General features: G+C 43.4%; 1 protein-coding gene and 2 long non-coding RNA genes across 7 annotated transcripts; 2 read left to right on the top strand and 1 right to left on the bottom strand.

Moving 5' to 3' along the window:
* Nucleotides 1-52,371: 52,371 nt before the first annotated feature.
* Nucleotides 52,372-97,993, bottom strand: LOC131275035 (uncharacterized). 3 transcript variants are annotated; one of them, XR_009182437.2, is made up of 3 exons: nucleotides 97,847-97,993; nucleotides 97,417-97,503; nucleotides 52,372-52,403 (listed from the first exon to the last, which is right to left on the bottom strand). It is a non-coding gene; the product is annotated as an uncharacterized lncRNA (long non-coding RNA). The 3 variants fall into 3 exon arrangements; XR_011647287.1 differs by lacking the exon at nucleotides 52,372-52,403 and adding an exon at nucleotides 53,289-53,444; XR_009182436.2 differs by lacking the exon at nucleotides 52,372-52,403 and adding an exon at nucleotides 57,763-57,853.
* A 22,500-nt stretch (nucleotides 97,994-120,493) lies between these two features.
* On the top strand, nucleotides 120,494-227,509 carry LOC131275034 (leucine-rich repeat and calponin homology domain-containing protein 1-like). Of its 3 annotated transcripts, none has more exons than XM_071207351.1 (8): nucleotides 120,494-120,595; nucleotides 205,845-205,915; nucleotides 214,403-214,492; nucleotides 214,596-214,632; nucleotides 221,951-222,004; nucleotides 222,880-222,952; nucleotides 226,877-226,934; nucleotides 227,437-227,509. In XM_071207351.1, exons 3-7 carry the CDS (start codon nucleotides 214,449-214,451, stop codon nucleotides 226,897-226,899), a joined length of 231 nt encoding a protein of 76 aa, XP_071063452.1. In that variant the 5' UTR covers nucleotides 120,494-120,595; nucleotides 205,845-205,915; nucleotides 214,403-214,448; the 3' UTR covers nucleotides 226,900-226,934; nucleotides 227,437-227,509. The 3 variants fall into 3 exon arrangements, 2 of the variants coding, with proteins under 2 accessions (XP_071063452.1, XP_071063454.1); XM_071207353.1 differs by lacking the exon at nucleotides 120,494-120,595 and adding an exon at nucleotides 176,841-176,960; XR_009182435.2 differs by lacking the exon at nucleotides 226,877-226,934.
* A 38,537-nt stretch (nucleotides 227,510-266,046) lies between these two features.
* LOC131280276 (uncharacterized) lies at nucleotides 266,047-269,478 on the top strand. Its single transcript, XR_009187789.2, has 4 exons — nucleotides 266,047-266,139; nucleotides 266,956-267,154; nucleotides 268,255-268,386; nucleotides 269,198-269,478. It is a non-coding gene; the product is annotated as an uncharacterized lncRNA (long non-coding RNA).
* The last annotated feature ends 18,880 nt before the right edge of the window (nucleotides 269,479-288,358 follow it).

Raw genomic sequence — 288,358 nt, 5'->3', positions numbered from 1 at the left:
ATATAAAAAGACTGAAATTATACAAAGCACCTTCTCAGATCATAAGGGAATGAAACTAGAAATCAATAAGGACAAGAAAAAGGTAAATTTGCAAATGTGTGGAGACTAAACACACTCCTAAATAAGCAGTGGGTCAAAGAAATTGCAAGTGAAATCAGTAAATGTATTGAGACAAATGTAAGTGAGAAAACAACTTATCAAAACTTATGGATGATGGGCGGGGCAAGACAGCATCTGAGTGAATGCACCTCATAATCTCTCCTACAAAGAAGCGGCTGAGTAAGGTCAGAGTCCTGCTGGACCGGGCTGTTTTGGGGGCTAGCAGGGCAGGAAGTGTCTGGATGTTGATTTGGTGAGACAGTGACAGAAGAGATTCTTGTGAGATGTGGAACTTTGGGTTTCTGACACAGAGGTCAGGAGTTGTAGGCATAACCCTCCCCCTAGGGCTGGCAGCCTGGCTGCGGCAATCCCTGAAAACTCTGTTGTGCTGCAGGGTTCCCAAACCCTGAGTGGGCTGTTTCAGGAGCTAGCAGGGCAGGAAGTGTCTGGATTTAGATTTGGTGAGACAGTGACGGAAGAGATTCTTGTGAGAGGTGGAATTTTGGGTTTCTGACACAGAGGTCAGAAGTTGTGGGTGGGACCCCTGCCCCTAGGGCTGGTGGCCCAGCCGCAGCAATCCCTGAAAACTTTGTTGTGCTGCAGTGTTCCCAGGCCCTGTGTTTACCAGATGCACGGTTCCCAGGTCTGTATCCCCTAAATCCTGGTAGCCCACGCTCCAGAGACTCACACACCTTGAGTCTGCAATATCACAGAATTCCCATTCCTGAATCCACTGCAGCCTGAGGTCCATCTGAAGTCCTAGATCACCATAGACCTCCAGGTTTTTTGTTTTTTGTTTTTTTTTTCTCCTTGAGTGTGGAGGAGTGTACCAGTGGACTTGTGGAGAGTCTGCAAAGAAGGCAGAAGTGAATCTGCTGAGAAAGACCAATTTACCAAAATGCCATGGGATAGGAAACTTGGTCTGGGAGAAGGTGGAGTCAGAAAATCAATTAGACCTCCACTGGCACACCTAAGGGGGAGAGACTGTAGGACACGCTATCCAAGCTTCCCATAGAATATTTGCAATTTCTGGTGAGGTGTAGGTGCTCTCATGCTGGAAATAAAGAGTCATTGTCTTCTGTGCTGAGTTGGTTCAACAAGGACCCACTTAAATCTCCTACTAGACCTCTCAGGAAGCTTTCCTGCTGTCCTGGGAGGGAGAGAAGAGAGGAAGGGAGAAAGGGGGAATTTCAAATCCCTAGGCATTTTATTTAACTGCAAAGAAGATTCCTAGCTTGAAACTTTGTTTTTTTTTTTTTTTGTCATGGTTGTTACTACTGCATTGTCTCCTGGTTTTATATCCCATTTTATACCACAAGGTCTTTTTTCATTTATTTAGTTTTTTCTCTTTTTCTTTTTCTTGCTTGTTTCCCCTCCTTTTCTTTGGCCCCCTTCTTTCCTCTCTTTTTATTTTATTTTCTTTATATAATAGGTGCTGCAGGGAGCACTTCACATTTGCTGTGTTTCCTCATCCTTCATTTCTTCTTTTCTATATGCATTGATTTTGGCCACCTACACTATCCTCTTCCCTCTACATTGTTCTATCCTCCATCATCTACTGTCTCTCTTATATTCCACTTCCCATTCTTTGGCCCCCAAATCGTCTGAATTTCTATTTCTAATACTTTGTTCTGTTTTCTGTCTTTTATTCACTTTTAAAAAAATTTATTTCGCACCCTTCCACTCCTTGGTTGTCTGTTCTTGGTGTCTATTTTGCTGCATCTTCTTTGTCCAATTCTGTTGTCAGTGGCACAGGAATCTGTGTTTCTTTTCTGGTTGCATCATCTTGTTGTGTCAGCTCTCCGTGTGTGCAGCACCATTCCTGGGCAGGATGCACTTACTTTCATGCTGGGTGGCTCTCCTTATGGGGTGCACTCCTTGTGCATGGGGCTCCCCTATGCGGGGGTGCACCCCTGTGTGGCACAGCACTCCTTGTGTGCATCAGCACTGCACATGGGCCAGCACCACACACGTCAAGGAGGCCCAGGGTTTGAACTGTGGACCTCGCATGTGGTAGATGAATGCCCTAACCACTGGGCCAAGTCCGCCGCCTATCCACTCTTGATATTGTCTTTCTTTTCTCTTCCCTTCTCTCATGAAAACACTGACCTATTAACTCATACTATATTTCTCCACATATTCAGTTGACTGTCTCATTATAGGTACTCTACTTACTGCTATAACTCTACACAACTTACATGAGTCTAATATCCATTCTCCTAGATCTCACATTGCTCTCTTAACATTTATTACCAATACTACTTTATACATTTTCTTTTCTTACTCTTTTTGCTTTCCTTAGCCCTAATATATTCCTTCAAATTGAACTTACCCAGCAACAAGAAAATAGAGGAAGAAAAACAAAGTGACAAAGAGAAGACATAATACATATGAACAACAACTAATTAATCCCCAAGACTAGACAAAGAAGCTAAGGAACTGATTAACCCATCAAGATAAAATGATAACCAGACAGCAACAAGAAACTACAAACCAAACAAATAATAAGAAAAACATGGCCAAATCCAATGAACAAACTAAAAACCAGGAAGAGGAGCAGAACATCGGACAAGTAATTAAAGATCTCAAAACACATATTAGAGACCAACTTAATGCAATAAAGGAAGAGATTAACAAATGAAGAAAACACTTGGAGAGAATACAGAAGAAATTGCAGTCATATGCAAAAAGATAACAGATATGATGGTGATGCACATCACAGTTCAAGAAATCAAAAATACACTCTCAGCAAATAGCAGCACATTAGAAGAGGCAGAGGAGAGAATTAGTGACATGGAAGACACTGCATCTGAAATCAAATAGATAGTAGAACTGAATGATAAAAAGTTAGAAAAAATAGAGCTGGGACTTAGGGACCTGAATGACAATGCAAAATACACAAACATATGTATTACAGGCATCAAAGAAGGAGAAGAGAAGGGAAAGGGGAAAGAACAGGTGTTGGAGGAAATAAGGGCTGAAAACTTCCCAAATCTACTTAAGGAGTTGGATGTACATGTCAAGGAAGCTCAATGCATCCCAAACACCATAAATCCCAAAGGCCTACCCCATGACATACACCTGTCAAATTATCCAATGCTCAAGACAAAGAAAAACTTCTAAAAGCAGCGAGAAAAGAGAACCATCACATACAAGAGAGGCTCCATAAGATCAAGTGCTGCTTTCTCATCTGAAACCATGGAGGCAAGGAGGCAGTGGTATGATATTGTCAAGGTACTAAAAGAAAAAATTTCCAACCAAGAATACTCTACCCAGCTAAGCTAGCATTCAAAAATGATGGGAGTTCAAAATATTCACAGATAAACAGAAATTAAGAGTATGCCAACAAGAACTCTTCCCTTCAAGAAATACTAAAGGCAGTTCTGCAGGAACAAAGAAAAAAAGAGGAGAGGCAGACTTGGAGGAGACTGTACAAGCAACAAAAAAGACATAAAGAGAAGGAAGAAAACAAAATATGACAAACACAAGTCCAAACAAAATATGGCTAACATAAATAATTCCTTGAAAGTAATAACACTGAATGTCAATGGATTAAACTCACCTGTCAAAAGACTCAGACTGGAAGACTGAATGGGAAATATGACCCATCTATATGCTGTCTACAAGAAATACACCTTAGACCCCAGGATTCAAGGAGGTTGAAAGTGAATGGCTGGAAAACAATCTTACAAGCAAACAATAACCAAAAAAAAAAGCAGGTGTAGCTATATTAATACCAGACAAAATAGACTTTGAATGTGAAATGATTGTGAGAGACAAAAATGGATACTACATATTAGTGAAAGGGATAATCGTTCAAGAAGAATGAACAACCATAAACATTTATGCTGCTAACATGGCACCTCCAATTATGTGAGGCAAACACTGGAAAAACTAAGTGAAAGAATAGATGCCTCTACAATTATACTGGGGGACTTTAATACACCACTATCAACTTTGGACAGAACATCTCAAAAGAGAATCAATAAAGAAACAAAAACTTTGAACAGTATATTAGAGGAGCTGGACCTGATGGACATATACAGATCATTACACCAGAATACAGCAGGATATACATTTGTCTCAAGTGCACAGGGATCATTCTCCAAGATAGACCATATGCTAGGCCACAAAGAAAGTCTCAATGAATTCAGAAAGATCAAAATCATAAAAAATAATTTCTCTGATCACAGTGGAGTGAAGCTGGAAATCTACAAGGACCAGACCCAGATTTCACACCAAGATATGGAAATTAAACAGCACACTCTTAGAAAAACAGTTGGTGAAGGAGGAAATCTCAAAAGAAATTAATAACTGCCTTGAAACTAATGAAAATGATAACACAACATACCAAAACTTATGGAATGCAGCAAAAGCAGTACTGAGAGGGAAATTTATAGCCATAAATTCATACATCAAAAAAGAAGAGCAAAAATTGAAGAAATAACTGCACATTTGGGGGAATTAGTAAAAATACCAACAAAGTAACCCCACAGGAAGAAGAAAGAAAGAACAAAGATAAGAGCAGAACTAAATGGAATAGAAAATAAGTAAGCAATTGAAAAGATAAACAAAACCAGGAGCTGGTTCTTTGAGAAGATCAATAAAATTGACAAATCCTTAGCTCAATTAACAAAGAAAAAAAGAAGGAAGATGCAAAGACACAAAATAAGAAATGAGAAGGGAGATTATCACCACTGACCCCACAGAAATAAAGACGATCATGAGAGGATACTTTGAAAAACTATATTCCAACAAAAATGACAATTCAGAGGAAATGGACAAATTCCTAGAAACACATAAGCAGCCTATATTGATGAAAGAAGAAACTGACGATCTCAACAAACCAATCACAAGAGACAGAATCAGTCACTAAAAACCTCCCAACTAAGAAGAGCCCTGGGCCAGATGGCTTCACTGGTTAATTCTACAAAACATTCCAGAAAGAACAAATGCCAATCTTGCTGAAACGCTTCCAAAAAATTGAAACAGAAGGAATATTACCTAACTCATTCTGTGATGCCAACATTATCCTAGTACCAAAGCCAAAGAAAGACACCACAAGAAAGGAAAATTACAGACCAATTTCTCTAATGAACCTACATGCAAAAATCCTCAACAAAATACTTCCTAACCATATTCAACAACACATTTAATGAATTATACACTGTGACCAAGTGAGATTCATTCCAGGTATTCAAGGATGGTTCAACATAAGAAAATCAGTCAATGTAATACACCATATAAACAGATTGAAAGGAAAAAAATCACATGATTATATCTATAGATGCAGAGAAAGCATTTGACAAAATACAGCACACTTTCTTGAGGAAAACACTGCAAAAGGTCAGAATATAAGGAAATACTGTGAATATGATAAAGAGTATATATGAAAAACCCACAGGCAGGGAATGGTGAGGTGGGGGCGGTGGGGGTGAATGGGGACCTCATATTTTTTCAATGTAATATTTTTTAAAAATGAAAAAAAAATATATATATATAAAGAAAAACCCACATCCAACATCGTTTATGGTGAAATCCTAAAATCTTTCCCTCTAAGATCAGGAACAAGACAAGGATGTCCACTATCACCTCTTCTATTTAACATTGTCTTATAAGTACTTACTCAAGCACTGAGGCAAGAACGAGATATAAAAGGTATTCAAATTGGAAAGGAAGAAGTCAAAATTTCATTTGCAGATACCATGATTCTATACATAGAAAACCCTGCGAAGTCTACAACAAAGCTTCTAGAACTCATAAATGAGTTTAGTAAAGTTGTAGGCTATAAGATCAATGCGCAAAAATCAGTAGCATTTCTGTACACCAATAATGAGCAAGCTAAGGAGGAAATCAAGAAACAAATACCATTTACAATAGTCAATACAAAAAAATGAATACCTAGGTTAAATTTAACTAAAGATGTAAAAAACTTATACACAGAGAACTACACAACATTGTTCAAGGAAATTAAAGAAGACCTAAATAAATGGAAGAATATTCACTGTTCATGGATAGGAAGACTAAATATTATTAACATGTCTATCCTTCTAAAACTGATCTACACATTCAATGCAATCCCAATAAAAATCAACACAGCTTTTTCTAATGAACTAGGAAAACTAGCTATGAAATTTATTTGGAAAGGAAAGAGTCCCCAAATAGCCAAAGACATATTGAAAAAGAAAAATGAAAATGGAAGAATCACACTACCCAACTTCAAAACATACTACAAAGCTACAATAGTGAAAACAGCATGGTATTGGCACAAGGAGAGACACACAGACCAATGGAACCAAATTGAGAGTTCTGATATAGATCCTCATATATATAGTCACATAATATTGGATAAAGCCACCAAACCCTCTCAACTGGGAGAGAATGGCCTATTGAACAAATGGTGCCTGGAGAACTGGATATCCATGTGTAAAAGAATGAAATATGATTACCAACTCACACCTTATACAAAAATCAACTCAAGATGGATCAAAGATCTAAATATATGAGCCAAGACCATAAAGACTTTGGAAAGCAGTGTAGGGAAGCATCTACAGGACCTTATAACAGGAAACGGCTTTGTGGGCTTCACACCAAAAGCACAAGTAGCAAAAGAACAAATAGATAAATGGGACTTCCTCAAAATTAAAGCCTTCTGTACCTCAAAGGACTTTGTCAGGAAAGTGAAAAGAGGGCCTACGTAATGTGAGAAAATATTTGGTAACCACATATCTGATAGGAGACTGATATCTTGCATATAAAAAGAACTCCTATATCTTGAAAATAATAAGACAAACAGCCCATTTAAAAAATGGGGAAAAGATATAAACAGACTGTTCTCCAAAGAAGACATACAAATGTCTAAAATACACATGAAAAAATGCTACAAATCTCTAGATATTAGGGAAATGCAAATCAAAACTATGAGATACCATCTTACTCCCATAAGATTGGTAGCTATGAAAAAAACAGAAGACTACAAATGCTGGAGAGGATGTGGAGGAATGGGAACAGTCATCCACTGCTGGTGGGAATGCAGAAGGATCCAGCCATTCTGGAGGATGGTTTGGTGGTTTCTCAAAAAACTAGGTATGGATTTGCCATATGACCAAGCAATTCCACAGCTGGGTATATACCCAGAACTGTAAACAAGGACACAAACCAATATATGCACACCACGATCACAGCAGCATTGTTCACTATTGCCAATAGCCAAATGCCCATCAACAGATGAATGGATAAATAAAATCTGGTATATACATACAATGTAATAATATTCAGCTTTAAGAATGAATACACTACAAACACATGTGATAACATGGATGAATCTTGAGAACCTTATGTTTAGTGAAGAAACCCAGGCATTGAAGGACAAATACTACATGACTTCAATGACATGAAATAAGTAAACCAAGCTGCCTCAGAGAGCTAGAGACTGGATGATAGGCTTACAGGAAATTGGGGGGTAGAGGAAGGATGTAAGCTGACACCTACATGGGTGAAATTTATAATAAACTGGAAGTATTTGTATAAGGAAGGGATAAAATGGGAGCATAGGGTTACCTTTGGGTGGGGTTTTGTGGGCTAGAGGGGGTCTAGGTATGGGAGAATGGGTAATATTGCCCAAGAAATTGAGGGGAGGCTGGGGGAACATATGAACATAGGAGATTGTCAGATATTTGGTTGAGAGTATAATGCTGAGAAAACTCTTTCAAAAATATAATAGGGAAGGTTACTTGTTTGAGATGCTCAAAGGAGATAATCTGATACAGGACAGGACCCTAGGGAGTGTGTGAGTGCTCATTTTGCCATAGTGACTTATATCATTGGATAGAGACCCATATAACGAGAGTGAAGGTATACCCACATCCTGGGGAGGACTGATGTTCTTGAATAGAGGACATTGTATCTCTCGAGATGAATGGTGGCAGTCGAGCATGTCAAGCCCTCAACATTGTTGCAAGTATCTCTGAACATGGCCCTTTAAGCAATGAAGGTTGACAGTAACTGTGCACCCTGAGGGGAGGGGGAAAGAGGTATTGAATAGAAGGAATCTATGTAACTGTGTGTGCAATAGAAGTGTTCCACAAGATTATGGAAAGATGGATATAAGACATGTGAAATTACACCAAAAATGTAGAGGGGCCAATAGGCTAAAATGTAATTCATAATGTAAAACATAAGATAATTAAAAATTTTAAAAATTGTATAGTCTAAAATATAAACCACAATGTAAACCCAAATGTTACCATGTTTGAAATCTATTGTCTCAGTATCTGTACACCAGTTTCAGTAAATATAGTATGAATATGTAAAAAGATTATTGCTGTGGAAGGGAAAAGGTTTTATGTTGGATATGTGGGAGTACTGTATATGGTATATATGAATTACTGTGATCTAAAACTCTTGTGAAGATAAGCTTAATAATTAGGGGAAAAAAAGAAAAAGAAAGGACGTAGACACTGAGGAAAAGACAGAAGTAGTTGCCTTGCCAAGTTGCATACAGGACAACACTTACTGCAGTGATGGAAGGCAAAACATCAAAAATAAAGCTTTTGCATTTTTAAATTTTTTGATACCCCAATTTGTTTTTACCTTAATTTTTCCAAGTTAATATGTATCCTATATCTAACCTTTAAACTCATTGCTATATTCCATTTTACTATTAAGGCAACCTGGCAATATATTGGGCTTCACTTTTCAGGAAGTTTTGGATCACAGAGAGGTTCAACAATGGCAGCGGAGGAATACTGGTATGGGATGTTATTGACAAGGGACACATGGTTGGCAGGGAGTTCTAGAGGGCATATATCCAGGGTACACAAAAATGTCTGGATATTTTCATAGTGGATACAATTAAAAACAACTGAGGGAGTGCTGAGTTCCTAGCCAGGGGAGCTCTATCACAGTCCCTAAAGGAACAGCAAGAATCCCCTAAGTGAACAGCAAAACCAAAAAAGAAGGAAGGTACGACAAATAGCCCTTGATACTAATGAATATGCTTGTGAGTATGTGTACCTGAAATAAGAACAAGGCCTAGAGCTGCAGGGTGCCTAAGGGTTACCTCCTGAGAGCCTCCATGTTGTTCAAAGGTGGCCAGTCTCAAAGCCAAATTCAGCATATAAATACGTTGCCTTCCCCTCAGCGTGAGACATGACTCCCAGGGATAAGCCTCCCTGGCACCGAGGGATTACTACCAAGTACCAGCTAATGATGTAACTAGAAAATGACCCTGAATACAAGGGTCAACTTGTTCCAGCAGAATATCTCAGTCTACATATAATACCAGGAGTTAAAAATGCTTTTTGACCTGAATCAAGGGGGAAATGGAAAGGACAAATGAGTTTACATAGCTATGAGTCTCCAAAAAAGAGCTGGGAGGTTATCAGAGGGGTCACCCTTACGCACACCTGAGCAGAGTCCCAGAGACAGATAAAGTAGATACAATCCCAGGTATTGGTTCTTCTGAGGACTACAGAGACCCACACGTTCTATGGTCATGGCAGATGGAGTTCAGTGCCTTGTCAGTTGGCCCTACTTTGGAGTTGGTGTTTCTATGTGATGGAGCTGGACTAAGGTGTGATCTTTTTTCACAAGTCTTTCCTGTTATGTTTACCAAAACTGTAGTTGGTGCTGGGGTTTAATATATACCCAGAGGATCTGAATCTCTGGACTGACCATATGATAGCCAGGCCCTGAGCCTCAACAGACTTCAGCTCCTACACTCTGGTTTATTGGACTTACCCCACTCAGCCAAAATGGAGTTGAAGAAGGTCGACCACCACACCATGGAGCCAAGAGTGCCTGCAACTGAAAGCAGGATTGCATCCAGCATCCATGTGGAATCTAAGCCCCCTCTTGATATAGATGTGGAATGGACACAACCAATCCAAGGTCCACAGGATGGAGGAATAGAATATGGATTAAAGTGGACTTACTGATAATCTATTCATGAACTATTGTGATTAGGAATCAAAGAAAATGTGGCATTGGTGTGGAGAAAGTGGCCATGGTGGCTGCTGGGTGTGGGGGAATGGAGGAAGAGATGAGATGTGGAGGCATTTTCGGGACTTGAAGTTGTTCTGGGTGGTGTTGCAGGGAAAATTACCAGACATTGTATGTCCTCCCATGGCCCACAGGATGAACCGTGGGAGAGTGTGGGCTATGATGCGGGCCATTGGCCATGAGGTGCAGTGATGCCCAGAGATATACTCACCAAATGCAATGGATGTATCATGATGATGGGGGAGAGTGTTGCTGTGGGGGGAGTGGTGGGGTGGGGGTGGTAGGGGTGAATGGAGACCTCATATTTTTTGAATGTAATATTTTTTTTAAAATGAATAAAAATATATATATAAAGACAAATGACCCAATTAAAAATGGGCCAAAGACATGAATAGACATTTGTCCAAAGAAGAAATACAAATGGCAAAAAACATATGAAAAAGTATTCAATGTCAGAGAACTGAATGTTGGAAAGAATGTGGATAGGAACACTTATTCACTGTTGTTGGCAATGCAGAATGTAGAGCCACTGTGGAGTTCAGCAGTTCCTAAAGAAGTTGAATATAGATTTCACACATGACCTTGCAATACCACTATGGGGTATATACACATTAGAACTGAGAGCTGTGAGAGCAGTGACATGAAGAGACATCTGCACATCTATGTTCATAGTGGCATTATTCACAATTGCCAGAAGCTGGAAACAACCAAGGTGTCCATCAGCTGATAAATGGATAATTGAACTGTGGCATATTCACATAATGGAACATTATGCATCTGTAAGATGAAATGAAGTCATAATATTGACAACATTGATGAACCTGGAGGACAGTATGTTGAGTGAAGCAAGCCACACAGAAAAGGACAAATACAGGAAAACTGCATTACAATGAATGAAAGTATTATGTAATATAGTGTATGATTTCATTTATATAAAATGTAAATAGAAATCAATTTGTAGATGAAAGAAAAAAGTATTTGTGCAAAATAAGCCAGAAAGGGGAGCTGTGGACAACAAAGAAAGCACAGAAAGATTGAGGGGTGGTGGCTTTATTTGTTTATTTTTTATTATTATCACTGAGATAATGAAACTGCTCTAATGATGACTATAGTGTCTGGATATCTCCAGAACCCTCAGGAGCCCTGAAATTTGGGATAGTACCTACTTTGGCAGTCAATAAGATCCTGCTGAGATGTGCAGAAACTCACTTTGAAGTTTCTTAGCTTTATAAACTCATTTGTCTTGAGCTTTCCCCCCTTTTGGTCAAGGGCTTTTTCCAGTTGCATTGCTAGTTGGTGCTTGGTAATAATCCCTTGGTGCCAGACAGGCTCATCCCCAGGATTCAGGTCCTACACTGGGGGAAAATAATGTATTTATATGCTGTTTGGCTTAGAGAGAGGCCACATTTGAGCAAAAAGAAAGCTCCCAGAAGGCAACTCTTAGCACCCTATCGTACAAGGCTAGGTTTCAACTTAAGAGTAAAGGTTCTTATAGTCATCAATATCAAAGACCCATAAGTAGGCCATTCTCTTTCACTAGTCATTGCCCCTGTATTTAGGGGATTCTTGCTGACCTATTAGAGAATGTGGCAGAGCTCCCCAGGATGGGAATTGGATATTCCTTCAATTATGAGTCTCCACCCACCATGGCAATGCCCCATGAACATCTGAACACATTTATATGCCTTTTACGTATGCCCAGGTGAGCCTCCTCCTATTTATTCCCCATCACTGACACCCCATACAAATGATCACCCCCTGCCACAGATAGAAAACCACAATTGCTGGACAGGATGTAGAGAGAAATGAACAGTTATAGTTATTCACTGTTGGTGGGAATGCAGAATGGTACAGCCCCTATGGAGGACCATTTGGCAGTTCCTAAAGAAGTTGAATATAAACTTGCTACATGACCCTGCAATATCACTACTAGGTATATATACAGAAAAATGAAGAGCACTAACACCAACAGACATCTGCACACCAAAGTTCACTACAGCAGTATTCATGATTCCAAAAGTTGGAAAAAACCCAAGCGTCCATCAACTGATGAATGGGTAAGTAAATTGTGGTGTATTCACATAATGGAATATTACATAGCTGTAAGAAGTGAAATCGTAAAGCATATGACAAGCAAGAATCTAGAGGACATTATGTTGAGTGAAGCAAGCCAGACACAAAAGGACAAATACTGTATGATTGTGTGACTATGAACCAAATATATTGTGTAACATATTGTTTGATTCAAAAAAATTTATATGTATCCAGTACATTTATTTGAGAAATGGTATCTTTATCCAACAGTGTTTTCCTTTTCTTTTTAAATTATTGTTTACATATTCAATTATTAAAATATACAAAATAAAGTTTAAAAAAGTGGTTACACTGAAGAGTTGAAAAATCAGAGACTTTAAAATGTGATCCTTTACTCAAGAAAAATAAATACCAAAAAGAGATATAGAAACCAAGCTCTTTTTAGCATAATAAAATCATGTGTGAAATATATGAATATGGATAAAGTTGCATATATGCCTGTCTTCTTTGAAATTGAACAAATGTATGTTAACAAAAGATGGTAACAATATCAGTTATGCTAAGTGAAGAAGCCTGACACAAAGTACTACAAATTGTGTGATCCCATTTATATAAAAGGTAAATGTAAATCAATTTATAAAGTTGAAGTTCAAGTAGTAGTTATATAGGGCTGGGGAGGACTGCTAAGGGGTGTGTGTTTTTTCTAGAGTACTGAAAATGTTCTAAAATTTTTGATGGCGAGGAATGCATAATATTGTGATAATACTAAAAGCCACTGATTATACACTTCAGATAGATTGTATGGTATATGAATATATCTCAGTAAAACTTAAGTAAATAATTGTGTAAGAACAGCAAAAAAAAAAAATAGCGGTTCAGCAGGGGAAACAAAGAGATCAAGAGGAGAGGAATTTCCTTATTAATTTTTATTTATTATTCAAATAATGAAAATGTTCTAATGATGGTTGAGGTAATGAATACACAACTATGTGATTATACCAAATACCACTGGTTGTGCACTTTTTTTGGTTGTACACTTTAAATGAATTGTTGTTTTATTAATGTATACCAATAAAGTTGATTTGTTAAAAACATATAAGCATGTATCAATAAAATTAGTTTTTAAAAAAAGAAAAACTCTTATAATCCTCATCCAATGATTTCATTGTTAAGGTTTTAGTATAAAACCTCCCCAGATTTTTCCACTGAGCAACATTGTATTCTTCCTCGTCACACTTAGGATCGGCTGAGTGACAGTGCGTTAGGAGAATGGCACAGTCATCTGTGCCCAGCAGCTCTGCCTGGCTTTCCCCCTTCCAGGGTGGCAATCCTGTGAAAACCACCTTCAGAAGCTCCGGGGGAAGCGCAGGGGTCAAAAGAAGGGGGTGGGGGTGAGGAGGTCCAGCACATCTGTCTTAACTAGAGCAGCTGCTCCCCAGCTCTGAACTGCTTCCCTGGAATTGAACCAACTCTTCTAAGAGGCTGAGAACAGTAAGCGCAGAGGCTTCCTCTGCAGCCGGCTCCTTTAAGGTCAGCTGGGTGACGGCCCTTGGCAGACACAGCAGGGCTAGAATGGTGTCCCCAAGGCACCTGGGTCACCCCCTCTGCCAAGCAGAAGAGGTGCCCTGGAGCTCCTGAAATGCTAGCACAGCCCTGGGCTCCCTCAGCAGCACCTAGTAGGTGCCCTTTCCCACTCTGTGCAGTGCACCCTAGCAGGCACCCAAATCCGGTGGCCCCTGTTGGCCAGCCAACCTCCTCCGGCCCTCGCAAGCTAGCATCTTAGCAAGACACAAACCATTTCCACCCAGCATTACTCCAACAAATCAAAGTTTTAAGAAAAGCTTTAACCACTACCAAAAGGAAAAGCCTCTGTGGGGCCACGGGCAGCTCTGAGGAAGGCTCAGGCTGTCCCAGGGCGTCCAGTGCAGCACAGCCAGGAGGGGTGCGATGGGAGTGGGCTCCTAGACCACAGACCTCGCCTGCCGCGTGTACTCCCGGAAAGCAGAAAGGAGTAAAACGGGAGGAAGAGAGAAAATGAAAGTCTCACCAGGGCTTGGATCCAAAGAATGCAAAAGCTTATGAGGAGGAGGAGCGCCTCCCGCAGACCTCTGGGTTGGATACACACTTTTAGTTGTAAACTGTTGAGGTCCCTGCAAACTACCGGGCTGGGCAGAAACCTGCCCCCAGACCCCTCACAGGAGAGGGCCCCATTCCTTGTGCTCCCTGAGGGCACACACCGGGTGTCAGTTCTGCTCCCCGCCCCCCGGGCCTTCCCAGGGCCCCTCCCCAGGGAGCAGATCAGTTCCCCTGTAAAAGTCACGCTGTGGACAGGCACCAGCTGGCCCTATCCAGGGGAGAAGAAGAAAGAGTAGCCGCCTGGGCCTGGAGGCAAATGTGAAGTGGAGGGCCTGGGAAGGGAGAGCTGAAAGGGGAGGCCCCCAGGAACCTGGGAGGGTAGGCAGGGAGGGCAGGGGGCAGGGCTGCAGGTTGGACAACGGGGAAACAGGGGGCATGTGGGGAGGGAGGGGGGCTGTGGGCAGAGGAGGGACCATGGGGGGAAGAGGGATGGGGAGGAAAGGGACTGAGGAGGGGGAGGAAAGAGACGGAGGAGGGGGAGGGGCCATGGGGGAGGGACCAAGGAGGAACTGTGGGGTGAGGGACCCTGGGGCAAAGGATGGGGGAGGAGGGACAGTGGGGGCGTAAATTGTAAAGAGGAGGAGGAAACGTGTTGGGGGATAGTGGGGGGTGGGAAGGGACCAAGACTGGGGACAGGTCAGTTTGGGGGGAGGAGGAACCGTGGAGGTAGGGGTACTGGGGGAGGAGGGGCCATGCGGGGAGGAGGGACCATGAGGAGGAGGAGGGACGGTGGCAGGAAGGGACTATGGAGGGCAGAGGGCCCCTGAGGGGAGGAACAGTGGGGGGGAGGGACCATGGGGGCAGAGGGCCCCTGGGGAGGAATAGTGGGGTGGAGGGACCAAGGGGATAGGGAAAGTGGGGGGGGGGGTAGGGAAAGTGGGGAAGGAGGGTCCATGGGGGGAGTGTGGGCCCCCCCCCAGGCCCACCGCGCTGGGCCTGGACCACCGAAAGGCCACCGCCCGGCCCGCGCCGCCCGCGGAAACAGCCCCCACACGGCCCGCCCTGCCTGGTCCCCGCCGGCCCCGAAGGACCCCGCCCCCCGCAGGCGAGGCAGCAGGACCTCCGTGGGCGCGGGACGGGCGCCCCTCACGCGGCAAGGGGGGCTCGCTCGCCCTCGTCTGCGCCTACGGGCCCCGCCTGCGCCCGCCCGACGCCACTTGGGGCCCAGACTTATCGCTGCGCGGGCGGACACGGGGTTCCCAAGGGCGGGCGAGCGCTCTCCGCAGCGCCCCGTGCGCCCCGACACCGCGTCCCTCCTGCCCTCGGGCTCGCAGGGGTGCCGCGGGAGCGCGCAGCAGGTCCGCGGGGCGCGCTCCCAACCGCCGCCAGCTGTTAAAGGGGCCGCCGCATGGGGGCCCTGCGGGACTTGAGGGCCTGAGAGCCCGAGGGCCAATCAGGTCTGGACCGGTTCCCCGACTCCGCCCCCGAAGGGCCGTGACCACCTCCCTGACGGACAGCGCCCAGCAGCCAATCGACCCGCGGTCCGGCTGGCGCTAAGGAGGGCGATCTCCCCCTACGCCGTGAGGGCGGCTCCTGACTGGTGGGCAGGGGATCCCCGCAAGTGGGGGTGTCCCCACCTACAGTGCACCAGAGGCGGCCTGGGCCCGGGCGTGGGTCACCGAGGCCGGCTGCTTGGAGCTGCTGGAAGCGCGGTGTGAGGGGCCTCTGGCCCGGTGCAGCCGAGCCCGGCCCCGAGCGAGGCTGTCGTCCCTGCTCCTTTCTCCCGGAGCTGGGGGCTGGCTCCTCTGAGGAGCCTGAGGAGTGCTGGCTCCTGGCCTGCGTTTTGGGGAGAATTTATTTCCCAAATTTATTTTATTCGTACATGTTAATAAATCATACAATACATCCAAAGAATACAAGCAACGGTATTTGGTATATCGGAGTTGTGCGGGCATCACTTCATCATTAGGAGTGCGTTATCATTATTTCAATAATAAGAATAAGCAAAAAACAGACTTCTTCATCCCTCACTCTCTCTGTTCCCCTGCCTTACAGAGCTGCTATTTCTGACCATTCTAGCACAATTATTTATTTATTTAGTCGTTTTATTCAGACATACTCACATACCATAACATCTATCTTAAGTGTAGAGTCAGTGGCTTTTAGTATAAGCCCAATGTTGTGCATTCATCATCACAAAAACTTTTAGAATAATTTCATTACTCCACACCCCTTAGCATGCCTTCCCTAGCTCTCCATAACCACTAATCAAAGGTCATCTTTATAAATTGATTTATATTTACATTTTATATCAATGGAATCATAAAATATCTTTTTACCTTTATTTTGTACATTTAATAATTGAAAATATAAACAATAGTTAATTAAAAGAAAACACAGTTGAATAAAAGCATACATTTCTCAAATGTACTGAATACATATAAATTTTTTTTGAATCATATAATATGTTACAAATGTATTTGGTTCATAGTAATGCAATCATTCAGTATTTGTCCTTTTGTGTCTGGTATGCTACACTCAACATGTCCTCCAGGTTCCTCCATGTTGTCAAATATTTTATAACTACATTTCTCCTTGCAGCTGCATAATATTCCATCGTGTGTATATACCACAGTTTCTTTATCCATTCATAGCTAGATAGATACTGGGTTTGTTTCCAACTTTTGGCAAGTTTGGATAATGCCTCTATGAATATAGGTGTGCAGATGTCTGTTCACACCACTGCCCGCAGTCCTTCTTGGTACTTTCCTTAAGCATGCACATACCCGCTGTATTAGTCAGCCAAAGAGGTGAATATCTGGGGCTTCTCCTGGCTTCCAGAGGAAATCTCGTTCTGAATGGGAGTTTCTAGCAAGGGTCTTCCAGCAGGCATTTAAGGGGGCACCGAAGGACACATGTTTAATGGTGGCAGCTTTCTGCCAGGTTCCAGATCCACTATCAATTCCCTGTTTCACTAGACTGCCTCAGATTGCCACATGTGCAGCCTTAAAGTCAAGGAGCCATAAGCCATACTGAAGCCCTGACTCAGATGGAACCAACTGTGTTTCAGAAGCAGTGCTGGTTAGCATAGATTTTGGATAAAGAGTGTTACATGGTAAAATGACTATGTGAACAGAGAAGAAAGGAGAAGAAGTTTTGACCTACTTCCCCATATTCATTGTCACATGACAGAACACAGTCGTGTTCAGTATATCGTAGCAGTGTTTTCAGACTCAGTTCAGGTCATCTTCAACATTATTCAATTATTCTATGTTAGTGAGATTTCCCTAATTCCACAGAAATCTGAAACATTTTTTATGCACAGGGACTATTTTTTTAATATATATATTTTTATTTTTAAAGAAGCTTTAGATTACATAAATGTTACATAAAAATATAAGGAATTCCAGTATGCCCCACTCTGTTCACCTCCCATATTTTCCCACATTAACAGCATCCTTCACTAGTGTGGTACATTTGTTAAAGTTGATAAACCCATACTGAAGAATTGCTGCTAACCATGTGCTAAAGTTTACGATATAGGTTACACCTTGTCCTGCATAATTTTGTAGATTATGACAAAATATACAATGGCCTGTATTCATCACTGCAATGCCATGTAGGACAATACCAATGTCCCCAAAATGCCCCCAAATTCCACCTATTCTTCCCTCTCACCTCTTCAGAACCTTTGGTGGCCACTGCCTTTACATCAATGAACAGAGCTCTTCAATTGCTGGAATAATAAGTCTTAGTAGAATAATAATGAGTGCATTTTAGTCCATTGTTCATTCAATACCAATCAAAATTCCAACAGCCTACTTTACAGAACTAGAAAAGGCAATTACCTAATTCAATTGGAAGGGAAAGTATATGTGAGAAACCAAAAGCATTCTAAAAAAGAAGAGAGACAGGGAGGAATTACTCTGCCTGACCTTGAAACATTACAAAGCTACAGTTGTCAAACAGCATGATACTGGCATACAGGTAGACACATCAATCAGTGGAATAGAACTGAAAGTCCAGAAATAAACCACCATCTCTATGGCCAAATGGTTTTTGACAAACTACCAAATCCATGTTAATGAAACAAAACAGTTTCAACAACAAATGGTGCTGGGAGAACTGGAAATCTATAAGCAAAAGAATGAAAGAGGACCCCTATCTCCTCCCTATACAAGAATCAACTCAAAATGGATTAAAGACCTAAATATAAAAGACAGGACAATAAAACTACTAGAAGAAAATGTAAGGAAACATCTTCAAGACCTAGTGATCAGTGGTGATTTCTTGGACCTTACATCCAAAGCACACAGAACAAAAGAAATCATAGATAAATAGGACCTCCTCAACATTAAACACTTTTGCACCTCAAAGAACTTTGTCAAAAGGCTGAAAAGGCAGTTGACTTAATGGCAGAAAATATTTGGAAATCATTTGTCTGATAAGGGTTTAATCTCCAGGATATATAAAGAGATGTTACAACTCAACAATAAAAAGACAAATGACCTAAATAAAAAGTGGGCAAAAGATTTGAATTGACATGTGTCCAAAGAAGAAATACAAATGGCAAAAAAAAAAAAAAAAAACACACATGAAAAAATGCTCAACATCACTAATAATTAGGAAAATACAAATCAAAACTACAATAAGGTATTGTTTCACACTTATCAGAATGACCAGTATTAAAAAGACAGAGAACTAAAGTCACAGAGAGGATGTGGAGAGAGGAAAACTTATTCATCAGTGGGAATACAGAGTGGTACAGTCACTGTGGAGGACTGCTTGGCAGTTCCTAAAGAAGTTGAATATAGGGAAGCAGACTTGGCCCAATGGATTGGGCATCCACCTACAACATGGAAGGTCAGCAGTTCAAACCCTGGGCCTCCTTGATCTATGTGGAGCTGGCCACGTGCAGTGCTGATACACACAAGGACTGTCCTGACACACAGGGGTGCCCCCCCCACATAGGGGAGCCCCATGCACAAGGAGTGCACCCTACATGCAAGGAGTGCACCCCATAAGGAGAGTCACCCAGCACGAAAGAACGTGCAGCCTGCTCAGAAATGGCACCACACACACATGGAGAACTAATGCAGCAAGATGACACAACAAAAAGAGACACAGATTCCCATGCCACTGACAACAACAGAAGCTGACAAAGAAGAACATGCAACAAATAGACACAGAGGACAAGTGGGGGGGGGGGGAAGGGGAGAGAAACAAATTTTAAAAAAAGAAAACATCAAATGGACTATTATTCCATCATAAAAAGAAAAAGAAGTCCTGATTCATGTCACAGCAGAGAGAACCTTGAAGACAGCATGTTGAGAGAATTAAGCCAGAAACAGGTGGACAAATCTTATATGATCTCATGAATATGAAATAATTAGAATAAGGGAACAGAGAATGGGGAATCCTTTATTTTATTCATGATGGTTCTATAAACCCACAACTTGTGAAAAATTCAGGATCTATCAATTACTGAATTCCTAAATAACTTCCACAGTTTTAGGTATCTGTAACAAAGGCACAGCACTTTCTGGTATCAAATATGCCAAGGCTGATACTATAAATACTTCAAAGCTGGTTGTTTTAAGGATTGGAAACTTATTGCCTCAGGCTTGGAAGCTAGAATTCCAAAATAAAGATCTCAACAGAACACACCTTCTCCCTGACATTCTGCTGCCGCTTGCTGCAGTACGTGGGGTTCCTTATCTGGAATATCTGCTTCTATCACATGGTTCCACCTTTTCTCTTTTGTGACTTCTGGCTTCCCTGATTTGGGGCTTCTACTGATTTTCTGTGTCTGAGTTTCCTTTGCTTGTAAGGACTCCAGTCTTGTGGCTTAAGGGCCAGCCTGATTCCCTTTTGCCACACCTAAAGAGGAATCTTCAAATGAATTGTGATGAATACCTACTTTAACCTTTAAGAAAAAAGTGCCCCTATGTTCCAACTCACAGGTAGGCCATCAACAGCTGATGTGAGTGCACAAATGAACAATCCTTGGGAATAATGTAATGCGCCAACACCTTTTAAATAAAGGTCTCAGAATTTGTAGGAATTTGTAGCTTGCAGAATCATAGACTGTTTTATCTCTTTCCTGGGTGAAAGGCTTGTTCTGCTGGTGACTGGAGAGTAGTTCTGAAGGATTCTAAGGAAAGACAAAGGGCAGGTGTAAATTTTTAACTGACCCTTTACAATAAGTTGGAATGCTCTCAACTATGTATTGGTTTGGTAGTTAGGTGTTGCTGTTAGCAAAAAGAATGGGGATGAGGGGCCCAGGTGGACCACACGCCCTTCAGTAAACTTGCTTTGTTTAGCCAGTGGCCTTTTAAAAGGAAATTGTACCTGGCATTGGCAAAGTTGAGCCAAACTATCATGCAAAATATTGTACAAACAAATGTTATCTTATTGCTGGAAGTGTGTCACCTAAGCTCAGGGATGGAAGCCAGTGGTTTTATTCTTGCCTTTTGGGAAGGTACTGTTTTGTTGTAGAGCTTGCCTTTCATCTGGGAGAACTTCTAGGCCTAGCTCCTTAGATACAGCCTGACTCTGCCAGTTGTCTAATCTCTAGAACTTTAAAAGTGAGCTGTTATGCATGGGTGAGAGAAGAGAAGGGACCTCTATGAGGGTATGGCAGCACGCAACAGTTTTCCATGTACTTGTCCTTTCAGCCTTGAAAAAAACCAGGGGCTTTAGGGGATACCCCACCCCCATCCCCACCCCCAGGAAAACAACAAGAAATTGGATTCTAAATTTAAACTGGAAAAGAAAACAAGAAGTTGCTATAAAATAGTTCTATGGTGTTATATATTTCAGAATCCCAACAAGAAATATGAATATTTCTCATTCTAATCCTGTGATTTTTGAGAAAACTATTTTAAAATTTGAATTTTTAAAAAGATTTTTTGCACATATGACTTGTGGCCTATTACAACCAGTTGATCCTTGTTCAAAATGTGTTCCATAGACCAGAAGCCTCACCAAGTTCTGAGAGATTGTAGAAACACCTCACCCCAGACTTTTGAATCATAATAGGAAGTTTCCCCAGGTGATTTGCTGCAACCTGCGTGGGTGAACTGAGAATCTGAGGGGAGGCGGCAGGAGCTGAAGAAAGATACATAGAGACAAGGACAAGATTAGAGGGGACCAGGTGCACCAGGGCTAGCTGATGGCAAAGCCAAGGCCCCGAGCTGGCACCACAAGCTTTATTTAAAGCAGTTAAGGGAAGCAGACTTGGCCCAGTGGTTAGGGCATCTGTCTACCACATGGGAGGTCCGCAGTTCAAACCCTGGGCCTCCTTGACCCATGTGGAGCTGGCCCACGTGCAGTGGTGATGCCCACAAGGAATGCCATGCCATGCAGGGGTGTCCCCATGTAGGGGAGCCCCACATACAAGGAGTACACCCTGTAAGGAGAGCTGCCCAGTGTGAAAGAAAGTTCAGCTGCCCAGGAAGTGCACTGCACACACAGAGAGCTGACACAAGATGACACAATAAAAAGAAACACGGATTCCTGTGCTGCTGACAACAGAAGCAGACAAAGAAGAACATGAGGCAAATAGACACAGAGAACAGACAACTGGGGTGGGGGAGGAAGGGGAGAAAAAAAAATAAATAAATCTTTAAAAAAAATAATAAAGCAGTTAACTAGGTAATTGTTCTCAGAGCAGGGGCTATCAGGCATGAAGTTCTTTGAGGAGGATGTTCTTAGAGTTCCTTCTTATCAGAACATCAGTTCCTTTCTGCTTACTTGCAGGTACAGACATGTTTGACCACATCCCCACCTCTCTGCACACATTGATCCTTCTTCACAACATGGCTTGAGCCCTGCACATTACTTCAGGGACCCCTACATGATTCACATGCATATTAAAATTTGAGAAGTACAGTCCCCTATGTTTTTGTGCTAAAAATCTCACATGGGTGCTATCCATCAGCCCTCAGAAGCATTTAATAATCCACCTCAAGCCTGAGATTTTTGTATAAAAGGGGCCTGAACCTCTGTTAGAGGTTTCTCCCTTACAAGGTGTTTAATAATGAACTGATCACACGGGTTTTTTTTAAATTAATTTATTTAATTCCCCCCCTCCCCCAGTTGTCTGTTCTCTGTGTCTATTTGCTGCGTCTTGTTTCTTTGTCCAATTCTGTTGTCGTCAGTGGCACGGGAAGTGTGGGCGGCGCCATTCCTGGGCAGGCTGCACTTTCATGCTGGGTGGCTCTCCTTACGGGGTGCACTCCTTGCATGTGGGGCTCCCCTATGCGGGGGACACCATTGCGTGGCAGGGCACTCCTTGTGTGCATCAGCACTGCGCATGGGCCAGCTCCACACGGGTCAAGGAGGTCCAGGGTTTGAACCGCGGACCTCCCATGTGGTAGGCGGACACCCTAACCACTGAGCCAAGTCTGTTTTCCCCTTGATCACACTGTTTACAATGGTTAACAGTGACTTGAATTCCTGTGACCTACAACAGCCCCCATCCAGAGCCTACGTGTTCAGATACAGTTCATTTACCCACCAGAATAGACAAAGGAGCCACGTGACACTACCAACCCCTCCCACACTCCTAGAATTCACTACTACTAGCAGACCACCCCCCTGGCCATCCCTATTGGCCCTCAGTCTTACCCAAGCCCCACCCCTGCCACTGGCTAAGCATGTTCCTGCCTATAGATGGACTGCAGAGATTCATGACACCCTCTGCCAAATGTGGACTGAAGTCTCTCTCCAGTTCCCTCCATTGGGAGAACTTCCCAATCAACTTCCTGCCTGCAGTCCTTTCAGTCTCCATGTCTCCGTGAGCACTATTTTTTCTCTAACAACCTCCATCAAAGGATGAAAAGGATGAGCTAGCATATAAAAACAGCAGCTAGCTTCTTAAATACTTAATTGGTGTGTAGTAAATATTAGCTCTCCCTATTGCTAATATTCTCTGTCTCTAAAGAAATTTGGTGAAAATCCCCAATCATGAATGTATATTTAAATCAGTACTTTGCTCCCTAATGATTTAAAAGTTGAATTGATATTTTAAATGGGATGTTTTTTGACAGTAAAACTAATCTGAAATATTATCAAACTAATCAGTGGAAATGCATAAATTATATCTTTAAAAAGTGAAACCCATGCCTATCTCATAGTTGGGAGAATGTTTACCATGCTTATGTCAAACAATAAGAATACTTTTTTTGTGTGGAAATGAGTTCATTTAAACTTCTTATTTAAATTAGCTTCCTCCTATTCATGAGTGAATTCTGCAAGAGCTTATTGGTTTTTGCTCCTATCATCATGTTAGGAAATAGTTAATGTAAGTCCTTTGGTTTGAGAAGTCTAGTTTCTTATTTTTATTTTTATGAGCTTGGCTGAAAGCATAGTTTTATAATTGGAGTGAAGGAGGAGAATACTCTCATATACACTGTGATGTAAGGACATTGTGAGAAGAAGAAGTGCCCTGGATTGGACAAAACTTTCTGAACAACAGCAACAACAAGGGAAACGGACTTTGGCCCAGTGGTTAGGGCGTCCGTCTACCACATGGGAGGTCCGCGGTTCAAACCCCGGGCCTCCTTGACCCGTGTGGAGCTGGCCCGTGCGCAGTGCTGATGCGCGCAAGGAGTGCCGTGCTACAGAGGGGTGTCCCCCACGTAGGGGAGCTCCACGTATGGAGAGCCGCCCAGCACGAAGGAGGGAGCAGCCTGCCGAGGAATGGCGCCACCCACACTTCCCGTGCCGCTGACGACAACAGAAGCGGACAAAGAAACAAGACGCAGCAAAAAGACACAGAAAACAGACAACCGGGGGAGGGGAGGGGAATTAAATAAATAAAAATAAATCTAAAAAAAAAAAACAGCAACAACAATAGTAGCTATCCATCATTTAGTGTGTGCTTACTCTACTCTTGTCACTTTGTGGTTGAGGAAATGGAGGCACATGAGTTGTCATTCAAGGTCACATGGCTAGTGGGTGTAGGAACTGGGACTTGAATCCAGGCAGTCAGGGTTCAGTTTGCTCCTCAGTGCCTCCTGAATGCATCACTTTGAGTTGCTCCTCATAGTGGTATAGGAGACCCTGAGCCCAAGGATGTTTCTGTGCTCTCTGGGCAGGCAGCCAGGTGCACATATGGATGAGTTTTCACATGCTGCAGTGACAGGATTACAAAGGCTTCCATTTCTTCATGGGTGTGTGGTGCTCCTCAGTGTGCAGCTACTCAGCCCCATGGAGAAGGAGAGGGCAGGCTTCCTCAAAAGTCCAGGAGGCTCTCTTCCTAGAGGAGCCCACACCAAAGCTTGATTTGTTTCCGTCCTTCTCTCCCATTTCTCAACAAGTTCTGTTCTTTCCCCCAATTTCCCAATAAATTATTTTTACTGGCCTAAAAATTAATGCCAGGAGAAGAATCAGCATTCCAGATGGAAAGGGCCCTTCAGGGAGCCCTGGTGCTTAAGATACCATCCTTGTATGCCTTCCTTAACCTTCTGACATTGCATTTGTTCAGGAATTTTTACAACATTAAACCAATTAACAGGAGATAATTTTAGGATTCAGATGTTAGTTCCACTGATTCTGAAACCTCTTCATCCTGTTGTGTCAGTTTCCTCAATGGGAGAATATAAGTGGTACTGACTGAGCATTTTAGGAATTGTCAGCATAAGTTACTTTCCTTACCAAAGTCTATTCTGATGTGTTTGGGCAAGAAGGCTACTGATGTCTGCCAGGGTTCAGGCTTCCTGGGTTCCTCACTTCCTGGGACTCATTTCTCTCTGGTCTCAGCTGCTCTACTCTGTGCTTACTTCCCAGGCTCCAGCTCAAAACTCCAACTTTCTCTTCTGCCATGTCATTTTCTCTGTGAGTCCCTACCCACCAAGAGGGTGGGACTCAATGTCGTACTGACATGGCCCAATCAAAGCCTTAATTATTACTTAATCAAGTAACAGTAAAACCTCTGAATCCAATCAAACCTAATATGCCCAGAGAAACAGAGCAGTTCACAAACATAATCCAATATCTATTTTTTTAATTCATAAACAATATCAAACTATTATACTACCTAAGATTATAGTGAATAAATGGACACTGTAATTGTTACCTAGACATGCCATTTACAAATGGCCTACAATATGTATCTTTTAAAACAGAGTTCACCAACCAATAGAATACTTACTGAGATTGCTCACAAAAAGAAACCACTTTCACTGAGCCCAGTGGATGGTGTCAGGGGGGAAAAACAAATGAATCTCTTAGTGTCTGTTCCTTATCAGCTTTTAAGTACAGAATTACAATATGACCCAGCAATCCCTCCAATAAGCATATATGTAACAGTATTGAAAGCAGGGACTCAAACCAATATCTTCACACTAGTGTGTTCACAATTGCCAGAAGATGCTGTCAACCAACTGTCCATCAACTAATGTATGGATAAACAAAATGTGGCATATACATATACACCCAAATGCAAGGTGTTAATAAGAGGGTGATATACTAGGAAAAAATACACCCTAATATAAAATATGGACTATTGTTAATACTATAATTATAATACTCTTCTATCAATTGTTAGAAAGTACCACACTAATGCAATGTGCTAATAATAGAGGGGGTATAAGGGAAGACTGTATTTGTTACATGATTTTTCTGACAACCTACTTATCTAATTAAAAATTTAAATAAGCAAAAAGCCAAAAAATATTTCCAATCATGTTTCACCTAGTTATTTCATATATTTTCTTGCATTTTATGTTTTTGTTTCATGTTTAGCTCAATGATCCTTTGAGTTAAATGTGCAGAATTTAAGTATATATTGCATTAATCTGTTATGATTAAATTGGGTAATCTGTGGTTCTTTCTCCATTATTTTGGTCACTCAAGAGTTCATTACAGGGAAACGGACTTTGGCCCAGTGGTTAGGGCGTCCGTCTACCATATGGGAGGTCCGCGGTTCAAACCCCATACCTCCTTGACCCGTGTGGAGCTGGCCCATGCGCAGTGCTGATGCGCGCAAGGAGTGCCGTGCCATGCAAGGGTGTCCCCCGCGTGGGGGAGCCCCACGCGCAAGGAGTGCGCCCGTGAGGAAAGCCGCCCAGCTTGAAAGAAAGTGCAACCTGCCCAGGAATGGCACCGCCCACACTTCCCGTGCCGCTGACAACAGAAGCGGACAAAGAAACAAGACGCAGCACAAGACGCAGCAAATAGACACCAAGAACAGACAACCAGGGGAGGGGGGGGGAATTAAATAAATAAATAAATAATCTTTTAAAAAAAAAAAAAGAGTTCATTACACATATACATTTTATTATTACTATCAGTTTTCACTCTAAAACTGCTATACTTTCCATCTACCTCTATTTCAAATTGTGCTCTTTCTCACTTCTCTGTTTGGTGCAAATGACCTTTCAGTGTACTTGCCCTGATTACATTAAACTTGTCTCCCTTAGTCAATATCTCATTAACAGGAATAGTATAGGCAGTTCTCTGAAATCAGAGAATATTGACTGAATTGTCTGCTTTCAAATGCTGTAAATAAAAACAGACATTTTCAGGTCAGAGTTAACTCCTTCTGCTTGCAATGACATGTAATGTTCTGACCAGTTTTTTTATTTGGAAACCTGCTTGTACTTGGCCTGTAACTGTAGTCTGACCTCTGCCAGGCTCTTGGCCCAGACTTTTTTTTTTTTTTAAAGATTTATTTATTTATTTAATTCCCCCCCCTTCCCTGGTTGTCTGTTCTTGGTGTCTATTTGCTGCGTCTTGTTTCTTTGTCCCTTTCTGTTGTCGTCAGCGGCACGAGAAGTGTGGGCGGCACCATTCCTGGGCAGGCTGCTCTTTCTTTTCACGCTGGGCGGCTTTCCTCACGGGCGCACTCCTTGCGCGTGGGGCCCCCCACGCGGGGGACACCCTTGCGTGGCAGGGCACTCCTTGCGCGCATCAGCACTGCGCATGGCCAGCTCCACACGGGTCAAGGAGGCCCGGGGTTTGAACCGCGGACCTCCCATATGGTAGACGGACGCCCTAACCACTGGGCCAAAGTCCGTTTCCCGGCCCAGACTTTTTGATAACGAGGGAGTGGCAGCAATCTGCAGGTCAGAACCACATAAGCTTAGTATCCTGATATTCCTTTATTCTCAATTCCTTTGTTCCTCACTTCCTGGGTTTTGCTCTGTCTTTCTCATTCTCCCAGTAGCTTCAGTCTTAATCTAGTGTTTCCCAACACTGTTCATATCATGGCACAGATTGGAGTCCTCTGGATTTGTGGTGTATCAACAGCAAAATATACTTTATCTTGAACTGCTCCTTTTGAAAGTTCCATCACCATAGTGTTCTAATGTAGTGGTTCTCAACAATTTTTGCTCCCCCCCCAGGGCCATTTGTGGAGGCACTTTTAGTTGACATAATGCTGGGCTGGTGGGAGGAGATACTACTGGCATCTAGTGGGTAGCCAGAGGTCAGGGATGCCAGTAAACACCCTAAAGCACTCTGCACATGCCCCACAATCAGGAATTTTCTAGTCCAGGGTGCCAACAGTGCTGAGAGTGAAAAAACCTGCTGTATGGGAAACCCAACTCTCCCTATGGTCCAAGCATCCACCACAAGGATGGCTGCTGTTTCTGCATACACCCCTTACCTCTGGCCTAGAGTGGGGGGCTATCCACCTTGCTCTTTTCAGATAATTATTCTTTCCTATTTCCTAAACAGAGGCACAGACCAATGTTTGAATCTCATGTCACCAGATGATATCACCCACTGCCCTCACTTGCTGTTGACTGTAGGCCCCTCATTTTTTATTTCTTTCCCCTTTTTCACCCTGCTCCCCCCATTGTCTTCTCTCTGTGTCCATTCACTGTATGTTCTTCTTTGTCTGCTTACATTCTTGTCAGTGGCACCAGGAATCTATGTCGCTTTTTTTTTTGCATCATCTTGCTGCATCACTCCTTGGTGTGTGTGGCACCACTCCTGGGCAGGTTGCACCTTTTTTGAATGGGGCAGCTCTCCTTGAGGGGCACACTCTTTGTTATGGGGCTCCCCTATGTGGGGGACACCCCTGCTTGGCACAGCACTCTTTGCATGCATCAGCACTGCACGTGGGCCAGCTCATCACACAGGCCAGGAGCCCCTGGGTTTGAACCCTGGACCTCCCAAGTGGTAGGCAGATGCTCTATCAGTTGAGCTAAATCTGATTTCCCCCTCATTTCTGAGTTTCCAGTACTGACACTCTGTTACTCTCTCCAATACTCCTCACATCTCAACTGGCCAATACACTATCCTTTCAATTCTTTACTCTTCTCCTCATGTGATCTTGTCTCCACACTCTGCAGCCATGCATTGCATGATCCTCTCTTGAATCTTCTCATTATTGGTAGCTGCAGTCTCTCCCCAATACTGATTTCATGCATCCTACTGCAGACTACCACCTCACATGACATATCACCTTAAAGTTTGGAACATGAACTTAAAATGGCTTCATGGATGTTTACTTTCCTAGAAGTTCTCCTGCATCTCATAGTAACCAAAAGACAGCTTGAGTTGTCAAACTAATTGCCTGTAAAATAAACTTAAAATGAACAACTGTTAAGAGGGACAAAGACAGTCATTATATACTGATAAAGGGGGCAATTAACAAGGAGGCATAAACAAAGAGACAAAATCATACATATATGCATTTAATGGCAGAGCCCCATAACATATAAAGCAAATACTGACAGATTTGAAGGGATAAATAGACATTTGTACCTTAACAGAATTGGATTCAAGGAATAAACTGCAAATTTAAGAGGGGGCTACTGCTTTTTAAACCATTCATTTCCACTGGTCTTAACACATTATAGATCATTCTCTTTGAGACTTTCTCATGAAAGAATTCTCTTCAGCCTATAGAATTGAATTATTTCCAAGATACAACATCGTATAGAATCAAAGCAAAGCAATTCTAAATTCATAGTCAACAGTGAAAAATAATTGATTTGGAATATGTTCGTAAAAAAGACAAAGGGACAGTGACCTGCCAGAAACGCAATCCATCTTTGGAATTAAAAACTGCCAAAAGCAAATGATCTGCCATGAAAAGGAGTTCCTTTCCCCAAAACACTTACAAATGAACCTTCAAGCATAATATACTTTGCAACCTAAACATTATAACATACAATTGTAGTAGAAAAGAACATTGTTTTAGGTTCCTAAGCTACTTAAAGCTTATACCATGAAATGGTTAGATTTCATCAATGGAAATTTATTAGCTTATGTTTTGAGCTGAGACAATATCCAAATCCAAGTATCTCAAAGTGATGCCTTCCTCCGCAGACCTGCTGGCAGCAATCTTTGTCTCCTCTGCCACTTGGCAAGGCCCATGGTGCATCTGCTGGTCTCTCCCTTCTTTTCTAGGTTTCATTGATTACAGCTTCTTGTTTCCATGGCTTTCTCTCTTTGTCTGAATTTGATTCTCTTATAAAGGGCTCCAATAATAGGATTAAGCCTGTACCTGAATGAATGTCTTAATTAAAGCAGTCTCCTCAAAAGATCCTACTTACAATGGGTTTACCTCCATATCAATGGCACAGATTAAAGAACATGTTTTTCTGGGGTACGTACAGCTTCAAAACACCACACCCCACCCTTAGGCCCCCCAAAGATGTTACTTGCCATATGCAAAATACATCCATTCCATCAAAATATCCCCAAAGCCTTAAGTCATTTCAGTGTCAGCATTAAGTACAAAGTCTCATCAAAACTGGTAATAGCTGCTTAATAAATAATTAATTGTGCAAGAATAGCCAGAAATAGCAGCGATGTACACAACAGGGGAAGCATAGAGAGATAAAGGGATGAAGAATTTGTTAGTTTGTCTTTTGTTAATTATCATTATCAAAAGAATGAAAATGCTCTAATGATGATTGAGGTGATGAATGCACACCTGTGATTATACCAAATACCATTGATTGTACACTGGATGAATTGTTGCTTTATTAATACATATCCATAAAATTGCCTTGTTTAAAAAAATCAGTTATAGGTGTATTCTGTCCTGGGGCATAATTCTCTGTCTGTGGACCTGTGAAAATGAGAACAAGTTATCTGCTTCCAGTACACAATGGAAGGACAGGCATAGGATATGCATTCCTATTCCCACAGGGAGAAACTGTAAGGGTTCATGGGTCCCAAACAATTCTGAGACACAGCAGGGACTCCTTCACCAGATGTTGAGGTCTGAGGGTCTTCTATGGAATGATGTTTGGCCTCTGGGCCTAATGGAGCAGCAGTCCCACCCTTTCCCATGCCCTCCCCAAACACTGGGGAGGAGGCTACACACTTGAAGCATCATGGTCATGGCCAAACACTGCAATCCCAGAGCACAGGATCAGTGCTGTCAGAATACCGGCTGATGGTCACACTCTCCCCAAAAGCCATACCTATGGAAACATCTTCCTAAAACATTGAACATATTCTCTTTAAAATGTGGGACAAGGATGAGAATAGAATATTTACTAACACTTCTAGTTATCATTATACTGGCAGTCCTTAGATAGAGCAAAAAAGGTTAGAAAAAGAATTCAAGGGCATAAGATTTAGAAAGGAAAAAATAAAATTGCTTGTATATTATTTGTCAATTTACATAGAACCATGAAAAAATCTACAGGAAAAGTATGAGAATACAAGGTAGTTGAATGAAAGAATAATATAGAAAATTATGTTTTTCTGTATCCTAATGACACAAACAGATTAATCTAACCAAAGGCATGCAAGATTGAAGGTAAAAAAATGTAATACTTTATTAAGGGAAATTAAAAGAGGTCCACAATAAAGAGATACATGTCCCAGTGCCAGAAGGGAATCTTGCTCAAGATCTGCAGCTTCAGCCTGGCCAAGAGATCACTTCAGAGGGAGCACCTAGACCTGGGTCTCCCGTGGGACCTTAGACCTGAGGTAACTGCTGTCCTCTCCCCAGGTCTCTGCTGTCATCTGCTTCTCCTACCCTAACCATCACCCTGCCTGGGGTTCCACCTGGGACCCTTCTCATTTGTCCCTCTGTGGGGCACCTGGTCACACCCCATGCCTTAAAATTCAGCTGCTCACATTCACATACACTGTCTTTACTACCCATCTGTTTTCTGCACACAGGTATTCCCCCATCATTTCATTATGGAACATTTCAAACACAGAAAAATTGAAAAGATGATGGAGAAAACAGCCCTAGATCCACCTCTTAGACTCCTGTGTCCTTGTCATGTAACCCATCTACCCCTTGATGTGTGGTGCCTTCCAAAGCCAGGGCAGTGGCCAGCACACTGTGCTGAAGGGAATCTGTGACCTGTGACTCCATTACACCCACTTCTGTCACTGTTTCTCTCTCATACACATACATGGCCACAGTGACAAATCATGTACCTTCCACTTTATTTTTCCTCTCTTCTCCATAACACATGGTTGAGTTTAAGTATCACCCTTGTGTCCCCTAAACATGCTTAATGTCAGTAGTCCAGCCATTCAGAGCATTGCTTGAAGCTTGTCCTTGAGGCCATGAGACTGCATCTGCCCACCCCTGTATTTATGTAGTGGCAGTCCTCTGCTCACCTGCAGTGAGGAGTAGCTCTGGGGGTGCACAGTGTTGGTGGATCTCAACATTGAGGTCCAAAGAGAGGGTGAAAATTCCTTGGACTTCTCCCTGATAGGAGGAGAAAGAGTGCACATATATCTGTAAAGAACTCTTGCTTTGGGGAAAGCTGAAAGATAGTCTCTGAAGCCAGCAAATCATGTTACAAAGCATCACTATGGTGTTTTGCCTTTTATCTGCAGAACTTCAGAAACCATCAGTCCTGGGAGTTTGTTTGGGCCCTAGTGAGTTTACTGCACCACATAAAAGACCTACACAAAAGCTTCATGGGGCTGCTCATGTCATGGGATGCAGCAAAAAGATGTCCCCCACACCCTTACCACCCCTACCTCCACTCCCCTGCCCCATTGTCCCTTAGGCTGGCTTATTTACAAGTGGGTGCAGTGACCTGTTCTGGGCCCCATGACATCATCAAGGGAGGAAGACAGAGAAGAGCATGCAAGGTAGTTCCAGCTTGAGTCTGCAAACATTTTGGAGACAGGGGCCGAGGCAGGAAGTGGGAGAGGGACTATCTTGAAGGAGGAAGCCAGGAACCCATGGGCCATAACCCACTGAAGGTACCAGGGAGGGTAGAAACTACAATGTAAACCACTATTCATGTGGTGCAGCAGTGCTCCAAAATGTATTCACCAAATTCAATGAAAGTGCCGTGATGATGGAAGAGGTTGTTGGTGTGGGAGGAGTGTGTATGTGGGGGGTTATGGGAAGCTCTTACATTTTTTAATGTAACATTTTCTGTGATCTATGTATCTTTTAAAAATAGACAATTTAATCTAAAAATTATATAAAAAAAGACATGATCATCCTATTGGGGCTACTTTTAAAATTAATATTTTTTCATTACAAATTTTTATTTTATAAGATGTGAATACCATTTTTTTTCTTTCTGAGAGAAGTTGTGGGTTTACAGAGAAATCATACATGATATACAAGATTCCCATATACCATCCAAATATTAACCCTGAGCATTGGTGTGGAAAATATATTACAATTGATAAGAGCACATTTTTATAATTGTACTATGAACTCCAGTCTATGGTTTAAGGTCGGGTTTGTTGTTTATGTAGTGCAGTTCCCTGGAGTTTTGTAAAAGTTTTATTTTTTTACCATGTACAAAACTTTACATTTCTCCTTCTAATCACATTCAGATGGCTATTTCAGGGTTCTTAATTACCTTCACAATGTTGTGCAACCATCACCACCATCCACCACCAAAACAGTTATATCATTTCCAAATAAGAGCCGTGTACATTTTAAGCCATAATTTCCTATTCCCTCTCCACACCTCATCCTCTGGTATCCTATATTCTAGATTCTGACTCTGTAAGTTTACTTATTCTAGTTTCATATCCATGAAATCATACAATATTTGTCCTTTTCTGTCTGGTTTATTTCATTTAACATGTCTTCAAGCTTCATCCACACTGTCTTATGTTTTAGTTCCCTAGACTGCTCAAAACAAATACCATGAAATGAGTTTGCTTAAACAATATTCACTCATGGTTAGAGTTCAGAAAAATGTCTGAATCAAGGCATCATCAAGGTGATGCTTTCTTCCTGAAGAGCAGCTTCTGGCAATCATTGACTCCTCTACCACATGGCACATGGTGGCATCTGCTGGTCTCTCCCTTCTTCAAGTTTTAGTTGATTTCAGCTTTTTGCTTTCATGGCTTTCTCTCTCTCTCTCTGTATTCATTCTGTTTATTAATACCCATCCTGATTGATGTTGGTGACACCCTAAATGAAGTAACCTTAACAAAAATCCCTAATTATAGTGGGCTCACACCCACAGGAGTGAATTAGATTTAAGAATGTGTTTTTCAGGGGCACATACAGCATAGCACTACCACAGCCCATCCTCTGGATCTGCTAAAGACATGTTCTCCCCATATGCAAAATACATTTATTCCATCCCAGTATCCCAAAGACTTTAAATCATTTAAAAAACAATGCTTATTACAAAGTCTCATCAGAATTGGTTATGGGTGTGGTCTGTCCTGTAGCACAGTTTCCCTCCTTCAGTTGACCTGGGAATCCAGGTTAAAAAGTTATCTGCTTCCAATGTACAATTGAGAGATAGGCATAGGATAAACATTCCCATTCCCACAGGGAGAAATTGGAAGGAAAATAGGGATAAGAGTTTCCAAGCAATTATGAAACCCTGAAGGGCATACTCTGAGAGTCCTCTATTGAAAGATGTCTTGTTCTATGGGCCTGATGGAGTGGAGAACAACCCTTCCAAGTGTGTGTGCAGTGAAAATGCTCTACCCAAATACTAGTGGTGAAAGCACCACCCTCTCCACCACTGAGATGACATCTAGGCTGTCAGCAATCTTGGGACATAGGTTCCAACTTCCTAGAACACTGGGGTGATAGCACTTTCCCTGAACAATTGGCTGGATGGCCTGCCCTCTCCAATGCTATGGCAGAGCACATTTTCTGCACACATGGTGTGTCCACACTCTTGGCCTGAATTGTGTTTGGTCCAGAACTCAGCTTCCATGGTTCTGCCCTTGAAGTGATTTTAGTCTTCAATGTCTCCCTTTTAATCCAGGCTGGCAGTGGCTCCACTTATACAGATCTTGCAAAAAATCTTGTTGGTCTGCATGTAGTAAACAGGGTTGAATCCATCAAACAAGACTTTTCAGTTTTTTCCTGAGTAACTACACTGCAAGTCCTGACTTGCCCTGGAATGTCTGTCTAATTGGATTCATGTTCAGTTAAATGCTCACATGGACACTGTTCTCTAGGGACTTGCTTTATGGAAGCCCAGACATTTCCAAGTCAGCAATTTCTGGTTTCTTTATGCTCAGGAATTCAGTTATCAGCTTTTCCCTTTCCTCATATTTTACTATAAGCTGCAATGAAGGGTAAACTGTCCTTTCTATAGTTACCTTGGAAAACTCTTCAGCTAAATAACCCAGATCAGTACTTTCAAGTTCTGCCTTCCACCAACATCAGAACTTAATTTTGCCAAGTTCTTTGCCATTTTGAACAAGGATCACTTTAACTTCAGTTTCTAATAACATTTTCAAATTTCCATCTAAGGCCTCAATGGAAGTATATTTAGTGTCCATATTTCTAGGAACAGACACTAGAAAGTAATCTTTAAACTTTTTCTAGCAAGTGCTGCACAGTTGTATGAGCCTCTAACCATTACTCAATTCCAATGCCATTTCCACATTTTTAGAGCTTCCAATAGCAGCACTCCACTATCCTGGTACAAAAATCTGTTTTATTTTCCTAGACTGCTTAGAGCAAATATCATGAAATAGGTTTGGCTTAAACAATGGGAATTTATTTGTTCATGGTTATAGTACAGGAATATGTTCAACTCATGTAATCCATCAAGGCTATGATTTCTTCTTTAAGACTACTACAGTGATTCTTGGCTCCTCTGCCCATGGCAAGGCATATGGTGGCCTCTCCTGGTCTCTTCTTTTTCTTCTAGGTTTCGTGACTCCAGCTTCTTCCTACCATGGCTTTTTTTCTCTCCATAATGTGTTCTGTTTAGAATGGACTGCAGAAATAGGAGTAAGTTCCATCCTGACTGAGATGGGTCACACCGTAACTAAATGAACCTCATCAAAAGGCCCTACTTACTGTGGATATGCATCCATAGGAACGGATTGCTTTTCTGAGGTATGTACAGCTTCAAATCTTCACAATGCATGTATCAAATCTGCATTTCTTTTTATGACTGAGTAATATTCCATTGTATGAATATATCACATTTTTTTCCATTCACCAGTTGATGGACACTTGGGTTACTTCCAACTTTTTGCAATTTTGCATAATGCTGCTATGAATATCATTGTGCAATTCCATTCTTTTGGATTTATATCTAATAGTTGGACTATGGGGCATGGTAGTTTGAGAATTTTTAGACACTAGAAAATCATGTCCTTAGAGCTAATTAATTCCCTGTGTGGAAACCAATTGTTGGTGGGATTTTTTTTTTTAAGATTTATTTTTTTATTTATTTAATTCCCCTCCCCTCCCCTGGTTGTCTGTTTTCTGTGTCTTTTTGCTACGTCTTGTTTCTTTGTCCGCTTCTGTTGTCGTCAGCGGCACGGGAAGTGTGGGTGGTGCCATTCCTGGGCAGGCTGCACTTTCTCTTGCGCTGGGCAGCTCTCCTTTAGAGGTGCACTCCTTGCGCATGGGGCTCCCCTACACGGGGGACATCCCTGTGTGGCACGGCACTCCTTGTGTGCATCAGCACTGTGCATGGGCCAGCTCCACATGGGTCAAGGAGGCCTGGGGTTTGAACCGTGGACCTCCCATGTGGTAGACGGATGCCCTAACCACTGGGTCAAAGTCTGTTTCCCGTTGGTGGGATCTTTTGATTAAATTACTCCATTAAGGGCCTTTGATTAGATTGTGGGACCCAGGGTGTGTCTTAATCCTCCTACTGGAGTCCTTTATATATGGAGGAATAAAAGGTCACTGATGGAGGAAAAAACTGCAGAGACAGGGAAATGACTCCAGAAGCTAAAACCAATGCCCAGCAGAGAGAACAGCCAAAGACCGAGTAGTCAGAAGCTGAAAGAAAGGTGTGCCTGCTTTATTAACCTTTTCAAAGACCCAAGTTTTAGTTTCCCTGATTCTATTGTTTTATCATATTCTATTTCATTAATCTCTGCTCTAAACCTTGTTATTTACTTCCTTCGACTTGCTTTGGTTTAGCTTGATCTTCTTTTTCTCTGGTTCTTCCAGGTTTAGGGTTAAGTCTCTAATATAAAATCTTTCCTAATTTTTAATACAAGCATTTACAGCTTCATGCCAATTTTAAATGTAAGCATTTAGATTTTTTTGGTTAGTTTTAGTCAATTTTATTTCACTATTTTTGTTCTTACACCTTTCAGAGCATTACACAATTACATTTTTTTCATTTTCTGACCTGCAAAAGATACCTTATGTGGAAATATTTTTTTTAATATAACAAATTAGGTATTTCCAAAATGCAACAACTACACATAAGACAATTCACAAAGTGTAATTTACTAGGACATGTACTAAGAATTTAGAGCAGCCAATCAGTAGAAATCTGACTAAATTTGGCAATCAGGAAAATTCTGACCAAATTTAGCAATCAGCTATTTATATATTAAAAAACAAACCTAATTAATCTTCCAAACAAGAAGCTTGAAACTTTTTGTTAAATCCACATTGGAAGATATGAAGTGATCATTTAAACCTATATCCAGCCTTAACAGTATTAATCCCCAATACTAGGCTATTTCCAGTCTGCCACTGAATAATAAGCATCTCAGTTTGTCTGACCCCATATATCAAACTCTTATGCTATTGTGTGCATAGAAAGGTTAAGTGATCATTAATTAAAAAGCAAAACAAAAACTCATTAAATATCTGTACTATTCTTCCAGCTCATCTGCAATTCCAAGTCTGCAACTTGTGTCACTTAGTGACAAGCTACATTTTCTATTACATATATTTATGTTACCTGTGAGTATGTATGTGTACACACACACACAAAAATACTATGTACAAACTGGCTATTAAAACTCTCTGCAATTGGAAAGCATCTACAGGACCTTGTAATAGGAAAGGGCTTTATGAACTTCACACCAAAAGCACTAGCAGCAAAAGAACAAATAGATAAATGGGACTTCCTCAAAATTAAAGCTGTCTGCATCTCAAAGGAGTTTTTCAGGAAAGTGAAAAGAGAGCCTACACAATGGGAGAAAATATTTGGTAACCATATATCTGATAGGAGACTTATATCTTGCATATATAAAGAACTCCTATATCTTGAAAGTGAAAAGACAAACAACCCATTTAAAAAAATGGGAAAAAGATTTGAACAGACACTTTTCCAAAGATTATATACAAATGGCTAAAAAAACCATGAAAAAATGCTCAAAATCCCTAGCTATTAGGGAAATGCAAATCAAAACAACAATGAGATACCATCTTACCCCCATAAGACTGGCAGTTATCAAAAAATCAGAAGACTACAATTGTTGGAGAGGATGTGGAGGAATGGGAACACTCATCCACTGCTGGTGGGAATGCAGAAGGATCCAGCCATTCTGAAGGACAGTTTGGTGGTTTCTCAAAAAACTAGCTATGGATTTGCCATATGACCCAGAAATTCCACTACTGGGTATATACCCAGAAGATCTGAAAACAAGGACACAAACCAATATATGCACATCAATGTTCACAGCAGCATTGTTCACTACTGCCAAAAGTTGGAATCAACCCAAATGCCCATCAACAGATGAATGGATAAATAAAATGTGGTATATACATACAGTGGAATACTACTCAGCTATAAGAACAAATCGAGTACAAACACGTGATAACATGAATGAATCTTGAGAACCTTATGTTGAGTGAAGCAATCCAGGCATTGAAGGACAAATACTACATGACTCTCTGATATGAAATAAGTAAACCAAGCTGTCTCAGAGAGCTAGAGACTGGATGATAAACTTTAAGGTAGTTGGAGGGTAGAGGAAGGTTTTGAGCTGACAGCTACTTGGGTGAAATTGATGATAAGCTGGAGGTAAGTATTTGTACAGGGAAGGGATAAAATGGGGGCATAGGGGTAACTTAGGGTGGTGCTGCATGGGCATTAGGGGCACTAGGGATGGGAGGATGGGTCATATTGCCCAAGAAATTGGGCAGAGGGTGAGGGGAACATTTGATCATGGGAGATTGTCAGGTATGTGGTTTAAATTGTGGTGCAGAGAAAACTCTTTAGAGAATGTAATATGGAAGGTTGCCTGTTTTGGATGCTTAAGGGCAGGGGGCATCTGACACAGGGAAAGCTTCTGGGGAGTGTGTGAGTGCTCATTTTGTCATAGTGGATTATATCATTGGGTGGAGACCCATACAATGAGAGTGAAGGTATACCCACATCCTGGGGAGGACTGATGTTCTCAAACAAAGGGAATTGTAACTCTTGAGAGAATCAGTGGCTCCCAAAAGGTTAGGGCAGTCAAGTAGATCAAGCCCTCAACATTTTTGCAAGTATCTCTGAATATGGTCCCTCAAGTAATGAAGATTGATTGTCATGGTGGGCCCTGAGGGGAGGGGGAAAGAGGTGTTGAATACATGGAATCAGGGTAACTGTGGGGCAATGGAAGTGTTCCACAAGATCATGCCATGATGGATATAGGTCATGTTAAATTATACCAAAAATGTATAAAAGTCTATAGGCTAAAATGTAAACCATAATGTAAAACATAAGATAACTAAAAATTTAGAAAAGTGTATAGTCTAAAATATAAACCATGATGTAAACCCAAATGAAACCATGTTTGAAAGCTCTCATTTCAATATCTGTACATTAGCTGCAGCAAATATAATATGAACATGTAAAAAGATCACTGTTGAGGAAGGACAAAGGGTTTGATGTTGGATATGTGGGTGTACCATATACTGTATATGTGAATTACTGTGACCTAAAACTTACATCAAGAGAAAATTAATAATCAGGAAAAAAAAAGTAGGTAGATACTGAGGAAGAAATGGAGGAAATTGCCTTGCCACTGTACATACAAGGCAACAGCTATAGCAGTGATGAAAGGCAAAATGTCAAAAAAAAAGCTTTTTCATTTTTTTGATGCCCCAATTTATTTTTCCTTTATTTAATTTTTCTAAATTTCTATATATTCTATACCTAACCTTTAAACCAATCACTATATTCTATTTTCTTATTAATGGAGTCTGGCAATATATTGGGCTTCCTTTTTGAATAAGTTTTGGACTACAGAGAGGTTCAACTATGGTGGGAGAGGAGCATTCATGTGGGGTGTCATTGGAGAGCTACACACAGTTGGGAGGGAGTTCTCCAGGGCATGTATACAGGGTACATGGAAAGGTTTGGATATTTTCATAGTGGTTTCAATTGGAAACTACAGATGAGAGTGTACTGAATTCCTGACCAGGGGAGCTCTACCACACTCCCCAGTGGGACAAAAACAATCCCCCAAGTGCAATGGTAAAGACCAATAAAGATGGAAGGTCCAATGATGAGCACTTGATACTGATGGCTCCAATTATGAGCCTGTGTGCCTGAAATATGAACTAGGACTATAGCTGTGGGGTACCTAAGAGTTACCTCCTGAGAGCCTCCATGTTGCTCAGATGTGGCCTCTCTCTAAGCCAAACTCGGCATGTAGATGCATTGCCTTCCCCCCAGCATGGGACATGACTCCTGAGGATGAGGCTCTATGGCACTGAGGGACTACTACCAAGTACCAGTTGATGATGTAACTACCAAAAGACCTTGAACAAAGAGGTCAACTCAGACCGGCAGAATATCTCAGCCGACATATAATATCAGGTGTTAAAAACTGCTTTTTTACTTTGGATAAAAAGGGGGGAATGGAAAGGACAAAAAGGAGTTTATATGGCTAAGAGTCTCCAAAAAAGAGTCAGGAGGTCATCAGGGGGTGATGCTTATGCATGCCTCAGCAGGGTACCAGAGAGAGCCAAGGTAGATGGAAACCCAGGTGCTGGTTCTCCTGAGGGCTGCAGGAACTCACAGTTCTATGGTCAAGGCAGATGGCTCTGGAGTTCAGGACCATGTTAGTTGGCCTGACTTTGGAGTTTGTGTTCCTGAGTGTGATGGAGTTGGACTCAGATACAACCTTTCTACACATGCCTCTTCTGTTACTTTTACTGGACCTGTGGTTGGCATTTGGATTGGTGTATACTCAGGAGACCTGAAACTCTGAACTGTCCAAGTGATGGCCAGGCCCTGGGCCTCAGCAGACTTGCAGCTCCTACCCTCTGGTTTCTTGGACTTACCCTAGCCAGCTGACAGGGAGGTGAAGAGGGTCAACCACCACACCAGGGAGCCAAGAGTGCCTACAGCTGCAAGCAGGAGAATTGCTTCCATCATCCATGTGGAATCTAAGCCCCCTCTTGAGGTAGAGGAGACTGGACATAGCCATCCCAGGTCCACAAGACACAGGAACAGAGTATGGATTAGAGTGGACTTAGTGGTGTTCTGCTGGGGAACTATTGTGATAAGTAAGGGAAAAAACTGTAGTAGTGATGTGGAGAGGGTGGCCATGGTGGCTGCTGATGACTGGGAGAGGGAAGAAGAGATACGGTGTGGGGGCATTTTCAGGATTTGGAGTTGTCCTAGGTGTTGCTGCAGAGATGGATGCTGGACATTGTGTGTCCTGTCATGGCCCACTGGGTGGACTGGGGAAGAGTGTGGACTACAATGTAGACCACTGTCTATGTGCTGCAGTGGTTCTCCAGAATGTATTTGCCAAGTGCAGTGGATGTGCCACAATGAGTTTGCTGATATGGGAGGGGTGGGGTGGGTGGGATGGGGGGTATATGGGGACCTCATATTTTTTTAATGTAACAATTTAAAAGAAAATAAAGAAGAAAAAAAAATTTTTAAGTGCAAAATTTCACTTTCAATTGAGGCTATGGTTCTTATGCCTTGGGGTTTTTTGACTTCACAACTGAAAAATACTACTAACATTTCACTTCCTTAAGACAAAATTTCATTGCTTGTTCAATAAGTTGCTCAGTCAAAAAATGGCTATATGGAAGTAAAAAACCAAGGCCAACCAAAACATACAAACAAACCAGCCAATTCAGTACAATTTCTCTCTACAATTTGAACAGGCAATTTGTAGAAGTCATTGCTAACTAGATTAGAAAATCTGCGGTGCTTTCCAATTTTTCTTGCCTAACTTACTGTCCATGTTCATATTTCAAACTGCACCAACAGAGCCCACATTTCAGGGGTTGGCTGCTTGGCAGTCTTAGCTGCCTTTGTGACAGGCTTGTGGCACAGGCCCTTTCTCTTACTAAAGTGTTACTGGAAGTTTTCTATAAAGGGGGAGGGTTGCAAGAGAGCAAGGAAAGATGTTGGAGACTCAAACCATGCAATATGGGTCTCCTGTTGGATTGAAAGGCCATTATAAATTTCTGTCCTACAGTTATGATATGAATAATGGCCAATGGAAGCTGTAAATGTGGATGCAAACAATGTTCCCTACACATATGATCCTGCTATCTGGTGTGAAAGATTCAGAGATGTTTTTGGAACAGGCTTTCATTATCAGGAATTCCTGAGCTTTTTCTCTCCCTTTGAAGAGGAGGAAGTAGTGGAGGCAGAAGATGCATGCATGCTTCCTGGAGGAAAATCAAAGCTTTCAGAAGAACTAGGGTCTGCATGGGTTGATTTCAAATCAATGCTACAACTGATGCACTGGAAGAGTCAGGTCTCAATTTATTTCTTTTGTGCCTTTTCTTTGGCAATTTTCAGTACATCCTGAGCTTTGTATGATCCAGTTCTTAACTCTGAAGCACATTTTTTGTACTTAACTGAGTGTTTGATGTACTTGCTTGAGCAACTTGGCACTACTCTGTCTCTGTCATGAGCAAAATCTGAAACCTTAACCACAGAATAATCCATGACTGCCCTTGGAGAGATGACAGTGGACTTGGACTGACTGGGGGGCTGGTTTTCCTGGGCAGGAGCATGTGGCATTGGAGATGAGCTGGGCAGCCAAACATCTACAACTGTTGTGCCAGCTTCCAGGGGTGCTGAAGGTCTCTCCTCCTGAGTTCCATGCAAGGCCTGCCAGGACCATCAGGCAGCACCCAAGCTCATGCCCAGTTTGGGGACAGGCCTGTGCTGTCAGGTGAGTGGTGTGAGGGCCCAGACTCCTCATGGTTTGGGGTGGCTGCTGGCCTCCAGCAAGCTTCACATTCACCTGTGCCCTTCTGGTTAGACAGGGGCAGTGTGCCATTTGCAGGTTCAGAGCTTCTCCTGGTGGCTAGAGCTCACCCTCAGGTGTTGTGGGGTCAGTTTGTTATCAGGGAATGAGAATGATGCAGCTGAGGCTGGCAAGAGGTTGGGCTCTGAGGCTCCTATGTGGCCAAGTATTGGCCAGGTGGGGCTGTGGCAGCCACTCTGTGTTTAGAGGTTAATGTGCAGCCAGGGCCGGGAGTCAGGTGGAAAAAGGGCCATCATGTGGTCAGAGGTAGGGAGCTGGTGAACCATGTGTCCTAGTTTCAGGGTGTCCAAGATTCATAATTCTGGTTGTTGGTTAAGACTGAAGAGAGACCATGCAGTAAAGGACAGCAGATTGAAGCAGTGGCAATGCCCTCTTCCAACCAGTGGATGCTCTTCCCTGCTCAGATGACCTAACTCTGCCAGGGGAAAGAGGCAGGGTCATGGAGCTTCTAGTCTCCTCTCCTTCTGACTCTGCCCTGCTTTCAGCAGGAAGTCAAGGAACTGACCCTCTGTGGTCCCCAGAGGCCACTCAAGGACTGTGGGAACCACTGGCCCTGGTCCTGGAATTTCCTGGAGATGAGAACCTTTCAAAGCCACTGGAGCCCAGGTCCTGTCATCTCGATGGCTAATGTGACCAATCAGCAGTTTAGCCCCAGCTCTGCTCTCAGGGCAAAAGAGTGGGGCTTGGAGAGGGTGGTTCTTGGAGGCTGAGATCAGAGACAGCTGTCCCAGGATGGAAGGAGCCCCCATGGCCACAGGTGGGGGCAGCTTCCATCTGGCAGCTGGAGAGGCAGACTTAGAAGTATAATGTGCTGCTGTCACCTTCATCTCTTTGTAGTATTTTGAGTTTTCAAATGTCATGGTGTTGCTTAAACCAACCCCTTCTGAGTCCCTCCTCTGCCCCAGGTGCTGTTCTAAGCACTGCCCCTGCCACTCTGCTTCTCCTCTCAAGAGTTCACAGCCCCTGGAGCTGTAAGGATGCTGCTGGTACCCATGTGGCTGGCTGGGGCAGGGCTGGGGCCCAAGCCAGGGCCAAGGCCCATCCTGGCCTGCCCTTGACCCTGAGTGCATCTGTTCCTCCTTGTCCTTTAAATGATCTGACATTGAATCTCTCATGGCTCCCAGCTGGTTCACTTCCAAGCCTGGCCCCACCTTGCTGTGTGACCCTGAGCAGGTTCTCCTGACCTCTCTGTGCCTCAGTTTTCCCATCTGTGAAGTGGGCTTAGTGATAGGACTTTCATGTTGAGTTGCTGCAGAGATTATCTGGGGTTAACCAAAGGCTTGGAGCTCAGTCTGAGAGACACTGAAAGTATGATGAATATTAATCTGTAAATTACTAGTTACTGCTGCCTGGTGTTCCTTTAATGAGCCATTATTTGATGTGGGAAGCCATGCTCCACTCTGAGGCCCTTGCTCAGCCTTTTCAATTTTCAGTCTTGTACCCATGCTCCATTGCAGCCACTGTAAACACAACTGCTAATGAGTTGCAATTAGGTGTCCCTGGGGCTAGCCCCTCAGGTCCAGCCTCTAGCCCCCTCATCTCACATGTGCAGGAGGACAGGGTATCCCAGTGTGACTCCTGTGTGGGTCCCACAGGTGGTCAGGGATGAGCCCAGATGGAAACCCAGATTCCCAAAGTCACTGGAGTCCCTTCCCAGGCCCCTGCCTGCAGGAACCTCTGCCCACTGAGGGGTGGTGTTTGCTTGTCCTTCAAGTCTCTTCAGGGCACCAATATGTTGGTGGAGGGTTCTGGCCTCCATGCTGCCTCCTGGACCCCTGCCTGGCCTGGGCCTGGCCTCTGCCCACTGGCAGCTGGCAGCAACCTGGTGGACCCACACTGGCCACATCAGGATTGTGGCTTATGTCCTGGTGTCATCCATGGAAGTGGGCAGCTGGTCCCCACTCAGGAGCTGGAATTCATGATGCCCCATCTGGATCCATCTGAATGCCAAAGCAGCTGTGCCCATCATTGCCTTGGACAATCCCAGCCCTATAGGTGGGTCTCCTCTTGACAGGATAATTAGTTCTGCACCAGATGCCATGGCCTCCTCACCTCTTTGTTGAGGGGGCAGAAGGATGGAAGGACCAGGATGTTTACCTTCCCCCATTGTCATCTGATTAGACCCAGAACCTGTGCCACTGAAACAGACACTCTTCCCACAGTTACTACCAATAGATTTTATTTATTTTGGACAGAAAATATGCACATTGCTAAAGAGTAAGGCAGTGTAGAAAGAACTAAAATGAAAGGAAAGAGCTGCTGCCTCTCTACTTCCCCCTCCAGGGCCATCTGGCCTCACCTGTTACCACCTGCCAGGGACCAGCAAATGTGAGGAGGGATTTCACTGGTAAACCACTAGCTTTCTTGTTCTTCCAATATTATTTTTGCCAGGTTTGTAGAATTCCCTGCCCGGGTATTCCTGCTGAATGCCCAAGCACTGGGATAAATAAGAACCCTTGGACAATGGCTGTTTCCTGGCTGCCAAACAGTGGATTGGCTTGAACAGTGGGAATTTATTTACTCATAGTTTTTTCAAGGAGAATACCAAAATCAAGAGTGTCATGAGAGTGACGCTTCCTCCCAGAAACTGAAGCACCCTGGAGCTGGCAGCCAAGGACCCTTGGTCCTAGCTCTTCTGTCATATCCCAGTGCACATGGTGGCCTCTGCTGGCTTCTTTCTATTATTCCAGGTTTTGTTAACTTTCACCTTTGGCGCTCCTGGCTTTCTCTTTCCACGTGATCTTCTCTATAAGACCTTCAGTAACAGGACTGAGACCCATTCTACTTTAGCTGGGCTAGGCCTCAGCTGGTGTCACCTCGTCAGTAGACCCACATGATGGATTAGGTTTAAGAACATGCTTTTCTGGTGAATGTATCTCCAAACCACAAAAGTGAGTTACCCTGCTCTTGCCCCACCCTGTCCCCTGCCCTGTCCTGAAGATCTCAGATGACGACTGGCCATGGCCCTTACACTTGCTTCCTGAGTCTACAGAACTGTGGACATCTCCCACCTGCTGCTCACCTCACACTTCACCTCTCAGTTGTGGGTTCATGGCTGTGTGCTTGCCTTTCTCTTGGAAGGAATAGATACAATACATTCTCCTATGTTTGAACTAGACCTGGGAACTAAGCTCAAGGGTCTTCTCTTCCCTGCAATCACCATGAACCCCCAAAGCCTCTATCTGGTATTTTCTTTATACCAGATAAATTGCTCCCAGGGTTCCTAAGCACCATGACCTCCTTATTTTACATTCCCATTTGTAGTCTGAAAGGCTCTAGAGGGTCTTGCACATTCCAAGTGACAGTTTGTTGTTGATGGTGTAGGAAATGGAGAGGAGAAAACCAAAAATCCCAGGGCTGGGGGCCATGGCAGGAGGCAGGAGAGACAGAGGAGAGGGCACCAAGAGCTGAGAGTGCCAAGGGGCTCTGCTGGGGACCTTGCCCCATCTCCCAAACCACAGTGGACACCACATCCTGTGGTCACATCAGGTGCCAGCAGGACCACATCCCCCAGGAGCAGGGTCTCTCTAATGTGGAGCCAAAGACCCCACTGCTGGGCACTGCCCTGGGAGGGCAGGATGATGGGACATGAGAGGGAGAGGGTGGGCCCCAAATCACAAGCTCTTGATAAGAGCAACCATTTGTGGGACCAGCAGGACCCTGTGGCCTGCACTCCCCTCACCTGTCCCCATCAGCCTCTCTGGGCCCCATGTCCTGTGGACAATTCCTGCATGTGCTCTGCACCCACCCTTACCTTCTTTTGCGCCTCAGAGCCCCTAGCTTCCTCCCCCCCACTCTGACCTGATGACCTTGTTTCTTTCTGTTAAAAACTCCTCCTTTGAATACTGGTATGGGATGTAATTGACAGGGGACACATGGTTGGCAGGGAGTTCTACAGGGCATATACCCAGGGTACATAAAAATGTTTGGTTATTTTCATAGTGGCTACAATTAAAAACAACAACTGAGGGAGTGCTGAGTTCCTAGCCAGGGGAGCTCTATCACAGTCCCTAAAGGAACAGCAACAATCCCCCAAGTGAAGAGTAAAGACCAAAAAAGAAGGAAGGTCCAACAATGAGCCCTTGATACTAATGACTATGCTTGTGAGCCTGTGCACCTGAAATAAGAACAAGGCCTAGAGCTGCAGGGTGCCTAAGAGTTTCCTCCTAAGAGCCTCTGTGTTGCTCAAATGTGGCCAGTCTCAAAGCCAAACTCAGCGTGTAAATGTGTTGCCTTCCCCCCAGCATGGGACATGACTCCCAGGGATGAGTCTTCCTGGTGCCAAGGGATTACTACCAAGTACCAGCCAATGATGTAACTAGAAAATGACCTGGAATAAAAGGGTCAACTCAGACCAGCAGAATATCTCAGTCTACATATAATACCAGGAGTTAAAAATATGTTTTGACCTGAATAAAAGGGGGAAATGGAAAGGACAAATGAGTTTATATGGGCTATGAGTATCCAAAAAGAGACAGGAGGTTATCAGAGGGGTTGCCCTTATGCACACCTCAGCAGAGTCCCAGAGACAGATAAAGTAGATACAACCCCAAGTACTGGTTCTTCTGAGGACTACAGGGACCCACAGGTTCTATGGTCATGGCAGATGGAGTTCAGTCCCATCTCAGTTGGCCCTACATTGGAGTTTGTGTTTCTGTGTGATGGACCTGGATTCAGATCTGATCTTTGTCCACAAGCCTCTCCTGTTACTTTTACCAGAACTGTAGTTGGTGCTGGGGTTTAATGTATACCCAGGGGACCTGAATCTCTGGACTGACCATGTGATAGCCAGGCCCTGAGCCTCAACAGACTTGCAACTTCTACTCTGGTTTATTGGACTTACCCCACTCAGCTAACATGGAAGTGAAGAAGATCAACCACCACAACAGGGAACCAAGTGTGCCTACAACTGAAAGCAGGAGATTTGCATCCAGCATCCATGTGGAATCTAAGCCCCCTCTTGATATAGATGTGGAGTGGACACAACCATTCCAAGGTCCACAGAATGGAGGAATAGAGTATGGATTAGAGTGGATTTACTGATATTCTATTCATGAACTATTGTGATTAGTAATCGAAGAAAATGTGGCATTGGTGTGGAGAAAGTGGCCATGGTGGCTGCTGGGGGTAGGGAGTGGGAGGAAAAGATGTGAGGTGGGGGCGTTTTGTGGACTTGGAATTGTCCTGGGTGGTGCTGCAGGGACAGTTACTGGATATTGTATGTCCTCCCATGGCCCACTGGGTGGACTGTGGGAGAGTGTGGGCTATGATGTGGACCGTTGACCATGAGGTGCAGCAGTGCTCAGAGATGTATTCAGCAAATGCAATGAATGTCTCATGATGATGGAGGAGGTTGTTGTTATGGGGGGAGGAGTGGGGTAATGGGGGTGGGGGAATATGGGACCTCATTTTCTTAATGTAACATTAAAAAAATAAAGACAAAAAAAACCCCTCCTCCTTTGGGGGCATATTGACCTACTTAAACTGCAAGTCTAGAGGCTACAGTTGTTATGGTTTGTGTTGACATGTGTCCACCTATGTAGCCAAGACTAACATAAGGAACATGTCCACCCCTGGAGTCCCCACTTGCCCATTCTCCACCCTCATTCCCTACCCCCTATCCAGGGATCACTGCTGTGCTTCCTTTCACAACAGAGTCCCCTGCACCTTCTAGAATCACATGGGGGGGATTTGCACAGCACTGCTCTCTCTCTCTTCTCTCGCTGCCCCCTTGGTCTGCCTTCATTAACCCAGCATAATTATTTGGAGATCCATCATGGGGTGTGTATCCTTATTGCTAAGTAGGATTCCACAGTACAGATAGGCCACATGTGGCTCATGCTATATACCCTTGTCAGACCTCTGAGTTGGCTCCAACTTTGGGCCTTTGCAGATAAAGCTGCTATGACCCAGGGACACATTAGTGGTGGCAGCACATTTGATCTCATTTCTCTCAGGTAAAAACCTTGGGGTGGAGTGCAGGGGTTATGTGGCAGTCGGGCCTGGACACGTGGCTGCACCTGGTTCCTCACTTCCCTCCCTACAAGTCCCCCAAGTTGGTCCTCAGGGCCTCTTCTCTCCTGTTGCACCCCAAACAGGCTGCTACCCAGAACCCCCACCTCCTTCCCACTTCTGTACACAGGTCCCCTTCCCCATTAGACCTCTCTGACATCCTACTTAAAACTGCTCTGTGCACCCCAATGTGTCAGATCCCCCCAGTCTGTGGTGTGACACTCAGCAGGTCTGACATCCTGGTTGTCATCATCACTCTCCCTCCAGCACCTCTCAGGGTGCAGAGCTCTGCTCCTGACCCACACCAGCCATCCTGAGGCTGACAGTAGGAAGCACTCCCTGGGGCTGTTGATTTCTAGGGCTCCCTTTGCAGCTCTCCAGACCTGGTACACACCTCCGCCTCCTTCCCAGCCCCCTGTCTGCTGTGGGCTGAGGCAGCACCTGCCTCTGGTCAGGGAGGCCTTCCTACAGGGCTCCATTTGTGTCCCTTCTCCTGCCTGTGTGTACCCTGGGGAAGATGGAGGAAGGGAGTCTTAACTTTCCTGAGCTGGCAGCAGTAGCTTTTGGGTGTGTTAATTCAGAGAGAGGAGAGTGGAGGCGCTTCCTGTCCTGGGTGGGGTTGGCAGCTCCCTCTGCTGCTCCTGCTGCTCACTGGGTGCCTGAAAGGCCACTGCTGTTCCCTCCAGGCTTGGGGCCTCCCTCCCACTTTGCCCCACCTGGTGAGACCAGGTCAGCTCCTCCTCTGGCTCATCAGGCTTTGTGCCAGTGCTGGCAGCTCCCCTCAGGCAGGAGCATCCCTGGAGGCCCCCCCAGAGGCCCTCGGGGTGCAGAGGGCAGAGGCACCTCCTGGGGGGCAGATTGTGGCTCTCCTCCTGCTCCACAGAGTTTCTTTCTCCTCTAGGGAAGCATCTTCAAGAGCAGATGCTCTTTCCATCCTTATTAAAAATCACTCCCTGCTGAGATTGACAATCCAAGACATGTTTCACTAGCAGATTTTTTTAAAGAGACAACCTTGTGACTTTGAGTCCATTATGGGTTTTCAACCAGGTTTTATCAAGGAGAAAATGTGGGCCCCTTCCCATGCTCTTTTGTTTTTACTGTATATGGAGGGGAGGGGACCTGTGAAATGTCAGATGAATGCCCCTCTGGTGCATCCTGCCAGCTGTGGACCAGAATGTGTCACTTTATTAAAGAGTGTGTGTAGAGTTGCTGGTTTACTCACAGTACTGTCTCTGGGGGGTGTTAGTTTACTTCATTGCTTTTTTGTGATTTCCTTCATTTCAGACTTTTTCTCTTCCTTCCCATCCTGCCTCCCATCTTTGCCCCCTCTGCTGAATGCCACTGTGCATGCATTTGCCTGCATGTGCATGTATGCAAAGTGCCACTGTGCACACAGGGCCCTAGATTTGTGCAAACTAAGTTTCTCCCTATGTTTCTGAGAAGCCCTAGGTGTCTCCTCTGTAGCACAGGCAAATACTAATGCTGCCTTTAACTTCCAAAAGATAGCCCACTTGCACCTGTTCAGCAGGCAGGTTCACATCTGTCATCAGGTCTGTCCACAGGTCACCATCAGTCATAAGCTGGAGGTAGCAGTAGGGGAGGCTGCAGACCTTTCCTTAGTTCAGGACAGCCCATGTGCCCACCCACAGAGCACCAGGGCACCTGGCCTGCTGGGCCCCCCATCCCAGGAGCTTGTGGTGGTCTGAGCAGAAGTGCCCAGTGCCAGCAGAGCAGTCCCCAGATGGGGCAGGAGGCCAGCTCTTGTGGTGACTCGCTGCAGGAGGATGGTGAGGGAGAAGCAGTGTCTGTTCTTTAACTGATGGCTGAGGAGATTACCCACCTGTGGCTCTTTAAAAGACACCTCTTGGCTCTAGGAGTTGCCACATTCCATGGCTCAGTGCTGCAGCCCTAGCTGTGGTTTGATTCTTGGGTGCCTGGGATGGGGAGATCATGAAAATCACCCTCTACAGACAGGCACTATCAAGATGATTTGGTTCCCTTTACACAGTCAGCCCTTACCTGGCAGGTGTGGGTGAAGCCAGGGAAGGGGCAGGCATGGGCCATGTCTGAACTGAACCCCAGGTTTGGGAAGCATCTTCCTCTCCAGCTGCACATCCTCCCTGATCTTATTTTGTAATACATATTCACCAACTAATCCATCCAATAGTGGGATCCACCTGCAGACATTTCAAACATGCAACTTTTACATGAAAGAAAAATTTCATTGCTTTTAATTGCCTCAACCAAGATCCCAGGTCTTTGGTGTTCACTAGTGTAAGCCCTAGCCACATTTGGCTATTAAATTTCAATTAATTACATTTTTTTTTTCTTTCAGAGAAGAAGCTGTAAATGTTTTGTAGCTGCCAGCAACTGTTTCCTGTGGAAACCTGGGGTGCCAGCTTGCACAGATCCTGTTCTTTGGGGCTGCATAGCTCCCTTGCTTTGTGTTACTGAGGACTTCCTCTTTGTGCCCTGCATGAAACCCCCTCCAGTTTGGGGCTCTCTAGGTGCAGTGGCCATTATCTCCCCCTGGGGGACCCTGTGCCCCCAGGTCCTGGGGACTCCGTGATAGGGAATGCTGTTATATCTTTCAAATTTTTGCAGTTTCTCTCCATCTTATTTTATGAACCATTTGTATGCAGGCCTATGAGCCCCTTATAGATAAATTTTCATTTTTTAGGATGTTGTGCTTTCATTTATACATTTGTTGAAAATTTGTGAAATTCATTCTACTTTTTTTGAGAAAGTATAAGAACTGCCCTTGTCAAAATAAATAGGAGATACAAGCACAACAGATAAGTTTACTAGACCTGATATGGAGACTTTCATGCTAAGTCCATATCAGAAACCAAAGCCTAATTAAGTTCCTGTCTCTTGTAAAGGGTCCTTCTCCCTGAACCTGAAATTGGGGAGCTGGTTGCTCCCCTTTTTTGTTCTGTAGCCTACTTCCTCTAAGTCAATATTAAGCCAAGTAAGGCACTCTGTAAGACGGTATTTCCTTTTTTTTTTTAAGATTTATTTATTTCTCTCCCTTCCCCCCACCCCAGTTGTCTGTTCTCTGTGTCTATTTGCTGCATCTTTGTTCACTTCTGTCATTGTCAGCGGCAAGGGAATCTGTGTTTCTTTTTGTTGCATCATCTTGTGTCAGTTCTCTGTGTGTGCAGCACCATTCCTGGGCAGGCTGCACTTTCTTTCGTGCTGGGCAGCTCTCCTCATGTGGTGCACTCCTTGCGTGTGGGGCTCCCCTACGCAGGGGACACCCCTGTGTGGCATGGCACTCCTTGCGTGGATCAGCACAGTGCATGAGCCAGCTCCACACGGGTCAAGGAGGCCTGGGGTTTGAACTGTGGACCTCCCATGTGGTAGATGGATGCCCTAACCCCTGGGCCAAGTCCACTTCCTGATTGTATTTTCTTTAAGACTACCTTGTTCTGCCTATATGAGCCTTACTCTTGGGTTGAATGCTGCCTAATTCATGAATCACTTAATAAAGGTGTGAAATCCAAAATGTTAATTACCTGGGTATTTTTTTGCACAGGTTCAGTGATGAGAACAGAATCTGAATGCCACTGTGAAGGGCTCTGGAGATAAGAAGACAGAAGGTTCATGCTGAAACCTTTCAGCATGCTCTCCTCTCCACCATCTCTAAGGTTCATGAGTGAGCCCCTCTTGGATCTGAGTTCCACTCATTTGTGTCTGTGCTCTCCAGTCTCACTAGCTTTCAGTCCAAAGGTCAGTGGGTCAATCTTTTTAATGAGAAAATTCAAGTTTTGATCCTAAATCTCTAGCCTTATGGTTCAGTTCACAGTTTCATGTTTGCTATGGCTGGTTTCTTTGACCTGTGCACAAGTTAAGAAGCAAAATGATATGACTTATTGGACTTACTCCACTCAGCTAACATGGAGTTGAAGAGGGTCAACCACCACAACATGGAGCCTAGAGTGTCTACAACTAGAAGCGGGAAGAGTGCATCCAGTACCCATGTGGAATCTAAGCCCTCACTTGACATAGGTGTGCAATGGACACAACCAATCCAATGTCCACAGAGGAAATGTGAAATGGGTGTGGGAACGGTAGCCATGGGGGCTGCTGGGTGTGGGGAACGGGAGGAAGAGATGAGATGTGGAGGCGTTTTTGGGACGTGGAGTTGTCCTGGATAGTGCTTCACGGACAATTACGGGACACTGTAGATCCCCCCAGGGCCCACTGGATGGAACGTGAGAGAGTCTGGGCTATGATGTGGACCATTGACTATGGGGTGCAGTGATGCTCAGAGATGAACTTACCAGGTGCAATGGATGTATCACGATGATGGGAGAGAGTGTTGCTGTGGGGGGAGTGGGGGGCGGGGGCGGTGGGGTTGAATGGGACCTCATATATTTTTTTTAATGTAATTAAAAAATAATAATAATAAATAAATATTTTTAAAAAAATAGAACTGATGAAAGTAGTAGCAAAAAAAATAAAAAATAAAAAAAAAATAAATATGATGTCATCTGTTGATTTTTCATAAAGTTCCTTTATTACATTGAGAATGATTTTTCAATTCCTAGTTTACTGAGTGTTTTTATCATAAAAAGGTGTGAAAATTTGTCGAATGTCTTTTCTGTGATCATATGCTTCTTTTCCATGATTCCATTAACAGAGTGTACTATATTAATTTATTTGTTATGATTAACCAACTTTTCACAGCTGTAATAAATACTATATGGTCTTGGTGAATATTCTTTTTAATATGCTATTTTATTAATACTTGGTATTTTAGAAGTTAGTTGAGGATTTTTACATCTGCCTTCCTAAGGATAATGAAGTCTGTAATTTTCTTTACTTCTGGTCTCTATATGACATCAATAAAATTGAAATTATGGCCTCATGGCCTCCTGGAATGAAAAAAAAAAAAAAAAAGAAGCAAAATGATAAAGATGGATCCCCATTCTCTTAAAATTTTAATTCTCTATCCTATGGCACACTGGCATATTATATATATTCAAATATTATGGAGTTGGAAGCTGTACATATCGAACAAATTGGCAATATCTAACAAAGACAACCTAGAATTTTAATGTTAATTATGAGAAACATTCCAAGTAGACAAAATTATTCATCTCAGAGATGTGCTCCCAAATGTGATATCCCAGCCAAACAGTCAAATGAGATGCCTATTTCAACGGATGCTCAGAGTATGTTAGCAATATTTTTAAAGTTTCATTAAATGATTCTTTGAAAAAGGCAAATGAGAAATTAAAAGCTCATGAGATATCTGTTTTCTGTATATCTGTTTTTTATGTTTGATTAGTAGCTTAAATTGAAAGTATAAACTCTGTAAGTGTGTCTGTCTTTATGTTTGATGCATATTTTCCTACATCTGAATATTATTTCCAAATTAACTTATAAAACTCCTGCAAAGAGCTCTATTCAAATTGACTTAGAGATAAGTAAGCATTTACATATAAATTAACACTCCTAATGTTACACGGAGCCCCATGCATAAGAGTGTACCCCCTAAGGAGAGCCACTCAGAGCAAAAGAAAGTGCAGCCTGCCCAGGAATGGCACCACACACATGGAGAGCTGACACAGCAAGATGACTCAACAAAGAGACACAGATTCCCGGTGCCGCTGATAAGGATAGAAGCAGTCACAGAAGAACACACAGCGAATGGACAGAGAAAGCAGACAACGGGGAAGGAGGGGAGAGAAATAAATAAATCTTAAAAAAAAAAGTACAATATAAGCATATAATTTCACTCTATATGGGTGTGTTCTTCCCAACTCTATGTAATTACTGATCAAATAAACTAAAACTATATCTATTAGAGCTTAAGTTGATTTTATTATTTTTATTATTTTTTGGCTTTTAAAAAAATACTACATTAAAAAAATATGAGGTCCCCATATTCCCCCCATCCCCCTCATCTCACTCCTTCCCCCATAACAACAATCTCCTCCATTATCATGAGATATTCATTGCATTTGGCAAATACATCTCTGGGCACCGCTGCACCTCATGGTCAATGGTCCACATCATAGTCCACACTCTCCCACAGTCCACCCAGTGGGCCATGGGAGGACATACAATATCCAGTAATTGTCCCTGCAGCACCACCCAGGACAACTCCAAGTCCCCAAAACACCCCCACATCTCATCTCTTCCTCCCACTCCCTACTCCCAGCAGCCACCATGGCCACTTTCTCCACACCAATGCCACATTTTCTTCTATTACTAATCACAATAGTTCATGAACAGAATATCAGTAAATCCACTCTAATCCATACTCTATTCCTCCATTCTGTGGACCTTGGAATGGTTGTGTCCACTCCACATCCATATCAAGAGGGGGCTTAGATTCCACATGGATGCTGGATGCAAATCTCCTGCTTTCAGTTGTAGGCACTCTTGGCTCCCTGTTGTGGTGGTTGACCTTCTTCACCTCCATGATTATAATGAAAGAAAAATTATGTTTTCAAGATTGTTACATTGAAGAGAGTTTCCAAGATCTTTTTGATCATTTAAATACGTTTGCAAGATATGTTTTGTTAAAGGAAAATAAAGTTTTATCTTAAAATTTAAAGTAAAAAAACTGGTTGTTGTAGAAAGAAACGGGAATATGTAGGGCAATCATGAGTTGATATAGAAAGTTGAAGGTTTGCAGAAAATGGATTTTATTTGTCATGGGACAGGGTGGCTAAAATTTGATAGGTTTATAGATTTTTAAGAGTTCTCCCATCAGACAATATCTTCATACAGTGCTTCATACAAAATCACTTCATACCATGGTTTTCTCTCTGTTCGGTTAAAGTTTTCTTGTATTATTTGTCTGTTCTTAATAAGAAGTTATAGAAGGTTTTCCTTAACTGAGTGTCTTGTTTAGAAGGCAAACTTTCTGTATCACCTGTGCTCTGTATTTACCTTATCACCCTTTCTTGTTGTAGAAAATAAGCCTGTTTTGAAATAATTATGTTTCTTTTACAATCATGCTACCTCCTATCTTTAGTTTTACAACGTTTTATTTTGTTAAGTTTTTATTGAAGATTATCATTCATATGTGAATATCCATAAATAATAAGTGTATAGTATAAGTTGTGAACTTACAAAACAAACATGAATATCATCATACAGGGCTCCTATATATTACCCCAACAGCAGTACCTTGCACTGTTATGGAACAATAGTTACAAACTATGAAAAAGCAGTGTAAAAATATTACTACTAAATATAGCCAATATCTTACATTTGGTGTACTTTTCCCCCAACTCACCCAGTTAATGACACCCTGAATTAGAATTATGTACTTATTATAGTTCATGAGAGAACATTTTCATATTCTGTTAGCCACAGTCCATCTTCTACCACAGGATTCATTGTTTTATACAGTCTCCTGTTTTGTACAATCCACTCAAAGTGTATAGTCAGTGGCTCTCACGTCCATCGCAAAGTTGTGCTATCATCACCTCAGTCAATTTTAGAACATTTTCACTACTTGAGAAGGAAAAATCCCATATCCCTTTATACCCCCTATTATTGTCCCTTAGAATTGATATATTATCTTTGCCATTGCTGCAAATATTACAATATTATTGTTAACTCTACTCTGTTATATGCAGATGGTCTCTTCTTGTGCATGGCACTTTTTATAATACTTTTTGCACAGGGAGCCCATTTGCCATCTTTGGCAGCCCTAGGTGGGCTGCTCTTGTGGTTACTGGCAACCTACCCTTAGTTCCTGAAAATAAGCATAGCTCAAACAAAAGGACAGGTGAAATTTTCCGTGTGTAATCATCCAGGGGGCACTCCATCCTTGTAGCAGTTCCCCCTCTGTTTATACACTCTCCTTACTCTTGAGGAGGTTTAGCTTCTGGAGCTGCTTCCTGCTGAGTGTGGATGTTGTAACAGGTCCCAGTGGAGGAGCAGAATCTTGCCCTAGCTATGGTAAGGTATACTTGACTGTCAGCACACTGACAACAGAATCGTTCATAGCTCTGTGCTATGATCATTTGCAGTTTAATAGCTTCTAAACTTTTACTCATGAAGTACACCAAGCAGTTAAGAAGGCAGGGACCACATTTTAAGAGCATGATACCAATTATTAGGGGACTTATTATGGGTAAGAACGATGATAATTTAGGCATAGAGTTTTTGATGGATTCTCATATCGATTATGCAGGAGGATTGGCAATGTTATGAAGCTAAATGGCTTGGGTGTTTAGCCCTAGCTGCACTGATGTATTTACCCATGTGCAGCAGGAGATATTGGCTACTGCACATACCCCTCTTTGTTCTGCCAGAAGATGATCTAGGGCCATATCACTATCCATGACATTTGCTGTGTCTATAGAAACTCAAATTGTTTTGAGAATTTCATCGGTGATATTGACACATTCTTCTACTGTGGCTGTTAGGTTGCCTCATGATGGGCAAACCTTCCATAGGGAGTTGATAGTCTTATGGTTAACCCTAGCCCAGCTACTTCATATCTAGGGCATGTTTATTTCTTATATGGCTAGTGGGTTGGTAAATAGAGCTACCATGACTCAGATATCCTATTGCATATTGGCTCCTTATCCAAACATTGTTTACACATTCAGACTTGGGGATCAAGCAGTCCTCCTTCTAAGCCTTCAAAAGGCAGTTGAAAATGTATCTTTTTGGTGCACACAGTACTTTCTAATTGGCTCTTTATAAAATTTGGATTTTTTTTAAAGACTCTGCAGCTGCCTGTTGTTTTAATTAGATCACAGCAGACATTAGATAGGGGACCCAGTTTGTAAGGCAACATGATTCACAAAGCAAGTAGGAGCAGGAATTTTTCTAAGCAGCCCACATCCTTGAGTTTTTATATATTAGCTCCAACCTTGGATTTAAATAAGTATAGGACAGGTAAATAAAGGCTCCAAATTTTTTGTTCCCCTTTTAGATATTGACTGTAGCAGTTTGATATTATTGATGAATTCCAATTCTAGGCATATTAGATAATACTGGATTCACAGGTTTACTTAATTAAGGAATTACATAAACTTCTTGTGCCAGTAGGGCATTGAGTCCTCACCCACCAAAGAATGATATTTAATCAATTACCTAACTTCATATCTTGAGGAAAGAGAAAACTAAACCTAACATTAGTAAGAGGAAGGAAAAAATAAAGATTAGAAAGGAGACAAGTGGACAGGGAGGAGGCAAGATGGTCGCTGAGTGAACTTGCCTTTGCGGTCTGTCCTGGAAAGAGACGGCTGGGCGCGGCTGCAGGTTCTCCAAGGCGGGGCTTTTTCAGGATTTTGCAGGGCAGAAGTGCCTGGACATCGATTGGGTGGAAAGGTAACAGAGAGGATTGGTCTAGTAGATATAATTTGGGTTCTATTGCCCGCAGGTGAGACCCACACACAGGCTCCTCCCTATTGGGGGTGGGGGGAACCGCGGTCCTGCCCGGCGGCTCCGCTTTTAGATGACTCTGAAGTGCTAAGGAGTTCACGAGTTCTGGGCGAGCTGTTGGCGGGTTGATGCGACGGGTCGCCTTTGGGGATTGATTTGGGAAGACAGACGGTGTTTTGTTGTGAAGCGGGAGAAACTTTTGATTGTGAATACAAACAATAGCGCTTCTGCCTGAAGCCCCGCCCCCAAAAGCCCGGCAGCTGATCTCCAACCCAAATAGGCTGTAGGCAATAAAGAGACGTAATTGAGAAATTGTTTTAGGCTGCGGCAAGGGAGGGGGACACGTCTGGAAGCTGATTAGGGAATATTCTGCGAAGCTTGGGAATTCCGGTTTTTGAATCTGTTTTCAGCATCACAGGCCGGGCTTCGGATCTGTACTAGTAAAGTGGCTGCGGTGTAGAGGCGCCCTCTAGTGGCAGTGGTTTGGAATCACAGGATGGGAGCTGTCCAAAAGCTGAAGTGAGATATACCCATACTAATGAGCCCAGCTAAGTAAGTGAATTGCAGGGTGCAGAAATAATATAGAGTTTGCGGATCTGACTTCCCCCATAGGGCTGGCACCGAACTGTGGGGATCCCTGAGTGCTGTGTTACACTGTGGGGCTCCCAGGCTTCCTGTTGACCAGATTGGAGGTTGCCAGGTCTGAATTCCCTAAACTCTGGTGGCCCACACCACAGAGACTCACACTTCTTGAGTCCTCAATATCTCAGACTTTCCATCCCTGAATCCATCACGCACTGAGGTCCATCTGAGGTCCTTACATGCCCTAGCCTTCAACGTTGGTGTTTTTTCTTTATCGTTTCATTTTCTTTTGTTTTTATTTTCATTTTGACTTATTCTTTACTTTTTTCAATTTCCTGATTGCTAACACCGCATTATCCCCTAGTCTTCTCTCACAGCGTATCCCCCAAAGTCTTTTTTTACTCAGTTATTTAAGGTTTTTTTTTGTGTGGTAGGTGCTGTGTAGTGGGTGTTTTAATTCTGGTTTGTGTATATCTGGTTTTTTTTTTTTCTTTCCCCTACCTGTTCCCCACCCTTTGCCCACCCTCTTTTCCTTTCTTCCTCTCATCCCTTCCCCCCCCTTTTTTTTCTTTTTTTCTGTTGTCTCTCTCCCTCTTGTCCCTCATATTCTACTTAGTTTATTTTACCTCAATTATACAATAGGTGCGGCAGGAAACACCTCACATTTGCTGGGGTTTTCTCATCCTCCACTGCCTCATTTCTGTGTGAACTGATTTAGGCTACCTACACTATCCTCTTTCCCCTCCATCTTGATATCCGCCACCATCTACTGTCTCTCCTATATTCCACCTCCCACCTCCCTTTCTTCGATCCACAAAGGGTCTAAGTCTTAATTCCTAATACCTTTGTTTTGTTTTCTGTCTGTTATCCACTCTTGAAACTATTACCTTTCTTTTCTCTTTCCCTCTCTCACAAAAACAATAGCTTTTTAGCTCATACCATATTCCTCCCATATTCAATCATCTACCTCATAATAAGTACTCTACGTACTTCTATAACTCTACACAATTTACATGAATCTAACCTCCATCCTGCCAGATCTCATATTCTTGCTTTGTTAACATATATCACCAATACTGCTTTACACTATTCCCTTGCTTACACAATTGCCTTTCCCCAACACTAATACTTTCCTTTAAAGTGAACTTAACCAACAAGAAATTAGAATAAGAAGAAAAAAGTGACAAAGAGAAGATATAACACCCATGCAAAAATAACAGCTAATTAACCTCCAAGAGTAGACAAAGAAGCTAAGGAACTGATTAAATCCGTCAAGATAAAGAGATGACCAGAAAGCAACAAAAATCTACAAACCAAACCAGTAATCAGGAAAACATGGCTGAATCCATTCAATGAACCAAAAATCACGAAGGGGAGCAAAACTTGGCACAAGCAATGAAAGATCTCAGAACATTTATCACCGACAAATTTGACAAAGTAATGAAAGAGGTTAACAACATGAAGACATCACTTGGAGGGGAAATTGCAGACATACGCAAAAACTTTACAGATATAATGGGAATGAACACCACAGTTCAAGAAATCAAAAATACACTTGCAGCAAATATCAGCAGACTAGAAGAGACAGAGCAGAGAATTAGTGATGTGGAAGACAGTACATCAGAAATCAAACAGATAGTAGAAGGGGTCAATAAGAAGATAGAAAAAATCCAGTTAGGGACCTGAATGACAATGCAAAACGCTCAAACATACGTATTATAGGCATTCCAGAAGGAGAAGAGAAGGGAAAGGGGTCAGAAGGAGTGTTGCAGGAAATAATGGCTGAAAACTTCCTAAATCTACTGAAAGAGACAGATGTGCATATCCAAGAAGCACAGTGCACTCCACTAGTCATAAACCCCAACAGGCCCACCCCAAGACATATACTTGTCAAATTATCCAATGCTCAAGACAAAGAGAAAATCCTAAAAGCAGCAAGAGAAAAGAAAACCATCACATACAAGGGAAGTTCAATTAGATTAAGTGCTGATTTCTCATCTGAAACCATGGAGGCAAGAAGGCAGTGGTATGATATAGTCAAGGTACTAAAGGAAAAAAATTTCCAACCAAGAATACTCTATCCAGCTAAACTAGCATTCAAACATGATGGAGAGTTCAAAATATTCGCAGACAAACAGAAACCGAAAGAGTATACCAACAAGAAACCTCCCCTTCAAGAAATTCTAAAGGGAGTTCTGCAAGAAGAAAGGAAAAAACAGGAAAGGCAGAGTTGGAGGAGAGTATAAGAGGAACAACAACAAAAAAAAAGACCAAAAAAAATACAAACAAAATATGACAAACACATATCCAATAAAAATATGGCTAACACAAATAATTCCTTGAAAGTAATAACACTGAATGTCAACGGATTAAACTCACCTATCAAAAGATTCAGACTGGGACACTGCATAAGGAAATATGACCCATCCGTATGCTGTCTACAAGAGACACATCGTAGACCCAGAGACGCATGGAGATTGAAAGTGAATAGCTGGAAAACAATCATACAAGCTAACAATAACCAAAAAAAGACAGGAGTAGCTATATTAATATCAGACAAAATAGACTTTAAATGTGAAACAATGGTGAGAGACAAAGAAGGATACTACATTTTAGTAAAAGGGAAAATCTGTCAAGAAGATAGAACAATCATAAATATTTATGCCCCTAACAAGGGTGCCTCTAAATACGTGAGGCAAACACTGGAAAAACTAAGTGAAACAATAGATACATCTACAATTATAGTGGGGGATTTTAATACACCACTATCAACTCTGGACAGAACATCTCAAAAGAGAATAACCAAAGAAACAAAACATCTGAACAGTATATTAGAGGAGCTGGATCTAATAGACATATATAGATTGCTGCACCCAAACACAGCAGGATATACATTTTTCTCAAGCGCACATGGATCATTCTCCAAGACAGATCATATGCTAGGCCACAAAGAAAGGCTGAATGAATTCAGAAAGATTGAAATCATACAAAACAATATCTCTGACCACAGTGGAGTTAAGCTGGAAATTTGCAAGGGACAGAAGCCCAGATTTCAAACCACGATTTGGAAATTAAACAGCACACTCTTAGAAAAACAGTGGGTCAAAGAGGAAATCTCAAAAGAAATCAATGACTACCTTGAATCAAATGATAATGATGACACAACATACCAAAATTTATGGGATGCAGCAAAAGCAGTACTGAGAGGGAAATTTATAGCCATAAATTCATATATCAAAAAAGAAAGAGCAAAATTTGAAGAACTACACATTTGAAGGAATTAGAAAAACAACAACAAAGTAACCCAACAGGAAGAAGAAGGAAGGAAATAACAAAGATAAGAGCAGAACTAAATGAAATAGAAAATAAGAAAGCACTTGAAAAGATAAACAAGACCAAGAGCTGGTTTTTTGAGAAGATCAACAAAATTGACAAACCTTTAGTGAGACTAACAAAGAAAAAAAGAGAGAAGATGCAAATACACAAAATAAGAAATGAGAAAGGCGATATCACCACTGACCCCACAGAAATAAAGACTATCATAAGAAGATACTTTGAAAAACTATATTCCAACAAAAATGACAATCTAGAGGAAATGGACAAATTCCTAGAAACACATAAGCAGCCCATATTGACAAAAGAAGAAATTGATGATCTTAACAAACCAATCACAAGCAGAGAGATAGAATCAGTTATTAAAAATCTCACAACTAAGAAGAGCCCAGGGCCAGATGGCTTCACAGGTGAATTCTACAAAACATTCCAGAAAGAACTGACACCAATCCTGCTGAAACTATTCCAAAACATCGAAACAGAAAGAACATTACCCAACTCCTTCTATGATGCCAACATTACCCTAGTACCAAAGCGAAACAAAGACATCACAAGAAAGGAAAATTAGTGGAGCTGGCCATGCGCAGTGCTGATGCGCGCAAGGAGTGCCGTGCCACGCAAGGGTGTCCCCCGCGTGGGGGAGCCCCACGCGCAAGGAGTGCGCCCGTGAGGAAAGCCGCCCAGCGTGAAAAGAAAGAGCAGCCTGCCCAGGAATGGCGCCGCCCACACTTCCCGTGCCGCTGACGACAACAGAAGCGGACAAAGAAACAAGACGCAGCAAACAGACACCAAGAACAGACAACCAGGGGAGGGTGGGGGAATTAAATAAATAAATAAATCTTTTTAAAAAAAAAAAAAAAAAAAAAGAAAGGAAAATTACAGACCGATTTCTCTAATGAACCTAGACGCAAAAATACTTAACAAAATACTTGCTAATCGTATTCAACAACACATTAAACGAATTATACACCACAACCAAGTGGGATTCATCCCAGGTATGCAAGGATGGTTCAACATAAGAAAATCAATCAACGTAATACACCATATAAACAGATTGAAGGAAAAAAATCACATGATTATATCTATTGATGCAGAAAAAGCATTTGACAAAATACAGCACCCTTTCTTGATAAAAACACTCCAAAAGATTGGAATACAAGGAAATATTTTGAACATGATAAAGAGTATAGATGAAAAACCTAAAGCCAATATTGTTTACACTGGAGAAATCCTAGACTCCTTCCCTCTAAACTCAGGAATAAGACAAGGATGCCCACTGTCTCTGCTCCTATTTAACATTGTCTTAGAAGTGCTTGCTCGAGCACTGAGGCAAGAACCAGAAATGAAAGGCATTCAAATTGGAAAGGAAGAAGTCAAAATTTCATTATTTGCAGATGACATGATCCTATACATAGAAAACCCTGAGAGATCTACAACAAAGATTCTAGAACTCATAAATGAGTTTAGTAAAGTTGCAGGTTATAAGATCAATGCACAAAAATCAGTAGCATTTCTGTACACCAATAATGAGCAAGATCAGGAGGAAATCAAGAAACAAATACCATTCACAATAGTAAATAAAAAAATCAAATACTTAGGAATAAATTTAACTAAAGAGGTAAAGAACTTATACACCGAGAACTATACAAGATTGTTCAAGGAAATCAAAGAAGACCTAAATAAATGGAAGACTATTCCTTGTTCATAGATAGGAAGACTGAACATTATTAAGATGTCTATCCTACCAAAACTGATCTACACATTCAATGCAATCCCAATAAAAATCAACACAGCCTTCTTTAAGGAACTAGAAAAACTAACTATGAAATTTATTTAGAAATGAAAGAGACCCCGAATAGCCAAAGACATACTGAAAAAGAAAAACGAATATGGAGGAATCACACTACCTGACTTCAAAACATACTACAAAGCTACGGTGGTGAAAACAGCATGGTATTGGCATAAGGAGAGACACATAGACCAATGGAATCGAATTGAAAGCTCTGATATAGAACCTCACATATACAGCCACATAATATTCGATAAAGCCACCAAATCCTCTCAACTGGGAGAGAGTAGCCTATTCAACAAATGGTGTCTGGAGAACTGGATAGCCATATGTAGAAGAATGAAAGAGGATTACCATCTCACACCTTATACAAAGATCAACTCAAGATGGATCAAAGACCTAAATATAAGAGTCAATACCATAAAAACCTTAGAAAGTAGTGTAGGGAAACATCTACAGGACCTTGTAATAGGAAATGGATTTATGAATATCTCACCAAAAGCATGAGCAGCAAAAGAACTAATAGATAAATGGGACTTCCTCAAAATTAAAGCCTTCTGCACCTCAAAGGAGTTTGTCAAGAAAGTAAAAGGGGAGCCCACACAGTGGGAGAAAATATTTGGCAACTATATATCTGATAAGAAACTTATAACTTGCATATATAAAGAACTCCTATATCTTGAAAATAAAAAGATAAACAACCCATTTAACAAATGGGAAAAAGACTTAAACAGACACTTCTCCAAAGAAGAAATACAAATGGCAAAAAAGCACATGAAAAAATGTTCCAAATCTCTAGCTATCAGGGAAATGCAAATCAAAACCACAATGAGATACCATCTTACATCCATAAGATTGGCAGCTATGGAAAAAACAGAAGAATACAAGTGTTGGAGAGGATGTGAAGAAAGGGGAACACTCATCCACTGCTGGTGGGAATGCAGAAGGATCCAACCATTCTGGAGGACAGTATGGCGGTTTCTCAAAAAACTAGCCATAGATTTGCCATATGACCCAGCAATACCACTGCTGGGTATATACCCAGCAGAACTGAAAACAAGGACACAAACCGATATATGTACACCAATGTTCATAGCAGCATTGTTCACTATCGCCAAAAGTTGGAATCAACCCAAATGCCCATCAACAGATGAGTGGATCAATAAAATGTGGTATATACACACAATGGAATACTACTCGGCTGTAAGAACAAACACACTACAAACACATGTGATAACATGGATGAATCTTGAGAACCTTATGTTGAGTGAAGCAACCCAGACATTGAAGGACAAATACTACATGACCTCAATGATATGAAATAACCAAGCTGCCCTAGATAGCAAGAGACTGAACGATAGGCTTACAGGAAATCGGAGGGTGGAGGAAGGGTGTTAGCCGATGTCTGCAGGGGTGGAATTTAAGACGAGATGGTGGTAAGTATGAACACAAAGAAGAGATAAAAGGGGGCAAGGGGTTGCCTTTGGTTGGGGCTTTGCGGGTTTGAGGGTGGCTGGGGAGGGGCGGATGGGTAACATTGCCCAAAACTGGCGGGAGGGAGGGGTAGCATACAAACACAGGAGAGGGTCAGGTGTTGCTGGAGAGTAAAATGCTGAGAAAATCATATCAAAATATAATAAAGAGGGTTACCTGTTTAGAATGCTCGGAGGGGAGGGTCTGATGCAGGACGGGCTCCTGGGGTATGTAAATGCTCATTCTGCCAGAGTGGGTGACACCATGGGGTAGAAACCCAAGTAGTGAGAGTGGGGGTGGACCCACATCCTGGGGAGGACTAATGCCATCAAATAGAGGGAACTGTATCCCTCGAGAGAAAGGGTGGCTCCCAGGGCATTGGGGCAGTTGAGCAAGTTAGGCCCTGAACACTATTCCATCTATCTCTGGAAGTGGCTCCTCGGGAAACGGAGGTTGGCTGTCACTGTGGGCACCAAGGTGGAAGGGAAAATGGACGTTAAATATGTGGAACCAAGGTAAATGGGGGGTAAGAGAGGAGTTTCGTGAGAGTACACAAGGATGGATATAAAACATGTAATATTATACCATAACATATAGGAGATGACAGATTGATAATGTAAACCATAATGTAAAACATAGGATAACTAAGAATGTAAAAAACTGTGTATCCTAAAGTATGCACCACAATGTAAGCACAGATGTCACCTTGTTAGAAAGCTATTGTCTCAGACTCTGTACATCATGTTAAGTAAATATGATGTGAATAGGGTGTAAGAGTATCGCTGTAAAAGGGAAAAGGTTTTGTGGTGGATGTATGGGAGTGCTGTATATTATATATCTGCATTGCTGTGGTCTAGGGCTCCTGTGAAGAGAAGCTCATTAATTAGGGGAAAAAAAAAAAAAAGAAAAAGATAGGATGTAGAATTTTTTCCAAGTCAACACGTATTCTTTATCTAACCTTTAAACCCATCGCTATATGCCATTTCCTAGTAAGGGACCCTGACATTATATTGGGCTTCAAATTTCAGGGAGTTCTGGATCACAGAGTGGTTCAACAATGGCAATGGAGGGATACTGGTATAGGATACCATTGACAGGTGATATATGGCTGACAGGGAGCTGTACAGAACATATGTCCAGGGTGCATGGTAATGTTTGGATATACTCATAGTGGCAACAATTAAAAACCACAGCAGGGGGGGTACTGGATCCTGGCCAGTGGTGCTCTGTTTTGGTCCCTAGGGGAGCAGCGACAGTCTCCTAGGTGCAGCGGTGGGGACCGGGAGGGAGTGGGGGTTCAACAGTGAGCCCCTGACGCTAATGACTATGCTTGTGAGCTGATAAGCCTAAAATAAGAACAAGGCCTAGAGCAGCATTGTGCCTGGGAATTTCCTCCTGTCAGCCTTCATGTTACTCAAATGTGGCCAGTCTCGAAGCCAAACTCAGCATGTAAATGCAATGCCTCTCCCCCAGCGTGGGACATGACACCCAGGGATGAGCCTCCCTGGCACCGAGGGACCACTATCAACTACCAACTGATGATGCAACTGGAAAATGACCTTATACGGAAGGTTCAATGCAGATCAGCAGAATATCCCTGTCTACATAAAATAACATGACTTTAAAATGCTGTTTGACCTAATGTAAGGGGGAAATGGAAAGGAGAAATGAGTTTATATGGCTACAGGTCTCTAAAAAAGAGTCTGGAGGCTGTCAGAAGGATTCCCCTTATGCACAAGTGAGCAGAGTCTGAGAGAAAGATAAAGCAGATACAACCCCCAGGTATTGGTTCCTTTGAGGGCTAAAGAGACCCATGGGAGTTATGGTCATTGCCGATGGGGTTAACTACCAGGTCATATGGCCCCTCTTTGGAATGGTGTTTATGTGTGATGAATCTGGACTCAGATGGGATCTCTCTTCATAAGACTTTCATGCTAATGTGCTGGAGGTGCAGTTAGTGTTGGGGTTTAAGATATATTTAGGGGATTTGAATCTCTGGACTGACAATGTGATAGCCAGGTCCTGAGCCTCAACAGACTCCAGCACCTACAATCTGATTCATTGGACTCACCACACTCAGCTAAGATGGAGTTGAAGAAGGACAACCACCACACCATGGAGCCTAGAGTGATTACAACTGAAAGTGGGAGGATTGCATCCAGCATCCATGTGGAATCTGAGCCTCCTCTTGACATAGAGGTGCAATGGACACAACCAATCCAATGTCCACATAGAAAAGGTGGCATTAGATTGGGAAAAGTGGACATGGTGGCTGATGGGTATGGGGAAAGGCAGGAAGAGATGAGAGGTGGAGGCGTCTTTGGGACATAGAGCTGCCCTGGATGGTGCTTCAGGGGCAATCACCAGACATTGTAAATCCTCACAGGGCCCACTGGATGGAATGGGGGAGAGTATGGGCCATGATGTGGACCATTGACCATGAGGTGCAGAGGTGCCCAGGGATGTGCTTACCAAGTGCAATGGATGTGTCATGATGATGGGAATGAGTGTTGCTGGTGGGGAGAGAGGTGGGGTGGGGGTGGTGGGGTTGAATGGGACCTCATGTATATATATATTTTTTAATGTAGTATTATTACAAAGTCAATTAAAAAAAAGAAAAAAAAGAAAAAAAAAAGGAGACAAGTGAGATAAAGCACAGAAAAACAACTGAGAGGATCAATGAAACCAAAATTTGGTTCCTTAAAAAGATTAATAAAATTGACAAACTTTTATCCTGACAAACAAAGAGAAATGAGAGAAGATGCAAATAACTATTTAAGGAATGAAAGTGGGAACACTAACACTCATTTGGCAGAAATTAAAAGGATTATAAGAGAATACTATGAACGTTCATATGTCAATAAACTAGATAATTGAGAAGACATGAACAAATTCCTAAAACATAAAAATAACCTGCTCTGACTCAAGAAGATATAAAAGATCTTAACAGACCTATAAAAGCAAAGAGATTGAATAATAATCAAAAATGCCCCATCAAGGAAACGTCAAAGTCCAGAAGGCTTCAGGGAGAAGTGTACCAAATATTCAAATAAGAATTAACACCAATCCTTCCCAAACTCTTCCAAAAAACTAAAGTGGTAGGAATTCTTCCTAACTCATTATTCCATAAGGCTACTATTTTTCTGATACCCAAACTAGATAGACACATCAAAAGAAAACAAAGGATAACTTTCATATGAATATAGAAGCAAAAACTCCCAACAAAACACTGGCAAATCAAATCAAACTACATATATTATAAGGATTATACCCCATGATCAAGGGTGACTTATCCCCAGAATGCAGTGGTGGGCCAACCTAAGAAAATCACTCACTGTAGTAACACCACATTAAAACAATGGTGGGAAAAATCTATGATCACTTCAATAGCACTGAGAAGGCTTCTGATGAAATCTACCATGATTTCATAATAAAATTGCTCAGAAAAATAGGAATGAAAGGTAACAACCACAAGTAAATACAAAAAACTCACAGCTAACATCATAGTCAATGTGAGAAACAATGAAAGCCTGCAATGAAAGAATGAAACCTGAAGTCAGGAACAAGACAAGGATGACCACTGTTACCACTTCTATTCAAAATTAACTGGAAGTTCTAGCCAGGGTTATTAGGCAAAAAAAAGAGAGAGGCATTCAAATCAGAAATCAAAAACTACCACTATTCACAGATGGTATGATCATTCATATTGAAAATCCCAAAAAATTCACAAGAAATCTACTAGAGGAAATAAATTCAGAAAAGTTACAGGGTATAAGATAAACACTAAAAAAAAAATCAGTTTTGTTCTTCCATACCAGGAAAAAACACTGTGATATGGGCATTAAACATCAATTCCAGTAGCTGCAACATCTACTCTGCAGTTCATTGGCATCACCGAGGATAACTAACAAGGAGGTGGGGAAGGACAACCACCATACCAAGGAACCGAGAGAGTCTACAACTGCAAGCAAGAGAGTCCCATCCATCAGCCATAAGGGATTGAAGCCTTCTCTCAATTAGAGGTGGAGTAGGTATCCCCATTCCAGAATCATCAGGATTGGGGAATAAAATATGGACGAGAGTGGACTTACTAATATTCTACTATGAACTTACTGGTATTCCAGCAATGGAAGAAATTATATCACTGATGTGGAGACAGTGGCTGCTGGAGGTGCTGAAGGCACAGAAAGGGAAAAAGAGGTGTAATATGGGGGCATTTTTGAAACATGGAATTGTCTTCACTGACACTGCAAAAACAGATACAGGCCACTATATATCCTAAAGAATTGAGTGAGAGTGAGTAGGAAGAATGTAAACTATAATCCATGCTTCGTGGCAATGCTCCAAATGTGTTCATCAATTGCAATGAATGTACCACATTAATGAAAGAAGTTGTTAATATGGGGAAGGGTGGGAGGTGTGGAATGGGGCATTTGGAAATCCCTTATAGTTTCTGTGTGACATTTTCTGTAACCTAAGTACATTTGAAAAATAAAAAAATCTTTAAAACATTCCATTCACTATAGCCTCTAAAAGAATAAAATACCTGATAATGAATTTAAATAAAGAGATGAATAACTACCAGGTCAGATGGCCCCTCTTTGGAAATGGTGTTTATGTGTGATGAATCTGGACTCAGATGGGATCTCTCTTCATGGGACTTTCATGCTAATGTGCTGGAGGTGCAGTTGGTGTTGGGGTTTGGGATATATTTGGGGGATTTGAATCTCTGGACTGACAGTGTGATGGCCAGGTCCTGAGCCTCAGCAGACTCCAGCACCTACAGTCTGATTCATTGGACTCACCACACTCAGCTAAGATGGAGTTGAAGAGGGACAACCACCACATCATGGAGCCTAGAGTGATTACAACTGAAAGTGGGAGGATTGCATCCAGCATCCATGTGGAATCTGAGCCTCCTCTTGACATAGAGGTGCAACGGACACAACCAATCCAGTGTCCACAAAGAAAAGGTGGCATTGGACTGGGAAAAGTGGACATGGTGGCTGATGGGTATGGGGAAAGGCAGGAAGAGATGAGAAGTGGAGGCGTCTTTGGGACATGGAGCTGCCCTGGATGGTGCTTCAGCGGCAGTCACCGGACAGTGTAAATCCTCACAGGGCCCACTGGATGGAATGGGGGAGAGTATGGGCCATGATGTGGACCATTGACCATGAGGTGCAGAGGTGCCCAGGGATGTGCTTACCAAGTGCAATGGATGTGTCATGATGATGGGAATGAGTGTTGCTGGCGGGGGGAGAGGTGGGGTGGGGGTGGTGGGGTTGAATGGGACCTCATATTTTTTTAATGTAATATTTTTACAAAAAAAAAAAAAAAGAATGGACCACAGTGGCAAGTAGGTCAAAGGTAGACCAGTTAGGGAGCTACCACAGTAGTCCAGGCAAGTGATATGGTGGATTAGACAGAGCAGCAGCAGTTAGGGGAACCAGGTGGTCGGGTTCCACACTTATTTGAAGTAGCTGTTGCTGGATTACTGTGGGGTAAGAAAGTGACACAATCCCAACTCTAAAAGACAGAAGAATGAACAAACAGGAGGAATGCACCTATGGATTAAGTAGACTATTATTATTCTAATAATGGAAGAACATAACATTGATATAAAGACAGTGGACACAAGAGGTTCTGAGGTGAGGGAGAGGGAAGAATAGGCATTACATGGGGCATTTTTCAAACACTGGAATAATTTTGCATGATACTGCAATAACAGATACATGTCATTATACATTTTCTCAAAACTTATAAAAATGTGCTGTGCAAAGTGTGAAACAATGCAAACTATAGACCATGCTTAACAGCAATGCTTCAATATGTGCTCATCCCATGAAACAAATGGACCACACTAATGAAGGATAATGTATATGGGGAAAAGTGTGTTAGGGGGAGGGAGTAGGGTATATGGGAACCCCCTATATTTTTGATGGAACATCTATGGCAACTAAAGCTCCTTTAAAAATAATGAAAATAAAAATTTTTTAAATTGTGACATTGAAGCAGAAAATCAATGGAGTTGTGATGTTAGGCAAGAGAAAGACTGGGGTATCATCAAAACTAGCTGATATTTGAAAACATGGAAACAGATTCTGAAGAGAGAGTGCACTGAATGAGATCCATAAAAAATAAAAATGATACACAGCTCTTCACCAAATTTTAAAACTATAGATCTGAAAATAAGAAACTATAAAGGCAAACTATAGACAGAGAATAGTATTTACAAACTTAACTATGACAAAGAAAGAACACATACCTAGACTATCTGAAACTGATATCTGGAACAGCTATCTACAATATTGGGAGTGGATATGGCTCAAGCAGTTGAGCACCTGCTTCCCACAAGAGGTTCTGGGTTCAGATCCAAGTACTTGCTAAAATAAACAAAAATAAAAAACAAGCAAACAAAAGAATTTCAGGGGAGCCCATGTGGCTTGGTGGTAGAGGGCTGGCTTCCCACTAATGAGGTCCTGGGTTCAACCCCTGTGCCAAATACCAAAAAAAAAAAAAGCCCATAAAAACACAGATATCTAGAATAAATCAAAAGAATTTCCAAAATTCTCAAAATTCAACCATGAAGAAACAATCCTGGGAAGCGGCTGTGGCTCAATCACTTGGGCTCCTGTCTACCATATGGGAGGCCCTGGGTTCTCATCCCAGGGCCTCCTTGTGAAGGCAGGCTCACCCACAGGCTGCAGATCACTGCCCAGCCCACAGGCACTGCAGAGAGCCAACTCAGCCAGGTCATGCAACAAAGGGGGAAGACAAGCAAAAAAACCCACAGAAGAGTGTGCAGAGAATGGACACAGCAAGCAAGCTGCAAGGGTGGAGGGGAAATTTAAAAATTAAAAAAAAAAATCCAATTAGAAAATGGGCACTATATATGTGCAAACATTTCACCGTAGTAGATGAATGGATGGGAAATAAGTACAGGAAGAGATGCTGGATATAATTAGTCATTAGGGAAATGCAAACTATACCATTATGATATATAACTACACACTATTAAAACAACTAAAACATAAGGTGACAATACCAAATGCTGGTGAGAATGCAGAAAAACTGAATCACTCATACATTGCATAAGGGAATGTAAAATGGTACAGTCACTCTGAAAACTCATTAGCAGTTTCTTATAAAACTAAACATAAACTTATCATACAGCCCAGCAAGTGCACTCCTGCACATTAATCACATAGAAATCAAAACATATGCCCAAACTAAAGCCTTAGTTTGTTGTTTGAAATGATCTAATCAAATGGATAAATCTCTAGCTAGGCTAAGCAAACATAAAATAGAGAAGATAAAAATTACCATTACCAGGAATGGAAGAGGGGTCATCACTACTGCTTCCACAGACAGTAAAAGGATAATCAAACAAGACTATGAACATCCTTAGGTCCAATAATTTTATAACTTAGATGTAATGACTCAAAAGTTCTTGGGAGGTGCAAATTATCAAAATGAACACAAGAATAGATCATCAGAATAGCCCTATAGCCATTAAAATTTTGAATCAATAATTAATAACATTCCAAAAAACAAAGGACCTGGCTCAGACAGTTCAAAAGCAAATTCTACCAAACATTTAAGGAAAAATGAAACCAATTCCCCACAATCTCTTTCAGAAACAATGCAAAGGGAACATTTCCTAACTCATGAGATGAGGCCAACATTACCCCAATGGCAAAACCAGAAAAAGATATTAAAAGAATGGAAAAACACATACCAATATTTCTCATGAATATAAAAACAAAATTTTGTCCCATTTCCTGGGATTTTCCAGCTGACTAGGCATCTCCCAGAAGGAAAATTCACATAACAGGACATATGTCAAATGCCTATAATGATCCCTTCCCAGAATCTTATTATTGTGTATTTTGTAGGAAAAACACTCATTTTAATAAAAATCAAATGTTGAAAAAGCTACACAATGAAAGGTAAGCCTCCCTCTCATTCAGCCCATTCCCTCTGTTCTACCTCTGCTCAGACACCTAATTACCAATTTCACACACCTCCTTCCTGGATAGGCCATCCAGACACAAGTATATATGCCTGTGTCTCATTGCACACCCTATGTTTTACAAGTTTTTTTAACTTAAATCATTCAGTCATTAAGTCAACCTTTCTTAAAGAAATGCCCAAAATAGACCTAATATTTTGACCATGTAACATAAAGTCACATCAGGATACTCTTAGTGAGAGGGGGTGACATGAAAAGGAAGGACAACGGATATAAACCAGAACTGCCCTCAACAAGGGGGAGCACACAGTCATCCTGGAGCTCATCCATCTGTTAAACGGCTCTGTGGAAACCCAGTTCATGGACTTTTTTTAATTGACAAATCAGTGATCTGGAGTCCCCCAGGTCCAACCAGATGAATGCACTACTTCCTGCTCCGGCAGCAGGAGGTCCAGTATTAAAGGATGAGACTAAGCACAGGTCTACACCCTCCCCAGTGCACAGGACTAACACTTCCTGCAAACATCCCCAGGGTACAGAGCTCAAGGCCGCCTAGCACCTGAGCAGCCACAGTCATCACCAAAGGCCGGGCTGAAGGAGCCTGGACACCCTGCCAAGGCCTGCAGCCTGGAGCTGAACATCATGGGAGGGAGGGCCGGGCAGCCTTCAGCACTGCCCATGTACAGGCCCCACCCAGACCTCAGGGCCCACCAAAGGCCTCCAGACTGGGGATGGCCCCACCCACTTCCTGCTTCAGGAACCCAGGGTTCAGCTAGTGGATCATCGGAACCATTCCTCAACTTCTGAGTGTTTTTCTTCAATCTTTAACATTCTTCATTTAATATTTCAGCCCTTTCAGCTTTTCACTTTATCTACTTAAGCATTATCTTGTCACCCTATTTCTTAGAGATTATACTTCAATTTTGAGCTGTATTTCCATTTTTCTTATTTCTTCTCATTCACTTTTTGAGTTTTTTTAAATTTATGGTATCTTATCATGTATTATTTCATTTTCTTAATGCCTGTTCTCTACTTTTCAGAAAGTATACTTCAGTACATAATATAGATCATGACAAAGAGCTTTCATTCATTTGATGTGGATTACTCTGCACCTACTCCTTTTCTCCCTATATTACTTTGATACTTGAAAATAATAATGTTTTTTCTCTTAGTTTTCATATGATTAAAAAAATTATATAGACAGAAGTGAAACTGAAAATAGCTTTCTAACAATACAGCTCTGTTTCTCTTTCTACATGTTTTATGAAATATTTTAAAATATGGAAGCTTTCTTCCTCATATTTTCAGATTCTATACTTCCACCACTCTTCCAAGGGTCTTCACTCAGTACATTACCTCTACTGCACCTTTTCTTGTCTATTTTCTTTCTCCACCTGACTACTGAATGTTCCTTTTACATGTACTCCTCTCTTAAGAAACATTACCACGTTGCCAAATCTAGTCATTCTCTATACATGTCTACAGATTTTCAAAATCAATGATCTATGAAAGTCTACATATATTCAAAAGCAATATGTATATGTTATTTCAATATGTTATACTGTATTTCATTTCTGAATTATCTTGTTTTTGTATATTTAATGCATCGTATTCCTACAATCATTAGATTTTAGTTTCTTATACTTTATGACTACAGTTACTAATTTTCTATTTAGTTTTAAATCAATCTATTTTCATACATATTGGGTGTTAGCAATCATGGTTCATATTCAGCAAATTCTGAAACATTTTTATTGCTTTAGATTCATAATCCAATAGGTTCAGCACCATTTATATCTGGACTACAATATTACCACCATATGGCTTGATACCTATCATCAGACACATACATGGTCCTCAAGGATTCTGGCTAATACTTGTTCTTACTCTAGTTAAAGTACTGTTTTATAAATAACCTGAGGAAAGAAAAATTCATTTAATAGGGTTTATTGAATTTTTAAAATTTAAGAACACATCAAAATATTTCAGCCATAGCCTATCATGATCTTCTTATTAAACGTTGAACATAAGGACATTAGCGAGAATTAAGTTCTTCAAAACCACAAAAATGTAGGTATCCAACAATTAACTCACATTCCAGGATTTCAAAAATGCACTCACAGGATGCCTAGAATCTGGAGACTTTCTGCTGCTCACTACGTGGATGGTCATTTGTGGATGTCATTCTACTCTGTTCACAGCTGCATTTTAAAAATCCACAGCTAACATCACACTCAAGAGTGAAATACTGAAACTCTTTCCCAAGAGTTCATGAACAAGATAAGTTAACTCACTTTCATCACTGCTTTTCAGCATTGTACTATAAGTTCTAGCCAGAGCAATTGGGTAAGAAAAAGAAATAAAGTCATCCATACTGGAATGGAAGAAGGAAAGCTATCCCTATAGATGACATACTCCTTTAACTACATAATTCCAAAGAAGCCACAACAATACTAATGCAACAATAAAGGCATTAAGCAAACTTGCAGAGTAGGAGATAAAGGCACAAAAGTCAGTTTCATTTAAACAGCACAACAAAAAATAAGTCTATTCAATCAGCCGCTAACAAATAAAATAGCTAAGAATGAATTTAATGAAAGGATAAAACACATGAACACTAGCAAACAAACTGAATGAAACTAAAGAAGACCTAAACATATGGCAAAATATCCATTGTTCAACGATGATAAGACTGTATTGTTCTCATATCAATACTATCCACAGGGAACTACAGATTCAATATAATAGTTATAAAAATCCCAGCTGCCATTTTTGTTTACAGAAATGGAAAAACTGATTCTCTAATTTAAATGGCTTCAATAAATATCTTTAATGAGAAAACAATCACCTTTCTCCCTTGTGAGACTGGGATAGATTAATTTATATGGTATGAGGCAGGCTTTCATTGAGATCTGGTTGACTTGGGTAGGAATATGTAGGATTCTCTGAGGGATATTGGGGTTCACAGAAATTTGAGTCCTAATTCTCCCTGTTAATGGAGGGCAATATTTTCCTGTAAATTTCATAGGGACACAGAGGCCAGGATGTGGAATATCTCTGAGTACAGAGCTGTGTCTCCATTGCCATATTTTCATTCAGGCTGGGTGAAGTTTTTGGTTCTCAGAAGGAAGTAGAGGACTCTGAAAACACAATAATTGACCAAGTCCCCTCCTCTTTATACCCTAAATCTCAGGATCTGCAGTGAGTTAAGCATGAGCAAGGGTATGAAAATTCACTCAACATCAGTAGTGACCAGTAAAATTAATAAGAAAACTAGACGGTCTCACTGCTACATCTTTTTTTTTTTTTAAAGATTTATTTATTTATTTAATTCCCCCCTTCCCCCGGTTGTCTGTTCTCTGTGTCTGTTTGCTGCGTCTTGTTTCTTTGTCTGCTTCTGTTGTCGTCAGTGGCACGGGAAGTGTGGGGGGCGCCATTCCTGGGCAGGCTGCACTTTCTTTCACACTGGGCGAGTCTCCTTAGGGGCACACTCCTTGCGCGTGGGGCTCCCCTACACGGGGGACACCCCTGCATGGCAGGGCACTCCTGCGTGGCAGGGCACTCCTGGCGCGCATCAGCACTGTGCATGGGCCAGCTCCACACGGGTCAAGGAGGCCCGGGGTTTGAACCGCGGACCTCCCATGTGGTAGACGGACACCTTAACCACTGGGCCAATTCCATTTCCCATCACTGCTACATCTTCTGGAGTCCACATGATGTGGGAGAGGAAGGACTGAAATAGGAAGGTGCACACTCCAGGCTGCTGAGGGAGTTGTTAGATCTTTAGTCAGGGAAACACCTGTTGTTGACCACCTCTAGAGTTCTCATATCATTCTACTTTTCAACTCCAGAATTTCTATTTCCACTAAATTTATACTTTCTAGCCCTTTATTGATATTCTCTACTTGGGGAGACATAATTCTCATGTTTTCCTTTCACTGAGCAGATTAAAAATTTGTAGATGCACTAATCTGGAAAATGGTGTCGATGGAAGTGGGTACTGCTCATCTCTTTTGAAAAAAAAATGGCAGAGAGGGGGCAGGGGCCTAACTTAAGTGAGCTGTTTTGGGAATCCAAGGAGCAAGAGGCAGCAGGAATCATTCAGGAGGGAGGTGGACAAAGAGATAAAGAGCCCAAGGCAAAACAATGAGGTGCTCACCCCTGTGGTTGGAAAAGGTGGTGGGCAAGCCCCACCCTCAAGGCAAATAGCCTCCATGGACCCCCTGGCCCTCAAAGGCCAGCTGAGGGGGAGGGAGCATTCCCTGGAAAGAAGCCTGTCTGCTGCAGGATGGGGAGTGGTTTCCCTTCTGTGGATTTGCAAACCTCAGCCCCCTTTGAATCTCAGGGAGGACATCGGCTAGCACTGAGGTGGCCTTGGGGAGAGCAGAGGGGGAATCTGCTCAGGCAGGCTGTCACACCCAGCCACCCTGGGAGAGAGGAACTTGATCAAGGAGGGGGAGGGATGGGCACCCAACTAGCCCAGCCCCTGAAAGCTGTTAGAAAGTCCAACTCTTAAGGGAAACAGGGCCAGGAAGAGCCAGACAGGCTTCCAAAAGCCTGTTTAGCTAGTAGAGCTGCTGCAGCACAAGAGGGAAGCCTCTGCCTTGCATGTAGGTGCCTGGTTGGAGCCCTGGTACCTCCTGAGTGAAGGGATCCAGAGAGAGTAGGCACACAGTGAGCACCTCATGATAGGGGCATAAGGCTGAGATTCTATTGTTTTTTTAATGGTTTCTTGGATTTTTTTCTTTTTCCTTTATTTCACTTGGTAAAACTGGATGCATCACCTGTGGAAGGCAGGCTGTAGGTGACTGACTGATGAACACCAGCAGCCTATGAGGTCTCTGGGGGCCTAAGAAGGAAGGCTGCTCTTCCAGGGTGGCTTCTTTGTTACTCCTTTGTTTTCTTTGCTCTTTGTTCCTTTTTCTAAACGTATTTTTCAACCTATTTTACTTCTCTTCCTTTTGTTTTTCTGCCTTCTGACTTCTGTTGCTTTTCTTTCATTCTACCAGTTCTTCTTTGATCTTCATTTTTTCATTTTCACTCTTTCCTTCTATGGTCTTCTGATGTGCTTGGCATTTTAATTCATTCTATTTTTTTTTTCTATTTTCATTCTTGTTTAATTTTTTCTATTCCAACTCTTTTTATTCTTATTCCTTTGTATTTTTTATGGTTTTTTACTTATATTCCTTAGTTTCCTAGCTCTTATGCAGTTCCTCTTTACATTTTTTTGCATTATTATTACTATTATTCTTATCTCTTTCCTTTCCTATGGGTCTAGCATTTTTCCCCCCAAGGGAATAGAGACAACTGGGAGGATATTCTAGAGGACCAAACATCAAAAAACAACTTTTTTAAAAAAGATTTATTTTTTTCTCTCTCCTCCCCACCCCCCATTTGTTTGCTGTGTCCATTCACTGTGGTTCTTCTGTGACCTCTTCTATTCTTAGCAGCAACACCAGAAATGTTTCTTTTTTATTACATCATCTTGTTGTGTCAGCTCTCCGTGTGTGTAGCACCATTCCTGGGCAGGCTGCACTTTCTTTCGTGCTGGGTGGCTCTCCTTATGGGGTGCACTCCCTCCACGTGGGGCTCCCCTACTTAGGGAACACGCCTACATTGCACAGCACTCCCTATGTGCATCAGCACTGTGCATGGGCCAGATCCACATGGGGCAAGGAGGCCTGGGGTTTGAACAGTGGACCTCCCATGTCATAGGTGGATGCCCTATTCATTGGGCCAAACCCACTTCCCCCCAGAAAACAACCTTGAGGACTGCCAGGAAAAGGGATGAAGAAGGTAGGTAGAGACTTACATGCCTACAAAAAAAAAAAGCACCCAGAAGGCAGGTACCTATCTAAAGGAGGTGCTCTGGCTATTTATAGAACAGGAAGGTGCTCTGAGTCATCTGGAAGGTACTGGAAAGATAAAGAAGAAAACCAGGAGTTGCTCACCCCTGTGGCTGGAAATTGCACATGTACCCCACAATCCCAGCAAGTAGCCACATGGCTCCTGGCTTGCTGCTGCCAAGGGACTGGGAAGGTGTGTTCCCTGGGAGGAAGAGGGGTCTGGCAGATGCTGCACAGTGGTTTCTTTGTGGTGAGTTTGGCCAGCTCAGGTCCCTTTGAATCTTGGAAGTGACCCAGACCTGCCTGGGAGAGGGGAGGTGGGATCCCCTCAGGCAGGTTGTCACACCCAGATGCCCTCCTGAGGAGAGAAAGCCATTAGACTAGAGAGGGGCTGGGCACAACCACCTCATCAGCAGGACTCTAGCAAGTACAGAAGTCTACAAACACCTGGGAAAGGTGGCACCTAGCTCTCTAAAGACCCATTAACTTAAGGAGACAATTTAGCTCAGTGGAGGGAGTCCTGCCTTGCATGTATGAGGCCCCTGGTCTAAGGTGTGACCCAACTGGTTATCAGGCATCAGTTAGTAGTTTATAACAAGGAATATATTGGCACTCTTTCTGATTTAAGTGCTCTTGGACCTGTTATTTCTTTGCTTTAAAAAAGTCCCCCTGCTTTATTTTAACTTTTTAAATTTTAATCACTAAAACTGGGTCCATCACCTGCCTGCAGAAGGTAGGCTGCAGGGTGAATGATGAACACCAGCAGCCTGAGAAGCTCCTTAGGGGCCTAAAGAGAAGGCTGTCTTTCCTCAGTTGTTTTGTTGTTGTTGCTGCTGCTGTTTCATTTCTTTTGTGGTGTTCCCCTCTCTTTGTCCCCCCAATTTTACTTTTACTAATTTTTTTTCTGCCTACATAATTTCTTTTCTTTCCTTCATTTATCTATCTTCTGTTTTCTGTTCTTTTTCATGTACCTTGCCTATTTTCCTTGGTCTTCAATTTTTTAAAAAATTTTATTTCTCTTTCACACTGTTTTTCCGTTTTCTTTCCTTATTATTTTTTTTAAATTTTGCTTTCCTTTTCACCTATCTACTCATCATTCCAGGCTTTTAATTCATTACTTTTATCTATTTTTTCTCATTTCATTTTTTTTATTCCACTTTTTAAAACTTATTCCACTGTCCTTAAGATTTTTTACTCATGTGGAGTATTTATTTTCCTAGGTCTTATTATTATTACTGCTATTATTATACAATAAGAGGAATGAAGTGTCAAAGTGAAAACTTACAACATGCAAAAACAATAACAAAATAAAACACTAGAGCAGAAAGAGAAGCTAATCAACTGAATAAACCCATCAAGATAAACAGATGCCTAGACACCAACAAAAAATTATGACCCATACTAAGAAACAGGAAGACATGGCCCAGGCTAATGAATAAATTGAAAAAAAGGAGGAAATACAGAACATGAAACTAATCAAAGATGTCCAAATATCATGAGTCAACTTAATGAAGTGAAGGAAGAGATTGAGGATATTAAAAAGAAACAGGGGGAAGCAGATTTGGCTCAACAGATACAGCATCTGCCTACCACATGGGGGGGTCCACATTTCAAACCCAGGGCCTCCTGACCCATGGGATGAGCTGGCCCATGCGCAGTGCTGATGTATGCAATAAGTGCCATGCCACACAGGGGTGTCCCCTGCATAGGGAAGCCCCATGCACAAGGAGTGCGCCCCACAAGGAGAGTTACCCAGGGCAAAAAAGTGCAGCATGCCCAGGATGGCACCACACACACAGAGAGGTGATGCAACAAAAAGACACAGATTGCCGGTGCCACTGACAAGAATACAAGTGGACACAGAAGAACACACAGCAAATAGACACAGAGAGGAGACAACTGGGGGGAGGGAAGGGGAGAAAAATAAATAAAAAATAAATCTTAAAAAAAGACACTGGGAGAACATACTGAAGAAATTGAAAACATACATACATAAAAAGACAATGGATATGATGGTGATTAATGGCACAATGCAGGAAATCAAAAATACACTGAAAGCACAAAACAGCAGATGTGAACAAACAGAGGAAAGAATCAATGATGAGGAAGGCAGTACATCTGAAATCAGACAGCAAAACAGAAGGATGAAAAGACAGAAAAAATCCAGCTGGAACTTAAGGATTTGAATTGCAGAAACATATGCACTGTAGGCATCCCATAGGGAAAAGAGAAGGAAAAGGGGACAGGAGGAATGCTGGAGGAAATGATGGCCGAAAAATTCCCAACCCTCCTGAGGGAAAGGGATGTACATGTCCAGGAAGTACAGCACAACCCAAAAAGTATAAATCCCAATGCATCTACCCAAGACATATATTTGTCAAATTGTCCAATGCTCATGACAAAGAGAGAATACTGAAAGTAGCAAGAGAAAAGAGATCCATCACATACAAGGGAAGCTCAAAAAGATTAAGTGCTGATTTCCCATCTGAAAGCATACAGGCAAGAACGCAGTGGTATGACAGAGTTAAGGTGCTAAAAGAAAAAGACTTCCTGCCAAAAATTCTCTATCCAGAAAATCTGGCATTCAAAAAATGAAGACTTCAATATATTAACAGATAATGAGAAATTAACAGCATTTGTCAATAAGAAACCTGCCATTCAAGAAATACTAAATGGAGGGAAGTGGACTTGGCCTAGGGGATAAGGTGTCCGTCTACCACATGGGAGGTCCATGGTTCAAACCCCGGGTCTCCTTGACCTGTGTGGAGCTGACCCACATGCAGTGCTGATGTGCACAAGGAGTGCTGTGCCACACAGGGGTGCCCCCCACATAGGGGAGCCCCAGGCACAAGGAGTGCACCCATAAGGAGAGCCACCAAGTGCAAAAGAAAGTGCAGCCTGCCCAAGAATGGTGCCACACACATGGAGAGTCGACACAAGATGATGCAATGAAAAGAAACACAGATTCCCATGCCACTGACAACAATAGAAGCAGACAAAGAAGAACACACAGCAAATGGACACAGAGAGTAGACAATGGGGGGATTGGGGGGAAAGGGGAGAGAAAGAAAATAAAAAATTAATCTTTAAAAAGAAAGAAATACTAAAGGGAGTTCTTTAGGATGAAAGGGAAAAAAAGGAGAGAGGTAGAGAAGAATGTAAGAATAAAAAGATAAGAAGTGAAATAAAAACAACATATGGCATATATAAGTCTAAAAAAAAATGGCTAATATAAGTAATTCCCTGACAGTAATAACATTGAATGTTACAGGCTTAAACTCTTCAGTCAAGACACACAGATTGGCAGAATGGATAAGGAAATATGAACCATCCATACGCTGCCTACAATAAACACATCAAGGACCCAGGGATGCAAGAAGACAGAAAGTGAAAGGATGGAAAACAATTTTACATGCAAACAATAATCAGAAGAGGGTGAGAGTAGCTATACTAAAAACACACAAAATAAACTTTAAATGCAAAACTATCATGAGACAAAAAAATGACACTATATATTGAAAAAAGGAGAAATCTATCGAGAAGAAAGAACAATCATAAATATTTATGCACCAAACCAGGGAATCTCAAAATACATGAGACAGACAAGGGAAATAACTAAGTGGGGATATACATGCCTCTATAATTACTCTGGGGAATTTTAATACACCATTATCACCATTAGGCAGAATATCTCAATGAGAATCAATAAAGAAGCAAAGACCCTAAATAATACATTAGAGGACCTGGACCTAATTGACATACACATAATAATACACTCAAATACTGTGCAATACACAATCTTTCTGAGAGCACATGGATCATTCTCCAGGATAGACCATATGCTAGGCCACAGAACAGCTCTCAATGAATTTGGAAAGACTGAAATTACACAAAGTAACTTATCTGATCACAAAGGCCTGAAGCTGAAAATCAGCAAGGGGCAGAGAAGCATATTAGGCACAAAGACATAGAAGTTAAACAATATACTCTTAGACAATCAGTGGGTCAAAGAGAAATTTGCAAAGAAATCAGTAACTACCTTGAAATGAATGAAAAAATAACACAACATAGCATAACCTATGAGATGCAGCAGAGCTGTACTGAGAGGAAAATTCACAGCCATAAATGCTGATCTTAAAAAGAAGAAAGTGCTAAAATCAAAGACCTAACTGCACACCTGGAGGAACTAGAAAAAGAACAACAAGCTAACCCCAAAGGAAGTACAATGGAGGAAATAGCAAAGATTAGTGCAGAACTAAATGAAATTGAAAATTAGAAAGGACAGAAAAAATAAAACCAAAAGCTGGTTCTTAGAGATCAATAAAATTGACAAACCCTTAGCTACACTAATAAAGAAAAAAAAAAAAGGAAGATGCAAATACATAAAATAAGAAATGAGGAAAGGGAAATCACCACTGACCCCACAGAAATAAAGTGTATCATAAGAGAATACTTTGAAAAATTATATGCCAAAAAGAATAATTTAGAGGAAATGAGCAAATTCCTAGAAACACACAAGTAGCCTACACTGGTGAAAGAAGAAAAATGAATGCAATAGACCAATCACAGGTAAAGAAATAGAATCAGTCATCAAAAACCTCCCAACTAAGAAGAGCCCAGGAGCAGTTTCACATGTGAATTCTACCAAATATTCCAGAAAGAACACCAATCCTGCTTAAACTCTTCCAAAAAACAGAAGTAGAAGGAACATCACCTACCTCAGTCTAGGATGCCAACATTACCCTAATACCAAACCCAAAGATGATACAAGAAAGGAAAATTACAGACCAATCTTTAATGAACCAGATGCTAAAATCCTTAACAAAATACTTGCTAATCATATTGAACAACACATCAAGCAAATTACACACCATGACTAAATGGGTTTCATCCTGGGTATGCAATGAGCATTAAACATACGAAAATCAATCAATAAAATATACCACCTAAAGAGATCAAAGGAAAAAAAACACATGATCAAATAATCATCTCTACAGATGCAGGAAAAGCATTTGACAAAACACACCCTTTCCTGATTAAAACACTCCAAAAGATAGGAATAGAAGGAAACTTCCTCAACATAATATAAGGTATTTATGAAAAACCCACAGTTACATCATAGACAATCATGAACTCCTAAAAGGTTTCCATCTAAGATTGGATACAGGAGAAGGATGTCCACTGTCACTGCTCTTATTTAACATTGTGTTACAAGTACTTGCATGAGCCCTGAGGCCAGAACAAGATTTAAAAGGCATCAAAATTGGAAAGGAAGAAGTAAAAAGGGGTGGCAGACTTGGCCCAGTGGTTAGGGCATCCATCTACCACATAGGAGGTCCGAGGTTCAAACCCCGGGCCTCCTTGACCCATGTGGAGCTGGCCCATGCACAGTGCTGATGTGCGCAAGAAGTGCCGTGCCACGGAGGGGTGTCCCGGTGTAGGGAAGCCCCACGTGCAAGGAGTATGCCCCACAAGGAGAGCCACCTAGCGTGAAAGAAAGTGTAGCCTGCCCAGGAATGGTGCCACACACATGGAGAGCTGACACAAGATGACACAACAAAAAGAAACACAGATTCCCATGCCATTGACAACAACAGAAGCGGACAAAGAAGACGATGCAGAAAATAGACACAGAGAACAGACAACAGGGTCGGGGGGGAAGGGGAGAGAAATAAATAAATAAATATATATATATATATATATTTAAAGTAAAAGTTTCACTATGAAAAAAAAATGTTTCACTATGTACAGACAACATGATCCTATACATAGAAAGGCCTCAGAAACAAAGCTTCTAGAACTGATAAATGAGTTCAGTAAAGTCAAAGGTTATAAGAATAATGCAAAAAAATAAGTAGCAGTCCTCTACACCAATAATGAGCAATCTGATGAGGAAATCAAGAAAAAAAAATACCATTTACAATAAAAACTTTAAAAAATCAAATATCTAGAAATAATTTAACTAAAGAAGTAAATGACTTATACGTAGACAACTACAAAGAACTGTTAAAGAAAATCAAAGAAGACTTAAATAAAAGGAAGAATATTCCCTGCTCATGGATAAGACTAAATATCATTGAGATGTCTGTCCTACCCAAACTAATCTACAGATTTAATGCAATCCCAATAAAAATCAACACAGTGTTTTTTAATGAATTGGAAAGACTTACTATGAAATTTATTTGGAAGGGCAAGAGTCCCTGAATATTAAAAGACATATTGACAAAGTAAAATGAAATTGGAGAAATCACACTACCTGACTTTAAAGCATACTACAAAGCTACAGTGGTCAAAACTGCATGGTACTGGCACAAGAACAGACAATAACTAATGGAACTGAACTGAGAGTTCTGATATAGATCATGGCATATACAGTCACTGGATCCTCAGCAAAGCCACCAAGCCCACTCAACTGGGAGAGAATGGCCTCTTCAACAAATGGTGCTTGGACACTGGATATGAATATCCAAAAGAATATCCATCTCACACCTTATACAAAAACTAACTAAAGATGGATCAAAGATCTAATTATAAAAGCCACCAAGACCATTCAACTGGAAGAGAATGGCTTCTTCAACAAATGGTGCTTGGACACTGGATATGAATATCCAAAAGAATATCCATCTCACACCTTATACAAAAACTAACTAAAGATGAATCAAAGATCTAATTATAAGAGCCAAGGCCATAAAGACCTTGGAAGGTAAGTAGGGAAGTGTCTATAAGACCTTGTAATAGGAAATGTCTTCATGAACTTCAAACCCAAAGCATGAGAAGGAAAAGAAAAAAAAAAGATAAATGGGACCTCCTCAAAATTAAAACCATTTGTACCAGAAAGGAGTTTGTGATGAAAGTGAAAAGACAATCTCAACAATGGTAGAAAGTATTTGGTAACCAAATATCTGATAGGAGCCTAATATCCAGCATATGTAAAGAAATCCTATTTCTCAAAAGTAAAAAGACCAACAACCCATTTTAAAAATGTACAAGTGGGAAACGGACTTTGGCCCAGTGGTTAGGGTGTCCGTCTACCACATGGGAGGTCTGCGGTTCAAGCCCTGGGCCTCCTTGACCCGTGTGGAGCTGGCCCAAGCACAGTGCTGATGCGCGCAAGGAGCGCCGTGCTACACAGGGGTGTCCCCCGCATAGGGGAGCCCCACGCGCAAGGAGTGCACCCATAAGGAGAGCCGCCCAGCGCGAAGAAGGGAGCAGCCTGCCGAGGAATGGCACCACCCACACTTCCCGTGCCGCTGATGACAACAGAAGCAGGCAAAGAAACAAAACGCAGCAAAAAGACACAGAAAACAGACAACCGGGGTAGGGGAGGGGAATTAAATAAATAAATAAATAAATAAATCTTTAAAAAAAAAATGTACAAGTGATTTGAGCAGACACTTCTCCAAAGAAGCAATACAAAAGGCTAAAAAGCATATGAAAAGATGCTCAACATCACTAGCTATTAGGGAAATGCAAATCAAAACTACAACGAGACACCATCTTACTTCCATCAGACTGGTGGACATTAGAGAATCAGAGGACTAAGGTGTTGAAGAGGATGCAGAGTAATGGATGCCCTCATCTACTGCTGGTGGGAATATAGAATGGCCCAGCCATTTTGGATGACAGTTTGGGATTTCCTCAAAAAACTAACTGTAGTTCTGTTATAAGACCCATCAATTCCACTGCTGGGTATATATCCAGAAGAACTGAAAACAAAAGACAAGAACGGAATATGCACAACAATGTTCATAGCAGCATTATTCACTATTGCCAAAACTGGAATTAACCCAAATGCCCATTAAGAGATGAATGGATAATCAAAATGTAGTCTATACATACAATGGAATATTATTCAACTGTAAGAAGGAATACAGTACAACACATGGGATAACACGAATGAATCTGAAGGGCCTTATGTTAAATGAAGCAAGCCAGGCATTGAAGGACAAATATTACATGACCTCTTTGATAAGAATTAAGTTAAGTGAGCCAACTCAGAGAGCTAGAGTCTGGAAGATAGGTTTACAGGAAATAGAAAGGGAGAAGAAGATTGTGACCCAATGCCCACAGAGGTGAAATCTATAATAAGGTGTGAGTAGTTGTGCAGTAAAGGGATATGACAAGGGTGTAGGGATACTATTGGGTTGGGTGGTACAAGCTTAACAGGGAGCTAGGGTAGGGAGGATGGGTTGGATGGTCCATGAAAATGGGGGAAGGGTTGGGGAAGGTAGCAGGTGAACACTGGGGATTGGCAGGTATGCGGTTGAAACTACAATGCTGAGAAAATTGTTTTGGCAATATGACAAGGAAGGGCTACTGGTTTAGGGTGCTGGATGGAGGTACATTTGGGACAGGGCACACCTGAGTAGTCTTCTAGAGAAGGTGCAAGTGATGCTTTTGTCATAGTGTGTTGGATCAGTGGAGGGAGACCCACATAATGAGTGGAAAGGAGCTAAACTCCCATACCGGGGAGTCTTGATATGTTCTCAAACATAGGGGAGGGTGTCTCTGGAGAGTATGGGTGGTTCCCAATAGGGGAGGACAGACGACTGTGTCAAGCCATCAGCATTGTTGCAAGAATTACAAACCTTGTCCTTCAAGGAGTGAAGCCTTGTGGGCACAGTGGGTCCTAAGGGGAGGGAGAGGGAGGAAAGGGATCAATGGAAGAGTAGGTATTTAGGGGGCAAAGGAAGTGTTCTGTATGATCTTGCAATGATGGATATAGGTCAAGTTAAATTTCATCAAAAATGCATAAAGGTATATGGTCTAAAATGTAAACCATAATAGAAACCACTGACCATAGTTTGCAGCTATGTTTTAATATTTGTACATCAGTTGCAACAAAATGTACCATCCATATGTAAAAAAGTTTCTTAAAAAGGAAAGGTGAAAAAGGGGGGAATGTTGGGTATATGGGAGTCCCCTATATTCTGTATGACTTTACTGTGACCTAAAACTTCTTTGAAGACAAAATGAAAAAGGTAAAATACTGGGGAAATAATGGAAGAAAATGTAACTGTACATATAGGACAACATATATTACAGTGATGAAAGGCAAAACTTAATTTTTTAACTATTTTTCATTTTTTAAATACCCCTTTTTAATCCTATTTTAGTTTTGGCTTTTCTTAAATTATTATGTATCTTATTTCTGATGTTTAAACCTTTTGTTATTATTTCATTTTCCTATAGCGAATTTGAAAATATTCTTGGCTTCATTTTTTAAGACGTTTTAGATCACAAAAGGGTTACAAAAGGGTTAGAGGAGGACCATTGGTGTGGGGTGTCTGTGATGGGGGAGACATGGGAGGAAGTTCATGTGGGGATATAAACAAGGTATATAAATATGTTCAAATGTTCATGGGGCATTGCCACAGTGGGTAGAGATTCACACAATAACTGAAAGAATATTGAAGTCCTATATTCGGGAGCTCTGCCACATTCTCTAATGCTACAACAACAATCCCCCAAGGAGCAAGGACTAGTGAAAAAGGATGGCCCATTGATATACCCTTGAGATTGATGACTATGCTTATGTACTTTTTGCTCTTAAATTTGTAACTTAGCCTAGTGATGTAGGATACCTAAGAGTTATTTCTTGAGAGCCTCCATGTTACTCAAATGTGGCCTCTCCCTAAGCCAAACTCAGCATATAAATGCATTACTTTCTCCCCCAATGTGGGACATGACTCCCAGGAATGAGACTGGACACTAAACTAAAGAAGGGGAAAGGTAAAGATACATGACTTTATATGGCTAAGAGACTTCAAAGTAAGCCAAGAGGCCATCAGAGATTTACACTTAAAATGTCTCTGCAGGATGTCATAGACTGCCAAAGCAGATGCTACCACAAATAGTGGGACACTTGAGGGATCCAGAGATACCCAGCTCATATGTTCAGGGCAGATAGCTCCAGAGATTGAAGCCTGGCCACTGGGTCCTCCTTTGGAGTTTGTGCTCCCGAGTGTGACAGAGTTGGACTCAAATGTGACTTCTCTACACATGCCTCTTCTATCTCTTTTATTTGAACCTATAGTTGATGCTGGAATTGGTAGGTATACATCCAAAAGACTTGAATTTCTGGATGGTTCATGTGTCAGTTGGGCCCTGAGTCTCAGTGGAGGTGTAACACCTACTCTCCAGTTCATTGGCCTCACCCAGGACAACTAACAAGGAGGTGAGGATGGACAACCACCATACCAAGGGACTGAGAAAGTCAACAACTGCAAGCAAGAAAGTCTCATCTATTAGCCAAATTAGTTCAAAGTCACCTCTCAGGTAGAGTAGGCATCACCATTCCAGAATCCTCAGGATTGGGAAATAAAATATAGATTAGTGTGGACTTACTGGTGTTCTACTATAGACTTACTGTGGTTCTATCAATGGAAAAACTATTCATCGATGTGGAGACAATGGCCACTGGTGGTGCTGAAGTCAGGGAGAGGGAAAAAGAGGTATAATATAGGGGCATTTTCAGGCTTGGAATAGACCTGAATGACATTGCAATGACAGATACAGGCTGTAGCGTTTTGATATTATGGATGAATTCCAAAAAGAAATATTGGATTATGTATGTAAACTGATCTTTTTTGGGGCGGGCATATTAAATTATGTTGGATTCATAGGTTTACTTGATTAGGTAATTATGTTAATCACTTGTGACAGAAGGGCATTGAGTCCCCACCCTTTGATGAGCAGGGACACACAGATAAAAGGCAAGGCAAAGGACAGAGTTAAGGGTTCTTAATGTTGGAGTTTTGATGTTGGAGTTTGATGCTGAAGCTGGAGTCCTGGGAAGCAAGGAACCCTGAACCCAGAGAGAAGCAATATCCTGGAAGGGAAGAAACACAGGAAGCCTGAACCCTTGCAGATGTCAGCAGCCATCATGCTCCAATATGTGAAAATAGACTTTGGTGAGGGAAGTAACTTATGCTTTATGGTCTGCTATCTATAAGCTCCTACCCCAAATGAATACCCTTTGTTAAAAAAAAAATTTCTGGTATTATACATCAGTACCCCTTTGCCTGATTAATACACAGGCCATTATATATTATGCCATAACCTACAGAACTGAGTGTGAGAGAGTGTAAACTACAATGTAAACTATAACCCATGCTTAGCTGCAATGCTTCAAAATCTGTTCAATTGTAATGAATGTAGCACACTAGTGCAAGAAGTTGGTAATGTTGGGAACAGTGGGAGGTGTATGGAGTAGGGCATATGGGAATCTCTCATATTTTTTAATGTAACATTTTATGTAATCTAAGGATCTTTTAAAAATAAATTTTAAAAGGACACAAAGGCCTCTGAGCTGACTACAAAGGGGTATCCAGGGATCTACAATCCCCAGAAAGGGTAGAGAGAGGGACACTGCTTAAGGCTGATAGCTTCTGACCCACAGTTCTGGTCTACTGTGTCCTACCAGCCCTTCTAGGCTGAGTGGGACCACACTGTTGTCTACCTTAGGACACTAAACAGGACTGGAGAAATCCAACATTCTCAATCTCCCTCTCTTATAGCTGGCACTGACTGTTGAGGATGCACCTTCCCAGAAAACAGGGAAGAGAGGGACAAGATCTAAGGCTGACTCAGGTTTTGACCCACAAATTTGGTCTGTTGTGTCCCATGGGCCCTTCCAGGCCAGGGAGGCCTTGTCATTGTTTGCCTTAGGAGGCTGCAAGGGAGTAAAGAAACCTGACCCTCTCAATTTCCTCTATGAAGGGGGACTGATTGTTGAAGATGCAGAAGGGAGTGGAATTATTTCTTACCCAGAAAATGGAAGGGGGCTGCCAGAGAAGGCTAGAGACTTTTTTATAAGAAAGTTCAAATTACAAGGCTCTTAGGCTCCAGGTAGGACCCTTTCAGATTGATCCAGGCTGTGTTACAGCAAAAAAAAATTTTGACATGCATTGAACTGAGAGGAATGTCAAAGAGTGCCATCTGTTGGCAGAACTAGGAAGTACATATGAGAAAATAAAAAATAAATGAGGCATTTTCTGACTTTTATAGCTTTCCTCCCAAGGCCCTAGGAAGTAGGTCTGCAACCCATTACTGGGTGCAGAACACACCTTTGAGCGACTAACAGGGACAACCCTAATGATTCAGGTTGAATCAAGAATCAAAGAGCAACAGTAACACACAGCCTCCTGCCACTAAATCCCAATAAAAGACAAAGAAATTGAGCATCTGAGTAAACTACACACTAATCAGGTGCCTAGACATCAGCAAAAATTTATGAGCCAGAATAAGAAAATGGAAGGCATAGCCCAGGAAAAGGAATATATCAAAGTCCCAGAAGAGATGCAGGATTGGAGAGAACTAATTAATGAGATGTGTACCAATTTCCAAAATTAAATTCATGAGTTGAAAGACAATACAGCTAAAGGGATGAATGACATCAAGAAGATGTTGAGCAAGCAAAAAACAGAATTTGAAATGTGGAACAGAAAAGCAACAGAGCTCATGGGAATGAAAGACACAATAGGCGACATCAAAAGCACATTAAAGGTCTACAACAATTTCAGGCAGACTTGAAAGGACAGAAGAAAGTAGAAGTGACACCAAAGACAGAACAGCTGAAATTGAAGAGAGAAAAGAACAGAGGGAGGAAAAAAATGGGGAAAAAAAATGAGCAGAGCCTCAGGGAGATGAATGACAACAGAAAACACAACAACATACATGTCATGGGAGTTCCAGAAAGAGAAGAGAAGGGAAAAGGGTTAGAAAGAGTATTTAAGGAAATAGTTAAAATTTCCCAATGCTCACAAAAGGAATGACTCTGCATGTCTAAGAAGCCCACCTTATCCTAATTGGAATAAATCCAAATAGACATACTCCAAAAGATATATTATTCAGAATGTCAAATGTCAAATGTCAAAGATAAAGAGAAAATTCTGAGAGCAGTAAGGGAAGCAAATCATCACATACAAGGGATGCCCAGTAATAGTATGGATTTCTCATCAGAAACCATGGAGGTGAGAAGACAGTGGTATGATGCAATTAGGAGACTGAAAGAGAAAAACTGCCAGCCAAGAATTCTGCACCCAGCAAAACTGTCCTCCAAATATGAAGGTGAGTATAAAATATCCACAAACAGAAACTGAGAGTTTGTAAAAAAGAATCCAAATTGCAGGAAATAATAAGGAAGCCATAGAGCCTGAAAGAAAAAGAAGAGAAAGGCCTGGAGGAGAGTAGAGGAAAAAGAAGAGCAGAAAGGATAATCAAGAGAAAAAAGACAGACCAAAATATGACATGACACATGAAAACAAAAGAATAAAATGTAGGAAGTAAACAATGCATTTACAGTCCTATCATTGATTGTTAATGGATTAAATGCACCAAACAAAAGATATAGATTGACAGGATGGATAATAAACACATAAGCCATCCATATGCTGCTCACAAGAGACCCACCTTTGACTCACGGATACAAACCAGCTATAAGTAAAAAGTTGGAAAAAGATACTTCATGCAAATAGTAACCAAAAAAGAGCAGGGACAGCTATACTATTATTGGACAAAACAGACTTGAAGTGAAAAAAAGTTATGAGTCAGAGAAGGCCATTATATATTAATTAAAAGGACGACCCACCAGAAAGATATATTTATGCACCTAACCAGGGTTTCCCAAAATACATAAGACAAACTCTGTCAAAACTGAAGGGAGAAACAGGTATCTGTACAATAATCACTGGAGACTCTAATACACTACTCACATTATGAGACAGAACAACTGGACAGAAGATCAACAAGGAAAACAGAGAACTTAAAGAACAATAAATGAATTAGACCTAACAGACACACAGAATGCTGAATCCAAACACAGCAGGTTATACCTTCTTCCCACGTGCCCATGGACCCTTCACCAGGATACACCACATGTAGGGCACACTGCAGGTCTCAATACATATGAAAAGACTGAAATTATACAAAGCACCTTCTTAGATCATAATGGAACAAAATTGGAAATCAAGAATAGACAGGAAAAAGATAACTTTGCAACTGTGTGGAGTCTGAACAACACACTGTTAAATGATCAGTAGATCAAAGAAGAAATCGCAAGTGAAATTAGTAAATATATAGACAAATGAAAATGAGAACACAAATTACCAAAACTTAAGGGATACAGCAAAGTCTGGAGAGGGAAATTTATAGCCCTAAACACCTATATTAAAAAAGAAGAAAGCACTAAACTCAAAGACTTAACTGAACACCTAGAGAAATTGGAAAAAGAACAGCAAACCAATCCTCAAAGCAAACAGAAGGAAAGAAATAATAAAGATTAGAGCAGAAATAAATGAAATTGAGAACAACAACAACAAGAAAAAAAAATAGATAAAATCAAAACCAAAAGCTGGTCCTTTGAGAAGACCAGTAAAATTGACAAATCGCTAGCAAGATTAACAAAGGAGAAAAATAGGCAAATAAATACAATCAGAAATGAAAGGAGGGAAGTAATGACTGACCCCACAGAAATAAAAAGTATCAAAAGACGATATTGTGAGAAACTGTATGCCAACAATGACAACCTAGAAATGGGAAAATTCCTAGAAAGGCACAACCAACCTACACTGACACTACAAGAAATACAAGAATTAACAAACCAACCACATTTAAAGAGACTGAATCCATCATCAAACACCTCCCAACAAGGAAAAGCTCAGGACCAGATGACTTCAGAGATAAATTCAACCAAACATTTCAAAAAGAATTAACAACAATCCTGTTTAAACTCTTCCAACATGATGATGAGGAGGGAAAATTACCCCACTCTTTTTATGAAGCCAACATCTCCCTAACACCAAAGCCAGATAAAGACACTACACGGAAAGAAAAGTACAGACCAATCTCTTCAATGAACACAGAGATGCAAAAATTCTCAACAAAATATTGACAAATTGAATCCAGCAGCATTATTGAAGACTTACACATCATGACCAAGGTGGATTTGTTCCTGGTTACAAGGTTAGCTCAACATAAAAAAAACCCATCAACATAATACACCACATTAAAATAAATTGAAGGGAAAAAACACATGGTGATCACAATAGACACAGAAAAGGCATTTGACAGAATCCAGCATTCTTTCTTGGTAAAAAAACACTTCAAAAGGTATGAATAGAAGGAAAATGCCACAATATGATAAAAGGCATATATGAAAAACCCACAGCCAACATTGTACTCAGTGGGGAAAGGTGGAAAGCTTTCCATCTAAGATCAGGAACAAGACAAGGATGCCTACTATTGCCATTGCTATTCAACATTGTACTACAAGTTCTAGTTAGAGTAATTAGAGAAGAAAAAAAATTAAAGGCATCCAAATAGGAAAAGGGGACATAAAACTTGCACTATCAGCAGATGACATGATCCTATATTTAGAAAATTCTGAAATGTCTACAACAAAGCTACCTGACATAAGAAATGAGTTCAGCAAAGTGGCAGAATACAAGATCCACATGCAGAAATCAGTGTTCTTGTACAGTAGTACTGCATAATCTGAGGAGAAATCAGGGGAAAATTCCATTTACAATAGCAACAAAAAGACTCAATATGTAGGCATCAACTTAGTCAAAGAAGTACAGGACCTAGATGCAGAAAACTACAAAAGAGTGGTAAGAGAAATTTAAAATGCCTAAACAAATGGAATGACACTCCGTGTTCATGTACTCTAAGACTAAATATCATGAAGATGTCAATCCAACCTAAACTGACTTATAGATTCAATGTAATACCAATAAAAATTCCAACAGCCTACTTGACAGAAATAGAAAAGGCAATTACCAAATTCATTTGGAAGGGAAATGCACCCAAGTAACCAAAAACATTCTAAAAAAGAAGAGCAACATGGGAGGAACTTCAATGCCAGACCTTGAAACATATTACAATGCTACAGTGGCCAAAACAGCATGGCACTGGCATAAAGAGAGACTCATTGATCAGTATAATAGAATTTAGAGTCCAGAAATAAACTCCCACCTCCATGGTCAACTAGTTTTTCAGACACCTACCAAGTCCATGTTAATGGGGGGAAAATCCCTTTAATAAATGGTGCTGGGAGACCTGGATATCTATAACCAAAAGAATGGAATGGAACCCCTATCTTACATCCCATACAAGAATCAACTCAAAATGGATCAGAGATCTAGATATAAAAGGACCATAAAACTGCTTGAAGAAAATGTAGGGAAACATCTTAAAGACCTTGTGCTACATGGTGGTTTCTTGGACCTTACATCCAAAGCACACAAAACAAAAGAAAAAATGGATAAATGGGACCTCCTCAAAATTAAACACATGTACACCTCACAGGACTTTGTCAAAAGGGTGAGAAGGCAGCTGCCTCAGCAGAAGGAAATACTTGGAAATCACATGTCCAATAAGGGATTAATATCCATGATATGTAAAGAGATGTTACAACTCAAAAATAAAAAAAGACTCAATTAAAAAATGGGCAAAAGACATGAATACACATTTGTCCAAAGAAGAAATACAAATGGTGAGAAAACACGTGAAAAAATGTTCAATATGAGTAATGATTAGGGAAATACAAATCATAACTAAGAGATATCTTTTCACGCCTATCAGAATGGCCACAATTAAAAAGTCAGAGAACTACAAATGTTGGAGAGGATGTGGAGAGATAGGAACTCTTACTCACAATTGGTGGGAATGCAGAATGGTACAGCCACTGTGGAGGACTGTTGGGCAGTTCCTAAAGAAGTTGAATATAGGGCAGCGGACTTGGCCCAGTGGTTAGGGCATCTGTCTACCACATGGGAGGTCTGTGGTTCAAACCCCAGGCCTCTTCGACCCGTATGGAGCTGGCCCATGCGCAGTGCTGATGTGCACAAGGAGTGCCCTGCCACGCAGGGGTGTCCCCCACATAGGGGAGCCCCATATGCAAGGAGTGTGCCCCGGAAGAAGAGCTGCCCAGTGCAAAAGAAAGTACAGCCTGCCTAAGAATGGTGCTTCACACATGGAGAGCTGACACAAGAAGATGCAACAAAAAGAAACACAGATTCCCGTGCCGCTGACAACAACAGAAGCGGACAAAGAAGAAGATGCAGCAAACAGACACAGAGAGCAGACAACTGGGGCAGGGCGGGGATGAGGGGAGAGAAATAAATAAATAAATAAGTCTTTAAAAAAAAAAGAAGTTGAATATAGATTTGCCAGTGACCCAGCACTATCACTATTGGGTCTACACCCAGAATTGAAAGCAGTGATACAAATACACATCTGCACACTCATGTTCATAGCAGTGCTAGTCACAATGTCAAAAGCTGGAAAGAACCCAGGTGCCCATCAACTGACAAATGGATAAACAAACAGTGGTATATTCCCACAATGGAATATTACGCAGTACTTAAGAAGAAATGGGCAAGCAGATTTGGCCAGACAGGGCATCTGCCTACCACATAGGAGGTCCAAGGTTCAAACCCAGGGTCTCCTGATCCATGTGATGAGCTGGCCCATACATAGTGCTGATTTTCCCAAGGAGTGCTGTGGCACGCAGGGGTGTCCCCCGCATAGGGGAGCCCCACATGCAAGGAGTGCACCCCGTATGGAGAGCCACCCAGCACAAAATAAAGTGCAGCCTGCCCAGGAGTGGTGCCACACACACGGAGAGCTGACAGAACGAGATGACACAACAAAATGAGGCACAGATTCTGGGTGTCGCTGACAAGAGTACCAGTGGACACAAGAAGAACACACAGCAAATGGACACAGAGAGCAGACAACTGGGGGTGGGGTAGGGAAGGGAAGAATAATAAATAAAAAATAAATCTTAAAAAAAAAGAAAAGAAGTCCTAAAACATTTGACAACATCAATGAACCTGGAGGACATTATGTTGAGTGAAGCAAACCAGCCACAAAAGGACAAATACAATAAACAGAGGATCGCTATGAACTAAATATATTGTATAACATATTGTATGATTCCATTTACATAAAACATAAATATAAATCAATTTATAGAGGGGAAATAAAAGTATCTGTGCAAGAATAGCCAAAAAGGGGAGCTGTGAACAGTAGGGGAAGCACAGATGAAGAAGCGATGGATTTACTTTTTAAATTATTATTCAAATTAGGAAAATGCTCTAGTAATGATGGAGGTGATGAATGCACAACTATGTGATGCTGCCAAACACCACTGATTGTGCAGTGAACTGTATGCTTTGTTGATAAGTATTGATAAAAATGATTTGTTAAAAAAAACAACAAACAGCACTTAAAAATGGGAAACTATGTAAATAACACTTTCACCAGAGAAGAAGCATTCAATTCTTTTCATCACTAGGGAAATACAAACTAAAACCTGCTATGACTTATCATATAGACATAGTAAAAGGGCTAAAATCAAGACAGATAATACCAATGTTAAAGAAGATGTGGAAAACCTGGAGCCCTCATACATTTCTAGTGAGAATGCCAAAAGGTGCTGCCACTTTGGAAAACATTTTGTCAGTTTCTTAAAAATATAAACTTACATCATTGTTGCTAGTTCCACTCCGAGATATCTATCCAAGACAAATTGCTGTACCATGATTCCCACAGCAAGTTCATGGCCGCCAAAACTGGGGAAAAAAATACAAATGCCTATCAACTGGGGCTTGGATAAGAGAAGGTGGTACATCGTAAATAGCTCTGCAGTTCTAACGAGGTAATTTCATTCAACTAACTTTCACAGAATAAACAAGTTATCTGTGTCTGGAAAAATGCCAAAGACTGAAGCAAGCCCGGGTCCCCCGCCGCCCACGGGCCCCCGCGAAGGCAGCCCCCAACCGCACAGCGGGAGCTTTGGCGGCCGTGCAGCCGGGCGCGTCCTCAGCGCAGCGCGGGGACGGCCGCTCGCCCGCTTTTCCGCGCTGCCGGCGGCCCCCGCAGCCCCGCGCCCCCTGGTGGGGTCCGCACACGTACCGGGCTCCGGGCCAGGAGCAGGCCGGCATCTGAGAAGGGACCGTGCGCTCCGCCTGAGGGTTCCGGGCCGGTGCTCGCTGCCCGGCGCGGAGCCTCCGCCAGGCCCAAGAACCAGGACACGGCCGGGACTGGAACCCCCGAGGGTCTGAAAGCTGCAGCCGCTGCGCCGCGTGCTGGGCGGGGCCTCAGGGGCGGGGCTGAGCGGTGGGGAAAGCGGCTGCGCGGCCAGCGGCGGGACTGAGCGCCCTCCACGCCCTTGACAGAAGTCCCACCCCTGCCGCGGCCCTAGGCGGGCCTGCGCACTTAGGGCTCCTGCGCGCTCCGGTCCCACTAGACTTCGGGGCCCCTACCTGCGTCCTCCGGAAGGAGGGTCTCCCCACCCCTGACATCCGGCCAGCGCCTGGCAGCCACGCAGATCCTCCTGGCCAGGTATGGGGACGCCTCCCGGGAGGAGCTGTCAGCCCCAACTCCCCTTGTGAGATAAATATTCTTCTTTGTCACAGAAGACTGAAGCTCAGGGTGCAGCGCAATAAAGGGCAGCAGGAGGTGCGCTAGGTCGGGGGGGAGCGGGGAGTCTCATTGTAAACAGATGGTTACTGGCCCCTTTTCAACTAACAGGTCATGATTCTAGAACCCAAGATTATAAAAATAGTTAAAATGAACAGAATTATTGTAGTTTCCCAAGATACACAGGATTTTAAAGTGGAAAATCTTCAAGGGAAATTAAGACCTATGAAATGCTATGGTTATAAGTGAATCAACACTTGGAATATTTTGGAGCAATACTTGGGACAAACTACCAGTAATTCATCTTTTGGGACTTGTGTGATCTCTCCAAATAGATTATTCCTGTAATGTCAAAAAACTATCATATAAATGGAAACTTAAAAAAAATTTTTTATTTAATTGCCTTTTTTTAAGCTACCTTGAGCACAAATGTTACATTAAAAATATGAGGTTCCCACCCCCCTACCCCCCACTATACTATGCAAATAAAGAGAGACAGAACGAGGATTAATGGCTGGCAGGGGTTGAGGGGAGTGGGGAAGGTGGAGTAACTCCTTCTGGGTCTATGAGATTTCCTTCAGAATGGATAAAAATGTTCTGAAATTAGATAAATTTGATGCACAACATAGTGAATATACTAAATGCCACAGAATGTACTGTTAAAATTGTTAATTTTATGTTATGTCGCTTTCACCTAACAAAAAATATACAGATAATGTGAAGTGGAGGAAAAAGAAACTCTCATAATTATAATGCTCTTATCGTGCTTGAAAGAAACACTTTCTTTCTACTATATCTCTCACCTGCACAGTTCTGAGTTGTCACCTGCTGATGGTAGAGTTCCATGCCATCCAAAAGGACAAGGTGTGCCTACATTGCAAAGGAGCCACAAAAATCCTGATTGGTTCCTGTACAAGGAATAGGTTTCTCTAGTTCTAAAAATGGCTAAAAGCTAGGGTATTAAGTTAAACAAGTATTATCAACACAGACATACTCAAGATGAATTAGGAGGAAAAAGGAATTTTGCAATTGAGCAAGTCTCTTGCTAGACTTCATTACTAGAACCAATGAAAGCATTTTTCTTTTCTGCTCTAGTACAGAACCTGGTCAGAGGGTTTTTCTCCTAGCTCACTTAAGCTTCCCCTCTTCTATTAGTGCCTTTGCAGGGTACTCTCTCACCACATGAACCTTCCCTGGCATTCTTTATGTCCCATTTCTCCCCTCCTCCCTCCAGTTCCTCCTCCCCCTCCTCCCCTTCCTCCTCCTGCCTCTTCTCTCTTTTCTCTCAGGCTTTTCTAAACCACAAGAGGCAGTGGCCTCATTTCCATTGTCATAGAACCCTCAAATCCCAAAGAACTGCAGAATCACTCATCAAAGTTTGCAAGTTTTTTCTTTTACTTGTGTAGAGGACATGATTTTTTTGGTTACTGTTAGCATGGAGTATCTTTTTCAAAGATTTCATTTTCAGGCAGTTTTTATCCTGGATCTAAGGTGAGTCTCTTGTAGGCAGCACATGGATGGCTCATGTTTTCCCATCCATTCTGTCAGCCTGTATCTTTTTTTTTTAAGATTTATTTTATTTATTCCTATCCCCTTCCCCCTCCATTGTCTGCTCTCTGTGTCCATTTGCTGTGTGTTCTTCTGTGTCTGCTTGCATTATCTGGCAGCACTGGGAAACTGTCTCTTTTTTTTTTTTGTTCCATCATCTTGCTGTTCAGCTCTCCATGTGAAGTACCACTCCTGGGCGAGCTGCACTTTTTTTCAGATGGGGCAGCTCTCCTTGTGGGGCACACTCCTTACACATAAGGCACTGCTATGCAGGGGCACCCCTGCATGGCAGGGCACTCCTTGAGTGCAGCAACACTGCACATAGGCCAGCTTACCGCACAGGACAGGAGGCCCTGGGGATTGAACCCTGGACCCTCCATGTGGTCTGCTTCCCAGCCTATATCTTTTGATTGGGGAGTTTAATCCATTCACATTCAATGTTATTACGGTAAATGCGTTATTTACTTCTATCATTTTATTCTTTGGTTTTCATATGTCATGTCTTATTTCTGTCTGTATTTTCACTCTCTTGATTATCCTTTCTGCTATTCTTTCTCCTATAATCTCTTCCAAACCTCTGTATCCTGTCTTTTCCTGTCAGATGGTAAGGCCTCCTTTAATATTTCCTACAAAATGGAATCATTTTCATGAATTCTCTTAATTTCTGTTTTCTTTGTATTTTAAATGCACCTTCATATTTGAAGGCCAATTTGGGTGGATAAAGATTTCTCAGCTGGCAGTTTTTCTCTTTTAGTATCCTAATTACATCATGCCATTGTCTTCTCTTCTCCAAGTTCTGATGAGAAATCCACAAAAAATCTTTCTGGGCATCCATTGTATGTGATAGTTTGCTTCTCCATTGCTGCTGTCAGAATTTTCTCTTTATCTTTGACATTTGGCAATTGGAGTAGTCCTGTTAGACCTACTATGAATCTGAATAGACCTATTGGAGTAGGTCTATTCACATTTATTCTGATTGGGGTACACTGTGCTTCCTGGACATGCAAGGTCATTACTTTCATAAGGGTTGGGAAATTTTCAGCTCTTATTACCCCAGATACTCTTTCTGCCCCTTTCCTTTCTCTTCCCCTTCTGGAACTGACATGACATGCATGTGGTTGTGTTTTCTATTATCACTCAACTCCCTGAGCCCTTGCTCAATTTTTTACATTCTTTTCTCTTTCTGTTCTTTTCTCTCTTCCATTTCTGCTGTTCTGTCTTCTGCATCACTTATTGTTTCTTCTGTCATTTCAAACTTGCTGTTGTATGCCTCTAATGTTTTTTGTTGTTGTTTTGTTTGTTTCCTCTTTAGGAGGTACTGACAATTGAACCCAGGACCTTGTGCATTGTAAGCAGATGCCCAACCACTGAGCTACATCTGCTCTGCAGTGAGAGTTCATTTTTTCATTTGTTGTTTTTAGAAGGTGCCAGGGATCAAACCTGGGACCTTGTACATGAAAAGTAGATCCTCAACCACATGAGCTACAACTGCTCCCCTCTAATTTGTTTTTTATCCCACTATGGTGTCTTTCATTACCATGAGTTCTGTTACTTTTCTATTCAGGCTTCCAAATTCTTCTTTGTGCTCACTTGTCTTCTTGATATCTTTTATCTTTTTATCCATATCATCTTTCAATTCATTAATTTGATTTTGGAAGTTTGTGTGCATCTCCTTGGTTAGTTGTCTGAAATCCTGTGTCTCTTCTGGGAACTTTGATAGATTCCTTTTTTTGGGTCATTTCTTTTCTTTTCTCAGAATGACTTGTAACTTTTTCCTGATGTCTAGGCATCTGATTTGAATGGTGAGTTTACTCAGATGCTCACTTTCCTTTCATAGGGATTTAGTGGCAGGAGACTGTGCGTTACTGGTGCCCTTGATTCTTGGTTCAACTTGTTCTGGGTCTTAGGATTGTCCCTGTTAGTTGCTCAGATCTGGGCCCTGAGCAGAGTAATGTGTTGCAGACCTGCTTCCTAGGCCCTTGGGGAGGGAGATTGTAAAGACCAGAAAATGCCTCTCTTGTTTATTTGTGTTCCTTATATGCTTTTCCTTGGTCCAGCAGATGGCACTCTTTGTCAGCCTTCTCAATTCAAAGCCTGGTCAGAGTGTGTTTGCATCCACCAGACCAGATCACTGTGATAGAGGATCCTGCCTGGAGGCTAAGAGCCCCCTAATTCAAACATTCAGTCCTGGTCAATAGAGAGGGCAATTAGTCCCCTGCTGGCTTCCAAACAATAGCAGGGCCCCACCCAGCCTGCTGGAGCTCAAGGGCACAGTCGGCCAAAAGCAGCCAGCCTTAGGCTGTGTTGCTCTCTCCTCACTTCTGAGTGGTGGGTCCCCCTTTGTAGCCAGTGGCCCTGAGGCCTGAGAATTCAAAGTGTCTGTATGGTGGGGGTGGATACTGGCAGCTGCAGCATGTACTCACAGTTTTGCCACCATGGCTCTTTTCCATCCCCCTCTCTCTGCTTGGTGGTGTCCAGCCTTCTCCTGGGGTCCTGACCCCTAGAAGTTTCTTTCCAGGCCATTTCTGCCTGTCCTCTAGCTATTTTTCTGGAAGAGAAGAGAATCCTCTGTCTTGCTAATCTGCCATATTCCCAGAAGAATCATTGTAAAGTAATGGAAGCCATTTGAGTTAACAAGATTTCAATAAAGATAATAATAATGAATATGTATTCAGACTATTTGTACCCCATCTTTCCATAATGGTTTTTTAGTATATGCACAAATACATATTTATAGAAATAATTATGAAATTCTCTTGAAACTAAAGCCCCAAAGAAGTTAAAGCTATAAAGAAGGCAAAAGTAAACATTCTCACAAAGAGAGTTAATACAAATTGCATCAAATTTGACTGAATTAGTGTTCAGAGCAAAGCAAGAATTGTGGACATTTGAAATACTGATTTCCAAAGTGATTTTTCACTTAATGATTTTTTTGGTTGCTTTCTGGGTCCCACTGGAAAGGTGAGTTGTCAGAGGGAATCATTGGTGTTGGGGATTGTATAATGTCCCCCACAAAAGGTATGTTCAGGTTCCAACCCCTGGTCTGTGGGTGGGAACACTTTTGTAAATAGGACCTTTGAATATATGGGCCTTAAATCCAGTGTCACTGAAGTCCTTATAAGCAAACCAAATGGATGTGGAAAGGAAGCTCTGGGAGCAGCCTGAAGCTGGAAGTCAACAGAACCCAGAAGAGAAAGGAGAAGATGCAGCCATATGCATCAGCACATGACAGAAAAGCCAAGGAGCACCAACATGGCTGGTGAGTTCTAAGTACTGACTCTGGGAGGAAGCAAGCCTTCTAGCCTCTGAAACCTTGAGTCTGTAAATCCCTGTTGGTAAGCCAACCCATTATACGGAATCCGTTACAGCAGTGAGGAAATTAATGCAAGAGTCATGGAGGAAACTGAGAGTACACAGTTCTGACCCTCAGCCCCTTCCATCAGGGCAGCCATGCTTTTATCATTTTTGTTAAATAGTTTCTCAGGCTAAAAAGCAATTACATATTTGTTTTTCACAGAGAAGGAAACATACCATTCTTAAGAAAAAGTTTTCCTGATGCAAGAATGCTGAAAGTGATAGCTTTTACAAGGATAATTAAATAACATATAACTGTTACTAGAGACAATGAATAAAAAAGAATAATAATAAAAAAGATAATTTTTTTTAGCAAATAAGAACCCTTTCTTGGTAAATAAAAAACAAAACTATAATTTAAAGACATTGTGGCAGGAGGTTAAACTGTGGTCCAGGAATATAATATTTTAGTGGTCAGTGGAAAATGAAGAAGCCAATATATATGACTTATGTCAGGGATTCTGAACCTTTCAATTATTAAATTCATTACAGTCTCCCAACAGAAAGGTTCAATCTTTATTGTACATGAAAATCTTGTAGGAAACATATTTAAAATACTATTTTCTATACCTTATACTCAGATATTTTTATCTGTGATTTGGTGTGGAGAACCAGAAATCTGCATTTTATTTAAAATATATTAGTTTTCTTGATTAGATACATGAACATAATGAAAAATATCTATCTAGAATAATCTCATGATCACTTCTGTCCCATCAGCCTAGTTTGCTCTGCCACTCTTTCAAATTATTATTATGAATTTCTTAACTCTATCCAGAAAGTTTTTCCTAAAGTAACAATTCATTTTAAACACAACCCTTTTTTCCTACTATTATATGTATTGGATGTTTCGAATTGTACCATATTGATTGCCTTTCTTTTCCTATATGGATATATTGTCATTTCCTTTTCCTGTGTTTTCCATGGGGTTAAAATGCTGGACAGCTCTCCTTATGGGGTGCACTCCTTGTGCATGGGGCTCCCCTATGTGGGGGACACCCCTGTGTGGCACAGCACTCCTTGCACACATCAGCACTGTATGTGGGCCAGCTCCACATGGGTCACAGAGGCCTGGTGTTTGAACCGTGGACCTCCCATGTGGTAGGTGGAAGCCCTATCCATTGGGCCAAGTCCACTACCCTGATTGAGTTATGATTAGGGCATTGAGTCCCCACACTTTGGTGGTTGAGGACTCACAGATAAAAGGTGTGGCAAAGAACAGAGTTGAGAATTTCTAATGTTGGAGTTTAATGCTGAAGACTTAAGCTGAAGTCCCAGGAAGTCAGCATGCAGAGGAAAGAGAAGCCAGCACCAGGAAGAAAGGAACCTTGAGCCCAGAGAAAAGCCCCAGGAATGTAGGAACCCAGGAAGCCTGAACCCTCACAGACATCAGCAGCCATCTTGCTCCAATTAGACTTTGGTGAAGGAAGTAACTTATGCTTTATGTCCTGGTATCTGTAAGCTTCTACCCAAAATAAATACCCTATAAAAACCAACCAATTTCTGGTATTTTGCATCAGCACCCCTTTGGCTGGCTAATACATTTTCCAAGGGCAGAAAAAACTTAGAATGAGCCTGCCAGGCTGTGGGTACAGGAGTCCTCTATTTGTGTGACTCCCACCATTGTGCCCTGACATGCTCAGTGCAGGGCAGGGATGAGGTCAGGGCACTGCTTGATCCTCTGGGCTTGCTGTAGGCCCAGGTGGGGGGGGGGGCACAGAGAGGCCAGAGCACAGGGGCTGGTCTCCTTTGCCTGACATCAGCCAAAGGACTGATTAATGCACAGGACAATTAGCACTTTCTGTTTATACAGAGAGCAAAGCTCGAGAGCCTTGTTGTATAGAGCCTTGCTGGTCTCCCCCATGATGCCCAATAACAGTCTTCCCTGGTGACATCTGGACAGTGTCAGGACAGCTTCCTTAAAGACCCCAACACAGCCTCCTCTGGCTGTCCTTTCAGAGATAAGCCCCTTAGAAACAGTCCCATGCAGTCCCTCTCCAGACCTATTCATTTCTATTTCAGCCCTCTGTGTTTTTCAACTTGCTGAACCCAGCCAACCACTCCAGTGGAACAACTCTCCTATGGGTATTCCAATTACATTCAAATTCTCACATGAAAGGCCACTTTCTTTATCATTCTTGAACTTTCCTTCCTGATTTTCTGTAGTGTTAACAGATTTGATTATGTTCTTGCCCTTCTGCTATCTTGGCTTCACCATATTTCCCTCTTGGGGCTCCCTGCTAATTTTCTTTCATACATCTCAGTGTCCTCTTCCTCTGTTAACCATTTACATGTTGATGTTCCACAAGGTTCAGTCTTCTCACTTTCCTTCTCATTCACCATAGTCTATTTCAGTGACCACATCCAAACCTATTGTTTCAAGCACGATGCCAAGGGCTCTTAACTTTTCATATCTAGCCCAGATCTCTCTCCTGAGTCCCAGATGTGAACTTCTCACTTGTTTTTCATAGAACCCTCAAACTAAGGCTGTTACCCCACAGTTCTACACCCTTTTCTTTTTCAGTATGAATGTCACCACCCCTGCCCAATTCTCTATTGCCAGAAACTGGAAAATTTCCTATATATCTCCCACTCTATCATTCTGAAATACAATTACTCTGAAGATGTGTCAATACTACTTCCTAAATATATCTTCTCAATTCCACCCTGCCTCCCCATTTCTCATTGTAGACTTAGTCCAGTATTTCATCACTGATAGCCTGGATTATTGTCACAAGCTTCCAAATAATTTCTCCACTTCTGGTCCAGCCTCCCTCAACTTTATCTTCTACATTGTGGCTAGCACATGTGTAAAAATGCAAAATATTTCTTATCTAAGACCATCCAATTATTTATATAGTTTGCATAATAAAATTCAAGTTCATCCAGCATTTTAGAATGGAAACCTCCAAACTGGCCACCACCCACCTCTACGACTCATCTGCAAACCACCCAACAGAATTATCTTACACTAAAGGTCAGCATATTCTAAACAGTGTTCCAAGGAGCACTTCTTTCAGATATTAATAAAATTCTGGTCTAATAAGTTTGTGAACATGGGGAAATGGACTTAAACACAGTGATGGGCAGGGAGTTAAACTACAATGTAAACTATAATACACTCTTAGTGGCAATGCTCCAAAATATGTTCATCAATTGTAACAAACATCTACGAATTGTAACAAATATACCAATTGTAACAAATATATGGAGGATGTTGCTAATGTGGGAAAATATGGGAAGAGTTGAGATTGGGGCATATGGGAATCCCCTCTATATTTTTTGTAACATTTATGTAGTCTAAGTATCTTTTTTAAAAAATTTAAAAGTATATTTAAAAAATAGACACTAAAATGGGCATTGGGCATATTCAAATAAGGAACAGAGAAGATAAAGTTTGAGTACTGAACTCCTGTTTTTCACTGAATAGCTATTAACATCTCAAGGCATTCAGTTTGGGGTATGTTACTGAAGGCATCTGGGAAAACCTAAAGTTTCAACAATATGCTCTACTCTCTTACATCTTCACCTCTGCCTGGTGAGCCATCCATTCATTCAGGCATTCATTTGCTCATACATTCCAAGACAATCATTGGAAATCAACTAGTATATGTTGTACTTTCAGGGGGAGAACATGTTCTTGGTGAGCCAAACTCTGTAAATATATGATTAAAACAATCAGGATGAGTGCTCTGAATTTTGGAGCATAGTGCAAGGACCTGAATTTGGGAGATCAATAGACATCAAGCTTTCCCCCTCCTCCTTGACAGGGGTATCCCTCAGATAGGTGTCAATTTTTTTTACTCTAGGTATTAAATGGAATCTTAGGTGTTAAATGAGCATATATTTACTGGTGTCATATCTTTCCCTTAGGTTGATCCTTTCATTGTTACAAAATCTCCCTGTCTTTAGAGGTATAGGTAAAGTATATGTACATGTCATGAAAGTTAAGTTGGTATCAAATGAAATAGAATTTTATATATTTAGGATGTTAAATTTTGACCCCATGGAAAACAGAGGAAAAAGAAATGACAATATATCCATATAGGAAAACGAAGGCAATCAATGTGGTACAATTCAAAACATCCATTACATATAATAGTAGGATAAAGGGCTTGTTTAAAATGAATTGTTGTTTCCTTAGGAAAAACTTTCTGGATAGAGTTAAGAAATTCATAATAATAATAATTTGAAAGAGTGGCAGAGTAAACTAGGCTGAAGGGACAGAAGTCATCATGAGATTATTCTAGACAGATACTTTTTATTATGTTCATGTGCCTAATCAAGAAAACTAATGTATTTTAATTAAATGCAGATTTTGGTCCTCCACCCCAAACCACGGATAAAGATATCCAGGTATAAGTTACAGAAAATAGTATTTTAAATATGTTCCCTACAAGATTTTCATGCACAATAAAGATTAACCCTTTCTCTCGGGAGACTGTAATGAAATCAATAATTGAAAGGTTCAGAATCCCTGATATAAGTCATATATTTTGGCTTCTTCAAGTTTCCACTGACCACTAAAATATTACATACCTGGACCAAAGCTTAACCTCCTGGGGCCCCGCTCTTGTTTGCCAGGGAGCCAGCAGGGGACTAAAGAGATCCAGGACTGAGGAGATCTGACAATCTCACTCTCTTCCTCTACTGACCAGGACTCGTTGTTGAGGACAGAGAAGGGAATGGAATTACTGCCTACCTGGGATGAGGGAGAGGACTACCAGCACAGCCTGAGGAACTGCATTTGAGAAAGTTTAGGATCCTCTATCACAGTGATATATATGGTCTGATGGATGCAAACACACTCTGAGGAGACATCAAACTGAAGGCCTGACAATGAGTGCCATCTGCTGGTGGACCAAAGAAAAGCATTTGGGAACACAGACATAAATAAGCAAGTTACTTTACTGGAAGTGTAGTTGGTGCTGGGGTTTAAGATATATCTAGGGGATTTGAATCTCTGGACTGACAATATGATAGCCAGGCCCTAAGCCTCAACAGACTTCAACTCCTACACTCTGATTTATTGGACTTACCCCACTCAGCTAACATGGAGTTGAAGAATGTCAACCACCACACCATGGACCCTAGAGTGCCTACAACTGAAAGCAGGAGGATTGCATCCAGTATCCATGTGGAATCTGAGCCTCCTCTTGACATAGAGGTGCAATGGACACAACCAATCCAAGGTCCACAGAGAAAAGGTGGCATTGGTGTGGGAAAAGTGGCCATGGTGGCTGATGGGTATGGGGAATGAGAGGAAGAGATGAGATGTGGAGGCATTTTTGGGACTTGGAGTTGTCCTGGGTGGTGCTTCAGGGACAATTACCAGACATTGTAAATCCTCCCAGGGCCCACTGGATGGAACGTGGGAGAGTATGGGCTATGTTGTGGACCATTGACCATGAGGTGCAGAGATGCCCAGAGATGTACTTACCAAATGCAATGGATGTGTCATGATGGGAATGAGTGTTGCTGGGGGGCGGGGAGTGGTGGGGTGGGGGTGGTGGGGTTGAATGGGACCTCATATGTTTTGAATGTAATATTTTTACAAAATGAATAACATTAAAAAATAAATAAAATAAAATAAAAAATAAGGAAAAAAAAAAGAGAGAGGCATTTTCTGGTCTTTACAGTCTCCCTCCCCAAGGCCCTGGGAAGCAGGTCTGCAACACATTACTCTGCTCAGGGCCCAGATCTGAACAACTAACAGGGACAATCCTAAAGACCCAGAACAAGTTGAATCAAGAATCAAGAACACCAGTAAGAGCCTTCTGCCACTAAATCCCTATGAAAGGAAAGTGAGCATCTGAGTAAACTCACCATCCAAATCAGATGCCTAGACATCAGCAAAAGTTACAAGTCATTCTAAGAAAATAGAAGAAATGACCCAAGAAAAGGAATATACCAAAGTCTCCAGAAGAGACACAGGATTTCAGACAACTAACCAAGGAGATGCACACAAATTCCCAAAATCAAATTAATGAATTGAAAGACGATATGGATAAAAAGATAAAAGATATTAAGAAGACACCAAGTGAGCACAAAAAAAGAATTTGGAAGCCTGAATAGAAAAGTAAAGAACGCATTGGAATGAAAGACACAATAGTGAGATAAAAAAACTAATTAGAGGGGAGCAGTTGTAGCTCAAGTGGTTGAGGACGTACTTCCCATGTACAAGGTCTCAGGTTTGATCCCTGGCACCTTCTAAAAGCAAACAAATGAAAAAATGAACTCTCACTGTGGAGCAGATGTAGCTCACTGTTGGGCATCTGCTTACAATGCACAAGGTCCTGGGTTCAATTGCCAGTACCTCCTAAAGAGGAAACAAACAAACAAAAAAAAAACAACAACAAAAAGCATTAGAGGCATACAACAGCAAGTTTGAAATGATAGAAGAAACAATAAGTGATCCAGAAGATAGAACGGCAGAAATGGAAGTGAGAAAAGAACAGAAAAAGAAAGAATGTAAAAAATGGAGCAAGGGTTCATTGAGTTGAGTGCTAACAGAAAACACAACAACATGCATCTCATGGGAGTTCCAGAAGGAGAAGAGAAGGGAAAAGGGGCAGAAAGAGTATCTGAGGAAATAAAAGCTGAAAATTTCCCAACCCTCATGAAAGAAATGACCTTGCATGTCCAGGAAGCACATTGTACCCCAATCAGAATAAATGTGAATAGACCTACTCCCATAAGTCTATTCACATTCATAGTAGGTCTAATAGGACTACTCCAAATGTCAAACATCAAAGACAAAGAAAATTCTGAGAGCAGCAATGGAGAAGCAAACTATCACATAAAATGGATGCCCAGAAAGATTTAGTATGGATTTCTCCTCAGAACTTGGAGGAGAGAAGACAGTGGTATGATATAATTAGGATATTAAAAGAGAAAAACTGCTAGCTGAGAATTCTTTATCAAGCAAAATTGGTCTTCAAATATGAAGGTGAGTTTAAAATACAAACAAAACAGAAATTAAGAGAATTCATAAAAGTGATTCCATTTTATAGGAAATATTAAAGGAAGTCTTACAACTGACAGAAAAAGACACGAGACAGGGGCTTGAAAGAGATTATAGAAGAAAGAATAGCAGAACAGATAACCAAAAGAGAGAAAATACAGACAGAAATAAGACATGACATATGAAAACCAAAGAGTAAAGTGATAGAAGTAAATAGTGCATTTACCGTAATATCATTGAATGCAAATGGATACAGGCTGACAGAATGGATGAAAAAACATGAGCCATCCATGTGCTGCCTACAAGAGACTCACCTTAGATCCAGGATAAAAACTGCCCGAAAGTGAAATCTTTGAAAAAGATACTCCATGCTAACAGTAACCAAAAATGATCATGTCCTCTACACAAGTAATAGAAAAAACTTGCAAACTTTGATGAGTGATTCTGTAGATCTTTGGGATTTGAGGTTCTATGACAATAGAAAAGAAGCCACTGCCTCTTGTGGTTTAGAAAAGCCTGAGAGAATAGAGAGAAGAGGCAGGAGAAGGAGGGGGAGGAGGAGGAACTGGAGGGAGGAGGGGGGTAATGGGACATAAAGAATGGCAGGGAAGGTTCTTGTGGTCAGAGTGATGTGGGCTATGAGTGGGAGGCTCTTTGTCTCTTCAGAGATAACCTAAATTATCTGTGACTTGTGGGTGTGGGATGATAAAAGGCTGCAGTCCCATTGCAAGGACTCCAGTCCCAGGAAACAGTTTAACAATGCAAGGTCTATAAACTTTAAGTATTCAGGGGAAATGCAAACCAAATATGCTAAAAGCTTACCTAGAATACCTAAGGTCCATGCTAAAATCTTACCTAAGATGTGGAAGATATATATGCTAATTCAAGCCTATTGAGAACTGAAACAAAAGGACCATTTGGCCTTTCCTCTCTGTATAAAAGTACTCAAAAATTTCATTCTGGGTTTGGGATTGAAACAGAAAGCTCCGGATCAAACCTCTCTCAAATTCTACAACAAGAGAGGACCCTGCAAAGGCACTAATAGAAGAGGGGAAGCTTAAGTGAGCTAGGAGAAAAACCCTCTGACCAGGTTCTGTACTAGAGCAGAAAAGAAAAATGCTTTAATTCGTTCTAGTAATGAAGACTAGCAAGAGACTTGCTCAATTGCAAAATTCCTTTTTCTTCCTAATTCACTCTTGAGTATGTGATGTGGGCTATGGATGGGAGGCTCTTTGTCTCTTCAGAGATAACCGAACCTGTCTGCAGTCCTGCCCTTGGTGACCATGGTCATGGCAATGACTGGAGCCCCAGGAAACAGTTTAACAATGCAAGGTCTATAAACTTTAAGTATTCAGGGGAAATGCAAACAAAATATGCTAAAAGCTTATCTAGAATGTCTGAAGTCCATGCTAAAAGCTTACTTAAGCTGTGGAAGATATATATGCTAATTCAAGCCTATTGAGAACTGAAACAAAAGGACCATTTAACCTTTCTTCTCTGTATAAAAGAAACTTGAAAGTTTTCCAGGCCTGGGTTTGCAACAGGAAGTTCCCAAGTCCAGCTGGCCATCAATAAACCATTTTTCCTTCTCAAAATCCTTCCTGAGTGCTGGCCTCTCTATACACAAATAATCAAACCTCTCTCAAATTCTACAACATATATCTGTGTTGATAATACTTTTTTAACTTAATACCCTAGCTTTTAGCCATTTTTAGAACTAGAGAACCTATTCCTTGTACAGGAACCAGTCAGGATTTTTGTGGCTCTTTTGCAATGTAGGCACACCTTGTCCTTTTGGATGGCATGGAACTCTACCATCAGCAGGTGACAACTCAGAACTGTGCAGGTGAGAGATATAGTAGAAAGAAAGTGTTTCTTTCAAGCACTGTTGTGGAATTTAAGAGAAGTTCAATTATTTGAGTATAGAGAGGCCAGGACTCAGCAATGATTTTGAGAAGGAAAAATGGTTTATTGATGGCCGGCCGGACTCGGGAGCTTTCAGTTTGAATCCCGAGCCCCGAACAAGATTTTCAAACGCCTTTTATACAGAGAGGAAAGGTCAAATGGTACCTTTGTTTCAGTTCTCAATAGGCTTCAATTAGCATATATCTTCCACATCTTAGGTAAGCTTTTAGCATGGACTCCAGACATTCTAGATAAGCCTTTAGCACATTTGGTTTTTGCATTTCCCCTAAATACTTAAAGTTTATAGCCCCCACATTGTTAAACATTTCCTGGGACTGGAGCCGCTGCCAGTCCCCAAGGGCAGGACTGCAGCCCCCCACCATTCCACACCCACAAGTCAAACAACTTAGTTATCTCTGAAGAGACAAAGAGCCCTCCACCCATAGCCCACATCATTCCCCCCTTTCTGCCAAAGTTTAACTTGCTAAGCTTTGGCATAATTATTGTTGGAGCTATGAGGTGGATGGCTGTTTGTTGTCTTGATTGATTATTTATCAGTCTTTAGTACAGCATCCAGGACTGTTTTTAGAAGTTTAGAACTTTTCATTCTGGACAGCAGAATCTTGGGCAGGGGCCTCCCGCAGTTATTCTGCTGCCACTGGCACTCACGTGGATTTCCAGTCAGGTTCCAGATCCATCTATTACTTTTATTTTACTCAAAGAGTTTACACCTTTAATTTAAAAGGGGTGCTGAAGGGAGATGATCTCTTTTCTGTAACTGCTTCCTGCTGGCCATGGGCTGTAGTCATTGCCTAATAAGGTGTAAAAACTCTTTAATTTATTCTAACTGGAGGAAGATGGATCTGACATTCTGTACGAAGTTGGATGAAGTTTTCATATGGTTAATAAGATGTTCACTCTGAAAGAAACAAACTTAATTAAAATTTTGGAATACCTGTTTTTAAAAGAGGACACATTGGATTACAGAGGTAGACAAGGTTAGGTGCCTATAAAGATGGCATTCCTTAAAAGCTGGTGGGAACAGCATATATACATTTTTTTTTAAGTTATCCATCTTTAGAGAGAAATTGCAACAGACACTTAGCTTTGTCTGAAGACACATTCCAAGCTGTTCAATGATTGACACTCATTCGCTGTCAGATGCTCCTGGTGAACTGGCACTCCTTGGGCAACTGGCTTCACTCAGGATTAGAACACTAATTTGGAAATACTCTTAGTTTTCACCTGTGGGAGTGATCAGAACTACAGAATAAAGATTTTTACACCTTGGTTTTCATTGTACAATTTCTAGCAATTTTGACTTGTTCAATAGGTGACTCACCATCAGCAAGCAAGCCTCACTTTTGCTACACAGCAGGGTACAGCAGAATATAGAAGTTGACTGAGACTGGCTGAGACTGCCACCTTATTCTATAGACATGTTATTAACTGTTTAGAAAATGATTTTACCAGGGATTTAACATGTCTAATATACTTCTGCACTTGATCCAAAATAGAAAAGATAACATTACAATTATTAGGCATATATTTAGTACAGGATAAAAGTACAGCACTTAATATTAACTAATGTATTACTTAATGCATAAGGATTCAGAGTTGCAATTATTAGTTTTGAGTTTCAGGTTTGTAATACCTTACATGTTATCTCTCCATGAGAGCAGGCCATAATGCCAATTGTGTTTAAGTTTTACTTACAGTATCCTGGTATCATGGCTCCACTTAGCATGTTCTTCAACGCAGTGAGCAAGTTGCAGCATCCTTCATCTTAGAGAGATTTTCCAGTATTCTACTAGCCTGGTGCATAGTGCTCTCTGGCACCATGGAACAGTGCCAGTCTGGAGGCGATATCCATTGTACACTTGGCTGTACCGAGTCATTATTGGCTGCAGGAGCTTGAAACTGCAATATAGTTTCCATCGACTTCAGGAGCAGAACCAGAGACTGATATAGCACATATTTTTAATTGAGGGGTCAGTGACCAGCCTAGCCAATAACTCACATGGAGAGGCCACCTGTAATGTATACAAGGCCTGGTTCGAATGCACAAGAGTTTGACAATGTTAAAGTTTATTCCTTGTTTTATATATATTTTAAACAACTTAACGCAATACATATATCAAATGACTATTTACTTACACAATTTTACTATGAAGATAACAGTAGGTACTTTACTTTAGTAATAGAGGAAAAATATTATTTTTCATTGTTAGAATGAAAACAGAATATTTCCAATAGAATCAAGACAACTTTTTATTACCATTTACTTAAATGTGTATTTTGCAGTGGCCTTCAGACAGGTTTATTATCATGAAGTTGTTTCTGCTACCAATACCAATCTAAGTTTCTTTAGTTAACAATGACTTCTACAACTAGAACTATTTAAACATTTTCAGTTTGGAAGATGTTTTACAAACTCTTTATAATTGACTATAACCGCATTGACTAGATACCTCTAGATACCTCATGTTTAAATAAACTTACTAAATTACAATTACCAATGAAAGAAATTTACTCTTTATTTAAGAGAGCATATCTACAATCTTTTTCCTTCAGCCTAATTTCACTCACTAAAGATTTCGTACATAATGTTAATTTAGTTTATAAATTAACTATGGGAGATTACACTCAAGTTAAATAAAATTGAAACCATAATAGTTTATGCAAGGAATGTTCTCTTTTTCCCTTACAGGAAGCTAAAACCTTCTTTTCTTTAAGTTATCAAAATTATTAATTTAAAAGCATAACTGACTACCAGGTTTTAAAACACATTACACAATTACTTAATTTTTTAAAAAATCATAACCCAGGAAAGATCTCTCCATAGTTTTTATGGACTTTACTTACTGAAATTTGTTAATAGAGCCACTAATTACCTTTATTTCGTTGGAAAGAAATCTTCTGGAAGAATTAAGGCTCACCAGATTGTGGAGAAGAAAATAATTTATTCTCAATCTTGCAAGAAGGGGTGCAGAGCCAGATATGGCTGGTGCCATGAACAAAGAAAAATGACACAATTTATACCCCTAAGCCTAGCATGCAAGCTCTTCCTGTTTTTCCATAGATTGGATACTTCAGAAGTTACAGCTTATCTGAGATTTAACTTTCCCACGCAAAAGTTTGATTTAACTGCTTCCTCTATCACATTCCAACCATTTTAGTTTTTACCTGCTCCCCCCTTTTTCAAATAAGGAATAGAATTTAGTGCTGAAATGGCGCTGACTTAGTTAGCTCCTTCTTGGGCATCCTTCCACTGCCCATAGGACTGGCTTAAACTGGTCTCCTCCACTGCTGTCCAACCCGGGAGTGGGAGACTGAGGCAGCAGGCCGCCAGGTTACATCAACATTTTTCTTATGTGAAAATTAACCTAATCTTTGTGGTTTTTTTTTTTTTTTATGGCTGACAAAGGTTTAAACTGGGAAATTACCAGGCAAAATGATTCTTAATTCCCTAGCCTAGTAGATAGGTTTAATCTACCACACCTAGTCTTGCCTTAAAAGCTCTTGCAAAGAGGAGGCCCTTTCCCAATTGTTTCCATAATCAGATTTCTATGACTTTTTTCATCCTGCTTAGTTCAATTTGGGCTCTAAGAATATTTATAAATATAACTGCATATTTAATTTTTAACAATTTGAATAGACCTCTTTTAAGAATTTTTATTTGTTAATTTGATATTATCCTGATGTATGAAGGCATACATTGAGCTTTTTTTTAAAAATGGGCAGACACAAAGAGTTAGACACAAACACAACTCATTGATATTACTTGTAATTTGCATTATTTTATATACTGCTGAGCTTAATTAATTAGGGGTCCAGAAATACATATTACTTATATAACTGCATATTTAACCTCAACAATTTGAGCAAATAGGCAGACATGAATAGTTTGACACAACAACATGACTTTAGTTACTTTAAACTTTTCAAAGACTTTTGAAACTCTTCTTAATTTGCACTATGACCATGCAGTTTACCACAAGAATTTTCTTTCTTACTTAATGGATTGTAATAACCAAAATGTTCTCAATGCCTTAGCACCATTTTGTTGTAGAACTTTATATTTTACTTTGAAATTAGCAGAGTTTTGGATAAGCAACAAGATTAATTTTATATATATTTACTGAGGCTATTTGAAGCCTCAGGGAGACAGACTGCTTTCTCTCATGAATTGCCATTCTTAGGAACACTGACCGTCAAGGCAGGAGACTTCTCCCCCTTTTTGGTTTTGGAGATAATAAAACTCCAGTGGCCATTTAACCTTATTCTATCAGGCAGCAATTTATTTAGTTTACACTTGAATTCATGAGAGAAAGGGTTACTAATACCAGGAGAGGAGACAGTGATGTCCCAGCTCTTCTCAATTATGAAATAACCATAGGCAAAGGCAAAGGGTGAGATTAGGCTTGAAGTAACCATAAACAAAGGAAAGGTTAGTGTAGAATTTACACTTAAATAATAGTTTCAGGCTAAATTCACCCAGCTATAATCTCAGTTATTGTCTTTCCACTGTTTTATAATATAAATGCATTTATAAATGATTTTAACTCTTAGTTAGTTTTTATTAATTTTTTAAAAACCTATTAATTTTATAACACCTTTAAATACCTTTCATTCTGGGGAAACGGACTTTGGCCCAGTGGTTAGGGCGTCCGTCTACCATATGGGAGGTCCGCGGTTCAAACCCCGGCCTCCTTGACCCGTGTGGAGCTGGCCATGTGCAGTGCTGATGCGCGCAAGGAGTGCCATGCCACGCAAGGGTGTCCCCCGCGTGGGGGAGCCCCACGTGCAAGGAGTGCGCCCGTGAGGAAAGCCGCCCAGCGTGAAAAGAAAGAGCAGCCTGCCCAGGAATGGCGCCGTCCACACTTCCCGTGCCGCTGACAACAACAGAAGCGGACAAAGAAACAAGACGCAGCAAATAGACACCAAGAACAGACAACCAGGGGAGGGGGGGGAAATAAATAAATAAATAAATCTTAAAAAAAATAATAATAATAATAAATAAATAAATACCTTTCATTCAACTTATAACATATTAAATGAACTTAACCATTACTTTAATTTTTCCTTTAAAGTAAAAGAATAAATCTCTTGCAGTTAGTTTGAAATAAAAGGCTACTTTTCAGGATTTGATTTCTAGAACATAAAATGTTCTTTTAAAAGAGGTAAGACTCTTCTTCAAACATTGAGGATATGATGAGGTTAAAGCACAAGAAGCTACTGATAAAATATTTTCTTTGTATATTGATCTTACTCAATTTAATCATAAAAATTTCCCTTCCACAAACCTTCTACACTTTCAGTATTCATTCAGGTTCTGTCCCACACTCTACTCTTTCCAATAATCAATCATTTTATCTTAGGACAAAATCATCTTCTGTTTCCTTAACAATAAAAACACACTCCATATATCCCACATACTAAGTTACCAGGCAAACTTCTTACAACATATAATTGCCATTAATACTAAACAAGTTTGTTAAAATAATGAACTTTTCTTCACTTTAAATACTTAGTAGCATGTAATACCAGAAACAGTTTTTTTGGAAGCAAGTTGGCAGGGGAGATTGGCTGCCGAATAAGTTTGTTATAAAATTGCCTTTTATTATTATTATTTATCAATTCAGTTTTGTTAAATAATGACTTTCTGCAATTAGCCACTTAAATACCTTAAACAATGCTTTGTAAAACTTTTATAATTATTTATACCCTTAAGACAAATTTTACCTTCACAGAACACATTCTCTTACTTAAGGTTACTACAATACCTTCTAAGAACCTGAGCAATGCAAACGTATTTTGGCTTTGACACCCTAAGGAGGGAACTTTACTGCATTTATTCTGATTCTGCTTTTCACCTCCTTCACTTCCCCCCCTTCCAGGCAGTCAGGCGCACAACAAACAGGAATGCGGCTTATGAATAGAAGGGTGGACTCACTGGAAAGGGGCAAGCCGCTCCCCCCTTTCCAGCTTTCAGCCAAAATGGGCAGACAGAACCTACTCAAATTTGGCAACTCTCCCAGGGACCCAGCCACCCTGACTGGGACATCCCCAACAAACTTGGGTGCGTGGCGCAGACACAGATGGCCTCCAAGCCCCGGCAAAGGGCCAGACCAGAGACAAGACAGCAGAGCATGCACAAACATCTAGACTCCGCAAACATCCAGACTCCTCAGCTTTTGCCCCAGAATCATTTCACCCCCTTGCCAATGGCAAGGGAGGGCTCCAGCTCAGCTGTAATTCCACTCTGCATTAAGGACACAACTCCAACACTAGCCTTGAGCTGACACAGACAGAAGCACAAAGGTCACTAATCTGACCCACAAGTTTATATATTTATTTTCACCATGGCTGCCCCCACAGCCATCACAAACCTCAGAACACTTAACATTTGGTATAAAGCGAATTCATTCACAAATTAGCACCATAACAAAAGATTTCAGCTAGACTTTTCCACTGTTTAAACTTTACACCCAGACCAAGCTCCACCAGAAAAGCCGATCCATTTTCCTGTAACCAAGTTTTGTTTTCCTTAATCTAGACCAATTTCCAGGACATTAGGACTTGAACCTATAAATAGCCCTTCCTATTAAAATCGAGACTCCACTCCTTTAGTGGATATAAGACCAGTACCAGATTCTAACATGCAGTTAGACAAACCCAAAACACCAGTGCTTTTCCCCGGTTTTCCTCCTTTTCCCAAGCCTAGAGAGAACGGCTGGGGCTACTAGGTTTCTCTCGGGAGGTGATCAGCCTCCCCTTCCTAGCAATTAAAGCTAGGGCCTTCCAGACTGTGCTCACCCGGGGAGTCTTACCTTCTTCCATGTTCGGAGTTCTTTTTCGTTCCCAGAATCTTTCTCTTCAGACCTTCCATTGCCCCTCGATTTTGTCGGGAAGATTCTGGTGGAGCCCACATCTTTTCTGGATTAAATTTAATCCAGGGGCGCCCAGATTTGGGGTTCACCCGAGTCCTCCCGGCTTCCTCGGGGATTTGGAAGGGGCAGCAAAATGCTACCGTCTCTGGCCTTCATTTATTGTCCCACCAGAGTCGCCAAAAATGTTGTGGAATTTAAGAGAAGTTCAATTATTTGAGTATAGAGAGGCCAGGACTCAGCAATGATTTTGAGAAGGAAAAATGGTTTATTGATGGCCGGCCGGACTCGGGAGCTTTCAGTTTGAATCCCGAGCCCCGAACAAGATTTTCAAATGCCTTTTATACAGAGAGGAAAGGTCAAATGGTACCTTTGTTTCAGTTCTCAATAGGCTTCAATTAGCATATATCTTCCACATCTTAGGTAAGCTTTTAGCATGGACTCCAGACATTCTAGATAAGCCTTTAGCACATTTGGTTTTTGCATTTCCCCTAAATACTTAAAGTTTATAGCCCCCGCATTGTTAAACATTTCCTGGGACTGGAGCCGCTGCCAGTCCCCAAGGGCAGGACTGCAGCCCCCCACCGTTCCACACCCACAAGTCAAACAACTTAGTTATCTCTGAAGAGACAAAGAGCCCTCCACCCATAGCCCACATCAGCATGATAAGAGCATTATAATTATGAGAGTTTCTTTTTCCTCCACTTCACATTATCTGTATATTTTTTGTTAGGTGAAAGCGACATAACATAAAATTAACAATTTTAACAGTACATTCTGTGGCATTTAGTATATTCACTATGTTGTTCATCAAATTTATCTAGTTTCAGAAAATTTTTATCCACTCCAAAGGAACTCTCATAGATCCAAAGGGAGTTACTCCACCTTCCCCACTCCCCTCAACCCCTCCCAGCCATTAATCATCTTTCTGTCTCTCTGTATTTGCATATTATGGTGGGGGTGGAGTATGGGAACCTCATATTTTTTAATGTAACTTTTTTGTGATCAATGTAGCTTTAAAAAAAGGGCAATTAAATAAAATTTTTAAAAAATGTTTCCATTTACTTGATAGTTTTTTGACATTATAGGAATAATCTGTTTGGAGCTATTACACAAGTCCTAAAAGATGAATTACTGACAGTTTGCCCTGAGTATTGCTCTAAAATATTCCAAGTGTTGATTCACTTATAACCATAGCATTTCATAGGTCTTAATTTCCCTTGAAGGTTTTCCACTTTAAAAATCCTGTGTATCTTGAGAAACTACAATTCTGCCCATTTTAACTATTTTTATCATCTTGGGTCCTAGAATCATGACCTGTTAGTTGAAAAGGAGCCAGTCACCTTCTGTTTACAATGAGACTCCCCGCTCCCCCCCACCCAGCGCACTTCCTGCTGCCCTTTATTGCGCTGCACCCAGAGCTTCAGTCTTTTGTGATGTAGAAGAATGTTTATCTCACAACAGGGGGGCCGGCAGCTCTTCCTGGGAGGCGGCCCCATTCCTGGCCAGGGGGATCCAAGGGGCTGCCAGGCCTTAGCCAGGTCTCGGGGCTGGGGAGACGCTCGGCCCAGGAGATCACAGGTAGGGGCCCCGAAGGCGCGTGGGACAGGAGAGCCGAGGGGCGCGAGGGCGCGCGGGCCCGCCTGGCAGGGGCGTGACCGGGCACTCAGCCCCGCCCCCTGGGGCCCCACCCCCTCAGGCCCCACCCTGCATGCGGCGCGGCGGCGGCCCTTTGAAGCTCCGGGTGTTCGGGGTCGTGGGACGCGCTGACCTGGTGCTCCAGCAGGGCCGAGGCCCCGCGCGCGGGGCTCCGCGTGTGCGGGGCGTGTCTGGCCCGCGAGCGGGCGAGCAGCGAGCGCTGGCCCGGAACCCTCAGGCGGAGCGCGCGGCCCCTCCTCAGACGCCCGCCTGCGCCCGGCTCGGAGCCTGGTACTGTGCGGACCCCACCTGGCGGCGGCGGGGCGGGTGGGCGGGTAGCGCCCTCGGGCCTGTGGGCGCGGCGGGGCGCGGGGCTGCGGGGGGCCCCCCGGCAGCGCAGAAAAGCGGCCGAGCGGCTATCCCTGCGCTGCGCTGTGGGAGCGCCCAGCCTTGCGGCTGCCGAAGCTCCTGCTGGCTGGACGGTTGTGCGCGGCACCCCCGCCGGTCCTGCCCTCTCTGTGCGGTTTGGGACCGGGAGGTTGGGGGCTGCCCTCGCCGGGCCCGTGGGCAGCAGGGGGCTTGGGGCCTGCTTCAGTCTTTGGCATTTTTCCAGACGCCGATAACTTGTTTATTCCGTGAAAGTTAATTGAATGAAATTACCTAGTTAGAGCTGCAGAGCTATTTACGATGTACCACCTTCTCTTATCCAAGCCCCGTTTGATAGGCATTTGAATTTTTTCCCCCAGTTTTGGCTGCCATGAACTTGCTGTGGGAATCATGGTACAGCAATTTGTCTAGGATAGATATCTCGGAGTGGAACTAGCAACAATGATGTAAGTTTATATTTTTAAGAAACTGACAAAATGTTTCCCAAAGTGGCAGCACCATTTGGCATTCTCACTAGAAATATATGAGGACTCCAGGCTTTCCGTATCTTCTTTAACAGTTGGTATTATCTGTCTTGATTTTAGCCATTTTACTATGTCTATATGATAAGTCATAGCAGGTTTTAATTTGTATTTCCCTAGTGATGAAAAGAATTGAATGTTTCTTCTCTGGTGAAAGTGTTATTTACATATTTTCCCATTTTTAAGTGCTATTTGTCAATTTTTTTAAAAAAAATCATTTTATTGGTACGTATCAAGGAAGCATACAGTTCATCCAAAGTGCGCAATCATTGGTATTCGGCAGCATCACGTAGTTGTGCATTCATCACCTCTATCATTATTAGAGCATTTTCATTTCAATAATAATAAATAAGAAAATCCATCACTTCTCCATCTGTGCCTCCCCTACTCTTCACAACTCCCATTTTTGAATATTCTTGCACAAATACTTTTTTCCCCTTTATAAATTGATTTATATTTACATTTTATATAAATGAAATCATACAGTGTGTTATACAGTATATTTAATTCATAGTAATGCTGTATTTACTGTATTTGTCCTTTGTGTCTGGCTTCACTCAACATAATGTCCTCCAGGTTCATCCACATTGTCAAATGTTTTATGACTCCGTTTCTTCTTACAGCTGCATTGTATTCCATCATGGGAATATACCACTGTTTGTTTATCCATTCCTCAGTTGATGAACAACTGGGTTCTTTCCAGCTTTTGACAGTTGTGAGTAGCACTGCCATGAACATGGGTGTGCAGGTGTCTGTTTGTATCTTTCAGTTCTGGGTGTAGACCCAATGGTGATATTGCTGGGTCACTGGCAAATCTGTATTCACCTTCTTTAGGAACTGCCCAGCAGTCCTCCACAGTGGCTGTACCATTCTGCATTCCCACCAATACGGAATTAGTGTTCCTATCTCTCCACATCCTCTCCAACATTTGTAGTTCTCTGACTTTAATAGTGGCCATTCTGATAGATGTGAAATGATATTTCTTAGTTATGATTGGCATTTCACTAATTTTTACTCATGTTGGACATTTTTTCATGTGTTTTCTTGCCATTTGTATTTCTTCCTTGGACAAATGTCTACTCATGTCTTTTGCCCATTTTTTAATTGAGTCTTTTTTTATTATTGAGTGGTAACATTTCTTTATATATTATAGCTATTAAACCCTTATTGGACATATGATTTCCAAGCATTTCCTTATGCTGAGGCAGCTGCTTTTTCACCCTTTTGACAAAGTCCTGTGAGGTGCACACATGTTTAATTTTGAGGAGGTCCCATTTATCTATTTTTTCTTTTGTTTCATGTGCTTTGTCCAAGAAACCACCATGTAGCACAAGGTCCTTAAGATGTTTCCCTATATTTTTTTCAGGTAGTTTTATGATCCTTCCTTTTATATTTAGGTCTCTGATCCATTTTGAGTTGATTCTTGTATAGGATGTAAGATAGGGGTCCTATTCCATTCTTTTGGTTATAGATATCCAGGTCTCCCAGCACCATTTTCTGAAGAGACTTTTTTCCCATTAACATGGACTTGGTAGATGTGTCAAATGCTAGTTGACCATCGAGGTGAGGGTTTATTTCTGGACTCTAAATTCTATTACACTGATCAATGAGTTTTTCTATATGCCAGCACCATGCTGTTTTTACCTCTGTAGCTTTGTAATATGTTTTAAGATCTGGCAGTGAAATTCCCACCATGTTGCCCTTTCTTAGGATGTTTTTGGTTATTTAGGTGCACTTTCCCTTCCAAATGAATTTGGTAATTGCCTTTTCTTTCTTTCTTTTTTTTTTTTTACAGATTTATTTATTTATTTAATTCTCCCCCCTCCCCCGGTTGTCTGTTCTCTGTGTCTATTTGCTGCGTCTTGTTTCTTTGTCCGCTTCTGTTGTCGTCAGCCGCAGGAGAAGTGTGGGCGGCGCCATTCCTGGGCAGGCTGCACTTTCTTTCATGCTGGGCGGCTTCTCCTTAGGGGCGCACTCCTTGTGCGTGGGGCTCCCCTATGTGGGGGACCCCCCTGTGTGGCAGGGCACTCCTTGTGCGCATGAGCACTGCGCATGGACCAGCTCCACATGGGTCAAGGAGGCCTGGGGTTTGAACCATGGACCTCCCATGTGGTAGACGGATGCCCTAACCACTGGGCCAAGTCCTTTTCCCTGCCTTTTCTATTTCTGTAGAGTAGGCTGTTGGAATTTTGATTGGTATTATATTGAGCCTATAAATCAGTTTAGGTTGGATTGACATCCTCACAATATTTAATCTTTCAGTACGTGAACACGGAATGTCATTCCATTTGTTTAGGTCATTTTAAATTTCTTTTACCACTGTTTTGTAGTTTTCTGCATATAGGTCCTGTACTTCTTTGATTAAGTTGACCCCTACATATTTGAGTCTTTTTCTTGCTTATTGTAAATGGAATTTTTCCCTGATTTCTCCTCAGATTGTGCAGTACTAGTGTACAAAAAACACTGATTTCTGCATGTTGCTCTTGTATTCTGCCACTTTGCTGAACTCATTAGCTCAGGTAGCTTCGTTGTAGACATTTCAGAATTTTCTAAATATAGGATGATGTCATCTGCTAATAGTGCGAGTTTTACTTCCTCTTTTCTTATTTGTATGCCTTTAATTTTTTTTTCTTCTCTAATTACTCTAGCTAGAACTTGTAGTACAATGTTGAATAACAGTGGTGATAGTGCGCATCCTTGTTTGTTCCTGATCTTTGATGGAAAGCTTTCAGCATTTCCCCAGCAAGTACAATGTTGGCTGTGGGTTTTTCACATATCCTTTTATCATATTGTGGCACTTTCCTTCCAATCATATCTTTTGAAGTGTTTTTTTAATCAAGAAAGAATGCTGGATTTTGTCAAATGCCTTTTCTGTGTCTATTGTGATGATCATGTGTTTTTTTCCCCTTCAATTTGTTAATGTGGTGTACTATGTTGACTGATTTTCTTATGTTGAGCTAGCCTTGCCTAGCAGGAATAAATCCCACTTGGTCGCGATGTGTAAGTCTTTGATAATGTTGCTGGATTCAATTTGTCAACATTTTGTTGAGAATTTTTGTATCTCTATTTCATTAGAAAGATTGGTCTGTACTTTTCTTTCCTTATACTGTCTTTATCTGGCTTTGGTATTAGGGTGATGTTGGCTTCATAAAAAGAGTTGGGTAATTTTCCCTCCTCTTCATCATTTTGGAAGAATTTAAACTGGATTGGTGTTAATTCTTTTCAAAATACTTGGTAGAATTTATCTCTGAAGTCATCTGGTCCTGAGCTTTTCTTTGTTGGGAAGTGTTTGATGATGGATTCAGTCTCTTTAAATGTGATTTGTTTGTTAAGTTCTTGAATTTCTTGTAGTGTCAGTGTAGGTTGTTGGTGCATTTCTAGGAATTTGCCCATTTCTAGGTTGTCTAGATTGTTGGCATACAATTTCTCAGAATATCGTCTTTTGATTCTTTTTATTTTTGTGGGGTCAGTCATTACTTCCCTCCTTTCATTTCTGATTTTTTTTTTTTTGCCTCCTTTTTCTCCTTTGTTAATCTTGCTAGCAATTTGTCAATTTTACTGATCTTCTCAAAGAACCAGCTTTTGGTTTTGATTTTCTCTTTGTTGTTGTTTTTCTCAATTTCATTTATTTCTGCTCTAATCTTTATTATTTCTTTCCTTCTGCTTGCTTTGAGGATTGGTTTGCTGTTCTTTTTCTGATTTCTGTAGGTGTTCAGTTAAGTGTGAGTTTAGCTCTTCTTTTTTAATATAGGTGTTTAGCACCATAAATTTCCCTCTCAAGACTGGCTTTGCTGTATCCCATAAGCTTTGGTAATTTGTGTTCTCATTTTCATTTTTCTCAATATATTTCCGGATTTCACTTGGAATTTCTTTTTTGATCCACGGATCATTTAAGAGTATGTTGTTTAGAGTCCACACAGTTGTGAAGTTGCCTTTTTCTTGTCTATTATTGATTTCCAGTTTTATTCCATTATGATCTAGGAAGGTGCTTTGTATAATTTCAGTCTTTTCACATTTATTGAGACATGCATTGTGCCCTGCATGTGGTGTATCCTGGTGAAGGATTCATCGGCATGTGTGAAGAATGTATAACCTGCTGCATTTGGATGCAGCATTCTGTGTGTCTTTTAGGTCTAACTCCTTTATTATTCTTTAAGGTCTCTGTTTCCTTGTTGATCTTCTGTCCAGTTGTTCTGTCTCATGATGTGAGTGGTGTATTAGAGTCTCCAGTGATTATTGTAGAGATGCCTGTTTCTCCCTTTGGTTTGGTCAGAGTTTGTCTTACATATTTTGGGGCACCCTGGTTAGGTGCATAAATATATCTTCCTGGAGGGTTGCCCTTTTTATTAATATATAATGGCCTTCTCTGTCTCATAACTTCTTTTCACTTAAAGTTTGTTTTGTCCAATAATAGTATAGCGATCCCTGCTCTTTTTTGGTTTCTATTTACATGGAGTATCTTTTTCCAACCTTTTACTTTCAGCTGGTTTGTATCCATGAGTCTAAGGTGGGTCTCTTGTAAGCAGTGTGTGGATGGCTCTTGTGTTTATTATCCATTCTGTCAATCTATATCTTTTGTTTGGTGCATTAATTCATTCACAATCAATGGTACTACTGTAAATGCATTATTTCCAACATTTTATTCTTTGGTATTCATGTTGATATCATATTTTGGTCTTATCTTTTTTACTCTTGGTTATCCTTTCTGCTATTCTTTTGTCTCTACTCTGCTCCAGGCCTCTCTCTTCTGTTTTTTTCTTTCAGGCTCTATGGCTTCCTTATTATTTCCTGCAATTTGGATTCTATTTTACAAACTCTCTTAGTTTCTGTTTGTTTGTGGATATTTTATACTCACCTACATATTTGGAGGACAGTTTTGCTGGGTGCAGAATTCTTGGTTGGCAATTTTTCTCTTTCAGTCTCCTAATTGCATCATACCACTGTCTTCTCGCCACCATGGTTTCTGATGATAAATCCACACTATTACTGGGCATCCCTTGTATGTGATGATTTGCTTCCCTTACTGCTCTCAGAATTTTCTCTTTATCTTTGACATTTGACATTCTGAATAATATATGCTTTGGAGTATATCTATTGGGGTTTATTCAGATTAGGATAAGGTGGGCTTCTTGGACATGCAGGGTCATTCCTTTTGTAAGCATTGGGAAATTTTAACTATTCCCTTAAATACTCTTTCTAATCCTTTTCCCTTCTCTTCTCCTTCTGGAACTCCCATGACATGTACGTTGTTGTGTTTTCTCTTGTCATTCATCTCCCTGAGGCTCTGCTCAATTTTTTTTCCATTTTTTTCCTCCCTCTGTTCTTTTCTTTCTTCAATTTCAGCTGTTTTCTGTCTTTGGTATCACTTATTCTTTCTTTTATCCTTTCAAGTCTGCTTGAAATTGTTGTAAACCTTTAATGTTGTTTTTTATTTCACCTATTGCATCTTTCATTCCCATGAGCTCTGTTGCTTTTCTCTTCCACATTTCAAGTTCTCTTTGTGCTTGCTGAACATCTTCTTGAATGACATTCATCTCTTCAACCATATTGTCTTTTAACTCATGAATTTAATTTTGGAAATTGGTACACATCTCATTAATTAGTTCTCTCAAATGCTGCATCTCTTCGGGGACTTTGATATATTCCTTTTCCTGGGCTATGCCTTCCATTTTCTTATTCTGGCTCATAAATTTTTGCTGATGTCTAGGCACCTGATTAGTATGTAGTTTACTCAGATGCTCAATTTCTTTGTCTTTTATTGGGATTTAGTGACAGGAGGCTGTGTGTTACTCTTGCTCTTTGATTCTTGATTCAACCTGGATCATTAGGCTTGTCCTTGTTAGTTGCTCAAAAGTGTGCTCTGCACCCAGTAATGTTTTGCAGACCTACTTCCTAGGGCCTTGGGAGGCAAGCTATAAAGGTCAGAAAATGCCTCATTTATTTTTAGTTTTCTCATATGTACTACCAAGTTCTGCCAGCAGATGACACTCTTTGGCAGCCCTCAGTTCGATGCCTTTTAATGTGTTTTTACTGAAACACAGCCCGGATCAATGTGAGAAGATTCTGCCTGGAGCCTAAGATCCTTGTAATTTGGACTTTCTTATAAAAGTCTCTAGCCTTCTCTGGCATCACCCTCCCATTTCCTGGGTAAGAAATAATTCTACTCCCTTCTGCATCTTCAACAATCAGTCCCTGTTCATCGAGGAGATTGAGAGGGTCAGATTTCTTTACTCCCTTGCAGCCTCCTAAGGCAAACAATGGCAAGGCCTATCTGACCTGGAAGGGCCCATGGGACACAACAGACCAAATTTGTGGGTCCAAAGATGAGTCAGCCTTAGATTGTGTCCCTCTCTCTCCTGTTTCCTGGGAAGGTACATCCTCAACAATCAATCCCGGCTATAAGAGAGGGAGATTGAGAATGTTGGATTTCTCCACCTCTGTTTAGTAGCCCAAGGTAGACAACAGTGTGGTCCCAGTCAGCCTCGAAAAGCTGGTGGGACACAGCAGATCAGAATTGTGGGTCAGAAGCTGTCAGCCTTAGGCTGTGTCCCTCTCTTTCACCTTTCCCAGGATGGTAGATCCCTGGATACCCCTTTGTAGTCAGCTCAGAGGCCTTTGTATCCTTAGATTACATAAATTGTTACATTGAAAAATATAAGACATTCCCATATCCCCACTCCCTATACCTCCCACTGTTCCCAACATTAACAACTTCTAGCATTAGTGTGCTACATTCATTACAACTGATGAACAGATTTTGAAGCATTGCAACTAAGCATGGATTATAGTTTACCTTGTAGTTTACACTCTCTTGCATTCAATTCTGTAGGTTATGGCAGAATATATAACGGCCTGAGTATTAATCAGTCAAAGGTGTACTGATGTAAAATGCCAGAAATTGGTTTTTTTTTTTATAAAGGGTATTTATTTGGGGTAGGAGCTTACAGATACCAGACCATAAAGCATAAGTTACTTCCCTCACCAAAGTCTGTTTTCACATGTTGGAGCAAGAGGCTGCCTACATCTGCGAGGGTTCAGGCTTCCTGGGTTTCCTCCCTTCAGCGGTCTTGCTTCTCTGTGAGTTCAGGGTTCCTTGCTTCCTAGGACTCACACTTCAGCATCAAATTCCAACATAAAAACTCCTACATTAAGAACCTCTAACTCTGTCCTTTGCCATGCCTTTTTTCTGCCAACCAAAAGGTTGGAACTCAATGCCCTTCTGGCACAAGTGATTAACATAATTACCTAATCAGGTAAACCTATAAATCCAATATAATCTCATATGCCCAGAGGAAAAGATCATTTTACAAACATAATCCAATACTTCTTTTTGGAATTCATCAATAATACCAGACTGCTACAGCCTGTATCTGTCATTGCAATGTCAGGTCTATTCCAAGTCCTGAAAATGCCCCCATATTATACCTCTTTTTCCCTCTCCATGACTTCAGCACCTCCAGTGGCCATTGTCTCCACATTGGTGATAGATTTTCCATTGATATAACCACAATAAGTCTATAGTGGAATACCAGTAAGTCCACACTCCTGAGGATTCTGGAATAGTGATGCCTACTCTACCAGAGAGGGGACTTTGATCCCCTTTGGCTGATAAATGGGACTTCCTTTCTTGCAGTTGTAGACTTTCTCAGTTCCTTGGTGTGATGGTTGTCCATCCTCACCTCCTTGTTAGTTGACCTAGGTGAGTCCAATGACTGGAGAGTAGGTGTTACAACTCCACTGAGGTTCAGGGCCCAGCTGGCACAGGAACATTTCAGAAATTCAAGTCTTTTGGATGTACACCTACCAATTCCAGCATCAATTATAGTTTCAAATAAAAGAGATAGAAGAGGCATGTGTAGAGAAGTCACATTTGAGTCCAGCTCTGTCACGCTCAGGAGCACAAACTCCGAAGTAGGGCCCAATGGCCAGGCTTCAATCTCCAGAGCTATCTGCCTGACCATATAAGCTGGGTGTCTCTGGATCCCTCAGATGTCCCACTATTTGTGGTAGTATCTGCTTTGGCAGCCTATGAGATCCTGTGGAGACTTTTATAAGGATAACTCTCTGGTGGCCTCCTGGCTTACTTTGAAGTCTGTTAGCCATATAAACTCATGTATCTTTACCTTTTCCCCCTTTAGTTCAGTGTCTTTTTCCAGTTGTGTCATCAGCTGGTGCTTGGTAGTAATCCCTTAGTGTCAGGGAGGCTCATTCCTGGGAGCCATGTCCCACATTGGGGGGGAAGGTAATGCATTTATATGCTGAGTTTGACTTAGGGAGAGGCCACATTTGAGTAACATGGAGGCTCTCAGGAAGTAGCTCTTCAGTACCCTACATCACTATGCTAACTTGCAAATTTAAGAGCAAAAAGTGCATAAGCATAGTCATCTATCTCAAGGGTATATCAGTGGACCATCCTTTTTCACTAGTCATTGCTCCTTGGAGGATTGCTGCTGTAGCATTAGAGAATGTGGCAGAGCTCCCAAGGATAGGAATTCGGTATTCTTTCAGTTGTTGTGTGAATCTCTACCCACTGTGGCAATGCCCCATGAACATTGGAACATATTTATATACCTTGTATATATCCCCACATGAACTTCCTTCCATGTATCTATCCCCCATCATGTACTCCCCACACCAATGATCCTCCTCTATCATAGTTGTAACCCTTCTGTAATCTAGAAGTTCTTCAAAAATGAAGCTAAGAATATTTTCAAATTTGCTTAATAGGAAAATGAAATAATAATGAAAGGCTTAAACATAAGAAAAAATACATGATAATTTAAGAAAACTAAAACTAAAATAAGGTTAAAAAGGGGTATTTTAAAAATGAAAAATAGTAAAAGAATTGTTTTTTAAGTTTTGCCTTTCATCACTGTAATATATGTTGTGCTATATGTACAGTTGCATTTTCTTCCATTACTTCCCCAGTATTTTATTTTTTCATTTTGTCTACAAAGAAGTTTTAGGTCACAGTGAAGTCACATACAGAATGGAGGGGACTCTCATATACCCAACATCCTCCCCTTTTTCCCTTTCTTTGTTAATAATCTTTTTACATGTGGATGGCATATATGTTACAACTGATGTACAAGTATTAAAACATAGCTTCAAACTATGGTCAGTGGTTTCTATTATGGTTTACATTTTACACCATTCACTTTTATAAATTTTTGATGAAATTTAACATGGCCTGTATCCATCATTGCAAGATCATGCAGAATTCTTCCTTTGCCCCCTAAATACTCACTCTTCTGTTGATCCCATTCTTTCTCTCTCCCCCCACAGGACCCACTGTGACCACCAGGCTTCACTCCTTGAAGAACAAAATTTGTAGATATTTGCAACAGTGCTGCTGGCTTGACACAGTAGTCTGTCCTCTCCTGTTAGGAACCACCCATACTCTCCAGAGACACCCTCCCCTCTGTTTGAGAACATATCAAGACTCCCCTGTATGGGAGCTTAACTCCTTTTCACTCATTATGTGGTTCCCCATCCACTGATCCAACACACTATGACAAAATCATCACTTGCACCTTCTTTAGAAGACTGCCCCAGGTGTGCCCTCTCCCAAATGTATTTCCATCCAACACCCTAAACCAGTAGCCCTTCCTTGTCATATTGCCAAAACAATTTTCTCAGCATTGTAGTTTCAACCACATACCTGCCAATGTTCACCTGCTACCTCCCCCCTCAACTCTTTCCCCATTTCCATGGACCATCCAACCCATCCTCCCTACCCTAGACCCATCAAGCTTGCACCACCCAACCCAATACTATCCTTACACCCCTGTCATATCCCTTCACTGCACAACTACTCATACTTTATCATAGATTGCACCCCTGTGGGCATTGGCTTACAACCTTCTCCCTTTCTATTTCCTGTAAACCTATCTTCCAGACTCTAGCTCCCTGTGTTGGCTCAATTAGCTTAATTCTTATCAAAGAGGTCATTCAATATTTGTCCTTCAATACCTGGCTTGCTTCATTTAACATAAGACCCTTCAGATTCATTCATGTTATCCCATGTGTTGTACTGTATTCCTTCTTACAGTTGGTAGTGTTCCATTGTATGTATCTACTGCATTTTGATTATCCATTCATCTCTTAATGGGCATTTGGGTTGATTCCAGTTTTGGAAATAGTGAATAATGGTGCTATGAACATTGTTGTGCATAATTGGTTCTTGTCCTTGTTGTCAGTTCTGGGTATATACCCAGCAGTGGAATTGATGGGTCATATGGCAGAATTATAGTTAGTTTTTTGAGGAAACCAAACTGTCATCCACAATGGCTGGGCTATTCTACATTCCCACCAGCAGTGGATGAAGGTGTCCATTACCCCACATCCTCTCCAACACCTTAGTCCTCTGATTTTTTAATGTCCACCAGTCTAATGGAAGTAAGATGGTATCTTGTTGTAGTTTTGATGTGCATTTCCCTAATAGCTAGTGATGTTGAGCATGTTTTCATATGCTTTTTAGCCTTTTGTCTTCCTTCTTTGGAGAAGTGTCTGTTCAAATCACTTGTCCATTTTTTAAATGGATTGTTTGTCTTTTTATTTTGAGATATTTCTTCACATATGGTGGACATTAGGCTCCTATCAGATATTTGGTGTTTCCAAATATTTTCTACCATTGCTGAGGCTGTCTTTTCACTTTCTTCACAAACTCCTTTCAGGTGCAAAAGGTTTTAATTTTGAGGAGGTCCCATTTATCTGTTTTTTTCTTTTGCTTCTCATGCTTTGGGTTTGAAGTTCATGAAGACATTTGCTATTACAAGGTCCTGTAGAAGCTTCCCTACTTATCTTCCAAGGTCTTTATGGTCTTGGCTCTTATAATTAGATCTTTGATCCATCTTTAGTTTTCATATAAGGTGTGAGATGGTGTTCCTCTAATTCTTTGGTTATTTATGTCCAGTCTCCAAGCACCATTTATTGATGAGGCCATTCTTTCCCAGCCGAGTGGATTTGGTGGCCTTGTTGAATATCAAATGACTGTATATGTGATGATCTATATCAGAACTCTCAGTTCAGTTCCATTGGCTAGTATGTGTATTCTTGTGACAGTACCATGCAGTTTTGACCACTCTAGCTCTGTAGTATGCTTTAAAGTCAGGTAGTGTGATTGCTCCAATTTCATTTTACTTTTTCAATATGTCTTTGAATACTTGGGGACTCTTGCCCTTCCAAATAAGTTTCATAGTCTTTCCAAGTCATTAAAAAATGCTGTGTTGATTTTTATTGGGATTGCATTAAATTTGTAGATTAGTTTGGGTAGGATAGACATCTAATGATATTTAGTCTTCTTATGCATGAGCAGGGAATATTCTTCCATTTATTTAAGTCTTCTTTGATTTCCTGTAACAGTGCTTTGTAGTTTTCTGCATATAAGTCATTTACTTCTTCAGTTAAACTGTTCCTAGGTATTTGGTTTTTTTTAGTTTCTATTGTAAATGGTATTTTTTTCTTGATTTCCTCATCAGATTGCTCATTATTGGTATACAAGAATGCTACTGATTTTTTTTTTTTGCATTGTTCTTATATCCTGTGACTTTACTGAACTCATAAGTTCTAGAAGCTTTGTTTCTGAGGGCATTCTATGTATAGGATCATGTCTGTAAATAAACTTGTACTTCTTCCTTTCCAATTTTGAGGCTTTTTGCATCTTTTTCTGGCTGCAGTGCTCATGCAAGCACTTTGAACACAATGTTACACAGGAGCAGTAACAGTGGGCATCCTTGTCTTGTGTCCAGTCTTAGAGCAAAAGTTCTTAGGATTTCACCATTTTATATGATTTAGCTGTTGGCTTTTCATATATACCTTATGTTCTGTTGAGGAAGTTTCCTTCTATTCCTGTCTTTTGGAGTGTTTTAATCAGGAAAGGGTGTGTTTTGTCAAATGCTTTTACTGCATCTGTAGAGATTATCATGTGTTTCTATTCCTTTGATCTCTTTATGAGGTGTATTTTATTGATTGATTTTCTTATGTTTAACACTCTTTGCATACCCAGGATGAAACTCACTTAGTCATGGTGTGAAATTTGCTTGATGTGTTGTTGAATATGATTAGCAAGTAGTTTGTTGAGGATTTTAGCATCTAGGTTCATTAGATTGGCCTGTAATTTTCCTTTCTTGTAGCATCTTTGTTTGGGTTTGGTTTTAGGTTAGTGTTCACATCATAGAATGAGTTAGGCAATGTTCCTTCTACTTCAGTTTTTTGGAAGAGTTTGAGCAGGATTGGTGTTAGTTCTTTCTGGAATGTTTCATAGAATTCACATGTGAAACAGGTCTGGGCTCTTGGTTCAGAGATTTTTGTTGACTGTATCTGCTTACTTCTGATTGGTCTGTTGAGTTCATCTTTCTTCTTTCATCAACATAGGCTGCTTGTGTGTTTCTAGGAATTTGCCCATTCTAAATTATTCTTGTTGGCATACAGTTTATCTAAGTATCCTCTTATGATAAACTTGATTTCTGTGGGGTCAGTGGTGATATCCTTTTCCTCATTCCTTATTTTTTTTGTATTTGCATCTTCTTTTTTTTTTTTCCTTGTTAGTGTAGCTAAGGGTTTATCAATTTTATTGATCTCCAAGAACCAGCTTTTGGTTTTATTTTTTCTAGTCCTTTCTTATTTTAAATTTCATTTAGTTCTGCACTAATCTTTGTTATTTTCTTCTTTCTACTTCCTTTGGGGTTAGTTGTTGTTCTTCTGGTTCCTCCAGATGTGCAGTTAAGTCTTTGATTTTAGCACTTTCTTCTTTTTTAATATCAGCATTTATAGCTGTGAGTTTTCCTCTCAGTACAGTTTTTGCTGCATCCCAGAGGTTATGCTATGTTGCTGTGTTATTTTTTTATTCATTTTAAGGTAGTTACTGATTTCTTTGCAATTTTCTCCTTGACCCACTGTTTGTCTAAGAGTGTACTGTTTAACTCCCATATCTTTGTGCCTAATCTGCTTCTCAGCCCCTTGCTGATTTCCAGCTTCTGTCCATTTTAGTCACATAAATTACATCGTGTAATTTCAGTCTTTCTGAATTCATTGAGAGGTGTTCTGTTGCCTAGCATGTGGTCTATCCTTGAGAATGATCCATGTGCACTCAAGAATAATATATATCCCACTGTATTTGAGTGTAATGTTATGTATATGTCTATTAAGTCCAGATCCTCTAGGTCTGTAAATAAAGGTCTTTACTTCTTTATTGATTCTCATTGAGATGTTCTGCCTAATGGTGATATTGGTGTATTAAAGTCCCCCAGAGTAATTGTAGAGGCATGCATTTCCCCACTTAGTTTTTTCCCTTGTTTGCCTATGTATTTTGAGGTGCCCTGCTTCGGTGCATAAGTGTTCATGATTGTTCTTTTTTTTTTCTTAAAGATTTATTTATTTATTTTTATTTCTCTCCCCTTCCCCCCCCCGTTTGTCTGTTCTCTGTGTCTATTTTGCTGCATCTTTTTTGTCCACTTGTGTCATTGTCAGCGACATGGGAATCTGTGTTTCTTTTTGTTGCCTCATCTTGTGTCAGCTGTCCATGCATGCAATGCATTCTTGGGCAGGCTGCACTTCCTTTTGTACTGGGTGGCTCTCCTTACAGGGTGCACTCCTTGCATGTGGGGCTCTCCTATGCAGCGGACACCCATGTGTGGCACAGAACTCCTTGGCACATCAGCACTGCCTGTGGGCCAGCTCCACAGAGGTCAAGGAAGCCCGGGGTTTGAACCATTCTTTTTCAAAAGAGATGAGCAGTACCCACTTCCATCAACACCATTTTCCAGATTAGTGCATCTACAAATTTTTAATCTGCTCAGTGAGTGAAAGGAAAACATGAGAATGATATCTCTCCAAGTAGAGAATATCAATAAAGGGCTAGAAAGTATAAATTTAGTGGAAATAGAAATTCTGGAGTTGAAAAGTAGAACGATATGAGAACTCTAGAGGTGGTCAACAACAGGTGTTTCCCTGACTAAAGAACTAAACAACTCCCTCAGCAGCCTGGAGTGTGCACCTTCCTATTTCCGTCCTTCCTCTCCCAGATCATGTGCACTCCAAGAGCAGTGAGACCTTCTAATTTTCTTATTAATTTTACTGGTCACTACTGATGTTGAGTGAATTTTCATACCCTTGCTCATGCTTAACTCACTGCAGATCCTGAGATTTAGGGTATAAAGAGGAGGGGACTTGGTCAGTTATTGTGTTTTCAGAGACCTCTACTTCCTTCTGAGAACCAAAAACTTCACCCAGCCTGAATGAAAATATGGCAGTGGAGACACAGCTCTGTACTCAGAGATATTCCACATCCTGGCCTCTGTGTCCCTATGAAATTTACAGAAAAATGTTGCCCTCCATTAACAGGGAGAATTAGGACTCAAGTTTCTGTGAACCCCAATATCCCTCAGAGAATCCCACATATTCCTATCCAAGTCAACCAGATCACAATGAAAGCCCTCCTCATATTATATAAATTAGTCTATCCCAGTCTCACAAGGAAGAAAGGTGATTGTTTTCTCTATTAAAGACACTTAGTGAAGCCATTTAAATTTGAGAATCGGTTTTTCCATTTCTGTAAACAAAAATGGCGCTGGGATTTTTGTAACTATTATATTGAATCTGTAGCTCCCTGTGTTAAGTATTGATATTAGAATAATATAATCTTATCATCATTGAACAATGGATGTCTTGCCATATGTTTAGGTCTTCTTTAGTTTCATTCAGTTTGTTTGCTAGTGTTCATGTGTTTTATCCTTTCATTAAATTCATTCTTAGCTATTTTATTTGTTAGCGGCTGATTGAATAGACTTATTTTTTGTTGTGCTGTATAAACAAAACTGACTTTTGTGCATTTATCTCATACTATGCAAGTTTGCTTTATGCCTTTATTGTTGCATTAGTATTGTTGTGACTTCTTTGGAATTATGTATTTAAAGGGATATGTCATCTATAGGGATAGCTTTCCTTCTTCCATTCCAGTATGGATGACTTTATTTCTTTTTCTTACCCAATTGCTCTGGCTAGAACTTATAGTACAGTGCTGAAAAGCAGTGATGAAAGTGAGTTAACTTATCTTGTTCATGAACTCTTGGGAAGGAGTTTCAGTATTTCACTCTTTTTTTTTTTTAAGATTTATTTATTTACTTAATTCCCCCCCTTCCCCAGTTGTCTGTTCTCTGTGTCTATTCACTGCGTCTTGTTTCTTTGTCTGCTTCTGTTGTCATCAGCGGCATGGGAAGTGTGGGCGGCGCCATTCCTGGGCAGGCTGCACTTCCTTTCGCGCTGGGCGGCTCTCCTTACGGGGTGCAGTCCTTGCACGTGGGGCTCCCCTATGCGGGGGACACCCCTGCGTGGCAGGGCACTCCTTGCGTGCATCAGCACTGCGCATGGGCCAGCTCCACATAGGTTAAGGAGGCCCGGGGTTTGAACTGCGGACCTCCCATGTGGTAGACGGATGCCCTAACCACTGGGCCAAGTCCGTTTCCCAGTATTTCACTCTTGAGTGTGATGTTAGCTGTGGATTTTTAAAATGCAGCTGTGAACAGAGTAGAATGACATCCACAAATGACCATCCACGTAGTGAGCAGCAGAAAGTCTCCAGATTATAGGCATCCTGTGAGTGCATTTTTGAAATCCTGGAATGTGAGTTAATTGCGGGATACCTACATTTTTGTGGTTTTTAAGAACTTAATTCTCGCTAATGTCCATATGTTCAACGTTTAATAAGAAGATCATGATAGGCTATGGCTGAAATATTTTGATGTGTTCTTAAATTTTAAAAATTCAACAAACCCTATTCAATGAATTTTCTTTCCTCAGGTTATTTATAAAACAGTACTTTAACTAGAGTAAGAACAAGTATTAGCCAGAATCCTTGAGGACCATGTGTGTGTCTGATGATAGGTATCAAGCCATATGGTGGTAATATTGTAGTCCAGATATAAATGGTGCTGAACCTATTGGATTATGAATCTAAAGCAATAAAAATGTTTCAAAATTTGCAGAATATGAATCGTGATTGCTAACACCAAATATGTATGAAAATAGGTTGATTTAAAACTAAATAGAAAATTAGTAACTGTAGTCATAAAGTATAAGAAACTAAAACTAATGATTGTAGGAATATGATGCATTAAATATACAAAAACAAGATAATTCAGAAATGAAATATAGTATAACATATTGAAATAACATATACATATTACTTTTGAATATATATAGACTTGCATAGATCATAGATTTTGAAAATCTGTAGACATGTATAGAGAATGACTAGATTTTGGCAACATGGAAATGTTTCTCCAGAGAGGAGTACATGTAAAAGGAACATTCAGTGGTCAGATGGAGAAAGAAAATAGACCAAAAAAGGTGTGGGAGAGGTAATGAATTGAGTGAAGACCCTTTTGGAAGAGTGGTGGAAGTACAGAATTTGAAAATATCAGGAAGAAAGCATCCATACTTTAAAACATTTCATAAAACATGTAGAAAGAGAAACAGATCTGTATTGTTGGAAAGCTATTTTCAGTCTCAATTCTCTCTATAAAATTTTTTTAATCATATGAAAACCAAGAGAAAAAACAGTTATTTTCAAGTATCAAAGTAATATAGGGAGAAAAGGAGTAAGTGCAGAATAATCCACAACAAATGAATGAAAGCTCTTTGTCATGATCTATATTATGTACTGAAATATGCTTTCTGAAAAGTAGATAACAGGCATTAAGAAAATGAAATACATGATAAGATATAAATTTTAAAAACTCAAAAAGTGAATGAGAAGAAATAAGAAAAATGGAAATACAGTTCAAAATTGAAGTATAATCTCTAAGAAATAGGGTGACAAGATAATGCTTAAGTAGATAAAGTGAAAAGCTGAAAGGGCTGAAATATTTAATGGAGAATGTTCAAGATTAAAGAAGAACACTCAGAAGTTGAGGAATGGTTCAGATGATCCACTAGCTGAACACTGGGTGCCTGAAGCAGGAAGTGGGTGGGGCCATCCCCAGTCCAGAGGCCTTGGGTGGGGCCTGCACATGGGCAGTGCTGGAAGCTGCCCCGGCCCTCCCTCCCATGATGCTCAGCTCCAGGCTGCAGGCCTTGGAATGTGGTGTTTGTTTTTTTTTTTGCTTGTCTCCCTCCTTTGTTGTGTCACCTTGCTGAATGGGCTGTCTGCAGCATGTGCGGGCCAGGCAGCAATCGGCAGCCTGTGGGTGAGCCTGCCTTCACAAGGAGGCCCTGGAGATGGGAGCCCAACTGATTGAGCCACAGCCACTTCCCTGGTGTAGGAGAAATAAAAGCGCCCAAGAGCACCCTGTGCACAGCCGACAAGGCATAGCTTATCAGTTGCCAATATGCTGTCTCTAAGGCAACCACACAGCTAAACAAAATAACAACTGACCACAAGGTCAGACAGAATGGCAACCAGGCCCTGTCCAGCTACACCATGTCTTCTTCCTCCTCTCTGAGCCCCTTTCCCTTTGTTTGATACCCACCAATCAGGCAGTATGGCATGAAAAAGCTCAGACTACATGATCAACCTAACCATCCCCCATAGCTTACCCCTCTCCTTGTTTGGGCATATATTCACCCCTGCCAATCTTAATACCACCTAGTCCCCCTTCCCTATTGCCCTGAACTATAAATAGCTGTTTCTATGTAATAAAGTTAGACTTGGTCCAGAACCCTGTCTCTGGAGTGTGCATAGTCTCCATATCCATCCTCACTCCCCCGGGGCCAACTAGTTTGAGCCCACCGGCCTGAGGGACACCTCAGTCTGGTGAAAACCGGTAGCAGTTGTCACCCTGTGACACCCTGGATTGTTTTTTCATCGTTGAATTTTGAGAATTTTGGAAATTCTTTTAATTTATTCTAGAATACCTGTGTGTTTTTTAATTTTAATTTTTATTTTTCTTGGTATTAAGCCCAGAGGTTGAACCCATGACCTTATAAATGGGAAGCCAGTGCTCTACTACCAAGCCACATGGGATCCCCTAAAAAATTTTTGTTTTTGTTTATTTTAGCAAGTACTTAGATCTGAACCCAGAACCTCTCTTGTGGGAAGCAAGTGCTCAACTGCTTGAGCCATAGCTGCTCCCAATATTGTAGATACCTATCCAGATATCAGTTTCAGATAGTCTAGGTATGTGTTCTTTCCTTGTCATAGTTAAGTTTGCAAATATTAGTCCCTGTCTGTAGTTTGCCTTTATAGTTTCTTTTTTGCAGATCTGTAGTTTTAAAATTTTAGTGAAGAGCTGTGTATCATTTTTATTTTTTATGGATTTCATTCAGTGCACTCTCTCTTCAGAATCTGTTTCCATGTTTTCAAATATCAAATAGTTTTGATGATACCCCAGTCTTTCTCTTGCCTAACATCACAACTCCATTGATACCTCTGCTTAAATGTCACAATTTTTAAAAGCATTTTGTTTTCTTTATTTTTAAAGGTGCTTTGGATGCCATAGATATTCCATCAAAAATATAGTGGAATCCCATATACCCTACTCCCTCCCCCTAACACAGTTTTCCCCATGAACATCATTCTTCATTAGTGTGGTCCATTTGTTTCATGGGATGAGCACATATTGAAGCATTGCTGTTAAGCATGGTCTATAGTTTGCATGATGTTTCACACTTTGCACAGCACATTTTTATATATTTTGAGAAAATGTATAATGACTTGTCTCTGTTATTGCAGTATGCAAAATTATTCCAGTGTTTGAAAAATGCCCCGCGTTATACCTATTCTTCCCTTTCCCTCCCCTCAGAACCTCTGTGTCCACTGCCTTTATTTATATCAATGTTACAAGTTCTTACATTATTAGAATAATAATAGTCTACTTTCATGCATAGTTGCATTCCTCCTGTTTGTTCATTCCTCTGTCTTTTGGAGTTGGGATTGTGTCACTTTCTTACCCCACAGTAATCCAGCAACAGCTACTTCAAATATGTGTAAAACCCAACCACCTGGTTTCCCTAACTGCTGCTGCTCTGTCTAATCCACCATATCACTTGCCTGGACTACTGTGGTAGCTCCCTAACTGGTCTAGCCTTTGACCTGCTTGCCACTGTGGTCCATTCTTACCTAGCAGCCAGAATGATCCTGTTAAAACCTCAGGCAAGTCTTGGCCCTTGTTTTTCTTTACTGAAACCCCCATGCATTCCCAGCTTACAGTAAAAAGCAAGAGTATTACACTGGCCTACAAGAACCTCCACAATGTGTGCCCCAAATTTTAAAAGCAGTTTTATTGAGATATAGTTAACATACCATATAATCTATCCAAAGTGTACTTTAGTATAATTACGGATGTGTGCATTCCTCACCACAATCAAGTTTAGGACATTTTCATCTCTCCTAGAAGGAAAGCCCTATACTCCTTAGAAGTCACCTCCCAGTCCCTCTGCCATTCCCCAGCCCTACATAACCACTAATTTCATTCCATCTCTATAGACTTATCTTTACATATATATTAATGAAATCATAGAATATGTGGTACTTTGTGTCTAGTTTCTTTCACTTAGCTTAATGCTTTTTAAAATTACTGCAATTTTTTTTAAATGAGGGAAGTTGTATGTTTACAGAAAATTCATGTAAAAAAATAATGTTCCTGTGTATACCTCTATTGTTGACTCTGCATTAGTGTGTCAACTTTGTGAGGATTGATGAATGAATATAATGTATTACTGATAACTATAATCTTTAATTTACATTAGGTGTATTTTTTCCATCTACCTTCCTATTATTAACCATGTTTAACAGTGCCATACATTTGTTGTAATTCATGAAAGAACAATCTTATATTTGTACTATTAACCTCAGTCCATCATCCATAACAGTTTTAACTTAGTTAAACAATCCCATCTTTAGGCTTCTAGCTTTCCTTCTACTAATGTACAAGATCTTAAACAAATTCTCTCAACCACATTCACAAACATATAATTCACAGTAACATCTTGCCATCACCACTATCCATTCCCAAACATTTACAATCAACCTAAACAGAAATTCTGCACAATTTAAATATCAGCACTCCATTCTCTACCCCCATTCTATCCCTTGGTAACATATTCTAGATTCTAATTCTGTGAGTTTGATTCTTATCCTTAGTTCATATCAGTGAGATCACACAATATTTGTCCTTTTGCATCTGGTTTATTTTACCAAACTTAATGTCCTGATGGTTCATCCATGTTGATGCATGTATCAGGACTTCATTCTTTCTTACAGCTGAATAGTATTCCATCATATGTATTTACCACATTTTGTTTATTCATCTTCTGGTAGTTATTTGACTTCCACATTTTCTTTATTGTGCTCTGAACATTGGCATACAAATACCTGTCTGAGTCCTTGCTTTCAATCCTTTTGGATATATATCCAGAAGTGGGATTGCCAGTTCATATGGTAATTTTAGGTTAATTTTGAGTTACTGCCAAGCTGTTTTCCACAGCCAGTGCATTATTTTATATTCCTACCAACAGTGTACAAGGTTTCCTATTTATATGCATCCTTACCAGTACTTGCTATTTCCAATTAAAAAAATAATAGCCTTTTGAGTGGGTGTGAAGGATAGCTCATCATGCTTTTGATGTGCCTTTCCCTAATGGCTAGTGGACTTGAGCACATTTTCATATGCTTATTTACCATTTGTATATCTTCTTTGTAGAAATGTCTATTTAAATACTTTGCCCATTTTTAATGGGCTTATTTGCCATGCCCACCTCCCTTGGAAGTCATACAGTGATCAAGCTCTGTCTTCCTTCTCCACTTGTCACTATTTCCTTGATGTGGAAATAACCCTTCACCACTTGGATGCTTTCTCCTCCTCTTTTGACCCCCAGCTCCAGTCTTGTCTTTTCTGACTTTGGTAACATTTTTTTTTTTGAGGTACCAGGACTGGGCATTGAACCTGGGACCTTGTATGTGGGAAGATGGCACTGAACCACTGAGCCACATAGGCTCCTTTGAGTTGGTTTATTCATTTCTTTCCTTGTTTGTTTTTAGGAGGCACCAGGAACCAAACCTTAGACATCCTATGTGGGCAGCAGGTCGAACTTCATCAACTCACAGCATCTTTCTTACCTGCTCTGTTATCCTACCACTGACCACTCTTCTTCAAGTTGTATTTGCTGATTCTTTATCTCTTGTTCCCTGGACTGTAAGTCACTCCCATAAGGTTTAATTAATCTCTCCTTGCCCTGTGCCTAGCACAGGGTCACCTAAACTGTCACCATGCACTCACTGTTTATTTAATAGAGTATAAAAAGTGGAGACAGTGGCTCTTTCCACCATCTCTATGATGTCTCTCCTGGCTGGGGAGGTGGTTTCAGACCATAATATTTGCAGCCCTTGGATGTAGTTGAAGCTCAACCATGGGCTTTGAGGGCAGCCCAATTTGGATGGAACTGTGACTCTTGTGAAGTCATTTCCACAGTGGTTTAGCCTAAAGCCAGACTTCTCTGTACTTACATCCTGACATGTACTTAGTGGGTCATTTCAGGAGAAGTACTTTGAGATCTTTGTACCTATCCCTCATCTGTAAAATGGTGATTTAAAAAAATACCTAATTTTTACTTTGTTTTATAATTGAAATCTAATTTTAGCTTGCCTGACTCCCCAGATAGTCTCCTTCCAGTGCTGTTCCCCAGAAAGGAGAGTGATGGACTCAGTGGGTCCCATGATTTAAAAAATTTTTTTTAATTTATTAAAGTATACCACTCATACATACACATACATAAACAATAAGTGTATAATAATAGTTGTGAATTTACAAAACAAACATATATAGCATCATACGGGACTCTCATACCTCACCCTACCACCAATACCTTGAATTGTTGTTAAACATTTTTAACTAATGATTAAAGAGCATTGTCACAATATTACGACTCACCAAAATATTTTCCCCCAACCCACCCTATTATTATCTTTATATCATTTATATGTGATCATTCATAGTAAGTATGGTAAAAATTCTGAACTTAGAAAGCAAACATGTATACCATCATGCAGGGGTCCCATATACCACCACCAACACCTTGCATTTTTGTGAGATGTTTCTTACAAATTATGAAAGATTTTTGTCAAAATCTTATTGTCCTTATCTTACATTTGGTGTATTTTTCCCGCAAACCACCCTATTATTATTTTTTAAGTATATTTTTATGGCAGAAGTTGTAAACTTACAAAACAATCATGCACATGTACAGAATTCCCAAACAACACCCCTCTATCTAAACATTTGTTACAGACCAGATAATATCATCTGATTGTTACCATGACCATAATGTACATTTGGCACACATTTTCCATACTGCCCCATTATCAACACAGTACATCTTTGGCATAGAAGCAAGAATATTATATCATCAATGCTAACAGGAGTCCATAGCTCCTTCCAGTTGTATTTTTCCCATGCTTCTCCACATTCCCACCACCTTACAGTAGTCATGTACATTTGCTTTAGCTAACAAAGACACTCTTACATCCATACCATCAAACACAATTCTCATCCACCTCTTGGTTTACTGTGCTATTCAGTTCCTAGATTATTCTTTAGCATTTTGTCACTTGGCATTTCATATCTAGAATACCATTTTCAGCCACATCCCCAATTATTAACTAGCTTTTACTCACTATATGTTACCATCTACTCTATACATTTCCACACTTTTACAGCAAAACTAATTAAAACTTCTACATACATTAACCATCAGTAGTTCATCTCAGTCCTCCTCTTATCTTCTTTAAGAATCCATCATGTACCACCAAGTCTTGAAGATACTTTCCTACAATTTCTTTAGAAGTTTTATGGTTCTTGCTTTTATTTTTAAGTTTTTGCCCATTTTGAGTTAATTTTTGGATAAGGTGTGAGATAGGGGTCCTCTTTCCTTCTTTTGGCTATGGATATCCAGTTCTTTCAGCACTATTTGTTGAATGGACTATTGTGCCTGAGCTGTGTAGGTTTGACAGGCTAGTCAAAAATGGCTTGACCATACCTGCGAGGGTCTGTTTCGGGACCATCAAATTGATTCCATTGATCTATGTGTCTGTCTTTATGGCAGTACCATGCTTTATTTAAACCACTATACCTAGGAAATATGATTTAAAGTCTGGAGGTGAGAGTTCACTTTTCCTTTTTAAGATGTTTCTGGCTATTCAGGATCCCTTACCCTTCCAAATAAATTTTATAATTGTGTTTTCAATTTAAAAAATTCTGGTGGAATTTTCATCAGGCTTGCATTGAATGTGTATATCAATTTGAGTAGAATTGACATCTTAATGTTATTTAGTCTTCCAATGCATAAGCATGGAATAGTCTTCCAGTTATTTAGAACTTTAAAAAAATTTTTTTTAACATTGAGTTGCAGTTTTATGAATACAAGTACCTTACATCATTGGTTAAGTTTATTCTTGACTGTTTGAGTTTTATCTCCCATATTTTATTTTCACCATTCTTTTCCACTTTTACTTTTATTGATATAATCTTCATTTCTAGATTCTCTTCCAGGCCTCTCTCTCCTGTCTTTTCTTGCCAGGGTCTAGCACACCCTTTAGTATTTCCTGAAAATCTTGTCTCTTAGTCAGAAATTCTCTCAGTTTCTCTTTGCCTGTGAATATTCTAATTTCACCCTCAGTTTTGAAAGACAGTCTTGCTGGATATAAGATCCTTGGCTGGAAGTTTTTCTCTTGTAGTATCTTAAATATATCAGGCCACTGTCTTATTGCCTTCCTGGTTTCTGAAGAGAAATCAGCCCTTAATCTTATTGGGTATCCCTGATATTATGCATTGCTTTTCTCTTGTTGTTTTCAGAATTCTCTTTGTCTTTGGCATCTGATATTCTGGTTAATATGTGTCTCAGAGTTGATTTATTCAGAATTTTTTTGGATGGGAGTACATTGTGCTTCTTGGACATGGATATTTATGTCCTTCAATAGGGTTGGGAAATTTTCTACCATTATTTCTTCAAATATTCCTTTTCCCTTCTCTTCTCTTCTGGGTCACCCATGACATGTATGTTTGCACATCTTTTCCTGTCATTTAGTTTCCTGATTCCTTGTTCATTTTTTCCCATTCTTTATCTGTTCTTTTGTATGTTCACTTTCAGAGGCCATTTCTTCCAGCTCACCAATCCTTTCTTCTGCCTTCTCAAATCTGCTATTATATGATTCCAGTGTTTTAAAATTTCATTTATTGCACCTTTCATTCTGAGATCTGCTAAGTTGCTATGTATGCTTTCAAATTCTTCTTTGTTCTCCTTCAATGTCTTCTTAATATCCTTAATCTCTTTAGCCATCTCAGTGGATTTATTAATGAGATTTGTTTGAACTTCTATAATTAGTTGTCTCAACTCCTTTCTGTGATCTGGTGGGTTATCTTGTTCCTTTAACTGGGTCATATCTTCCTATTTCTTGGTGTGGATTATAATTTTTGTTGGTGTCTTGGCATCCGGAGTAGTAAAGTATTTATTCTGGGTGTAGTTTTTCTCTTTAGTTTATGGCTTTCTGCCCTTTCTCCTTTGCTGGTTGTGCAGTAGGAGCCAAGGATGTCATTGGTTCTCTAAGCTGTGGAGGCTTAAGCTGCTCTCATTACTCAGGGACTGATGAAGCTTCTTTCAACTTTCTCCTTTGCCAGGGGTAGGGACAGAATCACAGCTGTGTGGAATAATTCAAGACATGCAGACCTAGAGCATAGTTGCCCAGAGAGATTGATGAAGCTTCACACCCCTTTCAATCCTGCCTGGGTCAGGGATGGAGCTGCAGGCGTGGGTAGCAATCTATGCATTGCAGGTCCAAGATGACCACAGTTGTCCTGATAGACTTCTGATTATTCAGTCCGTGTCAGCTAAAGGTTCCTCCAGTTACCTGTATAGGCTGGTGCAGGACCCACTAGGTTCCTCCCTGCGAGAGGTGGGGCTAAAGACTAGGATAGGACTGCTGCCTGATCTGGATGAAAGAAACTGGTCCCTATGGTCACCATGATTTTTGGTCAGCCTGGCTTCCCCTGCTGCTGGGGGCAGAGTTAAAATGGTGGCCACCAGTCTCTTTCTGACTTGGACAGGTTCATACTTTAGCTGTTCTTAGGGTTAGACTCTAACAAGCTGAATTTACTAATGAGTAGCTGAAATCAGTGGCCAACTCTCTTCCTCCCCTGTTTTTGGAAACTGGAACTTCCATTTCCAGCCACAGGATAGCTCTTGGGGTGGCTTGTGCTGCTATAGTAGGATATTCAGTGGTGTCTGCAACTTGGCTGGTAATTTCCGAAGAGGCTAATGCAGGTCTCCCAACTTCCTCCCTGCTGGAGATGAGGCTGGGTCCTATGCTAGAGCTGCAGTCTGATCTGGATGGAAAGGTGCTGGTCCCTACTAGCCCTGGGATTTTTATTCTGTCCTGCTTCCCCTTGATGGCAGCTCCCAGCCTCTTTCTGACTTAGTCAGGTTCAAACTTTAGCTGTTCTTAGGATTATATACTGTAGCCCTCTGAATTTACTCATCAGTAGCTGAAGTTGATGCCCAACTACCTTTTTCCTCCCCATTTTTGGGAAGTGTAGCTTTCAATTCCAGTCATGGAATAGCTCCTGAGGTACGTTGTGCCACCAGTGGAGGATGGGCACTGGCCTCTGGGGCGTGATGTGCTCTACTTAAAAGTCTTCTCTGTACATGGGCAGACTCCTCCTTCCATTCCTTCAGGATGTTGCAGGATGCTCTTCTGGTCCCCTGGGGCCCCTAAACAGGTGCTTAGCTAGCTCCAGATAGCTCAGGGTGTTTACTAACTGTCCTGTAGCAGGAGCTGACTCTAGGAGCTCCTCACTCTGCCACCATCTTGCTGGTTGTCCGGTCCTATGCTTTTTTTTTTTTTTTAAGGCAAATTGTCCAAGAATATTTCATATCTTAGGCATATGCATTTTATTGTTTACAGAGCAGAGGTGAATTTTCATCTCTTGTTCACTCTGGTCCTAGTGCCTTGATGCCAGACCCACACTCTCTAGGTGAGCTGTGATTTGTCTAAACCTTAATTAAAAGCAAAAAAATCACCAACTTCAAAACACTGAGTGTATCACTTGTGTTTTATTGTATGTACAAGTGATGATGCAGCCCGTTCCATAGTCAGAGTCCCCTTCCCTGGGCCCACTGTCTTGGGCCCCCACCTGTGTCTCCTCCCCCTTTTCAGGGGAGGAGACGGGGCCTCTTCACCTTCTGCTCCCCATCTATCATTCCCTTCCCCAGGTCATTTTTACCCTGGGCACCCCATCTATCCTTTCCTTGGATCCACTATATATTGGACTCCCAGACCTTAAAGTCCAAACACATTTTTAATATTTATGTGTCAGGCTTCATACTCAGGTTTCATTTATTTTGCTGCTTTCGCCACCCCATTAGCTGGGACATCAGAAACTTTAAAGAGTTAAGCCTGGCTTCATCCCTCTCCAATTGTGCAAGTCAATGGCTTCTCTGTAGTTGATTTACAGATCAGAGATATATTATGGAAAAGAAAAAGAATTAGGTTTTATTTATAAAACATCTGGAAGCCTGATGAGGAAGATGGGCAGGGCAGGAGGCACCTGTGGCAGCAGTGGGCTCAGCCAGCTCCATGTCTGGAGCAGACAGGCCAAGGCCTCCTCTCCTGCCTGAGTAATCTGGCTGCTGGGATCCTACTAGATGACAACCCAAACCCCCAACTTCAGGAACAAACCTGCAGGGAATGCAGAGGAAATGGAAACCTTTATCTTTGGGGCTCCAGCTGGCTCTAGAAGTGAAGAGAACAGGGGTTGATTTGTATGACACATTTAAACTGGGCAACTTCAGATCCAGCCTGTGGACAAGGCTTTTTTTTTTTATTTTTAATTTTATTTATTTCTGCCCCCCCTCCATTTTTGCTCTCTGTGTCCATTTGTTGTGTGTCCTTCTGTGTCTGCTTGTATTCTCATTAGGCAGCTCTGGGAACCAATTCTGGGACCTTCCAGAGTGTGAGAGGGTTGATCATTTTCTTGTGCCACCTCAGCTCCCTGATTTGCTTTATCTCTTATTGTGTCTCCTCTATATCTCTTTTTGTTGCATCGTCTTGCTGCACCAGCTCTCCATGTGGGCCAGCACTCCTGCATGGTGCAGCTCCCCTCTGTGGGGCAGCACTCCACATGTGCCAGCTTGCCACATGGGCCAATTTGCCTTCACCAGGGGGCCCTGGGCATCAAACCCTGGACCTCCTGTGTGGTAGATGGGAGCCCAGTTGCTTGAGCCCCATCTGCTTCCTAAGGCTGCTTGAGGTTCCACTCCTCACACCAGTATTCTCCTTTTAGACCCTGAGATGGTGGAGCCCCACCTGGAGAGAAGTGAATGGGCTGAGGGCCTACATTTCTGTCTCATGCAAAGCCCTGCCTTGTGATGACAGAACCCTGAAGACAAGGCTGCTCCTGGTGGGTTGGTGGGAATAAAGGTTGGGATGGATGTGCATGTAAATCCAGTATGGCTCTGAGAGGTGCTGGGCCTCCACCAGAAGAAGTAAGGGGACCCTGCTGGGGCAGGCCCCTGGGTGTCTGGCAGCTAGTAGGGGCATTAATGCCTCCAAACACAGGGTTCCTCTCAGGGGCACCAGCTGCCACAATGGCTATAGGGGTGCTCTGGCTCCAGGGCCCCAGGGCTTCAGGCCCAAGCTTACCCCATAGCAGTTTGTGGTGTGGGGCCCCACTCGTTTCTGCTCTTACACCGAGTGCTTGAATGCTGGAGCACAGATTTGTGACCTTCACTTGGCTCCCAGAGCTCTTACATCCTACTGAAACCCCCGACCTGGAGCTGGCTGGGGGGTGCTGCCAAATGTTGAGCATCACTGCCTCATGTTGGGATTGAAATTGGTCACAGCGCAGGGCCTGTTGGTGGCAGCTGCAAAGCCAGAGGCATTGGCTGTGCCAGAGGACAATATGGGGGGATGGACCCACAGGCCCACTGGAGCCTGGCATGGGTGCCCAAGGTGGAACTTGTGGCTGTCAACCCCCCAAAGCTAACTGGTGCTACTCAGGGGTGTCTGGCCTTGAGGAGAGGTTGAGGTGGGAACTTCCAGGTTCACAAACTGGAAAGAATGGTCAGTGCTGATGACTCCATGAGGCTGCCCACCAGGAACTTAGGGTGAAAGGGGTCTTTACACTTTGGGGTGGGGTTGCAGGACCCAAATGTGGGTCGGCTGGGGGTGCCTGTGGCTGAGGCAGTGCTGCCACTTGTGTTTTCTGAAGGGCTTGATCAGATGGGAAGAAGGCACTGGAGCCAGCAGTTGGCCCACAGAGGAGTAGTGGGGGAAGGGATGTGTATTCATCAGGGTGACCCCAAGGTTGGAAGATGGTAGGAAACCAAGCCTACAGATATGCTGGTTGACTTGTGGAATTCTTTTTTTTTTTTTTTAATTTATTGAAGTATATCACTTATACACAAAATATATAAACAATAAGTGCATAGTAATAGTTGTGAACTTGCAAAGCAAACATATATAACATCATATGGGGCTCTCATACTTCACTCTGTCACCAATGCCTAGCATTGTTGTGAATCATTTATAACTAATGAATAAAGAGCATCATCAAAATATTACTACTAACCAAAGTATCTTACATTTGGTGTATTTTTCCCCTAACCCACTCTTTTATTTTTTATATGATTTATACATTTACAGGCATAAACAATGTATATAGTAAAAGTGTGAACTTACAAAACAAACATGCATAACATCATACAGGGGTCCCATACATTAACCCAACACTAACACCTTGCATTGTTATGAGACATTTCTTCAAATTATGAAAGAATATTGTCAAAATCTCACTAACTACAGTCCTTATCTTTCATTTGGTATGTTATTCCTCCAACATACCCTATTACTTTTTACATTTTTTTTATGACAAAGTTGTAAGCTTACAAAACAATCATACACATGTGCAGAATTCCCTTATAACAATACACCACACTGTCGTGGCACATTTGTTACAAATTATGTGATGATATCATCAGATTATTACCAGGTCCATAGCTTACATTTGGCACACTTTTTCCATGCTTCCCCATTATCTAAACAGTACATCATAGGCATAGATGCATAAATGGTACATTATTACTGTTAACCACAGTCCGTAGGTCATTCCAGTTGTATATTTTTCATGCTTCTCCACATTCCCACCACCCTGCATTATGTATATCTGCAGATGTGTATCTTCTCTAGTTCACAAAGGACACTCTTGCATCTGTACCATCAACCACAATTTTCATCCACCTCTGGGTTTACTGTGTTGTTCATTCCCTAGAATATTCTCTAGCTTTCTGTGAATTGACATATACATTCCTAGACTACACTTTTCAGCCACATTCCCATTTATACACCAACTGTAACTCACTATAATATATTACCATCAACTCTCTATATTTCCACCCTTTTACAGTAGGGTTAATTAAAACTTTTACATACATTAAACATCAGTAGTCCATCTCAGCCCTGCTCTTATCTCCTTTAAGAATCTACCACCTGCAGCCGTGCTCCAAAATATGTTCACCCAGTGTGATGAGTGTGCCACAATGATGGGGGAGGTTGTTGGTGTGGGAGGAGTGGGGTAGGGGGTGTGGGGAGTACAATTTTTAGTGTAACATTTTTTGTGATGTATATATTTTCAAAAAATACAATTTACAAAAATGATGGGGTTGGGTCATGGGGAGTGGATTATATGGGAACCTCTGATGTTTTTTAATGTAACGTTCTTTGTGCTCTATTAACTTTAATTTTAAAAAAGTATTAAAAAAAAAAAAAAAGAATCCACCACCAACCACCAGGTTTTGAAGATATTTTCCTACATCTTCTTTTAAAAGCCTTATGGTTCTTGATTTTATATTTAAGTTTTTGTTCCATTTTGAGTTAATTTTTGTATAAGTTGTCAGGTAGGGATACTTTTTCCTTCATTTAACTATGGATATCCAGTTCTCCCAGCACCATTTGTTGAATGGACTGTCTGCCTGCCCTGGATGGGTTTGGCAGGCTAGTCAGAAATCTCTTGACCTTAGATGTGAGGGTCTGTTTCTGAAACCATCAATTTAGTTCTATCGGTCTCTGAGTCTGTCTTTATGCCAATACCATGCTGTTTTTAACCACTGTAGCTAGGTAATATAGTTTAAAGTCCAGAAGTGAGAGTCCTCCAACTTTGCTTTTCTATTTTAAGATGTTTCTGGCTTTTCAGGACCCCTTACCCTTCCAAAAAAATTTCCATTTATTTTTAAAATGCTGGTGGAATTTTTATCAGGAATGCACTGAATCTTTATATCAATTTGAGTAGAATTGACATCTTAGTGACATGTAGTGTTCCAATTAATGAGAATGGAATGTTCTTCCAAATATATAGGTCTTTTTAAAATTTCTTTTAGCAATGAGGTGTGGTTTTCTGAATACAAGTGCTTTAGAATGTTGGTTAAGTTTATTTGTAAGTGTTGGGGTTTTATCTGTCATATTTTATTTTTACCACGGTTTTTAGATTTTCAGTTACTTTGACTGATATAATCTTCATTTTTAGACTCTCTTCCAAACCTCTCTTTCCTCTTTTTTCTTTACAGGCTATAACACACCCTAACCTTTACTGCAAAGCTGGTCTCTTGGTTATAAGTTCTCTCCTTTTCTTTTTATCTGTGAATATCGTAAACTCACCCTCAATTTTTAAAGACAATCTTGCCAGGTGTAAGATTCTTCTCTGGCAGTTTTTCTCCTGCAGTATCTTAAATATATAATACCACTGTCTTCTTGCCTCCATGGTTTCTGATGAGAAATTGACATTTAATCTTATTGGGTATCCCTTATATATTATGTGTTGCTCTTCTCTTGCTGCTCTCAGAATTCTTTCTTCATCTTTGGCATTTGACATTCTGATTAATATGTATCTGAGTTGGTCTATTTGGATTTATTCATATGGGAGTATGTTGTGCTTCTTGAATGTGGATATCCATGTCCTTCAATAGGGTTGGTTAATTTTCTACCATTATTTCTTCAAATATTCCTTCTGCCTTTTTTCTCTTCTCTTCTCTTTTTCTTCTGGGACACCCATGTCACTGTTTGCATATCTCTTGCTATCATTTAGTTCCTTGAGACCTTGTTCAATTTTTTCCATTCTTTTCTTCATCTGTTCTTTTGTCTGTTTTATTTCAAAGGCCATTTCTTCAAGCTCACCAATCCTTCTGTCTCCTGAAATCTGTTATTATATGATTCATATGTATTTTTAAATTCATTTATTGTTCCTTTCATTCTGATAAGATCTTCTCTTTTTCTATATATTCTTTCAAATTCTTCTTTGTGTTCATCCAATGTCTTCTTAATATCCTTAATCTTTTTAGCCATCTCATTGAATTTGTTAAGATTTGTTTGAACATCTATGATTAGTTGTCTCAACTCCTTTATGTCATCTGGAGGCCTATTTTGTTTCTTCAACTGGGCTGTGTCTTTCTGTTCCTTGGTGTGGATTGTAGTTTTTTTGTTGGTGTTTCCACATCTGGCTTGTTAGAAGTATTTATTCTGGATGCATTCTTTCTCTTTAGTTTAGGGTTTCCTGCCCTTTCTCCCTTGTTGATTGTGCAGTAGGAGCCAAGGATATAGTTGGTGCTGTGAGCTGTGGAGGCTCAGGCTGCCCTCATTTCCCCAGGGACTGATGAAGCTTCTCCCAACTTTCTCCTTTGCCAGGTGTTGGGACAGATCCACAGCTGTGTGTAATAATCCAAGTTTTGCAGGCCTCAATTGTGGTCACCCAGAGTGACTGATTAAGCTTCAAGTCCTTTTCTCCCCTGCCTAGGGGAGATGGAGCTGCAGGTGTAGGCAATAATCTATGCCATGCATGTCCAACATGACTGTAGTTGCCCCAGTAGAGTTCCCACTATTCAGTCTCCTCACTGAATGTACCTGCAGTTACCTGGAGAGGGTGGTGCAGGCTCCATCTGCTTGCTCTCTGCTAGAGGTGGGGCTGAATCCTGGGCTAGGCCTGCAGGCTAATCTGGGTGAAAAAAGCTGGTCTCTACCAGCACTTTGATTTTCAGGTAGCCCAGCTTCATCTCATGCTCGGGGCAAAGTCAAATGATATCTACTGTCCTCTTTCTGACTTGGATAGGTGAAAACTTTAGCTGTTTTTAGGGTTGTACTTCAGCCTGCTGAATTTACTAATTAGTAGATGAAATTGGTGGCCAAGCATCTCTTCCTTCCCTGTTTTTGGGAAATAGAGTTTCCAGTTCCAGCCATAGAAGAGCTCCTTAGATGGCTTGCACCACCAGTGTAGGATGATAACTGGCATCAGTTGTGTGGCCTGTATTTTTCCAGAGAGGCTGGCAAAGTTCCCTCCAACTTTCTCCATGCTGGAGGCAGGGCTGGGGCTTGGGCTAGAGCTGCAATCTGATCTGGATGGAAAGAAGTTGGTCCCTACCAGCACTGGGATGTTCAGTCCATTTGCCTCCCTTGTGCCTGGGGTGGAGTTAACATGGTGGGTACCAAAATCTTCTGACTTGGATAGGTTCAAATTTTAGCCATTCTAAGGATTATACTTTCACCTGCCGAAATTACTAATCAATAGCTGAAGCTGGTGTCCAGTCTTATCTTCCTGCCCATTTTTGGGAAATGGAGCTTCCAATTCCAGCTGCGGAATACCTCCTGAGGTGGCTTGTGCCTCCAGTGGAGGATGGGCACTGGCCTCCAGGGCATGGTGTGCTCTACTTTTGAATCTTTTCTGCAGATGGGCAGTCTCCTTCCTTCCATTCTTTCAAGGATGCTGCAGGATACTCTTCTGGCTTCCTGGAGTCCCCAAACAGGTGCTTTAGATAGTGTTGTGTGATTACTAACTGCCCCGTAGCAGGAACTGACTCTAGGAACTCCTTACTCTGCCACCATCTTGTTAGTTTTCCTTGAATTTTGGATATTTTATATATAGGTCTAAAGTTTCCTTTTACATTTTTGTTGTTTATGTTTCTTTGTTGAGAACTATCTTTTCTTTCATTCCAGGAGGATTTACCTTTCTCATTGAGCAGAGACTGCTTTGTCAGATAATTCCTTCTCTGGTTCATTTGGGACTGTATTGGCTGATTGTTTTTTCCCCTGGAGAATAGATGAGATTTTTCTTGTTCTTTCTACATTATGTTGTATAATTTGGGATGATATCTTGGTTGTATGTGCTTATTATATAGTTAGAGACTTCTGAAAGATTGTTTTGACTAGTTGGTCTACATTATGTTATATAATTTGGGATGATATCTTGGTTGTGTGTGTTTATTATATAGTTAGAGACTTCTGAAAGATTGTTTTGACTAGTTGGTGCCTTGCTATTCCATATGAATTTGAGGATCTTTTTCCATTCCTAAAAAAAGGTTGTGGAGATTTTGATAGGTATTGTATTTAATCTGTAGATCACTTCAGATAGTACTAATATTGTAACAATATTAAATCTGAAAAAAAGGACATATATCTTATCATTTATTTAGGTCATCATTAATTAAAATTAATTAGGTCAGATTTAATTAAGTGCTTTGGAGTTTTCAGTGTATGAGCCATTCATCTCTTTATTTAAATTCATTATCAGATATTTTATTATTTTATTCTTTTAGAGTCTATAGTGAATGAAATTTTATGTAAGACAGTTTTTATTTTTCAAATGTACTTAGATTACAGAAAATGTTACACAAAAAATATAAAGGATTTCTAAATGCCCCATTCCAAACACCTCCCACCCTTCCCCACATTAACAACTTCTTTCATTAATGTGGTACATTCATTGCAATTGAAGAACACATTTGGAGCATTGCCATGAAGCATGGATTATAGTTTATATTCTTTATACTCACTTACACTCAATTCTTTAGGATATATAGTGGCCTGTATCTGTTTTTGCAGTGTCATTGAAGACAGTTCCATGTTCCAAAAATGCCCCCATATTACACCTCTTTTTCCCTTTCTCTGCCTTCAGCACCTCCAGCAGCCACTGTCTCCACATCAATGATATAATTTCTTCCATTGCTGGAATACCAATAAGTCTATGGTAGAATATCAGTAAGTCCACTCTCATCCATATTTTATTCCCCAATCCTAAGGATTCTGGGATGGGGATACCTACTCCACCTCTAATTGAGAGGAGGCTTCAGTCCTATATGGCTGATGGATGGGACTCTCTTGCTTGCAGTTGTAGACTCTCGTTTCCTTGGTAGGGTGGTTGTCCTTCCCACCTCCTTGTTAGTTACCCTGGGTAATGCCAATGAACTGCAGAGTAGGTGTTGCAGCTACTGGAATTGATGTTTAATGCCCATTTCAGATTGTTCTTTCCTGGTATGGAAAAACAAAACTGATTTTTTTTTAGTGTTTATCTTATACCCTGTAACTTTTCTGAATTTATTTCCTGTAGTAGATTTCTTGTGGATTCTTTGGGATCTTCAATATGAAGGATCATACCATCTGAGAATAGTGGTAGTTTTTGATTTCTGAATTGAATGCCTTTCTCTTTTTTTGCCTAATAACCCTGGCTAGAACTTCCAGTTTAATTTTGAATAGAAGTGGTAACAGTGGGCATCCTTGTCTTGTTCTTGACCTCAGGCTTCATTCTTTCATTGCAAGATTTCATTCTCATGTTGACTATGATGTTAGCTGTGAGTTTTTTGTATTTACTTGTTATGGTTGTTACCTTTCATTTCTGTATTTCTGAGTTATTATGAAATCATGGTAGCTTGCATCAGAAGCCTTCTCAGTGCTATTGAAGTGATCATAGGTTTTTCCCTCCTTTGTTTTAATGTGGTGTTACTACAGTGAGTGATTTTCTTAGGTTGGCCCACCACTGCATTCTGGGGATATGTCACCCTTGGCCATGGGATATAATCCTTATAATATATGTAGTTTGATTTGATTTGCCAGTGTTTTGTTGGCAATTTTTGCTTCTATATTCATATGGAAGTTATTCTTTGTCTTTTGATGTGTCTATCTGGTTTGGGTATTAGAACAATAGTAGCCTTATGGAATGAGGTAGGAAGAATTCCTACCTCTTCAGTTTTTTGGAAGAGTTTGGGAAGGATTGGTGTTAATTCTTGTTTGAATGTTTGTTACAATTCTCCCTGAAGCCATCTGGACTTTGACCTTTCCTTGATGGGAGGTTTTTGATTAGTTATTCAATCTCTTTGCTTTCATATGTCTGTTAAGATCTTTTATATCTTCTTGTGTCAAGGCAGGTTATTTTTATGTTTTAGAAATTTCTTCATGTCTTCTCGGTTATCTAGTTTGTTGACATATGAATGTTCATAGTATTCTCTTATAACCCTTTAAATTCTGCCAGGTGACTGTTAATGTTCCCACTTTCATTCCTTAAATAGTTATTTGCATCTTCTCTCATTTCTCTTTGTTTGTCTGGATAAAGGTTTGTCAATTTTATTAATCTTTTCAAAGAACCAAAGTTTGGTTTCATTGATCCTCTCATTTGTTTTTCTATTTTTTATCTCACTTGTCTCCACTCTATAATCTTTATTATTTCCTTCCTCCTACTAATGTTAGGTTTGGTTTTCTCTTCTTTCCTCAACATATGAAATTAGGTTATTGATTTTAATATCATTCTTCCTTAATATAAGAATTTATAGTTATGTTTCCTAGTGAGTACTGTCTTGCTCCTTTCCATAGTTTTTTGCACATTTAAAAAAAATTTTCTCTAAGAATTTTCTGGTTTTCTTTGTAGGTGCATTTCAGAAAATTAGCCCATTAGTTATTTAAAAATGGGTCATATATTTTCCACTTAATCGTATAATTCCAGTTTTCTTTCTATTGATTTTTATATAAATCCATTGGGGTAGGAGAGGATTTTTTGTGATTTCTATCTTTTAATTTTTGTTGTCTTGTGCCTAGCCTGGAAAATGATCCATGGACACTTTAGAAGAATGAGTATTCTACTGTTGTTGAGTGGTGTTCTATATATATTAGGTGCAGTTTGTTTTTAATATTGTTCACATCCTCATTTTCTGTTCTGAAACTCTGTCTTAATGATTGACTCATTCTTTTTTTTAAGATTTATTTAATTTCTTTCCCCTTCCCCTCAGTTGTCTGCTCTCTGTGTCCATTAGCTGTGTGTTCTTTTGTGTCTGCTTGCATTCTTGTCAGGTGGCACTGGGAATTTGTGTCTCTTGGTTGCATCATATTGCTGTGTCAGGTCTCCCTTGTGTGTGGTGGCACTCCTGGGTGGGCTGTGTTTTTCATGTGGGGTGACTCTCCTTGAGGGGTGCACTCCTTGTGCATGGGGCACCCCTACACGGGGAGGACCCATGCATGGCATAGCACTCCTTGCACATGGCAGTACTGTGCGTGGGCCAGCTCACCACATGGGCCTCAAGGCCCTGGTTATGAAACCCTGGACTTCCTATATGGTAGGCAGACATTCTATCAGTTAAGGCACATCCACTTCCCTGATTCATTCTCTCTCTTTTTTTTAAAGATTTATTTATTTATTTATTTCTCTCCCCTTGCCCCCCCCCCCGGGTTGTCTGTTCTGTGTCTATTTGCTGCATCTTCTTTGTCCGTTTCTGTTGTTCTCAGCGGCATGGTAATCTGTGTCTCTTTTGTTGAGTTATCTTGTGCCAGCTCTCCATGTTGACGGTGCCATTCTTAGGCAGGCTGCACTTTGTTTTGCACTAGGCGGCTCTCCTTATGGGGCACACTCTTTCCGTATGGGGCTCCCCTGCGTGGCACGGCACTCCTTGTGCACATCAGCACTGCACATGGGCCAGCTCCACACAAGTCAAGGAGGTCCAGGGTTTGAACCGTGGACCTCCCATGTGGTAGACAGACACTCTAACCACTGGGCCAAGTCTGCTTCCTGTTGATTCATTCTTGAAAGTGGTGCTTTGAAGTCTCCAACTATTACTGTATAACTATTTTGTCTTTCAGTTTTGCCAATGTTGTTTCATGTATTTTATGGCTCTGTGTATATATGTTGTCTATTGCTATACCTTCTGGTGGATTGACCCTTTTCTTAATATACAGTGTCCTCCATTTTCTTTTGTTGTAGTTTTGGACTACAAGCTATTTTATTCTGCTAGTAGTTTAGCCACCCCTGCTCTCTTCTAGTTACTCTTAGTATGTAACATTTTTTTCTTTTCAAAATTTCCAAACTATTTGTTTCTTTGGATCTAAAGTGAGTGTCTTTAAAATAACATAGGTGTTTGAAGTATTTTTTACAATACATTCTGCCAATATGTGTATTTCGATTGGTGAGTTTAATCTACTTCTTTATTTTTTAAAAGATACTTAGATTACATAAATTATGTATAAAAAACATAGGGGATTTCTGTATGCTCCCCTCCATATACCTCCCCCATTTTCCAACATTAACGTCCTCCATCAGTGTGGTACATTCATTACAGTTGATGAACACATTTTGGAGCATTGCCTCTAATCATGGATTATAGTTAACATTGTAATTTATATTCTCTCCCACACAATTTTATAGGTTATGGGAAGATATATAATGGCCTGTATCTGTCATTGCAATGTCATTCAGGGCAATTCTCAAGTCCCAAGAATGCACCCATTTTACATCTGTTTTTCCCTCTCCTTTCCCTCAGAACCTCTATTGGCCACTGCCTTCACATCAATGATATAAATCTTCCATTGCTAGAATCACAATAAGTCTGTAGTAGGATACCAGTAAGTCTACTTTAGTCCATAGTTCATTCCCCCAGTGCTGAGGATTCTGGGATGGATGCCCATTCCACCTCTAATTGAGAGGGGGCTTTCCTCCCATAGAGCAAGATGCATGAGAATATCTTGCTTACAGCTGTAGACTCTTTCTGTTTCTTGGGACCATTGTTGTGTCATCAACCCATTGTTATTGTGCCATCATTTTCTAGTTAGTTGTACTGGGTGAGTCCAATGAACTGTTGAGATTCAAAGCCCAGCTGTGACATGGACAGTCCAAAGACGGAAGTCTCTTGGGTGTACACCTTATAATCTATTTATTTTGAAGCAAGTACTTTGAAAAGCAGGATTCATTTAGGCATTTTAAATTCATTTTTTATACATCTTATATTTTTCCCCCTCACTTTCTCCATTCCTGCCTTCTTTTGTGTATAGTTGATCTTTTGTAGTGAAACAGTTTTTTCCCATTCTTATTTCTTTTTCTGTAAATTTTTTAGATATTTTATTTGTAGGGTTATGTTGGAGTTTATATTTAACATCACAAATTGATGATAATCGTCTTTGAATTGACTTGAACTTACCTTCAGTTTCAACAGTAATAAGAAACTAAAGGGAAGCAGATTTGGCCCAATGGTTAGGGCATCTGCCTACCACATCTGAGGTCCAAGGTTCAAACCCAGGGCCTCCTGACCCATGTAGTGAGCTGGCCTACATGCAGTACTGATGCATGCAAGGAGTGCCGTGCCATGCAGGGGTGTCCCCAGCATAGGGGAACCCCACAGGCAAGTAGTGCATGCAATATGGAGAGCCACCCAGCATGAAAAAAGTGCAGTCTGCCCAAGAATGGTGCCACACACATAGAGAGCTGACTCAGCAAGATGACACAACAAAAAGAAACACAGATTCCTGTGCTGCTGATAACAACAGAAGCAGACAAAGAAAAACACACAGCAAGCAGACACAGAGAACAGACAATAGGGGGGAGGAAGAGAAATAAATAAAAAAAATAAATCTAAAAAAAAACCCAATAATCATATGCAGAATGGAAACAACAGGGTACAATAGAGGCAGAGAGAACAAAGACCTATATTTAAGAGTGGGGAAAATATGGAACCAGGAAATACCCAGAATTAAACTGCCATATTTTTGAGCATTTTACAGAAACTACAGGAGAGACAGCTCTGTGAGGTTAGGAAAGCTATTCTGAATCATAATACTGCCTACAAATTCAAGGGGGAAAATCATATAAATTGACCAATAGAAAAAATACTCATGTCAATCGACATACAAAGGTAATAGAGGGCAAAAAAAGGAATAAATGCAGAGTAACAGCATAGAATGAAATGAAAAATCTTCATTTCGGTGTCCTTTATGTTGTAGTTTTTCAAAAAAACATGGCATAAGGCATTAAGAAAATGAAGGAAGATATGAAAAGACATCAGATAAGAAATAAAAAAAATGAAGGGATAGAAATGTGGAAAGAAGATGGAAAAGAAGAAGGAAAAATCACTTCAAAATGTAATGCAAGCTAGAAGAAACACAGTGAATGATAATGCCTTATAAGAAATAGAAATTGATGAGAAAAAATATTCAAGAGAAATAAAAATTTGTTTAAAGATTTGAGAAAAAGTGTCAAAAGCTAATGATAGGTACAGAAGAGCCAGTATGTTAATAACTGGAGTGCATGAAAAGACAAAACCAAAGCAGAGACCTGAAACAAATTTTAAGATGTCATTTTTGTCTGTAAATAGAAGGAATGCTTTGAAGTTTCTTATTAAAAGTACATACTGAGCAGTGAATAAGAATGAATATAATGACAATATATAGTGTAGTAGAATTGATGGGCTTTGCAGAAAAAGAAAAATCATTTGTGCGTTTAGCACAATAGATAGAAAGAAAATTAGATCCCCATCAAGGTTTTTGAAGACAGTGCATTGTGTCAGAAGAAAATGGAGCCATTAATTTTATACCCAACAAAATTAATTTGCAAGTATAAAAGACAGGAAGTCCAAGTTATACTGTTAGACCCTGGGTAATTTTGTTCCCACATTCCCTTCCAGCTGAGTGAACAAAGTTCAGTAAAGGTATGTTTAGAAAAACATTGACCTGAGGACAGATGCTTAACTAAGTATTACATTTACACTTGTTCCACTATGACTAAATGAGGGTTGTATGAGAGAGAGTGTCTTTGGTGAAAGCTACTAGGGAAACAGACATAGGATAATTCAGGAAGTTCTAACTCTCTTTAGGGTGCTTGATAAATATTAAGAAAACTTGTAGGAGATAAATATTGTTTAATATAATAATACCTAACATTAAAAGTAAAGTCTATAAACCTCACTTTAAATCTGTCAAACTAAAAACCAGACTGTCACTAAATCAGCTGATGAGAGAATGGGTATAAGGGGCTGAGTACTGAGGTTTCTCCATTTCATGGAATTATGCCTTTCAGTCTGCAAACACCAGCTCCTCTGAGGCTCTGGCAAAGACCTTCAGTTCATGCATGGTCTTTGTAGCTGCTGATACTAGGATCTGGAACACAAACACAAGTTCTAGAATCTGGAAAGGCACAGATTAATGGAAGAGGAAGCTGTATACAGTGACCCTACATGCACCTACAGCTCTCTTGCCCAAATTAAGGAGCCATTGGATGGATGGCCAAGCAACTAAAGGGCTTTTATGGAAAGCGTTTCTGTCCCCTGGGTAGAAGTTGTCAGGGCATCTTTACCTCCTGTGCCTATTTTTACCAGCTAGTTCCCAGCTCCACTTGCATGTTCACATAAAATGTTAATTGCAGTTACCTAGTGTTCCCCTCAGTTTTGCTGAATTTCCTGAAATGCCAAAAAGAAAGCTAGAAAAGCAGTGGATTCCATATACACTTATTTCCCTTCCCTTCTTCTGACCTGCTCCACATTTCCTCTTCTTTCTCTTCAACTCTTCATTCTTCCCAAGTCTCTTCTCTTGAACAAGTGCAGAATAATTTTTGGAACCAGACTTGCTCTGGAACAGTGTTGACAGCTGGGGGAAGGAAGAAAACATTTATGCCTGTTGGAGTGACCCAGTGCAGGAAAACTATGGCCTGAGGAAAGTTCACAGGGAGGGGCATTGGTAGAGTCTGGGGGACAAGGCTGACCTGTCTCACTGGAGCTGTGGGTTCTGAGAAGAGCAGGGAGCCCTGAGCCCTGTGGTCCAGAGATTCTGTGGTGGGTCTGGTTCATTCCAGGAGACCATGTCAGCAGGAGTGTGAGAGCCAGTGTGTGGAACAAGCCAGGCAATAGCCCCTTCACACAAGTCCTCCAGAAAGCCTGCCAGGCCTTGGGAAGTATTGAGGGGCAGCTGGATAGCAATCCCTCTCAACTGAGAACAAGTTCAGGTTTTATTCCTAATCCTTGAATTTTGGATCTGGGTGTAGAGTGGAGGCTAGAAGTGTGTTCAAAGATATGCATCCCACTGTCCCTCTCCAGGACACACACTCACACCCCCTCCCCTGCCCCTACATTCACAAGCACACCACTCAGACTTGCACATAGACAGTCCCCAGTCCCTGTACACAGAGTCCATGCCATCTAAGGGAACACTGATGCTTGTAAGACCTAGTTCTTTACCTGGAAACTCTCTTTTCTTTAGCCATACCCCAATCTTCATTTCTTCCGGGATATGGAAACAGAATGACTCTCCAGACAAAGCCAGCAAGAATGCTCTGATTTTCTTATGCAGATATTTCCTCAAACATGAGTGCTTCCAAAATATGTGCTGTTTTTGCTTCTGCTTAGTGTCATTCCCAATTACAGAAATGAAAACTCCATAGTGGATCATGCTGTGTAGTGTTTGCTCAGGTACTTTGTTCCCTTGGTGCTTTAGAAGAACAGATGGGAAACTGTGGTCAAGTTGAAGACCCCATAAGCAAGTGGAGGGACATCTGTGGTAGGGCACATGCTTTGCTTGAACATAAATCTCTCAAGTCCATTTTGCTTTGTGATTACAAAATTCTTAATCATTGGAGGGAAAAATTTTGCTGAGGTAAAGACCCCAACCACATAGTTTATAATCTGCTGCCTTTTGTGGATGCTCTTTTAAAGAAGGGGTCAGTTTGAAGAGGACCGCACTCGACACTTGCCTCTCCTAGGAAATTGTATGTATGAAATATATTATACATAATTAGATAACCTTATCTGAAGTCAATGGAAAGAGAAAGAAACAAAAAGGGTAATATTTATATCTTAGACAAAGAATAGTGACCTCACCTCAGCATTAGTTGGGCTACCTCATCTTCTTGGTTTTTGGGAAGCTATCATTTATTCCTTGGGAGCTTGGATGACACAGAGTATCTGTGAGCACACTAATTGTTTAACCATGAATTACTCAAGTAGTATTCTAGCCTTGGGCAGGAGGGTAGAGTGGAGTTTGTGGATTAACAAGTACAGTATGAGCTGCTGCTGGGCCATCCTTCTTACTGTAAGAAGAATAGCAAAGACAATAGAAGAAAAGAATTGTAGTTAATGGCAATCTAAAGTAACTTGTAATAATCAGCCTACAAATGGTTCTAAAATTCAGTGACAGGTTTCCATGGTGCCTCCCATTTGTTCTGTATTCACCTAAATTTCCAAAATTGGCAGTGTCTTCTTGACATCTTCCAGATCATTTCAATCTCCATGTATCCACAAATGCTGACCCTGCAGATATTGTATGTTCTATAGGAATTTCCCTAATGAATAATGACTTTGAATATCTTTTCATGTGCTTATTGGTACTTGATATATCCTCTGGAGAATTATCTATTCAAGTCCTTTGCCCATTTTTAATTGTTTTTTTTTTTCTTTTTGTTGTTGAGTTGTAGATGTTCTTTTATACATACTGGCTATTTAAACCCATACTAGAAATAAGATTTGCAACTTTTCTGTAGGTTCTTTACACTTTCTTGATAATGTCCTTTGACTGACAAAACTTTTGACTTCTGATGAAGTTCACTTCTGTTTTTTTGTCATTGTTGCGTGTATAATTCTGTACCTCAGTTTTTCCACCTGAGGAGGAGGAGAATATATCAACCATTACATTTGTCTATGAATGACTTAGTATATATCAAGTATGTACTGTAGATGCTTGGGAAGGTTAATTAAAGGTCCAATGTCTTGCCTGAGATCTCACAACTTAATGTGACTCAGAGCTGGATTCACACCTGGGAGTGGAAACTCCAAGGTTAGTGCCCTATCTATGAAACACAGCTGCTTTGCCAATAAATGACCACTTTATTTTAATCCTTTCTTAAATTTAAGTGTCTGTCAGAAATGGTGTAGTGGGTTGTGGGCCAGTGCCCTTATGGGCAAAACTGATGATAAGGTGGAAGGGTGTATCTGTGCAGTGGCTGGGCATGACGGTGGTGCAGTGAGGCTATTGGGATGGGTGGTGCTGGTCTGCGAGGGGGTAGGGTGGGGGTGGGTTGCACTGTCCATGGAACTGGGGCAAGGGTTGGGGAAGGGAACAGATGAGCTCTGGGGATTAGTTTTGTAGTGAATAGGTGTGACAGTGGTGCAGTGAGGCTCTTGGGTTCAGTGGTGCTGGTTTGTGAGGGGTTGGGAAGGGGAAGGTGGGTTGGACTGTACAGGGAACTGGGAGGAGGGTTGGGGGAGGGAGCAGGTGAACACTGGGGATTTGTGGGTATGTGGTTGAAACGACAACATTGAGAATGTTATTTTGGCAAATATGGATGGGAGAGTTATTGGTTTAGGGTTTTGGATGTGGGGAGCATGCAGGACATGGTACACCTGAGGCAGGCTTCTTGGGAGTGTGTGAGTGTTCATCCCATCATAGTATGTGTTATCAGAGGGTGGAGACCCACATAATGAGAGGAAAGTTGTGGTCTCCTGGGGAGTCAGTCCTGGTGTGTTCTCAGATTGGCAGGAGTCTCTTGAGATTATAGGCAGTGCCTTAAATGGGAGGACAGGCCAGTGTATGAAGCCCTCAGTGTGGTTGTAAGTAACTATGAATCTTGTTCTTATGGAATGACGCACGATGCTTGCCCAGATCCCAAGGGGAGGCAAGAGAGAAATAAAATAGGTGGAACTTGGGGCATTTTTGGGGTGATGGAATTGTTCCACATGGTTTTACAGTGATGGATGCAGGCCTTGTTAAATGTCATCAAAATTTATAAAAGTGTAGGGTCCAAATTATAAACCATAATGTAAATCATTGACCATGGTTAGTAGCAATGCTTCAATATTTGTACATCAATTGTAACAATAGGTGGGAGGGAGGGGCAACATACAAACATGGGAGAGTGCCAGAAGTTCATTGAGAACTAAATGCTGAGTAAAACGTATCAAAGTATAAGTAGGAGGGTCACCTGGTTAGGACGCTCAGGGGGTATGGTCTGATGCGGGACGGACTCCAGAGGGAATAGCTGAAGGCTCATTTTGCCAAGGTGGGTTCTACCATTGGGTGGGGTGGACCCATATCCTGGGGAAGACTAATGCCGTCGAATAGAGAGAACTGTATCTCTCGTGAGAAAGGACGGCTCCCAGGGCATTAGATTGGCAGGCGTTGTGGGCCCTAAGGGGAGGGGAAAATGGACGTGCAATGGATAGAACAAAGGTAAATAAGGGGGCAAAAGAGGAGTTATGTGAGAGTACACGAGGATGAATATAAAACAGCTAATATTACACCAAAAACATATAGGGGACCACAGACTAATAATGAAAACCATAAGACAAAACATAGGATAACTAAAAAATTTAGAAAACTGTACAACCTAAAGTATGGACTACATAGTAAGCACAAATGTTACCTTGTTTGAAAACTATAGTTTCGGAATCTGTACATCAGTTTCAGGAAATATGATATGAATAAGTTAAAAGATTATTGCTGTGGAAGGGAAAAGGTTTTATGGTGGATCTGGGGAAATACTGTATATTGTATATATGAATTTTGGTGATCTAAGACTCTTCTGAAGCTGACATTATGTTGGGATTCACTTTACGGGAAGTTTTGGATCACAGAGTGGTTCAACAATGGCAGCGGAGGAATACTGATATGGGATGTTATTGACAGGATATATATGGTTGACAGGGAGTTATACAGGGCATATGCCCAGGGTATATGGTAATGTCTATATATACTCATAGTGGAAACAATTAAAAACAACAGCTGGGGGGGTTCTGGGCTCCTGGCCGGGGGGTCACTGTTGTGGGCCCTGGGAGAGCAGCGGCAATCCTCCAGGTGCAACGGCAAGAACCAGGAAGGAAGGAGGGCCCAACAGTGGGCTCTTGATACTAATGGCTACACTTTTGAGCCTATGCACCTGCAATAAGAACAAGGCCTAGAGTAGCATTGTGTCTGGGGGTTTCCTCCTGACAGCCTTCATGTTACTCAAATGTGGCCACTCTCACAGCCAAACTCAGCGTGTAGATGTGATGCATTCCCCCCAGCATGGGACACGACACCCGGGGATGAGCCTCCCTGGCACCGAGGGATCACTACCACATACCAGCTGAAGAAGCAACTAGAAAATGACCTTGAATTAAAGATTCAATGCGGAACAGCAGAATATACCTGTCTACATATAATAACATGACTTCGGGAAGCGGTTTGACCTAATGTAAGGGGGAAATGGAAAGGAGAAATGAGATTATAAGGCTGTGAGTCTCTAAAAAAGAGTCTGGAGGTTGTCAGAAGGAATACCCCTATGTACAACTGAACAGAGTCTAAGAGACAGATAAGGTAGATACAACCCCAGGTATTGGTTCTTTTGAGGGATAAAGAGACCCACGGGTTCTATGGTCATGGCAGAAGGGGTTCACTGCCATGACAGATGGCCCTTCTTTGGAGCTGGTGTTTCTGCGTGATGGAAATGGACTCAGAGGGGATCTCTTTTCACAAGACTTGCATGCTACTTTATTGGAATTGTAGTTGGTGCTGAGTTTAAGATATATGTAGGGGATTTGAATCTCTGGACTGATAATATGACACCCAGGCCCAGAGCCTCAACAGACTTCAGCTCCTACACTTTGACTTATTGGACTTACTCCACTCAGCTAACATGGAGTTGAAGAAGGTCAACCACCACAACATGGAGCCTAGGGTGTCTACAACTAGAAGCGGGAAGAGTGCATCCAGTACCCATGTGGAATCTAAGCCCTCACTTGACATAGGTGTGCAATGGACACAACCAATCCAATGTCCACAGAGAAAATGTGGAATGGGTGTGGGAACGGTAGCCATGGGGGCTGCTGGGTGTGGGGAACGGGAGGAAGAGATGAGATGTGGAGGCGTTTTCGGGACGTGGAGTTGTCCAGGATAGTGCTTCACGGACAATTACGGGACACTGTAGATCCCCCCAGGGCCCACTGGATGGAACGTGAGAGAGTCTGGGCTATGATGTGGACCATTGACTATGGGGTGCAGTGATGCTCAGAGATGAACTTACCAGGTACAATGGATGTATCACGATGATGGGAGAGAGTGTTGCTGTGGGGGGAGTGGGGGGCGGGGGCGGTGGGGTTGAATGGGACCTCATATATATTTTTTTAATGTAATTAAAAAAAAATAATAAATATTTAAAAAATAAAAATAAAAAAAAATTGTAACAAATGTACCATCCACATGTAAAATGTTATTGATAGGGGAAACAGGAAAAGGGGGAAGATATTGGGTATATGGGAATACCCTATATTCTGTACATGGCTTTTTTTTTTAATAACCTAAAGCTTCTCTGAAGGTACAATGAAGAAAATAAGACTCTGGGGGAATAAATGGAAGAAAATGTCACTGCACATACAAGACAACAGATCTTATAGTGATGAAAGGCACAATGAAAATTTTTAATTTTTAGGTTTTTTTTCAATTTTTTCAATTTTTATTTTTTAACCTATCATTTCATTTTCTTATTGTGTTTGGTTATTTCATTGGCTTCATTTTTTGAATAAATGTTGGATCTAAGAAGGGTTCCAACTGTGGCTGGGGAGGATCAATGGTGTGGGGTGTCAATGATGGGGGATTCATGGGAAGAGGTTCACCTGGGGCATATATGTAAGGCATGTGGTCAAATGTTCATGGGGCATTGTCACAGTGGGTGAAGATTCACACAATAACCAGAACATTAAATTTCCAGTTCTGCCATATTCCTTAATGGGACAGCAAGAACCCCCTGAGTATACAGGCAGTGACTAGTAAAAGAGGATGGACCATTGATGGGCCCTTGATATTGATGACTGTGCTTTTGAACCTTTACTTTTGAAATTGAAACCTAGCTTAGTGTTATAGGCTGCCTAAGAGTTACCTCCTGAGAGCATCCTTGTTGCTTAAGTGTGGCCTCTTAGCCGAATTCAGCATATAAATGCACTATCTTCCCCCTGGCATGGGACATAATGCCCAGGGATGAGGCTCCCGTGCACTGAGGCATTACCACCAAGCACCAAGTAGCAATGCAACTGGACATTGATCAAAAGGAGGAAAGAGTAAAGACAAATGAGTTTATATGGTTAAGAGACTTCAAAGTGAATGGGGAGGTCATGCTAGAGGTTACATTTATTATGCACATCCTAGCAGAATCTGATTGGCTGCCATAGTAAATAATTGCCTCAAATAGCTAGGTTCCCGAGGGCTCTGCAGACAGCCAGACACTATAGGCTGGGTCGACGTTTGAGGAGTTTGGCACCCCGCCATTGGGTCCTACTTTGGAATTTATGCTCCCCAGTGTGACAGAGTTGGACTCAGTTGTGGTTTCCAAACACATGGCTCTTCTGCCCATTGTATTTGAACCTATAGTTAGTAATAGAACTGATAGGTTTATGTCCACAAGACTTATAGTTTTGGGCTTTCTATGTGCCAGTGGGCTCTGAAGCTCAAGAGATTTGCAACACCTACTCTCCTGTTCATTGAACTTGCCAAGGACATCTGACAAGGAGATGAGAATGGACAACAGCCATTCCAAAGAACAGAGTCTGCAACTTCAAGAAGATAGTCCCATCTGCCTGCCCCTTGGGATCTAAGCCTTCTCTCAGAAACAGACTGGGCATCACCTTTCCAGAATCCTTGCAATTGGGGAATGAATGATGGACTACAGTAGACTTACTGTTATTCTGTTACAGACTTATTGTGATTCTAGTACTGGGAGAACTTTTATCATTGATGAGGAAGCAGTGGCCACCAGAGGTTCTGAGGGGAGGGAGAGGGTATAGGTATAATAAGGGGGCATTTTCAGGACATTGGAATTGTGCTCAATGATGTTGCAGTATCAGGTGCAGACCTTTATATATCTTGTCATACTTATAAAATTGTATGGGAGAGAACTTAAACTATAATGTAAAGTATAATCCCCACTTAGTGGCAGTGCTCCAATATGTGGTCACCAATTGTAACAGATGTACCACACTAATGAGGGATGTTGTTAATGTGGGAAAGTGTGGGAAGGGAAGGGAGTGGGTCATTTGGGAATTGGGAAAGGGAAAGGTTTTCCTGAGCCCTTTAACCTTCCCAGCCCCCTGGGCCTTCCCTTTGCCAGAGCTCTGAGTGAGGGGCTAGGTGTGGCAGATTAAAAGAATCATCTAGGCTGTAGAATTAAAAATCAGTTTGTCCTGTGGTTCCCCAATTTAAGCCTTTTAATAGCCTTAAAGTAAAGGTGGTTAATAATCCTGTTATCCCAGAGACAAAGTAGATACAACCCCAGGTATTGGTTCTTTTGAGGGCTACAGAGACCCACAGGTTCTATGGTCATGGCAGATGAAGTTCAGTGCCATCTCAGTTGGCCCTACTTTGGAGTTTGTGTTTCTGTGTGATGGAGCTGGACTCAGGTGTGATCTTTGTCCACAAGTCTCTACTGTTACTTTTACCAGAGCTGAGGTTGGTGCTGGGGGTTAATGTATACCCAGGGGACCTGAATCTCTGGACTGACCATGTGATAGCCAGGCCCTGAGCCTCAACAGACTTGCAACTTCTGCTCTGGTTTATTGGACTTATCCCACTCATCTAACATGGAAGTGAAGAAGGTCAACCACCACACCATGGAGCCAAGAGTGTCTACAACTGAAAGCAGGAGCATTGCATCCCGCATCCATGTGGAATCTAAAGCCCCCTCTTGATATAGATGTGGAGTGTACACAACCATTCTAAGGTCCACAGGATGGAGGAATAGAGTATGGATTCAAGTGGACTTACTGATAGTCTGTTCATGAACTATTGTGATTAGTAATCGAAGAAAATGTGGCATTGGTGTGGAGAAAGTGGCCATAGTGGTGGCTTGGGATAGGGAGTGGGAGGAAGAGATGTGATGTGGGGGCATTTTCAGGACTTGGAGTTATCCTGGGTGGTGCTGCAGGGACAGTTACTGGATATTGTATGTCCTCCCATGGCCCACTGGGTGTACTGTGGGAGAGTGGCTATGATGTGGACCACTGACCATGAGGTGCAGTGGTGCTCAGAGATGTATTCACCAAATGCAATGAATGTCTCATGATGATAGAGAAGGTTGTTGTTATAGGGAGAGGAGTTGGGTGAGGGGGGTGGGGGGTATATGGGAACCTCATTTTTTAATGTAACATTAGAAAAATAAAGACAAAATAAATAAATAATCCTATTAATGAATTTCAGGAAGCAAATGAAAAGTCCTTGAAAGCTATGGAAGATCTTTTCTAAATTATAATTAAAACAAATTAAACAATTGTAATATATTCCAGAACCTAGCATTCAGTATGCTTTTAAAATTATTCACAGTTTTAGACTTTTATTAAAGAAGAGAAGTTTTAAACCTTATGTCAAGGAAGGAAAAAGGACATTCCTAGAATAAACTATAATGATTTCAATTTTATTTAACTTAGGTGTAATCTCCCTACATTTATAGAATGCCAATTAAATAAATTAATATTATATTAAGTCCTTAAGACAATGAAATTGTAAATTCATGTTTAATGGAATTAAGTTAAAAGGAGAAAATGTAGCTCTGCCCTCTCTTCAATGAATAAAGTAAACTTCATTGGTTGCTAATTGTAATTTTTTTAAAGATTTATTTATTTCCCCCACTTTTTGGTTTTTGCACTTGCATCTGCTTCCTGTGTCTTTTCTTCTTTTTTTTTTTTAAGATTTATTTATTTATTTATTTCTCTTCTCCCCCTTGCTCACCCACCCACACCAGTTGTCTGCTCTCTGTCCATTCACTGTGTCATCATCTTTGTCTACTTCTGTTGTCAGCAGCATGGGAATCTTTGTTTCTTTTTGTTGCATCATCTTGCTGTGTCAGCTCTCCATGTGTGTGGTGCCATTCTTGGGCAGGCTGCACTTTCTTTCACACTGGGTGGCTCTCCTTACAGGGCACACTCCTTGCACCTGGGGCTCCCCTACACAGGGGACACCCCTGTGTGGCACGGCATTCCTTGCATGCATCAGCACTGTGCATGGGCCAGCTCCACATGGGTCAAGGAGGCCCGGGGTTTGAACCGTGGACCTCCCATGTGGTAGATGGATGCCCTAACCACTGGGCCAAATCTGCCACCCCCATGTCTTTTCTTTAAGAGGCTCTGGGAACCCATCCCGGGACCTCTGATGTGGGAGAGAGGCATTCAGTTTCACACACTGACTCATCTCTCCAATCTGCAGCATCTCTCAGTGTCTCCTCTATGTCTCACTTTGTTGTGTCACCTTGCTGCACCAGCTGTATGTAGCATGGGCTGTCAGCTCTCTGCCATGTGGGCTATCAGCTCTCCATGTCAGTGGACTTTCAGCTCTCTATGGTGCTCAGGCCAGTTTGCCTTTACCAGGAGGCCCTGGGAATTGAAGCTGGGGCCTCCTATATGGTAGATGGGAGCCCGGTCACTTGAGCTACATATACCTCCCTAATTGTAATTTAATAAGCTTTGTTTTAATGTGAAATATCCATTCCATGTGGTTAGGGTAAATTATATGGAGTTTGAAAAAACATCTTCTAAACTGAAGCATTTAAATGACTAATTCCAGGAATGTAGCTGTAAGATAAAGGAATGCCTCTCTTAAGTACTATCTTTATTTTCTTTGCCATGTGCTTATCTTGTTGCCTATACTGTCTCTGTGAGTTTATGTCTAGGGCATACCTCTCCTAGCTGTCCTAAGCATAACCACTGCTGTAGGAACTAAGATTGAAGTTCATACTGAAACCTAGCAGGTCTACTACAATCTCTCCCTGGAGTTAACCAGCAGCATAAAAGAATTCAAGGAAGAATGCTGTTTCCATCAACTTTGGGAGGGAGCAGCCTTTGAAGGTACCTGGCCTTTCTCACTCTTGTGGTCTAGTATGTCATGACTACACCTCTTTTTGGGTCTGTTTGCCACCATCCTCTTTATCTCTTTATTGGGACCATGGATTTTCAAAATTTGAATTATTTCTAATGAATCAATGGCTTATTAATCATGTGGGGATTTCATCCAGTTCCAACCAGGATGTGGACCCATCTTCCCTCAAACACAATAGAATAGTGAGAGAGGTCATGCCCTGTCAGGCAGGGACTACTGCCCTAAACAGCAGGAAGCAACTACAGAAGAATGACCTTGACCCCTCAGCACCCCTTTAAGAATAATGGCATGAACTCTTTGAGGGCGAGTTCAGACAGTTTAGTACAGGGAAATGAGATGAGCCACAACATGGCCAACAGACTATGTGGCCATGAGACCCTACTGAGTCCTTGACCTTGACTTTCAGGTTCCAGTTGAGACTCTCTCCTGGGCTGAGGGGAGGCACTGCATATTCCAAAGACTACTCAACTTTGGCCCCCACTATTGGTGGGATAACCCAATAGCAGCTTGGGCCCCACCCATTAGCATTTGTAAGGGGAGGAATAATTAATAGCTTTGAAGGTGACCACACAAGCCAGAACTCACTTTCTCTGCCTAGAGGAGCCGACACCAATATTAGTGCTTATTTCCATCCTGTCCATTTCTCAGCAAGTTCTCTTCTTTCTCCCATTACTAAATAAAATCTTTTTCCTGGCCTGACTGAAAAAGAAAGAAAGAAAGAAGAGAGATTCCACAATAGATGTTACAGATGGAGCTGTGAATAGGGTTTAGTGACTTCCACAAATGACAGTCCATTTAGCAGCAGAATGTCCCCAGGGTACAGGAAGCCTGAATGTGCAATTCTGAAATCCCAGAATGTTACCCCTTTAGTAGGAGACCAACATTTTCATGATTTCAATCCACACAATTCCTAGTAATGTCAATGTTTTCAAGATGCTCAGTAAGAATCAAGGTGTCTTGTGGCTGGCAGGATTATTATGTGTAGATGGAAAAATTTAAAATATCAGTAAACAAAATTATATCTATTCTTTCTTGTTAGAGGTTATTTCTAAAATAAAGTGTTTAAATATAGTGTGCACAAAAGTTACTGATGAGTTTTTGGACCATGTGATATACATAAATTACTTTGGCAGATCTTTTATATGCCTGATAATAGGAAAACCAATTGTTGGTAAAATTGTAGGTCCTATTAAAATGGCTCTCAACCTATATGATTGGGAATCTATAGCAATAGAAATAAAGTTTTAAAAAATCTAAAAAGAACTGCCACCACTAAAACCAAATTAAAAGACTAAATAAAAAGAAAACTGAAATCAAGTGCCTCATGTGAATGATAAGAATCATTGAAAAGGCAGCACTAAAATATAATGAGAAACTAAAATTTAATTGTAAGAATAAAATACTCATAAATATAAGTTTAAGTTCAGAAATAAAATTCATTTGAAGACATGTAATTGAAAACACCTTTAAAGATAATTGATTCTGAAAATATATATACATTTAAATGTAGTACCTGGACAAGATGGCAGTTGTTCCCTTCCAAAATAAGAGTTTAAATAAGGAGCAATAATCAATGATCAGATTGAGAAACAAACTAGAGAAGGACAGGTACAGTGGAGAAAAGGAGTATGAAGACCCATACTTAAGAGGATATGAAAAGATCTTGCTGGGGAAGAGGGGAAAAGGGTTTGATGTTGAATATATGGGAGTCCCCTATATTGTATATGTGACTTTACTGTGATCTAAATTTTTTGAAGACAAAATTAAAAATTAAAAAAAAGGGTGTAGGCACTGAGGAAGGAATGGAAGAGATTGCCTTGCCACTGTACATACAGGGCAACACCTATTACAGTGATGAAAGGCAAAACATCAAAACCAAAGTTTTATGATTTTTTAATTTTTTAGTACCTGTTTATTTTTTACTTTATCTCAGTTTTTCTCAATTAGTATTAATTTTGCTTGTAATCTTGAAACCTATTATTACTACTTCATTTTCTTACTAATCAAATTTGGCAATGTATTAGGCTTCATTTTTTAAGAAGTTTTGAATCACAGTGAAGTTCAACTATTATAGGGGAGGAACAGTGGTGTGGGGTGTCACTGATAGTTGGGAGGGAGTTCTCCAGGGCATGTATATAGGGTATATAAAAATGTTTGGATATTCATTGGGTATTGTCATAGTAGGGAACTCTCCAAACAACTGAGGAAGTACAGAGTTCCTAGCTAGGGGAGCTCTGTCACATTCCCCAGTGGAACAGCAACAGTTGCCCTCATGCATGGGCAAAGACCAGTGAAGAAGGATGGTCCAATGATGGGCCCTTGGTACTGATGACTATGCTTATGAGCCTCTGCACTTGAAATTCCAACTAAGCCTAGAGCTGCAGGGTGGGTAAGAGTTACCTCCTGAGAGCCTCCATGTTGCTCAGATGTGGCCTCTCCCTAAGGCAAACACAGAATGTAAATGTGTTACCTTCCCCTCAGTGTGGGACGTGACTCCCGGGGATGAGCCTTCCTTGCACTGAGGAATTACTCCCAAGCAGCAGCTGGTGATGCAAGTAGAAAAAGACCTTGAATGAAAGGGGGAAATGGTAAAGACAAATGAGTTTATATGGCTAAGAGACTTCAAAATGAGTTGGGAGGTCATCAGAGGGGTCACACTTACACACACCTTAGCAGGATCCCAGAGATAGCTAAAGTAGATACAACCCCAGGTAGTGGTGTTCCTGAGGGCTACAGAGGCACACATGTTCTACAGTCATGGCAGTGCTTTGCCAGTGGGCCCTACTTTGGAATTTGTGCTCCTGAGTGCGATGGAGTTGGGTTCAGATGTGACCTCTCTACACATGCCTCTACACATGCCTCTTCTGTCACTTTTACTGAACTTGTGGTTGGTGCTGGGGTTGGTGTATGCTCAGGAGACTTGAATCTCTAGACTGTCTAAGTATCAGCTGGGCCTTGAGCCACAAGAGAGTTGCAGTACCTACTCTCTTGTTCATTTGGCTTACCCAGGTTAGCTAATAGGGTAGTGAGGATGGTCAAACAACATACCAGGGAACTGAGAGTATCTACAACTGCAAGCAGGAGAACTGCATCCATCAGCCATTTGGGATCTAAGCCCCCTCTTGATTTAGAGGTGGAGTGGACATCACTGTCCCAGGGTCCACAGGATGGTGGAATAAAATATGGATTAGAGTGGACTTACTGGTATTCTACTATAGAACTGTTGTGACTCTAGCAATGGAAGACACTGTATCATTGATGTGGAAACAGTGTAAAGGGAAGTTGCTGAGTACAGGGAGAGGGAGGAAGTGGTGTGATATGGGGACATTTTCAGGACTTTTGAGTTGTCCTGAATGATATTGCAGGGACAGATGCAGGACATTATATATCCTGCCATAACCCACGAAAAGGACTGGGGAAGAGTGTACTCTTCAATGTAAACTATAATCCAGGAGGTATAGTAGTGCTCCAAGATGTATTTGCCAATGCAATGAATGTGTCACAATGATGAAAGAGGTTGTTGATGTGGTGTCGGAGTCTTGTTCGGTGACCCGAGGTATCGGGAATGAAAGACAAAGAGAGATTGGGTTCAGGGGATCTGAGAGCATTGATCTCTCAAGCTCATCAGACAACTTTATTGAGTCGAGGGGCTAGTATATATACCTCTAACCTATGTGACATTCAGCACAAAATCAAGTTACCTATTACCCTTACTTCATACTATATTAACTAGTGATTGATGAAAACCCAACAAACTTTACTGGAACTATTATTATAAGAATCAGTAACTATACTCATAAATCCTGTTACCCAGGTTGTTCTGTTCTAGGTATTGTTCTGCCTGCAGGTGTGCTGACCCAGCCAAGATTGTGCTCCGCACTGATAATCATAAGGGACAGCTTGACTCAGTGGTCAAGGAAGTAACTTGCTTCCATGGAAACAACATGCCTTTGTTTCCCACAATGTGGGATGAGTGGGGTGGGTTGGGGTTGGAGTAATCAGAACCTCTTTTAATTTTTAAATTTTTATTTTTTTTGAAGATACATGATCACAATAAATGTTACATTAAAATATATAAATGGCTCCCATGTATGATGGACCATAGATATGGTGAGAATCATTAGAGAAAAACTTCTGGTTGTAAAGGTGCGCAATTCAAAATGAATGGAGTAACTGCGAAAATTAGGCTAATGTGTCAACACAGCCAGGTAATTGTGCCCAGTTGTTTGGTCAAGGAAGCACAGAGCTAATTGTAATACAAGGACATTTAAGGACTTTAGTCACCAGTGACTTTACTGCTGATTGCATCTGTGTCAATCAGGGAGATTGCCATCAGGAATGAGTAATGCTTTATCCAATCATTTGAATGCCTTAAAAGGGGAAGTGATTCCAGCATTCCAGGAGAGTTTCCCAGCTCATGTTTGGACAACCACTGTCTCCCAGAAACTCATCAAGGACCTTCATTGGACTTTCATCAGATCCCTTGCTTTGCAGCCTGCCTGTGGAACCTGGACTTGTGCATCCCCATGGTCATGTGAGAGACTCTTATAAAATCTCTTAGTATTGACAGATAACTTCTATTGATTCTGTTTCCCTAGAGAACCCTGACTAATAGAGTAACCATGACTCTCAAAAAGATGCCAAAATATTGAATTGTTAAATAGACTCATAGATATTTGCAATCTAAAATATGGTGTGTGTGCTCTCAAATAATAGGATGTTAACCGAAGGATTATTTCTAGAAACTAGTCAGAATTATGTTGAAGGAATACATTTTATTCCACTATTCTCAGAAATAGAGGAACACTTTAAGAGAAGATATGTGTCCCAAAGCTCCCAGAGCCATTTTTCCCACATTTTTATTAGGTAATGTATTAAACTCATAAAATGTTCAACTTGAGGCAAGTTCCCTACATCAATTTTCCCATGAAAACTCTTTTAAAGAAGATAATATTCAAGAAACATTCTAATCAATGCTAACCCAATCAATATTTTTTATTTAAGCAAACTATTTTAAAGCTATAATATACTAATTTATATTAAATCTTATTTTTTAAAGAATTATTTTTGGCATTTCTGTGTTTAGTTTTCATATCTAAGGATGAAACTTTTGAAATGTTCTTTGATCTTATCTGCCACAGTGACTTTTGTTCATAGTTCTGTGATTCTTCTTAGATTTAAGTCTTCATGGTCCTACCATAACTATTTTTACCACAATAAAATAGAATGGTAGATCTAGTAACATGTGATCTGACTTCTAAACTTGTAAAAATTGTTAATGCTTTTAAGTGGATTTATCTTTTACTGAATTTATTTTGCATACTAATAGTCCAATTATTTTTGGTCACAGTTGACACTTTCAAGTATCTATAAGCTATTTGTATGATGATTTTCCATGTTATAGCTTTTACTCATATATAAATATATCTCTGGCTTTGGAGGAAGGTGTGAGTCAGGAGCGTGACCAAAGAAAATGCCTCAAGCAATTTAAATCACTGCTTGGTATCATTTTGAAATAACTTTGTACAAATCTAGCCTGTAGTCTTGGAACACGGACCAGAGTTTCATAGGAACAAAAGGGATAAATCTTTTGCCTTTAATAAGTTTTAATAAGGAAATTTCCTTGGACACCAAGTACCTTTTAGTATATAATACTCACTGCTATTATAAATACGTATTTTTGTATCAAACTAACACAACAATTTACTAAGAAATAACTTATTTTCTTTTTTTTTTAAGATTTATTTATTTTATTTAATTCCCCCCGCCCCCAGGTGTCTGTTCTCTGTGTCTATTTGCTGGTCTTGTTTCTTTGTCCGCTTCTGTTGTCGTCAGCGGCAAGGGAAGTGTGGGCGGTGCCATTCCTGGGCAGGCTGCACTTCCTTTCATGCTGGGCGGTTCTTCTTACGGGGCGCACTCCTTGCGCGTGGGGCTCCCCTATGCAGGGGACACCCCTGCGTGGCAGGGCACTCTGCGCGCATCAGCACTGTGCACGGTCCAGCTCCACACAGGTCAAGGAGGCCTGGGGTTTGAACCACGGACCTCCCACGTGGTAGACGGATGCCCTAACCACTGGGCCAAGTCCGTTTCCCCTTATTTTCTAGTAAATGTTTTAAATACTTAGTTGGAAAAAATGGCTAGATATGAGTCTCTTAAAGTTCTGCATGTATCTTTTTATTTTTACCCAATTAATATTGGATTTTTCTATGTAATTCTTTATGTGTATACCTCAAATGTGCCTGGTTCATTTGGTATCATTAGAGGAGTGATGTGCATTTAATTTTTTATATTTTAGTTTTTACTCATGTTAGACGTGTAGTGTCAAGGAACCCAAATCCACATACATAGGTCATAAAATATTTAAAAATATATAAATTCCTTCCAGTGAATGATATATAGATCAGTTGTTTATGTTTATTTGTAACTCTTCATACAATATCAGTTGAATATTTCAATTTCTATTTATGATTCTTTGCATTTCTGATTATTCAAGAGCATTCATTTTGGTATATTTTCATCTGAGCTCTGCAAGCACTTACCTCATTCAAAAGCAAGCCTCTCACTTGTTTTGAGAAGCACTGGAGAGAAACTTAAACAAAAAGGAAGACATGATTGTAAGTTTGGAATGCTGGGGTAGTATTTAGGACCTGGTCCTAAATTTATTGCATGACTGTGAGCAATTCTCAACCTGTAGGAAAGCCAGACATTTTGTTTTTGCTTGTAAAATATTATATATAATTATATAAGTGTGTGAAATGTAACTAGAGCTGAGTGGGGCAATAGGAGATAGGAAGATAAAGCTAGTGGTTTCTCTCCATACATCAAAAGGATATTGGGAAAGAAGGAATCCGGTTAGCTCTTAAATGGTGTGGGATGTAGTTCAGGAATTCTTTCCAGGATTGAAATGGATAAAACCAGATACAGGTGTTGTTTTGTCCTGCCACTAAGAAACTTTAAAAAGTTTTAACTTGGGTGATGGAACTTCTACACAGATGACAGTTATCAAATTTGGATCTCGGGAAACGGAGTTGGCCCAGTGGTTAGGGTGTCTGTCTACCACATGGGAGGTCCGCGGTTCAAACCCTGGGTCTCCTTGACCCATGTGGAGCTGGCGCATGTGCAGTCCTGATGCACGCAAGGAGTGCCACACCACGCAGTGGTGTCCCCCGCGTAGGGGAGCCCGACGCGCAAGGAGTGTGCCCTGTAAGGAGAGCCGCCCAGTGTGAAAGAAAATGCAGCCTGCCCAGGAATGGCGCTGCCCACACTTCCTGTGCCACTGACAACAGAAGCTGACAAAGAAACAAGATGCAGCAAATAGACACAGAGAACAAACAACGGGGGGGGGATTAAATAAATCTTTAAAAAAAAATTTGGTATCTCAAATTTTGGATGGACAACCCCCATCCAAAAAAACCCAAAGAGTATATACAACTTCAAGCAAGACAATTCCTTCTCTCTGCCAAATAAGATCTAAGTCTCCTCTCATCCTTAAGCAGAGTGGATGTCATCCCCAATACCTCAAGACTGAGGGATAAACAAACGTAAGTGGGGAGTGCAACCATGGACCACTCTAGATGTATTGCTATTGTAGTTATTAGCATGTGTAACTGAAGAATTGTAAAATCAATATAAAAAAGTAGTTACCAAAGGTCATGAGAGGAGGAGTAGGGAAGAATAGATGGAACATGAAATTGCTTTAAAGCTGAAGCAATTTTGTTAGTGTGGGTGCAGTGTCTCTAAAGGAGCTCCCAGATAGCCTTTTGACCTGTACCTTGTGGAGTCCGCACTGTGGTAGCTGCCTCTTTGCCATTTCCTTCCTGGTGGGAAAATGCTTAGCCCTGGTAGGATGGCATGTGGGTTTGCCAGTCAGCCCCAGGATATGAGTGGGACAGGTTTTGGAATAAGGGCTAGGAAGAGACCTGGGTTAAGCATGCCTTTCATTAACTACTTAGAAAATGAAGCTTACCAGGACCTTTTGACATGTTCCATATCCCTCTGCATATGATCTAGAACAGAAATGTCTCATTATAATTGTTAGGCATATAGGTACTGTACTTAATACTAATTAATGCACCAACTAATGCATGTTTCTTTTTGAGTGGCAATTAATAGATCTAAGCTCCAGATTTACAATACTATACATGTTATCTCTCCATGGGAGGAGGCTATAGTGCCAATTGTGTTTAAGTTCTATTTACATGTCTCTGGTAATAATTGCTCCACTTGGTATGCCCTTCATACAGCCAGCATGTTGCAGCACCATTGACCCTAGAGAAAAGCTAGGAAGGTAAGCTCCAGTATTCCACCAGCCTGGTGCATAGTGCCCTTCAGCACCATGAAACCGTGCCAGTCTGGAGGTGATATCATTGTATATCTCACCATTTTGAGCCATCATTGGTTGCAGCAAGAGTCTGAAACTCTCCCCCACTTTCCTCCATTAAGAAAATCTTTCATTAATGTGGTACATTGGTTCCAATTGTTGAACACATATTGAAGCATTGCTACTAAGCATGGACTATAGTTTACACTCTGCTCCCCACAACTTTATAGGTTATGACAAAATGTGTAGAGGGCTGTATTGTCATTGCAGTGTTATGCAGGACAATTCCAATGTCCTGAAAATGCACCCATGTTGAAACTATTCTTCTCTTTCCCTCCCACTCAGAATCTCTGGTGGCCACTGCCTTTACAGTGATAAAAGAAATTCCATTGCTAGAATAAATAGCAATAAGTCTTTAATTGTATACTACTAAGTCTACTTTAGTCCACTGTTCACTCCCAATGTTGAGGATTTGGGATACACTCTTGTTTATAATTGAGAGGGGATTAGATCCTGTGGGGCAGATGAATAGAAGCATCTTGCTTGCAGCTGCACACACTCTCTATTCCTTGGGATGGGTGTCGTCCATCATCACCTCCTCATTAGTTGTACTGGGTGAGTCCAGTGAACTGGTGAGTAGTTGTTTCAACTCTGCTGAAACTCAGGGCTCAACCAGCACATGAACAGACCAAAGATTTAAGTCTCTGGGACATATATTTAAAAGTATAATGTTAATTATAGTTTTATACCTTCAAAGAAATGCTTTTAATTCTGAATTAGTAATATTTTATTATGACACCCTTCTTTTGTTATAGTTGAAGGACCACACTTCTCTCATTCTTTCTAAGTAATGTATTTTTGTGGTTTTTTTTTTTCTGGATGCTCAGAATGAATTTAGAGGACTTGGAATTTTTCTATTGGAAAAATAGTGGTAGAAGAAACAAGTATCCCTTGGCTACAATATTGAGCCTTGATATGATCCAGTAAATCTTTCTACATGCACTTGTAAGTTGTGGTCATCCATTTTTCTATATCTACCTACATAATTTTTTTTTTTGGTGAAAATATTCCATAGTTCTAATGGACTAAGAGTCAAAACAGTGATTCAAAATCCAGTGTTTCTTCTTACTGTATCACATTGTTTCTCAAAGTGGTTAGAAAATCACAGACTTTCAAAGTCATAAAAAGCCACTTCCATCACTATGATATAGATTCTTCCTGAATCGTTGCTCTTTCTTCATTTCTGCAGCCCGATTGTTCAGATCCTCTTGGGACCTTATTTCTCCCTCCTTTACACTTCGTTCATATTCTCAGTTTCATATTAACAGTTAAGCCTTTTTATTTTTGCTTTTTATCCCCTCCACTCTTTTACCCTTTGCAGATCTCTTATTTACCCACATTTACTTGTGCTTTTTATACAATTACCCACAAATTTGCAAATGAAGCATTAGTTTTTCATCAATTTGTTTGAATCCAGCATCCACCTTTTTTCTTTGGTAGCTTTTACATGAATGTCCCATCTTCAGGTCTGATGTACTGTGTCTAAAATGTAATTTCTTATCTTTCTGTGAAACCAACTGCCCTTTTGGAACTGATCTTGAAGTCTCTTCTAGGATTGAAAACTCATATGTCATTTTTCACCTCATCCCCGCCCTGAAAAATGTAAGCATTTGCTTGTGTTCTGCAAATTCTGTCCTTTTTAAAATTCTTAGTACCACTTCATTGCCTCATGTATTAAGAGGCCTTTATTTTTTGCCTTCAAGATTTTTTTTGAGAGGTTGTAGATTTCCAGAAAGATGCATAAAATGTTCCTATTTCCAGCCCCCATTTTAAACATTTTACATTAGTGTGGTACCTTTGTTACAATCAATGAGTAAATATTATCATTGTACTATTTTTTATAACCTTATTTCAAATCAGAAAAAAATAACAAAAATGCAGCTCAACAAGCTATGGATACATTCCTCCTAAAAAGTTCTTTATAACTTATCTTTATCTCATCTAATTGCAAATTCTAACTCAGTTGTTCCTGTAGTATTCATAAAGATACAGAGATTAGTTAAATAACATAATTATGCAATATTAATGAAAAAATAAGGAAGAGAAAAATTGCTTAATCCTATTCAGATTTCACAAAACCAAACTCCTGTCTTTTTTTCACCCTGAGCATTAATGTAGTATCAACCTTGCTTTTGCTAGAAAATCATTACAATGGTGTTCTTAATTATAGTTCGAAATAATTTGTTTTTCCATTGTATCAGCACATTCTTAACATGAAGTAGAAGTCCATTCCTCTATCTTATTAACCACAGTCTCCTGTCAAAATCATTGTTCTACATTCCCAATATTATCTTCCAGCTGTCCTCCAACTAACGTTAATTTTCCTAGACACTATTTTTGGCCACATTCTCGTTCATAAATCATCAGTGTTTGTTACATTCATTATAATGTGTTGCCATCAAGTTCAAGTGTTACCGTATATTTACATTTTACCTGATTAAGCATTCTATACATACCCAGAATCATCTTCCCCTTTCATCCACATTCCATCTCCCACCAAAATTCATTTCATAGTCCAACTCCATAAGTCTACTCATTGTATTTAGATCATATTAGTGAGGTCATAAAATATTTGCCCTTTTGTGTCTGGTTCTTTTACTCAACCTAATATCTTCAGTGTTCCTCCACATTGTCTTTGCTCCCCCAATTGATTTTTTCTTACTTCTGATTAATATTCCACTGTATGAAAATATCAGATTTTGCCTATCAATTCATTGGTTGATGGATACTTAGGTTTTTCCATCTTTTAGCAATTGTGAATAATATAATTGTCCTATTAATTATAGGCCCCAGTTTCCTTTATGGTTCACTGTATTGTGTAGTCTTATGGTTGTTTACTTTTAATTTTTATTCTATCAATGTATGTACCACCCCAAATTTCCCCTTCTAACAACATTTAGATATATAATACAGTGGTGTTAATTATATTCACAATGTTGTGTTACCATCACCACTGTACATTAACAAAAGTAAGTGATCTTTTCACTTTCCATTTCTTCCTTCTTCAGTCTGTAACAGTTCTATTCAGTGTGGACCATTTACTCCTCATGACTTTCCTTTTAGCCCAAAATCTTTAGTTAGTAGCTTAATCTATGCTTATTGGATCAAGTCCAAACTCCATTCTCTGGTTTTCAGAACTCCTCGGGCTATTTCCTATTGTTTTGCAACTTACCGTTTCTTCTTTCTTAATATAGGCATTTATGGCTATGAATTTCCCTCTTGGTACACCTTTTGCTGCAAAACCATGGGTTTTGATACATTGTGTTGTTATTTTCATTCTTTCAAGGTAGTTACTAATTTTTTTGTGATTTCCTCCTTGACCCACTGCTTGTCTAAGAATGTGTCATTTAAAATATATATCTTTGTGCCTAATCTGGTTGTCTGCCCTTAACTGATTTCCACCTTCATTCCATTGTGGTCAGGGAAATGATTTTGTATAACTTCAATCTTTCTGAATTCATTGAGAGTTGTTATGTGACCTAGCATGTGGTCTATCCCAGAGAATGATCCATGTGTACTTGAGAAGAATGTATATCCTGTTGTATTTGGGTGAATGTTCTATAATTGTGTATTGGGTCCACATCCACTAGTGTATAATTCAAAGTCTTTGTTTCTTTATTGATTCTCTGTCAAGATGTTCTGTCTAATGGTGATAATGGTGTATTAAAATCCCCCACTATAATTGTAAAGACATCTATTTCTCCATTTAGTTTTTCCATGTATTTTGATGCACCCTGGTTAGATGCCTAAATGTTTATGGCTGTTCTTTGTTCTTGATAGAGTGTCCCTTTTATTAATATATAGTGTCCTTCTTTGTCTCTTATGATACTTTGAATTTCAAGTCTAATTGTCAGATATTTGTAAAGCTATTGCCAGTTTTTTTGGTTATTATTTGCTTGTACAGTTGTTTTCCAACCATTCACTTTCAGCCTCCTTTCATCCCTGGGTCTAAGGTGCATTTCTGGTAGACAGCATATTAAGAGGTCATATTTCCTTATCTATTCTGCCAGTCTGTGTATCTTGATGGGTGAATTTAATCCATTAATGTTCAATTTTATTACTGTCGAGGAATTACTTACATTATCCATATTTTCTTTAAGTTTATATATGCTATATATTGTTTTTATTTCTCTTTTTAAAATGAGAAATTATTGCTCTTGCACTCTCCTCCAACTCTCTCTCTCTCCTGTTTTTTACCTTTCAACCTGAGGACTCCCTTTAGTATTTCTTGAAAGGCAGGTTTCTTAGTGACCATAATGTCTTAATTTCTGTTTATCTGTGAATATTTTGAACTCTCCCTCATTTTTGAATGCCAGTTTTGCTGTTTAAAGTATTTTTGGCTTACAGCTTTTTTCTTTTAGCATGTTAACTATGCCATACTACGGCCTTCTTGCCTCCATGGTTTCAGATGAGAATTTGCACTTAATCTTATTGAGCTTCCGTTGTATGTGATGGATCTCTTTTTTCTTGCTGTTTTGGTATTTTCTGTCTTTACCATTGGACAATTTGACAAGTGTATGTCTTAGAGTAGGACTGTTATGATTTATACTAGTTGGGGTGTGCTGCACTTCCTGGACATGTACATCCATCTCCCTCAATAGGTTTGGGAAGTTTTCAGCCATTCATTTCCTCCAATACTCTTTCTGTCCCCTTTCCTTTCTCTTCTCTCTCTGGGATGCCTATAATACATATTTTTGAGCATTACATGTTGTCATTCAAATTCCTACATCCCTGCTGGATATTTTTCTTTTTCTTTTTTTATCTATCTGTTCTACTATCTGCTTCATTTCAGATGTACTGTGTTCCACATTATTGATCATTTCTTCTGCTTGTTCAAATCTGATGTGCTTCCATTGTATTTTTGATTTCTTGGTTGCGTCATTCATCACCATCATATTCGTTATCTATTTAATGTGTATTTAGAATTCCCTCAGTATGTTTTCCCAGTGTCCTCTTAATATCCTTAATCTCTTCCTTCCTTCATTAAGCTGCTCATGATACTTATTTGGACATGTCTGATTGTTGTTCCATATTCTGCATCTCCTCCTGAATTTTAGTTTGTTCATTTCACTGGGCCATGTCTTCCTGTTTCTTATGATGGCTTGTAATTTTTTGTTGCCATCTAGGCATCTGTTTATTTTGATGGGTTTATTCAGTTGATTAGGTTCTCTCTCTACTCTGGGATTTTATTTTGTTGTTTGTATGTGTTGTAAGGTTTCACTTTGACATCTAGGAAAATGAGTAATTAACATGAGTAAAAAGTACAGAGGAAAAAGAATTAAAAAGTAGGATAGAAACAATGAAATGAGTAACAGAATAAAGAAAAATATGTAGAAGGAAGTCAAAGGCTGGGATGAGAAGAGAGGAAAAGAATAGAGAAAAGAGAAAAAAAAGAAAACAGGAAAAAGGAGAAATAAAAACAAGAAAAATTGAAGACCAAACAAAAGAATTTGAATGAAAGAACGACAGAAAATAGAAGACAGGAAGATGCAGGAGAGAAAAGAAATAGTGTAGGTTAAAAAAATTCAGTAAACAAAAACAAAATGGAAACAAAGGAGAAACACAACAAACAAGAAATAACACAGCAGCAACACATTTTTAAAAAGAAAGAAAGAAAAAGAACAAGAAACAAAAATTAACAGAAAAACAGCCTTCCCTCTTAAACCTCTAAGAATCTTTTCAGGCTGCTGGTGTTCATTTAATCAGCCTGTAGTCTGCCCTCTGCAAGTTTTGAACCAGGTTTTAGTTAATTAAATTTAGGAAAATTTTAAAAGGAACTTAAAAAGAGAGAGATCCAAGAAAAGCTAATATCAAAGGAATGTCTGTAGGATCCCTGTCATGAAGTTTCAGCTGGATGCCTGGTAACCCAGTGGGGTCTCAAACCAGGGACCTCATATATTTAAGGCAGGAATGCTTCCAGTGAGCTAACCTGTCTCCTTCAGGTAGTTAGCCTTTCACAAGGCTGTCGTTTCCCCTTTCCCTTGGGCAGGGTTGATTCCTTTGCAGTTTAGCCAGAGTCCTGCTGATGAGGCACCTGTCTGTCCCTGCCTCCTCTCTAATCTAATTCCTCTCTTTACCTGGGTGGCTGGGCATGACAGCCTGCCTGAGGAGATCCCCCTCCCTTCTCCCTGTTGATTTGGCTTCCCTTCCAATATTCAAAGGTGGACTCAGCTGGCCAAACTCACTGTCAAGAAACCACTCCCCACACTCCAGGCCCCTCTTCATCCCAGGAAGCTTGGCTCCACCTTGGCTGTTTGCCCAGCCACAGGGGCGAGTATCACAGTTTTCCTTTGGCTTCTTTGTCTTTCCAGTACCCTCCTAGAGGAGTCACAGCACCTTCCCATTCTCTATATATCCAAAGCAGCTGGCAGGGAGGAAGATGTCTGCTCTCCTCTCAGATGCAATTCACCAGAAGTTTTATTCTTGCTTAATATTTCAGGAGTGGGGGAGGTAGCCCTTCCCAGCCACTGGGAGGTTTAATAACACAGTGTGTTGTTTGGCTTCTTCATCTTTCTGTTGCCTACTTTCCTGGGAGTTGTGAAGCAGTGTCCTGGTCTACCGTACCCCAAAGCTGTCTTCAAGGTAGCTTTTGGCTCTTTTCCCATTGTTTTAGTGAGAGCTCTGTCTTACCTCCCTAATCCAATGGCCTGTTCCCACAATTCCTCCAAATTAATTTCTTCATACAGCTGCATTATATTCCATTATGTGAATACACCAGTTTATCCATTGGGTTGTTTCCTACTTTTGGCAATTGTGAATAATGCTGCTATGAACATTGGTGTGCAAATATCTGCTTTCAGTTGTTCTGGGTACATACCCAGTAGTGGTATTGCTGGGACACATGGCAAATTCAACTTTAGGAACTGCCAAACAGTCCTCCATAGTGACCTATACCATTCTACATTCCCACCAAGAGTAAATAAGTGTCCCAAATTCTCCACATCCTCTCCACTTGTTTTCTTGTCTTTTTAATAGTGGCCATTCTAGTAGGTGTGAAATGATATCTCATATGTAATTTTTATTTTCATTTCCCTAATAGCTAGTGTTGTTGAATATTTTTTCATGTGTGGTTTGTTTTTTCTTTTTCCATTTATATTTCCTCTTTGGACAAATATTTATTCAAGCTTTTTCCCATTTCTTCATTGCATTGTCTTTTTATTGTTGAGTTATATCATGGATCTTAAACCCTTGTCAGATGCTTGAGAGCCAAATATTTTCTTCCACTGAGATAGTTGCCTTTTACCCTCTCCACAAAGTCCTGTGAGGTTTAAAAGTAATTTTGAGGAGGTCCCATTTATCTATTTTTTCTTTTGTTGTGTGTGCTTCAGGTGCAAGGTCCAAGAAAAAGCACCTACCACAAGGTCTCTAATATGCTGCCCTACATTTTCTTCTAGTAGTTTTATGTTCCTAGCTTTTATGTTTAGGCCTTTGATCCATTTTGAGTTGATTCTTGTACAGGGAGTGAGATAGGAGTCCTCTTTCATTCTTCAGGTTATGGATATCCAAGTTTTCCCAGCATCATTTGTTGTAAAGACTGTTTTGTCTCATTAGCATGTCTTTTGTAGGTTTGTTGAAAACCAGTTGGCTGTAGAGGTGAGAGTTTATTTCTGAACTCTTGATCTAGTCCACTGATCAATGCCAATACCATGCTGTTTTGAAGACTGTAGCCTTGTAGTTTCAGTGTCAAGCAGTGAAATTTCTCCCATGTGGCTCTTCTTTTTTAGAGTGCTTTTGGCTATTCCCTTCCAAAAGAATTTGGTATTTGCCTTTTCTATTTCTGTAAAAGTAGTTGTTGGAATTTTGATTGGTATTGTATTGAACCTATAGATCAGGTTGGGTAGGATTGACATCATCACAGTCTTCCAACCCAGGAACGTGAAATGTCTTTCTGTTTGTTTAGGTCTTCATTGATTTCTTTTAGCACTGCTGTGTAGTTTTCTGCATATATAACTTACTGGGCATACCTTGTATGTGGTTTGCTTCTCCATTGCTGCCCTCAGAAATTTCTCTTAATCTTGGACATTTGACACTCTGAGTAGTGTGTGTCTTGGAGTAAGTCTATTCACATCTATTCTTATTGGGGTACCCTGTGCTTCTGGCATGTAAGTTCATTTCTTTCATGAGAGTTGGGAAATATTCAGCTCTTATTCCCTCAAATACTCTTTCTGCTCCTTTTCCCTTATATTCTCCTTCTGGAACAGCCATGGCATGTATGTTGTTGCATTTCATGCTATTCAATTTTTTGAGCTCTTGCTCAAATCCTTCCATTCTTTTCTCTCTGTGTTCTTTTGTCTCTCTAATTTCAGCTCTTCTGCCTTCTGAATCGCCTATTCTTTCTTCTTTTAAAAAAGATTTAAAGCCTTTACTGGCTTTGACCCTGAGTGTGGAGACTGCTGTGCAGCCACTCTCACCTCTGCCTGCACTGGCCCTTTGGGCAATGTACTGTTCCTGCTCCCTGCATGATGACCTGGTGTAGATGACTGTCTTGTCCAGCCTCTCACCCATTTCCTGGGGGAGCTCTGCTAAGACAGTGCCCAGCAGCCAGGCCTGGAGGCATCTGGTCACTGCCTGCCCATCACATGATGTCCATCTTCCCAGATCAGAAACAGAATCCTGTTTTCACAGACCTGCAGCCCTTGAGTAAGGAGGTGACGCTGTTGATGAAGCCGTCCCAACACTCCCTTCCCACCCTGCCAGCCATGTGCTGGGTGTGGACATAGAGGCCCACCAGGACCCCATCCCACTGAGAACCTACTCCTGCCAGGGCCTGCCAACCCAATATCCTCCAGGCCACACGCGTGCTAGAAGGGAGAACTGCTGGGAGGGTGCCCAGATGGTCACAACTGCCACCTGGTCTCCAGTGCTCTGCCCTGCATCACCTTGTGTTATCTTGGGATGTCTCCGCTAAATGGCCAGAAAGACTTACACTTACATCAACTCAGTCATCCCTACAGATAGTGGAAGGCCTGGGAAATTCAAGACCCCAGTATTGAGGGGGTGGAGCTCCATCAAGCCTCACTCCTCCTCCTCCCAGTTGTGTGGCCCTGGAAAGTGACTGGGCCTCTTAGGTCTTCCCAGTCTCCTCATCTTTATAAGTCAGCCAAAGGGGTGCTGATGCCAAGACCCAGAACTCTGCTGCCTATTCTATGGGGTATTTATTTGGGGTAGAGGCTTACAGTCACAAGGCTATAAAGAGTATGTTACTTCTCTCACCAAAGCCTGCTGCTCCCTTTTGGAGCAGGGTGGCTGCTGGTGTCTGTGAGGGCTCAGCCTCCCTCTTCCTCTTCAGGCTCATGGTCCCAGTTTCTGATCACAGCTGGAGGGTGGCATAGGGCTCGCCTCTCTTCCTTGACTCATTTCTTTTTTTTTTAAAGATTTATTTATTTAATTTCCCCCCTCCCCTGGTTGTCTGTTCTTGGTGTCTATTTGCTGCATCTTGTTTCTTTGTCCGCTTCTGTTGTCGTCAGTGGCACGGGAAGTGTGGGCGGCGCCATTCCTGGGCAGGCTGCTCTTTCTTTTCACGCTGGGCGGCTTTCCTCACGGGCGCACTCCTTGCGCGTGGGGCTCCCCCACGCGGGGGTCACCCTTGCGTGGCACGGCACTCCTTGCGCGCATCAGCGCTGCGCATGGCCAGCTCCACACGGGTCAAGGAGGCCCGGGGTTTGAACCGCGGTCCTCCCATATGGTAGACGGACGCCCTAACCACTGGGCCAAAGTCCATTTCCCCCTTGTCTCATTTCTATCTAGGCTTAGCTACTCCGTTCTCTTCAGCTGCTAACTCTCAGGCTCATCTCTTTTCCCAGGCTGCAGGATTCTCTGTGTATCTCCTCCTGTGTGTCTGCTACCTTGTGAAAGTCTGTTTTATCAGCCCGAGGGGGCTATGTGGTTCTATCAGAGCCCTAATCTTAATGTAATTCAATCAGATATCTCTACTGAATCTAATATAATATAATCAAAGGGTTATATGACCAGTAGAAAAGGCCAGTTTACAAACATACTCTATTTCTTTTTGAAATTTATAAATAATATCAAACTGCCTTCTCATCTGCACTTTGAGGATCTTGTAGCATGTACTCCCTAGGGGGTTTGGCAGAGGTATATGCAATAGTCTCTCTAAAATTTATGGAATGGTGTCACAGGGACCTAATATATGAGCTTAGAGGTGGAAGAATTACAAGAAAGAAAGGGAGGCAGCAGGAAGTTCAACCCAAGACTGTAGCAGTTTGATATTATTGATGAATTCCAAAAAGAAATATTGGATTATGTTTGTAAACTGATCTTTTCCTCTGGGCATATCAGATTATATTGGATTCATAGATTTCCTTGATTAAATAATCATGTAAACCTTTTGTGCTCATAGGGTGCCAATAGATAAAAGACATGGCAAAGACAGAGTTGAGGACTTTTAATGTTGTAGTTTTGATGTTGGAGCTTGATGCTGAAGCTGGAGCCCCAGGGAGAGAGGCAAGCCTAGAGAGCCTCATCATCTATAGCTGACCTTGTGGAGCTAACAGAAGAGCTGAGCCCAAGAGGAACCCAGGAATCCTGAACCCTCACAGACTTCAGCAGCCATCTTGCTCCAACATGTGAAAATAGACTTTGGTGAGGGATGTAACTTACGCTTTATGGACTGGTAACTGTAAACTCCTACCCCAAATAAATACCTGTTATAAAAATCAATCAATTTCTGTTATTTTGCATCAGCACCCCTTTGACTGACTAATACAGAGACCATGCAAATATTCTCTTCATCAAACTTTCAAATTACCCATTCATTTATTTCTTTTGGTATGGATTCATGAATTCCTGTTATATTCCTATTATATTCAATGGGTTATCATTATATATTTTGATACTCAAAATGTTTCAGATTGATCAGTAGAATCCACTTCAAACTGTCTTCTATGTCCTCTTGACAGAATTCCTTCATTAATTTATGACAAAACCAAGTCTTCAAGGCTCAAGAAGTACTCTCCCTGCCCCAGCCTGGAACCAGCTATTTTTCAAAAAGGGATGTGTGCTTTTAGTGGAGATTGATACTTAGATACCAAGATCTAGGTGATAGGGAGCTCAGTGCTATTGGGTTGTCACTGTTTACAGTTTTCAGTAGACAGAGCTAAGGAATATATGAATATTTATACTGTATATGTATATATCTGTATGTATATATGTAAATGGGTAAGTTTACATCTATATTTATTTCTATATCTATATATATTGGAAAACACAAATTCACCTGAAGACCAACTACTTAATCAGCAGGTCCCAGTAAAAAGTGATAGCAGGACACTTGTTCTAAAAGGGCAAAAAATATAAGGCTTTTTTCCTTCTCCACAATATCTCTACTTTTCATGGTATGTTTTACTTACTACTTAATACCATTCTAACTAAAGAAAAATTTAAAATTTAATTACCATGAATTCTACTGTTGCTCTTTATATTGTGCAGTGTCACTTATAAATACAAATACAAGAGCCTTTATCTTGTATGTGGAATCATGAAAATTACACAATTCTTGGTTCAAAGCTGTATTTCACTGTGCATATATTTAGTTTTTACCAGAATAGTGGAAACCTGAACAAAACTACCTCAACTCTTTATTTTATTTTTTAAAAATTTATTTTTATTTATTTATTTCTCCCCACCCCCTTGTTTGCACTTGCTATGTCTATTTTGTTCTCATCTTCCTTTTAGGAGTCATGGGAACTGAACCCAGGACCTCCCATGTGGGAGGTAGAAATCCAGGATGTGCAGGGCTGTTTTTCCTGGAGGGTCTAGGGAAAGTCCACTTCTAAGGCCATTCAAGAGGTTCATTTCTTCTTAATATTCCATCATATGAATATATGACATTTCGTTTATCCATTCTTTGGTTGATGGACACTTGGGTTGTTTCCATCTTTTGGCAATTGCAAATCATGCTGCTATGAACATCGGTGGACAATTGTCTGTTTGCATCACAGTTTTCAGTTCTTCTGGGTATATTCTTAGCAGAGGAATTGCTGGATCATATGGCAGTTGCATATTTAGCTTCCTGAGGAACTGCCAAACTGTCTTCCACAGAGGCTGCACCATTTTACAATCCCACCAACAGTGAAGGCATGTTCCTATTTCTCCACATCCTCACCCAGCACTTATTGTTTTCTCTCTCTTTTAGTAATGGCCATTCTATGAGCTGTGAGATTGTATCTCATAGTTTTGATTTGCATTTCCCTAATAGCTAGTGATATGGAACATTTTTTTATGTGCTTTTTTTGCATTTGTATTTCCTCTTTCAAGTAATGGCCATTTAAGTCTTTTGTTCATTTTTAAATTGGATTCCTTGCTGTTTTATTTTTGAGTTGTAGTGTCTTTTTATAAAGCATTGAAATCAAACCCTTAATGGGTATTTGGTTTCCAAATATTTTCTGCCATTGAGTGGGCTGCCTTTTCACCTTTTTTTTTTTTTTAGGTTATAAAGCTTTTTATTTGCATATTTAAAAAATTGTGCATTCCAATAATTAAAATCACTTCAACAAAAAAAAAATGGCACTCTGATTAAACTGCATTTTACAGCCTGTAGGACACCTTGGACCAACTTTTGCTTTTACTCTAGATTTCACTGTCATCCTTCACCAACATGCAAGTTTTTCCTTCCCTGCCAGCCAGACAGGTAGGTGGGAGAGGCAGGCATGGCCTTTCTTGTCAGTAGTTCTTGATTCTTTGATGTGAAAAGGTGCAGCACAGTCATTTAAACTTGACCAACCTCTTTGCATCTTACAAAGTTAACAGCTAAAAGAAGTAAAATAAGAAGGCAATGCTTGTGGAATGTACAGTGCATATTGGTGGTGCCCACCTCATTATGATTTGCCTGCTTGCTTCTCCTATTCGATCATTTCTTTGGAAGGCAGTGGATTTTTCTCTTGCATTTCTGCCTTCTGCAATTTCGACTTATCGAATTTCTCAATCTCAGCCATATCAGGTTTGTCAGACATGGTTGCAGAGGAAGCCAAGTGAGCAGTGAGTGAGGAGAAGCTGGTTCACACAGGGTTTGTCACCGAGTCCTTTTCACCTTCTTGACAAAGTCTTTGGAAGCACAAATTGTTTTACATTTTGATATGTACACATTTGACCAACACTTCCCCCTTTGCTTAATCAGGAAGGCCTAGAAGGAAAGGAACTATTAGTTGCCCTATCTTTCCCTTCCCTTTTTTTTTTTTAAGATTTATTCCTCTCCCTTTTCCCTGCCAACCCCCCCCCCATTGTCTGCTCTCTGTGTCCATTCTCTGTGTGTTCTTCTGTGACCACTTCTTATCCTTATTAGTGGCACCAGGAATCTATGTTTCTTTTTTTCTTGTATCATCTTGCTGTGTGAGCTCTCCATGTGTGTGGTGCCATTCCTGGGCAGGCTGCACTTTCACAATGGGCGACTCTCCTTATGGGGTGTGCTCCTTGTGCATGGGGCCTCCCCTATGCTGGGGACACCCCTGCATGACAGGGTACTTCTTGTGTGCATCAGCATGGGTCAAGGAGGCCCCGGGGTTTGAACCATGGACCTCCCATGTGGTAGACGGACACCTATCCATTGGGCCAAGGCTACTTTCTCCCTTCCCTTTTGTCATCATTTTTACTGTAAGAGGTTGACTTACAGGAGGAAGAAAGGATCTGATAGGAATCCTTGGTGGTTTTGTATTTCTTTGAAGACCAATTTTCTACCTTCTGCTTTGGAAGTATCTCTAGTTTGAAAGAAAAATATGGTCTTTTAGAGCAGAGACTTGCTGAACTTCCACCCATCTTAGTCATTGTAATTTTATGCTCATGGGATGTTGTGAATGCGACATGCTAATGGGATGGCAAAGAATAATGGCAGACTTGCATAATGTGTGTATCTCTTTGGCTCCACTACACTGTCGTACTTCACAGACAAAACACAGTGCCTGCCCTATGGAATTTGGACACATGAATAGAAAACCCTGACTGATAAACAGTTGCAGTTAAGTTATCACATCAAACTATTGTTGAGTTAGGATGTTGAATTTAAGCCCCCTATATCCACAAAACAATCACCTGAAAAATATACAGAGAAAGAATTGAGAAGGGACTAAAAATGGTTCACTTCATAAATCAGTATGAAAGTAAGCAATAATGAAAGAATTGAGGTATCAAAAAGATTGAAGACTTGCAAAGCCAAGTGGCATGGCTATATTATATTTCAGAGAAGTTTTTAAGAATCATGTAGGAATTACCATTCTCTCCCATGAGGTGTCAGTGCCATGTGCACCTCCCAGACACCACCACCATGTTGAGTAAGTGGGAGACAGAGCACAGATTGTTGACTTGGAGAAGAAAGGGTAGAAGACTTGCTTTCTTCATGCACAACTTCATTCTCTAGTTGTAAAGACAGGAAAAAGGAGGTCTTCCAGTGAGTTTTCTGGCTTGTGGAAGGGAGATAGCTACAACAGAGAACCTGGGTAAAACCTTTCATTCTTTCAAAATGAAAATAAGATGAAAGCCATCTTTCCCTCAGCATTATAGATGCCCATAATGTACCTTACTATGCTTTAAGCAACAGAACATTTTCAGAGAGAACCACACTATCACTTGAGCTGTGGATCACTTTGAGTCAGATCGTGTAGAGTTATAGAAAAAGAATTGGATATTTCCCTTGTAGATATTCTGAGCTCTTTCAAAACCAGATATCATTAAGGTTTTCAAACTAGAAATGTAGAGGCCACTGTGGCATTCTAGGTTATAATTTCTGATAAGGAACTAGGAAGAGCTAGAACCCACATAAACGCAAAGTTCTGTGGGATCCTCCATAATTTTGTGGGAAGTTTAGAGGTTTTCTGAGACCAGAAAGTGAGGAGAAACCCCTGAGGATAACCACAGCCTGGATTGACCCATTGCTTGGATGACCTCACAAGGAGCCACTGTGCAGGACCTGCCACCTCTATATAAGGCCCTACAGCTGAGGCTCAGGGTCCACTTACCCAGGAAGCTGTTTTTGATGACCTGTGGACTAGAACTGCTCTTCGTTGGCTTATTTCTCATTTGTGGATTCATTTATTTTGTTTCTTATTTTTTCTTTTGTCTTAATTCTTTTTTCCAGATTTTGTTTTCTTTATTCTTTCCTTTTAAAAAAATTATTTTGCTTTTTAATTTTTCCTGTTTTTTATCTTTTCCTTTTTCTTTTACTCCTGTTTTTTATTTTTGTATTTTTTTATTTTCATTTTTTTCTAGCATTTGATTTTTTTTTTATTAGATTACTTATTCAGTCTTTCCCATTGGAAAGTCTGCCTAGAGTCACCGGGTCTCCAGCCCAGCATAAACTCCAGCATGCTGTGGCCTCTCACAGCCTTGAGGGCTAAGGAGGAAACCCACCTCAAGAACTACCGGTTCCTGAGAACAATAGGCAAGGGTGCCTTTTCTGTCATCAAATTAGCATGGCACGTCCTCACTGGCCATGAGGTAGCCATGAAAATCATACGCAAGAATGACGACCCCAGCAGCCTCTGCATGCGCTCCAGAGAGGTGAGTGTAATGAAGAACTTGAGCCATCCCAACATCACCCGGCTCTTTGAAATCATTGACAACACCGAGGAGCTCTACCTCATCATGCAGTACACCCATGGAGGTGATCTCTTTCACTACTTGGTGGCCCATGGCCCTCTATTAGAAGAGGAAGACTGAGCAAAATTTCACCAAGTCATATCTGCTGTCCAGTACTGTCACCAGAAGTTTATTTCGCACAGAGACTTGAAAGCAGACAACCTCCTTTTGAATGCTGCTGGGAATGTGAAAGTTGCTGATTTCGGCTTGAGTAACACATTTGACATCAACCAAAAGCTGAAAACCCTGTGTGGCACTCCCTGTTATACTGCCCCCAAAATACTTAAGGGGCACATGTTTGATGGGGCATCCGTGGACGTCTAGTGGCTGGGGGTGATTCTGTACACCATGATCAGTGGGAAGGTCCCTTTTGTTGCACAGAGCTTCAAGCATCTGCAGGAGCAGGTGCTCAGCAGGGAGCTCTGCATCCCAGACCACCTGTCTGCAGAATGTAGGAATCTCCTCAAAAAGTGCCTGACAGTGGATCCCTGTAAGAGGTCAAGCCTCCCAGACATAATGACTGACCCATGGGTCAATACAGGCTATGAGCATACAGAATTGAAGCTGTATATGGGACCCCTCCCAGCTTGCCAGGACCCCCACCGGATAGCAGCTATGATTACCATGGGCTACAAAGAGGAGGAAATATGGGCGTCCTTGACAGATGGCAAACATGATGAAATTATGGCCATCTATCTCTTGCTGGGTCACAGCAGATGGGAGCAGGGGACCTCCACCAGCGCCCTGCAGACCCAGCCCCCTGCCAGGCCAGAAGTGGGAGAAGCCCACCTCTCTACCCTCCTACCAGAGCCTGCCCTCTGTCCCAGTCCACCCTGCAGCTCTCCTGTCCTGCAGAGGACCAGCCTTAGCCAGGCCTTCATGGACGAGGGCTGGGAGAGCCAGCACATGCCAGAGACAGGAGCCTCCAAGACATTGGCTTCACCCACAGGGCCCCTGGCCCTGCCTCATGTGCACCAGCAGCCCCAGATGGCCTGGGTGAAGCCTAGCCAGGCCACCAGGCCCTGCCCCAAGAAGCATCATCAGGAGGGTCCCCTGCTTGGCCCTGTGGTCACTGCCTCCTCCCACATTATCTGCGGCGGGGATGGAGGACCTCAAGGAAGCACTTCTGCCCACTGTTGGCATGGGTGAAGCCATCCCTGGGGGAACACCCCAAGTTGGGGTGAGCAGCAGAACTTTCCCTGCACGGGGAGGCCCACCTCCCCTCCCACCAACAGCCAGGGCCAGCTGAGCACCTGGAGGCAATTCTGGACTTTCCTGAAGCATCGCCTGTGCCTAGGGTGTGCCTGCAAGGAGCAGCACCAGGGGAGGAACAACCAGGTGGACCTTCAGGGGGTCCTGCCCTGGTCATGGGACCCAGAGTGGAGGATGAAGGTCATGAGCTCCCTGGAGCCACACGAAATAATGGGGGAGATCTGCTGGGTACTTGATGTACTTGGCTGTGAGTGGGCCCTGAAGGGGTGCCATGGGCTGCTGTGCATGTGTGGCACGCCAGGCCAGGAGGATCTCCTCCAGTGGAGGATGGAGGTGTGCAGGCTGCCATGGCAGGGGCTCCACAGGGTGCAGGTCAAAAGGGTGTCTGGGAGCTCTGGGGCCTTTAGAGACATTGTGGCCAGACTAATAAAGCTGCTTCAGGTTTAAAGCACTCCCAGGCACCCACTGGGAGACCAGGGAAGGTGGGCAGACCCTCGCTGCCCAGGTGACCACTGCCCACACCCCAGGCAGAACCCCAGAGGCTGCACTGGTTGTGTGCTGAGCCTGCTCCCTTCTCCTGTCCTTCTCCCAGGCTGGTGGTAAGGCCCAGGGGCTACCCCTTGACCCCACATCTCCTGGGAGCCCAATAAAGCAGAAGCTCCTTAGCTACTGGTAATGTTCTGCATGCTATGGAGGTGCTGGGATCCTCCTCAGTGGACCCCCACTGTGAGCCCACCATGGCCTCTGTACACCCCCATCCTGCCCTGTGTACATCCCCCAGCCCAGTGTGACACACACCACAGCAGCATGTTTTGGCTGTTGTGGTCCCACTCATGGATGCTGGTGATTGTCTCCTGTATCTCCTCTGTGGGCTTCATGGGGCTCCTGGTCTCCATCCTCCATGGTAAGTCTACTGAGTGGACCTTGGTTTCTCCCCTCGGTATTTGCTGAGGTTCAATGACCTCCTGGCAAACCTGACCTGCTTATATCTTCATTTAACCTTGAACAGGTTCCCTTTTGGTATGTTCTAGCCTGGCTATTGCTAGAACAAGAGGCTGGGGACCCAATGCAGGGAAAATTTTCCTAGGTGCCTTGCTGTGGGAACTGCCCTATGTGGACAGAGCTCTCTTTGACTTAGCTTGGGAAGATGCTTTGTTTTTGGACTACATCCATGCTGCAGCTGTGGGTGGTGAGGCCACGAGGCCATGCTGCAGTGTTCCTGGTTCTTGGCCTCTCCGTTGAGCATCTGTGGGGCCCAGTCCAGAGAGCCTGAGGGGCTGCAGCCAGCTGTGCCTGAGCTGTCTTTGGTTCCTGGTCCTGGCGAGTGAGTCTGGGAGATGGCAGTGAAATAAGAAATCTGTTGTGAACCTGAAAGCGAAAAGCACATGGAGATGCTCCCACCTCTGGTGATGAGAAGCAGAGGCAGGGACCAAAATGGAAACCGTGGGAAAAGTCCAGGCTGCTCTCCCTAGACTTTGCGTGGAGGAACAAGATCATGTGTCACACGGAGCCTGAAAGGACAGTGGGGGAGATGAGCAGGTGCTGGACACAGCAGCTGTAGTTGGATCTGAACAACAGTTTCAGCTGCTGGGCACGAGTACCACGTGTGCTGGAGGGCTTAGGGCAGTGGAGGATGGAGGTCTGCAGTGCTGGGCAGGTCTCAGTGGGTCCACTTGTGAAGGAGATCCTCATCCACAAGGCCTTCCAAGCATCGGCTCCTAAGATCCAGGGGCTTCAGCTTCCAAAGGTGAAGGGAACCTTCTGGGGGTCCAGAGGAATGGCCTGCAGAGCCTCGCTGCCAGGGGGCCACTCGCCCCACCTATGGTGCTGCAGAGACTGGACTGATCTGTGTCCCCTGTGGTCCTGCACCCCTCTCCTGCCTTCTCCATCTTTTCCTCTTTGTAGGAGAGTGGAGTTCACTCTGGAGAAATAAAGAGAGTTCAAAAGAGAGCAGAGTCTGTTTATTCAAAGCTTGATCTCTAGGTTGGGAAGAGACCCCAAGGTAGGCAGGAGCATGGGGAAGCATCACAGTGAGCAGTGAGGAGGCTCGGGTGGCTCCCGATGCCGGTGGTGGGCAGTGAAGGCCACCTGAGAGGCATCTTAAGTGACTGGGGAACTCATTTGGCTTCCCCTGGTAGGTCCTTATTTGGGAGAATGCTTGACTTCCATAGGGTGAACACAGGGAGGCTGGGTGTCATTGACAAAATTCCTCCCCTCTGGGGCCTGATGCTTACAGAGATTTTAGGGTCTCTCAGTTCTTTCCCTGCCCAGAAATTCCCTCTCCCACCCTGTCCTCTACAGTGGTCCAAGGAAGTGGAGGAGGGGAAGATGCAACAGGGCTGTCTCACAAAACAGGCAGCACAGGGGGCTGCCTCTAAAGGACAATAATATGCATAACAACAAAAAATAAAATTCAGAGGTCCCCTTTTTCTCCAGCTCCAAGCAGGAAGTGGACACTGCATCCCTGGGGTCCTGCCCTGGTGACGGGATTCCCTGTTAGCCCTTGCAAAGCCCACGTAGGCTTCTACCCTCTCCTTCCTCCTTCCCCTCAAGCAAACCACCCCATGGCCTGTCCCTCACCTCAGGACCCTGGGACCCATGCCTGGGTGTCTGTGCACCTGCCCTGGTGCAGATCTGAACAGGAGGGGCTGACAGCTGCTCTAGGATGCAGAGGTGAGGGTGAGGGGTGCTGGTGACCCCCCACACCAAATGCTGTCCACTTCCCCAGAGTCAGGCATATTCCTCCCCAAACTGCTATCAGGTCCTGTCCTCCAAAGAGCCTGTGCTCCCACCTCCCCCAGCCCTCCAGGTGGAAAGGGGGGCTGCCCCAGGCCTGGAGAGAGCAGGGGCTGTGGGCTGCTGGACCCCCAGTTACCAGGAGGCTGCCCCAGGGGTACTCTCCCTGGTGAGGAGACACTGAGGCTTCACCCTCCAGGAGAGCCTCTGCCCGACAGCACCCACCTGCTGCTGCTCTTCCCTTGGGGTGCCCTTGCTGTGACCCATGCAGCTCCTGTCACAGTGACTGCCCCCTCCCCACCTCCCTGAGCCATTCCTCTGCTTCCTGCCTTCCCTCATGGACAGTGAGGTCCTGCAGTGGCTGAGGAAGAGGCAGGACCACGGGGCTCCAGCCTTCTCCTCAAGGCCATTTTGGGAGCAGGTGTTTATGGGCACTTAGCTGGAGGCAGGCAGTACATCCTGATTCATTTCTCCCCTCTATTGAACCTTTGAGATATTGGGCAAGGGGGCTATACACAACAGTGCTTCCGCTCTCACCTGGACTGTGTTTTTTTATGAGGGCTTATTTATAAATTTATGGAATCATGATAAGTCCACAACCACCCATCATTTTCCACCTCCCCTGGTCTCATTTCAGGCTCTGAGGATAGTCAAGACCTTGGGAATGTGCAGGTGGCCTTGCCAATATTATCCCTCCTCTCCTACTCTCCTGGGCCACCCCTACTTCCCTTCTACTTTTTGTGATGACCTGAGGGTCCAGAAAGGCACAGCATTACTCAAGAGGTGAGGGTGAGTAGGACCCCAACAATGTAGACCCATTCTGTCCAGCTTCCCATTGAGCACTAGCTTCTCTGAGCAAATAAACCACAAATCAGAATTTTGTGGGAGGAAAAACCACGGGGAGCATAGAGGGTTTTCACCAATAACTGACACAATGTTACATATGTTTTAAGGGGATTCCTGCTTATAGAAAGTGGTGGGTGACAAAGGCAGAAGGAGGTGGACACTGGGAACATTGCCATACCCAGGGTTGCTTGACTGGCCCCGTGTCACAGAAGCAGCATGGAGTGTGCACTGCCCATGAATTGCCCAGACTGATGATGCACCTCTGCCCCCCAGGTCAGGAAGGTCACACACTCTCTTCTTTCCACCCCTTCTCCCTGACTCTGTTTCCAGCTAAGACCAGAAGATAAATTCAGAGAGGAGTCATGCCACAGCCCATAGAGCAACTCCTCTAGTGAGTACCCCCACCCCACCCCACTAAGCACAAGACTCTAGTTGTGCACAGCACACCCCTCTCTGGAGACAGACACCATGCCCACCCACCACCACAGCTGCCCTGGGGATCCAGTCTGAATGAAGGGTCCAGGTCCCCAGCTGTCTGACTCATCGATTCTGCTTCCGTGGCTGCATCTGATTGTGAATGCCCCTCACTGGGAGGAGTCCATGAAACAGGTGTCTGGCACTTTCAACCCCATTTAGGTGAGGCATTCTCTGCCTCCCACTGTGGGAAAAAAGTTGGGAGATCCCAAACCTGCCTGGCCTTGTAGAGGCTGAGCAGCCGACATGTCACAAGTGCCCAGAGGAGAAGTCTATCAGAGCAGAAGCAGTGAACGTCCTTTGAATATAAAATGAACAGTGTTTTCCTTTCATGGCTCTAATCTACACTAACAGAAGGAAGTTCTGAAAGAAAAATAAAAGGTATTCCATTCTTTCATTCTGTGAATTAGCCTCCTAAGAGAACTGTGATAAACTATGATTTTAAAACTATGATTTTAAAAATCACTTGTTAGATGCTTTTTTTAAGAAATACTGTTGGGCAGCAGACTTGGCCCAGTGGTTATGGTGTCCGTCTACCACATGGGAGGCCCACAGTTCAAACCCCGGGCCTCCTTGACCCATGTGGAACTGGCCCATGCACAGTGCTGATGCGCATAAGGAGTGCCCTGCCATGCAGGGGTGCCCCTGCATAGGGGAGCCCCATGGAGAAGGAGTGCACCCCATAAGGAGAGCCATCCAGGGTGAAAGAAAGTGTAGCCTGCCCAGGAATGGTGCCACACACACGGAGAGCTGACGCAACAAGATGACGCAAAAAAAGAAACACAGATTCCCATGCTGTTGACAAAAAGCAGATAAAGAAGATGATGCAGCAAATAGACACAGAACAGACAACTGGGATGGGGGGAAGGGGAGAGAAATAAATAAATCTTTAAAAAAAAGAAATACTGTTAAAAGCATGATCAAATTTATATGATAAACTATAACCATATATACTTATATGCATACACAGAAATTCATATATACATGTATACATATATGTAAGGAGAAAGAATGAGGAAATGATAGAACCCTAAAAATATCATTTGACATCCCTATTATATCCAGTTGTACTTTGAGCTGAACTAAGTCTTAGAAATCCCAGGTATTCAAAAAATTTAATTACCTTTTAGGTTACAGTTAGTTTATGATGAGTTTCTGTCATTCACCTTTGCATGGAATAAAAAACTATATGAATACATTTGGCACTTAATATCTGTTGTATCTATGTTTTGCATTATAGACATAAATGTACATAGGTGAGGATATGTATATGTACTATAAGAAGAAAATGTCAGATAAAAACAAATGATTTTAGATTCAACTTTATAATCCTCTGTCAAAAGGTAAAAAAAAATCTACATTTCAAAATTCTCCTTAGTTTTGAAGATTTACTTCTAGTGTGCAGGTGGGGCACAACCATGTTTGACAAAAAGAAGATATACTTCTATTGTATGTGGAAAAATCATTTTTTAAGTTTAGATAAGGCTGGTTCTATTCATTCCTTGAAAGTACACTTGATTTGACAAAAATTTAATGTTACTTGCAAAAGAAAGATCTTAAAAGTTAAGCAAATTTAATTTTTATTTATGTTTTTAAAGATTTTATTTCTCCCTACTCCCTCATTGTTTGCACTTGCCACATGCTGTTTTTAGGAGACACCAGGAACTGAACCCAGGACTGCTGATATGGGAGGGAGATGCATAATCACTTAAGACCCCTGCGTGCCCTGCCCTGTCACGTCACTCATTATGTTTTTTCTTCTCAGTCTCTTGTGTCATCTTGTTGCATCAGGTTGCTGTTCCTGCCTATCATACCAGCTCACTGTCTTCTTTAGGATGCACTGGAAATCAAATCACAGATCTCCCATGTGGTAGACAGGAGCTTAGTTGCCTTAGCCACATCTCTTCCTTAACTAAATTTAAATACAAGGACAAAAGAATAAGGAAAATTATATATGGGATACAAAATATTTTATAAGCATAAAATTTAGACTCCACTAGGAATCTGAGTCCAGTGTTCTTTCCTCAATACACAACACATACACACAATATTATCCTCTAAAGGGTTCTAGAACATTAGATTCAACAGGGTATGAACATTAATGTAAGAATTTTATGAAACACTTCCCAATAATCACTGAGAAATGAACATTGACACCTCTGTTTCTCACATAACTTAAATGATGATAAAGTAATTAATTTAAAGGACTGAACCACAAGGATCAACAGGGAGACAAGGAAAACAGAATAATAAAATATTGAAAGTAAAGTGTGGACTTAGGACTAGTAACTTGTTGGTAAAAGTAGAGAACCCTAACCTGAGAAGCAGTGGCAGAAGGACAGGCCTGCTCATTTATGCTCTGATCCCTGCAGGACTTGACACTGCAGACATCAGGGACCCTGTGGTGGAACAGGTGGGGAGAAAGGTAGGTCAGGAGAGGGGGAGTCTGGACAGAATGATCAGCAGCCCGTAGCTCCTGCCCACTGCAGAAGACTGGGGTTTACTTTCCAGAGGTGTGGATTCAGTGATGCCCTGGACTAAGGACCATTCACCCCTGTGTGCAGTAAGATGCCACTTAAAACAAGGGGCTTTGTGGAAGTCTACCTGTCAGAGAGACTTCTAGTCCTGGGCAGTGCATTGTTTCCAAGAGCTATTCATTAGAAATAATAGTGTGCTGAGCAACCTCGTAAATGTAGGATTTTTCCTTCTATTGGCTTATTTACCCTACATATGCTTTCTCTAGTTTTTTGTAAACCTATTTAGTAAGAGAGTGATGTCCAGGTGTGAGAGTTTGAATTTGGTGACTCATCCCCAAATTTTATGTTTTTTAATTCATTCCTATGGTGGTGAGACCTTTTGATTGCCTTTGATTTGGTTCTCACCCTGAATAAATCACTTGAGTGATCAGTTCATTTTGATGGGACTCCATCAGTGAGGCATGACCCAGGCTTGGTTTCCTCCCTCTTCCTGGGCCTTACATAAATGGAGACACAGGGAGGAGACTTAGAGAAAGGAAATCACCATTTTGACCCTGCTGTATGAGAGGCCTCAAGGATCACTAGCAGCTGAAGCTGAAGCTTGAAGCCCCCAAGAGGCTGGGCTCATGGAGCAGCTCAAGGCTGAAGAGATGAGCCACATGCCTGATCACCCACAGCCAAGCACTGGGAAATGGTGAGACTTGAGCAAATGCAGGGACCAGGCAGAGATCTGCTGCTGCTTGTCCCTCCACGTGGCAGGGCGCCAGGGTCACCAGTAGCTGAATTTGGTGAGAAAGCATCTCTGATGGTGCCTCGATTTGGCTATTTCACAACCACAGAACTGTCAGATTTTGGCCTAATAAATGGGTTGTAAAAGCAACCCCTTTCTGGTACTTTGCATTGGGAGCTCTATGTCAAACTAAAACACCACATTATTCTGTTTCATTTCTGTTTGAGTTAACTTTTCTACTTTTTAAATGGAAACATGATCTTATGGAGTAGATTCAATATAGAAGGCTTAAGTTTTTAAAAATTAGATTCAAGTCATTTTTCCTTAAGAATTCAATTTTGAATGTATTTAGGCTTTCTGCTTTGTCAAGTGTTGATGAGAGTGTTAACTGTGTGTTCCTTTGTGTGTGTGTGTGTGTGTATGTATGGGTGTGTGCACAAGGTTGTAGTTGCAGACTGAATCTATTTTGCTGGCTATGATAGCCATCCTTTATAAACCACTGGAAGGCAACTTTCCTGGAGCACAGAAGGGAGTCATCTCTTTTCTACTCCCTACCTGAAGAAGGCAGTGAATTGTCTAAATAATCCAGAAAACCAGGTCCTTTTTGAAACATGGACATTTGAGTATAGTCTGGGAGATTATATATTTGTATTGAACTAACAAATATATGCAATGAAATACATAAAACTTTTTGGCACTTCCTGAGAACTAAGATTTCCAAAAAAAAGTCAGTGTTGTAATTTTTATGGAGCTGTATTTTTGCTTTGATTTATGGTTGATCAAACAGAAGAAAGAATGGTGGAAAGCAGAGTCCTTTTGTCATTATTTGAGACTGTTCTATGTACAAGTCTAAGAATAAAATGGTACTTTGGATGGATGCTCATGGAATCAGCTTTAGGTTTGCATTAAATTGGTAGTTTGGTAATGACATGAATGATTGTCTTGTGAGTGTAACTCTTCTCTGTATCTGTTCTTTAGAAATTATCTTCAGGAAAAACCATGTTTTTCTGCAAAGGCTTAAATTTTCCTCCATGATGAAACAAGATAAGGTATGTAGGACATCGTGAGGGTGATAAGTCACAGTGAAGGGGGGACAGGAACTGTGGGGTCCAGCACAAGCAGGCAAGGATGACAGAGCAGGGGTGGGGCCCTTCCTAGGAGGTACATGTCTCCAAAAGTCAGAGGTGGGTCAGAGACTCAGGGGCACCTGGAGGGGAGGGCTACAGGTGGGAGGAGCCTGTGGGAAGATAAGGGTGCAGGGAAAGCAGCTGCCCTGGAGCACAGGGCAGCTGAGGGAGGAGCCTCTGCTCTGCAGTGGGAGAGCCCTGGCTGCCAGCAGGTGACTGGGAGCACCTGGGCTGGTCCCCAAAGCCTCTGCTCCCTGGGGTGGTCGTGTCTTGGACCACACCAGCCACTGGCAGCACTGCAGCCACTTTCCTGGCTGCAGAGGACACGGTCCTGGGCTCCTGGTCCTGCACAGAGGCCGGTCCTCGTGGCCCAGGTGGTCGTGTAGCCCCTCAGAGCTGCTCAGCTCTTCCAGAGGGTCTCTGCTCGGCCTCACCCTGCAGCGCCCCCTCGGGGCCTGGAGAGCTCAGTGTGCATCTTTGGGTTCTGCTGCACCCTCTGGTGGCTCCGGGTGGAAGCCCCCTCATGACCTTCACCTTCTCCCCCCTGCTCGTGGGCCCCGTGGGTGAGGAGGAAGGCACCTTGGGAGCCGGAGGCTTCAGGTTCCAGGCCTGGTCCCGTGAGGAGCTGGAGAGCACCATGGAGGGTTGGGGTGAGCCCTGAGAGGGCACACTGGGCCCCCTACAAAGTGAAGCTGGATCCCCAAATCCAGTATCCAGGAAATGGAGGTGTTTTCCTCAGGTGGAATCAGCTCCACAGATGAAAGCAACCAATTACACATAATTGACTGAAATTGAGTTGTAGTAAATCCTGAGGCCAGGATACAGCATATCTGTGGCCTTTTTAACAAAGAAAATATGACACCATTTTATTGCAAACTGGCCAGAAGTTAAGGTACCCAAACTTTGATTTTCTTTGAGGCTACAATTTTGTGGCAGCTCTCAGTACTTTTCCAGAACATGCTGACCCTGGTTTCCATATCACACGCAGGGATCCAGGGCATGACATTTAACAGCTGGATTTCTACTTTCAGCCAGCATCCTAAACTCAGGAAAGTGTGGATTTACACATATGACTGTAGTAATACAAAGCTCATTAAAGCTTATTAGAAAGTTTCTTTTATGAATAAACGTCAAAGTCAGAATTTGAAGGCTGCTATAGAATATTCAGGAATATATCCTAATACTTTAAATTAGTTACAAATCCCCAAGAAGTCAGAGAAATAAGACCAAAGAATTTGTTAAAGGAGACTTTCTTAGTTTGTGATCCTTTCAGGGTGGAAATGTTAATTGGTGGTGGAGACATTACATAGTTAAAAAGGCCTACCTCTCCTCAGTGATTTTTAAAGTTTTCTGGGACATCCTGCTGTGCAAATAAAGTTGCTTTATTCATGCTGGGAATCCAGAATGACTCCCTTGAGGAAGCAACATATGACTTACTTTATCATTATCACAAATGTGATTGAGGAATTCAGATTAAATAAATGCTTAGGGAAATATCTAAATTAAAGCTATTAAAGCTTTAATAATAAACATGGTAACCTAAATTTATATTCTCTTCTTTTCTTGGTTCTCCACTTGCTCAATTCATTTGAAACTCTTGGCTTCATTTATATTAATATTTGCATCCACAATTCCCACATGAACCTGTGTATAGAGCAAAAGACTTCATAAACTCATTTCAGTCATTACATCTGACAATAAAGCCTCCCAATTATAATAGATTTGAAAATTATTTGTTAAAATGCATTAAAGTTATTTTGTCTGCCATCTTTTTCTACTTCCTTCAATAAACAAAGCAAAGCATTTCTATTGCCTATCTTTCCAGATAGACTGTGAGCCTCCCAATGACAGAGGCCAGATCTCCAGAACCTTGCAGGGTGTGAGATGTATGCTAAGTGCTAAATAAATGTTGAACAGGTCCAATTTTGAATAATCTGTTTTGATGAGGTGGAAGCAGTTGGTGACTGACTCTTGTTTTTTTTTGGTAAGCAACATTGTAAGCATAATGAGTGGTTAAAAGCAGGAGTCTTTGAAATCACAAAGCCTGATTTTGAATCCCAGTTTCTTCATGTAATACCTGTTCATCCTTCAGAAATCACTACATTTCTCTAAATTCCATTTTTCTTGTCTGTAGAATAAACTGAGATTACATATGTCTAACACATAGGGGCCATTGCATAAATGGTGGCTAATATTATTACAAGAGACTATACCAATGTTTTGTTTGTTTTTTAATCTGTTTGTGTTTTATCTGTGAAGTTTAATGTAAATAACTATAGTGGTATACAATACTGCTAAGCATGAAGAAGATAGATAACAGGCCCTTCCCACAAATACCCCAAGTCAGAAAGTAAAGAAGTTTTAACTAGTAACCTATTTATTTGTTGAAACTAAACTTTATGAGTTACTACTAATCATTGATAATTAATTGAATAATTATGGCCTTATCAGTTCAGAAACTATATTTCCTTCCTTTTCAGTCAGTTTTTTAAATAAATGAAATAGTCTTTATGAATGTTTTTTTGTGGATTTTTAAATTGAAATAATAAGTTCCTGGAGTATCTTTTACATAGATTGACATATTCGGTGTATGAGATTTACTTGAATTGGTGTGTGTGAACACATTACATTTGGGGATTGAACGAATAGGAGATCTAGTCTGTACTTCTAATGTTTTGGCTTCTGTAAATGAATTTAGTCATTTTAAATACTTCTCAGTTATTCTTTTTTCCTATATAGTGAAAGATATAGTTGTTAGGCCTCAGAGAAGGGCCTCTGTGGATAAGCAGAGATGACATGAAGAAAACTTTCACATGAGAGCTAGGCAAACCTACATTTATTACATCTGCAGAGGTAAGGAGCCAAGGCCAGTCCAAAGTGACTCAGACCCAACTCCCCATGCATCAGTTTCTGTCTTGCTTAAATGCCTAGTTACTACTTAGCATTTTCTTTGATTATGCATCAGTTTTTCTGCTTATGGGTGAACACACATAGCTGATTATATAATTGCATGATTAGTATGTTCAGAAAATCATGCTTGCACATACATTGGGTGATCAAGAAAGGGGCAGATAACTCCACCCCTGGGTGGGAAATTTACATGCTAATCAGCAAGTTGAAGTGAGGACAGTCAGGGGCTGCTTCTGTGCAGGCCCAGCCAACTGATTAAAGCTGGTTTTTCTACTTGATTGCTTCAGTAGGATAATCTTGACCACCAAAAGTGGAATTTGGTAGAAAGAAAGGGTTGCATCTCATTACCTTCTGATTTACATATAATTTGTTCCTTTGTATCCTGGCTGTTATGAAATAAAAAGCATAACCTTGCAGAAAATTCTCTAACAAGCCAATCCTGTGCCCTGCTTCTGTAAATCAGCCCATGAGAACATGGCCTTGCAGGAGATTATCAAATGAACCACTCCTGCCTGCCTCCCCACTTCTGTAATCTAACAAACCACTCCTGCCTCTGCTTCTGTAAATCAGCCTGCAAAAGCATGACCTTGCACCTACCTTCTGCCTCTGTAACCCCACTTGCAAAATTCCACCTAGCAATGCATTAGCCAATGAGTGAGAGCCATGCTAGTCCCACATAAAATATAAACCTATGAAAACTGAAAAACAGGGCTCAGAATTTGGAGACTGACTCTCCTGTGGGCCTGTATGTTATAAATCTGTTCCTCTGCTAATCTGAGTACCACTTGGGCTTTTCTGCCACTCAGAACTCCCAGCTTTACAGCAACATTTGGTTCCCTGACTGGGAAACCCAACTATGCTGGCCCTTTGAGCCTCTGATTTGAGACTGGCAGGCATGGCTGGTGGAGATCTCCACATGAACGAGGCAGCACCACCTGTCCCCTTGATGGGGCATCCTTCGGGGAAAGGATCCCTGTGGGCCATGTCCTCTGACCCAGCCTGACTCAGTGGAGGGGTGGATTGAACAACATAAGAAGATGCTGGAGGGAAACGGACTTTGGCCCAGTGGTTAGGGCATCCGTCTACCACATGGGAGGTCCGCGGTTCAAGCCCCGGGCCTCCTTGACCCGTGTGGAGCTGGCCCATGCGCAGTGCTGATGCGCGCAAGGAGTGCCCTGCTACACAGGGGTGCCCCCCGCGTAGGGGAGCCCCACACGCAAGGAGTGCACCCATATGGAGAGCCACCCAGCACGAAGGAGGGAGCAGCCTGCCGAGCAATGGCGCCACCCACACTTCCCGTGCCACTGACGACAACAGAAGCGGACAAAGAAACAAGACGCAGCAAAAAGACACAGAAAACAGACAACCAGGTGAGGGGAGGGGAATTAAATAAATAAAAATAAATCTTTAAAAAAAAAAAAGGTTAAGAATCCCTGTTTTAAAAAAAAAAAAAAGAAGATGCTGGAAAGGTAAGGCCCCAGGGCTCTGAGACCCAGTCAGGCCCATCTCCAGATACAAGTGCAGACTGATCACCTCCTAAAATCTTGAGATTCAAGATTCCAGGATAGGGTACTCCCTTGGGTGGGACTGTGTAAGCTCTGAGTGATTGAGTGAATGACTGGGGACTGCAGAGGCCTCTACTGATCTAGTCTGTGGCCCATGGCCTGTGCTACAGAACCCAAGTGGGTCCCAACCTGCACCCAGCGGCTATGTCATACAGCATAATGGATAATCCAGACTCTACATAATGCCTTAGCTAAGGCGAGGCTAAGTTCTCTTGAGAAACACGGACAAGCAGGCATCTGAGTGGACTTGTGAGGGACACCCCTCCTTTGTTTGACCTGTGACACCAGTTAAGGGATGGGATCATCACAATCCAAACTCACTATCTTAGATGGTATGTTAAAATTTTTCAAAAAGGCCTTTTCCAGGAATTATGGTATGTCCTCCAGAACTATCCAGATTCTGTGCAAAGTTGAGTGGCCTAAGTTTAGTGTTAATTAGCCCTCAGAGGGAACCCTAGAGGTGGCCAAGGTTCGTGCAGTTTGGCAGACAGTCACTGAAGCCCCCGGCCACCCCAATCAGTTTCTGTACTTCAATTCCTGGTTAGAAATTGCCCAAACCCTGCTCTCTTAGGAAGGGTCAGAGTAGGGTCCTAGTAACACAAACAGCCAGACTTTGAAAACCTTTTATTCTACAAAAATCTCCAGAAGGAAATCCACTATTCCTGCTGTATAGTACAGCCATTCCAGAATATTTCCCTGCCCCGGAGACTCCACAAGCAGATCTCCCAGAGAAGACTCCACTTTCAGGCCCCCAGGCCTGTCAGCCCTGAGGGGGATCCTGAAACCCCTTTGGCAAGGGGACATCAGTCAGTGCAGCCTGTGCTTCAGAAGCCCCTCCACAAAACACAGGGTCCACCCAGATCAGTGCAGATGGGACTGAACAACCCAGGAGGCCAATCCTGTTTCATCAACCTTTCACCACTGCAGATCTCTTAAACTGGAAGCACCATACCCCTTCACATTTGGAAAAGCCTCAGGCTCTTATCCACCTCATGGAGTCCATTTTCCAAGCCCACCGCCCCACTTGGGGTGATTGCCTCCAACTCCTCCTAACCCTGTTCAATATGGAGCAGAGACGCCAGATCCTCATGGAAGCCAGAAACTGGTTGTGAGAACAGACCCCCACAACTGTCTTGAAACCAGAGGAATGGGCCCCAGAAGCAGCACCAAAAGCTCAACCAGTCTGGAACTTTAACACGAATCAGGGACAGGCTGCTCTTCAGTGGTATCAAAAAGCCCTCCTCAGAATGGTACGAGAAGGAGCAAGGCAGCCCACAAACATATCCTAAAAGGCCTCCATCAATCAACAGCCTGAAGAAACTCTGGGAGATCTGCAAAGCCTTCAGGATCTACACTCCCTTCAACCCAGAAGCCCTGGAAAGCCAGAGAATGGTCAGTGCATCTCTCATCACCCAGGAGGCATCAGACATCAAATGGAAACTTTGAAAGCTAAATGGGTTCACAGAAATAAACATCTCCCAGCTCCTCAAAGTCTCAAACAGTATTTGTCAATCAAGACAAAATCTCCCTGTTAACAGCAGCCTGTTAACCCTGTTAACCCAACCAATCGCAAAAGGCCACCCTGAAAAGGGAGGAATACTTCACCCTGAAACACTCCCACTGCTGCCAGTACCTCTTAATGGAACAGTTATGGCCTGGGGCCACCTGATTTTCTTGTCTGAACTTAAAAAAATCCTTTTTTTTCTGCCTGTGGGTGGTTCCCCAGAACCAATCCCTATTTGTTCTTGAATGGGAGAATCCCAAAACTCAACAAAAAATTTCAGTTAACTTGGACTCAACTCCCACAGGGCTTCAAAATCTCCCCCACCCATTTTCCTGAATCCTGCCACTTTCCTGCTGACCAAAAGAAAACCTCCTGAACATGACTGTGCAGAAGTAACAAAAAAAGTGTATGCCAGATGCCCTGACCTCCAGGACAGGCCACTTTCTTGCCCAGATCAAACCCTATTCACGGACAGCAGCAGTTTTCTCAGAGATGGAAATAGGCTCAGATTTGCCAGCAACAAGTTTGGTATCTAAAGTTTGTCATCTCAAAAAAGCACCCTAGGGAAACTGGCTACTCCTGGGTGGCTGAGTCTTCATCCCAAAGGGGACCACCCACATGCTTGTTCAACAATAGCACCAGCTCACCCACCTGGGCAAAGCTGCTTTAAGAGCCCTGCTCAGAAAATATTACTACAGTGCCCAGCTGGCCTCGCCCTGCACCACCATTAGTAGAAAATGCCAAACCTGCACTAAAAACAACCCCTCCCAAGGTCCCCAGGCCCAGCAGGCATCCAACCCACAGGAACTGCCCCTTTTAAAAACTTAGCAGTGGACTTTACAGAAATAAAACCAAGTCGAGGGTATAGGTACTCATTAGTAATAATGTGTACCTTCTCAGGCTAGGTCAAGGCCTTTCCCACTGCACTAAAAAAGCAAAAAAGTAACTAATGCTTCACTCTGAAAAATAGTTTCACGGCACAGAATACCCTTATCCATAAGCAGCAACAATGGCCTGACTGTCATAGCAGCCATCATCCAAGAGCTAGCAAAATGTTACAAATTAAGTGAAAACTCCATACAGCATATAAGCCCCAGAGCTCAGGGAAAGTAAAACCCTAACTCTCAAAACCACCCTAGCCAAGTTCTGTGAAAAAAAAAAAAAAGGCCTCCCCTGAGTAAATCTGCTCCCATTAGCACTCCTTAGAGTCAGAGGCTTCCCCAGGTCCTGGCGTTATTCACCTTTTGAAATTCTGTTTAAAGGACCACATCCAATTACTCAAACCTTCAAGGGAAATCTTGGACTCCTAGGAAAAACCAGCCAGGATTCTATCCTCCAGCAATTAGGAAAAACCCTAGCCCAAATACACAAACCATCCTGTCTCAAGATCTGATCCCATTAAGCCACCCAGTACACCCACACTTTTCTGGAAACCTAGCTTGGTTTAAAAAAAAAATAGAAAAAGGAGACTTTCCAGCCCACCTGTTGCTTCTTAAAAAGATAAGACACTTCAAGAGATGGAAGTTGTTTATTTCTAGTGGCATGGGGCTGAAAATTAATCAAAAACATTTATATATGCATTGGATATTCCAGATTGTGTGTGTGTGTTTTGTGTGGGTTAAAAAAAATTATTCATTAAGTATTTATTGAGAATAACTTTGTCAGGCATTATTGTTTTGATTTTATTTTTGTTAAGCACTGATTATTGTAGTACATTTCAAAGATTTAGATTTTATACAACCTTAACATTCAAACATGTAGTGGAACACTGATGTCCTGTTTTGCTTTTATCTTGGTTTTTTTCTCTCAAGGATTTCTGATCATTAGTTTGATAGCATTTCCAATAGGCATGTATAACATGAATGCATTTCTACCCTTTAAAATGGCTTTGGGATTTTTATATGACTTTCTGAGATTTCTGGTTTTATAGCTCTTTGTAAAAAAATCTCACTGGTTAACATTCAGATTCTAAATATTAGAAAATTTCAAAAATAAAAATGCATCACAAATTATTTATGAATTCTTATATTTAAAGTGAAAGCATTAGTGTAAATCAGAGTTCATCCTATTAAAACCAAATTCCCTTATGCATATTCCATAATGTAGTACTCTCAACAACTTAACTTGCTTCTGTAAATTAATAAAATTCTAGAATAAAATTTAGTAGATGATACCTATGAAAATGATGGCTTTCTCAGAAATTTCTGTTAGGTAGCAAATAAGTTAGATTTAGATATACCAAATGGAAAATTATATTTTAGCATGTGGTAGGAAAATACTGTGTAGTTTGAAATTTTATCATAAACTTTTCATCATCTAATCCTAAAGAGATACTAACTTTTGAAAGTAAAGATGACCCAAAGTGGTAGAATTTATTACAAATAAATGCTTAATAAATTTGCTTACATCTTTTCCCCTCATACCTTTTAGATTAAGTGAAGATATTAGCAAGAGAAGTGTTGTAAACCTTTATCCCATGAAATCAGCAGAAGCCTTAGAATTACAAGATTCTGCACTGAAGTATGTTTACTTTTTAGTAACAAAAACAGACTCCTCCTTTTTACATTGAAGCATTTGTGCTTTAAATTCCCCTGCTATCTTTTTTTCCCCCTTGTTCCTACAGTGGTCAGATTCAGCTGGAGACGTTGCCAGGGTGTGAGGTAAGGGTGCTCTCAGACTAGCCAGGGCCTGCCACGGAATTCTGGCCACCATGTTCCCTGAAGATTCATGGGTGGTGGTGGTGGGGTCGTATGGAATGGCCTGTCCTTCTCGTGTTGTTTTTCTGTAAGCCTAAAACTTCTTTGAAAATAAAGTTTATTATTACTTAAAAGAAAAGAATATATCAAAGAGAAACTACCAGAACTATCTGAGAACAGGGAAAGGGGGGTTTGGGTAGAGTTACATGAAGTAAAATTTAAGTGGCTGTGGAGAAGGCAGTTTTGAGGTGAAGTAGGAATGAACCTAGAAGGGCTTAAAAAGATGAACTTACCCTGGTCATAGGGAGAGAGGTTTGAGTGAGGAACACTCTTTAAGTCCCTTCTTGTTGAATGGGCTTAGAGTGGCCAATGTCAAGGCAGGATTGTGCACGAGCCAATTTATATACCCTGAGGTGTCAGTCCATGTGCAGTCTCACACTGGTAAGTCTCTGTGCTAAAGAAATAGGAGAAAAGGGGACAATAAAGGTCAGAGCCTTGTCCCCTGAGAGTATGGGTTAGTTGAGCAGAGTGACTTGCTTGCAATTGCTTTGGGTATCAGTCATTCCCAGCTCAAGGGTCTACCGTGGGCCAGTTAATTGCCCTCATTTTCTGCTAATTGGAGTGAGAATAATAGCTGTTATAAAAATGGAATGAGATTATGCAAGAAGGGTCTTGCAAACACAGGACATGCCATAAATGGTATCTGTTATTCTTCTCCTAGTCTTTTATTGCTAGGGGGGTGGTCTTAGAATCTGGGCACCACTGCCTTCCTGGTGGAGACATTGATGCATCACCCCATCGTGGAACAGCAGGAAGCCTTTTGTGTGCAGGCTGCCCTGGGCCCATGTCATCAAGCTCTCCATTCCAGACACTGCTGCTGCTGATTCTGCACAGGCACATTTTATTTTTTAAGGACTTTATTTGGAAATCATTCTAAACTTATGAAAGATTGCCCCCCCAAAAAAAAAGCCATTTCAAGGAACATTCATATATTCTTTTTTTTTCTTTTTTTTTTTAAAGATATTTAGATTATGCAACTGTCACATAAAAATGTACAGGATTCCCATATGCCCCACTCCCTACCATCCATTTATTCTTTTACCCACATTTGCCTATTATTAACAAGCACTCCATTTATACTGCCATTTACTCCATCTCTACTTCCCCCTTCCCTCTCTACTCTTCCCCTCCCTCCAGCCCCCACAGCACATACACTCAGAGTTCTTTTTCTAAACCATTAGAGGGTATGCTTCTTACACCATAGCCTTTACTCCTCACCATTTCAGTGTGGGCTTTTTACTAACAGGCATTTTATCTTAGAGAGCTACCTTTCAATATTAACTTCGTACATCTACATTGATAAAATTCTTTCATCTAATCTTCCTTCCCTAAGGAAGGAAGGTCCTTCATAGCCTTGCCCCCTCCAGTGGTGGATCTAGTCTAGGAATTGGTGTTGCATTTATTGGGGGTGTAGCTACAGCCTCCTTTGATCTGGAAATGTTGTAGAGAAATCGGGTGTGCACGGTATCAAAGGCCAGGACACGAGAGTACCGAGAAGGAAGTTGATTTATTTTGACCAGCCAGGCTCGGCAGACTCTTGTCTTAATAAAAACCAAGCCACAAATAGCCTTTTTCAGACCTTTTTATACAGAGGATATAGGATTAGGGAGACTAACTGTGATGGTATGCAAACAGACCTTTGGTTAGGTTTTTCAGTGTTTGATCTTAGTATCAGATAGGTTATTTCCTCCAGGCGAGTTACATATTCTCCACATTCAAGCCAGCTTGGATTAGCATATCTTCCACATTCCGTCTGGAGGCAGCCCTGAATACACATTCAGTCTTACACCCTTTCTGAACGTTCAAATACTGTAGGGCCTATATTACTTATTTGGCCATTTTGGGGACTAGGTACACTTGGAAACAATTTTGAATTTATGCACAGGCTATATCAGCACATACTACAAACTTTCTTTAACTTTTGTGACCTTGAAATTTTGAAGGACACAGTCCCTGCTCTCCCCCACCCCCTTTCCAATAGAATGTTCCTCATTTTACATTCGTCTGAGGTTTCCTGATGATTCATAATTAGATTGGGGTTCTGCACTCTTGGTTGGAAAACTGCCCCAGGGTGCCCCAACTGGAGGCCTGCCACACCAATCTACCCCTCCCTGGTGGTAGTAATTCCTTCACCTGGCAAAGGTGTGGCCTGATTTCCCCACTGGGTAATTACTGCTTTTTAAATCCTCCCTTGCAACTCATCAGTCTATGGGGGGATGTTTCCAGACCAAGGTAGTGTCTTGCTGCAGACATGCTTTTGACCTCACCAGACAGATGACCACCAATGAGCATGGCATCAGGAGTCCCAGCAGGGCTCAGTGCCTCTAGGGGAAACAGTGTGTCCACTCTATCTCAGTGTACAATTAGAGGAACATCCAAGGATCTCCAGTGTCTTCTGCTGAAATGCAGGTCTTCCTGATCATGAAACCTGCCACGTATTGAGGCCTTACTTCATCTGGACAGGGTGTGAGGTGTTTGACACGTGTCATTGTTACTCCTTTCTTTCAGCACATACTTACTGAGTACATACCATGGCACCCAAAGAACTAGCAGTGAACTAAGCCAAGGTCCTGCCCTCAGGCATTCAGGATCCAGATAAGGTATTAGGGAAAGGTGGGCATTATGAGGCACAGTCTACAGGTGAAGAACCTGGAGCTGCCATCAGGTCACATGCTTGCCCGAATGACTTAGGTGGTAAATGGCTGGTCTCTGCTTTTCCACTACATCATATTGCTTCTGCATGATGTGGACTAGTGGTGATGTACTAAGCCTTGTCATATTTAGAAACCTAGTGGGACCCGAATAGACCAATCCTTTTCTGAACAACTAGTTCTCAGCAGGGGTAGAGAGCATGTATGTCCATGATGATGCATTTTGCCTCCCACCAGGAATGCAGTTGGGGAATGGAAGGAACAGGGGTGGGTATATCCTGGACTAAGTACTGACTGACCCCAGGTCAAGTTTTGCCTTGATCTAGTCTTCATCCCATCACTTAATCCAAGTAGCTCTGTACTTGAGTGCTTTTTGTTGATGCCGTGAAGCACTAATAATTCCAATAGTTATTAAGAACTTCTACTAAGGTTGGACATCTCAGTGGTTAGGAAAGAATATTTCAGTGTCACATTCTCTTAATATTTGTCCCAAGATTCTCTTAATGTTGAACTTCTCATTTTCCCATCAGCAAAGGTGAGCTGTTTCTCTGCAGTCAGTTCTAGATTTTCCCAGGGGAATTTCATTCTCTCTATTGATCTCCTCTTTATTTTTCCTGTTCTTTGCTTTTCTCCCATTGTTTGACACAAGCACAGACACACTTAGGGGTTCCCCTCTGAGTAGGGTCATGCGCAGTGGCTGGCACACAGCCAGCAGTCCCTGAGGGCTTACAGAAGGGAGAGAAAGAGGATCCAATGATAAGGAATGGACTTTGGGAAGGAAAATTTCAATGTCCTGCCCATTCAGTGGACAGACCACTGGGTTTTAATTGATTGCTGAAGGTACTCCATCATTTAGGCACAATTTATATTCTATTCTTGTAATGCATTTCCTTATGCTTATCTAAATTGAAATGTATCTGGAACATTTCCAATTGCCCATAAACTTCATGGGATTTTCCCAAAATTTGACTGTTTGCCATCATTTTATTATGTCAAGAATCCTAGTGTCACCCCAAAGAATGATATTTCAGTTCCAAGTAATGTATCAATCCTTCAGTCAGTTTGGTCACCACTGCTTCCCCCCTTTGTTTAAGCACCTGCTTGAAATGTCCTTGAACTTTCCATCTCATAGAGTCTCAAAAAGAGATATATCTGTGTACCTGAATTCAGGAGATTGGGGGAAACAAACCCTCTGGAAAAATACCTTGAGTCCATCTCTTATGTATAATGTTTTGTGTTATGTTAATTAATTCAAGGTGTTTTTTCCCATCCTTTTTGGTTGGATGAGGAGTCCTCCTACTGGAGTAAGAAATTCTTACTCCTTGTCTTCCTTCTAGGGCAATTCACCATCTTTGACTAGATGCATGTTCACGATTTTAAAAAGGGAGGTTGGATTAGCTGGCTCTGGTGGGAAAAGGAAGTCACACAGAGCAGGAAAAGGAAAAGGAAGTTGTGCCTTGGCAAGGCTGCCAATAATGACTATGCAGAACTTAAATATGTTTCTCATTTATGATCTGGTTATTTTCACATTCTCTCTTTCATTCCATTTGGGAAGAGAGCAAACCTTCCAGGATACTCTTAAGTCAACTAACGAGTATCTCTTGGTAACCTGGAGTGGCTTCAGCCTTGTTTTGGTGTAGAAGACTGGAATATGAAGGCAATAAAGTTGTCATCCTGAGTCTGTTTTAGGCACTTTGGTGGCTGAGGATAGGATAAGGAGTTTACGGAGAGATGAGCAAACTAGACTGGTGGGGTGGGGTGGGGTGGGCTTGGATTGGTAACTGGAAGCTGTGTTGAGCACATGTGCAGGAAGCTGCACTGTGTGTAATGGTGTGGGACCCAGTTAGATACGGGGAGGCCAAGAGCATGAGGCAGTTTGTCATTGGCACTGCTTTCTCTGACTTTATACTCATGTTTGATGACTTTCCATAGGAATTTTGGGTAGCCTTGGCATCCATTCAGGGAGAACTGCAAATGATCCTTCTGTATATAAATAATAGAGAATGAGCTGAAGAGTTAGGGGGAATGACAGGAAATAGGAGGGGAAGGCGTTGCTTATCACGAGAACCAGCCCAGAAGTCAAGTTCCTTGTTGGAAGTTCTAACAAAGCCACTTAACTGAATAGGGAAAATGAGGACATTTTCCCCCCTAAAAATATGTTCTGGTTTTGACATAAACCCAAAGCTAGAACATAATTTATATATATATTCATTTATTTTATTTATTTCTCTCTCCTTCCCCCCCATTTTCTGATCTCTGTGTCCATTTGCTGTGTGTTCTTCTGCATCCACTTGCATTATTAGGTTGCACTGGGAAACCGCATCTCTTTTTTGTTGTGTCATCTTGCTGTGTCAGCTATCCATGTGTGTGGCACCACTCCTGGGTGGGCTGTGCTTTTTTCATGTGGGGTGGCTCTCCTTGTGGGGCACACACCTTGCAAGTGGGGCACCCCTATGCAGAGGTGCTCCTATGTGGCACAGCACTTCTTGCATGTGGCAGCGCTGTACATGGGCCAGCTCATCACACAGGTCAGGGGGCCCTGGGGATTGAACCCTGGACTCTCCATATGGTAGGTGGATGCTCTATCAGTTGAGCCACATCCACTTCCTGATTTTTAAGATTTTTAAGAATAGCATTACTCAACAGTGAATTCAAGATAAGAATAGAGATTGGCATGAACTTGGTGGAATGTATGAAGATGTTTATATTAGCAATTACCAGCATTTTCATTAGGGTGGATCTACAGGGTTCTTGATTATCATAAAAAAAAAGAGAAGGTAGAGCATAGTGGTGTAGCTCTGTGGCTGAGTGCCTGCTTTGCATGTACAAGGTACCAAATTCAGTCCCTGACATCTAAAAAATAAAATCAAAAAAAAGAAGAAAGAGCATCATGAAATAAGCTAGTGTTGTGCCCTGTGGGGCCCCTCATCTCCATGTGTCTCTCTCCCCTGGTTTTTCTGGTATGCTACAGGCTCAGGTGCCCCTTGAATAAGAATGACTCCAGGCCCCAATCTCTACCCCCCAAAATTCAAATATATATCCAAAGGACTGCTGACCTTTTTCATCTCCAGGCCTCACATTTCTCATTCTCTACATGGCTAAAGTGAAGCTATCAAATTCCTTAATTAAAAAACAAACAAACAAACAGGTGTTGTGGTCATATATGTACACCATAACGTTTCCCATTTTAGCCCCTTTCACACATACAATTCATTGGCCTTAATCCCATTCACAGTGTGGTGCTCTCAACCCCATCACCACCATCCATTCCCAAAATGTTTTCCTCGACCACCCAGAAACTCTGTACTCACCCCCATCCTACCCCAACCTTGTAGTCTACCTCCTGCCTCTATGAATTTGCACATTCTAGTTATTTCCTATCACTGAGATCCTGCCACATTTGCTCTTTTGTACCTGGCTTCTTCTACTCAAAAATGTTCATCCATGCCATTGCATGAGTCAGAACTCCATTATTTCTACAGCTGTGTAGTCTTCCATTGTGTGTAACACATTTTGTTTGTACACTCCTTCTCTTGAGGGACACTTGGGTTGCTTCCACCTTGTGGCTAGTATGAATATTGCTATGCATATCTGCTGGACACCCCACTTTCAGGTTCTTGGGGTATATACCTAGGCCATATGGTAATTCTGTACTTTCTCAGAACAGTCAAACTTTATACAGTGACTGCACCATTTTACATTCCCACCAACAACATTCGAGGATGTATTTCTCAACATCCTCTCCAACACCTGTAACTTCCCATCTTTAAAAATAGTAACCATTCAGGTGGGTGTGACTTGGTATCTCATCATGGCTTTGATTTGCATTTCCCTAATAGCCAGTCATGATGAGCATCTTCTCATTTGCTTTTTTGCCATTTGTATATATTCTTTGGGGAAACATCCATTCACATCCTGGGCCCATTTTTTCATGGAGTTGTCTTTTAGTTGTCAGCATCCCTCTGGAATTGCTCCCAAGTGTCTTCTCTGTGGGTCTCAGAGGTACCAGTACCCACTGAGCCACTCCTCTTGGAAACCAGAATGTCACCCATGGTCAATTCCAAGCTCTGCACATTTTAACTGAGCTTGTTTTTTTCTTGAAAACTTTCTTTGAACCATGATTGCCAAGGCAAATTGATGTTGAACTGACAGCATGTGATTTGCCCAGGTGCTTTTGGGTTTAGGCAAAAGTTTTTATTAACAGCTCCCCATGTGATTCTGTGTATTTGGGAACTGCTGGCTTGGACCCTTTCTAGAAGACTGTAATTAAAATGGGGTGGGGGTTGCATGTGAAAGAAGCCAAAGGCAGCATGGCTGGTAACCACACAGGTAAACAGACAAGCTGATGTTGACAGGTACTTTGTGCTGGGAGGTCCCTCACCTTAGTTTGTGTTCCAGTTCATATGTACTCCTCTAGGAATACAACTTTAATGGTTTTAGGAAATGTGTCTATGCCTGACTTAAAACACTCATTAGTTAATGTAGTGTAGGAGGAAGAAAGATGCATTCTTACCACAGCAATTTTACAGTCCAGTGGAATATACCATGCTTTCTTTTTCTTCTTCTTTAAGGTGCAAAACGATCTCACATTGCAGAGTAATGGCAGTCAGTATTCTCCAAATGAGGTGAGTTTTCTGAAGGTTAATGGAACTGGAGGCCTTTCATAAAGCCTGAATTGGAGCATCTTCTACAGCAGGCGTTCTTAACCAGGGGTCTGTGAGTTTGAAGTGAAATTCAAAAATACATTATTCTTGTGGAGATGTGCTGGAGTGGACATGAAATATTTATTAACTAATACACAATACAGTGTGGACTTTTTAAGGGGTCCATGGTTTTCACCTGACTGGCAGAGGGATCTATGGAACAAAAAAGGTTAAGAACCCCTGTGTTACAGAAAGAGATCATCTAAGACTGTGATTAGTTAACTGAGTGTTGCAGATTCACTTTCATTAGCTATCTTAGCCTTACCTCACCCTAATTGTAATTAAAGATTGTTTATGAGATATAAATATATTTGTAAAACCAAATAGGGGAACTTCTTTATAGACTGTCTGTGTTCTAAACTGAATGAAACCAGCTCAAATCAAACCACCTTTGGCATATCTTGTTATCCATAAATGATTCAGTGTGCTTTTCCTGTAGACATCTATTCAGTGAGTGTTGGTTCCTCATTTCATTGCAGTATGAGAGTCTTCATCTGATATGCCCCATTTTGGATGTGTTGGGGAACAAAATGATTGCCAGTTTTCCATGACTAAAATGTTTCTGTAAAGAACAAATAAAAAATTGAGTGAATTCCCCCCCAAACAATATTCTTTTGATTGTACCATTTTTTAAAATTGCCATGTGAAGATGCATCTATTATTATATATTTTAGCCAGGCCCTCATCTCACAGCAGCAAATGCAAAAGGCCAGTGGTTTTATAATCATCCTTGAACACAGAGATGCCTGCTGAGTTCTCTTCTGTTTTTTAAATTGCCTTTCCTTCTAACACCACAGGTGAGAGAGGACTCACCTGCAGAATCTCCTACCACAGAGAGCACCACTCCCTTTGGCCTGAAGCCTCCATCAGGTAAACAGAATGCTCAGACAGTTTCTCTCATTAGCCTTTTAAAATGATCCATTGTCAGTGTGAATGTCCTTATCAACCCTGCGAGTATAATAAATCCTGACCTCAAAATTGGCCTACCACCTGGGAAGCCCAGACTTCAGAGTTTTGCTTCCGAGTAATCAGCTTATAAATCCATATTTTCAGTCATGCATGGCTTGCCTCCTTCCAAATCAGAGTAAAAGTAAAGTGGTGAGGGGTATGTGTAGAGTGGAGAAGAAATGATGTTTGGAGTTTTTGATACCCAGGGATTATCTGTCAGTGATTCGGTTGCCCCAAGGGTGCCTGGTGCTCTGCTGAGTCCATGATTAAGGGCTGCCTCTAGGGGAGGAGCTCCATCTTCCACAGCCTGAACTTGCATCCTGAGCCTGGCAGGTTCTATGTATTTACTCATCTAATAGGATGGTCATTTCAAGATTTCTCTCCATGGCCAGGAATCTTTTTTTTTTTTTAAAGCCTTTCTTGAAAGCATTCTGCTTATATTACCTCCTTTCTTTCATTTACTATTAGTATATCACAGAAGTAAATTATAGCAATGTGCAAAATATTTTATTTTTTAAAAAAGAGCTACAGCTAGAAATGTTGTGATTTCTCTATTTATCTAAAGGTCTGGTGTCATATACCTTCTTTCATGTCCTTCATTGTTTTTATATTTTTGATTCTTTGGTGTTTGGCATCCACTCACAATTGCTTTTAAGAAAATGATAGATGACTCAGACACTTCTAAGCAAAAACTAGCTCAGATGTTCTTGGGTTTTCCAGTAAAGCATTTGGCAACAACCTAAGTTCTACATATGCATATTTTGGGAAAAGGGTGGGGAGGGCACCTGTAGAAAAAAGAACAAGGATGATTCTTTTTTTTTTTTTTTTTTTTTTTTTTTAATTTTTTTATTTTTTATTGAATTTGTAATAATATTACATTAAAAATATATATGTGAGGTCCCATTCAACCCCACCCCCCACCCCCCCTCTCCCCCCCCCCCCCAACAACACTCGTTCCCATCATCATGACACATCCATTGGATTTGGTAAGTACATCTTTGGGCACCTCTGCACCTCATATACATTGGTTCACATCATGGCCCATACTCTCCTCTATTCCATCATGTAGGCCCTGTGAGGATTTACAATGTCCGGTGATTACCTCTGAAGCACCATCCAGGGCAGCTCCATGTCCCTAAGACGCCTCCACCTCTCATCTCTTCCTGCCTTTCCCCATACCCTTTGTCCATTATGTCCACTTTTCCCAATCCAATGCCACCTCTTCTATGTGGACACTGGATTGGTTGTGTCCATTGCACCTTTATGTCAAGAGGAGGCTCAGATTCCACCTGGATGCTGGATGCAATCCTCCCATTTTCAGTTGTAATCACTCTAGGCTCCATGGTGTGGTGGTTGTCCTTCTTCACCTCCATCTTAGCTGAGTGTGGTAAGTCCAATAAATCAGATTGTAGGTGCTGGAGTCTGTTGAGGCTCAGGATCTGGCTATCACATTGTCAGTCCAGAGATTCAAATCCCCTAAATATATCTTAAACCCCAACATTAACTGCACCTCCAGCACATTAGCATGAAAGTCTTATGAAGGGAGATCCCATCTGAGTCCAGATTCATCACACATAAACACCATTTCCGAAAAGGATGATTCTTTTACACAGGGGAGCCTTTCATTTCTGAGCAGGCTGGCGGGGTGTAATGGTTTCCCAGCATTTCAGATGGACCAGGAGGCAAAGCCCTTTGACAAGATGCTTGGGCTTGGCAAGGGTTAGTGGTGCTTTAGGGAGAGCAGAATGGTACGTGAAATAAGGCTCAAATGCTGGCCCCTCGCTGGGCCCTTGTTTGGAGCTCTGAGCATATGCCACCTCTGAGCCATGGGCCCTGGGCTTCCCGTCCTCCCAGGCTCAGACATGTGCTGGGGAAAACGGAGGCCAGTCAGGGCATGGCTCAGCTCTGCCTGCATGGAAAGCACCCAAGGACCCCAGGGAAAAACAGCTTTATCCTAAGCTTTGCGGTCAGTTCTGCACAATTTTAAAATATTTTTATGTTGAGCAAATCAAGATAAATTTTTTTAGGAGGTACCAGGGATGAACCCAGGACCTCGTACATGGGAAGCAGGTGCTCAACCACTGGGCTCCATCTGCTCCCCAATGAGAGCTGGTTATCTCATTTGTTTGTTTTGTTTTTAGGAGGACTGGGGATCAAACCTGGAACCTCATACATGGGAAGCTACAGCCACTCCCCAGAACAGTATTCTTTTGAAAGGCAGCTTTGCACTTTAGCTGTCAAGTTGTTTTTAGTGACTTTTTTAATTCCTTTTTTGGGCATCCATGCTCACTTTATCAAAGTTAGAGTTTACCCTCCACTTGTACTGTGAAATCATTTCAAATTCTTTGTGGTGGTAAAAAAATTTTTTTAAAATCAATTGTTTATATTTTAGTAGGAGGAAACAAAAGTAATCCCCTCTCCAAGGTTTCTACCTTTTTATAATTTTGACTAGTCAATGAGGAAATCAGTTTTGAAAGTTCTCTGACTTTGGTTGCTGTGAATAATAGTAATTTATCTTCAGGAACATCTGGCACATTTGAACTTTATAAAACAAGCATTACATATTGGGAATTTATTTCCATTTCATTTATTAGTTTAAAAATATTACAGTATATATTTATCACATTTTCTAGGAAATAATATATCTAGTAATCTTAATTGAAAGTCAGATGGTTAAAAAAGAAACCCTTTTGACTGAGTAGCTCTAGGTAAAAAGCCAAGGAATTTTTATTTTAAAATTAAGTATGTGAATTTATGTGATTTGTGTGTTATAAATAAAAGAAAGCAGACTGCTCAAATCAGCAAGTTGGAATAAGAACTTAGATTCTTAAAGTCAGCTGATAGTTTTCTTCAAATTTTTTTGCCTTCTGATTTTTTCCCTCAAAGAAAGATAGGTGCATGTACCCAAACAGTCATTCTAGAACCATGTCCATTTATTTTACTGGCCCTGCCTTACGATTGAATGAAAAAATTGTATAGCCATTTCCTAAACACATGAGATTGCTATATTGCTATATGGATATTTAATGGGAAAAAAAGAGGAAAGTGCTTCATTTCATTAATGACCCACTAAAGAGTGCTTGAAATTGACCTCTATTGGCTAATTGGGTTTGTTGTTAAAGAGACCTTTACAATGGTCCAAAATTGTTCTTATATTGACCAATATTCAAAGACAATATTGAGAAGTGTGTCAGAGATTGAGAAAAGAGTTGGCTAGATTCAATTATCAATAAAGCATGCCAGTAAGAATTTCAGCTGCCTTAAAAAGAAATTTTACATTGCTTTGGGGGGAAAAATCACAGCTGGTCAATACTGATCCTGTAATCGATGGTTGAGTTTCTAAAGAATAGATTTATCTACACCTCTATTAAGCTTTTCCTGTGCAACCAGATTTTTTGTGACTAATGTTTGTTAAGAGCATTAATTATTTGGAAGGCCTTTGCAAAAAAATTACCTGGTAGGTCTTTTGCTTTTTTTCTGCATGACCTATGGGTACTTTCTTCCTGCTGACATGTTTCATTAGAACTTTAAGTCTTTGGGCTTTCTGTTGAGATGAATGATACTAACAGCATGCAAAGTAAATGACTGATAAGTACTAACGCTCAGTTTTTATCATTCTTTTTATTCCTTGCACCATCTCCCATTCTTCTGTATTGTACTTGTAAAATGAACTCCATATCAATGAAATCTGCTTCATTTCCATCCAACCCTTATGCTATTTGTGACATGCTGCTGCCCCTTTGGTTTGTCCTGGTCCTTGTGCAACACAATGTGGACTGGCTCTCATGCTCTCCTGCAGACCCAGCCCTCACTCTTCCTCCTATCTCTTCCAACAAACTTATGCAGGCACAAACATGGGACAGCTCTAGTGACAGTGTTCCATCTGCAGGGGACAGTGAGAATGGTAGGTGGCTATCTATGTTATCTTTCAGTTTGCTCGTTAGTAAGCCAATGACTATACTCAAAACGTTCCTTTCCATGAAGCCAAAGATAGAGCATATGCAAGTGCATGCCTGATATAGATATAGTGAGAGAAATGGAGAAGTCAGAAAAGTATGTGCCCATTGTTCTAATCATCTTGAATATTTTGAACGTTGGGGAGGACTTTAAAATACTTTTTCTCTACCTTTTCTGCTAGGGTTTTTGGTGTTTGTTTGCAAAACTTTAGGATGTGTGTATTTGAATTATCTCTGCTCCTGCATCTGAACCAAGTGCGTTTAGAGTTTGATCTTTTATTATCTATGCTTACCATATGAGATTTTTAAAGTAACTAAAAGGTACCTACACTGACCCCAAGTGTCACACTGAAAATAATGTTATAGAAATTTCTAAAATGAAGAGAATCACTTACCTTCTCTGTTCTCTTATTTGCATGTTTTGACTCCTGATACCTCCATGAATGTAAGTGCATCTTGAATAATATTGAACAATATAATTTGGCCTGAAGATCAAATGTATGAATAAAAATTGAGGACACTCAGCCAAGCTTGGTGGTATATCTTTTACTTTTGTGACCATAAATATCTTACCTTGCCTAAGAGAATGAGATAAAATAATTATTTGGATCTACATAGCATATATAACTGGATCTCCATTCTAGTTTAATAGTGGTTCAGATTTTAAACATTTTACTTTAAAATACAAAATGATAGTAGTGATGTTAAGTGGTTCTAAGGGCATGATTTATAGATAAGAGAAGTGAGATGTGAAGCATAACCACAATGCAAATGCAATAGGAAGATAGATTTTCTGGTAATGTTTATTTTTTAAAAATCTAAGTGTGTCATGTGTTACACATGGAAAATTTGTAGTTTTAAAAACTTGCAGTGATTTCTGGTCAAAATTGCTGATCCAGTTCCTTACATAGAGGATAATGTATACCCTGGAAGGGTCAGTTACAAATGAAATTTTAAAGTTTCATATGCTTCTAAAGTTTTTAATTGAAAATAAGTATGACAAAAAACATAATGAAACAAAAACTCTTATATCTACCTATTTTAAATTCTGAAAGTTGAAGAGGGCTAAATGGAAACTTTCTTGATAAATGGCTTCTTTACTTAAAAATTAAAAGAAAGGGGGAGGAATTTTTTTTTTTAGAAAACATGGCTATTTATGGGTCTGATATGAGTTAAAGGAAATAAAGCCTGGAATGAAAGATTTATGCATGGTTTGGTATTTCCATAGGAATGATATCTGAAACTGAAGGACTTTAAAAAAAAAAAAACATTGGGAAAGAATAAGGTGTCCAATACAGAAATAGAACACCTAATGTTGCTGATGAACCAGCTAAAACCTCCATCTCTGCATAGCCTGAGCCACACTGAGCTATGTAGAGATGGAGGGGCAAGCCCAGGCTCTAGATTCTGGTGTCATCTCCTCTGCCACAGCTACATTCATTTCATAGAATGAAAATTCTCAGTATTTACTGAGGATACATATGTGCAAGGTATGAAGCTAGACTGCCCTTTTTTCAGTAAAATCCTAAGATCCATAAAAAATGGTTATTGCAAAATCCTTTTAAAAATAAAAGAACCAAGGGAAATGGATGTGGCTCAAGGAGTTGGGCTCCCATTAACCATATAGGAGGTCCAGGGTTCGATGAACAGGGCCTCCTGGTGAAGGCAAGCTGGCCCGTGTGGTGAGCTCACCCACATGGAGTGCCAGCCACCATGGGAGTGCATGCCCTGCAGGGGTGCCGCCCTGTGCAGGAGTGCCAGCTGCCGCGGAGAGCTGGTGCAGCAAGATGACACAACAAGAGACAGAGGGGAGACAAGGGGAACACATAGAACAGGGAGCTGAGGTGGCACAAGAGAATAATCACCCCTCTCCCATTCCAGAAGGTCCCAGGAACTGTTCTCAGAGCTGCCTAGTGAGAACACAAGCAGATACAAGAACACACAGCAAATGAACACAGAGAGCAGACAGTGTGTGTGTGGATAGAAATAAATAAATCTTAAAAAAAATAAAAATAAAAGAACCTTGGATTACTTATTTGATATGAGTGAAAGTTTCAGGAAGTCACGTATTGCTTTTATGCTCTACCACAGTAATATAAAGGGATTGTTTTCAATACTGCATGGCAGGGCCAGTCATGTCAGATGTTCAATGGTTGTCATTTTTCCTTATTTGCAATTTGACTATAAAGTGCCTCAGGCAACAGATGATTTTCTGTTCAGAAATGTACCTTACCAATATTCTCTAGGGGTTAAATTATGACTTGTGATTTAAATATATTTCCAGTACTTTTCTTTTTAATTAAAGGAGCTGTACTCTGTATCCACAACGTGTGAGCTAATGTTCCAAAAGGAACACAACCTCCTTTCTGTGCAGTTGTTAATGTTCCTTTTAGGTAGGGGATCCTATTTAGTGGCCTCTTGGCATTTCAAAGCTGATTACCACTTCGTTTTGTTTCCTCATGTTTGTTCCATTGTCCAACGTCCATAGCTATCCTTGTTTGTCTTTATTTTTTAATGTTACATTAAAAACTATGAGGTCCCCATATACCCCCCACCCCCCTCACTGGACTCCTCCCCCCATAACAACAACCTCCTCAATCATCATGAGACATTTATTGCATTTGGCGAATACATCTCTGAGCACCGCTGTACCTCATGGTCAATTGTCCACATCATAGCCCACACCCTCCCACAGTCCACACAATGGGCCATGGAAGGACATACAGTGTCTGGTAACTGTCCCTGCAGTGCTACCCAGGACAACTCCAAGTCCTGAAAACGCCCCCACATCACATCTCTTCCTCCCACTCCCTACCCCCAGCAGCCACCATGGCCACTTTCTCCACACTAATGCCACATTTTCTTCGATTACTAATCACAATAGTCCATGAATAGAATATCACTAAACCCACTCTAATCCATACTCTATTCCTCCATCCTGTGGACCTTATAATGGTTGTGTCCACTCCACATCTATATCAAGAGGGGGCTTAGATTCCACATGGATGCTGGATGCAATTCTCCTGCTTTCAGTTGTAGGCACTCTTGGCTCCCTGGTGTGGTGGTTGGCCTTTTTCACCTCTATGTTAGATGAGTGGGGTAAGTCCAGTAAACCAGAGTGTAGGAGTGGCAAGTCTGTTGAGGCTCAGGGCCTGACTATCACATGGTCAGCCCAGTGATTCAGGTCCCCTGGGTATACATTAAACCCCAGCACCAACTACAGTTCTGGTAAAAGTAACAGAATAGACTTGTGGATGAAGATCACATCTAAGTCCAGCTCCATCACACAGAAACACAAACTCCAAAGGAGGGCTAACTGAGATGGCTCCCCTGAACTCCATCTGCCATGACCATAGAACCTGTAGGCCTCTGTAGCCCTCAGAAGAACCAATACTTGGGTTGTATCTACTTTATCTGTCTATGGGACACTGCTTAGGTGTGCATAAGGGCAACCCCTCTGATAACCTCCTGGCTCTTTTTGAAGACTCATAGCCATATAAACTCATTTGTCCTTTCCATTTCCCCCTTGATTCAGGTCAAAAAGCATTTTTAACTCCTGGTATTATATGTAGACTGAGATATTCTGCTGGTCCAAGTTGACCCTTTTATTCAAGGTCATTTTCTAGTTACATCATCAGATGACCCTAGCATGACAGGAACTCAGAATCACTCTTACCATACTCTTTAAACTTAGTTCTTTGATTGAGTAACTTGTGTTTCCTTTTCAGAATGGTGCAGTACACACACTTCTTTGCCAAGGATGGGCTTTTCCTCACTTACACAATTTGTGTATATATGATACCAGAATGAGAATTAAATAATTGATTGACTTTCAATAGGAATGCAGTAAACAGGTCTCATTAACAGCAATGAGACATCTCTCTAAAGCAACCAGGCAGGATAATGGAACCTCATCCACATTGAAATGATGTGTGTTGACATTGTCCTTTAGGTAGTACATGGGATTTTTGTCTGCTATGTGTAAGCTCTTAACTACAATCATATTGAACTCACTCTTAAAACTTAGTGCTATGACCAAATTGCAAGGGTCAAGTTTTGGGAACTAAGCAAGGTACGCATTTGGTAAACTGCTAAGGGTTTTCCATCACTTACACTGACACCAAAGAAGTCTATTCTTCACTGAGAGAGACAATGAAGTTGGGAGAGTGAGATCAAAATGACTGTAGTATTAAAAACAACTGAGGGAGTGCTGAGTTCCTAGTCAGGGGAGCTGTATCACATTCCCCAATTGAAAAGGAATAGCCCCCCAAGTGCAATGGCAAAGACCAATAAAGAAGGATGGTCCAACAATGAGCCCTTGATACTGATGACTATGCTTATGAGCCTGTGTGATTTTGGCTTAGAGAGGGGCCACATTTCAGCAACATGTAGGTTCTCAGGAGGTAACTCTTAGGCACCCTGCAGCTCTGGGCCTGGTTCAAATTTCAGGTGCACAGGTTCATAAGCATAGTCTTCAGTATCAAGGTCTCATCATTGGAGCATTCTTCTTCACTGGTCTTTGCCCTTGCACTTGGAGGTTGTTGCTGTTTCATTGGGGAATGTGACACACTTCCCTGGCTAGGAACTTAGCACTCCCTCAGTTGTCATTTATAACTGTAACTACTATGAATATACCCAAAATATATCCAAACATTTTATCTACCCTATATATGTGCCCTGGAGAACTCCCTCCCAACCTTGTGTCCCCCATCAATAACACGCCACACCAGAGTTCCTCCCCTGCCATAGTTGGACCACTCTGTGGTCCAAAACTTCTTCAAAAATGAACCCTAATATATTGCCAAATTCAATTAATATGAAAATGAAGTAGTAGTGATAGGTTTAAAGATTAGTAATAGAATGCATACTAATTTAGAAATACTAAAATAAAGTAAAAATAAATTGTGGTATTAAGAAGTGCAAAATATCATAAAACTTTGTTTTGCCATTTTGCCTTTCATCACTCTAATAGATGTTGCCATGTATGTACAGTGGCAAGGCAGTTTCTTTCATTTCTTCCTCAGTGTCTAAATCCTTTCTTTTTATTTCTAACTTTTAATTTTGTCTTCAAAAAAGTTTTAGATCATGTTAAAGTCACATATAAAATATAGGAGACTCCCATATATCCAAAATCAAACCCTTTACCCCCTTCCCCAGCAATGATCTTTTTACGTGTTCATGCTATAGTTACTGCAGCTGATGTAAAGATATTGAAACATAGCTATCAAACACGGTTTCATTTGGGATTGCATTATGGTTAATATTTTAGACTGTACAATTTTTCTAATCTTATATTTTTTATTTTCAGTTTTTTAAGATTTTTATTTATTTCTCTCCCTCTCCCCCAGTTGTCTGCTCTGTGTCCATTTGCTGTGTGTTCTTCTGTGTCTGCTTGCATTCCAGGCAGTGGCACCGGGAATCTGTGTCTCTTTTTGTTGCATTGTCTTGCTGCATCACCTCTCCACGTGCCTGTGCCCATGCCACTTCTGGGCAGGCTGCACTTTCTTTCATGAGGGACAGCTCTCCTTACGAGGTGCACTCCTTATGCATGGGGCTCCCCTACACGGGGGACAGCGCTGCATGTGGGCCATCTCATCACATGGGTCAGAAGGTGCTGGATTTGAACCCTGGACATCCCATGTGGTAGACAGATGCTCTGTCAGGTGAGCCAAGACCACTTCCCAAATGTTCTGAACTTTTAGTTACCTTATATTTTACATTATGGTATACATTTTAGCCTACAGACTTTTATACATTTTTGGTGTAATTTAACACATCTTATATCCATCATTGCATGAGCTTGTGGAACACTTCCATTGACCCCCAGTTACTCTGCTTCCATCTATTCTATTGCTCTCTCTCCCTCCCCTCAGGACCCACAGTGACAACCAATCTTCACTGCCTCAAGGACCAGATTTAGATACTTACAACAATGCTGAGGGCTTGACATACTAGACTGTCCTCCCCCATTGGGAGCCACCAGTTCTCTTGAGAGACACAATTCCATCTATTTCAGAACATCAGGCCTCCCCAGGATGTGGGCACACCTTCCCACTCATTGTATGAGTCTCCAACCAATGATATAACACACTATGCCACTATGACAAGGTGAGCATTCACACACTCCCTAGAAGCCTGTCACTGTGCCAGTTGCCCCCACCTTAAGGACTTTAACCAGGTAATCCTTCTTTATTAAATTTTCCAAAGAGTTTTCTCAACATTATAGTTTAAACCACATGCTCAACAATCTCCCATGTTCAATTTTTTAAAAGATTTTATTTTATTTATTTCTCTCCCCTCCCCCCCCAGTTGTCTGTTCTTTGTGCCCATTTGCTGTGTGTCCTTCTAAATTTTGTCTGCTTCTGTTGCTGTCAGCGGCACGGTAATCTGTGTTTCTTTTTGTTGCATCATCTTGCTGCATCAATTCTCTGTGTGTTTGGCACCATTCTTGGGCAGGCTGCACTTTCTTTCATGCTGGGCAGCTCCACTTATGGGGCACACTCCTTGCACGTGGGGCTCCCCTATGTGACCTCTGTGTGGCGGTGCACTCCTTGCATGCATCAGCAATGTGTATGGGCCAGCTCCACACAGGTCAGGGAGGCCTGGGGTTTGAACCGCGGACCTCCCATGTGGTCGACGGACGCCCTAACCACTGGGCCAAGTCTGCTTCCCTGCCATGTTCAATTGTTCCCTCACCCCTCCCCCTGATTCCTTAGGCCATCTGACCCATCCTCCCACCCTAGACCCCCTCAGACCTGCAAAGACCCATCCAGTATTATCCCTATGCCCCCATCTTATCCCTTCCCTGTACAACTGCTTAACCTCCACTTTATCATAGATTTCACTCATGTAGACATCAGTGCACAACCTTCCTCTCCCCCCAATTTCCTGTAAGCCTATCATCCAGTCACTGAGACAGCTTTGTTTGATTATTTCATATCAGAAAGGTCATGTAGTAATTGTACTTCAATGCATGGCTTGCTTCACTGTACATAAGGTCCTTAAGATTCATCCATGTTTTCCCATTTGTTTGTACTGTATTTCTTCTTATAGCTGAGTAGTATTCCATTGTATGTATAGACAACATTTTGTTTATCCATTCATCTGTCAATGGGTTTTGGGTTGATTCCAAATTTTAGCAATAATGAAGAATGGCACTATGAACATTAGTGTGCATAGGTTTGTTCCTGGTTTTCAGTTCTTCTGCATATATACCCAGTAGTGTGATTGCTGGGTCATATGGCAAATCTACAGGTAGTTTTTGAGGGACTGCCAAACTGTCCTCCAGAATGGCTGGATTCTACTGCACTCCCAATAGCACTGGATGAATGTTCCCATTCCTTCATACCTCCTCAAACACGTGTAGTCTTCTATTTTTTGATAGCTGCCAGCCTGATGGGAGTAACATGGTATCTGCTAGAAACTGTGATTTGCATTTCCCTAATAGCTGGTGATTTTGAGCATCTTTTCACATGCTTTTTTTTTTTTTAGATTTATTTATTTATTTCTCCCCCCTGCCCCGGTTGTCTGTTCTCTGTGTCTATTTGCTGCATCTTCTTGGCTCACTTCTGTTTGTTGTCAGCGGCATGGGAATCTGTTTCTTTTTATTGCATCATCTTGTTGTGTCAGCTCTCCGTGTCTGCAGTGCCATTCCTGAGCAGGCTGAACTTTCTTTCATGCTGGGTGGCTCTCCTTATGGGACACACTCCTTGTGTGTGGGGCTCCCCTATGGGGGGACATCCCTGGTAGCATGGCACTCCTTGTGTGCATCAGCACTGTGCATGGGCCAGCTCCACACAGGTCAAGGAGGCCTGGGGTTTGAACCATGGACCTTCCATGTGGTAGACGGACGCTCTAACCACTGGGCCAAGTCCACTTCCCTTCATGTGCTTTTCGGCCATTTGGAATTCTTTTTTGAGAGAGTGTTAGTTCAAATATCTTGACCATTTTTTAAGTGGGTTGTGTGACCTTTATTTTATTTCAAACCAATAATTTACAAGATGTCCATTTTTCCACATCCTCAAAACCATTTTTTTTCCCTAATACCAGCATTAAAGCATGTGTGTAGTCGCACCTTATTTTTATTTTTGGTATCTTATGTGCATTTCTCTAATGGCTAATGATGTTGAGCATCTGTTTACATGCTTTTTGGGCATTTGTATATATTCTTGGCAGATATGTCTATTCAAGCCCTTTTCCCATTTCTTAATGGGGCTGATTGTCCTTTTATTGAGTTATAGTAATTCTCTTTATATTCTGTGTATTACACTGTTAGCAGAAACACAGTTTCCAAATATTTTCTTTCCTTTTTTAGGTTTTCTTTTTTACTTTTTGGAAAAGTAGTATAGTAGAAAAGTAGTTAAGTAGAGATCATGGATCAAATTTTGGAATTAGGTCCTCTTTCTGACCTAGGGGATACATTTAAGGTTAGAGCCACCTTCTTGCTCTATGGTCCCCATGAGCTTGCCTAAGAGGGTCAAGGGTGCAAGGGGAGCAGAAAATGAAGAGGTGGCTGGGCCGTTGGGGAAGAGCATGGCTGCAGATTCTCCATGTCCTGTGGCTGGGGAGAGCTTGGATACCTTTCTCAGGAGGGAGCATTCCCACACAGTGCTTTTCATCAGAGAGCTCTTCCCCTCCTGGGAACACTGGACCCCTTTGATGGAAGGTCTGGCCTTTTGGGAAGTTCTCTGTGACTTATATCCATTCAGCTGGCAATCTGCAGATGAGGCTCCAGAAAATTTCTGTCACAATTCTAAAGCCATTCCATAGATGGAATTTCCTATTAGAGTGCAACCCAAACCCCTTTTCCATGCCCCTCACCTGAGGGCATATGATGCCACTGAATATTTTCTAATGTTCACTTTGACTGATGGAAAACGCTTGACTCTGGTTTGTTCTTCCCCAAGATGGACCACAGATCTTGTTTGGATACTGGTTATTGCTCCTTGGTTTTATGAACACCTTGGAAAAATTTCAAATCCTGTCAGTGCCTCATGTTGGTGCCAACAGACCCAGAGACCAGGGCAAGTCATCCAGGTTTGCCTGTGGGGAATTCCTGGGATTGCTAGGTGGATTAATTTTTGAAGCTGTTAAAGTCCTGACCCAGTCACCTGGACAAGACACAGGTAACAGGTGATGCAGGTGGAGGCCTTTTCTGGCACTAGCCTGTGTTACATTTTCAATGTACCCTCGGGAACTGTCACCAGCCCTTGGCAGGTGGGGAGGCTTAGCTAGGAGGGTCTCCTGATCATTAGCTCTTCCTGACAGAAAGCTGTGGTATCAGTGCCCTTCTAGAAGTACATGAAATGGCTCATTTCAGCTCCTCAGATCTTGAAACTGCTGTGAATGGGGAATGGGCTTGGTGCATGTAAACTCTGCACCTTTTCAGGCCTCTGGGAAGTAGTAGACCCTGCAGAAAGTGGTGAGAAGGCTGTCCAGGCTTGGAGGAGATTCCTTCTCTCCAGCACGCACCTGGCTGGGTAAATCTAAGGCAGGTGGTCCTGCACCATGTTGGCAAGTCCCTCCTGGGCTGCATCCAAGACTTTGCAGGCAGTGACTCTTCTTCAACGTCTTCTCATTACTTCCCCTCCATCTGCCCAGGCCTCCCTTGTTCTAGGGCTGTTGGGAAAAGCCAGTCCGAAGTAGTCACAGCATGTATGAGCTTGGATGGAGCCCATCGGAAGGCCTGGGACTTGGGGCAGAAGGGCTGAGCAGTGAGGAACACAGGTCATGCAGCCACTGACCTGCTGGGAGTTCGCAACCACGGTGTCTATTGGTGGGCTGAGGGATGGGGACAACTGCTGTGTCAGAGGGAGAGAGGATTACTGCCCAGTGACTGCAGGTGCTGGTGAGTCTTGTGGCCAGAGGGAATTATGGGAAGCCACTGTGATGCTGCCCTACCACCCCAAGTGCTTAAGGGCTGATTGGGACAGAGCTGCCCCCATTTCTCCTGCAGAATCTACCCTGAGACGCAGGCCAGCCCAAGGTGTGTCCCCAGGCCTCCTGCCTCACAGGGTGGATCCTCCATACCTCTCCTTGTCCTTATTGTACTCCTTAGCCCCAGGCTCCTCCCTGACCTCCATCTCCTCAGGGCAGCTTGGGCATCAGGGCCCTGAGACAAGGCCTGTCTGAGGGAGAGAGTTGAAGGTTTGGTGCCCTGAAAGGAGGCAGGTTTCAGGAACAGTAGGACTTGGAGGCAGTTGGGCAGTGGTGCCAAGTGAACACGGTGGCTGTTGGGAAGGTGGGGCTGCAGCACCACCCCCACAGCCACCACCATGTGGCTCATCCACCAAGGCTGAGGGACTCAGCTGATGGGGAGAGACAGAGTTCCTCTTGTTTCAGTTGCAATTGCCACCTAAGCATGCACCTTCACTGAGCATGACTGGACAAGTGCTCCACCAGTGAATGCCAACCCCATCCCATCACCTGGACTGATCTGCCCCAATGTGCTTGAGTCTCAGAAATTCTATTGGACTCCTGGCCTCAGTTTCCTCCTTGGGAAGATGGTGCTTCAAGGACCAACCCATGAGTTTGAATATAGGACTGACTGGGGGGATCAATAGGAAGGGCTGCCCTGAGCCTGGCTCATGGACAGGGTGGCTGGAGAGACAGGTCTGGTCCTGGGCAGGATTTTCCTCTGCCCAGTGAGGAGGCTCTTGGCATCAGCCCCTACTGAACCAGGTTTCTCATTTCTTAAGGAGGTCTGCATGCCCTTTCCAGACCTCGGACCTTGGTATGATCAGAGCATGGATTAGTGTTGCCCACCAGAGGGGTCCAGACCCACCCCATATCTGAGAAGGTGCGATTTAGGGCTCATTCTTTACCTGGTAGACATGGTGCATGCACTTCCTTAGGCTTGTAGCTTCATACAATGACCAAAGCAGACAACAATCCCTGCCTTCTGGGTTCCTTTAGAGTGGGGGCTGCAGGCAATAGGATGCAGTATCTTCAGCAGAGGGTACACTCAGGAAGAAGTTGTGACACCCTCACTGTCTCACCTAGATATGGACATGACTTCCATGGAAGGGGTGGGTCTGGTGGATGCCTTGAAATGAAAATGTGAGCACACTGTGGGTGAGGGTGGGCGTCTCTCCTCTCCAGACAGCATCGTGGGGAGTCAGGTGGTGGGTGACAGGGTACAGCTGGGCCGGATCTGGGCCCACACATCCTGAGACCCCTGGAAGGCCAAACCAGAGGGCATCCCCCTCCCCTTGTAGAGGAGTAAAGATGCTGGGCACTGTCTGCAGAGGACATCAGGGGACTCAGTCCATGAGAGAACCTTCCCCCTCCTTTGGAACCTCAAAGTCCCCAGGCCACCAACACCACCTCATGCAGACCCCCAACAGGAGGTGGTGAGCAGCCTGCTTCAAATCTGCTGTGAACCTCAGTCCTGTCTGCCTCCTGCAGGGTTGGCAGGGATGGATGCATCCAAGTCATGGCAAGACCGGTGTCAGTGGGAAGGGGAGACACAAACAACACATGGCAAAAGATGAGGCAGCTCTTTGGGCCAAGTGTCCTGGCAGGGGGCCATGAGGGACTGGCACAGGAGGCCCTGACCCCTCATTACTCACACAGAAGCTTCTACTGTGTGTCAACACCAGGCAATGAACAAAACAGTTGGAATTTTTGCCAGTCCTTATGGACTTTATGTTCACTGGGAGTGTCCCTGTGTGTGTTGTGGAGGGAAAGGTCAGAGTCTGATTATGTAGCCCCCACCTGCCCTCAGCACCATCTGCTCCCAGCAGGGCACCTGGATGGACCAGTACTGTGAAGATTTCCTGCAGCCTTCAGAATTTTGTGCCTCAAGCTGCTGGTGGCCAATGCCCATGTAACTGACTGGCTCTGCTCTGGAGCACTGTGCCATGGTTCTTCTTTCATAGATGAGCCACCCAGAGCCCACTGAGGCAGACCCAGAGGGTGAGGAGGTCTCAGGGTAGGGCACATGAGCTTGCGGGGTGGGGGCCAGGATTGCACCACAGAGGCTGGAACTTGCAGAGGTTGCCCTTGGACAGGGATCATAGAAGAGCCCAACATATGACTTGGGTGCCTGTAGGCTGGGAACTCTTTTATGGGCTGGATCTTCTGCTAGAGGTATTGGGATCTTCTCTGTATTGGAAAGATACTCAGAGCCATTCATGGTGGGGAAACTGCCTCTTGTCCAGCTCTTTTGTCAACCTCATCCCACAGGGCAGCAAATACCTCCAGTGCAACCTATAGCACAAGTTCCAAGGTGTGTGGCAGACACCAGAGCAGTACCAGGGCCTGAGTCAGTTCCATCACTGCCTTTACTGCCCATTTCCATGTTGTACCAGTGCCTTTTCTGAAAATAGAGTTTGACACACTGTGTGCTCTGGAGCCAGCTCCTGAGTTGAAGGTGTCTCTAACACCACAACAGCCACCCACAGAGATAAGGCCCATGCCCTCCCTGGAGATAGATTGTCCTATGTCATCAGCTGGAGCACCTCTTAAGGAGCTGAAGGCAGCTACATCACAATCAGGAGAACAAGTTCCAGAGCTGGAAGCAAGTCCACCTTCACCTGCCTTGCTGCCTCTACACTTAACAGCACTGCCCTCTCTAGAGGTAGAGCCTGCTCCTTCGGCAGCAGAAGCACTGGTTTTAGAACTTGAAGGTGCCTTGGTACAACCTCCCTTGCCACCTATGGAGGTAGCAACAATGCCCCTTCTGGAGGTAGACCTGGCTCCATCCTCAGGTATAACACCTGCTGCCAGCTTGGAGACACTGGTCAGCACTTCCTGAGTAGGAGGTGGTCCTACTGCTACCTTCACTGCCATCTTTATAGGTCACTGGAGTGCTCATTCTGGAACTACAATCAGTTAAGTCACCTTCAGAGCAATGGCTCTGGAGAGGGAGGCAAGTGTGGCACCAGCACCAAAGCCAGGAAAGAGCTCAGATCAGTACCAGGGTGGGCTGCCCCACAGATCCTTAATGCCCTTCTGAGATCTCTCAGAATGGTCTGTGTGAGGAGAGGCTGACCTGGCTTTCTCTCCTGAGCTGGTGTCTGAGTAGTTAACAAGGATGGATGCGGTGAGCAGCTCAGCTCAGGAGCGTGGAGCTGGGAGAATCTTTCTCCCATGTTCTGCCTCCCCAGACTTTCCATCCTTGATCCAGAATCCTATGATCTGGGTCAAGACCCTGCTCCATTGCAAGCATTGTAACCTGGGCGAGTTTATTAACCCAAGCCCACAATTCCCCTTCTAGTGAGTAGATATAGGGCAGTAGCTGTACCTGTCCCATGCATCATTGTGACAATGACCCTGGCCAGCATCCTGAGGGACTGCAGGATCTGAGTTAGCTGGGTGTGGCTGGCCATGTTCCCCTCCTTCCCAGGAACTGTTCAAGAAAGTGGTACTCTATCACTGTCTGGACTCCATCTGGTCCCAGTGAGACAAGAAGGGCAGGGAAAACATGGCTCCCGCCATCTATGCCATCATCACCAAGTTCAAACTTGTGACCAAATGCATCATTGTCAGCTACCTCAAGGACAATACCATGAAGGCCATGGCCAGGGCCAGGGTGGTGGTGCACTGGATTGACCTGCCTAGGGTGAACTCAGGGGCCCTCTCTGGAGTCCTGGGGATGCTCTGTGCTCTTGTCTTCTCTCAGTCTCCAGGCCCTGCCACAGCCTGTATCACAGCCCTCCATCTCCTCATATCCCAAACAGGCTCCTCCCTCAGATTGAGTGTAGGTCCCTCTCTTGGTGCAAGGTGTGCCCTCAGGGACTCCCTGGGGGCCTCTCATCCAAGGGGGGAGATGCCTGCTGAGGGTGCTAAAGCTGGAACAGGGGTCACTCAGACCACACCTCATTTCTCATTCTTTCTCCCTCTCCAGGAGGATGTAATCTTCAAGAACTTCTCATTCTATGACATGCTCTCTGCTCTGAAAGCCTCATGATTGGCCATCTGTAGGAGATGTGGGAGGAAGCTTCCAGGTTGACCGGTCTCCCTCCACAGAAAGTCAGTCAGGACCAAGGGCCCCCTTGTGAGGCTGGACATCACTCCACAGGGAGCCTGGGAGGCAGGGTCTCCTCAGGAGGGACTGTGTAGGCTGCGGCTCCACAAGTCCTCAGGTCAGCTCTTCTGCCTCAACACGGGTCCCTGCTCATTCAGCCACAGAGCTGAGTAAAATGGGAACATGTCCATTGTGTGCTTTTCAGCAACACACTCTGTCTAGTTGAAATCTGCACATATTAACACCAGCAGCTCATGAAATAGGAGTGGGGATCTCTGCTGTGCTAAGCTTAGAGGTCAGCTCCCAAGTCCACGATGTCCAGCAGGGCTCAGAGCTGCCCAGTTTCACCTCCACCCACCCAGGCAATCCTGGTCCCAAGCCACAAAAGGAAAGTGGATGTGCTCCTAGTCACTTCCAAACACCCCTACCTTTCCCCTTCCTTCTTGCCCTCCCCCAGAGACATCTTCCACTTCTTTCAGATGCCATCTGAGATTTCCTCAAAAGGGAACAACGTCTCACAGGGCAGCAAACTGATCATCCAGTTAAAGAGCAAGCTTGGGTAGTTAGGACTCAGGAAATGGGTTTGTTTGTTTTTCCCTGGCAGTTTAATTGCAAACATTCTGTTTGGCCTATTTGGGATGAAGATGAAGAGGGACCTGTTTCATTCATTGGCAGTTGGTGGGCAGATGTAGCTCCATAGGCCATGGTTCTTAAATGCAGTGGAGGTGGCTGGGATCTTCCAGGAGATGATGAAATGGCAGGATTTGAGGTCTCCATCCATATGGGGGTCTCAGAACTGCACCTCGTTACCAATAGTATGTGTCAGAGAGCTATGAGAAGTATTTGGGAGACACAAAACCACGGTGAGGCCCTCCTGATCAAAAGTAGAAGATTTCACATAAAAGCTGAAGAAAAATTCAATGTACTGTCCTGCAGGGACATGTGGTCCCAGCCATGACACCTCAGGGTGGGGTGTATCTGCAGGCAGAATATCCTGAGTGGACCCCTGGAAGGGGACACCTTTGGTATGGCCTTGGGCAGTCTTTGGGTTGTCCACACATGTGAGCTGGGGCAGCCAGGATCTGCTCAACTAAGCCTCCAGGGACACCCCATTCCTGAGCTACATTGCTGGGACCACACAAGGCCCCACACACATATACACTCAGAGGCTGGGAGAAACAGACACCCTTTAGTGGTGATGGGCTGTGGGGCAAGGTCAATGCAGAGGAGGCTTCCACCTGGAGGGAGCTGCATGTCTTCTGATGCCCTGAGTGAATCCTTACTTTGGGTCTGTGTGTCCTCCCACAGAATGGAAACACGAACATCCAGTTTTGCCACCCTCATGAAGAGTTGGCAGGTTTCATGTGAGAAAAGGAACATGGCTGAGCATTCCATTGACTCCTGTGGGAGACCAGGAGGGCCAAGGCGTCCATTCCACTAGCCTGCACCACTGACTCTGGACTGCCAGTAAGAGGTCAGATCTTTGTCCTCATGTCACAGATGTACAAAGAGACTCAGGGGGTCCAGCCCTCTTGCACAAGGCCCCCAGGGCACCTCTGATATATAGTGGCAGCAGATTTCCACCTGTCCATTTGGTCCAGGTGTCCAAGACCCCAGGGACAATGGGAGGGGTGGAGGGCCTCGTTGACCTCAACCTGCTCAATCTGGACAAGAGGGGACCCCCAAGTTTTCCACTTTGGTCACAAACCCCAAAGAGGCCAAAAGAAGCAGCAATAGTAGTAGTGGCTGAATATGTCTAATGCCAGAGCCAAGGCCAGGTGGCCTCCAAGTCAGGATGGGACCCTCCTCAAACCCATCCTTCCTTGGCCTCTGAGCCTGGGAAGCCTCCCTTCAAACTCCCCTCCCCTGGAACATTTAGGGTCTTGAGCTCTGGGAATCCTTGGGATCTAGTGGCAGCAAGAGCCTGGAAGACATGATGCAGGGTGGATTGGGTTTGGTGGGGGGTAATCTTGTGATTGAAGAAAAGCTGGTGATGTGATGTGACTGCAAGGAAGTTTAGGGGACTTGGAGGCAGGAAAGTTTACAGAGGGATGACAGCTGAGTGTCCAATTTTGTCCCAGGGCAATGCTGGGAGGTCTTAGGTGTCTGAGATGGTTGGGTATTCAAGGTGGGTTCTTGGGGACACCTGAGTACCTGTGCTCAACCCCACCCACCAAAGCTGGGGACATTCCTCACTCAGTTTTGCTTTTTGGCTTTTTTAAAGATTTGTTTTATTTATTTCTCTCCCCTCCCCCTCTGTTGTCTACTCTCTGCGTCCATTCGTTGTGTGTTCTTCTGCATCTGCCTGCATTATCAGGCGGCACTGGGAATCTGAGTCTCTTTTTTGTTATGTCATCTTGCTGCATCAGCTCTCAGTGTGTGCAGAGTCACTCCTGTGCAGGCTGCACTTTTTTTCATGTGTGGTGGCTCTCCTTGCAGGGTGCACACCTTGTGTGTGGGTCTCCCTTATGTGAGGGTACCCCTGCATGGCACAGCACTCCTTGCATGCAGCAAGTTTATGACATGGGTCAGGAGACCCTGGGGATTGAACCCTGGACCCTCTATGAACCATGGACAGTAAGGGCTGCTGCCATGACCCAGAGGGGAGGGTGGGGTCTGCCCCAGGATGGTGGCCATGAGTAGGGCCCAGATCCTGGGTGGATATGCAGTTGGAGCCAAACCTGTCCCACAGCACAGAGGCTGCAGAGCTGCCAGGATGCACAGCTGTCTGTGCTGCAATTCTCTTGTTGGCAGGATCTGGGATGCTTGTACTAAGCTGTCACTGATTGACCCTTGATCTGAGCCCTGCCCACACTTGTGCCCTCATGGTCAAGGCTGTTGTGGTTTAGACCTTGCTGACCGCAGCTACATCCTGAAGTCCAGGGCCATAGACATCTAGCCTCCTTTCAGATATCTGGGATTGGACTGGAGGTTGTGGGCTCTGCCTGGGTGTTCATTGTTACCTAGAGGTGTACTGGATGGGCAGGGGCAGGGCAAGGGCCCTCACAAGAGCAAACCATCTTTGGTGATTGGGAGACAAGAGGGAAAGAGAAAGGCCCCAAAGTCAGTCCACAATCCCCACCCTTTGCTGTATTTTCAACTATTGTCCCCAGGGCCCTGGGATCCCATAACAGTTGTCCAGGCTGAGGACCCAGGGGCATGGTTCAGCCTGCAGGGCAGGGGATTGGACCCTCACTTGGAAACACCCTCAAGACAGAGGTGCAGGTTCTTGTAGGAAATGGGATTAGGGATGATTGGAAAAGTGCCCTCATTTCATGGAGTCTCTCAGGGTTGCAAGAGAAGACAGGGAGACCCCTGTAGGTGCAGCCTAGAGCCGAGGAGTCTCCACATAGAATCTGGTGGCTGTGCTATTTGGAGCAGATTCCAGGACCCATACCCTGAAGCCTGTCCATTTCCTTTTTCCTCTATTTATTTATTTTTTAAATTTTTCTTCTCTTTTCTTTAAAAGATAAATAGATCTCACAAAAGTTTATGATAAAAAACATGAGGTTCCCAGATACCCCAATCTCCACCCACCTACCCATCCCACTCCCACTCCTCCCACATCAACATCCCCTTTCCTCAGTGAGACAAATTCTTTGCATTTGGGAAATACACCCTGGAGCACTGCCAGCCCCCATGGACCTTAGTTTCCATTGTAGTTCACACTGTCCCCCAGTCCATTCAGTGGCTTATGTCAGGATAAACAATGTCCTGCATCTGCCCCTGCAATATCATTCAGGTCAACTCGAAGTCCTAAAAAAGCCCCTATCACACCTCTTCCTCTCTCTCTCTGACCTCAGCAACTCCCAGTTGCCTGTACTTCAGGAATTATGAGATTGGAACCATTCTTGTCCAGCAGTGCCACCTGGTGCCATCATTTTGCTCTTATTTTTCACCTTGTAATTACTATTTTTTTAATTTTTTAATTTTTGTCTTTTTCTTAAAGGTACATAGATAATAAAAAAAATGTTACATTGAAAAATATATAAGGGTCCCATATAACCCACACAACAACTCCTCAGTCCTCCCACATCAATAACCTCTTTCATCATTATGGCGCATTTATTGTATTTGGTGAATACATTTTGGAGCTCTGCTACATGTAGAGGTGGAGTGTACATTGCCACCCCAGGGTCCACAAGATAAGGGTTGTTCTTGCCCCACCACAGGTGACCGACCAAGATTGGGCTCTGTCCATGATACATAAGGCCCTGAAAGAGCATAACCTGTGTTTAGACCAGCCTATGGACTGCCAGCTGGTGCAAATCATCTCAGAGGATTGTGGGAGTGGGTGGGTGGAGGGCTGGCATGGTCACCGTATTCCCAGCATGAAGGTCTGAAGCCACTGGCCCACGGGGGCCTGACACCCTGTCCACCAACCATGTTGCCCAAGGTAGGCCTCAGTGCCCACAGCTCCTTCTCCCTGTCTGCTCCATCTCCCTGTGTACTCTTCCTTGGGCATGACCCAGGCATTGGGAGACCAAGCTCAGAGCTAACAGCGTTGAGGTAACATTGAAAGAGATTTTCACCTCAGTCCATGGGCATAGTCCAAGCAGAGGAGTCACCATGAAGGACATCCTCTCACCATTAGGGGGTGACTGCCCCTCCAGAAGCACCATGTCTGGTGGACACCAGCACCAAATATGCTGCACACACTGCCTTATGACAGTGAACTATACAGAAAACCTCCTTATCTCCTTTGGAGACTCTGGGGCCAACACAGTATTCTAGAAAGTGGGAAAGGAAGAGAATCCAGAAGAGCAGCACAAACCCTGAGACTGGTTTCTTGGCCCACAGCCCTAAGTTCAGGGTCTTGAGCACCTGGCCTACTTCTGATCACAAAGGAGAGAAAATTACCCACATGTGCACACATGGTAGGTTTGTGCACAATAAGGGGAGCTGTGTTCTTGTCAGTAGCCTGCTCCCCTCTCCAGGCCCTGAGCCCTGGCAAGTGATACTTACCCCACCATTTCTAGAAATGGGTTCTGAGCCCTCCTCTGTCAAACAGGAACTGGGACCTGGGAGGGGTGAAATAGGGCAGAAGGATCTCCTGAGGACAGGAGAAGCTGAGCTGGGTCCTCACCCCCCTGAGGCTGAAGCAGGAATTGCAGTCAATGATTCCTTGTAGCCAGCTGTAGGCCAGGAAGATGGGAGGAAAATCAGGCCAAGGTGTGAATACTTGCTGGGCTCAGACACTGTGTGGTCATGGAGGCACTTAGGACCCCTGGGTCAGCCCAGAGCCCAGGACCCTCCACCAGCCTCCTGCCTGCCCCAGCTGGGGGCTGAGGGGCCACTTCAGTCTAGGGGATCAGGGAAGTAAAACTCTAGTCTAACATTTTAAAAGGAAACACTGGTCTTGAATGCATTTTCTCTATAAATAACATAGTTGCTAGCTCTCCTGGTCTCTCTGAGCTGTTGGTGCTGGATGCTTATCTATAAAACGACAAGCATCACTTACTGCTGGGGGCCACTCAGCAGCAGTGATTGTCCCCAGCACTCCCTCAGCCCTGGTGGTGGCCCACTTTCCTGGACTCCCTCACGGCCTCTCACACACCAGCTATGAGGAGCATTTTCAGCCCAGTTAGGGACCCTGTCTGTAAACACAGGGACAGGGGGCAGAGGAGAAAGAGGAGGGGCTCCTGCCTTTCCATCTGCCCACACTCTCCTGCCTGCCCCTGGGTCCCCTGCTCCTGGCTGTCCTCTGTGGGAGACATCTGGGGACCTTGGCAGTGGAGATGTTATAAGACATCCAGTGACCACCTCCCTATGTCTTCACCCCCAGCTTCTTCAGGCTCTCCAAACCCAAGTCCAGCAGCAGCGTGGCCCCACCTGGCAGGGTTCTAGGTGCCCTCAATATCCTTGGAGGGTGGGAGGCACAGGAAGGCTGGTGGCTTGTGGTGGTTGCCTGTTCCTGTGAGCAGAGTCATGGATGCTTCACCCACGTGTGCTCTGCTTTGGCCAGTGCACATAACTTCCTGCTCACAGAATCCCCTTGTCAACCTAGTTACTGAGGGTCTGTGAGTACATGGGCTCTCTGTTTCTGACATAGGAGCAGAGATCTGGAACACACCGTTCACACCTTTAGGTACCTGAGTGGGACTTGGTCTTGCTAGAGACTATCCCCACCCACTCCTACCTAAGCTTCAGAACAGAAGTTGAACCTGGCAGCAAGGTGGGAACATTCAGCAGCATGGCACTGCAGTGACCATGGAGATACATCTGTGGGTGAGGCTGCCATGTAGGGGTTGGTGAAATGAGCCCTGATCCAGGGTGGTTGCAAGAGGAGGGGCATGCCTGGAGCCCACCACCAGGTCATCACATGGGAGCTGTGAAGAGAACCCTGGGCAGGGAAGGAGTGGCCAAGCCTGAGGCTGTGGGCAGCGTCCTAGAGGAGTGCCCTGTCCTGTACTCTCCCAGCCATATGCCACACCCCATCCAGCTAAGGCAACCTGGCATGTGTTCTCTGAGAGCACATTTACACAGTTCATGTCCAGCTAGTCAGTGTAGTACTGGGAAACTAGGTCAGGAGAGAGGGAGGGATTGGCCCAGGGTTCCAGGGTGGAGAGTCCTGAGGGTAAGGCAGGATTGTGGCCTCCAAGCGAGGGCTCAACACACTCCCATAGGGTTTCCTACACAGGCAGAAACTTCCAGGTGTTCTCCTAGGGTCCTGAGCCAAAGGCAGCTTCATTCCCTTCCCTGGTGGAGTGCAGCCTGGGAAGATTCCTGGGCCAGGGCTTCTCTTAGAGGCAGGTGGATTTTTTCCTTTTTCTCCTGTTCCAGTTAACAGGGAACTTCAGAAACTTCTCTATTTGAAAAGAGAGGATGAACTCCAGGGCTGCAGTCTCATTGGGGTCACTGCTTTGAGTAAATTGGTACTCTCAGCCACTCAACTGAAGGTGAGTGCATCAGGCTGCTCACACCATCCCTGCATTTCCAGTGATGAGCACTAAATCAATGTATGGACAATGAAATGATGGTACCACAATATCTCCATTCCCCAAGGCAACAGGAAACTCTTCTCTGGCTCCAACTCCCCCACTGTGGCATCAATTCTATTTGGCAAAATTGACTAAAGGAGGACAATTCCAGCTGAGCACTGGTCTTTGCCAAAGAAACCCCAATTAGAAGTTATGCAAACAAAGATCAGCCAGTCTTTGTCCATCGACAATCATGGACCAGGATCCTCATGGTGCCCATGCCCATGCATAAGGAAACCCAAACTAAGACCAGCCTCTTTCCTAACTGCAGCATCTTCAACTTGAACTTTTGTAGTCTCAGTCACAGAGTGAAGGTGACAACAGGCTCTCCCTGCTGGACCATGGCCTGGATTATGGATGCACTAAACCAGGACATCCTTCCTTCAAGGAATGTCCCGTAGACCCATGGATGGAGGGAAGCATCAAAGATCATGCATGTCACAGCCAAGGCTGGACACAGCTACTCCCATTGCTGTGATTCAAGCTCTCAGAGAGTGCTATGCCAGGTCTTTCTGGCTCCTGAACTGACACTAGGGTGGCAGTGTTTACCCTCAGTTCTTCACTAGCCATGGACACAAGCCTCTTCTGGTTGGGATTGCCCCAGCCTTGAGTTAATGGACTCAAAGTTCTCCATATCCAGCTCTTTCTCACTCCTGTTCAGTGGCTTGAGCACCTCTCCCTCTTCATCACTCCCTCTGCATCTTCCCCACAACCACATGTAAGTTATTTCCCACCGTCTGCCTTGGCAGGGCTGGAGGATAGAGCTGGGGCTGGAGGGGCACAAGTCCTTGTATGTCCTTGTGCAGGGTTTCCTGAAGAGTCCCTGGTGCACCTAGAACATGCCCCAAGTTTAAAATGATAGGTGTCAGGGCTCAAGCCCTGCTTTGAGAAGTATGAGGTGGAACCTGGGAATCTATGCTTTTAACACGGGGATAGGAAATTGGAAGAGACAGGTGTGAGTGTTGGCTTCATGATCACCCAGAGAGCCATTTGCTATGACTGGATTTTCCTGGGACAAGGGTCTGTTTTGGATTGGAGCATGAATGCTACAAAAGAATCACCATTCCTATGGTGTGACTGCATTTACTAATAGGACCTTTGGAAGGTTTACTGAATACTTAAGGTTTGGACTCATTTGTGAGTAAGGTCTTTAAAAATCCTATTTAGATGAGTTCAGTTGAAATGAGATGGGCCTTATAGGCAAAGGATCTCAGACCACAAAACAGGAGAAACTTGAGACACAGAGAGAGAGAGAGAGATTGTCATGTGACTGAGACAGCAATGAAGACCAACCCACAAGTTTGATTATTGGAATCACTGGGAATATCCATCAAAGGGCTGCCCCAAGCCTGGCTCATGGACAGGGCAGCTGAAGGGGCAGGGCTGCTCCTGGGCAGGATTTTCCTTTTCCCATGAAGAGGCTCTTGGTGTCACCCATACTGACCCAGTTTTCTCATTTATTAAGGATGTCTGCAAGACCTTTCCAGAACTCTGATCTTGGTGTGGTCAGAGCAAGGATCAGTATTGCCCACCAGAAGGGTCCAGTCCCACACCATGTCTGAGAAGGTGCTGCTTAGTGCTCATTCTTCACCTGGTAGACAAGAAGTGTCTACTTGGTGTATGCACTTCCTTAGGTATGTAGCTTCATACACTAACAAAGCAGACAACAGTCCTTGCCTTCTGGGTTGCTTTGGAGTGGGGGCCACAGGCAATGGGACAAAGCATTTTCAGCAGGGGGTACACTCAGCAAGCAGGTGTGACAACCTCACAATCTCCCCAAGATATGACTGTGACATCTGTGGCAGGGGTGGGCCTGGCAGATGCCTTGAAATGAAAAGGTGACTACACTTCAGGTGAGGGTGGGGGTCTCTCCTCTCCATACCCCAGTGTGGGGAATTGGGTGGTGGGTGGCAGGGTATGGCTGGGAAAGTTCTGGGCCCACACATCCTATGACTCCTGGAAGGCTGAACCAGAGGATTTCCCCCTCCCCTTGGAAAGGAGTAATAAGCTGAGTACAGGGTCCTGTGTCACTGTCTGCAGAGGACAGCAGGGGGCTCAGTTTGTGAAAGATCCCTCCCACACCTCTGCCCCCTCAAAGGCCCCAGGACCACAAACAGTACTCATGCAGACCCCCAAAAGGAGGTAGTGAGCAGCCTATTTCAAATATGCCATGGATGTCAGTCCGGTGTGCCTCGGCAGGGATGGCTGCATCCCTGTCATGGGGAGGCCAGTGTCAGGGAAGGGGAGATATATATGACACTCTGCAGATGATCAGGCAGCTCATCAGCCAAGGCTACTGGGTGGGGGCTGTGAGGGCCTGGGGCAGAAGGATGGGCCCTGACACCTCATTATTCCCATAGTGATGAAGCTTCTACTATGTGCCATACAAGGTTATGAACAAACCAGCCAGAACTTTGTGAGTCCTTATGGACTTTTTGTTCAGTGGAAGGGTCCCAGGGTGCATTGTGGAGGGAAAGAATAGGGTCTGACTGTGTGACTCCCACCTGCTTTGAGCACCCTCTGCTCCCAGCTGTGCACCTTGATGAACTAGTACTCTGAGGATTTCCTGCAGCTTCCATACTTTCCCTGAATCAAGCTGCTGATGCCCATACACAGGTATCTGCCTGGCTCTGCTCTGGAACACGGTGCCATGGTTCTGTTGGACAGATGGGGCACTGAGGCAGACCCAGAGGGTGAGGGGGCCTTGTAGTGGGGGCACATAAGCTTGTGTGTAGGTGTCGGGATTACACCACTAAAGCCAGAACTAGCAGAGGTTGCCCTCGGGCTGGGATCAAAGAAGAGCCCCAGACATGCGACCTGGGTGCCTATAGTCTGGGAACATGTTTATAAGCTGAATCTTCCACTAGAGGTAATGGAATTTCTCTGTATTGGGAAGACACTTGGAGTCATTCATGGTGGGGAAACTGCCATTTGTCCAGCTCATTTTTCATCACCATGGCAGTAAATGCCTCCAGTGTGACTTATAGCACCTGTTCCACCGTGTGTGGCAGAAACAGGGGCAGCTCCATGGCCTGAGTTAATGCCATCACCACCTGAACTGCCAGCTGCCAGGTTGCACCAGAGCCTGCACTGGAAATAGAGTCTCACACATTATGTGCTCTGGAGCTAGCTCCTGAGCTGAAGGTGGCTCTAATACCACCACAAATGCCAGCCACAGATATAGGGCCCAGCCTCTATCCCAGGTTTGACCATCCTACCTCATCAGCAGGAGCAACTGTTCAAGAGCTGGAGGCAGCTACATCACAATCAGGAGCACGAATTCCAGGGCTGGAAGCAAGTCCAGCTCCGCCTACCTTGCTGCTGGTACACGTAACTGGACCTCCCACTAGAGGTTCAGCCTGCTCCCTCAGCAGCAAAAACACTGGCTTTAGAGCTTGAAGATGCCTTAGTACCACCTCCATTGCTACCTATGGAGGTAGTGCCTGTGCCCCCTCTGGAGGAAAACCCGGGTCCATCCTTAGGTTTAACACCTGCTGCGAGCCTGGTGACAGCCACATCACCATCGGTGTCAGCACTTACTGTGCAGGAGGTGGTTCCATCGCTACATTCAGTGCCATCTGCAAAGGTCACTGCAGTGCCAATTCTGGAGCTAGTCAGGTATGTCACCTTCAGGTGCAACGCCCTCAAGAGGGAGGGAAGTGTGGCACCAGCACCATAGCCTCAGACAGAACTCAGATTAGCACCAGGGCAGGCTGCCTTGGCAAGAGATTTCAGGAATGATCTGTGTGAGGAATGGCTGACCTCCTGGCTTTCTCTCCTGAGCTGGTGGCAGAGCAGTTGACACTGATGGATGTGGTGAGCCCAGGCTCAGCAGGGTGGAGCTCGGATGACTTTCCTTCCAGGATCTGCCACCCAAACCTTTCCATCCCTGATTCAGAACCTTATGATCTGGGCCAAGTCCCTGGTCCTTTATTGAACCCAAGCACACACTTGCCCCTCTAGAGAGTAGATTTAGGACACTGGCTGTACCTGCCACATGCCCTGCTGTAATGATAACCCTGATATGAGGGACTGTGGGATCTGAGATAAATGAGTGTGGCTGGCTGCACTCCACTCATCCCCAGGGGCTATTTGAGAAGGTGGTGCTCTGTCACTCTCTGGGCTCCATCTGGTCCTACCATGACAAGAAGGGCAAGGAACAAATGGCACCCACCATCCATGCCATCGTCACCAAGATCAACCTAGTAAGAAAGGATGTCATTGCCACCTGCCCTGGGAACCACAGAATAAAGGCCACAGCCAGGGCCAGGGTGGTGATGCACTAGACCGACATGCCCAGGGTGCACTCAGGGGCCCTCTAGAGTACTAAAGGGCTTCTGTGCTCTTGTTATCTCTCAACCTCCAGGCCCTGCCTGACCTGTAGCACAGCCCTTCATATCCTCACATCCCATCCAGGCTCCTCAGATTGTATGGGGTCCCTCTCCTGGGACATGGTGTGACCACAGGGACTCCCTGGGAGTCTCTCACCCAAGGGGGGAGATGTCAGCTGAGTGGGCTGAAGATGATGCAGGGGCCACTCAGACCATACATCATGGTTCATTCTTCCTCCCTCTCCGGGAGGGCTTAGTCTTCAAGAACTTCTCATTCTATGCCATCCTCTCTGCTGAAAATCACGACTGGCCATGAGACATGGGAGGATGTTTCTATGTGGACAGGCCTCTCTGTATAGAATGCCAGGCAGTACCAGTGATGCCACGGAAGGCTGGGCACTGCCCCACAGGGAGCCTGGGAGGCAGTGGCTCCAGAGGAAGGGCTGGGTGGGCTGGGGCTCCAGATTCTCCACATGACGTGAGGTCAGCTATTCTTCCTCAATACTGATCCCTGTTCAGTCACAGAGTTGAGATAATGGGAGCATGTCCAATGTGTTTTTCAGCAACACACCCTGTCCAGTTGAAATCTACATGTGTTAATACCAGCTGCTCATGAAATAGGAGTAGAGGTCTCCGCTGTTCCCATGCGAGAGCTCAGCACCCAAGCCCATGATGCACTGCAGTGCTCAGAGCTGCCCATTTTCAGCAACACCCACCAGGCAGTCCTGGTCCCAGGCAGCACAGCAAAATGGGTGGGCTCCTAGAACCTCACACACACCCCACCTTTCTCCTCCTTTCTTGCCCTCCCCCAGAGACAGTTTCTACCTATTTCAGACGCCATCTGAGAATTTCTGAAATGAGAATATCTCCTCACAGGTTAGTGAACTGATCATCCAGGCAAAGAGGAAGCTGGTGAGGTTCAGGGATTAGGAGGTGGGCTTCTTAGTTTTTGCCTGGGAGTTTCTTTGCAAACATCCTGTCTGGTCTATTATAGATGAAGGTGAAGAGGGACTTGTTTCATTCATGGGCAGGTGAGGGGGCAGTTGTGGGGTCAAAGGCCATTGTTCTCAGATGTGATAGAGGTGGCTGGAATGTTCCAGAAGATGATGAACTGGCAGGATGAGAAGTCTCCATCCACATGGCCATCTCAGAACTGTACCTCATTACCAGTGATATGTGTCAAAGAGAGCTATGGGAAGTGTTTGGGAGACAGGAAACCACAGTAGGTCCCTCCTGACTGAAAGTAGAAGCTTCCACATAAAAGATGAAGAAAAATTTAATGCTCAGTCCTTCAGGGACATGTGGTCACAGCCATGACATCTCAGGTTGGGGTGTATCTGCATACAGAATATCCTGAGTAGACCCCAGGGAAGGGACATCTTTGATATGGACTTTGGCAGCCTTTGGGTTGTCCACTCCTGTAGGCTGAGCAGGCAGAATCTACTCAATTAGGCCTCCAAGGACACCCCCATCCTCAAGCTCCATTGCTGGGATGACATGAGACCCCACACATGCACACTCAGAGGTAGGGAGAACAAGTTTCTGGTTAGTGGTGGTGAGCTCTGGGGAGGTGTCAATGAAGATGAGGCCTCTACCCAGAGGGTGCAGCCTGTCCTCTGACACCCCAATTGAATCCTTACTTTGGCCTGTGTGTCTTCCCACAGAATGGTAGCATGACTATCCAGTGTTGCCACAATTTTGGCAAGGTGGTGGGGTAGAAGGGAGAAAAGGAATGTGGTTGAGCATTCCATTGACTCCAAGTGGGAAAGCAGGATGGCCAGAGCATCTGTGCAACTAGCCTACACCACTGTGGACTCTGGACTCCCAATAAGGGGCCAGATTTTTGTCCTCATGGCAGCAGATTTCCACCTGCCCACTTGTCCAGGTGTCCAAGAGCCCAGGGACAATGGGAAGGGTGGAGGTCCTCAGTGATCTCAATCTGCTCAATCCTGGCAGGAGGGGGGCCCTGAGTTTTCCAACTTGGATATGAACGCCAAAAGATCCCAGAAGCAGCAGCAATGGCAGGGAAGGTTGAATGTGGCTAATGCTCAGGGCCAGGGAGGGTCCAGTTCAGGATGGGGGCATCCTAAACTCATCCTTCCTGGGCCTCACCCTAGGGAGCCTACCTTAAATGTCCACTCCTGGAGCCTTTAGGGACATGAAGTCTGGGAATCCTCAGTGACCAGTGGCAACAAGTCAGTGCAAGGGCCTGGAAGAGATGAGGCAGGATGGATTGGGTGGGGTGGAGGGCAAATTTAAGATTGAAGAAAAGCTGGTGCTGGGAGGTGACTGCAAGGGAGTTTAGGGGATTTTGAGGCTGTGAGGTTTACTTAGGAGTGAGTGCTGAGTGCCTGCGTGTGTCCCAGGTTGCACTGGGTGGTCATAGGTGTTTGAGATGGTGGGGTATTCAAGGCAGGGTCTTGGAGGCACCTGAGTACCTGTGCTCAGCTCCACCCACCCAATGCCATAGGGCATCCAAAGCACTATTCCATGGCTGATGACATTCATCACTCAATTTTTGATGGTGGACTCTGCTATGCAGGAGTTTCTGGATGTAAGTGAGCCTGGGGTCCGTGGCAGCCTGGGAAAGGGACCCTGAGGCTTGGAGAGGAGAGGCTGCCCCATGTCCTGAGTGCTCAGCAGTGGGTACACTCACTGTGTCTCATGAGAGCTGGGAAACCATGGCTTTCTCACAGCAGTTTAAGTGCAGGGTGGTCCATGGGGCATCTCTCCACTGTCATCCATGGCTGGGCTGGGTGTGCTTTGGGGCTTCACTCGTGGTTGCCACTTCTTGCTCCCACAAGCCTGCCTGAGTCTATTCCTGGTCTGACCTTCAGTGATGCCACACAAAAAGGGCTCAGGGGCAATGTACAAAGCAATGGCTATGGGCCCCCTTTTGATGGAGGTACACTCTATGTCTTCCAGGGAATGATGATCAATTTTGCCAAAAGAGGGTGGTGACACACATTTAACATCCGTTTTCCCATCCCCTTGGTGCCCACAGTGACAGCCAACCTCCGTTTCCCAAGGAGCCACGTCCAGAGATACTTGCAACAGTGTTCAGGTCCTAAATTGCTCAGCTGCCCCAATGCCCTGGGAGCCACCCTTTCTCTAGAGAGATACAGTTCCCTCTATTTGATGGCATTAGTCCTCCCCAGGATGTGGGTCCACCCCCACTCTCACTACTTGGGTCTCTACCCAATGGTATCACCCACTCTGGCAAAATGAGCATTCAGACATTCCCCAGGAGCCCGTCCCGCATCAGACCATCCCTTCCGAGCATACTAAACAGGTAACCCTCTTAATTATATTTTGATATGATTTTCTCAGCATTTTACTCTCAACCAACACCTGACACTCTCCTGTGTTCGTATGCTACCCCTCCCTCCCCCCACTTTTTGGGCAATATTACCCATCTGCCCATCCCCAGCCCCCCTCAAACCCGCAAAGCCCCACCCAAAGGCAACCCCTTGCCCCCATTTTATCTCTTCTTTGTGTTCATACTTACCGCCAGCTCATCGTAAATTCCACCCCTGCAGACGTCGGCTCACATCCTTCCTCCACCCCCCGATTTCCTGTAAGCCTATCGTTCAGTCTCTAGCTCTCTGAGGCAGCTTGTTTATTTCATTCATTGAGGTCATGTAGTATTTGTCCTTCAATGCCTGGTTTGCTTCACTCAACATAAGGTTCTCAAGATTCATCCATGTTATCACGTGTGTTTGTAGTGTATTTGTTCTTACAGCCGCATAGTATTCCATTGTATGTATATACCACATTTTATTGATCCACTCATCTGTTGATGGGCATTTGGGTTGATTCCAACTTTTGGCGATAGTAACCAAGGTAAATGTGGGGTAAGAGAGGAGTTTCGTGAGAGTACACAAGGATGGATATAAAATATGTAATATTACATCATAAACATATAGGGGACGACAGAATGATAATGTAAACCATAATGTAAAACATAGAATAACTAAAAATGTTAGAAAACTGCGTGTCCTAAAGTATGCACCACAATGTAAGCACAGATGTCACCTGGTTTGAAAGCTATTGTCTCAGACTCTGTACATCACTTTAAGTAAATATGTTGTGAATAGGCTGTTTAGAGTATCGCTGTGGAAGGAAAAAGGTTTTGTGGTGGATGTGTGGGTGCGGTCACCCCTCGGGCTGAAGTGTGGTTTGCTGGCCTGGCGAGGGGAGCGGCCGCGGTAGGCCTAATTCCGCTGCCCCCATAATAGGGTGGCTGGTCGGACTCACCGCCACCCCTGAAGGAAGCTCTGCATGGGCGCAGAGTGCCCTCGGGTCTCCCCTTTTCGGCAGCCATGCTTCCGCGGCCGCCCCTCCTCCCAGATGGCGCCACACGATGCCTTGTGGGGCGGCACCCTTCTTCTTCCTTCTCCCTGCGCAGGCGCAGGGCAGAAAATTCCAGTCTGCCCTTTTCCCCTCCCCCGACAGCAGCAACAGCCAGGCGTGGGTGGAGAAATCCAGTCTACCCTTTTCCCCTCCCCCGACAGCAGCAACAGCCAGGTGTGGGCGGAAAAATCCAGTCTGCCCTTTTCCCTCCCCCCTACAGCAGCAACAGCCAGGCGTGGGCGGGAAACTCCAGTCTGCCCTCCACCCCAGCAACAGCAGCCACCAATCCCTAAACCCTGCCCCTTCCCCCAGCAACAGCGATGGCCAATCCCTAACCACCACCCCTCCCCCGTCCGGTACCGCCCACTGACCTTTCGCCGGCAACCAATCAGAACAGGGCGTGGCTTCAACCAATCAGCCTTCCCCAGCCCCTATAAAACTGTTGCCTCTCCCTCAATAAAGTGGACTTGCGTGTTTACCTTGTCTCCGCGGTAGTTCTTCTGCCGTGCGCCCTCCAGTCCTGAGAGCCCCTGACAAGGGCCTGGCCTCCCTTGTCCCCAGTTCATCGCCTGCTTCTCCGGGCGACCCCCTTGTCGCTGGCTTCGCCGGGCGACCCCGTCAGCCGAACCACGCAACCCTTTGTGAGACCGATCCCTCGTCTGCTGCCGGACCGACCCCTCCTCCCAAGCGGGACCGACCCCTCGTCCAGAGCTGGACCGACCCCTCGTCCGCAGCCAGACCCCACCTCTACCGACCGAGCAAACCGTCGCATGTGGGAGTGCTGTATATTGCATACATGAATTGCTGTGGTCTAGGGCTCTTGTGAAGAGAAGTTCAATAATTAGGGGGAAAAAAAAAGGAAAAGAAAAAGATAGGATGTAGAATTTTTCCAAGTCAACATGTATTCTATATCTAACCTTTAACCCATCGCTATATCCCATTTTGCTAGTAAGAGATCCTGACATGATATTGGGGCTTCAATATTCAGGAAGTTCTGGATCCCAGAGTGGTCCAACAATGGCAGTGGAGGAATACTAGTATAGGATACTATTGACAGGGGATATATGGCTGACAGGGAGTTATACAGGGCATATGTCCAGGGTGCATGGTAATGTTTGGATATACTCATAGTGGCAACAATTAAAAACTAAAGCTGGGGGGGTACTGGGTCCCTGGCTGGGGGTGCTGTGCCATGGTCCCTAGGGGAGCAGCGGCAGTCCCCCAAGTGCAGTGGCAAGGACCGAGAAGGAATGAGGGTCCAACAGTGAGCCCCTGATACTAATGACTATGCTTGTGAGCCTATATGCCTGAAATAAGAACAAGGCCTAGAGTAGCACTGTGCCTGGGAATTTCCTCCTGACAGCCTTCATGTTACTCAAATGTGGCCAGTCTCGAAGCCTAACTCAGCATCTAAATGCAATGCCTTCCCCCCAGCATGGGACATGACACCCGGGGATGAGCCTCCCTGGCACCGAGGGATCACTATCAACTAACAACTGATAATGCAACTGGAAAATGACCTTGAATTGAAGGTTCGATGCAGATCAGTAGAATATCCCTGTCTACATAGAATAATATGACTTTAAAATGCTGTTTGATCTAATGTAAGGGGGAAATAGAAAGGAGAAATGAGTTTATATGGCTATGAGTCTCTAAAAAAAAAAGAGTCTGGAGGCTGTCAGAAGGATTGCCCTTATGCACAACTGAGCAGAGTCTAAGAGACAGATAAAGTAGATACAATCCCCAGGTATTGGTTCCTTTGAGGGCTAAAGGGACCCACGGGTTCTATGGTCATGGCAGATAGGGTTCACTGCCATGTCAGATGGCCCTTCTTTGGAGCTGGTGTTTCTGCGTGATGAAACTGGACCCAGAGGGGATCTCTTTTCATAAGACTATCATGCTACTTTACTGGAATTGTAGTTGGTATTGGGGTTTCAGATATATTTAGGGGATTGAATCTTTTTACTGACAATATGATAACCAGGCCCTGAGCCTCAACAGACTCCAGCTCCTACAATCTGATTTATTGGACTCACCTCACTCAGCTAAGACGGAGTTGAAGAAGGACAACCACCACACCATGGAGCCTAGAGTGCCTACAACTGAAAGCAGGAGGATTGCATCCAGTAACCATGTGGAATCTGAGCCTCCTCTTGACATAGAGGTGCAACGGACACAACCAATCCAATGTCCACAGAGAAAAGGTGGCATTGGAGTGGGAAAAGTGGACATGGTGGCTGATGGGTATGGGGAATGGCAGGAAGAGATGAGATGTGGAGGCGCCTTTGGGACTTGGAGTTGCCCTGGATGGTGCTTCAGGGGCAATCACCGGACATTGTTAATCCTCCCAGGGCTCACTGGATGGAATGGGGGCGAGTGTGGGCCATGATGTGGACCAATGACCATGAGGTGCAGAGATACCCAGAGATGTACTTACGAAATGCAATGGATGTGTCATGATGATGGGAGTGAGTGTTGCTGGGGGGGAGGGGTGCGGTGGGGGTGGTGGGGTCGAATGGGACCTCATATTTTTTTTAATGTAATATTTTTACAAAATCAATAAAAAGTAAAAATAAAAAAATTAAAAAAAGGAGGGTGGTGAACAGGTATCATCATCAGTTCAGGGGCATGACTGGGAGGTGGGGGATGGAAAGCAGAGATCCTCCTGACAGGACATCAGGGCTCCACCCAACTTCCTCTCAGCAGAGGGTCAGTTCCCCATCCAGGGCCAGCAAGGGCAGGCTGTCCGGGGCTCAGGGAAGTCTCAGGCTCATCATGGGCTTGGGGAGCTTGGCAGTTTAGTGCTGTGATCCAAGCTCCACTCCCAACAAGCCATATCATTGGGAGAGTCACCCCGTCCCTGGACCTTTTTCCTCCTCTGTGAAATGGGGTGATGCTATATGATCTCTAAGGCAGTCAGGGCCAACTGGGTACTATGATGGGCCAAGAACTTAGCAGTGTGCAGTGTTAACAGGCAGGGTTTTGGATGCATCCCAGGGGAGGCCTCCAATCAAAGCTGACCACCTGTCCAGCTCTCTTGCCCCTAATTTTGTATCCCTCCCACTCCAGTGTCCTGCACCAGTGTGGCCCTGAGCTCAGCAGCGGGAATGCAGCTCATTCTCCTCACATGCATGTGGCCATCTCCTCAAGCTCATAGCTGGAAATCCACCAGAACCATGTCCCAGTGCCCCAAGAAGTCCAGGAAATGAAGAGCCCACCTCTGCTCCCTGTCAGCCCTTGCTCTCCCCACCCACATCCTGTGCTTGTTGGGTGCTCTCCATGTCCACAAGAGGTCAAGAACTGTTGACTCTTACAGTCCCTGTAGAGTGAAATGGAACTCATAGAGCAGCACAGAGTACCCTGAGGATCCAGGCCTTGGGCTGATCTTCTGTCCCCCACCATTGGGGCAGTTGACCTCTTCATTATCACAGAGCTTTTTAAAAGTCACATCACCATTGGGGGGAAATTCCTTTTCCTTCTCCATCAAAACCAGTGCCAAGCGGATCAGCCACAAGTGCCACAACTCTTGACTGCACCTCAAACAGAGCATGGATGACTGCTGCTTTGTCTGGGTCATCCTGGCCAAGGACAGTGGCAACAAGGACGTGAGCATCTTGGTGAGCCAGGCATGCAGCCACTCCAGGGTCCCTTGGTGATTCAGGCAATAAACACCTGAGCAATGCCATGAACCATCCCTGCCATGCTGGAGCAGGTTTCCCAGTGGTTTGAAAGGTCAGATAGCTACATTCAGAGGCAGGAAGAGCATGTGTTTGATGTCTGTAAGGGCTCAGGATGGTGGCCAGAGCCAGGATCCAGGAGGCATGTGCTTGGCATATCAAGGAGAGGACAGGAAGCCAGGGCTGAAACAGTGGTAGTCAGGGGTCAGGTAGGTCAGAGAGATGTTGGGAGCTGGGTCCCATCTGTAGCTGCTGGATGAAGCTTGACTTTCTTAGAAGGGAGATGGAGCCTCTGGAGGGTCAGAGCAGAGCTGGTCCAATAGAAGACTTTGTCATGAAGGTGGACATTGAGCTGATGCATGGAGACAACAGCCAGTGAGGGACCACTGCCATGACCCAGAGGGGAGAATGGGTTCTGCCCCAGGATGCTGTCTGTGAAGGCATGAGCAGGGCCCAGATCCTGGATGGATGTGAAGATGGGACCAGCCCTGCCCCACAGCAGAGAGGCTGCAGGGCTCCCACGGTGCACAGCTGCTTGGGCTGCACTCTTCCTGTGGCCAGGAACTGTGGTGCTTGTATTAAGCTGTCACTGATTGACCATTGACCTAAGCCTTGTCTGCACCTGGGCACTTGTAGTAAACCCCTGCTGTACTATAGGCCCTGCTGACCATACATCCTGGAGTCCAGGGCATCCTGCTGGGCCATAGGGTGTCATCCACCCTCCTCTCAGTCATGTGGGCTTGGAATGGACATTGTGTGCTCTGCCTGGGTGTTCACTGCTATCCAGAGGTGTCCTGGAGGGGCAGGGGCATTACAGGGGCCCTCCCCAAGGTCAAGCCTTCTCGTGATTGGGAGGGAAATGGGACAGAGAGAGACCCCAATGTCAGTCCACAGCCCCTCTGCTGCATCATGCCATTGTCTCCGGTGCCCAGGAAGCTCATAGCAGTTGTTTGGTCTGAGGACCCAGGAGACAAGTTTCAGCCCACAGGGTAGGATAACACCCTGAAGACAGAGGTGCAGGTTCTTGCAGGCGATGGAGTGAGGAATGATTGGATACATTTGCTCATTTCATGGAGTCTCTCCGGGGATCAAGAGAAGACAGGCAGGCCCCTGTAGACCCAGTCCTGTGCAGTGGTGGCTGCGCTGTTGGGAGCCGGTTCCAGGATGCATACTCTGAGGCTTTCCATTTTTTCCCTCTTTTTTTTTTCAATTTTTAATTATAATTTCCTTAAAACATAAAGAAATCACACAAAATATTAAAAAACATAAGTTCACAGATACCCTATCCCCATTCCCTTCCCACCCCACCCCCACTCCTTCCTCATCAATATCCCCTTTCCTTAGAAAGGCACATTCATTGCATTTGGGGTATACACCCTGGAGCACTGCCAGGCCCCACGGTCCATAACTTACACTGTGGTTCCTGCTCTCCCCCAGGCCATCCAGTGGTTTATTATAGGATAAAAAATGTCCTGCATCTGTCCCTTCAATATATGTCAGGATGACACCAAGACCAGAAACTGCTCCCACGTAACACTTTTCTTCTCACTCCTGCCCTCAGTAACTGACATGGCCACTGTCTCCACAACAATGATTAAACCCTGCGGTGGGGTGGGAATAGAATGAGGTCAGGTCCTAGATGTGTGGGGGACTGTGACCAAGGGAGGAGGAAGGCTAGGACTCACCACGTGGCTGGCCCAGGAGACTCAGTCCAGGGATTGGCAGGTGGAGCATGAAGGCTTGGTGGGGGGGCGGACATGGTGCAGTAGGGGGATAAGCAAAGAAGGAGCAGACACATGCGGTGCCAGGTGCCCAAAGACAGGGAGCTGAGAGAGTAGAGGGAGCCAATGGAGCAGAGGGAGCAGAGGGAGCAGAGGGAGCAGAGCAAAAGTGCTGGATAAGAAAGAGGGTGTTGGGCCTGCAGTCACCAGGGTGGTCCTGACTAATCAGTCTAGCAGTACTGAGGCCTGAAGGTGGCCAAAGCAGGGGAAGGAGCACCACGAGCCTCCACCAGGACCACCGTGCTCCAGGGTGGAATGCTATCCTTGGGCCCGGGACCGAGCAATCGCTGGGCGCATGGCCTGTCCAGGAAGTGAGCCTGCAGGCCTGGCCAATTCCTGCTCAGCCCGTGCTTTCCTTCTGGTTCCTGGCATGCCCACTGCCCAAGGGCCTGGGTTCCCAGGGGCAGTGGAGCACCAGGCTTGGTGGTCCGCAGGCACGGGGTCATGGGGCTGGAGCAGTGGAGGAGACAGCGGCGGTGAAGGGCAGTGGGAGGCATGGGATTCTGGGCATGGTGCCAGCACCGTGAACAACCAGCAGCAGCTGGCCGCCCTTGGCTTTCGGGCGGGCCCCATCCTGGGTTTCGGCTTGGTCCAGCCCTGCATCCACTCCGTTGGTGAGGTGCTGGAGCTGGAGCACAAGCCACTGCTGCAGAGATCCACCAACAGGTGAGGGCCATTGATGATGCCATTGTCAACAGCCAGGAGAGGACAGTAAGGCTGTCTGTCCCAGACTCAAAGTGGGCATTGTGGGTCACTTGGCCAGTGCCAAGTCCACACTGGTGCATGCATGCAAACCTGACTGGCCGGATAACCACAATGAGTCTGTGGAAGTTCTGCCCTTCTTGATGACTGTGGCAAGAACCAGATGCTCCAGCTTGGAAACCTCTTCTGCCTATTTTGAATTCCTGCGGTACCATGCCGGGTGTCAATGAAGGAGGGAAAAGCACAAAACAGTCCACATCCTTCAAGAGGACAAAACCCAAGAAGCCAAACACTTGCAGACTGCAATTGCTGTCAATATATATTAGAATTCCATGAAGAAACGAACCAAAGGCATATTTCAGGCATGCATACTGTGGACCCTGGGGTGTTTATGTCCACTCCAGCTCTCAATCAAGATGGGGCTTAGAACCCACATGGCTGATGGAGGATTCTCCTGCTTGCAGGTGTTGTCACTATTGATTTCCTGCTATGGGGATGACCATCTTCTCCACCCTCTTAGGTGACCTGGGGAAATGAAGTGGACCAGAGAGTGGGTGTCGCAACAGTGCTGCGGTTCATGTCCCAGCTGGCACGGGGCCTGTCCAGAGATTGAAATCTCCTGAGTGTGCACAAATCCGCAGTGCCAGACTCAGCTTCGGCCAAAGGGACAGAAGAGGCTTGTGTAGGGAGGTCCCACCTGAATCCGACTCCACCCCATGCAGGAGCACGTATCCCAAAGTAGGGCCCACTGGCTGGGCACCGAAGCCCAGAGCCAACTGCCATCGGCGTAGACCTGGGTGTCCCCGCAGCTCTCAGAAGCACTCGCGCCCGGGGCTTGATCGACTAGGCAGCTGCGCCTCCTCGGCGAGCAGGTGTTTCTGCTTTAGTTTCAAAATCTTGACAGCAGACCTGATGAATTGCCTACTGTGGTAGCTTGGAATGACCATCAATAGGGAATTCACCTGTTTGTATGGCGTGCCCCGGTAGAGCAAAATGTGCTTAAGAGGATGAGTTCTTTTTTTTTTTTTTTCCCCCATTCACCCATTGCTATGAATCGCGTCAAATCCAAAACAACCCATACGACCACTTTGAACGGTCACGATGGCTGCTTCTGGTGTACCTCGTGCCCGGAACACGTGGGCCTGTAAACCCACTTGACTGCCAAGCAGGTGAGCGGGAATGATTTCCGTGGACAAGTCTCACAGCCCAATATGTAAGCAGCTTCGTTGTGGGTCCCCCGAACCCGGAGAAGAGAAAAATGCTCATTCGCAGGGTACCAGAATGGAGGGCGAGAGGAGAAAGGGCAGGCTCATTGCTGAGAGTCTTGCGGGCCCTCAGGGGCCCCTCTCGTCCCAGAAAGGACACCCGGAGAAAGAGAGGTCATTGACCAGGAAGAGCGAAGACTCTGAGCCTCTCCTCTCTGGGAGACAGGCCTCTCCAGGCATGGCAGGGAGCCAAGGCAGAAGCCCTCAGGCACCCGGGGGGGTGGGTGGGGGAAGGCCTTGTTTCCCCTGGCGAAAGGTGGAGGTGAGAGCGATGGCAGACAGCATGTCTGTGACAATTGCCGGGGGAGAGACCTGCAGGGCAACACCGGCCCTAGGTAGGCCCCCGCTGGACAAGGCCTCCGGGAGGGGACTTTGGTGGGCGAGGGAACCCCCTCTGAAGAGGTACCCGGCAGCCTGGCCCAAGCCAGCGTCTCGGCCTGGACCAGAGGAGCTCTCTCGGAGGGAGAGAGGGTCTCCCATCAGCCCCAGGTCTGGCCCAGGGGTCCCCTCCCCCACAGCCCCTTCGGGCAAGGGGCCCAGCCCCTCCCCCTGCCTTCCCCGCAGGCCCCCTGCCCTCCAGCAGGTGTGAGGGAGGAACATTTCTTATCCAACAGTGGCCCCTAGCGGTGGTAGTTTTGCGCTCTGTCTTGCGGCCAGCGAGCCGCTTTCCCGTTCCTGGAGCTGCTTCCATCTCTTTCCCTTCTCCTCATCCACAGACGAGAAAGCAACTGTCTGGGACACAATAGCAGAGGTTCTCTTCTGGCCCGGCCCCCACCCAGCAGGCTCCCCCCACGTCAGCGACCCCTCTCCACCCCGTGGCCTCTTCGTGGCTTTCGCTGGGAACATTTGGGAACCGCGCTCCCCTGCAGCGCACGAGTTTTCCCGGCAGTCGACACGCTCCCGGAAGTGCACTCGGTGGGTTTCGGCAGGACGCGTAATGGCCGCATCTGTCCCGGCACTACCGCGGGGGACAACTCCCGATTGGAGAAAACGCCCCCTCCTCACGACTGCCGACTGTCTCCGCACTCCCCGCCTCCCGCACCTCGCGCCTGCGGCACTCCCCCCACCCCCCCCGCCCAGCGCCCCTGGGCCCCCCACACTGCAGTCTGTCTTCTGCAGAGCGAAGAGGCGGGGCGGGTGGGGGCGGGGCGAGTCTTCCGGGGGCGGGGGAGGGGCGCCTGCGCGCCAGGGCGGGCGCGCCGGGCGCCTGGGACCCGGCAGGGAGCCGGGAGCGGGGAGCGGGGTAGAGCGGCGCGAGAGACGCACAGCGCGGGCGGCACCCCCGCGCCCACCTCAGGGCGCCCCGAGAAGAGTGGGCGGGGCGGAGGCAGCGGGTGCAGCCAGAGGGGGCTTTGATCCCAGAGGGCTGTGGGGGACGGGTCTCCCGCTGGCAGGTGTCGGGCACTATTGCCTCCTGCTGTGGGGAGGACCATCTTCTCCTCCCTCTTAGCGGACCTGGGCAAGTCCAACGGACCGGAGCGTGGGTGTTGTAAACGTGCTGAGGCTCAGGTCCCAGCTGGCACGGGGCCTGTCCGGAGATTCAAGTCTCCTGAGCGTGCACAAAACCCCAGTGCCAGACTCAGCTTCGGCCAAAGGGACAGAGAGGCTTGTGTAGGGAGGTCCCACCTGAATCCGACTCCACCCCATGCAGGAGCACGTATCCCAAAGTAGGGCCCACTGGCCGGGCACCGAAGCCCAGAGCCACCTGCCATCGGCTTAGACCTGGGTGTCCCCGCAGCTCTCGGGAGCACCAGCGCCGGTGGCTTGATCGACTAGCCAGCTGCGCCTCCTCGGCGAGCAGGTGTATCTGCTTTAGTTTGGAAATCTTGACAGCAGACCTGATGAATTGCCTACTGTGGTAGCTTGGAATGACCATCAATAGGGAAGTCACCTGTTTGTATGGCGTGCCCCGGTCGAGCAAAATGTGCTTAAGAGGATGAGTTCTTTTTTTTTTTTCCCCCATTCACCGATCGCTATGACTCGCGTCAAATCCGAAAGAACCCATACGACCGCTTTGGACGGTCACGATGGCTGCTTCTGGTGTACCTCGTGCCCGGAACACGTGGGCCTGTAAACCCACTTGACTGCCAAGCAGGTGAGTGGGAATGATTTCCGTGGACAAGTCTCACAGCCCAATATGTAAGCAGCTTCGTTGTGGGTCCCCCGAAACCGGAGAAGAGAAAAATGCTCATTCGCAGGGTACCGGAATGGAGGGCGAGAGGAGAAAGGGCAGGCTCATTGCTGAGAGTCTTGCGGGCCCTCAGGGGCCCCTCTCGTCCCAGAAAGGACACCCGGAGAAAGAGAGGTCATTGACCAGGAAGAGCGAAGACTCTGAGCCTCTCCTCTCTGGGAGACAGGCCTCTCCAGGCATGGCAGGGAGCCAAGGCAGAAGCCCTCAGGCACCCGGGGGGGGGGGGGTGGGTGGGGGACGGCCTATTTCCCCTGGCGAAAGGTGGAGGTGAGAGCGATGGCAGACAGCGTGTCTGTGACAATTGCCGGGGGAGAGACCTGCAGGGCAACACCGGCCCTAGGTAGGCCCTCGCTGGACAAGGCCTCCGGGAGGGGACTTTGGTGGGCGAGGGAATCCCTCTGAAGAGGTACCCGGCAGCCTGGCCCAAGCCAGCGTCTCGGCCTGGACCAGAGGAGCTCTCTCGGATGGAGAGAGGGTCTCCCATCAGCCCCAGGTCTGGCCCAGGGGTCCCCTCCCCCACAGCCCCTTCGGGCAAGGGGCCCAGCCCCTCCCCCTGCCTTCCCCGCAGGCCCCCTGCCCTCCAGCAGGTGTGAGGGAGGAACATTTCTTATCCAATAGTGGCCCCTAGCGGTGGTAATTTTGCGCTCTGTCTTGCGGCCAGCGAGCCGCTTTCCCGTTCCTGAAACTGCTTCCGTCTCTTTCCCTTCTCCTCATCCATAGACGAGAAAGCAACTGTCCGGGACACAATAGCAGAGGTTCTCTTCTGGCCCGGCCCCCACCCAGCAGGCTCCCCCCACGTCAGCGACCCCTTTCCACCCCGTGGCCTCTTCGTGGCTTCCAGTGGGTACATTTGGGAACCCCGCTCCCCCGCAGCGCACGAATTTTCCCGGCAGTCGACACGCTCCCGGAAGTGCACTCGGTGGGTTTCGGCAGGACGCGTAATGGCCGCATCTGTCCGGGGACTACCGCGGGGGACAACTCCCGATTGGAGAAAACGCCCCCTCCTCACGACTGCCGACTGTCTCCGCACTCCCCGCCTCCCGCACCTCACGCCAGCGGCTCTCCCCACAACCCCCACCCCCTCCTGCCCAGCCCCCCTGGGCACCCCACACTGCAGTCTGCCTTCTGAAGCCAAGAGACGGGGCGGGCCGGGACGGGCGGGGGCGGGGCGAGACTTCTGGGGCGGGGGAAGGGCGCGTGCGTGCCGGGGCGGGGGCGCCTTGCGCCTGGGACCCGGCCCGGACGGGCGGACGGACGGCAGGGAGCGGGGAGCGAGGGAGCGGGGAGCGGGGAGCGGGATAGGGCGGCGCGAGACGCACAGCGCGGGCGGCACTCCCGCGCCCACCGCTGAGCGCCCCAGAAGACTGGGCGGGATGGAGGCAGCTGGTGCAGCCAGAGGGGGCTTAGATCCCACAGGGCTGTGGGGGGCGGGTCTCCCGCTGGCAGGTGTCGGCACTATTGCCTCCTGCTGTGGAGTGGACCATCTTCTCCTCTCTCTTAGCTGACCTGGTGGAGTTCAGTGGACCGGAGTGTGGGTGTTGCCACCGTGCTGACGCTCAAGTCCCAGCTGGCACGGGGTCTGTCCAGAGATTAAAGTCTCCTGAGCGTGCACAAAACCCCAGTGCCAGAGTCAGCTTCGGCCAAAGGGATAGAAGAGGCGTGTTTAGGGAGGTCCCACCTGAATCCGACTCCACCCCATGCAGGAGCACGTATCCCAAAGTAGGGCCCACTGGCTGGGCACCGAGGCCTGAGGCACCTGCCATCGGCCTAGACATGGGCGTACCCGCAGCTCTCAGGTCACCAGCGCCGGTGGCTTGATCGACTAGCCAGCTGCGCCTCCTCAGCGAGCAGGTGTATCTGCTTTAGTTTGGAAATGCTGACAGCAGACCTGGTGAATTGCCTGCTCTGGTAGTTTGGAACGACAATCAATAGGGAAATCGCCTGGATGCATGGCGTGCCCCGGCAGAACAAAATGTGTTTAAGAGGATGAGTTCTTCTTCTTTTTTTTTTCTTCCCCAGACACCGATCGTTATGACTCGCGTCGAATCCGAAAGAACCCATACGACCGCTTTGGACGGTCACGATGGCTGCTTCTGGTGTACCTCGTGCCCGGAACACGTGGGCCTGTAAACCCACTTGACTGCCAAGCAGGTGAGCGGGAATGATTTCCGTGGACAAGTCTCACAGCCCAATATGTAATCAGCTTCGTTGTGGGTCCCCCGACCCGGAGAAGAGAAAAATGCTCATTCGCAGGGTACCGGAATGGAGGGCGAGAGGAGAAAGGGCAGGCTCATTGCTGAGAGTCTTGCGGGCCCTCAGGGGCCCCTCTCGTCCCAGAAAGGACACCCGGAGAAAGAGAGGTCATTGACCAGGAAGAGCGAAGACTCTGAGCCTCTCCTCTCTGGGAGACAGGCCTCTCCAGGCATGGCAGGGAGCCAAGGCAGAAGCCCTCAGGCACCCGGGGGGGTGGGTGGGGGAAGGCCTTGTTTCCCCTGGCGAAAGGTGGAGGTGAGAGCGATGGCAGACAGCGTGTCTGTGACAATTGCCGGGGGAGAGACCTGCAGGGCAACACCGGCCCTAGGTAGGCCCCCGCTGGACAAGGCCTCCGGGAGGGGACTTTGGTGGGCGAGGGAACCCCCTCTGAAGAGGTACCCGGCAGCCTGGCCCAAGCCAGCGTCTCGGCCTGGACCAGAGGAGCTCTCTCGGAGGGAGAGAGGGTCTCCCATCAGCCCCAGGTCTGGCCCAGGGGTCCCCTCCCCCACAGCCCCTTCGGGCAAGGGGCCCAGCCCCTCCCCCTGCCTTCCCCGCAGGCCCCCTGCCCTCCAGCAGGTGTGAGGGAGGAACATTTCTTATCCAAAAGTGGCCCCTAGCGGTGGTAGTTTTGCGCTCTGTCTTGCGGCCAGCGAGCCGCTTTCCCGTTCCTGGAGCTGCTTCCGTCTCTTTCCCTTCTCCTCATCCACAGACGAGAAAGCAACTGTCCGGGACACAATAGCAGAGGTTCTCTTCTGGCCCGGCCCCCACCCAGCAGGCTCCCCCCACGTCAGCGACCCCTCTCCACCCCGTGGCCTCTTCGTGGCTTTCGCTGGGAACATTTGGGAACCGCGCTCCCCTGCAGCGCACGAGTTTTCCTGGCAGTCGACACGCTCCCGGAAGTGCACTCGGTGGGTTTCGGCAGGACGCGTAATGGCCGCATCTGTCCCGGCACTACCGCGGGGGACAACTCCCGATTGGAGAAAACGCCCCCTCCTCACGACTGCCGACTGTCTCCGCACTCCCCGCCTCCCGCACCTCGCGCCTGCGGCACTCCCCCCACCCCCCCGCTCAGCGCCCCTGGGCCCCCCACACTGCAGTTTGTCTTCTGCAGAGCGAAGAGGCGGGGCGGGTGGGGGCGGGGCGAGTCTTCCGGGGGCGGGGGAGGGGCGCCTGCGCGCCGGGCGCCTGGGACCCGGCAGGGAGCCGGGAGCGGGGAGCGGGGTAGAGCGGCGCGAGAGACGCACAGCGCGGGCGGCACCCCCGCGCCCACCTCAGGGCGCCCCGAGAAGAGTGGGCGGGGCGGAGGCAGCGGGTGCAGCCAGAGGGGGCTTTGATCCCAGAGGGCTGTGGGGGACGGGTCTCCCGCTGGCAGGTGTCGGGCACTATTGCCTCCTGCTGTGGGGAGGACCATCTTCTCCTCCCTCTTAGCAGACCTGGGCAAGTCCAACGGACCCGAGCGTGGGTGTTGTAAACGTGCTGAGGCTCAGGTCCCAGCAGGCACGGGGCCTGTCCGGAGATTCAAGTCTCCTGAGCGTGCACAAAACCCCAGTGCCAGACTCAGCTTCGGCCAAAGGGACAGAGAGGCTTGTGTAGGGAGGTCCCACCTGAATCCGACTCCACCCCATGCAGGAGCACGTATCCCAAAGTAGGGCCCACTGGCCGGGCACCGAAGCCCAGAGCCACCTGCCATCGGCTTAGACCTGGGTGTCCCCGCAGCTCTCGGGAGCACCAGCGCCGGTGGCTTGATCGACTAGCCAGCTGCGCCTCCTCGGCGAGCAGGTGTATCTGCTTTAGTTTGGAAATCTTGACAGCAGACCTGATGAATTGCCTACTGTGGTAGCTTGGAATGACCATCAATAGGGAAGTCACCTGTTTGTATGGCGTGCCCCGGTCGAGCAAAATGTGCTTAAGAGGATGAGTTCTTTTTTTTTTTTTTTCCCCATTCACCGATCGCTATGACTCGCGTCAAATCCAAAACAACCCATACGACCGCTTTGGACGGTCACGATGGCTGCTTCTGGTGTACCTCGTGCCCGGAACACGTGGGCCTGTAAACCCACTTGACTGCCAAGCAGGTGAGCGGGAATGATTTCCGTGGACAAGTCTCACAGCCCAATATGTAAGCAGCTTCGTTGTGGGTCCCCCGAAACCGGAGAAGAGAAAAATACTCATTCGCAGGGTACCGGAATGGAGGGCGAGAGGAGAAAGGGCAGGCTCATTGCTGAGAGTCTTGCGGGCCCTCAGGGGCCCCTCTCATCCCAGAAAGGACACCCGGAGAAAGAGAGGTCATTGACCAGGAAGAGCGAAGACTCTGAGCCTCTCCTCTCTGGGAGACAGGCCTCTCCAGGCATGGCAGGGAGCCAAGGCAGAAGCCCTCAGGCACCCGGGGGGGGTGGGGGTGGGTGGGGGAAGGCCTTGTTTCCCCTGGTGAAAGGTGGAGGTGAGAGCGATGGCAGACAGCGTGTCTGTGACAATTGCCGGGGGAGAGACCTGCAGGGCAACACCGGCCCTAGGTAGGCCCCCGCTGGACAAGGCCTCCGGGAGGGGACTTGGGTGGGCGAGGGAACCCCTCTGAAGAGGTACCCGGCAGCCTGGCCCAAGCCAGCGTCTCGGCCTGGACCAGAGGAGCTCTCTCGGAGGGAGAGAGGGTCTCCCATCAGCCCCAGGTCTGGCCCAGGGGTCCCCTCCCCCACAGCCCCTTCGGCAAGGGGCCCAGCCCCTCCCCCTGCCTTCCCCGCAGGCCCCCTGCCCTCCAGCAGGTGTGAGGGAGGAACATTTCTTATCCAACAGTGGCCCCTAGCGGTGGTAATTTTGCGCTCTGTCTTGCGGCCAGCGAGCCGCTTTCCCGTTCCTGGAGCTGCTTCCGTCTCTTTCCCTTCTCCTCATCCATAGACGAGAAAGCAACTGTCCGGGACACAATAGCAGAGGTTCTCTTCTGGCCCGGCCCCCACCCAGCAGGCTCCCCCCACGTCAGCGACCCCTTTCCACCCCGTGGCCTCTTCGTGGCTTCCGGTGGGTACATTTGGGAACCCCGCTCCCCCGCAGCGCACGAATTTTCCCGGCAGTCGACACGCTCCCGGAAGTGCACTCGGTGGGTTTCGGCAGGACGCATAATGGCCGCATCTGTCCGGGCACTACCGCGGGGGACAACTCCCGATTGGAGAAAACGCCCCCTCCTCACGACTGCCGACTGTCTCCGCACTCCCCGCCTCCCGCACCTCACGCCAGCGGCTCTCCCCACAACCCCCACCCCCTCCTGCCCAGCCCCCCTGGGCACCCCACACTGCAGTCTGCCTTCTGAAGCCAAGAGGCGGGGCGGGCCGGGACGGGCGGGGGCGGGGCGAGACTTCTGGGGGCGGGGGCGCCTTGCGCCTGGGACCCGGCCCGGACGGGCGGACGGACGGCAGGGAGCGGGGAGCGGGGAGCGGGATAGGGCGGCGCGAGACGCACAGCGCGGGCGGCACTCCCGCGCCCACCGCTGGGCGCCCCAGAAGACTGGGCGGGATGGAGGCAGCTGGTGCAGCCAGAGGGGGCTTAGATCCCACAGGGCTGTGGGGGGCGGGTCTCCCGCTGGCAGGCGTCGGCACTATTGCCTCCTGCTGTGGAGTGGACCATCTTCTCCTCTCTCTTAGCTGACCTGGTGGAGTTCAGTGGACCGGAGTGTGGGTGTTGCCACCGTGCTGACGCTCAAGTCCCAGCTGGCACGGGGTCTGTCCAGAGATTAAAGTCTCCTGAGCGTGCACAAAACCCCAGTGCCAGAGTCAGCTTCGGCCAAAGGGATAGAAGAGGCGTGTTTAGGGAGGTCCCACCTGAATCCGACTCCACCCCATGCAGGAGCACGTATCCCAAAGTAGGGCCCACTGGCTGGGCACCGAGGCCTGAGGCACCTGCCATCGGCCTAGACATGGGCGTACCCGCAGCTCTCAGGTCACCAGCGCCGGTGGCTTGATCGACTAGCCAGCTGCGCCTCCTCGGCGAGCAGGTGTATCTGCTTTAGTTTGGAAATGCTGACAGCAGACCTGGTGAATTGCCTGCTCTGGTAGTTTGGAACGACAATCAATAGGGAAATCGCCTGGATGCATGGCGTGCCCCGGCAGAACAAAATGTGTTTAAGAGGATGAGTTCTTCTTTTTTTTTTCTTCCCCAGACACCGATCGTTATGACTCGCGTCGAATCCGAAAGAACCCATACGACCGCTTTGGACGGTCACGATGGCTGCTTCTGGTGTACCTCGTGCCCGGAACACGTGGGCCTGTAAACCCACTTGACTGCCAAGCAGGTGAGCGGGAATGATTTCCGTGGACAAGTCTCACAGCCCAATATGTAAGCAGCTTCGTTGTGGGTCCCCCGAAACCGGAGAAGAGAAAAATACTCATTCGCAGGGTACCGGAATGGAGGGCGAGAGGAGAAAGGGCAGGCTCATTGCTGAGAGTCTTGCGGGCCCTCAGGGGCCCCTCTCATCCCAGAAAGGACACCCGGAGAAAGAGAGGTCATTGACCAGGAAGAGCGAAGACTCTGAGCCTCTCCTCACTGGGAGACAGGCCTCTCCAGGCATGGCAGGGAGCCAAGGCAGAAGCCCTCAGGCACCCGGGGGGGGGGGGGGTGGGTGGGGGAAGGCCTTGTTTCCCCTGGCGAAAGGTGGAGGTGAGAGCGATGGCAGACAGCGTGTCTGTGACAATTGCCGGGGGAGAGACCTGCAGGGCAACACCGGCCCTAGGTAGGCCCCCGCTGGACAAGGCCTCCGGGAGGGGACTTTGGTGGGCGAGGGAACCCCTCTGAAGAGGTACCCGGCAGCCTGGCCCAAGCCAGCGTCTCGGCCTGGACCAGAGGAGCTCTCTCGGAGGGAGAGAGGGTCTCCCATCAGCCCCAGGTCTGGCCCAGGGGTCCCCTCCCCAACAGCCCCTTCGGCAAGGGGCCCAGCCCCTCCCCCTGCCTTCCCCGCAGGCCCCCTGCCCTCCAGCAGGTGTGAGGGAGGAACATTTCTTATCCAACAGTGGCCCCTAGCGGTGGTAATTTTGCGCTCTGTCTTGCGGCCAGCGAGCCGCTTTCCCATTCCTGGAGCTGCTTCCGTCTCTTTCCCTTCTCCTCATCCATAGACGAGAAAGCAACTGTCCGGGACACAATAGCAGAGGTTCTCTTCTGGCCCGGCCCCCACCCAGCAGGCTCCCCCCACGTCAGCGACCGCTTTCCACCCCGTGGCCTCTTCGTGGCTTCCGGTGGGTACATTTGGGAACCCCGCTCCCCCGCAGCGCACGAATTTTCCCGGCAGTCGACACGCTCCCGGAAGTGCACTCGGTGGGTTTCGGCAGGACGCGTAATGGCCGCATCTGTCCGGGGACTACCGCGGGGGACAACTCCCGATTGGAGAAAACGCCCCCTCCTCACGACTGCCGACTGTCTCCGCACTCCCCGCCTCCCGCACCTCACGCCAGCGGCTCTCCCCACAACCCCCACCCCCTCCTGCCCAGCCCCCCTGGGCACCCCACACTGCAGTCTGCCTTCTGAAGCCAAGAGGCGGGGCGGGCCGGGACGGGCGGGGGCGGGGCGAGACTTCTGGGGGCGGGGGAAGGGCGCGTGCGTGCCGGGGCGGGGTCGCCTTGCGCCTGGGACCCGGCCCGGACGGGCGGACGGACGGCAGGGAGCGGGGAGCGGGGAGCGGGATAGGGCGGCGCGAGACGCACAGCGCGGGCGGCACTCCCGCGCCCACCGCTGGGCGCCCCAGAAGACTGGGCGGGATGGAGGCAGCTGGTGCAGCCAGAGGGGGCTTAGATCCCACAGGGCTGTGGGGGGCGGGTCTCCCGCTGGCAGGCGTCGGCACTATTGCCTCCTGCTGTGGAGTGGACCATCTTCTCCTCTCTCTTAGCTGACCTGGTGGAGTTCAGTGGACCGGAGTGTGGGTGTTGCCACCGTGCTGACGCTCAAGTCCCAGCTGGCACGGGGTCTGTCCAGAGATTAAAGTCTCCTGAGCGTGCACAAAACCCCAGTGCCAGAGTCAGCTTCGGCCAAAGGGATAGAAGAGGCGTGTTTAGGGAGGTCCCACCTGAATCCGACTCCACCCCATGCAGGAGCACGTATCCCAAAGTAGGGCCCACTGGCTGGGCACCGAGGCCTGAGGCACCTGCCATCGGCCTAGACCTGGGCGTACCCGCAGCTCTCAGGTCACCAGCGCCGGTGGCTTGATCGACTAGCCAGCTGCGCCTCCTCGGCGAGCAGGTGTATCTGCTTTAGTTTGGAAATGCTGACAGCAGACCTGGTGAATTGCCTGCTCTGGTAGTTTGGAACGACAATCAATAGGGAAATCGCCTGGATGCATGGCGTGCCCCGGCAGAACAAAATGTGTTTAAGAGGATGAGTTCTTCTTCTTTTTTTTTTCTTCCCCAGACACCGATCGTTATGACTCGCGTCGAATCCGAAAGAACCCATACGACCGCTTTGGACGGTCACGATGGCTGCTTCTGGTGTACCTCGTGCCCGGAACACGTGGGCCTGTAAACCCACTTGACTGCCAAGCAGGTGAGCGGGAATGATTTCCGTGGACAAGTCTCACAGCCCAATATGTAAGCAGCTTCGTTGTGGGTCCCCCGAACCCGGAGAAGAGAAAAATGCTCATTCGCAGGGTACCGGAATGGAGGGCGAGAGGAGAAAGGGCAGGCTCATTGCTGAGAGTCTTGCGGGCCCTCAGGGGCCCCTCTCGTCCCAGAAAGGACACCCGGAGAAAGAGAGGTCATTGACCAGGAAGAGCGAAGACTCTGAGCCTCTCCTCTCTGGGAGACAGGCCTCTCCAGGCATGGCAGGGAGCCAAGGCAGAAGCCCTCAGGCACCCGGGGGGGTGGGTGGGTGGGGGAAGGCCTTGTTTCCCCTGGCGAAAGGTGGAGGTGAGAGCGATGGCAGACAGCGTGTCTGTGACAATTGCCGGGGGAGAGACCTGCAGGGCAACACCGGCCCTAGGTAGGCCCCCGCTGGACAAGGCCTCCGGGAGGGGACTTGGGTGGGCGAGGGAACCCCTCTGAAGAGGTACCCGGCAGCCTGGCCCAAGCCAGCGTCTCGGCCTGGACCAGAGGAGCTCTCTCGGAGGGAGAGAGGGTCTCCCATCAGCCCCAGGTCTGGCCCAGGGGTCCCCTCCCCCACAGCCCCTTCGGGCAAGGGGCCCAGCCCCTCCCCCTGCCTTCCCCGCAGGCCCCCTGCCCTCCAGCAGGTGTGAGGGAGGAACATTTCTTATCCAACAGTGGCCCCTAGCGGTGGTAGTTTTGCGCTCTGTCTTGCGGCCAGCGAGCCGCTTTCCCGTTCCTGGAGCTGCTTGCGTCTCTTTCCCTTCTCCTCATCCACAGACGAGAAAGCAATTGTCCGGGACACAATAGCAGAGGTTCTCTTCTGGCCCGGCCCCCACCCAGCAGGCTCCCCCCACATCAGCGACCCCTCTCCACCCCGTGGCCTCTTCGTGGCTTTCGGTGGGTACATTTGGGAACCCCGCTTCCCCGCAGCGCACGAGTTTTCCCGGCAGTCGACACGCTCCCGGAAGTGCACTAGGTGGGTTTCGGCAGGACGCGTAATGGCCGCATCTGTCCCGACACTACCGCGGGGGACAACTCCCGATTGGAGAAAACGCCCCCTCCTCACGACTGCCGACTGTCTCCGCACTCCCCGCCTACCGCACCTCGCGCCAGCGGCTCTCCCCACAACCCCCACCCCCTCCCGCCCAGCCCCCCTGGGCACCCCACACTGCAGTCTGCCTTCTGAAGCCAAGAGGCGAGGCGGGCTGGGATGGGTGGGGGCGGGGCGAGACTTCTGGGGGCGGGGGAAGGGCGCGTGCGTGCCGGGGCGGGGGCGCCTTGCGCCTGGGACCCGGCCCGGACGGGCGGACGGAGGGCAGGGAGCGGGGAGCGGGGAGCGGGGTAGGGCGGCGGGAGACGCACTGCGTGGGCGGCACTCCCGCGCCCACCGCTGGGCGCCCCAGAAGTCTGGGCGGGATGGAGGCAGCTGGTGCAGCCAGAGGGGGCTTAGATCCCACAGGGCTGTGGGGGGCGGGTCTCCCGCTGGCAGGTGTCGGCACTATTGCCTCCTGCTGTGGAGTTGACCATCTTCTCCTCTCTCTTCGCTGACCTGGTTTAGTTCAGTGGACTGCAGTGTGGGTGTTGCCACCGTGCTCACGCTCAAGTCTCCAGCTGGCACAGGGTTTGTCCAGAGATTAAAGTCTCCTGAGCGTGCACAAAACCCCAGTGCCAGAGTCAGTTTCGGCCAAAGGGATAAAAGAGGCGTGTGTAGGGAAGTCCCACCTGAATCCGACTCCACCCCATGCAGGAGCACGTATCCCAAAGTAGGGCCTACTGGCTGGGCACTGAAGCCCGAGGTACATGCCATCGGCCTAGACCTGGGCGTACCCGCAGCTCTCAGGAGCACCAGCGCCGGTGGCTTGATCGACTAGCCAGCTGCGCCTCCTCGGCGAGCAGGTGTATCTGCTTTAGTTTCGAAATCTTGACAGCAGACCTGTTGAATTGCCTACTGTGGTAGCTTGGAATGACCATCAATAGGGAAGTCACCTGTTTGTATGGCATGCCCTGGCAGAGCAAAATGTGCAAAGAGGATGAGTTCTTTTTTTTTCCACCCCCAGACACCGATCGCTATGACTCGCGTCAAATCCGAAACAACCCATATGACCGCTTTGGACGGTCACGATGGCTGCTTCTGGTGTACCTCCTGCCTGGAACACGTGGGCCTGTAAGCCCACTTGACCACAGAGCAGGTGAGTGTGAATTATTTCCACGGACAATTCTCACAACCCAATATGTAAGCAGCTTCGATTTTGGTCCCCCGAACCCGGAGAAAAGAAAAATGCTCATTCGCAGGGTACCGGAAAGGAGGGCGAGAGGAGAAAGGGCAGGCTCATTGCTGATTGTTTTGCGGGCCCTCAGGGCCCCTCTCATCCCAGAAAGGACACCCAGAGGAAGAGTTGTCATTGACCAGGAAGAGGTAAGTCTCTGAGCCTCTCCTCTCTGGGAGACAGGCCTCTGCTGGCCTGTCAGGGAGCCAAGGTAGAAGCCCTCAGTCCCCGGGTGTGAAAGGCAAGGCCGGGTAGGCAATGCTGCGTGTCCCATGGTGAAAGGTGGAGGTGACAGAGATGGTAGACAGCATGTCTGTGACCATTGCTGAGGAGAGACCTGCAGGGCAACGTCGGCCCTAGGTAGGCCCCCACTGGACGAGGCCTCCGGGAGGGTACTTTGGTGGGTGACAAAACCCCCTCTGAAGAGGGATCTGGCAGCCTTGCCCAACCCAGCGTCTCTGCCTGGACCAGGGGAGCTCTCGGAGGGAGAGAGGGTCTTCCATCAGCCCAGATCTGGCCCAGGGTTCCCTTTCTCCACAGCCCCTTCTGGAATGGTCTCTGCCTCTCCCCCTACCTTGAATTCCAGCCCCCTGCCCTCCAGCAAGTGTGATGAAGAAACAATTCTTTTCCAACAGTTGCACCTAGTGGTAGTAATTTGGCTCTCACTTTCCGCAGTGAAGCTGCTTTTTCTTTCATTTCTTCTTTTGGCTCTTATTTTCATGATACAGAGATCACAATAAACTTTTCTTTCAAAATTTTAAGATGTTCTCTAATACTCCAGTGTCACTGTCCTTGTAACAGGGTCTGTTGACACCTGGAATGCCATTTCGGAATTTCACAAGGAAGAATATAGTATAAGAAATAGATAATCCTGAGTCAAGTTTTTGTTGAATAAAATATTCTAGTTGTGAATTTGATTTCCTGGGCACTCTCATCTGAGGGCTCTTTAAAAGAAGAATATCTATTGTATTTGCAGTTACCTTGGAACCAGATTTTCCACTGGGAATTCCTGAGTGTGTTGATGTCTTTTAAATCCATGTGCCTGATTAACCTGGGTTCCTTAGGTAGCTTCTGTCCTCCTGCAGGTTCCTCACAGCCTACCTTTTCCCTGCTATTTTGTGTCTTTCATTTCTTCACTTTCTCACCTCCTTTTTTTAGGGACTGCACAGTGGCTGTTTGGCTGCTACTGCCCTCGACGTGTCATGGCATGTGTGGCCAGAACAGGCTCCCGTGACACTGGGTAATTTCAAGCAATCTGGATGCAGCAGGTGAGGAGGCCCTATCCTTTATGTTGTTGGCTGCAGTGAGACCATTGAAAGGGATAGATGATAGGCCATGGCCCATAAGTTTGGGTCTGTTCACCAGGTGTGAATCTTGGGGAATCACACTTTTTCTCAACGTGATATGTATGCCCAAATGTTGAAGGCACTGTTGTCTGACTGAGGTTCTAAGGTAACTACCCAACAGCTAGAACAATTTTTAGATTTTCTCCAGTAGACTTGTCCTTGGTTTCTGGGTGGCAGACAATTGTGATTCTACCCCTGCCACCATCCAATGGCAGCTGTCACAATCATCTTTGGAGGATCAGCAAGTGTTGCAGAAAGGTGCCCCTGTTGGTGCCTTCCCCGTATCATGAGTTCTCCTTCCCTAGTGTCTCCTGTAGCTTTGGTCCCTCCTCTTCTGTCTCCCTACAGGCTGGTAACCAGTGCGCCTTGATGCATGGCTAGGATGTTTCTCAATTTACTCTTTTTCTGCCATAGAACACCCTGATCCCAACAATCCTGGTCAATATGTTACATCTGCATGAACCCATTCCTTTTAAGTTGTTAAAAGAATTGAAATCTGTTTGTAGCACATAGGGACTTACTGCCCTGTTCACTTTATCCTTGATAGAATCAGTAGGGGAAGATCCTCGTTGTCCCAAAGATTGGATGGTTTCAGTTAAAACTTGCTTGAGGAGGGGCAATTATCCTTTATGGAAAAGTGATTGGTTTGAAGAATGCAGTGCTCATGCTGAGCATAATCAGGCTCACAATGTGGCTCTTACCTTGGACATGCTTATGGGCACTGGAGCCTATGAGCCTTTGCAACAAATACAACATTCCACACAGGCAAAAGTGCTAAATAAAGCCCTTGTTAGTGAAATCATGCTTATAAGAAAACTCTCTGTTAAAGTGTTAACAAAGATAAGGAAAATATTCTGGCAGCAACTGTGCAAACCCCTGCTGCCTACATGATAATGTGGTCATGGGCTAGTGGGGGCTGATAGAGTTAAAATCCTGGAAGAGGAGGAAAATATGGCAACACTGGTGTTCTGTTTTCTTTCCATGCTGATTCTGTTTGGGCCTATTTAGCCTGATATAGGCTATGGGTGGGGGCTGTGTGTCTCTTCATAAATAACCCAAGCTGTGAATATCAGATAATAAGAACTGCAGCCCTGCCTTTGGTAACCATGCCAACCACTCTGGTCCTGGAAAAGCAATTAAGTGATATAGGCTCTATAAACTTTGAATATTCAAGAAGGATGCAAACTAAATATGTTAATTCAAGCCTACCTGGAATGTAAGAAATATGTGTTAACTCAAGCTTATCTTGTACTCAAACAAAGCATCATTTGACTCTTCCTCTGCATAAAAAGAACCCAAAAATCTTATTTGGGGCTCAGGGTTTTCAACAAGAGTTCCTGAGCCTGGTCGATTGTTAGTAAATTTTTTCTTCCCAAAATTATTACTGTGCCCTGGCCTTCCGTACACAATTATTGAATCTCTCTGCTTCTGCAACAGGCCAAATTAATAAAATTAGTACAAATTTTTAATCAAGGTGTTAAAAAGAATGTTCAGTTTTGAGTCAATAGCTTACTCCGGAACTTCAAATCTCGGTGTAGTGCAAAAGAGTAGTAACCCAAAAATTTGTGTTAACTGTTTAACAACTAAAAGCTTAACTGCATTTATGCTGCTCAAGTTATCTTAACTCATTGGTGATAAATAATAAAAGTATTTCCAAGAATAAGCTTGCATGTTACAGGCAACAAGATTCCAGAAGAAACCTTAAAAGCAGTAAAATCTAAGATGTGAAATGATGAAAAACTTAAAAACAACTACACCAAAAAAGTAAGAGTTATGAGTCAAATTGTAAATTTTATGTTTCTGTTGGTGTGTTGTATGTAATTGTTTTTGTGTTTATCTGTTTAATGTCAGTATATATTTTAATATCTCTGGGTGGTAAAATGAATTGATAAATAAAAATTTCTACAAAATCTCTATTCAAATGACCAAAAATTAAATAAGCATTTATATTAATACATAAGGTTACATGTTAATGAGATCTCTACCATGATAAAAATGATAAGTCTTGGTTAATGAAATTACTATAAGTCTCTTCATACATAATAGTTCTTGCCTAAATCGAAATGAATAGTTTCTTTTTCTTCACAGGATAAAATAAAAGATATAAAACTTAAATGAATATTTTAAACGGTAAAAAGTTCATGGGAGTGCTGACTAAAATTTAATAAGTTTGCTTGAAAAAGTGGGTTTGTCCTAAAAGAAGATGGCTAGTTTTCATAAGATCAGAATGAATATATACAGGACAGGACTTGAAAACATGTGGCAAATTGTAGAAGCTATTGTGGTAACTTTATGTAAAGGAATGTTTCTGTGAAGGTGAAATTTCTCTTAAAGTAATTATAACCTACATAGTTAAAAAATAATTATAAGAAGTTTGTGAAAGCATTGTTTAAATTTACAGTGTTTAAATAGCTAATTTCAAAGAGTCATTATTAAACATAGACTGAATTAATAATAAAAACAAAAAGTAATGTGAGTAACAGGAAAACATGTAGGCAATCAGCGTTACCTGCCAACTTGTTTCTAGAGGACTGTTTCTACTATTGCATGCTACTAAGTATTTAAAGTGAAGAAATGTTATATTTGCATATAAGCAAACTGAATCATTATTTTAACAAGTTTGTTTAGTGTTGAAAGTAATTGTATGTTTTAAGAAGTTTGCTTGGAGACAGTTTCCAAAATCATTTTGGTAACTTATGTAAAATGTATAGCACAAAATGATTGGTTTTTAAGAAAGAGTAAAATGTGGGACCAAACCTGAATGAATACAGAAAGTGCAGAAGGTTTGTGGAAAAGGAATTTTTATGGTTAAAGTTGAGTAAGATTTGATGGGTCTATCTATAAAGTTTTTTTAAAAAGATTTATTTACTTTATTTATTTCTCTCCCCTTGCCCCCCCCCCCCACCCCGGTTGTCTGTTCTCTGTGTCTGTTTGCTGCATCCTCTTCTTTGTCCGCTTCTGTTGTTGTCAGCACATGGGAATCTGTCTTATTAGCTTTGTTTTAAAGATGCATTCCAGGCTGTTTAATGATTGGCACTCATGTGCTTCATCAGGTGCTTCTGGTGAACTGGCACCTTTTGGGCAGTTGGTTTCATTCAGGATTAGTGCACCAAGTTGGAAATTCCCTTAATTTTAGTGTGGGAGTGATCAGAACTACAGAATAAAGTGTTTTTACATTTTGGTTTTAATTGAATATTTCTGGTAATTTTGACTGTTCAATAGGTGACCCATCACTAGCAAGCAAGCCTCATTTTTGCTACACAGTAGAGTACAGTAGAGTAGTAGGGTGGCTGAGCCTGGCACCAATTAACTGGCTACCTGCAAGCCACTGGTGGCCCAGTTGTTTTCAGTTAAGACTGCCACCTTATTTTAGACATATTTATTAACTATTTAGAAAATGAAGTTACCAGGAATTTAACATGTCTAATGTACTTTTGTGCCTGGTCCAGAATAGAAAAGATAATATAATTATTAGGCATATATCTAGAACAAGATGAAAGTACAGCATTTAATATAATTAATGTATTACTTCATGCATAAGGATTCTGAGTTGCAATTAATAGTTTTAAGTTTCAGGTTTGTAATACTTTACATGTTATCTCTCCATGGGTGCAGGCCATAATGCCAATTGTGTTTAAATTTTACTTACAGTATCCTAGTAATCATGGCTCCACTTAGCATGTTCTTCACACAGTAAGTCAGAGCATCATTGATCCTAAAGAGAGTTTCCAGTATTTTACTGGCCTAGTGCACAGTGCTCTCTGGCACTATGGAAGAGTACCAGTCTGGAGGTGATATCCATTGTATGCTTGGCTATACTGAGCCATCATTGGTTGCTGCAGGAGCTTGAAACTGCAACATATTTTCTGTCAACTTCAGGAGCACAACCAGAAGCATAGCAAAATTTTTTATTTGAGGAGTCAGTGACCAGCCTAGCCAATAACTCACATGGAGAGGCAACCTGTAATGTATTCAAGGCCTGGTTTGAATGCACAAGAGAATTTGACAATGTTAAAGTTTATCCCTTGATTTTATATGTATTTTTAAACATTTTAAATGCAACACATTATATATATTTTTTGTGTATAATCATTGACTTTTATTATAATCATAATGTTGTACATACAGTTTTTAGCACAGTTTCTCAGCCTTTTCCATACACCATTCTCTGGATGCTGTATAATGCTTCTTTGGCCTCCTGAGCTCCAGAACAGTTGTTACAGACAGTTTCTGACTCTTCACTAGCTCTTTTGGAAGAGAAGTGAGTCCTGAATCTCCCTGCTCTCCCATCTTCCTGGAAATTCCCTTGCTAGTGTAAATATCTTTGGTATACATGGAACAAGATAACCTAGTACACATCTTCCTGACCAAACATGGAGAAAAGTTTTATATATTTTCCCACATGAAAAATAAGCAATTTAATATGATCTAAAGTTAGGTTAAGATTAGATCCAGAAAACCACCTTGAATGTCTCTCTATTTGTATTTTTTTACCCTTTAAAGAGGTCATATAAGCATCAGCACATTGCCATTTTACAAGAGTCCATTAGTCTGAGAAAGAAGAAAGCATTCCTATTTAAATGATGTAACAATTCATGTATATTACTCCCAATTAAGTATGTTGAGTTTCCATTTCTTTTTTCCTTTTTTTAAATTGATTTTGTAAAAATATTACATTAAAAAAAAATATGAGGTCCCATTCAACCCCACCACCCCCACCCCACCACTCCCCCCCCCCCCAGCAACCCTCACTCCCATCATCATGACACATCCATTGCATTTGGTAAGCTCATCTCTGGGCATCTCTGCACCTCATGGTCAATGGTCCACATCATAGCCCATACTCACCCCCATTCCATCCATTGGGCCCTGGGAGGATTTACAATGTCCGGTGATTGCCCCTGAAGCACCATCCAGGGCAACTCCAAGTCCCAAAGGTGCCTCCACCTCTCATCTCTTCCTGCCATTCCCCATACCCATCAGCCACCATGTCCACTTTTCCCACTCCAATGCCACCTTTTCTCTGTGGACCTTGGATTGGTTGTGTCCGTTGCACCTCTATGTCAAGAGGAGGCTCAGATTCCACAGGGATACTGGATGCACTCCTCCTGCTTTCAGTTGTAGGCACTCTAGGCTCCCTGGTGTGGTGGTTGTCCTTCTTCAACTCCATCTTAGCTGAGTGAGGTGAGTCCAATAAATCAGATTGTAGGAGCTGGAGTCAGTTGACGCTCAGGGCCTGGCTATCCTATTGTCAGTCCAGAGATTCAAATCCCCTAAATATATCTTAAACCCCAACATCAACTACAATTCCAGTAAAGTAGATGAAAGTCTTATGAAAAGAGATCCCATCTGAGTCCAGTTTCATCACGCAGAAACACCAGCTCCAAAGAAGGGCCATCTGACATGGCAGTGAACCCCATCTGCCATGACCATAGAACCCGTGGGTCTCTTTAGCCCTCAAAGGAACCAATACCTGGGGATTGTATCTACTTTATCTGTCTCATTAGACTCTGTTCAGTTGTGTATAAGGGCAATCCTTCTGACAGCCTCCAGACTCTTTTTTAGAGACTTGTAGCCATATAAACTCATTTCTCCTTTCCATTTCCCCCTTACATTAGGTCAAACAGCATTTTAAAGTCATGTTATTATATGTAGACAGGGATATTCTGCTGATCCGCATCGAACCTTCCGTATAAGGTCATTTTCCAGTTGCATCATCAGTTGGTAGTTGATAGTGATCCCTCGGTGCCAGGGAGGCTCATCCCTGGGTGTCATGTCCCACGCTGGGGGGAAGGCATTGCATTTACATGCTGAGTTTGGCTTTGAGACTGGCCACATTTGAGTAACATGAAGGCTGTCAGGAGGAAATTCCCAGGCACAGTGCTGCTCTAGGCCTTGTTCTTATTTCAGGCATATAGGCTCACAAGCATAGTCATTAGTATCAGGGGCTCACTGTTGGACCCTCATTCCTTCCCGGTCCTTGCCGCTGCACCTGGGGGACTGCCACTGCTCCCCTAGGGACCACGACAGAGCACCCCTGGCCAGTAACCCAGTACCCCCCCAGCTGTAGTTTTTAATTGTTGCCACTATGAGTATATCCAAACATTACAATGCACCCTGGACATATGCCCTGTATAGCTCCCTGTCATCCATATATCACCTGTCAATAGTATCCTATACCAGTATTCCTCCGCTGCCACTGTTGAACCACTCTGTGATCCAAAACTTCTGGAAAATTGAAGCCCAATATAATGTCAGGATCCCTTAGTAGCAAAATGGCATATAGCGATGGGTTTAAAGGTTAGATATAGAATACGTGTTGACTTGGAAAAATTCTACATCCTATCTTTTTCTTTTTTTTTCTAATTATTGAACTTGTCTTCACAGGAGCCCTAGACCGCAGCAATTCATATATACAATATACAGCACTCCCACACATCCACTACAAAGTCTTTTCCCTTCCACAGCAATACTCTTACAAGCTATTCACATCATATTTACTTAAAGTGATGTACAGACTCTGAGACAATAGCTTTCAAACAAGGTGATATCTGTGCTTACATTGTGGTCCATACTTTAGGACACAGTTTTCTAAATTTTTAGTTATCCTATGTTTTACATTATGGTTTACATTATCAGTCTGTCGTCCCCTATATGTTTATGGTGTAATATTACATGTTTTATATCCATCCTTGTGTACTCTCGTGAAACTCCTCTCTTACCCCACATTTACCTTGGTTCCACACATTTAACATCCATTTTCCCATCCCCTTGGTGCCCACAGTGACAGCCAACCTCCGTTTCCCGAGGAGCCACATCCAGAGATACTTGCAACAGTGTTCAGGGCCTAACTTGATCAACTGCCCTAATGCCCTGGGAGCCATCCTTTCTCTCGAGAGATACCGTTCCCTCTATTTGATGGCATTAGTCCTCCCCAGGATGTGGGTCCACCCCACTCTCATTACTTGGGTCTCTACCCAATGGTACAACCCACTCTGACAAAATGAGCATTCAGACATTCCCCAGGAGCCCGTTCACATCAGACCATCCCCTCCGAGCATCCTAAACAGGTAACCCTCTTAATTATATTTTGATACGATTTTCTCAGCATTTTACTCTCAACCAACACCTGACACTCTCCCATGTTCGTATGCTACCCCTCCTTCCCCCCACTTTTTGGGCAATATTACCCATCCACCCATCCCCAGCCCCCCTCAAACCCGCAAAGCCCCACCCAAAGGCAACCCCTTGCCCCCATTTTATCTCTTCTTTGTGTTCATACTTACCGCCAGCTCATCATAAATTCCACCCCTGCAGATGTCGGCTCACGTCCTTCCTCGACCCCCTGATTTCCTGTAAGCCTATCGTTCAGTCTCTAGCTCTCTGAGGCAGCTTTCTTATTTCATATCACTGAGTTCATGTAGTAATTGTCCTTCAATGCCTGGGTTGCTTCACTCAACATAAGGTTCTCAAGATTCATCCATGTTATCACGTGTGTTTGTAGTGTATTTGTTCTTACAGCCGAGTAGTATTCCATTGTGTGTGTATACCACATTTTATTGATCCACTCATCTGTTGATGGGCATTTGGGTTGATTCCAACTTTTGGCGAAAGTGAACAATGCTGCTATGAACATTGGTGTGCATATATCGGTTTGTGTCCTTGTTTTCAGTTCTGCTGGGTATATACCCAGCAGTGGTATTGCTGGGTCATATGGCAAATCTATGGTTAGTTTTTTGAGAAACCACCAAAGTGTCCTCCAGAAAGGTTGGATCCTTCTGCATTCCCATCAGCAGTGGATGAGTGTTCCCCTTTCTTCACATCCTCTCCAGCATTTGCATTCTTCTGTTTTTTTTTCATAGCTGCCAATCTTATGGGAGTAAGATGGTATCTCATTGTAGTTTTGATTTGCATTTCCCTGATAGCTAGAGATTTGGAGCATTTTTTCATGTACTTTTTAGCCATTTGTATTTCTTCTTTGGAGAAGTGTCTGTTTAAATCTTTTTCCCATTTTTTAAGTGGGTTGTTTATCTTTTTCTTTTCAAGATATATGAGTTCTTTATATATGCAAGTTATAAGTCTCTTATCAGATATATGGCTGCCAAATATTTTCTCCCACTGTGTCGGCTCCCGTTTTACTTTCTTGACAAACTCCTTTGAGGTGCAGAAGGCTTTAATTTTGAGGAAGTCCCACTTATCTATTAGTTCTTTTGCTGCTCATGCTTTTGGTGTGATATTCATGAATCCATTTCCTATTACAAGGCCCTGTAGATGTTTCCCTACACTGCTTTCCAAGGTTTTTGTGGTCTTGGCTCTTATATTTAGGTCTTTGATCCATCTTGAGTTGATCTTCGTATAAGGTGTGAGATGGTAATCCTCTTTCATTCTTCTACATATGGCTATCCAGTTCTCCAGGCACCATTTGTTGAATAGGCCACTCTCTCCCAGTTGAGAGGGTTTGGTGGCTTTATCAAATATTATATGGCTATATATGTGAGGTTCTATATCAGAGCTTTCAATTCGATTCCATTGGTCTCTGTGTCTCTCCTTATGCCAATATCATGCTGTTTTCACTACTGTAGCTTTGTAGTATGTTTTGAAGTCAGGTAGTGTGATTCCTCCAATTTCGTTTTTCTTTTTCAATATGTCTTTGGCTATTCAGGGTCTCTTTCCTTTCCAAATAAAATTCATAGTTAGTTTTTGTAGTTCCTTAAAGAAGGCTGTGCTGATTTTTATTGGGACTGCATTGAATGTGTAGATCAGTTTTGGTAGGATAGACATCTTAATAATATTCAGTCTTCCTATCCATGAACATGGAATATTCTTCCATTTATTTAGGTCTTCTTTGATTTCCTTGAAAAGTCTTGTATAGTTTCTTGGTGTATAAGTTTTTTACCTCTTTAGTTAAATTTATTCCTAAGTATTTGATTTTTTTACTTACTATTGTGAATGGTATTTGTTTCTTGATTTCCTCCTGATCTTGCTCATTATTGGTGTACAGAAATGCTACTGATTTTTGCGCATTGATCTTATAACCTGCGACTTTACTAAACTCATTTATGAGTTCTAGAAGCTTTGTTGTAGATCTCTCAGGGTTTTCTATGTATAGGATCATGTCATCTGCAAATAATGAAATTTTGACTTCTTCCCTTCCAATTTGAATGCCTTTTATATCTGGTTCTTGCCTCAGTGCTCGAGCAAGTACTGCTAAGACAATGTTAAATAGGAGCGGAGACAATGGGCATCCATGTCTTGTTCCTGAGTTTAGAGGGAAGGATTTTAGGATTTCTCCATTGTAAACAATGTTGGCTGTAGGTTTTTCGTATATACTCTTTATCATGTTCAAAAATTTCCTTGTATTCCAATCTTTTGGAGTGTTTTTATTAAGAAAGGGTGCTGTATTTTGTCAAATGCTTTTTCTGCATCTATAGATATAATCATGTGATTTTTTTCCTTCAATCTGTTTATATGGTGTATTACATTGATTAATTTTCTCATGTTGAACCATCCTTGCATACCTGGAATAAATCCCACTTGGTCGTGATGTATAATTCGTTTAATGTGTTGCTGAATACGATTAGGAAGCATTTTGTTAAGTATTTTTGTGTCTAGGTTCATTAGAGAAATTGGTCTGTAATTTTCCTTTCTCGTGGTGTCTTTGTTTGGCTTTGGTACTAGGGTAATGTTGGCATCATAGAAGGAGTTC

The sequence above is a fragment of the Dasypus novemcinctus genome, chromosome 2, assembly GCF_030445035.2.
Source record: "Dasypus novemcinctus isolate mDasNov1 chromosome 2, mDasNov1.1.hap2, whole genome shotgun sequence".
Classification (NCBI taxonomy): domain Eukaryota; kingdom Metazoa; phylum Chordata; class Mammalia; order Cingulata; family Dasypodidae; genus Dasypus; species Dasypus novemcinctus.
This window is presented reverse-complemented; position numbering and strand designations above follow the sequence as displayed.

Excerpts from the sequence above, each read along its gene's own strand:
- LOC131275034 (XM_071207351.1), top strand. The coding sequence starts at position 214,449 with ATGAAATCAGCAGAAGCCTTAGAATTACAAGATTCTGCACTGAA. Across the intron at positions 214,633-221,950 it reads AGACGTTGCCAGGGTGTGAG|GTGCAAAACGATCTCACATT; the intron begins GTAAGGGTGCTC and ends TTCTTCTTTAAG. Across the intron at positions 222,953-226,876 it reads TGGCCTGAAGCCTCCATCAG|GCACAAACATGGGACAGCTC; the intron begins GTAAACAGAATG and ends AAACTTATGCAG.